We start from the raw sequence: 282,728 nt of genomic DNA on the forward strand, positions 1-282,728 counted from the left end.
CCGGCAACCCAAGGCATCCCTTGGTTTGTAGACACATTACTCTGGTCTTTGCCTCTGTCCTCACATGGCATTCTGTCCTTTGTGTTTCTGTATCTGTGGCTCTTCCCTTTTTATAGGGACACCTGTCCTCGGACTTAGGGCCCACCCTAATTGAAGGTGAACTCGAGAGCCTTATCTTAATTACATCTGCAAAGACCCTCGTTCCAAATCAGGTTGGTTCTGAGGTTCTGGGTGGTCACATCTTTTGGGGGCCACCATTTAACTCACTTCAGTGGGAGACACAGCCGCACATGAGTGGGACAATAGGGACAGCACTGCCCAGCCTCATGGCTGCAGTGACCTCCTTTTAGGGCACAGCTGGGCCCAAAGCCCCACTGGGGACAGAGTCCCACGACTCTGAAAGGGAACCTCCAGGAACCAGAACCTGCTTGGTTCCTTGATGCAGGCCACTGTCCCCAGGTTCCAGTTGCTCTGGGTTGGATGGGATGTTGTCCCTAATGAGCAGATCAGCAAGGTGAAATTCAGTGGGTCCCAAGCCAGGGAGTGGCTGGCTGGTGAAGGTTGGTGAGTGCTGTTGTGACTCAGAGGTCATCTTCTCTCGTGCCAGGCTCCCTGGCTGTGCTCTGGCCCCTCAGAGCTCCAGCCATGGGATAGCACGGTCTGAGATGTTTGTAGCTGTCCCCACCCCCAGCCTCCTCTGTCCCTCCATCGTGCACATCCTGCAGGCCAGCCATCCCTGCCCCGTAGTCCACAGTTCTCGAGCCTGCTGCATGTTTGGAATCGCAACCCTGGAGATACAGTTAATTTGAATGGGGATGTGTCTTAACTGTTAAAAGTCTGGAAGTGACTCCAGTGCACGTCTAGGGACTTCCCGTCACCCCTCTGCATTGGCTGCTCCCTTTGCTTGAGATCCGCTGGTTTCTATCCAGACCTTACTTCAGTGGTCTCTTGCTTGGGGAGGCTATCCTGACCTCTCTGCCTGGGTCTTCGCCCCCTAGTAAATGCACCATGCACAGCTCCTTCCCTGGATGCAGCTCAGCTGGAATCTTCCATTTGTATATGTGACTCTTTGTTTTAGTTCTCTTCTTTTCAGAGAGAATGCCCCAGGGCCACAAGTCATAGAATATTCTGTGAAAAGTGGCCTTAATGACAAGGGCTTATTGTTCTCATCTAATTAGGTACCTGAGATTGACTCAGAAGCTCAGTGATAGCAGCAAGGACCCAGCATCTTCCTATTTTTCCACTTCCCCGGCATGATGACGGAACTTCACCTCATGGTGGCAAGATAGCTGCCACAGCTCCAAACATCACATCTTCCCACAAGGCCCACAGGGAAGAAGAGAAAAATGCTACTCCCTACTATTCCTGTTAGGGAGTCAAAACTTTCCTAGAGGCCCCCAACAGTCCCCAGGTCCCAAATGACAGAAGTGGGCCACCTGCCCATGTCTACAAGTAAGGAAGCCTGGGAAGGCAGATATTTGGGCATTTTTAGCCTCTGATTTGGGATACGGCCTCTAATAACAAGCGCATGAGCGCTTGAGTGGCTCAGTCCGTTAAGCGATGCTGTGTGAGTCCTCTGATGGGAAGCGCCCGGGGCATCACATTCACGGAGACAGAAAGGGGGGTGATAGGCGCCAGGGGCTGGGGGGCTGGTGTGCACTGGGGGCTGAGCTCCAGTCCGGGGAGATGGAGAGTTCTGAAAACGACAGGGGTGAGCTTGCACAACAGTGCGAAGGTACATAGTACCACCGAAGCGCATACTTAAAAATCGTTAAAACGGTAACTCTTATGTCCACGTTGCCACATTACCAAAAAGAGAAAAAAAAAAAAAAAAAAGCCAAGGTGACGAAGCCAGTGCTGGAAGGGGCAGGTGGCAGGCAGCTGCCGGGGCCGGGGGGGCCTGAGTGGGGGAGAGGCTTCTCCAGCTGTTGGGCCTTGGGTCCCTCAGCTCAGGGGTCGGCATGCCGGGGAGCGGTGTCTGGCTGGCATGATGGGCAGATGGAGCTCCGATCTCTCAGACCATCGCCGTCCCCCCCGCTCCTCCCCAGCACAGCGGCTTGTGGAGCGGGGGATGCGTGGCGGCCGAGGGGAAGGGTGTCTACAGGCTCAGGGTGGCCTCATCCTGGCCGCTCTCTGCTGGCTGTGGCTGCCCAGGAGCCTCCAGGACCGAGCTCTCTACTGCTGGTGTGGCTACAGGTAACGACCGGGAGGGTCCCTCTTGCCTGGGCCCCAGCATGCTTGCTGGCTGCCTCAGCCCTTCTTCCCCTGTGTCTCCCCCATGTCCTCCACGTGACCCCTGGTCCCCACCAGCACAGCCTCTGCTGCAGGATCCTCACGCCCTTGGCCAGCGTGCCCCACAGACTCTCCGCTGCCTCCAGGCGCGTGGGGGCCTCTGCAGCCCATCCAGGCCTTGGGGGGGGGCCGTTGGGGTCAGACAGAGCCCACTGGACCCGTCACCATGCTGCTGAGGTTTCCCCTGCGCGTGGGGGGCACTGCCTGGGAGGTGATCCCCTTCGAGAGTCCCAAACGTGAACCTGAACAGAAACCTTCCCGCTCGCAGCTTTCCTTCTGACCTATCCAAAGCAGCGTCCCTCCCGGCCAGAGTCTGGAGAGGAGGCATGGGGACACATGTGCTCACCTCCTACCTCTTGTCTGTCTCCTTCCACCTTCTGCCCCTCCCTGTCCAGTCTGGAACTAGAACTTTACTTGGCATGGGCAGAGAAGGCTGGGCTTCGGGCTTCCTACGTCCCGGCATCTGGAGGACACGCAGGCCTAGATTAGCGGAGTCTGCCACGGACGCAGCGATGCGGGGAGGGGATCTGTGCGCTACTCCTTTGTCACCTGGGGCTTATCCAGGTCTGCCTCCGAGACCTCTCTGGCCACCTCCAGCAAACCTGCTGAGTGGGATGGAGGATCCCCTGAGTGAGAAGTTGTCCTCTGGGAGGGGACATCAGGTGACTAGCCTGACTCAGCGACAAGTCTCAGTGGCCTGGGGCAAAGCCACCATTCCGAGTTGGACAGTGACTTGAGTTTACCCTCGGCCCGACTCCTCAGAGATTTCCACCCATGTCCAGAGGACAGGGAGGCTGTGAATGAAAACTGTCAGACCAGTTCCATTAGCTCAGAAAGATCCCAAGCGTTCGGAGGAGATCCGGCTGGGATCTAACAGAACACCACAGAGGGGAGGGAGCTCCCGCGGACAGCCTGGGGGGCAGAAAACGGGGAGGGTCCCACCGACAGACTCGCCCTGATGCTGATTCTCCGCCAGGTCCCAACTCTGTCTCCGGTCCGTCGGGAAGACAATGACCATTTCCACTCGCTGCTTCCCGCGGCCGCGCTGGGGGTGTGAGTTTCGGCGGCGCGGCTCCTCTAAGGGAGGTCAAAGCCGTGCTGGTTTCCAGACACAGCGTACGCGCCCGCGAGCAGAACCATCCATCATCGCGTGCAAACGGCCTGCCTCCTAAAGGCCACGTTATGAGGAGATACCAGTAAGTGTGTTTACACTTGCTCTGCTCCATCAGGGCGGCCGCGCGGAGGCGTCTGCTGACTCTGGACTTTCCTGCCGCGCCCCCATGTGCTCCTCAATCCCTCTTCATCGATTGTAGATCGAGTCCACCCTGGGTAACCAATCGCCGGAGGGCTGGTGGGCGCTTTTTTTTTCTTTTAATGTTCTGTATCAGGTTTAATTAAACCAAGATGTGCCTGACCCCGTCAAATCACATCCAAACGGGTCTCCCTGCTACGTGAGAAAAAACATCAGCATAAATTATTGATTAGTCTTCATTCAAACTAATCTATCAATGACTTTCTCTGGCTGGGTAGGCCTGGGGAACCCTTGGACACTTCAATGCAAACAGCATCTGGAAGCTTCTTTTTCAAGAGATCGGAGATGCTCGGGAGAAGTCGGTCACTTTGGTCGCTTCGGGATCTTGGGGGACAGCTGCTCACTGTGGCCCTGGCTCGGCACTGCTGGTGAGGGGTCTGTCTGGACCATGAGCTCTATCTGGTGACAGCTGCGGGACAGGGGGCGGGGCAGGGTGACCAAAACAGACACAGGCTCACAACACGCAGATGCAAGTCGTCGAGCGCTATAAGGAGGTGTTATGGAGTAATACGGGTAAACACACAGAAACGTACCGTAATAATATGGAAGTTTAACGCTTACACTGCCTTGGAGAAGATATCAGGAACAGCTTTACATTGATAAATTTGAAAATCAAATGTAGTGGAAAAAATACTTTAAAAACAAACTTATCAAAACTGCTGCAAGGAAAAAACCTTATCTGTTAAAGAAATTGAATCCAAAATTAAAACTGACAAAGAAATTTTCAGATGGCTTCAGTGGTGAATTCTACTGAACATTTAAAAAAGAAATAACCTCCTAATTTTACACAAGATCTCCTGGAGAAAGAACAGTTCCTTCCCAAGTCATTTTATCAGGTTATCATAGCCTTCACAATAAATCCCGATAAGGACATCACAAGAGAGGAGCATTATGGATCAACTGTCCTCGTGAAAACAGATATAAAAATACTTGATAAAATGTTAGCAAGTCAAGTAAAACAATGTTACAACCAAGTGGGATTTATTTCAGGAATGCAAGGTTGGCTTAACATTCAAAAATCAATCATAATAAAAACCAGAAGAGAAACGACGGGATCATCTCCATCGATGCAGAAAAATTATCTGATGGGCCTCAGGACCACCCACGAGCGAGGAAGCTCTGAGAAGCTAGAGCTGGGGGGACATCCTGCACTTGATAAAACAGAGATCCTGGAAATCAACTGCAGACAGCAAGCTGGGGAGAGTGTTATAGAGCCTCCCCTCCCCCAGCAGAGACGGGAAGCGAACGAGGTTTCGTTCTGCCCCAGCTCTGCCCCAGCGCCAGTTTCCTGGCTGGGATCTTGTACTCTAGTTCTATAAAATGTCCCCACAGGCTCTGGACTCTTTGTGCAACTTCCCGTGAGTCTATCATGATTTCAAAACACAAAGTCTTTAAAACATGTATACCCTTTGATTTCATAATTCCTGTTTTGTGATTCTAGCCTCAGGAAAAATTTTACATGTACTCAAAGACTGAGTTAAAAGGATGGTGTATTTGTTTCCTAGGGTTTCCTAGGTTGTTTTCTGTGTGGCTTTGACAACAGAAATTTATCTTCTCGCAGTCTCTGGGATCAAAGTGGAGGCAGGGTTGGTGTCTTCTGAGGCCTCTCTCCTTGGCTCGCAGATAGCCACTTTCTTGCCGTGGCCTCACACGGTCCCCCATCAGTCTGTGTCGCGTGTGTCCCCGTCTCCTCTTTATAAAGACACCAGTTATGTTGGATGAGGGCTCGCCTATATAACTTCATTTTACACCAATTACCTCTTTAAAGACCCATCTCCAAAACGGCACATTCTGAGATCCTGGGGGTTAGGACATCAGCATCTGAATTGTGGGGCGGGGGTGCAAGGCCGTCCACAGCATTCTCCTACCCAAGCATTACCTCTAGCAATGAAACCCGGAAACAGCCCATGTGCCCACTAGCAGGGGACTGGTGGAAACATTAGGTACGTGGGTCTGCGGGCATATCAGGCAGTTACTTATAAAGAGATGGGAACACATGCTTACTAGCAATTCACGACACTTCCAAGATACTGGCGAGTGGAGAGGAAAATCTAGATCTCTACCTGCAAGGGTTTGCGTCGAAGACTAATTGTGCTTCTTTCCGCGTGTTATGATGACGAGGAATGTTTATTTCTCCTCTGTGGCACTTTTTATTTCTTGCCTTCTAAAATAATGAACATGCAATGTTTATGTGATAACTTCTAAAGAAAAACTTGTTAGGGGGTGCCTGGGTGGCTCAGTGGGTTAAAGCCTCTGCCTTCAGCTCAGGTCATGACCCCAGGGTCCTGGGATCGAGCCCCGCATCGGGCTCTCTGCTCAGCGGGGAGCCTGCTTCCTCCTCTCTCTCGCTCTCTGCCTTTCTACTTGTGATCTCTGTCAAGTAAATAAATAAATAAATAAATAAGAAAAACTTGTTAGGGAAGATCTTTACAGTATATTATACTGTCCCAGGACTTCACCAGAGAAAACCCTGGTGAGAAATTCCCACAGCCACTGGGGTTCTTCCTCATCAGCAAAGGGAGTAGCCGCCGGCTGATTTGAGTAGACCTGGATTCCTCACAAGGGCGCTGGGGCTCACAGCCTCACCGGACGGGGCCTGAGGACTGGGCTCGGAGCCCAGGAGAACTGAAGACAGCAGGATCAGTTCATTGACAAGGGCGCCAGTGCCACTGGGGGTGAGATGCTGTGGGTGACCCTTGCCGCCTCTGCCACAGCACTGTCATGCCTGCTTTGGAAGGTCACTGCCCATCCCCGGGACCCATCCTGCAAGGTCTCTGTTTCTCACCACTCACCGCTGGTGGAGGTTGGGGCAGGGGTCGGGTTGGGTCTGGGGCACCTCTGTGTGTTCAGCTCTGACAATGGAAGGTGGGCTCTGCCTCATCAGGGGAAGCTGTCTGCTGACCCAGAAAGGGGGGTTCGGTTGCTGGTGACCAAACAAAATGGCACCCTCAGCTCTTAGGAACTAAGAGCAGGAGTCTGAAAACTATGGCCCAGGGGCTAAATTTCACCGAATGCCTGTGTTTGTACAGCCCATGAACTAAGAATGGTTTCACGTTTTTAAATATAGAAGTAAAAAAAGAAAAACAATCAAAAGATAAAGACTATTTCTAAACATGTGAGAATTTTATGAAATGAAAATTTCCGTGTCCATAAAGTTTTACAGGTACACAGCCCTGTTTGTTTGCTTATCTATTGTCTGTGGTTGCTTCTGCACGACCGACGATGGCGGAGTTGAAGCAATTTCGATAGAAACGTGCAGAGCTGTCAATGCCGACAGCCGACTTCACAGAAAGTTTGCTGACCCCTGACCAAGACACCTCGTGGGGCTCGTGCCCAGGGCAGGATGTAGGACGGCTTCTCAGAGACAGAGCCACATCCTCGACGTTTTTGGAGTGGTCATGAGCGTGCCTCAGCTGTCTTTCGGTCTCTGCTTCTCATTCCGTATCTTGTCAGAACTCCTGCAACCAACCCACCTCTTTCCCTTCTCCTCTAGAGCTTTCCTCTGTAGCCCCGTCTCTGCTTCCCCTCAGTTTCTGGTTCCGCGTTGCTCCAGCTGCTCCTGGCCCTGCCTGGCCCACACTCCACTTCATGACCTTGTCTCTGTGTCTTTTCAGCTCCTCTCTGTCTCGTTGGTCCAGCCTATCTAGGCAAAGCTTCTGACACCAGGGCCCTCTGAGGGCCAGGGACCAGTGAGGGCCTGGCCACTCTTGGTCCCCTCAGCTGTGGCCAAGGTGGGAGCACGAGACACATGGTATGGACGCCCATGGCTGTCCGACCACGGGGACAGGCTTACCTGCGAACATGCTGGTATGTTGGCAGGTGCCACCCATCCAAGCCAACCACGAAGAGACGTAGATGTGTGAAGTGTGCCTGAACTCACTTCTAGATGCATTTGGAAGGGTGGAGGAGGGCTACGTGGGGCTGCTGATGGCGTGCCAGCCACCCCTTCCACATACTGAGCCATTTATTCCTCAGGCACCTCGAGAGGGAAGCGGGTGGTCTGGCCGATCCGTCTCCCTTTCCTTCCGGCTCATGGCCAGATACGTTTCCCAGCCTGCCTGGCAGTTCTGGCCACGGAATGTGTGTGGATATGACACATGGCACGTCCAGGGCTGGCTCACAGACTGTCCCGTGGGAATGCTTGCTTCCTCTTTCCCAGCATCTGCTGGCTGGATGCTGACACCAGGACAAGCTTGGAAGCGACAGGCAGAAAACGGCAGAGTGCCTGTTGGCCTAGGTCTCTGAGTCACCGTGTGGAGCAGAGCCCCTCTGGGATGCTGACTGTACTTTTCATGCGTGTGGCAAATTAAACATGGACCACACGTTCTGTGACTTCTTGCTCTGAAGGAAGGGGTCTAAATTCCCTCCCCTTCGATGGCCTTGTTACTGCTTCGACCGATAGAATTTGGTGGAAATGACACTGTCCATTTCTGGGCCCACTAAACTTGCCGTCTCCTGTCTTGTGCAGAATGTCCGCCCTGCTGGAGAGACCACAGAGACAGGCCATACGACTACAAGGAGAGATCTTGCGCGCACGGGGGGAAACCGGGAGACCCTTGAGAGGGAGAAGGCCGGCAGAAGCCAGCCCTCCAGGCAGCTATGCCTAGGTACCCGGCTGACGGGTAAAGCCGTCTTGAACTCCCCAGACAAGTTCAGCACCAGCCGAACCCTGTGAATGGCCTCAAAGCCGTGTGGAACCCGAGATCACCCAGCCCCGCTCTGCCCGAGTCCCTCACCCACAAACTTGTGAGATTTAATAGAACGGTTGCCATTTTAAGTTGATTTTCAAAGTAGCTTTAAAAAAAAATGAATAAATTGGGAGATAACCAGAGGTGAATAAGAAATACATTCCAATTGTGTTACGGCCTGAATATTTTGGGGTTTGGTTACCTTCAGTAACTTGGGAGGTTCTGATTCGGCCCGTACTGCCGGGGGGGGGGCACAGGGCGTCTGAGCGGCCCCCGCGAGCTGACGGGCAGGCGGCGAGGGGCCCAGTAAGGAGTCAGCTCCGGGAGGTCTGACGGGGCCGGCTGGCAGCCCACTCTGCTCCTGGGTCACGCAGCTGGGCCTGCCTGCTGGGTAGACCCCAGGTCCCTCATCGACCTGCGTTCGTCCCGGGGGCAGCTCTTTCCCCCGGACCACCTGAGCGTGAAAGGCAAGCCCTGCCGTGCAAACGCACGTCAAGGTGGTCTCAGGGTCCACGAACCTCCGCCAGCCCCAGCCAGTCCGACGGCCACGGCCAAATCCGAGGGTGGAGGAAGTGCAGGCGCCCGGCGAGGTCGGGTGACGGTGGGGACACCGTGCTGCTGTGGGGAGGGGAGGAATCAGGACCTGCTCTTTCTTTTTTTTTTTTTTTTTAAGATTTATTAATTTATTGGAGGGATGGGGGAAGGGGGGGGGGGGAGGATCTTTCAAGCAGATTTCTTGCTGAGCGCGGAGCCAGACGTGGGGCTCAATCCCACGACCAGAGAGACCATGACCTGAGCCAGAACCAGGAGTCGGTGCTTAACCGGCTGAGCCCCCCAGACGCCTGAGGACGCGCTCTTAACACTCCAGTCCTTGTGCGATGGGCACGTCCCATCTTGGGTATTTTGTTTGTTGTCCCTTCTTCAATATGTTGCGTTCTCCTCCCAGAGGGGAGCTGAGCTGTGGGTCCTCTGCCTGGGCCCTGAGCACAGCTCCCCGCTCCCCAGAGCCCCGGGACCAGGCAGCCCACCTCTCCCCCTGGGCTCCGCTGGCCGCCACTCACTGCCCCCCTCACAGGCGTGAGCAGCCTTTGGCCACCTCGAGTATGCAGGGGGCCTGGGGGCCGAGGGAAGGTGTCACCACCCTCCCTGGCACAGGGCAGGGTCGAGGGGAAGGTGGGCACAGCCGCTGGCCTGGGAGGAGGCTCTGGAGAGTGACCCCGGCTCTGGGGGGAGACGCAGTGCGTAAAGCCCAAGGTATTTTTAGCTGCAGACTTTAGCAGAAGAAAGGCCGTGTCAGGCCTGAGAGGCCCATCGTCTGCGATCACTGCCGAGGCTCCTCTGGAAAGAGGGGAAGGAGCCCCAGACAGGCTGGAGGAGCCATGGTCCGGCCGGGGGTTGCTCCCCAACCAGAGCTTCTGAAGAAGCGGGAAAGTGCGGTGACGACTCAGGGACTGGGGATGCCCGACCTTCAGCCCCTCCAAGGATAGAAGCCACCTTTTCTCCCCTTAGTCACAGCCCATCCCGTGTCTGCACCCTCCTCTCACCCTGGGGTTGAGGAAACTTCCGGGTCCTGGATCCCTTCGACGCAGGCTGCACACCCTCCCCCACATCTCACAGATTTGCCAACGATGCCGGATTGCCTGCCACGGAGCCCTGGAGCTGGGAGAGACCCTTGGGGCCCAGGGACCCAGTTCGGATGGTCTCCCTACTCTGAGGGCACCAGACACAGGGCTTCCTGCCTCTTCTCCATCCTGGACACCCCGGCCTCTGCTGGGTGGTGGAGGGTGTGCGAGGCATGTGGGGCGGGCACTCACCTGTGGCCGCTGTCTTCAGTCGACCAGCTTCCTGGACCAGCCTATGGGTTTCCCAAGGATGCTCCTGTCCCCAGCTCTTGCTCAAACCCCGTCTGTCCTTCCAGGCTTATTTCAAATGCCACCACTTTCAGGAAGCCTCCTTGATACCCTTGATACCCCGGGCCCTCTTCTGAATTCCCTGGGGCCTGATGTCTCTTCCTCTTTGAGGGCCTTGTGACCTCACTGGACCAGATATGTCCTGAGGGAAGGGCCCACACCAGAAGCAGCACAGCTTTGGGGCCCCACAGGCCTGTGGCAGAACCCCTACCTTCTCTACTTTGCAGCCTGTGATCTGAGGCAAGTGCTTTATCTGTCGGTGGGCAGTGAGACTGGGGACCAGGGGAAGATTCCCCTAGAGACGCAGAGGGGAAGCCGGCCAACCCCACTGGGCTGCCGGCCACAAGGACCCGGATTCAGAGGGCTGAGAGCACTGTGGTGGGGCCGGAGGACATGCCAGGACGGGGTGGGAGGGAGGAAGGAACCAAGGTTCTGGCCTGTTCAGTAGCCTGCACGCCACAGGGGCCAGCCAGGCCTTAAGCTGGAGTTGGCTGAGTCCCGTGTCCTGCACCAACCCAGCCAGAGCTGAGCTTGTGGGGAGGAAGGCCTGGCGTGGCTTTGGGGCACCTGCTGTCTGCTTCTAGTTCCTCGTGAATGGTGCTTCCCAGTGATGAAACCTCCCTGGGAGCGGACGGGCCCCTGTGTCTCTGTATCTTCTCCCTCTTCATGACCCTCGGCCTGTGGCCTCAGCAAGTCCTGAACCCCATGCAGCTGAGAAACAGGAGGCTGTCTTGGTGAGAACACCAGCCTTGAAAGGGGAACAACACTGACAATAGCTTCATGAAAAATTCTGGCCCTTAGGACAACTGATTTTCGGGAGAACAAAACAGATCTGGTATTTCATTTCCTATTTTCTCCCCACTTTATCTTCTTAAAAAAACAAAACAAAACATCCACACATTTCGAAAGCCGGGCACCTCTGGAGGTGGCTCGGGATGGAGCCAGCCCTGTGAGCGTCATCCCACGTCCCCAGGTGAAATGATGCTGATTTTGACAAGGACAAATAAACCCTTTTCCTTCCCTCTGAAGGACATTCCATTTCAGCCTGGAAACCAAAAATGGGGCTGGGCTACAAGGCGAGCACTTTGCTGTAAATAGACACCAAAGTATTGTCACAAGCTAGGGCTGGTAGTGAGAACAAAACGAGGACAGTTGGCAATCGCTAACTTTTATCTAACATGTTTGCTGAATCTGCACAAAATCTAGTATTGCTCTTCTAGCCTGTGCTTGTTTGCTTCTACAGACAGGGAACTCACTACCTCAAGCAGCTGATCTGTGTAAACTATTGCAGGCATATGTGTCCATTGTCTTCCCGGGGGTTCTGGCCATTGTCACAGCTTTCTGGCTTTCAGATAGTGAGCACTCCTGGTGGCAACAGCCTAAACAGACTCCAGCTTCTACAGGAAAGGGGGGAACTGGAGGGACACCCAAAGCTCCCAGAATCAATGGGGGAGCAGAGGAGCCAAGCATCTCAGTTTTCACGGCAGAATGAAGATGTGACATGGGAAGGAAGGCAGGATCACTGGCTGCTCTGACCCGCTTTGCAGACAGGGAAACTCAGAACTATAAAACTCTCCCAGGAGGGAGCCAGGAAGTCAGCAGAGCATGGCGTCTGCTCCTTAGGATAAGGGAGGGCCACTCACCCCAATTTCATCTTTAAAATCAATCCCACTAATCCACCTGAGAGGCAGCATGGCGGTAGCTGTGAATTTGAACCTTGCAGTCAGGAAGATGTGCGACAGCACCTGAGTTGTGTGACCTCGGGGGAGTGATTTAACTTCTCTGAGCCTGCTCTTTCATTTGCAAAAGCACCTCAGAGGTCTGCCGTCAGGTGCAAGCTGGATTGTAGACAGGGAAGGCTTGCCGTGGACGTGGAGAGGCTCTGCCCCATCATCTTCAGGAAGGACCTGCTACCCGGCTGCAGGAGAGCAGTGAGCAGAAGGGTCCCAGCTCTCAGCTCCTCTAGGGTGGGCCTGGGCTGTGGAGACCCACCTCAGCTGGTCCATGTCCTTCGAGGATAGCTGGCATCTAGAGACTGAGACGTGGGGCGTGGGCCAATGTGGGGCATGTGGACAGATTGTGCTCGTCCTGAGCTCCTTCTCGGGGCTGGCCTGCATCATGGGTCCGCCACTCCCTCTGGCCAATCTTGCTTCCGCCCTCACCTGTTCACGGGTGTTGCTAGACGATGAACATCTTCCATCCCATCTCAGCACCTGCGTCCAGAGAACCCAACTTCCAGAGGCTTCTCACAGTGCCAGGCGTGCGGCAGGCCCCCGGGGAGGGTCTGATTACTGTGTTATTATTACTGTGACGATGTTATCGTTACTGTTACGAAACCCCTCCCAACTCAAATGTCAGGATGGAAGACAAGTAGATGAATTCAAAATCGGGTGGAGATGACAAACCAGAGCCCCAAACGAGGTGTGATGTCCAAAGACCAGGTAAAAAGTCCTGTTTGGGACGGGACTGCTTGGGGCCATCTGCCCTCAAGAAAGGCAGAGACAGCCCGGGAGCCAGCCGGGCAGTTAGAAACATGCACGCACTGAGGTAAGAGAAAGCAGCTCAGGGAAAGAAGTGGTTTAAATGGGAGGTGACGTCATTGGTCACATGGGTGGCTTCTGAGTGTTTTAAGTTGGGGCTCTGGTGATGTCTGCAGAGCCAAGTTGTTCTGAGCTCAAATGCCAGCTTCTTTCCTGGTGCTCCTGTCGGTGTCGCCCGCCCATTCGAGTTCACGGGCAGCAGGGTGACAAGTCTCATACTCCCCAGCACATACAACTGTGTGAATCAGGGCTTGGGGGAGTGGGAACTCGGACCAGAATATCTCTTGGTATTTAGTAATGGTGGGAAAGGACATGGGGGGGGGCGGCCGGGAAATCTGAAGAACTTTGCTGCAAAATGCTTGGTGAAAGCATTCAGGGGAGTCACTGTTGTAAGTGAATTCCACTCCGTCCTCCCATTAACACCTTGAAATTGGCCATGAAAGGCCCTGCTTTCGCAGGTTTCTCAGGGATGGCTTGGGGCTGCACTTGGGGACCAGTGGGCTCCTGACAGAAATGCGGAGATGGGGAGTCATTGATGTGGGCTTCGGGGAACCGTCTCAGGGGAAGAGGGGTGGCTCCTGCGAGAACCTGGGAAGCAGCTAGTGATCATGGGCGAATTGATGACGAGGTCCTTCTGTTTCTGTCTCCCTTTAGGACAACATGGGCGATCCGGAATATGCTGGGCAGCCAGGGGCGGGGAGCACAGTAAGTGTGCCTAAGCACGGTCCCAGGCCTCTCTGAGCCTCTGCTTCCAGAAAAGGAGCTGCCTTCCTGAGCACAGACTTGCAGAAAGGCTGCAGAGGGAAGTGGGGAGCTGTGCTGGGCCGTCCGCGGGCTTGGAGCCCCGGAAACCCACCAAGACCAACCCCGCCGGCAGCAGAAGTGCCTCCCTGTTCCACCCTGAATCGAGGCAGACACTGGGCCCCCTTCGGGCCCTTCCAGGAAGCTGGGGAGCACAGTCAGGAACAAGCTCCTCGTGCTGGTGTCCGAATCCCTCCACACCCGGCACCAGTTTCCCTCTCCCAGGAGCAGATGAACACAGGGAGGTTTTACATGGTGCCCGCGGAGGCCAGAGCAAGTGGCGAACTCAGGGCTCCCTGGTTCAGTCAGTACGGACCCACCAGAGGCCAGCCCCAGAGGAGATGCTGGGGACACATGGGTGACGGTCCCTGCCTTTCAGTGCCCGGGGAAGCCCCGGCTGTGCTGGCAGGCACTGCAGCGAGCTGGGGAAGGGCGAGGCAGGATTCACCCGCAGCACCGGGCAGCACGGGGTGGGGAAAGAGCAGCCAGGCCGGGAGAGGAGGAGCCCAGGAGGGTGGGGCAGACACTGTTTGAAGGTGGAGGAGACCGAGGAGGAAGGGACACTAGGTGACACCAGGTCATTGTGGGGTCCTGCTTGTTCTCTTGGATCCCTCGCCCTGGGGGAGGCCCGCTGCATGCCAGCAGGACACTCGAGAAGCTCCTGGTGAGGAACTGGGGTCTTCTGCCCACAGCTGGGAGAGCGTGGACCCCTATCTCCCAGCCCCAGCCAAGCCTTCCGGGGACTGCAGCTGCCATTTTGATGGAAACTTCCAGGCCCTCGGAGGCAGAACCACTTAGCAAAGACGATCCTGAATCCTTGACCCACAGAAAATGTGATGTTCTCCAGGTTTTTTCCTACAGCCACTAAATTTGGGGGCAATTTGTTATACGGCAGTAGATAAGTAATACTAAATTTTATTTTGTTTTTATTATTTTTTTAAGATTTTATTTATTTGAGAGAGTGATCACAAGTAGGCAGAGAGGCAGGCAGAGAGAGAGGGGGAAGCAGGCTCCTTACTGAGCAGAGAGCCCGATGCAGGGCTCGATCCCAGGACCCTGAGATCATGACCTGAGCCGAAGGCAGAGGCTTAACCCACTGAGCTACCCAGGCGCCCCCTGAATTTCATTTTAAAGAGGTCTTTGCAAGGGGATCTTCAGAGGCTTGGTTTAAAAATAAAGCCCCAAAGTATTCTAGTTAGATGACAGGTACGGGGGACCTGGTTTCGGGTAAGTTCATCTGCTGATTATCCCAACACCACGAAATAAGGGCGGGGGATGCCGAGGTCAGCGGTAGGTGGGCTGTGGAAGCATCTCTCCACTGTAACGTGTGAGAGGGGCACACCTGGCAGGGAAGGAAGGAGCGGGGGCCCTGGTGTTTGCTGTGACTTGATGGCTTAATCAGGCGATCGATATTGTTCTCAGGGCAGAGGGAGTGGGGAGCTGAGATGAAAAATGCATGAGGGGCTGGGGGGAGGCTGGGAGGAGCACATGAAAAAGCCAGCTTGCTCTATCTGCCCCACACCAGCCGAGAAATTAAATCGGCTAGGAGGAGATGGACTGCCACGGGGCTGACTGGAGCGTAGAGCACACGCGTGCAGCCACTGTCTCATCATAAGGCAGAAACATGCTCATTAAATCGCTTTTCTTGACTAAAGATGGATTCAATAACCTTTAGCAGTGTTAAACAGCAGACACCGAAATCGTGCGGGTCTCAAAGAGGCTGCTGGAATCGGGGCGTTAATGATCTTGGGGACGGCAGCCAACAACACACAGGAGGAGGAAAGCTCTCAGCGCAGGCTGGGCCTTCCGTGTGCCTGCGACAAACACCGCACACAAGAACAAAAAAAAAGGCAATTAACTGGGACTCTCAATTAGCTCCTCGGAAAGGTGAGAAAGAGACACAGGGAAACAAGCTCATACACATGACTGTTTAAAAAAGCCAACTTCCATCAGATATCCTTATATAAATTAGGATCAAATTCAGCCATGACACGAGAGGCAGAACAGTGGTGGCTTCAACAAGGTAGCCTAGCTGTCTCCCACACAAAAGATGACCAGCAATGGGCGTCAGAATTGCCAGCCAGCCAGGCTCCTCTGCCATCCTCAGCATGTGGCTTCTTCCTCATGTTCTGTGATGGCTGCGTGACTGCCAGCCATCACGCCCACACTTCAGCAGGAAGGAGGAAGGGGCAATCACCTCCCTCCTCTCATCACTTCCTCGGGAATACCTTCCAGCAGTTGTACGTAACTAGAGACACATCTCAATGGCCACTCCTAATTGTAAAGGAGCTGGGATAGGAAGTCTTTTTCCCAGGTTCAAAAGGGGAGCTCTGCTGGAAGGAAGATGGAAGTGTGGCTACTGGGAAGGCAGACAGGGGACTCTGGCATGCCCTGAAGTCAGAATACGGTCAGTGCAAACCAAAGCGAGGTCTCAGGTCAGAACGTGGCCCTGCTCTGATTGTGGCATGGGGGAGGGGGAGGCTGACGATCAGGGAGCGTGAACCAGCCTGGAAGGGGCAAAACGTAACATGCCAGAGTGTTAAAAGGACATGGAATGAGTGATGTAAATTGTGACATTTCAGTTATGGCGCTATTCACGCTACACAGTGTAAAAATGCTAACCTTTATCTAGACAAAAAAACAAAACTCACCCTGACCGATCCAAGTAGTCTGCAGTCCGGCACGCCCTCAGCACCCTCATATTTGAGTCTTGCTGTGCATACAGCTCCGCGCCGTCCTCAGTCTGGCCCTGGGCTCCACAGTGTGGGAAAGACTGTCCATTGCTCTGAACCCCCAGTTAACCATGAAACAAGCAGTAAAAAAAAAAGCTTAGGTTCGTAATATATACCCACTGCGCGCTTAGAACCTCCTGGAGTAGGTAACAGAGTCAGACTCTGATCAAACCCTCACAGGAATAAATACGACATGTCTCATGGGGTCGGTAAGGGCCAGGAAAGCCAGGAAGAGGGGCGTGTTGGTGAGGACGGGGTTGGGCCGGCACGGACAAAGACGAGGAGCAGCGGCTTCCACAATAGACTTTCCTCCTCTCGTTCATCTGAGCCTGGAGGTGGGCAGACAGGGCTGGCACGGAGCTCTGCGGGCCCATCAGACACCAAGTCGGCTCTGTCTTGCTCTGCACGTGTGGCCTGCATTTCCAAGACCACTTCATGGTCCAAGATGGCAGTTCCATATCCCACAGCAAGAGGAGGAAAAGAGAAGGGTGGGCCCCGTCCTGGTTTTCAAACAAGGTCACACACTCTTGACACTCCTCCTTTTTTTTTTTTTTTTTTAAGATTTTACTTATTTATTTAACAGAGAGAGACACAGCGAGAGAGCGTGTAAGCAGGGGGAGCGGGAGAGGGAGAAGCAGGCTCCCTGCTGAGCAGGTAGTCCGATGTGGGACTTGATCCCAGGACTCCGGGATCATGACCTGAGCGGAAGGCAGATGCCCAACAATTGAGCCACCCAGGTGTCCCTCTTAACCAGAGTGGGGGCGTGGGTCCCCTCCCTCAACTCTGGGCTGTTAGAAGTTGGCTGGCTAACAGTGATGCTGTGTAACTTCCGAGGCTGGGGTGTAGAAAATGATACGGTGTCTACATGGTTTTCTTGGGCTGCCAACGCTCGGGACCCAGCTCCATGGGGCAGAGGGGCCCAAGCAGAAAAGCTGAGGCCCAAAGCCCCCGGCCAATGGCTGCATCTGTCTGTAGCCATGCAGGTGAGTCATCTTGAGAAAGCTCCTCTAAGCCCTGGAGGGGCCGCCCTCGCTGGTCCCTGTGGTCCCCGGGGGTGCAGAGCGGATCTGTGTCTTCCCAGCCAAGCCCCGCCCACACTGGAAATCTGTGAGCGCAGTATGTGGTGGTTGTAGATTTCAAAACACTGAATTAACAAACACACATTTCTTACTGATTTATTTTTAGAAAGATTCGACTTATTGATTTTAGAGCGAGAGCCAGTCAGCACGAGTCGGGGTGGGGGGCAGGGGCAAGGGCAAATCTGAAGCTGACTCCCACGGAGCGCGGAGCCGCCGTCAGGAAATCAGAGACCAAGCGCCTGACGCCCAACCGGCTGAGCCACCCAGGCGCCCCCGCACTTTCTTATTTAGAAACAGTTTTAGGGTTACAGAAGAGCTGCAAAGACAGTAGATGGAGTTCCCATGGACCCTTCACCCGATACAAACGTCTTCCAATGACCACGTTTATCAAAAGAAAGAAACGAGCGTTGATGTACTGCTGCTATCCTCAGAGGTTAAGAAGGGTTTCTCCTCTTTTCCTGCCAGCGTTGGTTTTCTGCTCTGGGACCCCATCCAGGATACGGCCTTGTGTCCTTGGTCTCCTTCCATCTGTGATAGCTTCTCTCCGTCTTCCCTTGTGTTTCACAACCTTGACACTTTTTGGAGTAGCGGTCAAGAATTTTGCAAAATGCCCTTCAGTTTGGATCTGTTGAGTGTTTTCCCAAGATCAGAAGGGGGTATAGATCTTGGGGAAGAGCCCCACAGAGGGGGAGGGCCCTTTCCATGCCATCAGAGCCCAGCTACACCGAGGCTGGTTCTGGTGACCTTGACCTTGATGGTTAAGGAGGCGCCTGTCGGGTTTCTCCACCTCTCTGTCTTCACTAGTAGCAGGTCATTAAGTTCAGCCCACACTCAAAATGGGGGGGATGAACCACTAAATTGGGAGAGGGGGTTGTTGAGTGGCAGTAGGTGACAATAGAGACGGTGGCACCCAAAAGTGTCTCTGGGAGATAGTGGGCTGGGGGCTGTGTGGCAGAAGCCAGAAGGGGCTCGAGGGTGCCCCCCGGAGAGGGCTTAGAGGGGAGCAAGGGGAAGGCTACTGAGAGCAAGAGGAAGGGGAGCCCTGTTACGTATGTGGTGCCGGGAAGCGCGAGCGCTGGGCCTGGGGGAACCCGGAAACCTGCCCGGGGACTCAGGTAGCCTCTCAAGAGATTCTCAGCACAGGGCTGAAGACGTGGCTTCATTTCTTCTGGCTGCTGACAGCAAAATGCATGAGGAAGGATGGGTTAAAAAGGAAACTTTCCAGTTTTTTTAAGACAATTGAAAGGCAATGTAAAAGAGCCATAACTTGCCGGGTTTGAAAAGAAAATCGTTTCTCATTCCCAGCCTCTCCAGATGGCAAAAAAATCTCAAATTAAAAAATGGCTCTGGGGGCGCCTGGGTGGCTCAGGGGGTTAAAGCCTCTGCCTTCGGCTCAGGTCATGATCTCAGGGTCCTGGGATCGAGCCCCACATCGGGCTCTCTGCTTAGCAGGGAGCCTGCTTCCTCCTCTCTCTCTCTCTCTGCCTGTCTCTCTGCCTGCTTGTGATCTCTGTCAGTCAAATAAATAAATAAAAATCTCTAAAAAAAAAAAAAAAAAAGGCTCTGGGCAAAGATCGAACCCAGGCTGGACCCTTGGCGATAGCTCAGACGTACCCAACACAGTGCCTCATTTTGCCAGGTACCAACTGATGGCCTTTCAGTTCCAAATTCATCCGTCATTGCCTGATCTAGAAGATGGATCGGGGCCCTTTACATGTTTTTTTTCTTTGCTCACTGGTGTGATGTGAAGCATGGACAACAGGCACTGCAAGAAAAGGCGTGTTCCCCTTCTCTCCACCTTGGCCGGAGCCATGCTGGAGTGAGCTAGGGTCCCACAGAGGGAGGCTGCCCCCGCCCCGGGACCTAGCTCGGTCGCAATTCCCTCTGCTCGAGTTCAGTGGAAATTATGGTGGCTGCTTTCCTCTTCCCCAGGAAGATACAACTGTGGACCTTCGGCTAGGTTAGACAGCACGCTGTCCCTGAGCCAATCACAGCAAGTGTGTGTGCGTGTGTGTGTGTGTGTGTGTGCATGTGTGGGTCTGGGACGGAGACTGGCCAGGATTTCCTTACTGTGGGGTGGGGGCGGAAAGGGGGTGACTGACGGGGCCAATCTAACGGAAGCACGTGGACTGATGAGGGGGCAGACGGGAGTTCCCCAAAGGCAAGGTGAAGTTTTATTTTATTCCAAGAAGGGGTGACCCCAGGGTGGGGTCTGGATTCTTGTCATCACATGCTCTTACGGGGCTGGTGCCATTCACCACCACAGCTCGTGGTAGGATGGCATCGCTGACATGGGCCGGGTGGCCTGGGGCATGGAGTCGTCATTGGGCTGAGGCTCATGAGGACCCAGAACCCGTATGCAGTGAGGTGCGGTTCACTTTGGATAAGTGCAAACTATTAACCTTATCCCACTTGCTTCTGATCGTCAGTATTTCTATTCCGAGAAGGAAGGCGGCGGGCAGGACTGCTTTTGTCCTCAGTGCCCTCAGCCCTTCTCCCCGTGGACCGAGCAAGGCGCCCTGGGGTCTGGCCGGATAGTCCGGGCTGTGATCCCTCGCTGAGGACAAGTTACACGGCGTCACACGCTCACCCCCTTAAAGGCTGCCCAGGCCTCGGTGCATCAGCCCCACGGCCAGGAACTGACCATGCGGTGAACTGGTTTTCTCTTGCTGGTACGGTCTCCCGGCCCTCCCTTGGCTACCGCCCCTAAGTTTTTGAAAAAGTTTAGAACTACCTGCCTGCTTCCTAATTAGATCCCTGCTCTTTTATACTCAGAAGTTTTCTTGAACTTTGCTGGTTTGCAAACTAATGGAAAGAAACAGGAAGGACAGCAAATTAACTATGGCCTTTTAGCAATCATTAATTTGACCAAGGGTAGCCTTTGGAAATGAAAGGCCAGTGCCTATTAGCTTTAGGGGCATTGAGTGCAAAGTCAAATATCAAAAGGCCATGGCAAAAAAGGGACCCCGTTCTAATCAAGGCAGGGAGAGGCGGCACAGTCACAGAAATGCAGATAGGATTGGGAAGTGGGGCGGTGGTCTGGGCTTCTGACATTCTCTTCACAACACTCGCATTTTCTAAATGGTCTTAAATCTCTTGTGCTTAAGAGATGGTCTCCATGCACAGCCCAGGCTGCTCTGCATTGTCTGCAGGAGGCAGGCCATCCCCTGGCACTGACGTCAAACTTCTGGATTCTTCTCTGAGGCTTTTCTTTGGTGGTAAGGAGAGATGGGAGGGAGGCACAAAGGCACGGCAGGAGACAGAATGGGCTCCTCACGGACGACTTCCCCACAGCGTCCGTGCTCTGCCTGCAATGATTCATTGACAAGGTCGTCTGTGCCGTAGGGCCTGCTCCCCAGGGACATGTCAACTATCCCTCGCGCCCAGTAGGTACGCCCAGTAGGTGCACCCGGTAGGTGCACAACACCTATCTGGTGTGGTCACTTGCAAGACTTCTGCACCTGGAAGGCCAAATTCACCGGCCCAACTTCCCGATGAAGAACGCAGGCTCCGAGGATCAAAGGACTGGCCCAGGGCCACCTGTTCAGGACAGAGCAGTGCCCGAGACAGACCCAGTCCCTGCCCTCCAGACACTCTCGTGGGGGGTGCGAACGACAAGATACACCGCTCCCGTCCAAGGCCACGGATGCTCTGAGGAACTGAGGGAGGCGACGGGAAGGGACGGGAACATGTGCACTTCCACAGCGAAAGGTCAGGGAAGGGCTGTCTGATAGGGTGGCTCCCCGCGGGGGAGCGCGAGAGCCAGGCCGAGGTGGCGTTTATGCGGTCCTCTTCCACGCGGAGTGAAGGCCGTCTGGACTCAAGCTAATGAATGAGGTAGCGATGGAAGCAGTGACCTCTGCCATCGATCCAGTATTTACTACCTGTGGCCTGTGTCCAGCGTGTGCAGATGGTGTTTGGGGTAAATAAAACCGGCAGCTTTTTTAAAACAACCTCCGCCACCTGAGATCTCAGTGATGTAACATGACGAAGGGTTTGGGAGTTCACGTCCCTCACACAGAATATCCGCTGCAGAAGCTCCTGGCTGGGAGGCCCACCGAGCCAGCTCTTCTCCAGGGAAGGACTCAGGGATTCTCCATCTTTCCTTCACGTCCCGTTGCCATGTGGCGCTTCCGACATGGCCTCAGAAAAGGAGAGAGCACAAGAGAGGCAGGCCTTCTTGCGGTTCTGCGGGTGACGGGAAACTGCCGCTGACGCTCCACAGCCCCACTGAGATGCAAGGGATGTGGGACATGCGGTTCTGCTGGGTGCGTTGGAGCAGGAGGTAGTCTGGACGGGCCACCTCACCCCCCACCCCGCCAAGGACCATGTCCTCAGTCAGGCGCTGGACGGGCAGCGTAGCACGACCAGGATCCTCGCGATCTCTGCGTGCAGCAGAGCCGCCTTTGGGTCCAAACCAGCCCCTCCGGAGCTCTGCAGTGAGAGAGAAGACGCGTCTGCATTCTTTCAGCCACTGTATTTTGGGGCCTCTGGGCCACAGCAACTTAGCCTTTGTGAAATGGGAAAAAGCAGGTTTCAAAACAGTACACAGGACGCTCGTATTTTTGGCAAAAAATGGACACGCACAAACATATCCACAGGAGGGTAGGAGGGTCCGGGAAGACCGACGGTGAAGGGACTGGTCATGATCGTGTGCTGGTGGGAATTACGGATATTTTCTCTTTCGCTCATCCACATTATCTAATTTTCTATAAATGGAACACGCGCACTCCTCTAGTAATTAAGGAAGCAAGCGGACAGCTGGGAACCAGGGAAACGGAGCAGCACAGTTAAGGAACAAGCCGTCCCTCGGTGACAGGGCTCGCTGGTGGCCCAGGCCAGCTCCCAAGCTCACGGCCTCTCTCATCCCGCCCCCTTCCCCACCAGAGACACGTGACTATTTTGCCTCTGTCGGGCTTGGGCAAGCGCGGCCCCGATGAAGCCTGCTGCCGGCAGGACCCGCCTGGTCAGCTCGCACCGAACCCAAGCTCCTGCGGTCCCGGAGGACAGCCGATCTCCAGTGGAAATTTCAAACTCCATGAGCGCAGGGACAGGCGGGGGCTGCTCCTGAGTAACTAATCCGCGGAAAGCTGCTGAGACGGTGCTGTGCCTCCTGCTCATGAACCTTCCGGTGTATCTCTTCAAGCACTAATGACAGGGAGTAGCCAACCTGCAATTGAAAATTCAACTTGAAAGTGATTTTTGAGGTTCCTTTCCACTAACTGCAGGAAGCTGGGGTGGGGATGAGAGCGGGGGAAGGATGGCAGAGACGGGGAAGGAAACCCGCCTGTCCTAGAAAGGGAAGCCTAATTACTCCCTGAGCAGACGCAGACAGACTGGAAGGACTGACGGCAGGCAGGCTGGGCCACAGCGCTCGGCTCCCGCTCATCTTCCCGGCGCGCAACGGTGCAGGCCTGGAGGGGTCCGAGCAGGTGCAGGGGCACTGGTCCACCCTTTCCTGTCAAACGCAGGACAACGGAGGTTCACCGAGATCATCCTCAACGGAGATCACGCCCGCGGAGACGCAGTGGCTGGGAGGCACGGACAAGCAAGGGGAGTTGTCCTGCTCTGTCCTCTCGCCCACAGACCCGGTGGCCCGACGGTGCCTTCTGGCAAGTTGGCCAAGGTTCCGGATCTTGTGAGAATGCTGGTGGTGGGGCTGACGCCCCTTCTTCTCCCACTAGGGTGACCTTCGAGGCTCTCGATTTAGCATGAGGCCCGCACGGACAGTCTGAACGCAACGGAAAGTTTGCACATTAGCACTGAAAGTCCATGGTTTTGTGCCTGCAGCTCGCCATCAGTGGTGTGAAGTAGAAAAACATCACTCGACACCAAAAGGCCAATTCCCGATTTAGTTTAGGAAAAAAGTCTGGACGGCTGTGCTCAGACATCCTCATTCCACTCTGTTGGTTCCCCCCGGCCGGCCTGCTCATCAGCAGGAGCCGGGCTGGCAGAAGGCACAGGTAAATGCCCCGCTCCTTATCGAGGCGGAAAGCACCTGCGGGACGGAGACACCCAAGCCCTGGCCAAGGGCACCCGCCAGCAGACACACCCCAGCAGAGGGGACACTGGTCCTTTTCCCTCGGCCGGGAGGCTCTGCCGCTCCGTAGCCACAGGGCCCGATGACGTGGTCAGTCCCGTATCTAGCCCCTGGGTGTACTGCGGCGTGAGACCCTTTCCTGGTCTACACAATGAGGGGAAACACCACGTACCGACTTGGGACGGAGCACCTGGCACATAGCAGAGGTTGAGCTGCTGGGCGATAACTAAGTCACGTACTACACCTTGCAGGTCGGGTCTAGAGGTCACAGCAGACAGCCTAAGAAGTAGTATCTGCGTAGCACACACAGTGATGGCCACCCTCCTTTCTGGGAAGGGCACCAAGGGACAGTCCTGGGACCCGATGCCTTGCTCCCAGAGGCAGCTGGCCTCCCAGCTCCCCTGCCATTTGCCACCCTGGCACTGGTCCCAAGCCACTGGTCTCTACTTTGGCTGACTTTGGGTCAACAGGTTCTGTGGATTTTAATGGTTGACACAAAGCTAGTCTCCCTGGTTTCTCTGTCTCTCTCTTTTTTAAAAAAGGTTTCATTCATCTATTTGTCAGAGAGAGAGAGAGAGCGAAAGCACAAGCAGGGGGAGCAGCGGGCAGAGGGAGAAGCAGACTCTCCACTGAGCAGGGAGCCCGAAGTGGGACTTGATCCCAGGACCCTGGGATCACAACCTGAGCTGGGCAGATACTGAGCCACCCAGGCGCCCCTCGTGTCCATCTCTTGAAGCACCAAGCATTCACCCTTCCAGCCCCGCTCACCTTTCCAGACCTTACTACGTTTCCTTTCAGCTTTCCCCTCTCAGCACCAAAGAGCACAGGTGCCACAATGGGGAGGCCTTAATGGTTGACTGGCCCAACCCTTGTATTTTTCCTCTGGCTTTTATTTATTTATTTTTTAAAAGATTTTTATTTATTTGACAGAGATAGATCACAAGTAGGCAGAAAGGCAGGCAGATAGAGAGAGGGAAGCAGGCTCCCTGCTGAGCAGAGAGCCCGATGTGGGGCTCGATCCCAGGACCCTGAGATCATGACCTGAGCCGAAGGCAGAGGCTCAACCCACTGAGCCACCCAGGCGCCCCATTTCCTCCTGCTTTTAATTAGGGAAAGATTTTTAGAAAAGTATATAAAATATAGGAAAAATTATAAAACACAGGAACAGAAGAGCAATCATCACCAACATGCACAATGCCCAGCCGCGGTGAGTGATCAGCTCATGGCCAGTCTTGGTGTGTCTGTGAAACCCCACCCCCCAGCTTCCCTCTTGCACAGTCGCTATCTGTCTTCATCTTACAGAACACAGACAGGGTGATACCAAGGAATGGTGACTTGTCTGAGCCCCCACCACCGGGAGCGGGGGACCAGAGTTCAGGCCCTGGCCGTGCGTGCCCGCCCCCCACCCGCTGCTATAGGCACCTGCGCTAGAATTCGCATTTCTCTCTAACGGTGACACTTCCCTGCCTCATTTATTTAAAGTGGAAACTTTACACCTTCCTGTACATGGGAAACAAGCATCATTTGTCACAAATGGAAGGTATCCTAAACATGACACAGAGAAAACAATGTCATTAAGTAGCAACTCCTGCTTGCTGGGGGCTCTGTCAAGCTGGCTCACTCTCTCCTGAACTCGGAGGTTGGCAGGAGTTAGATCCCCTGGTACCAACGGGGTCTGCTCAGGTCTGGTGCAGTCAGGATCTAAACAGTTAAAAATCCACATAGCCTTCTAGAAGGCGCTCTCTTTACTGTGATTTCACCAGCGGCTCACTCCCCCCCGCCCCACGCCCCCCATTTCAACGCCTCTGACAGGTGCTGTCAGCCAGCTGGCGGTCATGACGTACTGTCATTTCCACGTGCTCCAACCTGGTCACAGCTGGTGATACTGTCCTCACTGCACATGACAACGCACACTGGAGACCCGCGGAGGGGGTGGGGGGGCCAGTCTACACGCCATTTCAACGCCTTAGAAAGGATGGGCAGCAACGGGACAAGAGGTTGTCACAGACCCCACGTCCTCAATTTGGGATGTTCTCACAAAGCGACAAAAAGCGTCTTATGAGAATAAGAAGGGAAGAGACCCACGGGCCAGCAAAGCCGTGCTGTAGTCTGTCCCCTGCTCGACAAGGAGACCCCGGGCAGGAGAAGCTGCCAGCCCCCTTGGAACAGATGAAAGACGTTTCAGAGCAATGAAAGGCTGGTGTGAGCGACTCCCGTGTCACACGGGATTCTCAGGAAGGCCTGGGTCGTGGCTGAACTGGCAGCATGTTGCCTTTCTTAATGGTTCGTGAGGTCGTGGTGCCTCTCACGAGCGGTAACAGCTGGAATGGTGTTTAGTCTGTAATCACTGTCTGTATGGAAGCGTTCTGGCTGCCTCTCAGCACACGTCCCCGGACCGGGCACTGGAAGCGTGCCCATCTCCTGGATGGGGTTCTCACACTGCGGTCCCCAGCAGACTCCCCCAGGGGCTTGCTGACAATCAGACTGCTGGACCTCACCCCACGACATCTTCTTCCATTGGTCTGGGGAGGGGCCTGAGGCTCCGTGTTTTTACTCAGCCCCAGGATGCTGCTGCTGGACCACACCCCGAGAGGCAGGGGCCTATCCTTTCCTCCGCACTAAATCCCCTTTGTCCTCAGCTCCTTTGAGCCCGGTGAAGGTAGGTGGGGAAGGCGCGAGCGGTACCAGCACACAGGGAAGAACCACCCATTCTCTGGACATCTCGAGAAGGCAGTGACTCGCTGGCATCTTCATAGCAAGGAGATGGTTGGGTTGGGAAAGCTCTAGGAAACTCCCCCTTCCTTCAAGACCCTCGCCAGGTCAACGTCTCTTCATATAAACAGATGACGTACTGGCGTCAAGGCTCTGCATGAACTGGGCCGGCATCTGTTCACAGTAATATTTAGGATAAAACATGGGACAAACAAGCCAGGTGTCCTTCTCATGCCTGCTTACATGTGTTCTAGCTGGTAACATGGGCAGATTCTTTCCCCTTTGGTACGTATGTGTGTTACTGCTTTAGCAGAAAGAAACATGTGTGTGCTTTCTTCCTCAAAAAGAACAATCCATTTTGTAAACTGCAAAAACGTCTCTGAAATGGAATATTTGCCAACACTGTCCTCTCTCCTAAAAGCAAGAAGCAAGGAAATATGTCCTCGGAAAGAACAATGTTTTAAACACAGACGTTACTAAGTGTTTTTGTTTTTTTTTTTCAAAAGGCCCAGATCCGCTCACATGTTCACTCAACTGAGTGCAGGAGGTGCTTTAAGAAATAGGAGACAAAGCCTTGTCCGGGATACGAAAGGTTTACTGCTTATTAAAAAAAAAAAAAAATAAGTTACCAAACCAAACCAAACACCCAGCGTGACAATATGCATGAACATGGGCTCATTTAAACGATAACGGCTCATGAAAGTGACCTAGAACACAGACCCAGGAGAATCAATTCGCCAGCGCTGCTAACATGCGAGAAAGAAACAGGCCGCATAACCGTCTTATTCTGAGTTCTAGAAAGGTCCTCTCTGCCTTCCATAAACCAGTGACTGTATAATTAGTCCCAAACACACGAGATGGAATGTGCCGGGGAAGCAGCTCCGCCTTAAAGCAGGACTGCTTGACGGTCGGTGCAGAGCGTAGACCTGGGTCTGGGCCGTGAGGACAGGTCTGAGCCATCCTCTGACTGAGGGCTCGTCTGGGAAGGTGCTGGGCGGGGCCGACAGGCCCACCGGGCTGGGGCTGGGGCTGGGGCTGGGTCACTGTCGGCAGGTGTCGTGGAAGGCTTCGAGGGTTCGGAAATCCCTCCACGTCGGGGGAAGGCCATCTTGTAGAAACTTCCCGCAGCGCTGGCACGGGGCCTGGAACAGCTTTATGTAACTTCTTAACCAGGTCTAAAAAGAGAAGTGAGGAGAGAAATAAAAGAAATGGGATCCGGGTGCTTCCAATGTCATCCTTCCTGTCAAGCCCAATGACCTCGAGGCCAGAGAACTCAAGTTGGCTGTGACCCAAAAGACGGCCCGTGATTTCAGAGCGTTGCACGCAGAATCCACAAGGTCACAAGGCCGCTGATTCTCAGTTGTGGCGCTGCCCCAGGCACCCCCCCCACCCCCGCAGCTGAGGGTATTTTTAAAAAATAGGAATTCCTGCTCCCAGGGGCAGGAAGTGCTCCCTGGAGGAGTGGCCATGCACTGGCGCACAGCCTGGGGCTCGGGGCCACACTCAACCACATTTCAGTCCTGTGTCCCGTGACCCCTGAAAATGCGCACTGGTCCTCGCCTCGCTCCCGGCCGAGGAGCGGGCACGGACGCTGTGGAGGGAGACTCCGCGTCGATGACAGTGTTCGAACTCTCTACTGAGGTCAACATGCCTTCTTCTAATCTGATTTCAGAGGTCATCGCTCACGGTCACAATGAGGCCCAGCGCACCTGGGGGAGGGCAGGGACACCCTGGTGCCACTGAATAACATAATAAGAGGTGAATACACACTTGAGTGGTTCAGAGGGCAGGGTTCTCCCCGGCGTCATACATAAGGATGAGACTCCCGTAACTCAATTCTCAAACTCAAGGAGATTTGCTACAAAAAAAAAAAAAAAAAAAAAAAAAAAAAAACCCAACCCAACCCAAACTCCACAACAACAGGCAAGCAAGTTAAGCAAGTTCTCACTGCGACAGGGGCACATGAATATCATCCTTTAATGTCCTCCTGAATTATGTCGATAAGAGAAAATTGTTCTTTCAAGAGGGGAGGTCGAGTTTATTGATACAAATCCTCTGTCTCCATCACAGCTGCCTTGGCGGTGGCCGACTGTGGCCCATCGCTGCCGTCCCCCTTCCCACGGCCAGGTGGCCGAGGTTCTGGCTGTAAGTGCGCGGCGGTCGATGACCGTTCAGCTGGACTGTTGATCCTCCAGTGGCGACCAAAGCCAGATCCTCCCCAAATCCCAGAGTCAGTTACCAAAGGGAAACTGGGCATGACATGTTAGGTTAAAAAGCAAGACCGTCTATCTGTCCAAAAAGGAAGAGCTCGCGGAGGCTGTCAGAGGACCGTCCTCCCGACGCACGAGAGAGCCCCTCACGTGGCTCTGCCGCGCGCCCTGGGCTGCTCACTCACCCCGCAGCGCCGTGAGGCTTATCAATAAGTCGGGCTTGTGTCTTCCAAGAAATGAACTGCAGGTTCGCTAAGAAGCTCACTTGCTGAGGCAAAATGACGTGATGACGCGGCTGAGCGCTACTCCACCTGGCTGTCAACACTGATTTGGACTTGCTAACAGGTAGGTCTTCCAGTAGGTCTCTAACTGGCAGCCTTCCCAGCATGCACTGAGAAGGGAGCTTCAGCCGCAGCGAGAGAGGGAGCCCACCATGGGGAGAGCACGAAGCCATGTCTGCATGATGTGGACACACATAGCTGCCATTCTGGCTGGAAGCACCGAGCTCGGGCCGACCGGGGGGTCACATGGCAGACCTGGGCAGAGGCATGCAAATGAGCCAGCCCCCGGGGCGGCGGCAGGCTCTGACCCGCAGCGCTCGCTGACGTCGGTGGTGCCAATGTTCTGGTTCAATTTCGAGCTACCAGTGGTCGGATAACCAGGTTGCAAAATTCTCGACATTTCACAAGAGCTGGCAGGAGCCGATTCCAACACACCAGTACAATGGCTGTCTGGCTGTTTTGGGGTCACTCCCCAACCTGAGCTCCAACCTGAGAATGTACATGTCTTGGGGGGCACTTCAGGAGTTGCCTTAGTCATTGGCACCTGCTCAGCACCAAGCACAGGGCCTGGCATAGATGAGGCGCTCAATAAGTATCTACTGACTGAATCAATGTGGGTAGCTGTGTTGGGAGATCACTTCTGAAACCACCATTTGTTCAGCCTGACAGAGTACACCAGTTAATTAAGTGGGAAACGGATTCTCATAAATCCCTTCCCAGTGTAAAGAAAGCCTCAGTTCTCCAGGCTGGCCCGTCTCCCACGGCGAGGCCCCGAGGCCCAGAGGCAGAACAGCTACCTTCTGAGCCTCCCGCTCTGACCTGGGGGGAGCTGAGGTTTTCGAAGGAGACGTGCCTCCTGAGGCCACTCACCATGAAGGACCTGACCACGACGTCTGGCATCTGGGGCAGCTGGTAGTGTAGCAGGGCGGTGGTGGCGTGGTCTGTCACCTGGAACCAGGGACAATGACAGGGGTTAGAGGCCACTCCAAAGCAGTACAGAGAAAAGAAAACCAACGCGTTCCCTTTCTGTGATAAAGCGATCTGAAGGAAAGGGCATCTAAAACAAAATCTCAAGTACGAAAATCAGTGAACAAAGCTGGGGAGCAGGAGTGTCATAGGCAGAGGACACCAAGCATTCAGGCCTGGAGGTAGGAGGAGTGAGTTCCAGCAACAATTGGAAACCGCAGCGGGGGGGTGGCGGGGATGTGCACCTGAGAGGAGGGCCATGGCCCACAGCCAGCGGAGGGGGGAAAGGCCAGCAGGCCCCAGAGATTTTTAGCTAAGTCACTGCAGGAGGAGACTGCATGGATGCAAAGAAGCATTTCCACCTGTCCACATTCGACTTCATCTTCACATTGGAATAACGTCCCCGGCGGGGAACTGGTCTTTCTGCTTCCTATAATTCTCATTCTGTCTCACAGTTTGTTGTCAGAGAGATTTTGGATTCCATCACCCAGAATCTGGCAATTTCTCATGATCTTTCCCTTGGGTCTCACAGTTCCTACTACCCTTCCGAGGTGCCTTGCCACTCAAAATGTGGTTTTCTCTCCCTAAGCTGGGGCCCGTCTTCAGCATCCTGGTGAGCCACACACCCACTGTCTCCAAACTCCAAGTGGAGGCTTTATCAGCAGGGCTGAGAGCAAGACTGCTTTAGGCCTTCTAGAGGCAACCGGTGACCAGACAAGGCACTGTGGGCTTAAGCCCCCAACTACTTAATCTCTCTGGGTCTCAGTGTCCCTTCTGGAAAACAAAGGAGTAATCTAAGATCCCTTGTAGTTCTGAAATGTGACACCAGAAATTGCTAATGCCTGCCACAAATCAGCAAATTAATAAATAATATACCTGATTTGACAGTTGTTCAAAGTCCTGGTTTAGCTGACTGTCTTCAATAGGATTCTTGTCATTATAAATGTTGTGGTTAAAAAACAAAATGAAACAAACAAACAGTAAAACCCCATGTAAAATGTTCAACTCTGAGCAGGAGTAACGTGGGTCTACCTGGTGTAGACTTCCCCAGTTTCTACATGTCCTCGGACACCACGTGATGTGCCAATGGACCTAAGTGGCAGGGGACAAAGCCGTCAGGTGGAAGGAACCCAGAGAGGCTGCTCCAGGCTCCACATGGTGAGTTTGCAAACGATCTAGTAGTCAGTCTAGCTGTGTCCATGCTCAAGGTCAGAGAGGCCATGCTCCAGACAGAAGACAGAGGCTCCCTAGCTTATAGAACCTGAGCCTCACTTCCCCTAAATAAATGGCCGTGCTTGGAAAGCCCCTCCCGCCCAGCCAGGCTGCAGCCCTGCCTGTCTCCCCTCCCTTCTGCTCCTCTCGTCTCCGGACAAGCACTCTTTCCCTGCTGGACTTCCGTGGCCTGCCTGGTGGCTGGAGAAGCCACAAGATGAATAGCTCTGTGGGGTCAGGATCATGCCCATCTCGTTCATGCTACGTCCCCAAGGCCTAGAACACCGCCCAGCACCCAGCAGCTGCTCAATAAATACATATTTGTTGGATCAAGAAATAAACTTAAAAATGCCCACTCACCAAAGGCTACCTACCAGGAACACCTGTGCTGACTTTCTTGGAAACATAAGCTACGGGTCACAGATCCAACACTGCTGAGAAATTGTTACCCAAGTGACTTTCAGATAAGTGGTACTTATCCTTCCAAGTGCAGACTGTTTTTATTTTAAGCATTTCTGACAGACAGCTTTCTAAAATGAGCAATGCTTTTTTTTTTTTTTTTTAAACAGTAGTAATGATAACTTGGCAAGATGGTGGGTGGTGATTGTGGGGTGAAATTATGGCCATAAAAACACAGCAAAGCAAACTGGGCCCCATGGCCCCTGAGCTCGGAGGCTGCTTCCTGCCCACCCAGACCCATCACTAAATAAAACCACCCGTGCACATGCCATTTTGTGGAACATTTACGAAAGAGAGTTTCTGGAGAATTCTTTCTCCAGCCCCTGCTATTTACTTTACAATGCTTCTAACAAGCCCTGCCCCCCATGTCAGTGCTGTCATAGCCGCGAAGCCAGGCTAGCTGCTCACTGGTGGCATGCTGTCCCCTAGCTAGGGATGCGCTCCTTTCCCCAGATGCGGGGAGCTTGTCACTAGTCCCAGGGAGTCCACTTCAGCTGTCCACTTCAGCAGACTGAGCAACTGTCCTGGGGCCAAATTCCCCAGTCACACTGGCTGTCCAGAGGCCAGGGCCCAGGTTGGCCTGCTTTGTTTGGCTGCACGTTTTCTTTGCTGTTCTTTGTCGAATTTGTAACAGGAAACATTGTATATGCCCAACATATAAAATTCGGCAGCACACTGGAAGTTAACGGAGGTGGGTGTACTCTGCTTCTCATTTTGAAGAGGAGGAGACGGAGACTTCCAGAGGTTGGGCAGGCGGCTGCTCACACAGCTGGGGAGGGGCAGTGGGGGCCCCAAGCCTGGACCACCCCTCCCAACCCGGCTGGCAATGCAGGTTCTGGAAAAGGCACAGGCCCCAGGGGCCCGGGCATCGTCTGCCTCGAGTCCCAGCCCAGTGAAGTCCTCAGTGCACCAGAGGCCCAATGAGAAGCCCAGGTCAGGAGATGTGCAAACGTGGCTGCTGGACAGCTGGGCACTTGAGAGCAGAACAACCGACCAAATGGACCAGAAAATCCTCCGGGTCCTGCTCCAGATCCAGCTTAGCGCTCTTTGGCCTCTGGCTCCTGAAGAGGGTGCCTCATTAGTTTCTCTATTAGTAGGCTGGGAATCCGGCCCAATTTAGCCACTTTTTCACAAGGTCCAGTACAAACTACTCCTTTATATTGTCAAACGGTGGCAGTTTTTTCTTGTGCTGATACGATCATTTAATTTCCCCACTTTCCCATCACAAATGACAGACATCTTACTAGAAGGAGACAGAACTGACAGATTTGTTGTATTTTCTCTCTCTTCCTCACAAACTCCTCCACTACTAGTTTTGGGTTTCCTGTGACCAAACTCCAAAGCACCAGGCTCATCCACAGCTGCAGAGTGTAGGGAAAACTCACCTGCGATGGTCCTCCTTTCTGTCAAGCATTCTACCTTCACTGTTTTCTTGTTTTAAACTTTTCAATAACGAAGTTTTTTGTTGTTGTTGTTGTTTTGTTTTGTGTTTTGCTCAGCATCCAAGATTTTGAAGAAAAAAAAAATCAGGCTGGGAGGCAACAAAAACATCTTGCTATTAACCAATTCAATTTAAATCTACTCTGTGCCAGCCCAGTCAAGGCTTGGGCCCCACCATAATGGCCCCAAAGGTACAGCTCCCAGGATTCCACTGGGAGATCAAAGCCACCCTGCCCGGTGGGGGAGGCAGAGGAAGGGCACTAATGCTTCCCAAAGGGGAGGCCATTCATCCCTCCAGTGAGTGCGGTTAGGAAAGCCCTGAGAACAGATCAAAGCAGACCTCAAGCTGAGCAGTGGCAAGGGAAGGAGGAGCAAAGTAACAACAGACCAGCAAGACAGGGGACCCCGTAGAGAGAAGCAGAGGGGACCTGATGCCAGGTCAGCAGCGAGGGCAGGAGAAGTTCAGGCACAGAGGGACCGGGCCACTCAGAAAGCCGTGGGCGGGGCGCCCTGCGGGCTCAGTGGGTAGAGGGTGCAACTCTTGATCCCGGGACTGTGAGTTTGAGCCCTCCGCTTTGGGGGCAGAACTTATTTAAAAATAATAAAACCGAAAAGCAGTGAGCAGACAGCCACACAGGGGCTTTGCCGCCGAGAGCTGTCCCTTTCCACTTCCGGGCAAGGACCACTGCAGACGCCGGGGCTCGGTGTGGGGCGCCCTCCCCCGGCCGGCTCACTGCCGGTGGGTTCCTGAGGAGGGTGACACCCCCGCGGCCATCACGGATCTGAGGGGCTTTATCAGTCTCCCCGTCAGCTTCCTCTTCCTCCTCTGCCAACCGGGGCTTCCCGAAATTCTCTCCCCAGCTCAGACTGGCAGGGAAGGTCTTCAGGCACCCAGACTGGCGGGGAACTAAGCTCCGAGGGAGAAAGGAATCTTCCAAGAGCCCTTGAGACAGCTGTCAGCCAGCACGCTGGGGCAGGAGATGCCAGTCATGACAGGGTCCTGAAACTCCTGCACCATGTTGTGCGCGAGGAGCTTCTGCCGTCTGCAGCCCGAGAGCGGGAGGGTGCGCGGGACATCACGAGTCATGGCAGCCGGAGGCAAAGCGGAGCTGCAGCCGCGCTCGAGGTGGTCTACACCACACGGCGTGGCAGGAGTCGGCACGGGTCTGAGCGTGGTCTGCTACATTCTAGCTGCAGGACCTTGGACAAGGGTTCACTGGCCGGGGCAGGGAAGGCACTAGAACAGCAGCACCCGCCCTGCCGTGGGTCTTCCGGGTGTTCTCTGGCCCCATCCTCACGGCCACGGCGGGAGGGCGCTGTGATGAGCCCGCCCGTTCCCGAGAGAGGAAGGGGTCCCGGGAGGTCAAGTGTCCGGCTGCTCAAGCAGCTCCAGAACCGCACGGCAGGCGCCTGCGCCCTGACAGAGGCCGCAAGGGTGCGGAGAGGTGGCACACCCAGGCCACCCCCTCCGTACAAGGGAAGGGCCCTCAGGTCTCGGAGGAGGCAGGACTCGGTGCCCAGCTCTTGCCACTCACATGGCTCTCCCTCTGCCTCTTGCCCCTTGTCACAGCCCCGGCGCCTATCCCACTGGGCCCCCCAGAAGGTCTCTGGGTTGAGTCTCCCTGCCACGCAGAATGAGGGGGCACGGGGCAAACTTTTGAGAGCTGGCAGCATTCGGTCGGCAAGCACACGTTAATGAAGGGAAATCCAAAGAACGTTGTGAAAGAATGGGGGGGGGCTGCTACCCAGAGGGGGGTCCTCTGTTACATTTGGCACATCAAGTCCAAATTCATCTTCCCACTGGTGGCCTCTGGCCAGCTGTGGGGCCAAGAGCACAGGGCTGGGGCCGGCAGGGCTACTTCCTGCTGAAGGTCATGGTGACCACAAAGACTGTGCTTAACCTGTCAGGGAAGAACAAAGGACGGAGTGGGGACAAACAGAGTCGGCGAGACACAGAGAGGGCAAAAACTCTCAACATGCTATCACTCCTCAGCAGTTTCCTCTTCTAAAAAGACCGTCCGTGCTGCAGATCTTTCTCGACTCACGATGGCGTTAAGCTGGAGATGCAGCCGATACACGTCACCCGGCCTCGCTCACACGTGCTCCGAGTGCTCTCGCTCGCCTACAGCCGGGCACTCGTCTGACACAAAGCCGATTTTATAATGAAACGCAGGGTGTCTTATGTAACGTACTGAAGACTGTACTCAGAGCACCGCACAGAGCTGCCGTCAGCGGGCAGTGGGGGGTCGGTGGCCCTCATGAAGGCGGGGCTGGCCAAGGGCGGCTGCCGCCAGCTTCACGAGACAGGATCATACCCCTCGCTCATCGCTAGCTTGAGACCCAGACTCAAACCTGGAAGTACTGTTTCTACTGAATGTGTGTTGCTTTCGTACCCTGTAAGGGCGAAAGATCTTAAGTTGAGCCTCTGTGAGTCAGGGAGCGGCCGTACTGCATTATTTGGTGGCCCGGGGCCTGTCCTCAGGGGTTCCTGGGCTCCCCAAGGGTGTAGGCATCACCCTGCCTGTGTGCGGCCCTCCAGGCTGGGGCGGAGGGCTCGCAGAGCAGCCGAGGCCAGGAGCACGGAGGTGAGGCTGTGCGGGGGGCACCATCCCTCAGCTTCTAAAAGGGAATCCAGGCTGGGGGCCAGGATGTGTGTGGTTACAAAGCTCCCCAAGGTGACTGTGACGTCAGCAGGACTAGGGACCACAGATGAACGGGCCGCTGCAGGCCACTGCCTGCTTCCCACCAGCAGGGCGAGGGCTGCGGCCAGTGGCACTGAGCCGGCTCTGGGCTCTGGCAGTGACACTGCGCTTCCTACTGCAACGGGCCGATGGCACAGAGCTAAGTGTTTGCCAGCACACGGCCCATGGGGCCCGAGGCCACCCCCACTAAGCCAGCAACGCTGAGGCTTCTATTAAAAGTGTGTCCCACAAGATGAATAGGGAAAGTTAAGTGCCCAAGTGTTTAGGAGTTGCTTATTTAAAAGAGAAGCCTTGTAGAGGCCCAGATTCCGGCTTCCCTCCAGCCAATACCTGCTTCTACTTCCTCCGAAGAGAACGTTCTCTGTGGCCTACGTTAACATAACCAAAGGCAACGTGCTGGGAAAGGTGATGTGCAGCTGTCAGGAGACAGGGTTCAGTCCTGGATTCATCGCTAATTATCTGGGTGACCTTGGCCGCATCACTCTCCCGCTGGCCCTGGTAGAGGAGCTCGAGGCTGGATCACTGGCAGCCCTGGGTCTAGGTTTTCAGTGGACACCGCTGCAGGGCCTGGCTGCACGGCCTGAGGGCACATCCCTGCGGAGTTCCACCCTGAGGCCACCCAGCGGTGACATTAAAGCCCTTTGTTCTAAGAAAAAGGACGAGCCCATCTGCCCCACTCCAGGAACCCACCCACTGCCTGATGTGTGTGACCTACCACCTCAGCCTCTAGTTACCGAGAGCTCGGAGAACCCAGCTCAGAACCAGGGAGACCGTCAGCGCGGAGCAGCTCTTGGTGCTAGAAGCCTCCCAGATGGGCTTCAAAGAGGCACCAACCAAACACAGGCCACTTGGTTGTACCCACGCCACAAATCAAAGAATAAAAATGAACTTTCACTCACTGGATGTGCTCGAATGCTCCACAAGGAGATCAGCTCAAGAGCTTCGGGTCTCTACTCAGGGTTCCGCCAAGGACAGACCCACCCTTAAGGAGAGGGCCACTGGAAACATCATGGAATGAGAATTTTCTGTGTGGGTCCAGCAGTCAAAGACGTGAACCTCGTGTGTTAAACGTTTCAAGAGACCGTGATCCCTGCCAGCAACACGGCTCCAACGAGGAGCACTGGCTTTATGAAGAATATGTAAAAACCAGTCCCAGAAGTACTCATTCCGTGACAAGAGAAGCCATCATGATTTCAAAATGGGAATGCTATGAAGTCAGTCCTGACAGTGCTGGGGGGCAGGGGGCTGGGGGTGATGGGGAAGGGAGCAGGGACATGCCTCTAAAAGTGGGGTAAAAGTGCAGTAGAGTGGAGGCAGGCGGTTTCATTTTTATCATGTGGCCCTAGTCTCCAATCTGCGCCCTGGCTTTGTATGCTGCGGGTTCACAAGGCCAGGAGGCCCGAGGAGGAAGCATCGCAGTCTGGGGGGACTGGGGATTACTCAGACAAGATCAATACTTCCCTCTCTGCCCGATGAAGGGGCCATCGGCATGGGCTTTGCAGGGTTTCTAACTGTCCCCCAGAGCCTGGTGGCGCGGCTGGGGGTAAGAGCAGAAGCCGGGCTGTCCGGGCGGGAACAGGTGGACACGGGCCCTGCTGCTTCATTGCGCTGGAAAAGTGGCCACCGTTTCAAGATCAAGCTCTGTTTGAGGAGGGTGAGACCTTGTCTATAAAGTACCGAACACAGCCTGTGGCACGTGCCAGGGCCTCCGTAAAGGTGTCTTTTTTTTTGGTTTGAGGGTTTCACTCCAATCTCTTTAGAGCTGCAGCCAAGATGCACGGACACCCTGAAGGAGATCCCCTGAGCCGAGTGTGGCCTCCGGAGGCTGAGCAATAACAGCCCCCAACATCTGCAGGGAACTTGGAAACACCACAGAAAGGCATGTGAGGGCCTGGATGACCGGGTCCCAGCTTTGTCACCCCCAAGCCCATGACACGCTCCCACCCCGCCAGCCGCCCCAAGGATTCCTCTTCCCAAACCTGCTTTCCCAACTGCTCTGTGCTCAAGCTCAGGGATGCTCCTCCCCTGAATTCCTTCTGTCCCTGTGCCTGCTCCCCAGCACCTGTGGGCGGCCCAGCCCTGGGCTGGCCTGACTGGGACCAGGAGCCCGGCCTCACCCGGGCTGTGCTCTCTGTGAGGATGAGGCCATGCTGGGCTCGTGCGGCCTCCTTGGGCCTGGCTCAGGGCGTCCACGGGGAGGACAGTGCTCAAAAATGTGGCTCCACACTGCCGCCACTCACCGGGTGGCACGAGTAAGCGAGCGATAAGGTGGGGTTCTATGCTTTCATTTTTGGCCAGCGGTGTTAGGGGAGCAGATCGAAAGGGGGTTTGGGAGTGGGAAAAGTTGAGGTCATGGGGCACAGTGGGGAGCAGGGCCTGGGTGAACAGGGAAAGCCCAGGGTGGCCATGAGGGAATTCTCCAGAGTCCCGACCAGCCTCATTCTGCCGAAGCCCTTGTGCGGGGCTGAGAGGAGCTGCACACACAAGGTCCTTGACATTTCCCAGGATTAAGGAATTAAAGCTCTTCATTTAGAGGAATGAAAAAAAGTTCAACGCTTTCCAGATGGTAAAATGCCAGATTCTGTTGCTGGCTGCCGGCAACGTCCGAGCCCCAAAGATACCTGAACTGTTCTGTACCCACTTGGTGTGATGTTATTTTCTGCAGGAACAGCCTCACAGTTAGAGAAGCGCATCCAGAGACATCTGGGCTCCCCAGAAAATCCAGACAATCCCACCTACTTCCCTACCAAAGCCAAAGCAACCGCAGGGTAAAGAACCCGGTGTGCAGAGCACGGAGGGAGCCCTGCCTGTGGCCTTGTGCCTGGGCACTCCTGGACGGGGCACACAGGCTGTCAGGGCTGCTGGGCAGTGGGAACGGGGACTGGACAATGTTGGGTGGCCAGGCTTCCCTGAGGCTGTTGCTGGATTCGGACCTGGGGTGTCCCGAGGCTCGCTCGTACGAGCCCTCAGGAAGACATGAGCTCCAGAGTCGAGACCGACTCCTCCTATGGCAGAGCGCCACGAACCAGCAAGTGGGTATGTGTGTGGACCTGAGCAAGGCTGTCTCGGTCACTGCCACGATCAGCGGTGGTGAGGGAGCCTTGCTGAGGAAGGCAGTGGGGTATCGTCAAGGGGAAAATCAGCGATCCAATCTATTCTGGGCTTGAAGCGTGTGAATATTCAAACTTGCCCTTCGAGAGAGACAGTGGTGATAGAAGGCATCCAGCAGTAGGGGGAGTGCGGTGATCCCCGCCAGCCGTTCTTGGCACCCACGGCCCCTGGGGTTGACACTCCCCAACAAGCATTCTCGCTCTCCTTCTGCTTTCCAACCTGGTCAGTACAGCCCGGCTGCCAGCTTAGGAAAGGCCGCCACTGGGGATGTCCCTGGGATTGTCTGCCTCCTCTCCCTCCTTGAAATGCGTCAACAGCCTGATGACACTGGGCTCCCACAGGCCCCCCTCCCGCATCATCCCCGCCTGCTGTCGGCCCACCGACCCTCACACTGCTGAGGGGTGCCCTCGGTTTCCTCTGTCTGGGAGCACCAAGACACACTAGTGAGGCGGCCACGGGAATCATGGAAACGCGGCACCGACTGCCGCCATATCTGGTCTAAAAACATTACATTCTCCTCCTTGAGAAAAGTTAACCAGCATTTAAGAGAAAAGAGCACTTTTAGAGTGACGGGATCGGGAAAAAGTAGAGGCCCCTTCTACAACTTGAAAGAGACCCCTTTTTTGGAGGCTGCAGAATCCTTATAGGCGTGGGGGCCCCTGCCGACAGCCTCCCGGAAGGAGGATGCGGAGCGAGGGCAAGGACAGAGATGTGGCGCTGGGACTTCGAGCTCTGGCCACAGCCGTCGGCGCTGCCAGGTCTGCGTGGCAGTTCAGGGGGCTTGAGGCAAGGCGTGTACACGGGGCGGCGGGACGCAGCTTGGACGTCAGAGACGGAGACTGGAAGTCACTGCTGCGTCTCTTCAGCGACGTGCAACGCTGTGGCAGGCACGCACGCTCCAGTGACACCTGCCACACGGCCTCCTCCCGGAGAGCTGGTCCCGTCCTCCGGGAGCCAACCTTGGCTGGGACGGCTCCCTTTCCTGGGGCCTGGGACTAGTGACAAGTGGGTCTATCACGTACTACCCGGGCGGGCACTCAACCTGTGGGGAGTAACCGACGGATCCCCGACTTCAGAGCAATGACTCTCCTGCGGATGACTCCGTCTCTTGCGCGGAAAAGGCCCAGGCGGCCACTCGGTCAACCCCCACACCCCCGACAAAGCCTGTGTGAGGCCGAGGTCAGTCTTTGTCTCCGAGAATGAACCAGTGAGGGAAGGCACGAAGAAGCAGACGGAGTGCTCTCCGCCACCAGACGACACACCCGTCCACAGCGAAGTTCTGATGGCCCAGCCCCGAGAGGGCTGCCCTCCCCACCACGAAGCCTCTGCAACGACGACTCTGGGCTCCGAGCCGGACGTGCACGGGCGAGCACGCTTGTGCAGGGGACGCGCTGGTCCCCTGGTACTGCCTGTCCCGTCCCCGCCTGCCCGTCTGCAACTACGCACACGGACCCCCTCTTTCCTCAGCCTCCCCGCCAGGACTCAATGCAGCAAGGAGCTGCAGACTTGCTCTCCCTCTCCCCAAGTTCCTGGATGAAAATGCACAGTGTTGTGAAATGAAGAGGCTAAAGATCAAAACGGTGACTGCCCCTGCAGAGTTTAAATGTCAGAAAAATACGAACACGCCTGAAACCCTTCCTGCCTCTTTGTGCTTCTGTCCTTTCAGACAGCCCCCTATTTCTAAGTCCCATTCTCTGAGTCTGCTCTGCTGGACGCGCTGGCTATAAAAAGCCTCTTCACCCTAGGACCAAGTGCACAGAGCCTCAGGGGCTCCGAAGTAAATGACGGAGCCTGTCAGCAGCCGTGGCCCCACAGCAAGCTGTCCCCGGCCCTCCGCTGCTCCCCTGCACCCGGGGAAGGGGTCTAATGAGGAAGAGAGAGAGGGCTTGCTGACAGTCCCGGCTGCAGACAAAAGGCAGGCCACATTTCGTTTCACGTGGTGGGATCTGCGACAGGACCTCATGAGCTTGTCTCTGACCCAGGGAGTCCCGCGCACGGCCGGGGACAATGTGACAGGTGTGCTTTCATTCTCTTAGCTCCCGACCAGGGACGAAAAGGCAGCGGAAGTGCAGGTGGGCTGTGAGGCAGCCTTCCTCCCACCCCCTTGCTTTGTCACATCGAGGGGAAAGACCTGGGAGGGGTCCCACCTTCCCAGCAGGCATCTCTCTGCGGTGGCCAGCACAGATGCTTGTGGGCAGGGAAACCCGCAGTCTGCAGAAACTGCGACCACACAATGACCGCCAAAGAAAGGAGGTCCTGGGGTTCTATACCAGAGCAATGCCGGGAGTGCGCTCCTCCAGCCGTGCGGGGAGGGCTGTGCCGGTGGCCCAGGACTCCTGACTCCGGCACTGATCGCCATGGCGAGCACATTCGGGAACTCTGTTCTGCTGGGGAGATCCCTTCTCACCAATGACCAAGGATCCTCCTTGACCGTGTCAGTGTGGTCTGAGTGACCATGTCACTTCCCTGCTATTTCAGACAATGCAGACAACTAGGGCTCCCCTGCCCGGTGTCCGTGCACGGGTGTGAGCAGACAGACGACGGGCAGGGGGAATGCTTACCACAGTGCTCTCAGTGTCTCTGTGGGAAACGCTACCAGTAACATCGATCGGGACACCCACAATTTAAGTGCATGGACAAGAAGCAAATAGGGTTCTGAGAAAAAGCTGAGACTAAAAAGCAGAGTTTAGAAATGCTGCCAACTAATCTTTTTTTTGGCATTTTGGGTTGGCAATGCTAATCACCGTCCCATGTATCGCACCAGCTTTGTTTTCATGGCATGGTCTGTCCTCGTCCACCAACGCAGCCTGAGACTAAAAGAAAAATAAGCACGGACTGCCCTGCCTCTTCGTGAGGCCACCCTAGTGTCCTCCGTCCTCCCCACCAGTGTGACTTTTTCTTTAAACAAAATCCCAAACCTCTTCCATGTGATGATGATTAGCTGAAAGTGTTAAGGATGAAGCTTAATTCTGTACCACTCTATTTTCCAATATGTTCCTTACTTTGACAGCAAAAAGACAATGTTTTAGTAGGGAAGACAGAGGACTCCCTAACCCACCGACTCTCACCTGCCCCTGGGACAGGACAAGGACTTCATTACGGGCAGGCAGTTGTAAACAGAGAGCACTGTCTCCCGTCCCCAAATTGCAGTTTGTTGAGTACAGGTCAGTGTCAGGTCAAGCCCATTTAGTTAAAATAGGTGAAGGCAGGGATGATGAAGGGCTTCCAGAAAGGGCTCTGCCCACACAGACAACACGCCATGCCCCAGGTGAGGTAAAATCCCCACACACGGATCGCCCGACGCGCCACACAGACTGCAAGGGAGGCACAGCCGGTGAGCCCACGTCTCTCCGACTAGACTAATGTCCGATTTTAAACGCTGCTTCGGTGTGCGTTTGTAGTTTTCAACAAACACAAAGAGCACTTGGCAGGTTATTTTTAGGGGAGGTAGAATAAAAATACAGCCTGTCTCTCCACATCCATGCCTCACCAAATCTGTGTTTCACACATTTTACAACTTCCTAATAAACTTTCTGCTGGCATTCAAAAATACTTAATACTACACGGAACATTAAAAAAAATGTACCTATGCAAAGGTGAGCATGTGCAAGGCCCTCGTATTTGAATGGAAATCGGACCACTGTGAAAAGAGCAGTTAGGGTCTGTAATGCTCGTGGCTCCCTGAAGCCATGGCCCGAAGGGGGTAACTCATTGCAAGACCACAGAGGACATGGAGATAAACCAGGCAAAAAACCCAAAACTGCTTTAATGTTCTCACTATTAAAGCGAAACAGGATGCAGATAATGACTAGTGTTCTTTCTCTTTAGAACGCTTTTCCACCCACTGCTGGGGAGCAACACGACAAAAGCAGCCAGCATGGACAAAGTGATTAGCATTTAAGGCCGAGACTTCTGGCATACCGAGCAAGTAAATGCCTCAGGTATGGTCACTTTGATAAGAAGGCTAAGATTCAAATGTAGCCGCCTGTCCCAAAAGCCTACCTATGACCACACACATCTTCCCTTTAGGAGAAGCTGCTAGCCAGCTCAGCTGGGTAGCAGAGTGTTAGAAGAGTCAAGATGATGATTTTTTCTTTTCTTTTCTTTCTTTTTTTTTTTTTTTTTAAGATTTTACTCATTTATTTGACACACACACACACACACACACACAGAGATCACAAGTAGGCAGAGAGGCAGGCAGAGAGAGAGGGGGAAGCAGGCTCCCTGCTGAGCAGGGAGCCCGATGTGGGGCTCGATCCCAGGACCCTGAGATCATGAGCTGAGCCGAGGGCAGAGGCTTAACCCACTGAGCCGCCCAGGAGCCCTGATGATATTCTTTTTAAGGTAAACTTAATTGTGGACTAGAAAAGCTGCAAAGATGGTACGCACAGTTCTAATGTCCCCCCTCACCCAGTTTCACCCATGGTGACACCTGTCACAGCCCGGTACGTGCAGCCACAGCTAAGAAACCAACACTGGCTACTTATTAGGGACCGCGCTTACTTTCTCATTAGTGTCGCTCTCCCTTTCAGGACCCAGCCCAGGACAGCGTGTCGTATTTAACTGTGACCACACTGTGGAATTGTACTGCTTAAGCAGCCTCCCTAAGCGTGCAGCGTCGGGCCTCAGGCTCTTCTCTGAGCCGCAGGCATCCGCCCCTGGCCCAGCCTTTCGTGCAGAAGGTCCGGGAACAATGTGAAGTAATGTAGTAAACACCATTAGAGAGCTGGTCCATTATGCTGCTTTGTTACAAAAGTCCTACGCTCACTGCTCAGTGGGGACCGGGTTTCCTTCCGGGGTGATGAAAAGGTTTAGAACTAGATGAGGTAATGTTCCACAGCACTATGAAAGTCATGGAATTGGGTTAATTTTGTGTTATGTGAATTTCCCCTCAATTAACAAAAAAAGTTCTATGCTTTCTCTCTAAGTTATCCAGCGTCCCCTGGACATAACTAATACTCGAGTGGAAAGAATTTGGGCTCAGCTTTCAAAATTATGTCCCATCTCCGCACCAACTCCTTCAGCGGACTTGAGAATAAAATCTGAATTCTGTCTCCAGACCCAGAGGCCCACCCCTGGCTCTGCTTCCGTCCCCCGCAGCGTTCCCTCCCGGCCCACTGTGCGCTGCCATCGCACGGGCTTCCAACAGCTCTTAGAACACGCTCCTCAACATGGGCCTGGTGAGCTGCGGCTGCCACTGCCTGGGGATCTCCTCTCGCGGCCTTTCAAGTGACCGGTGCCCTCTCAGGAGCGGCCCATCTTAGTTTAGGTCTTGCCCCGTAGAGGCCTCCTGTGGCTGCCCCAACGTGAGTGGCCCCTCCTGCTATTCTTGACTGCAGTCCCCTGGGGAACGCCCTGGAGTTACCCTCCTTCCTTCTCGTGCCTCTCTGTCTGGTTTTCCCTCGAATTCTAGCACCCAGCAGAACGCCTGGCTCATGGCAAAGGGGCCCAGTAAGTCATGACGGGGAGCTGGATGGGGCCCGGAATGAAATCACAAGCACCTCCACCATGCGTGCCACTGGACAGAAGCGGAGAAAGGATGGAGGAGAGCAGACAGAGGCAGCCGGTGCCCTCCAGGGGAGCTGGCCTGGGTGCTATGGGCGGGGGGATAGCAACTCTTGTAAGCCCCAGGTGCCGAGCTGCTCCAGGGAAGGGCCCCTTCTACCATCAGAAGCCGGGAAAGGGTTTTCTCTAGTCCCGTTTCTTTGACATCTCCCAAATAGCATTTCACGGGGAATCCTGACATCAGAAAAAGAGGTGACCAGACTGTCAAGCGGGGGTGGGAGGGGGGTGAGGATGGGGCCAGCCCACCCCCACTCAGCCCATATTAGGCACCCGCGTAGACCACAGGGCTCTGAAAAAACTGAGCTTAAAAACTGGCTGAGCTTGGAACAACTCAAAAGCCTCTGCTTTTTGTTTTTGTTTAAGCTATGATTTCCATACAGTAAAAGTCACCCTTTGTAGGTGTGAGGTAACAGAAAAGAAATACATACACTGTTTGATCTCTGCCCCTGGTACCTGGAATAGAGCTCCTGAAATCCTTATAATTTCCTAAGTGATAAGAGCATTGGGGCATATCCTGTTCTAACGAGGTGACTCTGGGTGGGCCCCTGGGTGGGGTCTGGTCACCAGAAAGGCCAAGCCATGATTTGGGTAATAAGAGACTTAGAATTTTCTGTCTCGCTCCGCCTTCTCCAGAGAAAGGGAGTGGGGCTGGAAACCGAGTTCATGATCGATTATGTCTACATGAGGGAGTCTCCGTAAAATGCCAGCAGTAGGGGGTTTAGAGCTGCCAGACTAGACAATGCAACGCCAGAAGACTGATGCACCCCAACTCCATGGGGACCAAGACTCCTGGGCTTGAGGCCTTCCCAGAGCTTCCTCTGTGTGTCCCTCCACCTGGCTGTTCATCTGTACCCTTTATCATGTGCTTTCATAAGCTAGGAAACCTCAGCGAGCATCTCCCTGGGTTCTGTGAGCTGCTCTGGCAGACTGACAGGGCCTGAAGAGTGGGCATGGGAACCTCCGATCTACCACCAGTGGGGCGGAAACACAGGTCACTGAACTTGTGACTGAGGTCTGTAGCTCTGGGGCGATCGTGTCAGGCCAAGCTGAACTGGAGGACACCCAGCTGGTGTCCTGTTTCCGTAGGGACAATCCATGGGGGACAAAGCTCCACATGTTCGGTGACCAGGAGGGGCAGAAGTGAAGTGTTTCATGTGCACAGTAATGGGGATTCACTGGAGACAAACACAAGAGGGAAGAACTGGGGTCTTCCCGATATAGGAAGGAAAGCACAGATTTCCCTCTACAGTCGGTACATTATTAAATCCATGGCTTTGGGAACATAATACAATGTGTAATCACCACCATGATTAAGACACAGAATATTCCAATGACTCCGACACATTTCCTTTTGCCCCTTTGGCGACAATCTCCTGCCCTGACACCCAGCCCCTGGACACCACCAATCTGATTTCTGTCCCTAAGATTTTTATCTTTCCCAGAATGTCTTATCAGTGGAATCATACCGTGAGCAGCCTTTTGTGTCTGGCTTTTTCCACTTTTGAAAAAGCCTCTAACTTAAGACCAATATTTATACCTTTAAGCATTCATATTTCCCTTCCTGCTCCTGAGTAAGAAGGAAAAAGTAGAGCTTACCTTCTGGAATACTTGATAGTTGGATTTGGACCATATATCCAGCTGAGGGGAAAGACATAAGACATCATCAGCATCAATTTTAGAACTGTCAGCTTCGAGAGAGGACACTGTAACCACTCTATACCCGTCAGCTTGAACTAATAAACACAATTATGGAATAATAGGATTGTGGCATTGTATGTGCATCTTAAATGTCCTGTTTGAATTTCTTCTCTCTCAACCTGTTAGTGACTTAAGGAAGCCCACAGAGGGACATAGGGAAGTGAGCAAGAGGCGCCTGTTGCATCCAAGGCTGCATGCGGAGCCCCTGGCTCCCCTCTCTAACCTGGACTCCTACCATACTTTTCTTGCGTGGCCATGTTGACCATGCCTCAGGACCTTTGCACAGATTTCTTTTCCCCCACAAACACTCACATGGCTCCTCCTAATTTTCTTTAGTTCAAATGTCAACTTACTTGAGAGTTGTTTTCCAGTTACCCTGTCTAAAATATGATTTCCATATGTATTGCCTTCTCTTTATTGATTCAAAAATTTGAGATTTTCATTGCACTTAAAACCTCCTGGAAGTTTCTTTCTTTCTTTCTTTCTTTTAATATTTTATTTATTTATTTGACAGAGAGAGAGAGAGAGAGAGAGATCACAAGTAGGCAGAGGGGCAGGCAGAGAAAGGGGGGGAAGCAGGCTTCCTGCTGAGCAGAGAGCCCGATGCGGGGCTTGATCCCAGGACCCTGAGATCACAACCTGAGCTGAAGGCAGAGGCTTTAACCCACTGAGCCACCCAGGCACCCCTGGAAGTTTATTCCTTTTTTTTTTTTTTTTTTAAAGATTTTATTTATTTATTTGACAGACAGAGATCATAAATAGTCAGAGAGACAGGCAGAGAGAGAGGAGGAAGCAGGCTGCCTGCCAAGCAGAGAGCCCGATGCGGGGCTTGATCCCAGGACCCTGAGATCATGACCTGAGCCGAAGGCAGAGGCTTAACCCACTGAGCCACCCAGGAGCCCCTGGAAGTTTATTTCTTTCGCTTATGTTGTCCTGGTTTGAGACCTAGCATGTCACAGGGACCAGCAGGTCCATGCTGAGTGGAGGAAAACCGGCTCCCAGCTGCTGAGCACCTGCTCCACCCCAGTCACCACACTGGGCCCTTTACCTGCACTTGCTCATTTAATCCCCAGAACAAGCCAGTGCGGCTGGTCCCACTAGCAACCTTCCTTTCCAGAGGAAGAGCCATTCAATCGTCCCTGGCAATCGGGAGGGGCTTCTTCCGGACGGTCTCCCCTGAGGGCGCTCAAACCTGGCTGGCATCAGAAGCTGCTGGGGGAATTTTTTTGTTTTTTGATATACAGATTCCTTGGTTCCTCCCCTAGAGTGTCGGAATTAGTAGGCTTACAGTGGGCCTGAGAATCTGTTCATCTGTCTGTCTGTCTGTCTGCTCCCCAAGCAGTGGTGTAACCTGATGGCTGGTCAGGCCAGGAACCCTTGATCGAGGGCACCCCTCCTTCACAAGTGAGGAAACTGGAGGTCGCGGTTAGGGCTCGGAGTCAACCCGGTCCATCCTCCTCGGGCTACACTGGGTCTTGCACAGAGCATGTCAGTGGCTTACTTTAACCAAAAGGATTTTTGTTTTATAGTTTCGTATGATAAATCAAGTCAATACCTGATTTATTATTTATTATTATTTATTTATTATTGAGTTTGAAACAAACTCATTGTTTCATGAGTTTATACTAATAAATTAAGTAGAACAAAAGCAGAATTGCCCCAGTACAGTGCTGGGAGAGAGCTCAAGGACAGTGCAGATTGGAAGAGTCAGTATGTCCCATGGGTGCCAGAAAGTCAATTGTAACATGTGAGTTCCAGAGCTGAACAGAATGGGCCTCTTGGAACCTGCCTTTGGGGTAGGCCAGGGGTCACGGTGGAAACCTGAGACATGGCTGTATGGCCCGTAGGTTGAGTCACTGACTGTGGAGCGCCTGGACACCTGAACAGCAATCTCACGGGAAGATTCCTCTTAGACAGGAAGAAAAGTGTTGCACTTGACATGGGGCAGTTCACAGTTCTGTTTTTGTTCTGAGGAAAACACCAAAATCTGGTTTCCTGAAGATGGTCCTCGGAACTGAGAGGTGGTCTGCGCACAGGAGCCCACTCAGTCCTCCCTGGCTTCCTCCTGTTCAGAATGAGTTGCACATACGCTGCGCCGTGTCTGAGAACTTTCAGGCCACAGAAGAGGTTGAGAGGATTCTGAGAGGGTTTCCCTGGGTCCCTGCGGGGCTCCTGCTGGAGAGGGCCAGTGTTAGCTGGTCCACGCCCAGGAAAAGGACCAGAAGAACTTGGCCCGAACACTCAAACGGGCCGCCTCTCCCTAACTCCCTGGATTTCCAGCGAAGCCCCCAGCTGACCTCTCTCCTTCAACCCTGGCGCAGCTGCTCTTCAGAAAGGTGGTATCAATTTTCAGTCACTGCACCACCCCCCAAGCCAGTTGATTAAAAAAAAAATCTTTAGGCACTAGAATTTTAATTTGGCAGGCTAGCAATTTGTAGAGGGAAAAGTGACCTGTTACTTCAGATAACTTTGAAGGAAACCTCAAAAAAAGACAAATGGAATGAACCCCACACTGTCAGTTCTGCTGAAGAAAACTGCCGGCCAGCATCCTAGGGAGGAGAAGGCCGCTTCCTACGGGCTCTCCGTGCCGCAGCGGAGCCCAGGGCTTACAAAATGCAGCACTTAAAGATTATTCAGAGAGTGCAGAATGAATAAGAATGATTTTTCCTATCTCTCAGTTCTGCCGAATCACTGCCAGGATGACAGGGAGATGCCCAAGAGTCTAGATTTTAGGGAGAGTGTAACATCAGTGTCTCAACTTGGAACGAACGCAGCTCCCCTTCCATTCGAAGCCTACAGCTGTTTCTTCGGAGCTTCTCCGCTGTTTATCCTTCCTGCCTGTTCCCACCCTGCGTAGGCAGACCAAGACATAAACGTGGGGCTATGGAAAACGAGAAAAGGAAGAAGCGGCACATAAACCAAAAAGTTATAGCTTTTATTTAAAAGAGGAAATTATTAAAACAACAACAAAAAAACCCCACCCCAACTCTTCAGTATCTGCAGAATGTTTTAATAGAGAAATCATCTAGGGAGAAATGCGCCCAAGTTTAATTAAGAGATGCACTCTCCAGCCTAATTGCAGCTTCTCAAACACACCACGCTCATTCAAAGGCTGCTCTTTCTGAAAGGCGGTTTAAATATATAATTCAGGGCCCTAGGGAAGAGCGGCAGCCGTCTGGGATGGAAGGATGTCAGACAACACACCCCACGTACCAGGTGCGCACGGTAAGAAAGGGAGCCGGGAACAATGGGTCCCCCTATTGCTTCGACGGCACAGCAGGCAGTTTGGATTTCATTTTCTCCTAGATTTATGCCAAAGAAAGCCATCTAAGTGAGCGTTCTGGAGTCAGTGCCCTGCCTCTCCTCAGGGCCAAGAAGATTTCAGAAATTCATTTCAGGGAGCCCGGACTGACCCAAGTGAATATTTATCAGCATTAGCCTATGGACCGCAAAGGCGGGCATGGCTACCAATTTTGTTGCTGGCTGTGATATTCAAAAAGGAACATTCTGGAAGCTGTAAACTTTCAGCTGGGCGAACGGGAAATTATTCTGAACTATAATATCAGGGAAAGAAAGTAAAGCACCTCTCAGTATTCTGGGCAAGAATTAGAAAGATCTTAAAATGGAAAAGCCTTATGGTAATTGGTGGCTGAATCTGAAGTCTTAGGAGTGGCCTCTGGGACCCTGGGGACTGGAATGAGTATTTTAGGGGTAGGAATGTGCTCTATTCTTGGGTAAAATGGAAACAAACCCCACAGATGACCAACCACTCCAGCACAGACACATCTGCTCTCAGGTTAAACATCAAGACGTCAAAAGCCCTCTCGACTAATAAGAATGGTGACGATCAAACTGACTTATCAAAAAGAAAAATCAGAATGGCCCAGGATCAGATGGCACGCCAGCTATGACAATGACCCCTGCCATCAGCATGGCTGCACACCCAGTGAGGGCAGACATCATTCACTGAGGACCATGCATGCGTCCTGTACTACACCTGCGTTTCCTTCCTTCCTCCCTCACTCCCTCCCTCTCGTTCTAAGATTTTATTTATTTGGGGGAGGGCAGAGGGAGAGAGACAAGCAGACTCCCCTCCGAGCACGGAGCCCAAGCATACAGGGCTGCGTTACTTCCGAAATCCTCCCAGAGATCTGGACGGGGATGATGAAACTACCCCACCTCCCACAAGAGGACACCAAGGCTCAGAGAAGTTAAGTAACCTGTCTAACATCACACAAGTACGGGGAAGAAAATTCAAAAACCAGCTCTGTCTCCAGAGGCCCAGCTCTCAACCTGGGAGGAAGACCGCCTCGGAGCTAGAATTCAGGACAGCTGACTCAAGCCCCACCCCCAAGCGGTGGCAGCTGCTGCGGGGGTGGCACTCTTGCAGAAGTTCCACATGACAAATGTGCTTCAAGGCCTGCTCATGTGACAATCACCGCCACTGAAATTGGCTTAGCAGCCAGTGGAAATTCTGGCAGCTTCTCAGAAAGTTACCAATTCTTCATTCCAAAAAATAGTACAAGGTACCATAAATGATCTAAAATTGACAATTCCAAATAAAACTCTTAAGCCTCACCAAGGCCTTCAACTTCTGAAGCTTTTATTTATGAACACTGTGAGGTCAACAGGTGGTGCGTCAGTGGGGCAGAGGGCCGTAAACCAGCAATGGTCAGGCGTCTCTCCATGATTACGCAAAAGTTTTCAAAACCGTAAACTTCTACCCAGTCGCCTTCTTACTGTGCCCAGTCCTCCCTGGCAAATCAGGAAGAGAGCAAGTCTCACCCCAGAGATGGTGCTATGGGTCTGCTGGTCTTCAACTTTCCACCTGCGATCAGGGCACACATTTGTTACTAGCAAGTGCTGAAGGCACAAGTCTGGGCACTGTCCGCATGTGAATTAAACAGGAGGCCCCTTCCCCAGCTTTCCCCCCTTCCCCCATAAGTAACAAGAGGCCGTTTTTCTGAAGGTCGTCTGAACAATTTCAAAGGCTGTAACAAATCAAAATGTTCCCTGCGTCTAATATCAAACGGAGCCGATGCCAACACTTATTAGAGAAATCAGATTCAGGCTTCCCCAACCCCTCGACCCACACGCACACACACATCCAACTTTGAAGTGGGAAGAATGCGGGATCAGAAATTACCCTGGAGACAGCTCTGGCTGTCTTTGAAGGTTCCCTTTGATACCACTATTTCTTTCCTCTCTTTCGCTAGGAGGCTAAAAGCTGCCTTTTTTTTATTGATATGGGGTAATTAATGAAGCTATAGCATTAACATAACCTAAATCCCCTAATAAGATAAATTCAACCGAGACACACATTTTTTTCACTTAAGTCTGGCGGGTATAAAGTCAGGACAATGGCCAGGTATTTCAACTTAAATCTGCCTTTTAACATGCTGAGTCATGGCTCTCTGTGCCTTCCTGGTTACAGTGAATAGCAGGTTGGTAAGTTTTAAAAAAACATTTTTATATTTTATTAGAGGATTTACCCTACTAGAGCTTGGTCTCAAAAATATGCATCCCAGGTAAAGAGGCAGACGATGAGGGCGGCAGCAGGGGTTACTGCAAAGTGCAGAGCGACAGCCTTGCTGGCATTCTGATGGGGAAAAATCCTGCCAGTTCTGGAAAGCTGGGGCTCGGGGGTGGCGGGGGCACCGGGCCACTATTGCAGCAACAGGGATAATTAAACCTTTCAGGAGGTGCTGGTTGCTTTGGGTTTGGGGGACACAGAATCCAGCAGTCATAGAAGTTCAGAACCCAGCATGTCCGGCTTTCCAAGCCACGCCCACGGCATCCGGCTTGCACAGCTGAGCGCTCAGACTGCGGCGACCCCCCCCCCCCCGCCAAGCGCTCAGGCACCAACTCAGCAAAGGCGGACAGAACTGCAAGCAGTGGACAGAACTGCAAGCAGCAATCTGGTCTCGAGGACCACACCCCACGCTCTAGGGGCTGCTTCCAAAGGTTGCACTTTGTTCGGGATGGGCTAGACATTTCAGCATGTTAATTACACCAAGGCTTACATGTAAGTTCACATACACCAGCATCAGCACTCAAAATAGAACACTAATAACGTCGGCATGGTCTTGTCAAGTGCTCTGAAAAAAGAAGGGGCTAATCAAATTGGCTAGGATTTGATTCTGGGCAGAGGGGTCATTCTGACAGCTCCTCTGCCAAACGCGGTTAGTGTGCCTTTCCAACAACAAGCGCCCTGGCCCTCTCAATCTTGCTATTCCCCATTTTAGGGTCCCTGCTGACTACTTGGGCCAATGTGTGCAGCTGTGAAATGCAGCAACAGGCCTCCTGTATCACATTTGTGATATGAGTCAGAGCCGAATTCAGGTTCCCAGACACATACTCATTTTCTTTCGGAGGAACACAGAACCCACACTAATCTCTCATTAAGAAGACGCACACTGCGTGCACATGCGCGTGTCTCCTTCATTTTCCGCACTATGACTCCACTCCCGGCTGCTGCTTTCAGTCCTTGTCTCTGATGTTCAGTTCCCCACCCTTCCACTCCAGCTAAAGCACTGGCACATCCCAAGCAGGCTTCTCCACTGTCCCCTCCCACACAGCCCAGGGCTTCTCCAGCACTCCAGGCACTGCACCATCTCCCTGGGACAGCATCACGGGACAGGGTCTTGGCCCTTGAGGTGCTCCCAGCAGATGGAGCTCTGAGGCCTGGCGGGTGTGACTGCAAGTATGTACAGGCAAGTCCCTGTACATTCGAGGTCTCGGCGGCCCTTTCTGGAGAACGAGACTAATTTAAGCAGAACCTAGGACTCAATGACCACTGTGGGCAAAGTTTGCTTAGCATGATGCCCACTAGGACAACATACGGAGTACTTGGTGTTTCTATTAATTGCAAGAGAAACATGTCAACAAATAACCATGATGTACTGATTCTAGTCCTAGAAAAAGACTGTTCAAAATTCCATGATGTATTTATGAGGAGGCTCTAGAGTCTGGGCTCATGTAAGAGACCCTGGGAAATGGGGACAGGATGAGAAAGAGGACAGCAGTAAGTCAGGGTGAAGGGAAGATTGAGTGTGTCAGGTGGGCAAGAGCACAAAGCATCCCAGGCTGAGGGCACTGAGGATGCTGAGGGCACTGAGGGCACTGAGAGTGAGTGAGAGAGTTGTGGGAGCCACAAACAGCACAAAAGGCTGGACAGTGAGACAAAACATGCGCAGAGAATGACGGCAGCTGAGGTCAGTGAGGAAGGCAGGGGTCAGATCACCTGGCATTTCTATGTGTTGCTGAAGAGTCTGGATTTTATTCTAGAAGCTAGGGTTTTCAGAAGCATGTTCCGTAAAATGCCAGTGTCACAATATACTGAGAAGAAAGGAAGAAACAATGAATTTGGGGTTCAAATAAGTTAGGAAAATACCCCATACTATATGCACCTCTTAGGAGATTCATAGGACACTAAGCAAACTGAAGTTTCCAAGAATTTCTTTAGTAAAGAAACCTACTGAACATTCTCGAACCCCATGTTTCTTAGACATTTTGACCATGGACTGCTTTGTGTCTAAGACCTATTCATATTCTACTTTCCTGCCTGCTTTGGGCAACAGGGGATGGTGCGAGCAAGAAATCATACGCTTGGATGTGTATTTTGGGTAGACTGCTCTGGAAGCCCAGTAAAGGACAGACCGTGGGAGGGAAGGAAGACTGGAGACGAGGCATGAGGTGGCCAGTGCACTTGCTCCACTGAGAAATAAGAACTAGAAGAAGGGGAGACGGACAGGAGGAGCCCAATTTGGGAGAGATTTAAGCAGGGGAACACCAGAACCTGCTGATGGACTAGATTTGGGGGAGGGGAAGGATGGCTTGAGTGATGAGGTGGTGGTACAGTTACCCCAGATGAGGAACAGCAGGGGGAACCCGAGTTTTGGGAAGAAAGAGGTGAGCAGAGTTTTGGGCGGGCTGAACGTGAGGTGCGCCTGGGGAGGAGAGGTCCCGCCTAGACACAGGTTGGGAGTGGTCCCCGCAGGCTGACACAGGAAACCACAGTATGGGGCGGGGGTGGGGGGATGGTCAGAAGCACCTGAGGGGAAGTTACCCGAGAGAAATCCTAGAAGCATACATAGGTGACAATTTTCTAAATCCCTTGTTTTAAGCGCACAATAAAAATGGTATTCGTGATTTACTGAGTGGTGACTAGGTGGCAGCGGGGTGACTGGTGGCAGAGTGCTCAGTGCTTTGCTTTACAGGGCTTAGCGAGGACACTTCTGGTGCAGAGAAACATTCAGTGTGAAAGAGATCGGCCCAGTAGGTAAACCTCACTCCTTGGACTCTAACTTCAGAGAACGCTTCCTCCCTCTCCCGAGTTCGCGCCACTCCTGGTGGCTTCCTGTGTTTCGAGCCCTCCCTCCCCGGTGTGCTTCCAAGTCCCTGGAGGGCAAGGACCCTGACTCATACTGGGTGTGACTAAGAAGTTGTGAACCTCCAACAAAAAGGCGACAAAAACCACATCTCTAATCGGCTGGGACCAGGGTCGCGGGGCTCCTGGCCGGGGTGGCTTCTGCGGCTGCCCTCTAGTTGGGAACAGCTCGCGAGCGCTGCCGCTGGGGATCACGCATCACACGCGCAGACCGCGCCTCGCCCAGGGACGCGCCTACTCGGCACACGTGTGCTGAAGACACTCCGGTGCTTTCCCCAAAGGAAAAGGGCACTGAACGCTTTGTGTTCAGTGGGGGGAGCTACGAGAACTTGGCCGGGTCCTTGAAGTAAGAGTAGCTTCCCTTGTTGACAACACTTGTGCGGGCTGTGGAGACGCGGGGTCACTTGCTCCAAACACAAACCTCATCGCTTTGCGGGTCCCAGCTCTCAGCGCAGGCACCGTTACGGGCTAAGCTACACTGGTGACCTTTTTTTGAAGAGCGTTCTACCCTCGTTACAACGTGGCACTGGGTGGTGAGTGCTAGTACCACCGCAAACTTTAAGAATCGGAATGGGCGGGGCGCCAGGGTGGCTCAGTGGGTTAAAGCCTCTGCCTTCGGCTTGGGTCATGATCCCAGAGTCCTGGGATCGAGTCCCGCATGGGGCTCCCTGCTTGGCGGGGAGCCTGCTTCTCTTTCTCTCTCTGCATGCGTCTCTGCCTACTTGTGATCTCTGTTTGTCAAATAAATAAATAAAATCTTTAAAAAGAATCGGAACAGGCTCCATGAAGAGAAGGGAAAGCGCAGGAGAGAGGGTCAGACAGAGGCTCAGCGCGGGGAGCGGCCGGGGAGCACCCGGCTGGGGGTCACAGGCGGAGCCCTCGCCAGGCTCCGGACGCCAACACAAACGAAGGCTGTCAGCTCCCATTAGCACCCCCGAGGCTCCCCGGAGAGCCATACGGCCAGTGTGCAGTCAAGAGAAATCAGGGGTTCGCATGGGTGAACTTTCCACGAGACAAACCACCCAAACAGCTGCAGTGTTCAGTGTGAACCTCGGAGGACAAGCCGCCTCCTCAGGGCTCCTTGTTAGTTCCACGGGAAAAGATCCCGAGCAAGTTTTAAGTCAAAGTAGCTCGAATTTTCCTCATCGTTCCAGGAAAAGCAAAATGCTGAAAATGCCAAACCCTGGGCTATTGATGTGCTGCGCTACTGGGGTGGGGGTGGGGTGGGGAGAAAGAAAGAAAGAAATCCATTTCCTCAGAAGACACATTTAATGAGGCAACTGGGGTCTAAGGTGATAAATTAGAAATTCAACTAAGGGCATCAGGCTTAAAGGGAAAAGCAGAAGCTTGATGAAAAATGCAAGGGGAGAGAGAGAGAAATGTTTTTCTGTAAAACGTTCATCTTCATACTGAGAAACCATGCTTGTGGACCATTTCAGCTATGACTGCTGGTGTTTAATGTCATTCATCTGGGACTCGACTACGTTTGTTCTGGGACACAGAAAAAGAACGGAAAACGAAACAAAAGATTCCAGAATGCTTACCTTGCCGTCTTCTGTGTAGACATTCTCACTATATCCCCTTACTATTGTTCGATCAATGAACAGACTCCGCATGACGACGATCACTTTCAACACCTTTCCCAAGGTCACCTGTCAAAACACATGCATGCAAACATGAAAGCTTACACTCAAACATGCAAATGCATGAGCTGGGCAAGACTCTGTGAAGAAGAAAGGCTCACCTCTCCCTCTCGTTGCTGACGGACGCAGGGGAGGGCCCTCGAGGGAGGGCATCCCAGAGCGTTCGGGAACGAGCTCCGAGCAACGCGGCCCTCTTGCAGGCTAACTACACTGAGTGTACGTGAATTTTTGGCTTATAAATCTCGGGATAAGTTCCATATGTTTAATACCTGCTGGACAAAGTAAAATTTCTTTTTTTTTCTGTCTTAAGATGATCTTTTTCAAAGGCTATCCTAGAATTCTGGCATCCTAGGATTTGGTAAGCACATTTGTTTTCCTATGATTTCATGGCCCTATGTACACCCTTGGAATGCGCAGAAGAACAGAGTGGAGAGATTAAAGGCAGGCGCCAGATGCCCACGCAGCTCAACTGTCCATCTATAATAGCCCAGAGTAAGTGCAGAAGCGATTCTAGTAAGTTCTGAAGGTAAAAGGAAAGTAGCTGGATTTTCTCTCTAAAAAGGAACATGATCCTGGAAATACATTAAGTGCTTTTACTCTCTCAGAACCTAAGCATGTATTATGGATAAAACAAAACAAAACAAAACCCGCACACCTAAACAAAAGTGTAGTTTCATACAATGCCAGGGAAAAAGTAACCTGCTGTGCTTGCTGGAATGGGGTCAGCACCAAGAATAGAAACAGCACCTTCCTTTCTCTGGGGGCTCATGTAACTTTTCTGATGCTTTACTGTACTTCTTCTGTTCGTTCCCTAGATGAGATCCTGGAGGCAGACTGGGAACAGGACCCACGCAGGGCCCACGGTCTAGCTTGTCTGACGGGGCTCCCACATCACAGAATAGGCTGAAAAGGGCCCCCACCCCAAGCCTACTCCTCTGACCAATAGATATACTCCGCTATTACTGATGCCACTTTCAAGCACCCGCTCTTTACTTCCCTGTTCTCTGCTGTCCGACTGTCCCCAGCAACAACCCTCCTCTTTCCTTGATGAGTCCTGGGCATCAGCAAACGTTCCCAGTAACTGGTTCCTTCAATAACTTCTAAGTGCTGAGAGGATCTCTCTGTTTTTGTATGCCTAAAATGGTCCAGAATTATAAACAGCGTTAAGAAAAAGAGAGGATACCCTTATTTACATTCAAGAGAATGTTAATAATAACATCTCATTTCTGGATAGTACTTCCAAATACTGCCACACCGTGTAACATGTAATGCGGCGTCTCTTGAAGAACTGGAAATCACTAGATAAGGATGTCAGTAAACCCCCAAGGTAGGAGCCCCAACTCTCTCTAGTTCACATGGAGGCTACACAGAGGAAGGGAGAGAGGGAGGAAAAGAATCAAGTTCACAGGTTTGTGATTCTGAGCACCGAAACCAAGAGCCTCTCACTGGGTTGCAGTGGAGGTGCAACACACCGTCTCCAACAGGGCCGCCATTTTCAACTGCCTATTTTAATGCTCTTTGCCGATTAGCAGAGATAACTAAGCTATTATTTCTTTAAAAAACCAAAGTCTTGGGGCTCAGTGGGTAAAGCCTCTGCCTTCGGTTCAGGTCATGATCTCAGGGTCCTGGGATAGAGCCCCACATCGGGCTCTCTGCTCTGCAGGGAGCCTGCTTCCCCCTCTCTCTGCCTGCCTCTCTGCCTACTTGTGATCTCTGTCTCTCTGTCAAGTAAATAAATAAATAAGCAAATCTTAAAAAAAAAAAAAAACCACCCTGAAACTAATTTCAAATCAAATTTTTATTTAAAGATACGATGTATGCATTGTTCTTTACTGCTGTGCAGTCTTCAAAAACGGCAGTCTGTGCTGTTGGTACTCTACTGACAGCATCCATTTACAATTCTTTAACCATTCTCCTATTGCTGGACATGAGTTGCTTCCAAGTTTTCCCCAATATAAATATGCCTACAATGTGCACTTTTGTTCACCAAGCTTTTGCTGTGTTTGGGATTATTTCCTGGAGACAGCTTTGTACAACTGTAATTACTAGGGCCAAGAGTACAAATATTTAAAGTCTTCTGATGCAATCTGCCAACATGAGCCGTAAGGGTTATTTATGCCAGCTACGAAGGTACAAACATACCTACTTCAGTCCTCTCTTGTCAATAGCAGGTACCATTAAACCAAAAGAAAACAAAGTCAAAGCCATCCCCTCCTGGAAGGAGCAATTTAGTTATTTCTTGAACCCATTTATTTATCTAAAAAATGTTAACAAAGATTTATTTATGTAGAGAGACACAGTGTGTGCGTGTGAGTTGGGGGAGCAGAGGGAGAGAATCTGCAAGCAGACTCTCCCCTGAGCGTGGAGCCTGGCATCCCTGAGATCATGACTCGAGCAGAAATCAAGAGTCGGATGCTTAACTGACTGAGCCACCCAGGCGCCCCGAATCCATTTATTATGAAGTACTTAAACACATATACAAAGTAAGAAAAGCAGAAGAAAGAACCTCCACAGACCCTGCCCCCAAACTCCACCAACCACAGCTCTCGGCAAATCCTGTTTCCTCCACCCCACCTACTTTTCCTTTCCTGTATTACGTCAAAACAAGAAACAGCCATAGTATCATCGTTTCATCTGTAAACATACCCTTCTGTGTCTCTAAAAGGACTCTCAAAACAAAAAAAATGCAAGACTACCATGCCATCCCACACCTCAATCAACAATTCTTTTTCAGTATTACCAAAACTGAAGTGGTCAGGGTTCAAATTTCCAATAGTTTCGTAAATGCCACTTTTAAAAAAGTCTGCTTGTGCCAGGATCCAAATATAGCCCGCACAATGTGATTGGCTGACATGTCTCAAGAGGCTCTCCTAAACTAAAGGTTCCCCATCTCTACTCCCACCCCTTATTTTGCTGGTTGAAGAAACTGGGTCATTGTTTTCTACAGCATTTCCCGCAGTCTGGATTTCGCTGACGGCATCCCCACGGTGTACTTTACACGTTCCTCCTTACTGTGTACTTCCTGCAAATTGGCATGAGAGGGGATTCAGGCTTGATTTCTTTTGGCACGGCGAGTTCACGGGAGGTGTTAGGGTCTACCAATGGGGGCCAAGCGAACTTGGGTGTCTCAGCATGTGACGCTGGCAGGGGCTGACCCTTTAATTCACCAGGGTCTCCAGCCGGCCACATACCAATGTGATCGTTCTGTCTTTGTTTACTAGCTGGGACACTTTTATAAAGAAAAACCTCCCCCATGTACTACTTGGCTACTCAGTGATCAAGTCTGTTACACAGGAAAGGCAGGATAAATGCTCCATTCTTTCCATTTACCAGCTTTCAAAACAAGGCATTGGTCCACTAGTTTCCTTCCAATGCAGACGGCTCAGTTTTCCACCCAACATTATTATAAACTCATGGATATCAACATATCTGGCGTCTTCATACCTGATGCAATCATTAGTCTTATGTTCTTACTGATGCTCACATTGCTCTGTGGCCCGTGGACATCTCCTTGGTTGAGTCCCTCTGACACACTCTAGTCTCTGTGATGGCTCCCCTGCTACCTGGTACAGGCCAGTCCAGGTTGGTCCAGTACAATTCCCGCCTGAGGTCATGAGTCAGCCATCTTCTCCACAGTCCTGGCTCTTTTCAACGGAAAATAGCATTTCAGGACCATGGCCAGGGCAAGAGGGGCAAAGAAATTTGAAGGCTTAAAATTCTTGTTTTTCATTTTATGAATATGAATTAGGTCTGTATTCTCCTTTCCACCTTCTCCCTCAGTGAGTGTCCCCACGGCTTGTGCCCCTACTGGCCTGCAGAAGTTTGTGGACAACTCCATTATCTTTCAAATCGGTAAAGCTCTATGAAGTTTGTCCATTCTTTCATCTTTTTTTTTTTTTAAAGATTTTATTTATTTATTTGACAGACAGAGATCACAAGCAGGCAGAGAGGCAGGCAGAGAGAGAGAGAGAGAGAGAGAGAGGAGGAAGCAGGCTCCCTGCTAAGCAGAGAGCCCGATGCGGGGCTCGATCCCAGGACCCTGAGATCATGACCTGAGCCGAAGGCAGAGGCTTTAACCCACTGAGCCACCCAGGTGCCCCTCTTTCATCTTTTTTTAAAAAAGATTTTATTTATTTATTTGACACACAGATAGAGCAAGCCCAAGTAGGGGGAGCAGCAGGCAGAGGCAGAGGGAGAAGCAGGTTCCTCACTGAACGGGGAGCCCCATGTGGGGCTCAATCCCAGGACCCTGGGATCATGACCTAAGCTAAAGGCAGATGCTTAATTTACTGAGCCACCCAGGTGCCCCAGGTTTGTCCAATCTTATTTTTTAGAAACTGAGAAAGGACTCTGGTGCCCATCTAGGTAGAATTTTTAGCACGCCGTAATGCCACTATGTACACAACTTTGAAGCCTGACAGCGAGAGGCTCCAGAATCAGATGCCCTTGGGAGTCAGGTCTCAGGCTGGAAAGCCTGGCCGGCCATCTACCAGCTCTGAATGCGGGCTTCCTCTCACTCAGTGAAGGTCACGACAGCTCCACCTCAGAGTGACTGTGAAGGTCAGCAAGACAATGCCCCGGGCCAGGGTGAGGAACAGGCCAGATGAGGGACAGGTTCCCAGCAGTAAGTGCTGCTCCTCTACCGAGCCAGGTCTGGATTCGGTGGAAGTGAAACCATTTGAAGCCAGTTAACAGCAAAGCTGGAACCAGTTCAGCAATCTTGCCACTGATGTTAATTGACCCTTCTGCTGTGGGACCTGGGGCTGAAAGAAAGTTGCAGGGAGAGGGTGACAGTGGTGCAGGGCCCTGAGGTCTGAACAAAAATGTGCCTTCTGACGAATGACTGCCGAGTGGGGTCTGCAAGCCTGAGAGTCGGGGCAGTTTAGGGGAAGACGTAGATGAACCTGTCTTGTGTGCTGATCTAGACATACCTTGCTGACACCCAAAAGAGGCCATTTAGCGTGTAGGTCAAGTACAATGGGCTTCAGTCCCACATCTGTCACTGGGCCACGTGACTGACGGCAAATCAAACCACCTCTCAGGCCTGTTTATTGAGCTGCGAAATGCGGAGGGACCGGGGAATCATCGAGGTGATCCTCGTGACGTGTGGCTGCAGGTGTGGCACATGACAAAGCCAAGAGCGGCTGCCTCAGATTCTCTTGAGCCTGCTGTGGTGGAAAGGGCCACAGGAGCCTTTCCAGCTCCCATCGAGCTGGAGTGTAATGCACACTGATGTTCTTCCCAGCCCTCATGTCACTCTACAAGGATTCAGATTCTCACGAATCCAGACTACGCTAGCTTTGAACGAAACTGGCTGCACCAGGTTGTAATGACCTCGGAGTTCTGGTATCTGACCCGGCAATGCATCGTAAACCGGCCAACGGACATCGTCCCACAAAGCAGCCAGTGCCGGCCGTGGTCCTGGGCGAAATGCCCAGTGACAGGGGCTACAGGCTGGTTCTTGGCAACTGCCTGGGATACCACAAATAAAGCTAATGCCATCTGGTAATGAAACGGGCTCGCTGTTACCAAGGTAACACTTCTATTACCGAGCAGCACATTTCCGAAGAGCTCACTCACTATTCCTCCTGTGTCCCCATGTGTGCTCAAATGTCAGGCTGGGAAGAGTCAGAGGAAGCCAGCGGGCCTCCCGGCCGGTCGTCTCCCTGACACGGAGGTGCCCTCAGCCGGGCCATCACTGCCTCACTGCCTGTGGGCTAGCTGTGCTCTAGGAAGCTGGGGCAGCATCGGTGGTCTTCTCTATTGGGTCTAACAGCCACCTGCCAAGCTGAATCTCAGTAAGAGAACTTCCTGTTTATGATGGCATGGCAAGTCACAAGATAAGAAGGGAAGGTGGGAGGAAAGTTGAGGATAATAGCAAAAATATTTAGTTGCGTTCTGCCACCAACAGTTGTCGAACACAGACTTAACAAATCTGGTACCTGAGATGTTACCTAGACTGGCAGACCACGTGAGCTTACAAGGTCAGAGGTGAGAGAAATGGCTCACTTAAAAAGTTTATCCCTTTGAGGCTGATGCGGGGAGAAAGGCACTTCGAAACTGAGCAGTATCTGTGTCCAGGATATAGGGAGGTGGGCATGTCCGGGAGGGAGGGGAGGGGAGGGGAGCAAAAGCTCCTTTGCATGTGGAACCTGGTACCAGACACGGCATCCCTGACCAGGCAAAAAGCAAGTATGTGTGAGGTGAAGGGGGCAGCATGATATCTGGCATTCAGACAAAGGCTGGATGGTTGAGCTCTGCTTCGGGGGAGGGGTACGTTAAAAAAGGAGGGGGAAAAGAAGTCAATCATTTGGTCATCGACGAATGTTATTTTCCAAGTATAAACAAAGTCAAGTGTAACATGTAGGTGTCCTTAATGGGTCTGCTGTATTTTAAGTCATGTTCGTCCAAGCGTACTTGGAAGGGTGGGGGATCGGGAGGGAGGGAGGGAGAGGCAGCTCTACGGAGGCTCGGAACAACTTTTCTTCAGTACAGTGTGTTAAGAGCCTTCATCTTTGTACTAATTCCACATAAAGAGAAGGATAAACTGAACGGTTTTAGCAAGCGATTACTGACACTTGTGCCTGTGCTATGTGAGGCCCTGAGGGAAGACGTGGATTCAGAGAATCATATAACCTTAGAGCTGGAAAAGACTTTAAAAATCATTTTTCCCAACTCTCCCACTTTTAAAGGGGCGAAATGAAGCCTACGGAGGTTAGGGGTCCAGTATGGCTCCTGCCTTGCAGGGGGGCCAGGGCTGGCAGGCGCCTGAGTTAACTGCAGGGCACGTACGTACTAGACCAACGTCGCGCTCACGGGGCGTGAAAAGTTTCGGGGAGGGTGGTGTGCTCTATCACTGAGCCCGTCTGGCATCATCAGAAAATGCTCCATTTGGCCCCAGTCCAATTTAGCACACGTTCTGAAAGGTGGAGCTGGCTGTACAGATGAGCGGTCCACAAGCAGTATTTCATGGAACATTCGTGCAAGAGATGTTCTTAGATGCGGCCCAGAACAGAATGTCCAATGCCTGCGCAGGCTTCCCTGACCCCTGGGGTTCTTCCCCTCCACACCGCAGCCTCACTCACCTCTTGACTTAGGACGAGTACGGGGCATGCCCAGGAGGCCGGAGCTTCCCCCTCTAAGAACCCTGGGATGTAGCCAAGCCGGGTGTCTATCATTCTCAAGAGAAGGCAGCTGAGGTTTCCAAAGATTCGAGTCTAAGTTCCCCGTTTTCTGTGCAGGGCCAGAAGTGTGCCTCTCGCTGTTCCCTTTTCCCACGCAGAGCCCATGACCCCCTATCACTGCCTCTGCCTCACAAGCAACGGCAACCAGAGTCTTGCTGCATCTCCTCCTCCAGCCATCCCGCCGTCTTCTCTGGGACTCTGGCAAGTGGCTCGAAAACTGGACTTGAGCTCACAAGACTCCTGGTTTCCCTCACAAATGGCTTTAAACTCACACTCTGGATCCCATCTATACGACCCTATTAAAGCACATGTTTCATCTAATGTTAGCATTTAAAAAAAATTTTAGCGTTTTGAAAACGTAACTTAGTGCTCTGACTTGTGCATAGCTGGTAGGTAGGTATAGTCCCGACACTCACGCTGGGTGAGCAGTTGTCCCAACAGCAGGCTTCCAGAGGCCGCAGCAGTGAGAGGGACTGACAACGAAGAGGTAGAGGGAGACGCGCTGTTGCTTCCTTCTAGGCAAATGCTCACACTGGATATAGCTACAAGGAAACAGACACAGACACACCCCGAGGCTGACACTCCAGGAAGGCTGAGGTGCAGCAGATCCGCTCTGTCAGTGGCCTGTGAGACGAGGCCGCCAGCGCGGCAGAGCCGGCCGGTAACAGAATCGTAAGGGAAACGGGCGATGTGACTTGGACACCAAGGGGTCGAAGCAAGGGATTGTCAGAGGTAAGATGGATGTTCCTGCACGCTGAAGGCCACACATTTTGCTCAACGGGATGGACCTCTGATGATAATGCAACGCAATGCAATATAAGGAAAAATGAAACCAGAAAGCAACCCCGATGTGTGGACTGGACTTGCGATATAGAGTCCTCACAGCCCCGAGACAGGAACTCTGTTTTTCCTTTTGACAGAGGCCCAGGAAATATGAGGCAGATAAGCCAACTTTAGACTCTGTCTACCAACAAGTCAGAAAATCAACCGCCAGCAAGGAAAGAAGGCACAGGAATTATGTTTACAAACTCTGGGACAAAAAGACACGGGAGCTTAGATCTTCGCTCTGTCCTTCTCGACTCTGTGACCTGGGACAAGTTTTCTGGGCTGTTCAAAACCCGTTTTCTCACCTGTAAACCCAGGATCAGGTTGTTGTGAGAGGAAATGACACCAGACACGTGCCGTACTCAGCAGAGGTCAAGCTGGGCTCCTCCCACTGGCCTCCTTGTCACTGGGGGAAAGCAGCACGGCGCAGGGGCAAGAGCCGGGCTTGGAGTCCAGAGACCCAAGTTCAAATTCTGCTCCTGCCACATACAGAGAGCAGCGTGGCCCTGGGAAAAGCAACCCCGGGGGAATTCTGGCTTTCTCATCTCTGAAACGGAATCTTTACGTGAACTGGACAGCTGGTGCGATTAGGTGCCGGGGTGGGGGGTGGTCACTACTGGCCCTTGCTACATGGTAGCAATTGTTTTTAATAGTTATTAAACACTCTGCCTAATAAGACGGGGTTTATTTTGCATTCAGCGGCTATTCTGTCGATGAACGGACTCACTTGGGAAGGGGTGCCCCTGTTAACCATTTGGGCACCTGCTCCTCCCGAACCCCCCCATACCTCTCTTCTGAGGTCAAACCTAACCGGGCTGGAGGGGAACACTACAGAGGGTTGACTCATCTGCTGAGTCTGGCCAAAAGGTTTCATGAGAAGGACGGCCTGAGAAATGACCTCCTACTCCACGTGCTAAACATAAATTTCCTCGTAATCTTCTTACCCCCGCTCCCTCCACGTCCCCCTCAAACCCCACACACGAGGTAAAAAAACAAAAACAAAAACCGGAGTGAAAGGAGAAGGGCTGGCCGTCCTGATCTGGGTCTCCAGCTACCTTGGGCTTCCCCTGCTGTTAGGAAAAATACTGCAAATCGTCCAAATAACACTTAGCGCACCATAATTTATAAAACGTTATCTTCAACTACGTAGAACAGCTCTTCTGGGAAAGAGGAGAGTGCGGAACGGATGCACAGCCTGCATGAAAACAGGGTGTCCCAGTTCTGGGAAGATTTAGGGGACTGCAGTGGGGCTCCCATTAGCTGACGAAAGGAGAAGCGGGCTATGTTCTTGAACATACTGAAGATGGTCAGTTTCTCCTCTCAGATCTGAAGAAGGATCTTCAAGGACAGGCGCGCTTTCCTCGTCCCCTACACTGGCCGCGCAGGTAAGGAACGTGCAATGGTCCTGCCTCACCGAGCCTACCTGCGCCGGGGAAGCTTCTGCCTCCTGCACTGGGGTTGGGGAGGGAGGGCGGCGGAGGAGGGCCTGTCCAAGGGCCACCCTGGATGGTGGCCTGGAACAGAAGGCTCTGCCCACTCTGGCTAGGCCAATCAAACTGCCTCCTTCCAGAATTCGGTCTGCAGAGCATGAAGGATGGAAACAAGCCGCTGCACCCATGAGGAGGAGGCCGTGCAGGAAGAGAGGGAAGGAATGAACGGGTGGGGGAGGAGGGCAGAAGGACAGACAGGTGCAGCCTGCAACCCAGAGCTGCCTCTGGGCCACGAACGGCTTGCACTTTGCTTCCTCCTCTCCCTCCTGCTACCCGGTAGTGTTTACTCAATACGCAGGAGCACGCAGGCCAGTCATCACGCACACGGAGACGGAGAAACACACATTCACGGGGCTGACGGCAGACAGACCTGTATACAAAGAAACACCATTTGCAAGAATTCTGAAGGGAAGGCAGAAAAGGGGAGAGCTTAGAGAGGTTAGCGAGGCAAGAGCTGTGCGATGTTTAGTGACGTTGAGATCAGATCATTGAGTTCACTCAAGTATTTATGCAACAAACGCCGCCCACCGACTGTGTGTTAGGGTTAGAGAGGGGGGGATGACACAACGTCTCATGAGTGGACATTCTTCGGGGGGTGGGTCTGGGCAGACACAAACAAACCTAAGACCATTTCACTGCAGGGGGCTGGGAAGACAGTACAGCTGGACCGGGGGGTGGTTCAAGTTGGGCTGAAACCGAGCTAGTCCATGTCCAGTGCTGGGGCACAGCAGCCTGGGCTGGGGAGACGCCTGTGTGAAGGCCTGAGCAGGAGGACAGCCAGTGTCCCAGGAGCAGAAGGGCCAGCGGGGCAGGTGACAAGGTGGCATGTGCTGACGTGGCTGGCGGCAGGCCAGGTTGGCCACCAGGTGCCTCGGAGGCTCTGGGAAGGAGTTGACTTTGGGAGAAACGGGAAGCCACCGCAGAGCTCTGAGCAGAGGAGTGACAAGTTTGCTGTGTGCTTTTACAAGACACGCCCCTGGCTACTGCATGGAAGGAGCAAGAGAAGAAATGTGGGGGGACCCTGAGCAGGGGCGACGCTGGGAGATACAGCAAGAAGCTGATGGATCTAGGACACAAGTGACACAAACTGCTAGAGACCAGACGTGAGGTGAGGGAAAGGGAGCTAGAAGCTATGGAAGCTTCCAGGTTTCTGGCGGGAGCACCAGGTCGACAGTTTTGCTACTTATCGAATTGAGATGAAGAAGAGAGGAAAATCAGGCAGTGGGGAAAATCACTTCCTTTTCGTCAAGCTGAAGGTACTTCTGAAATACCTAAAAGGAGACGTGTTAGACGGGCAGTCTGGAGATAAGGATTCACAGTTCAAGCTTCTGAGTGAGGATAACAGTCGCTGGTTTTCAAGGCGCCTGCGTAAGTGCACAGGAGCTGAAAGCTCATCTCAACCCATAGCCCCGCGCGCAGGAGAGGCAGGTCCGAGAACTGAAACAGGAAGGATCCCTCTGATGAGGCACATTCCAGCCCAGTGGAGGTGGTCCTGGGGCACATGTGCTGCTTGCCACAGGCATTCGAACGGTACCTGCGGAGCTGTGTGTGGCACACGTGGCCCTGCTACGTCCACTTCTTCTGTTGATACGCCTTTAGGCAGCACTTGGCTTTTTAATATTTTGACTGTAGGATGTGCGCCAACTTGACCTTGGTGTAGAAAATTTTAATTCAAATCAATACAGGGACAAGGTCACTTTAAAATCCAATTAATATGAATGGGAAAATATGCCCCACAGTTCCGAGAGCAGAAAATGGAACAGGTGCAAGTTAGCAACAACAAAAGAGGCGTCCACACAAGGCTGGCCAGTCCTTCTGCATTTGATAATGCAGCTAGCTGTGTCCTTAAATACATCCAGGAATCAGAAGACCGACAAACTTTTTTTGGGGGGTGGGGAATGGGCCTCTATTTAGGGTAGCTTAAAATTAAACTGTAGTTTGTTTGAAGAAAGTTGTAAAATGTACTGAAAACTGGATTCTTATAACCCGATTTTAAATAAATTAAGCCTTGGACTTCTCACCCAGAATCCCTGGAGACACCTAAGGTGTTACTACAGTCTGAATAGTAGCAATTTGCATTTATATAGAATACGTTCACAAAATTGCTCACAACCGTAACTGTAACACGAGGGGAAACTGAGGCACTGGAATTTAGAAGTCTTATTCTCCCACAAGCATTAGCCGACCGGGACGCCATGCTACGCTTCCTCCTCAGATGTATGCCTCTATGTCTACACTTTGTTTCTTAGTAACGAGAAACACTTCTATGCCCTGAATCAGAGTCTTGCAAGAAACGAGGGAACGTATTATTACTGGATTCCTTCTGCGGCACTGCCGTCCCGTCTGGAATCTCAGGTTTTCCACCCATAAGCCAGGCTGGGAGAGAACATAACTGATCACACAGCCACCTAATGAAGGGAAAACTGCTCTGTGACTTCCAGGAACGACTGCAAATTACTTAAAACTGGAAGGAGATACTGGGGTGCACCAGGGAAGGAGAAACTGGTTTCTCAACTGATCTTGCACGTAGACATTAGGGAAAAGACAAAAAGGCTCCTGAAGGGACTGGTGCTCAGCTCCGTGCAGAATGTCACACGCTTGGGGCAGACTTTTGGAACTCCTCAGGAGCCCTCTCGGAGGGGAGGTGCAGGTGTCCTGCACAGCGGGGCGCAGAAGGCCGCTCCCATCCGAGCCAGGCCGAGCTCACAAGACGACTGTGTGGGGCTGTGCTTGCCCGTACAGACAACGCTGCAGCAACACACCAGAAGTGGCCCAACTCTGCAGCCAGAGGACAGGCTGCCACCTCGCACAACGTCGGCTCTGTCCTCCCTGCGAGGACTGGCTCAGAGGCTCGGTCACTCTGCACTCTCCTTCATTCGCAACAACGCAAACCCGCGGCCTCCCCATCCGCGCCCCCCCAACCTCCAGTTACCTCACCCGCCGCCAGTATTAATGCTCTTCACACGCTCATTACTCTTTAATGATGCCTGTTTGTAAATAGCAAGATGGGATGCAATTAAGCCATGAGAGGCTGAACAAACACACATACTAATTAGGATCTTTACAAGAGATTTTTTTTTTCATGTATAGACTGGAATTTACCTTTCATTAATCTAACTTAATTGCAATAGTGCACCAATAAAGAGTCAACACAAATTAAGTGCTCTAAATGATTTCCCCGTATTAAGGGTGAGCAAGTGATCCTTCCTTTGGGTAACAAGCCCCAGTCAGCAGCCGGCAGGCACTGAGCGGGAAAACATCATAGCTGAGCACAGGAGAAGGGTTTGGCTAGGAAGACCGGTGCTGCACCATGATCATGATGTTGGTGCTGCAAATGCCAGGCGTTAATGAAGTCTAGGCCACGGGTTCAAGCTGCAGCCTCACTCCTCTCGAGGGTCAACTAGCTTTGCTCAGTTCCATGGTAGCAGATGACAGCTCTTCCATGTGTCAGCTTTCTGTCACTGGTTCCAAGAGAGATTAAGTAAAGGTTTTGGATCAATCGGTTATAATCCATTCCCACTCGTAGAATAATAATGCCCACGAACATTTGCTCTGTGGCAAGGAAGTACGCATAGATCTTTCTGTATGAAAAGGACATCTGTTATTTGCAGAAATATAAGTTACTGTGCTTTACCCTCTGATTTCAGAAGGTGTGAAAGACTGTATACATTTGGCAACTAACCTGAAACAGAATATGATGGTGTATCAATATTAGATCTCTTCTGCAAAGGCCTCAAGCACCTAACAATTTATTCATATAACAAACACTGATTGGGGCCCCTCTAGGTAACAGGCACTGGGTCAGGGTCAGGAAACTACTTTAGGAAAAATGTCACTTGCCCTAGAACTCTTTTTACCTTTTAACCTACTTTATTTGTCCTTTCCTAATCACTGATGCTATATAACCCACGTATCACCTTCTTCTCCTTGCCAGACGTGGACATGTATGGGTACACAGAGGCCCCAACTCCCTCCTGACCCCCAACTGGGCCAGTGGCACCACTGGCTTGGAACCCGAAACTCTGAAGCTATCTCCCCAAAGAACTGAGACTGGACATTATGCTGTATGACTAAGACTGCATCAACGGGGACTCTTCAGGTCCTAAATTAAAAAGAAGCCCTAGAGGAGTTCACCAAGACATTTCCCAATGTGTATTCCATGAAAAGGAGGCCGTGGCCAACCATGTTGGGAAAACTCTGTATAGCCTGTCCTCCTCTCCAAGATTCACGGCACATGCAGGCACATTAGATGTTCTAAGAGGACCGCGAGAAAATGAAATGAGTCAAGGAAAACCCCACTGAAGTACAGGCGCGAGGCCAGAAGAGGGACCCATACCACTTGACAGTTCTCGCAGGAGAACCATCACTTAGAGACCCTGGCAGAGGCACCCGCCACAGGAGGGAAGCATGACTACAGACCCAACAGGGAAGGACAGGCGCTGCTTCTCCAACGAAAAATCCACTACCTCAGCAGCTCAGCCAGTGAGGAACCGTCCTCACTCTGAAGTCCTGCTTCTCTGGGGGACTTCGGTCCAGGACAGCCCCTCCCAACGTCCTCTCCATAAAGCCACACTCCCCTCCTTTCTTTGTTGGACTTGCCTGTGGTCTTGCTGTAACGTGCATGTCCTGAATTGCTATTATCTGCTATTTCTGAATAAACCCATTTGTGCTGGTAAAGTAACTTTTATTTTTAAAGTTAACAAAAGGAACCTTATTTCTACCTTTACTTAACTAGTTAGTACTTCCTAAACCTATGGCACATATCAATTTCCTTAAGAGTCAGCGTTCCGAGAAATCCACTGTACCATTACTAGCAGGAAACAAATAACCTGCCTAATTTAACCAGTCACCAGAAGCCTGGATCCCGTTCTTCTAGACACTCATCTTTCCTCATCCACTCCCTGCAGACAGACACAAGACAGCAATCCTTCTCCTCTCTCCCTTACCCCAGAGCTTGCAACCCACTGGAGTCGGGCTCTCGTGCACGAGACCCACAGAGGCTCCAAGGATCGAAAACAGCTCCCAGATAGGCTGTGGATAAAAATCTATCAACTCTAACACATTTAATTACTCCCAGTTCAAGAACTTCCAAAGATTCACTCTTAAATTTATTTTTATGGTTACACTGTAAGTCTGAAAATCCTCGTCTTGAAACAGCATCACCGACAGCCCTCACTTAATCGCTCTGGTAGATCATATATAAAAACAAAATAGAGCTAAAAAAAAAATCATTCTGTGTTAGTGAGCAGATGTCTAGCCCATTTGCAATTAATACGACCCACTTCCATACAATCAGACTGCTTAAAATTCCTGGAACAAGATGTAAAAGTTAAGATGCAAATGTTCTGATTTTAATGAGAATGAATGGAAACTATAAAATCCTCTCTCCCTTTGAGGGTAGGTACAATCTACATAGCAGTCCCAACCGCACACTAAATTTATCAACAGAACAATCATCTGATAGAGCCTGCGAGAAAGAGGAAAACAGAATCGGGAAAGTCGGGAGTATATTCAGAAAGCACTGCCTACCAAAATTAAATGTTAGCAAAACCATCATTCTTTTAAGAAACTTTAAAGGAAACTGGACGCATTTCAGTGCATTCACCCCAGGTACCTGCCTGTACTGGGAGCTTCCTGTATTTCTCTGAATCCATGGGACCCCTTCCTGGATAGGAGGAGAGTGAGAGAAAGCCCAGGACTTTGGTGCTTTTTGGATCTCAAGTTCAAACCCCAGCCCCACCACTTAATGTGACCTTGAACTCATGATCTACCCTCTGGGTCACAGCGACGTGCAGGAACATCTCGCACTGGGGGCAGGTTGGGGAAATCCAGTCACTAAGCATTCAGAGATGCAGGGCCGACGAGAGGGGCACATGGCAGGCACTGATGGGGTAGCAGCGTTCAGAATTATAGTCATAGCGGTGGCAGGGGCACAGTGTTCTAGGGTCACAACAAGTCTCACTGTGAGTTTCATTTCTCCCTGCATGGCAAGCTTTCCTGCCAGCTCACCACAATCTCACCCATTCCTTGGTGCAGTTGTGACATCTCTCCTGCAGTCTGTGTTTTCACTGGGCAGCGGCGGGTGGGTTTCTTAAGGCCAAGTCCCACCCAACCCCTTCGGGATCAGACGCCCAACTCTGCTTTACCCTGTGAGCGCCGGGCTCAAACTGATCTCTCCCACAAGCACTGGGGACTCCAGTGACTCTCTGAACACCGGTGAGGTGCCTAACAGGGGCAGTACTCAAGTCAGTCTTTGCGGGATTAAAACAAACACAGAACTTGGAACTCTCTCAGCAGTCATTTGTGCTCCTCGTGTTCATTCATTAGTTCTGCAGCTGTGAACAGGTGCCCCCTCTGTGCTAGGCGCAGTTCTGAGCCTGGGAAATAAGAGAGCAGGAAAGAATTCGGTAACTTTATGTTCTCCTGGAAGACCTCCCCGTCTAGTGGGGGACTTGCTCAAGGCTGGGAGTGGAAAGGCAGGCACCAGGCACTGACACCCACCTTTTATCTTCTGTGACTGGTGCAAGCTCTGGGGAAACCAGGCGCTCGAGAAGTATCTGATGACAATGGTGAACAAAATCAAGATGGGAGGCTTCAAAAGGACAGTTAACATTCTAGAGATTCTGTGCTAGCTCAGAAGCACATAGAAATGAGAAGCTATGTGGGACAGCAGAAAGAACATGCAACTTAGAGTCAAACTGACAGAGGTTAAGCCTTAACTTTGCCACTTATGTGCTCCATGCCTTTGGCAATTATGTGGCCTTTTGGGGTAGCACCTACCTGGGAAGGCTGGTGTGGGTTACACCGCGAGACAACATACTCCTGCACTTCAAAAATGCTTACTGGGCACTCATCATGTGCTAGGCACTGTTCTAGGCAGTGGGGATAGAGCAGTGGCCAAAACAAGGTCTCTGCCTTCACAGAGCTTATATTCCGGTGGGTGGAGATTGACAAGAAGTTAGTACCATGCCATATGGTCAAACGCTGTGAGGAACAATACAGCAGAGGCAGAGACAGAGTGGCTGCGGGTGGGTAGCGTGCTGTTTTAAGATAGTGTATTCACGGAATACCTAGGAACCTTCAGAAGTGAAGGAGAGAGCCGGGAAAGAGGGCACAGTTGGTGCAAAGGCCCCGAGGCAGAGGCAGGCCAGTTGTACTCTAGGAGCCATGAGAAGGCCAGTGTGACTGTCGTGGAGGGAGCCAGGGGCCAGGAGGTAGGAGATGGGGCCTGACCTAACATGGGAGAAGGGGGCAGTTCCTGGTAAGGCCTCAGAGATCATGGCGAAGAGGTCTCTAAGTGTGATGGGAAGCTAGCAGAGTCTTCTGGGCAGTCTCCAGCTGCAGGGTGTAGAGATGACAGAGGTGCCAGCGCAAAAGCAGACCTGCCATTTGGGAGGGTGTTGTCATAACCCAGGTGAGAAAGAAGAGGTAAGAGAGCTCTGAGGGTTCCGATTTGGGCAGGAGGAAGAAGGGAGATGTCACTGACTGACACAGGGGCCACTAACCAAGTACAGATGTCAGCAGATGTGGGGATTTGAGGCTGAAGCCCAGCAAAAGACCTGGGCTGAGGCTGTCAACTTGGGTGTCACCAGCTAACAGGACATATTTAAAATCATGGGGTATCTGAGGTCATCTAGGGAATAAGAGTAGACAGAGGAGGGACCAAGTCCAAGAACTGAGCCTGGGACACACTGACGCTTTGGGAAGAGGGATCTGCGAAGACTGAGAACCAATACACAGGGGAGGGAGGAGAGATCCTGAAGGAACAGCAGGGGCTGTGATGACAGATGAAACCCGAGCAGCCCTGCTTGGGCAAACCGGAGAGACGGGACATCTTACCTCCTGTAAAAACCACAACCAACAAGCAGGCACCTTAAACACAGATACAAAGACCATCACTATGTAACTTTAGCTAGAACTGTGAGGCAAGAATGAGGGGCAAAAACAGAAGGTAAGTCTTTTCGTGTTTAAAAAGGGTTCCACATGATCACAAGGGATTTCTGAACAGAAACAAAGGAATTTTCTTATGTACAATGTTTGTGACTGACAGTCATCACGGCAACTATGTCATGAACAACACCTATGAAATGCCATGATCCTCACCGAAGGTCCGGCAGAATCACCGCAGGGCCCCCAGGGCACTCTAAGCACACTGCCTGGGGATTAACGGTAGTAGTGGAGGCAGATCTCACAACATCCCCCCAGAGAGGTCGCGGAACAGCTCTGTGTTGCAGGGAAATGATGGCATAGAGGCCAGGTGGCTGGCAGCGGCCTGGCCAGGAACCGGACCCCAGCGCTGGCTCCAGAGGCCACGTCCTCACTGTGGTTTGCTTACAAGGGGTTGGGTTAATGACGATGATGACCACCACTGCGCCGATGACTGCACATAGCACAGTTCGCTCAATTAATTGTAATTAAAATGAAACACTATATAGTTTATATAATTAATACTACCGTAGACCATATTAGTGTAGACTCATACTCATCTTTTAATCCAATTGCCAATGGAAATGGATTGTGTATGTCACTTTTATTAGAATCGAGCGACTGTTTTATCTCAACGCCCAGACAAAAGGACAAGATTAACTGGAGGAAAAATCAACTGTGTAGATTGGGATTAGGGAATAAAGTAAAATGCCAAGATAAACTGCTTTTAAAATCAGCTGAAGATTTAATATAGCTCTGGAAGGCTTCAATTATTTACATACCCTGTCTATGCGGTATATATCTGGGCTAATGAGATTCAATTGCCGGGTATAAATCTGAAACAGGACAACCTGATTGTCTAAAGGAAACAGCAGCTTGGGCTCCTGTGTTAGTAACTCTTCAAAACAAAGATTATGATTCGGGAAGAGTAACATCATTTTGGCTTCACATTATTGACTGCAGCGGGCGCTGAGAGAAATGGCTCCATTTGGTCAAATACAAAGGCTGAGGCAGGGTGCAAGGGATTTGGAGACTCTATTGATCTGTACCGTTGTTCTTCTAGTAACGAGACCAACAGTAATAATGTACATTGTCTCTTTGTCCTAGGGTGATTATGGAGCCCCAGGGGAACTCTCCTTCTCTGTAAAGTTCCCGATGTCTAGTACTGAGAGCCATGTCATGCCACATAGTGACGTGGACACACAGATGCTCATGGGTAATTGGCCAGATCACAGCACTTTCCCTTTAGGGTTTTCAGGACGGCTTTGTGCACTACCAGATGATACTGCAGCTATGGTCAAGTGCATTTTAAAGCAAAATGATCCATTTCAGATCAATCCATGGCATCTCTGTACAGAGTATATTCCTTTAATACAGGCATACGCAGGGTTTAGGAGTATAAAGGAAGAAACATCTTAGCCTGAAACTTTTAGACAGGTAACATCAGATCCCAATCTTAAAGAATGCATAGCAGTTTGCCAGAAAGTCAGGAGGTGGACAAGAAAGCCATAGGCAGAGGTAAGGACAGGCACGAAACACAGAAGCAAACGGGCATGGAGTATTTGGACTCTGTGGTTCTCAAGGAGCCTCTGGAAACACAAAGGTGTTTGCACTTGTCACAGTAAGTGGAGGAGAGCTATGGCCTTCAGCAGCTTGGGGCCAGGAACACTAAAACATCGGCAATACGTGGGCCAGTTCCACATCATGGGAACCATTCCATCCAAAATGCCAACGGTGCCTCCCTTGGGAGCATTAGAGAGCACTGAGAATGCCCAGGTCGGGGAAGGATGGGTGGAAAGGTAAACTGAGGCCAGGTTACAGAGACCACACAGGCTTCCATACGGAGGAGGGCTTTATATCCTGCAAGCGACAAGAAGCCAACAGAGTAGGACATGGGCAAGGCGCAACCCACCCTTTGGGATGATCAGTCGGATGTGGAAGATGGGGAGGAGGCAGTATGTCCAGAAACGAGACCAGGAGACCAACTGGATGGCTATGGCAAGAGTTCCGGCAACAGGGTGGACAGCAGGGCAGATGGGCGGAGGCACTGGCTGGAAGACACCAGACAGGACGGACAGCACATCAGGAAGTGTGTCTGTAGCATTCTGCGTGTACAGGGATGCTCACTGCCAGAGATGACAGTTGGGGTTATCTTTCACATGGTATCTGACCAGTATTTGTTACAAGAATGAAGTAAGTAGTGGAACAGAGGGCTGTCACATTGGGGGCAGGGTGTAAGACGAGGAGTCTGGAAACCAGGTACCCTGAACTAAGACCCAACACTTAGCACTGAATACAACTGAATTAGACAACTAGAAAAAAACCAGTTATGGTAGTTGTGGTATGGTGCCTTCCCTCAACCCACCGTTCACCCTGGCTCACAAAGGTAGGTGCCACCTGTTTCTCCCAGACATTAATTTCATATAAAGCACTCAAAATATTCTTAAAGTAAAATCCAACCCTTTTGGAGTTGGAATAGCTTCCTCCAACATTTATATTCACTATCGTAAATGCTGGCTTAAGGAAATATACCTGTTAAGGTTGATGGAATATGCTTCCCATTGCTTGGGGGGACACATGCAATTGACATGTGTTAAGGGACGTTATAGATCTGAGTCTGGGGCTGTAACAGATATCATTAGAAATGGCGCCTGGGTGGCTCAGTTGGTTAAGCAACTGCCTTCGGCTCAAGTCATGATCCCAGAGTTCCGAGATTGAGTCCCGCATCGGGCTCCCAGCTCCACAGAGAGTCTGCTTCTCCCTCTGACCTTCTCCCCTTTCATGCTCTCTCCCACTGTCTCTCTCTCTAATAAATAAATAAAATCTTAAAAAAAAAAAAAAGAAATGGCAGAACCTGACAACTAATGGCATACTGATATTTTGGGGTGTGGATCTAGGGTGCCTCAAGGGGCTTTCACTAACTTAGAATAAGTCTTTCTTTCTTTTCTAAAGATTTTATTTATTTATTTGACAGGCAGAGATCACAAGTAGGCAGAGAGGCAGGCAGAGAGAGAGGGGGAAGCAGGCTCCCTGCTAAGCAGAGAGCCCAATGCGGGGCTTGATCCCAGGACCCTGGGATCATGGCCTGAGCTGAAGGCAGAGGCTTTAACCCACTGAGCTACCCAGGCACCCATAGAGTTAAGTATTTCTAGAGAATCATAGGAAAACTATCAAACTAAACATACATTCAAATGATAGATGTAAGTGCGCCACTGCCTCTGGGAATGACTATGTTGAATTAACAGCTACAGAAACTAAAGGCGAAACATATACCTAGAAAATGGTATTTGAAAACAAGGAAGAAGGCAGGAAGGAAAGAAACAGTATAAACTGTTATTTGAAATTAGTTCTAAGAAAAAACTATGCTTGTGTCAGAAAATTATAGAACTCAAAAAGAAATGTTTTTAAAGACTCAGTTGTCAGAGAGCTGTAAACCAGATTTAATGCCCAAGCATTTTTTAAGCCGCTCCATCCTGGTGCCCGAAAGTATCGAATCCACCGGCTTCCTATCCACGGCGCACACAGCCAGCAGCAGAATTTCCAGCGCTGCACTATAACATGGAAGCCACCAGAAACTCACCTGGAAGCCAAGTACAAATGGTAAGACATACTGAATATAAAACGAGAGGACGCAGAGTAGAAAGAAATACTTATTCTAAGAGTAGAAGCTGCGTCAGCAGGTGACCGACCAGGTAGCCTAAAGAGACAGGACTCGGGGCTCTAGCTGGGGTTTAAGTGCAGTGTAATTAGCTTTCTCTGGGCACCAGGCGCCCTTTCTAATGGAAGCCACAGCCCCTGTCCCTCAGGAAGAAGCACGGAAGCAAGTGCTTCTACACACAAAAACTGCAGAGGTTTCTGGAAGCTTATCCATCACCTCCCAGGGGGTCATGGACCAAGGTTAAAATCCCTGCCATTACAGCAACAGCTAATTTTAAAAGATTAAGTAGGAATGGGTTAGGGAGCCCCCACAAAATGACATCTGTATGTTTTAACAGAATACTGTATCTACACAGAACTTAAAACCATGCGCTTTCAAAGCCAAAGCCAAGCACATTTAGCAGAAGCACTCACATACTTTGCCTATGAAACCTCAAATCAAGTGGGTCCAGAAAGGTCACTGAGGCCACAACCCCGTCTCTGTGTCCCTAGCATGGTTTCCCATTCCTGGGGTGCTGAGTCCCAAGTTCGTCTCTGACACCAGGAAGGCTCGATACTCCGAGGGCGAGCGGTGCGCCCAGCAGGTGGCGGCTTCACTCAGCTGATGTCCCGCCAACCAACGAAAGTCTGAACTCTTGAGTCTGACCGACTAGGGTCTGAACTGTCACACTGTCCCTTATGATTGGGGGTTATCTTTCAGCTGTGTGCCCTGAGCCACCCAACACCTGGGGTCCCTGCTGGGGCCATGGAAAGAACAGAGCTGCAGCCTGGCATGGAGGACACACGGAGTACACGAGGACCCTCACGGAAGAAACATCTAGTATCAGGACAGCCTCTGTGCCCAGTGAATTCTACACCAGGAAGGACAGTGTTTCTTTTATAAATTAGTCCTGGAATCATGCATGATGACATAAATGCTTATTTATTATGTGGAATGTTAACATGGTTCCGAAAGTCCAAACTATACAAAAGGTACATTCAGAGCCCTGTCACCTCTCCCCACACGCATCCGACCTACTCCCTGCCCACACACCTCCCTCTGCCAAGTTCTCTGCTGCGGCTTTACCTTTCGACAAGCAGATGACGGTTATCTGAGATCCTCTTCCTTACCAAGAGGGAAGAACACTCTTACACTTTGCTTTTTTTCTCCCAACAATATATCCTGGAACTCACTTCGTGGGAGTCCTAGAGGTCTTTTGTGTTCTTTTTAAAACAAAACAAAACAAAACAAAACAAAACAACCACGGAGCACTGAGTGTTATACGCAAACAACGAATCATGGAACACACATCAAAAACTAATGATGTACTTACTGTATGGGGACTAACATAACACAATAAAAAGAAAAAAACCAGGAACGGCGTGGCCCCATGGTGTGGCTGTGTCATCATTTATGCAGCCCCTTTTCTCTGCTGGGGCATGGAGGTCATTTCCTGGTTTTGCAATTACAGACAAGCTGCAATTCATAAGCCTGTGGGCGTGCATGCTCGTACTGTAGGTGTGTGAGCGGCGTGCCTTCCTGGGGTAGCACTGCTGGGTGGAAGGTGCAATGCACGTGTGGTTGTGTCAGCCACTGCCCAAGTCTGTCCACAGGGGCTGCAGGGCTCTGCGGTCCTCTGGGCCCACCAACGTGTTATGATACTTTTTAAATCTTTGCCAATCTGGCAGTGAGAAATGGTACCTCAGTGCACTTTTAATCTGCGTTTCGCTACTGATGGGAAGGGTGAACATCTTTTCCTGCATAAGTGCCATTTTACGTCTTTTGGGGGGGGCATGAACTGTCTCCCCCCCGCCCCCATTTTTGGTCTTTTCCCCTTTATTTTTAAGATTTAAAAACTGATCTTAGGGATGTTGGCTCTGTATCTGTGATACATGTTGCAAATATTCCTCCCAGACTGCCGGCTGCCTTGACTCTACTATATGAAGGCTTTTTCCTTTCTGGGACTGAGGCCCTACCCACTGGAGATGCTACCCTGCCCTTATGCTAAAGTTTCATACGTACTTGAGTCCTCTTGCCTACTTTATTCTGCTAGCCTGTTTGTCTATGGATAAGCCAATGCCACACAGTTTTAATTACAGAAGTTTTAGAGTATGTTTCAGTGCCCAAGAGACAAGGTCTTTTTTGGTGTCTTCCTATCCTCTCTCCCATGTTTCTCTTCTTTATGACCTTTAATATCAACCCAAAAAATCTTTTAGTGATTGCATTAAATTCTTCACATTTACTGATGTGTACGGTCTCAACTTAGTCACATAAATCATACCGCCATCATGGGCTCTACCTTTCCAATACCTCCTCCTCTGAGTGATGCTGTCTTTGCCGGCTCACTCCGCTACTGACTGATGGACTGTATTCAGGAGGGCTTCTATTTCTGTTCTCACGCTCACCTTTGTACCTACACGTGTCAATGCCCGCAGACTCCCATTTTTCTTAGCATCTCGTTTCCCGATTTCTAATGGTGTCCTTCCGTGGTCACTAACATACACCCAAACAGTCTTGCACCAACAACTGAACACGGTCAGTCCCTAGGCTCAGGCTCCCCACTCAGCTGTGGGGGGCTGTAGCTCACCCCGGGCAAACTGCACAGAGAATTCTTGTACGTTTAAAATGGTCTTTCCGGGCCTTGCTACTAGAAAGACACACATATCCTCAATTTGCACCGTCTCTGAAAACGTCAGTCCATCACTGCTCTGCTCTCACGTATTGTTTTGGAGACATCTGACGCCAATCTAATTCTTCTGCCTTGTGAGTTATTGGGATTTTTTTTAAAAGAAGCTTTGCGGACTTTGCCCTCTGTCTTTGAAGTCTGCCGGCATTACTAGCATGTATCGGAGACTTCACTGCTGCTGGTCAATTTCCCAAGCATCCGGCGAGCCCTTCCGAGGTGCTGATTCAGCCCTTCTTTAACTCAGAAATTTTTCTCATAGTCTTCCATAATTACATCGGTTCCATTCTTTCTTTTTCTTCTCCACGGACTCTGATTATGTCCGTGTTGTCTCCTTTTTGCCTGCATCTCTCTTCAACCACTTCCCCTCTGACCCGTTCTGCGTCTTGGTCTTAGTGTCTGTCACTCTCCAGATTGTTCCCGCCTTTCCTCAATGTTCTCTATTCAACTTCATGTGAATATTTTCTTCCTCAAAGATCTTAAAATTTAGCCTTAATTTCCGAGACAGTTTTATCATTTTCTTCCAAGTTTCCAGAGTATACTAAATTCTTTTCATTTCTGTTCTTAATTTCTGATTCAAGTCTTTTTCCCCAAATGCTTGAGGATATTAAAACCGTTCGGTGTGCCACACTAGACAGTTTTTTTTTCTGCTCTGTGGTGGCTTTCTCCTCAGGGGGTGCGGCACATCTTCCGTTGAGGTTATGTATTTGTTCGACTTTTCATTATGAAAAATTTCAAATATCTAAAAAGTGAGAAGCACAGCAGAGTGAACATCCGTATTCCCGTGAGCCAGATCCTGTGACTGTCATTTCACTCCACTTGCTTTATCACAGACTCAGTCACCCATCCATCCATCCATCCCAGATTCACCTATCTAGTCATCTATCAACCCACCTTATTTTTTGGATGCATTTTAAAGTTGCAGTCATTAGTATACTTCATCCCTAAACACTCAGGCAAGCACATCCTCAAGTGGAGTTTAACATTGATTAAAAAACATTTTTTTAAAAGATTTTATTTATTTGACAGAGAGAGAGAGAGAGATCACAAGTAGGCAGAGAGGCAGGCGGAGAGAGAGAGGGGAGGAAGCAGGCTCCCTGCTGAGCAGAGAGCCCGATGCGGGGCTCGATCCCAGGACCCTGGGATCATGACCTGAGCTGAAGGCAGAGGCTTTAACCCACTGAGCCACCCAGGTGCCCCTAAAAAATTTTTTGGAGGAAAAATTTGCCTGTAACGAAATGTATCATCTTTAGTGTACCAGTCTCTGAATTCTGAAAAGTGCATACATCCATATAACCCACATCTCTCTGAAGATACAGAACTCCTGTCCCACCACAGAATGTTCCTTCCTGCCCTTCCCAGTTGACGCCTGCCCCATCCCTCCCAGGGGAATACTCTGCTGCTTCTATCCGCCTTAGTCGTGGTCTGTTCTAGAACTTCATGTAATGCAACTACACAGTATGTCCTCTTCCGTGAGGCGTCTTCCCCTCAGCAAAGCTTAACAGTGAGTTCACAAGTGACACAGTGCAGTAGATTGTTTGTACTTTCTTTCTTTTTAAATCACATGTAGTTTGGAGTGTGGGCATTCTTGGTCTTCTAATTATGCTTACTGTGTAGTTTCTGTAGTTGTATTTGTTGTGTTTTTCTGTATTGTTTGGAGAATTTGTGGAGAGACTTGAATTTAGATGGCCATCCACAGGGTTTCTGTGAGCACGTTCAGACACAAAGGAAGAGAGATTGCTTCATAACTGCCCAGACTGAAAAACGATCAAGATTCTGCCATACCTGCTTGATCCGTCCCTCCCCTTCTGCTGCAGTATTTTAAAGCATACCTCCTACATCATGTCGTGTCAGCTCTAAAACTTCAGTATCCGCCTCTAAAACACAAACCTTTTGTTTCACTTAACAAAATTACCCCAAATTCCTTGCTATCAGTAGAAATTCAGACCATGAGCAGATCACTTGGATAGCTTGAGAAATGTTCTCTTCCAGTTGGTTTGTTCAATCAGGATCCAAACAAGGTCCACACTTCACGTACTGCCACTGAGCCTTTGCAGCATTCCGTCCTCCCTCCTCTTCTCCCATCACCGACTTGTCAAAGAAACAGAGCTAACTGCCCTGTATGCTGTTCCCCATTCCTTTACCTTGTACTTTTTGACTTTTTTTTAAACCTCAAAGTTTTCCATCACTAATAAGTTTCCATTCGTATCACTGCCATTGCAACGAACATTTCTGGAACCACCTTTTTGAAATTTAGTTCGATATACTGCTTTGAATATGCTTAACAGTTGAATGTACTTCTCCCTGAAGTAGTAGTTCTCAAACAGTTTGGTCTTGGGACCTCCCTACACTCTTGAAAATTACTGAGGACCCCAAGGAACTTCTGTTTCTATGGGATATGGCTACCAATATTCACTATATTAAAATAAAACAGAAATGTCTGAAGATGGAGCCAATCAATGGGTGTCCGTGTGATGACATCATCTTACGCGATAGAAGTTCTGGAAAATGCCACTGTGAATGTGTGAGTAAACAAGAGTAAGAAAGAAGAGTGATGTCTTGGCATTGCCACAAAATCAGTTCTGACTCTGCAGACCTCCTGAAAGGGTCTCCATGACCCCTTGTTGCCAAACCGTAATTGAGAGCTGCTGCCACAAAGAATGCATCTGATCTTTGGAAACAAATGTCTTTTGGATCCAGGTTTGGTAAAGCAATTTTGATGTGCCCAAAATGATGCAGAACTAAAAAGCAGATTTTAAAAAACAATTTAAATTTAATTTAGTTAGCAAATAGTATATTATTAGTTTCAGAGGTAGAATTTGATTCATCATTCTAATATTAACACCCAGAGCTCATTACATCAAGGGCCCTCCTTAATGCCCGTCACCCAATTACCCCCTCCCCCTACCCACCTCCCCTCCAGCAACCCTCAGTTTCTTTCTAAGAGTTAAGAGTCTCTTACGGTTTCCTCCCTCTCTGTTTTTATCTTACTTTATTTTTCCTTCCCTTCACATGTTCATCTGTTTTGTTTCTTAAGTTCCACATATGAATGAAATTGTGTGGTATCTGTCTTTCTCTGACTTCCATTGTTGAGCATAATACCCTCTAGTTCCATCTACATCACTGTAAATGCAAAGATTTCATCCTTTCTGATGGCTGCATAATATTCCATTGTGTGTGTGTATGTATACATACACACACACTTACATAGACAACATCTTCTTTATCCATTCATCTGTTGATGGACATCTGGGCTCTTCCCACAGTTCGGCTACTGTGTTCACTGCTGCTGTAAATACTAGGGTGCGTGTGCCCTGTTGAATCACTACGTTTGTATCCTTCAGCTAAATACCCAGTAGTGCAATTGCTGGATCATAGGGTGGTTCTAGTTTTAACTTCTTTTTTTTCTTTTTTTAGATTTTATTTATTTGAAAGTGAAAGCGAGCGAGAGAGAGAGAGAACATGAGCTGGAGGGGCAGAGAGGGAGAAGCAGGCTCCCCGCTATGCAGGGAGCCCTACTATGGGGGACTCGATCCCAGGACCCTGTGATCATGACCTGAGCCGAAGGCAGACACTTAACCAACTGAGCCACCCGGGCGTCCCTATTTTTAACTTTCTGAGGAACCTCCATACTGTTTACCAGCTTGCACTCCCACCAACAGTGTAAGAGGGCTCCCCTTTCTCCGCACCCTCTCCAACATCCACTGTTTCCTGACTTGTTCGTTTTAGCCATTCTGACTGGTGTGAGGTGGCATCTTGTGGTTTCTGTCTGTATTTCCCTGATGCTGAGTGACGTTGAGCATTCTTTCATGTGTCACTTAGCCATCTGTATGTCTTTGTTGGGAAAATGTTCAAGTCTTCTGCCCATTTCTTGACAGGATTTTTTTTAATAAATCTTACAAAACGGCATTAAAAAAAAAAAGCATTTAACAAAAAATTCCAATAATGTTCTGTGCTGTGACAAAAATGCCGACACACGGGTGGAGTTTCCGCAAGTGACTGCTGTTGCGTCACAGAACGTCAGCACCCAACGGCCTTCAGGAATGTCTGAAAGTCAGCTGAAGTCACCATCTGAATCTTTCTATGTCTGAGGAAGGCACGTTTTGCTACTTTGGAATTGCTGGTGGGTGTAAAGGAGTTTAATCACCTAGAAAAACTCCATGGTGTTTTCACAGGCGGTCACACGTCCACACGCCCTAACTCAGGGTTTCTCCACTTTGGCCCCTTCATTTTGGGCTGGACAGCCCTTTGAGGGGGTTAGAGGGGTGGCCCTGCTCGCTGTAAGATGGCTGGTGGCAGGTCTGGGTTCTGCCCTCTGCATGTCAGGAGCACTCCTCCCCCAGAGCTGTGACAGGTAAAAATGTTTCCAGACTTTGCCAAATGTCCCCTGGGAGGCAAAAATCACCCCGGCTGAGAACCACCATCCTAAACTGAGCACTCTGCTCCTAGGAAAAACATAAGCCTGGGGTCCCAAGAATATGAACAAGAATGTTCAGAGCAGATTGCTCATAGTATAAAAACCAAAACCAAAACAAATCAACAACCACTGACAGAAAGAAGGATAATTAAGTTAGCAATGTAATAGAATATTTCATTTTATCAAAATGAATACACTATAGCTAAACCAACTATTTGAATGATATCCAACAACAACAACAAAACGCTGAGTGAAAAAATTAAGTCCCTAAAGACAACATATGATAGCTTTTAAAAATAATTAAGTACAAAAGGCAGAATTAAAGAATACATCATTCAAGAATACATACGTACATGTTAAAGCTTCCCTCGTAACAGGCAAGGAAGAGAAGGACGCATGAAGGGAGGGCTGACATCTCCCTGCGGGCAGAGGCAGGGGACGGGACAGGGGGGCTGCTCACTGGGTGTACACGCTGCAGATTAAATTCTAGCTCTGGAGCTGGGTGGCAGGTTCACAAATGTTCACTGTCTTATCAAAGAAATACGAAAGGGCCACACCTGGATCAATGAGGACAGTGTGTCAGGAATCAAGGATCATGATCAATTCAATTCTACACCTAAGGTTAAAATAAAACTTAAAATAGGGGCACCCGGGTGGCTCAGTGGGTTAAAGCCTCTGCCTTCGGCTCAGGTCATGATCTCAGGGTCCTGGGATCAAGCCCCGCATTGGGTTCTCTGCTCAGCGGGGAGCCTGCTTCCCCCCCTCTCTCTGCCTGCCTCTCTGCCTACTTGTGATCTCTGCCTGTCAAATAAATAAATAAAATCTTTAAAAAAATAAAAATAAAAATAAAATAAAGTAAAATTTAAAATAATCCCAGCCCTCCACACAGTCCGTGATTCTGGTCCACCCCGCGGTCTCATCTCCTCCGCTGGCTCCCGGCACTCCGGCCATCCTGCCTTCTTGGGTTTTTCCAAACATCCCCACTGTCATCCCACTAGGGTCTTCTGCACCTGCCCTGCACCTCCCGGACCCAGCTCAGCACCTTGGCCCACTTCCTGCAGGTGTCTCCTCGAAGAGGGCTTCTCTGACCCCCAGCCCCACTCCCATGGCACCACTGTCTCTCTCTAGCCCCAGTCCTGCTTCTTTCCCCCTTGGCCTTATCCCCATCTGCCCCATATCAAGCGACAACTGGCTGGTGTCCTGCCTACTTCCCATTCACCAACACCGGCTGCATAAGTGCAGGGACCTCAGTCACAGCTGAGCTGCACCCAGAGCCACGCTCTTCTCTCCCGGTGCTCCGGGTACTCACTGAGGAAGTGAAGGAATGCCTTACGAACCCAGCTCAGAAAACAGTCTGCCGCCACAGCTGGGACTTAGCAAACAGGCTCGCCTTCACCGGAACTCCACGGATACAATGGGTTGAATATCGGTTCTCAGAGGGGATGCAGAGATGATCTGAGGCTTCGGTGCGGCACCTGTGAGATGTGTCCCTGGGGCTCTGTTCTGGAGCCAAAGAACGGGAGTTTCTGTGCTGTTGCCAGGGATGTGCATTTCCCACAAATAAGACTAGTGATTCTTGGATCTAACGTTCGAGAACTATGGAACCCAGTGGAGAAACTGAAGCCCAGAACAGTTAAGCAGGTTAGCCGTTCAACAGTCTTTCCTACCGCGAAAGCTTCTGAAAGAGCAAAATGAGATAGTCCGTCTGAACGGTTTGAAAAAGATGCGTTATTCAAAAGCAAGGCATGAACACGTTAAAGAAGTTAAAGGTTAGTGAAAATGTGTATTTAGAAAGACTGATAAATGAGTTTTATCTCTTATAAATCATATAACATCAAGAAAAATTAATTTATAAAATATCAAGGTATATTTCAAATATCATGGTTAAGGCTTCATTTTTTCCTCCTTTTCTACGTTCGTATACCTAGCAGATCAGTCAAAAATTGTAGATTAATATTTTAAATGCCAAAAGAAACCAGCTGCTTGTTCTAGTCTCTGACTCAGTTAAGCTCTTACAATATTTTGACTGTTCGAAGAAAATTAATAATGGGATGTTAGGTGGTAGATTAACTGAAACTAAATATCAACAGAGCTAGATTTATTTTTGGATGGCTGAGCTCATCCCTTCAAAGAACGGAAACAGGATTGATTATATCATGGGTTATTAACTTACACAACACCAAAACAGCCCCCTCCACCCCCTAACAGAGCAGAGAGCCAGCCACAGTGCATTTAAAGATTATGTAAGAGGCTGAAAGTTTATATTTCCCATCAGCTAGGACTCGGGGTTTACAGGATACAGCCAATTACCTAAGGCTCACAAAGATGCCAGAAAAAGTTAGGGCGATAATGATTCTGACAGTCTGGAACCAAACTAGCACCAGAGCTGCTGCCTATCCCCTGAGCAGCAGGTCTCCTGCAGCCAAGATGGACAAACTGATACACACGGAAGAAAAAAGATGCTTTTCTCTGTCATCCGCGTATCTACGCAGCAGACACTCCCTGAGCACCTACGAGTCCTCCCTTCCCTCCTCTAGCCGCCTCTCCCACGATGCACCATCTGGGGGTCCACACATGTGAAAGGGATACATACACGTACTTCAAGTCGAATGCAGCGCCCAGGCCGGAAGCTGGCTGCCCCTAATGGTTCTAGTGGGTTCAGAAGCCCTGATGCCTACAGCCAACAAAGAAAGGTTGGTTTTGCTTTGGATGAGCCAAAGTGACCCCAATCCCCTAGAAAAGTACCAAACTTGCACCCTCCCTTTCCCCCTTCTTCACTGCGAAGAAACCTGATGCCAGACTGTGTCTCCCGATTACAGATCTTTGTACATCTGAGGCCCTCCGCTGCTTCTTGGTGGCTGCTTGGGGGTTAGCAGGGAGGGAGGATCAGAATGGAACACCACACTTGCCTTTTGTTCACAGATGCCCTGGAGTTCGATGACTTTACGTTGTTTTACTGTGTATGGAACCACCCCCCCCCCCCCCGGCAGGTACTCACACACCCAAACCGGAAGAGATCTGGAACAAGTCAGCAGAATGTGCTGACGGCAGAAGACAGGTCACTTTACCAGAGCTGTTTTCGGGCCCCCACCTAGGCCATTGTGGGCATCACGCCATCGCATTCCACAGCTCGAGTGGCCCCGAGGAAAAAGCGGTCTGTTCTGCTCTGCTCCCAGCACTCCCCCCCTCCTCCCGATGGGGGCCTACACCGGCTCCGGAGCTTGGGCTAAACAGCCACCTGCATTCTGATGCCAAAACGCTCAGGTCCCCGCTACTCAGAAAGCACAACTGGAAACAACCCAAACACACACAGAGAAAGAACACAGTGCATCCAGTCACAGAATGGACCATTACGTAACAGTGAAGATGACCCAACTAGCAGGTACGAGCCCCAGCAGGTGTGTCCTGGCTGACTCGGGATCCACCCCAGAAACCACACACAAGGAAGGAAGGGAAGGAGGAAGGGAGAGAGGGAGGAAGGGGAAACAATACACACGGTATGACACTATTTTTATAAGGTTCAGAATTCCACAAAACTAATTTGTGTATTATTTAGGAAAGCATGCGCAGCTGGTAAAAGGCGTTTAAAGAAGGAAGGGAAGAGGTCGATTATCAGGATGGTGGTGACTATGGGTGGAGAGGCAGGGACTGGGAAGAGGCACAGATTGGTTATGCTCTGCTTCTTGAGTGGTGAGCTCCTGGGGTTATGGTTATGCTTTATAATCGACACATTATAAACATTCGTTTGTGTATATGAAATGACATAATAACACTTTAAGAAGAAATTGCCAGCTCAGCGCCCAGTAGAGTCCAAATCTTACTTGCCGCCACCGAGAGCTGTAACCGACGGGAGGAGCAAAGGACCCTGGAGACTTGTAACAGGACATGTGGACGTCTCCCTTACCAGGCAGACTGCCGCTTTCCCAGCCCTGCCTCTCTCCTACGGGGAATGACCACCTCTACCCCACGCAGTTCCGCGGGGCCACCACGGCATGACTTCCTTCCCCTCGCAGACAAACAAGCTCAGGAGAGCCTGGCAGGAGCGCTCCGCCCGGGTTGTAGCATGGGCACGGGATGGAAGGCAGGGGCTGCTGAGTCATTTGGGCCACAGGGTCCCCACAGGGCCGTCATCCTGCTCTGGACGCCCCAGGGCTGCCCTGGTTTTTGTCCCTCCTGGCAGATCACCTCTACCTTCCGGGCTGTGAGCAGCCAGCATCATTAGAAAGCAAAACAAAGACAGAAACGAACCCTTTTCTTGCTTAAGCTAATCAGAGCAGGTTTCTGTTGTCTGCGCTCCAGGAAGCCTGGCTGACTCAGGAGGAAATGTCATTTTACTAAAAGGCACGGGTGTACTCTGCACCTTACCCGAAGCAGGTACAAGGTGTCAGCAGAGACTGCTCCTGTGTGTCCTGCGTCACCAGCCCTAACGGTCTGTCCTGGTCGCTCTCGCTCACCTCCCGAAGCTTTCCAGAATACACTGGACTCCAGACGTATACAATCCACCTAGACTCATCTCCGGAACACACCCCTTCCAACTCCTGCCCGCACCTCCCGTGGGTGCCCTCACTGCCTAGGGTGCTGGGCCCAAGCACCCTCCGCTGGGCACAGGCAGCCGTGGCCGAGCGCGGGCAGGCAGGGAGCGGCTGGCCCTGCCTCTCCGCCCGGCGAGAACTCCCTCAGGCCTGGCAGAAGGCGCCCTCGTGCAGCAGCAAATGGGCCAGAGGTGCGCGGCCTGATAAAATGCCATCTTGTGAAAGTAGCAGCCAACGCGAGCGGTTATGTTAAAATCATGGTTACCCACCCCGCGGGCTGATTCCGAATCAGCTCCCCCACTGCTCCTCCTCTGAACTGCCCCACCTCGTGTGACCTCTGCGTCCCCTGGGGAAGGCGGCAGCTCGCTGGCGAGAAGCAGAGCGCGTTCTGAGATGGGCACGCACGGGGGTAGCAATGCACGTGTCGAATGGGGCTCCTCCCCTGAATCGAGCCCCTAAACTCCTCCATGGGCTGTCAAAACAGCAGCTCCGTGGGAAAGCAGACGGGGCGACAGTCGCAGTGAGGTAACAGGCCGCCTCCTCGGGTTTGGAAGTAACTCATCTCAGACCTGTTCCCGGTTTACCTACGACCCTGCTCCCTCCGCTGTCTCCCTTCAACGCCAAATCCCCACCTCCGCCAGGAAATGGAAGCTCAACGACCCAGAAATAATTTGAACAAACCTATTTCACCGAGGATGCTCTCATTTTTATCTTCATTAACTCCTTGGTCCCTGTCAAGTACGCTGAGAGCAGGATTTATGTTTTAGCTGCTGGGTCTGGAGGATCTCAAAATTTCGACAATTTGTGCATTTAACTGAGGCAGAAGATATTACGTGCTTTGTAGACAGATACGAATTGTTTTCCTTTTCTATTAAAAGAACACTGTAGAGGCGCCTGGGTGGCTCAGTGGATTAAGCCACTGCCTTCGGCTCAGGTCATGATCTCAGGGTCCTGGGATCGAGCCCCGCATCTGCCTCAGCATCCCTGCTGAGCAGAGAGCCTGCTTCCCCACTTCTCTCTGCCTGACTCTCTGCCTACTTATGATCTCTCTCTCTCTCTCTGTCAAATAAATAAATAAATAAAAATCTTTAAAAAAAAAAAAAGAACACTGTATTACCTCACTCACTGTATTTTTTAACTGAAAGAATTTAAGGTAGCACGATGCCCAGATGCTAATTTTTTTCTCACGAAAGAGATATCACCCATTTAATAAACCCACATCTTTTCCTGTCTCTCTCTCTCTTTTTTTTTTAAAGATTTACTTATTTATTTGTCAGAGAGAGAGAGCACACAGGCAGGCAGAGCGGCAGGCAGAGGCTGAGGGAGAGGCAGAGGGAGAAGCAGGCTCCCTGCTCAGCAGGGAGCCCGATGTGGGACTCGATCCCAGGACCTCGGGATCATGACCTGAGCCGAAGGCAGCCGCTTAACACAGTGAGCCCCCCAGGCGCCCCACATCTCTTCCTTTCTTAGGAGAAAGCCACACGCACATGCACACGCACGGCAAGGCTGTTCTGCTCAGCAGAACGGCTGGAGGGAGTCGCAGCTCGTCCTGGGGGACTGGCTCTTTATAAGACGGTGCCGAGGGAAACGCTGAGGTTTGGGGGGTCTGCGAGGGGCCCGAGCGACAGCAGCTACCAAGACATGAAACACTCAGTCCTGAAGCTCACCTCACTGGTGCCCGTGGAAAAGCACCACTCTTGATTCAATTAATTCTGTTTTTTGTAAAATGTGGGGCTCCTCAAAATCCGTTCAGGAGTCTTCTTCAAGCACACATCACAGAAAGTGCTAGAAAAGCTTCACACCCCTGAGCTCTCCGTGCCTTCCTGATGACTGGTCAAATTCAGCATTTCTGTCCCAGCGTATCTCCCAGTCACACCTGCCTTTGGTGAAGTCACGGAAAGGCAAACACTGCTGGTGCTGCTGGGAGGCCAGCTTGCTCAGAGTAAGTCAAAACCAGAAACAAGGTTGGAACTCCTCAGGGATAAGGTCCCAGAACACTTGCTTCAAGCACACAATGGATTTTATAAGTGACGTTCCACAGAATCTGTTCTACGTTTTTTGGGTTTTTTTTTTTTTTTTTTTTTTTTTAGATTTTATTTATTTGGGAGAGAAAGAGAGAGCGAGAGCACATGAGTGAGTGGGGAAGGGGCCGGGGGCGGGGAGAGAGCGAGCGTCAGGCAGACTCTGCGCTGAGTGTGGAGCCTGACATGGGGCTCAGTCTCATGGCCCATGAGATCACGACTGGAGCCAAAATCAAGAGTCAGACGCTCAAGGAGCTGAACCACCAGGAGCCCTGAACCTGGTTCTATTTTAAGATGGTGTTTTTCTTAGCAGGATGCAACAGTTGGGCATACCTTTGAGGCAACAGAAAAGATTCACCAAAATATCCTGAACTGACTGATGGGCAGAAGGGTCTTACAGTGTATTTCCTCTCTGGGTGATTCTCACATGGGCTCTACAGTTTCATTCAAAAGCCAGGTTTCAATGTGCAGAATTCTGAAACTATAGGATACAGTGAAGAGAAACACGCTATTCACCATCAGACGGGGAGTTCGTCTCCATTCTTGGATCCTATGACACAGAGTTGGAGACTTGATCTTGAGGCCAGTCTTCTACGTGGCCCTACAGACAGGTCAAGCAGAACTTACCAGAAGCATTGCTGATGTGCCATTGGGCCTGGATAAGTGGATGGACATTTCAGGAAACATCCTGTCAATGCGGCTGATCACGTCATCAACATACCTGAGTGGGAAAAAGAAATGCACACGTCTGAACGGGACCTCAGTCAAAGAACCCGAAGCTACAGTGTCCTGAAGGCTTCCCTCTTCAGCTGCTCATCAGTGTGATGCAGTCAAGAAGGCAAGTGGGATTTACAAGTGTCTTTACAAAAAATACTACTCCCTCATTCCTCCTTTTCAGGCCAACCAGTTTTTAGTGCTTTCTTCTGGTATTTACTGCCATATTTCTATATGATATGTTTTTAATGCCAGTTCTTGCTTTTTCATTTCATTTTATTTTTTTGTTTTCACTTAAATTCTAGTTAGTTCAGATACAGCATGATACCACTGGCAGGTGTACAACACCGTGATTCCACAATTCTGTACGACCCCCACCACTCCTCACAAGAGCAATTCTGAATCCCCACCACCTGTTTCGCCCAGCGCCCCCCACCTCCCCTCTGGTGACCGGCAAGCAGTGTGTTCCCTATAGTTAACAAGTTTGTTTTTCGGTTTGTCTCCCCCTTCCCCTCCCCCTTTGCTCATTTGTTTTATTTCTTAAATTCCACATATAAGTGAAATCATATGGTATTTGTCTCTCTCTGGCTTATCTCACTTGGCATAGTACTCTCGAGCTCCGTCCATGTCGTTGCAAATGGCAAGATTTCGTTCTCCTTTACAGCTGAATAATATTCCAGTGTGTGTGTGTGTGTGTGTGTGTGTGTGTGTGTGTGTGTGTGTTTTCCTTTATCCATTCTTCCTCTATCCATCAACTGAGGGACACTCGGGCTGCTTCCATAATTTGGCTATTGTAAATAATGCTGCTATAAACGCCCTGGTGTGTGTATACCTTTGAGTTAGCATTTTTGTATTCTTTGGGTAAATATCTAGTAGTGAGATTGCTGGATGGTAGGGGCGCTCTATTTTTAACTTTTTGAGGAACCTCCATACTGTTTTCCAGAGTGGCTGCACCAGTTTGCATTCCCACCAACAGTGCAAAAGGGTTCCCCTTTCTCCACACCCTTGCCGACACCTGTCATTTCTCGTGTTGTTGATTTTGGTCCTTCTGACAGGCGTGAGGGGGTATCTTACATGGTTTTGATTTGTACTTCCCTGATGATCAGTGATGTTGAGCATGTTTTTATATGTCTGTTGGCCATCTGGATGTCTTATTTGGAAAAATGTCTATTCATGTCTTCTGCCCACTTTTTAAATTAGATTATTCTTTTTCTGGGTGTTGAGTTTTATAAGTTCTTTATATATTTTGGTTACTCACCCTTTATCTGATATGTCATTTACAAATACCTTCTCCCATTCCATAGGCTGCCCTTTAGTTTTATTGGCTGTTTCTTTTGACTGTACAGAACCTTTTTACTTTGATGTACTCCCAGCACTTTATTTTTGCTTTGGTCTCTCTTGTCTCAGGAGACCTATCTAGAAAAAAGTTGCTATGGCTGACGTCAGAGAAATTACTGCTTACGCTGTCTTCGAGGGCTTTTATGGTTTCAGGTCTCACATTTTGGTCTTTAATACATTCTGAATTTACTTTTGTGTAAGGTGAAGGAGAATGGTCCAGTTTCATTCTCTTGCATGTTCTGTCCAGCTTTCCCCACACCATTTGTTAAAGAGACAGTCTTTTCCTTATTGCATCTTCTCTCCTGCTTTGTCGAAGACTCACTGTCCATTCTAACTGTGGGTTCATTTCTGAATTTCTATTCTGTTTTATTGATCTTCGTGTCTACTTCTGTGCCAGTGCCATACTGCTCCAATTACTGTGGTTTTGTAATAGAACTTGAAGTCTGGAATTGGGACACCTCCAGCTCTCTCTTCTTTTTCAAGACACCTTTGGCTCTTCAGGGTCTTCTGTGGTTCCACGCACACGCTGGCATTGTTTGTTCTAGTTCTGTGAATAACGCTGTTGGTATTTTGATAGGGACCGCATTAAATGTGTAGATTGCCTTGGGCAGTACAGACACTTCTAATCCACGAACATGGAGTGTCTTTCCACTTCTTCAATTTCTTTCATCAGTGTTTCCTAGCTTTCAGAGTACAGGCCCTCCCCTCTTTGGCTAGGTTTATTCCTAGGTGTCTTACTGGTTTTGGTGTACCTGCAAATGGGATTGATTCCTTCATTTCTCTTTCTGCTGCTCGATTACTGGTATATTGAAATGGAACAGATTTCTGTATGTTGGTTTTATATCCTGTGACTTTACTGAATTCATGTACCAGTTCGAGCAGTTTCTTGATGGAGTCTTTTGGGTTTCCTATATATAGTATCATGTCATCTGCAAATAGTCCAAGTTTTACTGCTCCCTTGCTGGTTTGGGTGCCTTTTCTTTTTGCTGTCTTACTGCTGTGGCAAGGATGCTTTTTCATTTTAAGCATGACCTAGTGACTTTCTTCTACAGAGATCAGAATTTAGCTGTCACCATCTTGGCCACTGGGCTCCAATACAGAGGCTCTTCCCTCTGCCCTTCTGGTCTAGGGATGGCAGTAGCCTCGCTGTCTCCTGTTTGGCTTCTCACTTCAGTTACCTACATAACTAATTCCCTGGATTGAATTCTCTTGGATTTAAATACCTGAATTCCTATCTTGCTGGTTGGACTCTAATTCAAGTTACATCATAATTTTTGCTTAAGTCTGTATTTGGTGTGTACATTCTAAAATCTCTGCATAGATATTATTTATTTATTTTTGAGAGAGAGAGAGACAGAGACAGAGAAAGAATCCTGAGCAGGCTCCATGGCCAGCATGAAGCTGAACGCAGGGCTTGAGTGCACGACCCTGAGATCATGACCCAAGCCGATGTCAAGAGCTGGACACTCGACCAACTGAGCCGCCCTGGCGCCCCGAATACCTGCATGTATTTTAAGTAGCCACACAGGGGCCCACGAGTACATACATTCATTTGTACAGCTTCCTGTTTTGCCTTGATTTTCACTAGGTTAGTCTTCTCTGTGCCTACTACAATGTTATCCGCGTTATCCCCGAACTCTCTACCTGACTCTAAAACTTCTCTTGCTACGGTCGGACACACCAGGCAACCTATCAGTTCCGTTTTTTCCTGGACACGTTCCTCTGAAAGAGAGTCTTCTCTTTTTCTGGCCCAAATGGAACTTTTAACTTTCAAGGTTTACTAATCACCGACACTAAGTACTTAGCACGGTGGCTGGCACATACTACGCTCGTACTGGGCCATCATGGGCCTGCTCTGCAGAAATGCCCTCTCTCAGTGGGACGAACTCTCCCCACCAGTGGAGGCTCGCTGTGATGATGTCAACCCACAGCACCAACAGAGCTGGGTCTGGCTCACATCCTCTGAGAATAAAATCATACCAGCATCTGTGCTCACCACCCAATTACACTGGGGAGGTATAATACAATAGCTGAGATGCAAAACTATCTATTAAGAGCTTTGTATTGGACTTCGTATCCATTGGGCATGATAAATTAAATTACATATCCATTAGATCAGGGACATATACAAGCTATGTTCTCTTGGGAGAAGAGGGAGATTAACTCTCCACTCACAGCATGACGATATCAGCTCAAAACCAGGGGCTCACAAGAGATAAGAGACAACATAATGCCATTTGTTAAAAAGTGAACACCAATGTGTAAGTTATAAAAGGCAGGGAGTAACTGTACTGAGGAACCTATCTGGTTTTCCTCAGAGAATGTCCTCCAGCTTCAGACTTGGAGCTGAAGGGAGGGAAAACCACAGAAGGCCCAGCGCTAAGTAACAAGGACAGTAAGAAGACCGGAGCAACAGTGTGTGAGAAGGGGGGTGCAGAAAGCCACTTCCTCCTGGGAAAGGGAATCGACGGGAGACTGACACCTTTCAAGTGTGTAAGCAGCTTTTAGTAACTCAGTACCAAACAGCTCTCTCCCACCTCTAGAAAGAACCGTACGATAAGGGCCAGGCCTTGAAAAGTGAACTAGCTCAGAAAGAATGAGTGGTATTTCTTAAAAGCAAGGCCCCATGTTGTTGATTTTTTTTTTTAAGATTTTATTTTTTAAGGTAACCTCTACACCCAATGTGGAGCTCAAACCCACAACCCCAAGATCAAGAGTCACATGCAGCACCGACTGAGCCAGCCATGTGCCCCCACCAATTCCGTTTTTTTTAAAGATTTTATTTATTTATTTATTTGTGTGTGAGAGAGAGAGAGAGAGCGCACACACGTGCATGGGTGAGAAGCAGGGGAGGTGCAGAGGAAGAGGAACAAGCAGGCTCCATGCTTAGCATAGACCCCAATGCGGGGCTCAATCCCATGACCCTGAGATCATGACCTGAGCGGAAATCAAGAATCAGATGTTTAACCAACTAGACCAGCCAGGCTCCCCCTCCCATTCAGTTGATTTTTAAAATGGCTGAGGAAACCACCTTTCCTGTTAAGAACAGACCACGACACTGCATGTCACCTCACGCAGTCCCCTTCTAGATTTGTAGATTCATGATACAACCTTGGCTTTAGGCATAAATGCTATAAACAGGTAAAAAGATGAAGGAAGGAGGAAGCGAAATCATGCTGCATCACTGCCTGATGTTTTTTGAAATGGTGGATGACACAAGGCAAACTTCATGTCAAGTCACTGGAAACACTTCTGCATTTACATACTTCTTTTCTAAATCTGTGTGTATGGTTGAAACCCAATTACTTCAGACTCAGCAGGAAGCAACAATCCACTGTCCTGTGTGATTGGAGGTCACTGCTAAGCATATGCTAATGAGGAGGGGGCGGGCAATGTCTTCGGAACCAATCCTCAATCAATAACCATCATAGCTCTGGACAGGAGAATGCAAATGAACATGTGGGACTTCAGCACAAAGGTAACATCATAATCTGGCTCCTTTGTACCTTTCACCTTGAAGGTTTCAAAATGCTTTCTGGAAAACCTGGCTCTTTAGGAGGCTAGAGAAATAGGGGAACAAGTAGGTTACGTGACGATTCCGGAAACCAAGCTCAGAGTGTGGATTTCCCGGACTCCATACCAACTACTTGACTTCGATGGCTTATTAGTGAGGGCCAGAGCTCTACACGAGCAGACAAGAAATGCCCCCTGCCTTTCTGGATTCCTTCATTTACGAGATCTCTGAACACAGGACAGCAGAGAGATCTGGGGCAGAACGTTTGGTTTCCTCTCCCACTGGTGATCTCAGATGAAGCTCAGAAAACTCAATCCAAAGATTCTGTGAAGTAAAAATGCACCTCAAGGAAACGGTTTTCCATTCACACGCCTAACATAAAGGAGATGCAAATTTTCTTTTTACAGGTGACATTATGTATTTGCCAAAAAGAGAAAGAAAGTCAGCTGCGTTTTTAACTGAGAAAAACAATGTCTAAATCCTAGAAGCAAAAAATCAAAACATTTCATTTTCAGATACACCCAACCTTTAAAACGCAAATCCACCACCAGTTACTTGACAGAAATAAGGAAAGCTAGGAACATCAGATGATAGAAAGCTGGAGAGAGAATGACACTTTCTTTTTGCTGCAGGGGTGTGGTGGGGGAAGGGCTGGGAGGGGAGGGGAGGGGAGGGGAGGGGAGGGCAGGCTGGCAGGGGAGGTGGTCTCTGCCTTAACCACCTCCTTGCCAGCACTTCAGCACTTCTAGGGATGTTGCCTCCCAAGCCCGCGAGCTCGCCAGCGTCTGCACAGAGCTCGGCAACGTGCCGCGTCCCACTCCGAGTGCAGGGCTGAGGACAGGTAGGAACAGCGTGCTCTCCTCCTACACGTCCACCATATGCTCCACTCCGTTCTGTGGCAGGATCAAATTCCCTTAATTTTTACCTTTGGAATATAGGCAAACAAGCAGTAACACAGCAGCGGTGACTAGTTTACACTTGAGCAGACGCAGCGCACAAAGACATTAATATAGTGCCAAATTGAGCAGTGAGTCACAATTTGCACATATCTGTCAACCTGTTAACAGGGTAATAACTTGGAAAGATTGCTGTTCCTATTTACATTACCGAGGCCTTTCAAAACGGAGAGCTTGCTTGAAGCTCTCCTCCCAGAGCACTTGGTCGATGAGCCGGCTTCTGGTCTGAGAACCGGGCTAGAAATCACAGGTTCAGATCAAGGTGTGATTCTGAGCATCAATATTTTCAGGCAGGAAGTTAACTTTAAGCGATTAGAGAATCCAATCTGCCTGTTCTCCCCAGTTCCAGTCAGACTCTCAACGGTTTCCGCTTCCATTTTTCCCAGTGCGACCCAGCCCGGCCTTCTCCAATCGGTAAAGGCTTCCTTAGGACCAAGCTTCCGTCTCAACCACTTCAACATCTTGGCGGCACCAGAAATGATGATGCCATTCTCAGATTTCTAACATTAATTTCTGAAGCCCTATAAGCCTTGTTCTTTCTGACTGTCTTCAAGTAGCTTGGCCTGCTCCTTTCGATGTCCTTACTCTGAGAATTGAAAAATACCAGGCACTCAGAGGTCCTCTCATCAGAGGACCCGTCAATCTACAAATGACTAAGACAGCTCCAAGAGGTCGCTCCCCCACCACATCCCAGGAGGCAGCCCCTGGAGCGCCACCCCAGCATCTCCGCCCACGCACCCCCCTGCAGCCTCGAGGAAGGACACACAAACACTGCCTCCGAAACCTCCAGGCTTTCTGCAAACACATAAAGACTATCAGGTTTTCCAATTTCTTTTATCGGTGTCTTTTAATCTTCCCGGGTCATGGAACCCTCTAGAAAGGTACTGCAAACTACAATGCATGAATGTACAGCATTTTACATGCTATATTTTATATGAACTGGAGTTCATGGGCCCTTTGAAGTCCATTCCTGAACCCCAAGTTCAGAACCGCTGTTCTAGGCCTGTTTTGGAATGGAGGTATCTGGTTTTCTTCTCTGTTTGTTTCTGAATGGTGAGCTTTATTTTTCAACAAAGCTGCCTTCATTTGAGAAACAAGCTCGTCCTTGCTGCAGCCCAGAAGTGAACACACTGAAGCGATCAGGGTACAATGGCTCAAACAGTCCTTGTGACCCTAAAATCATGTTTCCACGATGGGCGGCCAAGGTTAGTTTTTGTTTGTTTGCTTGTGTTTGAACACCTGCCTCTCACCGTCACTTAGCCCTTCCAACAAAGTCAAGGACCTGCTTCTGTGACCTTAGAGGCCACCCTAGAGCGAGTAACCATCTCTGCCCTCCAAAGTCGCATCACCGTGCTTTCCAGAAGCTCCTTGCTTGTATCAAGAAAGAGGTCCCTGCCTTCTGCATCACTGCGTAAGACATGGCTCAATGATGAGCTTAAGTCTCGAGTCCTGAGCAGGCCGAGGAGGCTCCTACCACTCTCCAGCCTCAGCCGGCGTCCTTCTTCCAAGGATGGGTAGGTTTGCGCTACCTTGCACACGGTGCACACTCCGCCTTCTCTGTTTGGAAGTCTTCCCACAACCACTTCTGCTCTCAGGCCCAAGTCAGTCCAGCTCACGCTTCAAGTCTGGTTTCCAGCTTAAATGACACTTTCCTTGTGACCCTTCCCCGGACCCTTCCCCTCAGCCCCCATCACTCAGTGTTCCCTACCTCACTTCTTATGGCACTTTTAATTCTCTTTGTAGCTCCTGTCCCAGTTTAATTAAGCAATTTTTCTAGTGATTATTTGCTTAGTGTCTGTCTCCCTGAAAGGATTCTCTGCGGGCCGGCCGGCTGCTTTATTCAATGCTGAATCCCAGCACCTTGCCAGGTATCCACTAGATGCTCCTTAAATATTTGCTGAATGAGTGGACAGGACATTAAAAGTAAGCCATGGAAGCCCAGGCCAGGCAGGAAGGAAACCATTAAAATGCAGAGTTCTCTGCCACGGACGGAGATTGGAGGTGCGGACAGGGCACCACAATCGCCACCAAAAGGCGCTAACCAGAGCAACCGGAGAGCTCCAGGGACAAACCTCAAAGAGAGCAGGAGAGTCTTCAAAGTCTTACATCTTTACATGCAGCTACAAAATCCCCACATCTGTTGTAGTAGAAGCTCAATGCCTCTTAGAAGCAAGAGGCTTCTAAAGAAGTGCACTGTGTTATTGACGGGCCAGTTTCAAAATGTCGCTTTTAATGAACTAATTAATTCTGCAAAAACATTCGTACAAAGATGCATGCTACCAAACTGGGATTACGATACCAAAATGATAACAAAACAGAATGCAGAAGACATTTCTAAAGACACCAGTTCTGCAAAACATTAATTTTCTACTCCACACATTAAAATATATTGCAAACTATTTGTTATTAAAAGCCTTAAAATAATTTGCTGGACAGATGGCTTGGTTCTCTAAAGTCTGACCCCTCCTCAAAAGGAAAAAAAAAACCAAAAACCCAACCAACAAACCTGGACTCCAGCCAGGGATCCCGTGTTGGTGAGACGTTTAGCAGCTCAAACCAGATTTAAATAGCATCTACCCCACACAGTGTGTACGACACATGCTGTTCATTTTCTCCACCCATACGAAATCTGAAAGCTAGGAGTGCATGTATTAATAAACCACCTTTTTGGGGAGAGGGTAATGCCCAGCAGCTATCAAAAAGAGAATCGTTGCACGCTCTGAAAACAATTCAAGATTTCCCTCCACACCTGTCCAGAACGATGAGTCCAAGAGGGCTGCCAGTGGGTGGGAACAGAAGGGGGTTTAATTACTGCATGAGAAAGAAGCTGTCTGAGACTCAACAATCGGTCTCAGTATATGCTGAAGAAAGAAGACGGGAAACCTACGGCCAACTTCTCGGATTTGTAAGATATTTGGATCGTGTCTGTGAAAGCCTTCTGGTTATTCTCTCGAGAAAATTAAACGTATTTTCTCGACTGTACATGAAAAGGCAAGGCTAGATGTACCACAGACAGGAATGAGAGCTTCTGCTCAGGCTTCTTCTCCATATTCTACTGCGCTGCTTTGCCCTCCCTGCCCAGAGTACCAACTGTGCTCTCACTCTCGTCTAAAGAAACACTCAAAACTTCACAATCTCCTATAGAAACTCGCCACCAGCAGAGAGGGCCGTCTAGATTAGCAAGAGCTGCTTCCTTGGAGCGACACGGTGGCCACGTCAGAGAAGTGGAAGGGAGATTTCCTTAGGAACTTCGAACTATATGAGTATGTTGCTGGAACAAATGCAGGGGAACCACCAAACAAAAGCTAACCCGCCTTTCCTCAAGCTAAAATCAATGCACAAAGACCCATCACATAGAGAAACACAGAAATGAACCTGCTGCCTTCCTTCTTCCCAGGTGGGGGCCACGTGTGTACGAACTAGAACACATGGCAAATACCATCATAAAACCAGGATTCTTCTTCCACGTCATTTTAGCACGATTTAGAGAGGTCATACATTATTAAATAGTCCTATTAGATCTATTAATACATATGTACTGAGTGCCCACGGTGCTCAACAAACAATGACTGTGTTCGGGGAGTGCTGTTAAATACTCAGGACAGAAAACCGAGGAATCATCTGCCCACAGAAGGCTTTCTGTGAGCACCGGATGGCCGGAGGGATGGCTCTAGCCTGTGCTTTCTGCTGGGGAGTCAGGATGAGCAGGAAAGCAGGCAGCGCTTCCAGTTTTCAAAGCACTTCTGCACTCCTTACCTCATCTGTTCGCTCACCAACTCTGGGAAGTAAGAGAGGCGTGTCCAAAACTCCCATTTGATAAATGACAGAAAAAAGAAGGTCAAGCGACTTGCCCAAGGGAGCGGCGCAGGGGAGAGGCAGAGCTGAGCCCAGATCCTATGTCTGATTCCTGTGCACCACTGTACTTTCATTAGGTCTGTAGGAAAAAACAGATTTCATTTTTGTCACTCCCCAGACTTTTCATTTAACAACAGAGAAATTTTAGGAGCACATTAACGAAATGAAAGCAATTTATGATGTCCCTTCTTCTAGTCATTCAGGAAGTACTCATTCGGTGCCTAAGTGAGCATGGGAACAACACTGAGCAAGGTGGTCTCTATCCTCACGGGGCTGACGCCCCACTCGCAGACAAGCCATTTTCCTTCAAGGCCACAGGCTGAGCTCCGGAAAAACAGGATAACTCAGATAAATTTCCTTCCATTCTCCTGTTGGGTTTTGACACGGCGACCCCCAATTAATGTGCAAAATGTCAGGTAGCAGGAAGGGGTGAAACACTTGCGCATTTTATATTCATGACTGAACACTGATTCAGATATCTGTGGGCCCCAGTGTTTCCTAAAACATCTGAACAGTGTATTAAGCTTAGGAAAGGATTATAATTTCACTCACACCTACCTCCTCTACAAGCCCTTACATGCTATAGAGAGAGAGAACAAGCAAACAAACCCCAACAAGAAAAAACCCGTATGGAGCTTTCCAGCAACACCAATTAGCAACAGTTACTAAATCAGTCATCTCTGGTCCGATCTGGTGAGATGACACTCGGAGCTCAGACGGGCAGTGAGGCATGTGTGAACAAATGACGCCGTGAGAAAGCACCCCCGGGCCTCTGACTTTCAACCAGGGAGCTGGACGAGGCTTGCTGGAAAGCTATACCCCTTCCCGACTTCCCATGGCTTTCCTTCCCGGCCCCGGGGAGAGCCGAGGCCTGGTTTGCCAGGGGTAGACCGGCCTGTTCACATTGGGCACTTCTTGGCAATGCTTTCCCGGGGTGACTGCATTCCACTAGTTCAGAATTTGCTGCACGCGCACAGGACAAGATTGGGTTCCTATCTGACTTTTAGTGTCCCTGAGAACATACGCGGTAGGTTTCACGAAGAGAAATGTCAAAGACAACGCAAATAATCGCTGAACACCCAACTTGTTCCAACCACAACAACACATTAAGCAAATGCAGAAACGGCCAGAAATAGCCAACACATTTCAGGAAGACACAAAAACTAACCCTCCAGCCCCGATCCTGGGACAAATTTGTTTGTACGAGTCTTACTTTCATTCATCAGGCCATCACTGCTTGAGGAGCGAGTCAGAGGCCCACTCATCTCCAGTCCCTGCAATGATTTTGCACTTAATACACATTTTGTAAGCATTCCGTGGACAGGACTGGGTTAAGCAGACTGGATCAAGGCTAAATAAAAAACAGAGTCAGCAGAACCGTGTTCTGTAATGTCTCCTTTAATAAAAAGTAAAAAATTCGAAACCAGAAAATACCACCCACCAGTTTGTGGACACAGTGAGGTTGTCTCTTTCTGCCAGCAGCTGGGCTAGAAGGCAGGCTTGATGACAACAAATGGAAAGTAATGGAACCCGAAGCAGACCTTCCGGGGTAGGGTCTCTCTATGGGCACTCAGGGGACTGTCTCACACAAGGCTGCCTGGAGCACTCACTACCTGACTCCTCCCAAATCGGACCCCGTTTCTCTGCTGGCCGGAAGCTTCAGCAGAAGACGCCCAGTGAATGATGGCTCAGCACCGTCACTCGTGGTGGCTTTTGCAGCATATTCCAGTCTCACACGACATCTGGGACACTGACTGTTTAATGCTTACCTCTTCCACCAGACGGAAAACTCCATGAAGGGAGGCACAGACCGTCTTGTTCCCTGCCACCAGCTCCGGGCACACTGGCCGGCGGACAGCGAGCTCTCCAGGGACACCCGACCCCTCGCAAGTGTCTGCGGCAGAGCAGAGCCTGAGGCTGGGGCTTAGGAATCCCAAGGATCCCGATGCTCTCCAGCGCACTGCCCTCATCTCAAGTTACTTAAGGCTCTCTAAGCTTCGGTTTCCTCCTCTGTAACATAAAGATAAAAGCACTACCTTCTCCGTGTGGTCACTGTGGGAATTACAGGAACACGGAGCACATGCAGCACTTGGCAGAAAATGAGCAGGGGGTGACATCAGCCGTTCTTTAATACGTACAAATACTGCCTTCTTCTAGAGGAACTTCTGCTTGAGTCTGGAGGAATACAAGCCCCAAGCAAGACAACCGCAGATGGAAAACCACTCAAAGAACCCGCATTCAAGGTAGGGAATGTCCTTTCTGGTGTCCTGCTCACTTTTAAACACATGGCTGCATTGTAGTTATTAAGGGGAACTCTTTTCATTATTTTTGAAGGAAGGCAGACAGGAGAGAGGGAAACCTGTTGCTGCTCTGGGAACAGGGCTGAGTATGGAAGTGAGATGGCGTGCCTAGATCTGGCTTCGAGAATGGGATTGAGACTGGATACCTTTCCCACCTCCCCACCTTCCACCGCTCTGCACTGCGTGCCAGGAGGCTGACTTAAATACAGCCTACGTCAACAACCTTCTAACCTCTGGCTTCCAGTTGGGCTCTGGCCAATGGAAAGCACTAGCCCGAGAGTCAGAGGACAAAAGCTCAAAGGCTCGGGTGGCGCAGGGGGGCTGTGACAGCTCAGTACTGACAAATACCAAGGACCCCAACCAACAGCAATGAAGGTCTGCTTCACGCCCATCCAGCACAGGTACAAGCAGCAGAGCTTAACAAGGACTGGGACTGCGTGGTGGCACAAGTCGGCTAGGATGACTCACTTCCATTTTGTTTCCAGCTGCGGCGTGGGGGTGCGGGTAACAGCTATGTTTTGTGTTCCCTGTTTCTTCAACCCCCCTGTCCTACTACTACCTTACAAAAACATAAAGAGCATGGGGTGGGAGTAAGACCAAAGAGACATGCTCCCTTCCAGACCAACCTACTCCTCCACAGTGTTCCCTGCCCCGACCCACAGAGCCAGGTGGACCTCCACAATGGGCTCCTTTCCCACCGGCTTCTGGGCGACGTGGAAGGTGGCCGGTGAGGGTGCTGAGGGTAGATACTCCGCCAGCATGTCACCAGGAATGGGTCAAACCCCTCATCACAGCTCTAACTCAGGCGTCCGGTAACCGCACCCTTCGGGAAAGAACGAGCTTGTGGGACTGCACTCCTCCCTGCGGCTCCCCCCACCCCCCTGCGCGGTACCAGTCTTCTGTAAAGTCTCCTCAAACTGGAAATAGTCCCCTTGTTGGAGTCGCCTCCTGGGACAGTCGAAGACTCTTCTCACGTAAAACCTACGACATTAAAACCAGCCCTGTAATTTCACCCACGGTAAGAAATACGGCAAACTAAAGAACAGTTAAACGCATCGAGGGCGATGGTGATATGAAAAGTCTAAACCCATAACAAAATAGATCTTTGCAGAGCCTCTGCTTACTACGTAATTCAACATCATTTGTTTAACAGGGATTTCCTAGATGCTGTAACTGTGGCTGCGGGCAGTTCGGAAATGCATGGCATTCGGACAGGATAAAGCAATCACAAGGAAAGGACAGTCCCCGAGAAACGGGGATCCCAGTTTCATCTTCTGCTCCTCTCCTCCCTCTTTCTTCGCAAAGGGACCAGCAGCCCTGAACTGCAGGCAGGGGCCATTTCCTCTTGGACCACTGCAAGCACTAGTTTGCTCTTCGAAGGCCACTGCCAAATTCACATAGGCCTCGGATTAACAATCCCCGCAGTGTGACATGTACATTCACAAAGCAGTACATGAGGTGATGTTACGTGATGCAGACAGACAAGCATTTTTCATCTGAATATATATGTATATAGCAAAATATATACTAGCACATAAAACCTGTGACTCCATTTCCAGGATGAGGCTAAGTTTTAATGATGAGGTTATTTAAAGGAAAATATTATGCAAATAACAGAACAGCTGACCAAGGTTATGGCAAAAATCCTAAAGGTGGCTTCTAGATGATGAATAGAGAAAACCCCTTCCAGAAAGGCAGGTAATTAAACAGCCTGGGTCAAGGAAGATTTTGCTTGTCTTTGTGAACTGTTTTTTTCCATTCTAAATATATCTTCACCTTTGTATCTTAAAGAAAAAAAAAAAGATCTCCAGGCATCCATCTAGAGCTACTGCAGAGAGAGAAACGGATAAGCAAACCAGGAGGGGCCAGGACGTGTCGGTCAGCAATACCGTGAAGCGGGGGCTGTGGACGATCCATCCCCCGTGTCTGGGAATGTGTAGTTTGGGCATGGGAAGGGAGTCTGCGTAACAGCAAGTAAGATGGCTTTCACACGGGCAGCAGCCTGGATGGCCACTGGCCCCAAAATACCTTTTGTCATCTAAAAGGAGTAAAAAATTGTGCCATGACACATTTCTCCCAGTGCAGCCAGAGCTAAGATTCTACCTGAAACAGGTGGGTGATGCCCGAGGGCCCTGAACAAACCCTCAGAGGGCGCCCTCTACAGGTGTATACTGGCCTCACCAAACTACAAACAACACTTCTCTTTACGTCCCTGAACTGAGAAATCCTGTGGCTGTCTTTTCAAATCCTGTACAAACTCTTACACGCTGAAAATCAGAGGAGAAATAAAGTTAATCAGTTTGACCTCCTGCTCACCCACACCATCACCACTCCTCTGAGCATTACCTACAAGTTCAGTCCCTGCGGCACCCAATTCCAAAGAAACTTTCCTCTGCCCAGGGAGAGGGGAAAACTTTAGGGGAATAAAGCCCATCATTTATAAATAAGGAAGGTCATACGAATGATTTAAAGGACAAAGAAAAGAATAATGGCTTAGAAGGGTGACTCTATCCAGAAGACACAACAAATCCTAAATGCTCCTGAACGGAGTCAACGACAACAGGCCTTTCTTGGTATTATTAAAAGAAGCAGATAGGAAATCAGTAAGACGGAGCATTTGAACAATGTGTTCAACTAACTTGACCTAAGTGACATATATATCCTACATCCATCCCCAAACAGTAGAATATACACACTTCTCAAGTGCAAAGAGAACATTCCCTCACACAGACCATAAGTTGGGTCTTAAAACAAGTCTAAAAATTATGCAGAATATGCTGTTCTCTGACCAAAAACAAGTCTAAAAATCATGCAGCTGACCACAGCTGAAGTTATAAATCAGTAACAAAAATATATCAGGAATTGGGGCGCCTGGATGGCTCAGTTGGTTAAGCATCTGCCTTCGGCTCAGGTCATGATCCCAGGGTCCTGGGGTCCCTGCTTCTCCCTCTCCCTCTGCCTGCTGTTCCCCCTGCTTGTTCTCTCACTCTGTCAAATAAATAAAATATTTAAAAGAAAAAAAATACATATATGTTTAAAGCCTCCCAGATATTTAGAAATTAAACAACCTACTTCCTAATAACTCGTGAGACAATTACAAAGAAAATTAGAAAATATCTTGAACTGAATGATAATAAAAGATATATGAATATGTGTAGAATGCAGCCAAAGCCATGCTTGGAGGGAAGTTTATAGTTCAAAAGAGCTTACATAAACAATAAAAAATGAGTGAAAGATCAAAGATCTACACTTCCATTTTAAGACGTTAGAAAAAGAAAAGCAAATTAAACCCAAAGTAAGGAGACGGAAGGCAATAATGTATGTAAATAAATGAAACGGAAAACGGACAAAAAGTAGAGAAAAATCACTGAGATCAAAAGCAGATAATTTGAAAGAAACTAAGTAAAACTGAGAAGTCTCTGGCTAGACTGATCAAGGAAGAAAAAGGAGCAAAAACAAAATTTACCAATATCAGGACTGAATGAGGAGATACCACTCAGACTCCAGAGATATCAGAAAGGTAGGAAGGGAGTATTATGAGCAATGTTATGCCAATATACTCAGTGGGTCTGACGACACGGACAGCCCCTGAGACATAATTCAGACAAGTGATTAAGAAGAAATAAAAACTTAAGGAGCTCTGAAATCTACTCCTTAAAAATTGAACTGGTTATCAAAAACTTTCTCAATAAAGAGATCTCCAGGCCCACATGGGTTCACTGGTTAATTGTATCAAAAATTTAGGGAAGCAGTAACATGAACTGTACAGAAACATTCAGAAAAAAGAGGAGGGAACATTTCTCAATTCATTTAATGCAGCCAGTACCCTCCCTGATACTGAAATGAGAAAAAGCCACTACAATAATATATTCCTCTTAAACAAAGACACAACATTCCTTAACAAAAGCCGGGTTTCCTCATCCCTTCTGTCTTCTCGTTGGAGCCCGGGCCCGATCTTTCTGGTTGGGGAAGATGGACAGGAATCCATCCCGAGGAGCTGCGGCCCCCAAGTGCCGAGCACGCCCCCCAGCAGTTGACTTTCAGCAGGGTGATCTCATACAGCAAAGCCCTCTGGCCTCTGTATTTGCCCACCTGGATTATGAAGCATTTCACATGCTTTTGAATATAGAAAGTATTTGGGGTATATTTAGATCTGTATATCACTATCAAAAATAAGATATTTCGCTCAAAATAATTTTTGGATAGAAAATATTTTCTTTTCTTATTGAGAAGGAACAATGAGTAAGTGAGGAAGGCAGTAGTGTAGTTCAGATCAGGTGATCCGGAGTCCCACTGGGTGGGTTCAAGTCCCGGCTCCACTAAGTGAGGCAAATTACTGGGTTTCAACCTCCGGAGAGGAGGATAAAAATAGTATCTTTCAGGGGGTGGTTGTGGGACCGCAGGACATAACGCACAGGAAGAATCAGCGCATCTCCTCGTATCTCTCACACACGGTAACACTAGGTTCGATGATGATGGTAAGTGAACACATCAAACTCTCATCCAGAATCCACATAATGGGGTCCTTTCGCCAATGTGTCCTCCATCGCTCCTCCATTACCCCATGGTGTGTGGGGCGGGGGGGTATGGAAAGGCCTGGCTCTCCCCCGCTCTCCTGCTCACTTGTGGGCTCACTTCTGTCTTCAGAAGAGGAAGCTAACGGTCCCTCCAGTTCTAGTCAGGTCAGTATACATTTCCTTGGAGTGCGCTATGCACACAAAGAAACGATTACACAGTTTCAAAGACTCTCCACTTTGAATGGTACATCCGGTAGTCATGCTAGAAAACTCAGTCGATCAGAATACCCTATTCCTTAGCCTTTGCAAATAACTGGAATAACTGGAACATGCTGCCTTCGTCACTGTCTGGGGCGGGGGGTGGGCATTGCTAGATACTTCTGAAGAAATCTGTGATCAGAAAAGACCACTGTAGTTAACTCTTAACACTAAAAGAGGAGTGTCTTAACGAGAGCCCCAGGAAACAACAATTTTGTAATCAAGGAAATTTACAGGAAGGCCTCCTCCCCACTACAGTTCACAAGTGAACGTTGACTGTGGCTGTGTAGGCTGCCCTAATGTGGCCAAGTAGGATGTTCAGAGAACATGTGTAATTAAAGGGCACGTATCTAATATGCCTTTTGCTTGAGGACCTCAGAATGAAACAGATAAAAACAATTATTTATTTAAACGTTAACTGCTTTAGAAATACAAGAAGCATAAGCAGAAGTATATGCACCCAGGTCCTTAAGTTCCTATATTTCCAACACCCACTCTTGTAAACAGATCTGCTGCGAGAACAGACGCAGACATAACTCAGTTTGAGCTGTGTCATATCAATCACTCCACTTAATTCTCCAAATACCACCATATGCACCTACTCATGAAGGTGTAACTCGAGCTCTGACCTGGGAAGGAGTGGGCGGGTGCGCACGTGTGTGTGTGTGCCCACACACACACACACGCAATATTTCAGTGGGCAGAGCAGATTATTCAAGAGTTTGGGACACAGCTTATTAACGATAAAACACTGTCAGTTTCCCTTGCTCAGATCCCACAGTTGTCTTCGACAGGGAGGACCGCAGTGAATCACCCTGTGAATGAGTCAACACCACTACGGTGTTGTCAACTGCTTGGAACAGTGTTAATATGGAGGATTACGTGCAAAAAGGACACATAACCATTCCATTTGGGTAGAAACAGGTGCAGCACCAATGTGAATAGTAGAGGGACGACGAGTCGGAGGGTGTGCGCAGAACATGAACCAACCAGTAATCCTTTCTGGAAACAAGGGGGACAGAGATGTAACAACAAGGGAAGAGAGTCTGTCTTTAGCCGAGATGAGACAGATGACATAGTTCCTCCTAAAACATGCAAATGAAAGTTGCTGAGGGAAGGCAGATCAATTATTCTTGGTCGATGAGAATAATAGGAGAGAGAGCTCTGGCAGGGAACACTGAGGTTAAATATTAGGCAAAAGTTTACAAGAGGAAGGATTGCCAGCAGAGTGGAGAGGCTGCTGGGAGAGGCAAGGAAATGACCGCCTGTAGAGGCATTCGGGGTTAAAACTCGACACCTGCCTAATTACGAGTGGAATTATTCCTGCCACAGTTGACAAGAACGGGAGAAATGTCCCATTAGAGAGGTCTATTTGGATCTAAATGAGAATGAAAACAAGGAGGTTAAACTCCTGCTCTACAACATTCTTAACCCTCCGGTATAAGTGAGGGTTTTGCCCAGTGGGCAAAACTCTTGACATTTAAACCCATCATATGCCCCTTACAATGGCCTTGCATATGCCGCAACTGGCAAGAAATCAACACAGTGGTGACTCCGTTTAGAGGAAAGAAAGGCTAGCTGTCTGGAAGGTGGCTCTCAGTAATGCACATCACAACCACTGAACAATATTTCTTCCCTGCCTGAAATGCTCTCTGACATTTTTCAGCCTTAATTCAAAGGTTTCTTTCTTTGTTGAGTTCAAAACAGTAGCATATTATTTGTTGTTAAACAATGTAAAGCATTTAAGCTTGATTAGCATGACTCTAAAACTTTTCATCATTTTCATGAAGGTTCCAAGGGCCTGCTGACAGCTCTGGGAAATAGGGACTTTTTCTAGATATCCACAGTAAATAATGATCCACCACTGGCCTCTGCATTCCGAGGCCTAATGAAGGCAGCAGGGTGTGTGACTGAACTTTTGCCTTCATTAACTAGCTGAGGAGTCTTGGGGAAACTCAGTTTTCTACATCCCTTCGCACCCCAAAGAGCAGTGCCCATTCATGACCACTGGGACGGTACCTCCCGAAGGCTACGGAGGCCTTCTACTTGCTCTCTACGGAGGACGTGTACACTGCTATTCTACCAATACTGCCTCCATGAGGACTGAAGGCACTTTAGAGAATCAATTCTTGCTTGGAAATATATTCCACAAGTTGACAGATTTGAAAATTATAATAATAGCCCCCAAAGGAATCACATAATTGTGGAGCTGGGCAGCAACCGAGAGGTATCTAGTCCAAATTCTTTACTCTTTGGAGAGTGAAACAAGGCACCCAGGGGCTGGCTGACTTGTTTAAAGCCTTCTGGCTGGCTGTAGGCAAGGCTGAGATGAGAACTCAAACCTTCTGAAACTGTCCTGGATAGAGGCCCTTTCAAATGTGCCTACTAATAAAGATTATGAACCAGTAAACTCTTCTAAAAGACAGATTTAAGAGCCTCTTTTAGCCACATGTAAACAAGTTTTCAGTGTATTTTCCCATTACATTTCTTTTTTATAATATTCATATCTACTCTTGCTTTTCCAACAGTAAATTCTAGTCACAGTTTAAGTGTGATTGAAATTATGCCATGAGGTTTTAGGAAATCTTCTTGATCTCTTTTCAAGCACAGATTTGGGAGAAATAATGAGTTTGTGTTTAAATGTACACTTGGATGTACTCAAATCAGTCCATGCTGGGAGCTACCCCATGCTCAATTAATAGCTGCTTTGATATTTTCTGGAAAACTTTTGGAATAAAATAATAATCCAGTCTTTGTAAAGATTCTCAGCATTCTTCCCTTCAGCAAAGAAGAAAAGCTGGACAGCATACACAGGAAGACAGTTTCATCTCATGTGGATTTCAAGTAACTGGCTAATGATTTTCATTCCGCAGATGTGGATGACATTTCAGCATTGATTCAAGCACACTTGATTCATCTATTTTGGTTTGCGAGAAAGTTTCCAATCCAAAAATAAAACTTTAAAAAACCGAACATGTATTTCTAAAACCTGTGCCGCAATGACCAGTAAAATATTGGAGCATAATGTCCAACTAAACCATTTTCAAGCCATACATCACTTTCTGTTTGGGTCCTACCCAACTGTTTCAAAGTTCATTTTTACGGTGTTCAGGGATAATAGCAACTGTATCTTTCGCAGAAGCCATGTCCAGTCAATTTCTACAGAGAGCAAATGGAATTTTTCCAAATAGATTAAGTTTTAGTGTGGAGAACAAAGACCCCCTGAGGTTAGTATTTCTGAAACAAAATGGCCAGAAATTAAGTTTAGATAATTTCAAGGGATATTTTTCAAGTGTGACTGGCTCCAAATGGGAGGCCCACCATCTTAAACTTGAACTTTTTTAAAGCCCCCAGAAGCAGCAAGCAGGGGGGTTAAAAAAAAAAAAAAAAAGATGGGAACAATCAAGATTCCTATATCATGGCAAAAGTATTTTGACCACCAGTGGCTGTAAGGTGTGAGACTCAGCCCTCACAGGCTACCCCCACTGGACCACTGGCCCACAGCTACGGACACTGCTTTTTCATTAGCAGGCGCTTCTGATCATTCCCGCCTGTCTCTTTGGATGCCTAAAATTAATGTCATCTGTTTTTATGAATGTCTTTTAAAAATGAAGACCTCCTTATTCCTAACAAGAAAACAATTTGATTTTTCATTAATGTTAGGAGCACCGACTGAAGACTTCTGCTTCATATTTATCTTTTTTTTTTCTGTTTCTCCTCCTGTTACATAAGCATCGGCTCCTGGCTGTTGTTACTATGTGTGCTGCCTGTTTCCAAAGGCGTTGCCCTGACAACCTGAAGACAACGGGCTCTGTGAGAGGGTCTTCCACAGCAATGCTGGTTAGGCCAACTTTCATACTTCCTGGTTCCAGACTATGTTCCAATCTGTAACGGCATCAAACACCGAGCAGGGACCACGAAGTTGTGCCAACTGCCCACCCGGCGTGAGCACCTCTGGTTGCATGAGGCTGTGGAGGGGGCAGCACAGGTGCAGGAAGGGCTGCAAACCATTGGCTCCGTGAACTTGGGCAATTGATCGTTAGAGCTGCACCTAGCCCAGAAGCTTGTTCGGATTCAATAAGGTGTTAAACGCTTAGACTAGGCCTGAAGCCAAGTAATCACTCAAGAAATCCCAGCTGACAGTGACACCGGTGATGGTGGCAGTGGAGGTGGCCATGATGTCACTGATGGTGGCAGAAGGGGTGGTGATGGTACTGACGGTGGTGGCGAAGGTGGCATGACTGTGAGGCAGTATCTAGGCTCGTCTGTACCTTGATTAATTTCTTCAAGGTCAAGATGGTCAAGGAAAGTTGCATTCACTGAGACAAATCACCCTGGCCACATATCAGGTCCACAAGTACCAAACCATGGGAGTTTTTAACGACATAAGAGCAAGAGGAAGAAGAGGTGGCGGTGGGGGGGATTTTGGCATCGTGATTGGTACCGAATCCCCACCCCAAACTCTTCTTATTTAAACCTTGAACCAAGGATGCGCAACTCTTATAAGATGGTGGTCTGTTTTAGAAAACGGAAAGCAGAATGTTTAAGCACAAGGGATCAAACTGGTCCGCTTTGATGGAGTCCTTTCTGATACAAGGACATATGAACCATATTTCAAGCTTTCCCATGGCACTATGCTAATGCCTGCTCAGTGTTACATCTGAAATCCTGCAACCCTTCCAGCAATTCTATACTCACTTATTTTAAACTCACTGTATTTTCTCGCACGCACCCTTCTCAGTAAAGGTTTTTTGAAAGTGGAAGTACACAAACTTAGAGCCTGTATATGATGAGTTATTTATCTGGATCTGGATCATTTGCAGGTATTTTCAACCTCAGTAAAAAGGTTGGGAAGGTGAAAAAGTTGAGATCCCTTAATCTTTTCTTTTGAAAATAAATTATTCATGAAGCCCTTTCCCTCATTCCCAAATGGTTAGGTTTAAACAATTGCTTAAAGTGCTGTTTTTAACTGAAGAACACATTATTCATAAAGCCTACAGCCCAGGAAACACTTACTTGCTAACTGGTCATTTTCATCTGATCAATGACTTCGCAGTGTTGAAACACACCACAGTGGAATGTGCTTCCAGCACGGGGCCAGTGGCATTAAGTGCCTGCCTCTCATCAACAAAACAAGTTGGTTAATGGTCACTTTATGGTCCACATATTACCCTGAAAATCTATTACAGTGTGGCTTGGTCAACCCTATCTGAGATGATTTGGGGGAACTAAGCACACTGGGAACCTTCCTGTAACAGGTTAATGGATCAATTTATTTATTTCAAATTTGTCCTTTTCAAGTTGAAAAACCACTAAAGACTTTCCAAGCAATCAGCTCAATAACCAAGTCATGCTGATCTGTTGATCTTGGCCCTTCTCTGTCATTTATGGTTCCTGGGTCAGCGCTGCTGGCACAGGAGCAGAGCCAGACAAGATGCAGAGCTTCGACCTGCCTCCTGGGAGTCTCCATGTCGCTGAGACTCTCGGACTACCTTATGTTCAGAGGCATCGCTGGGCTTCACCTGTTTTTTAATACAATCCTGAAGTGAAGAAAGAGCTCAAATCACAAAAAAATACAGCATTCCATTTAAATGACAAAGCCTAGGCCACTTCCATTTGTTAACAAGTACTACCTCAAATTTCTCATAAAAGTATGCCATTAATTTTAGTCCTCTTCCTCCCTGCCCCCATCTGAGAGTTCTCTTTCTAAAGTTAATAGCTATGAAACATGAAAGCCCCAGTGACAGTAACCAAGCATCGGCAAGACAGCTGGTGACAATCACAGACTCAGGAGTCTCGAACGTTTCTCGGTAACCGTGGGTATCTAGAGAGGCCATCCACTTCACAATATGGTTCTGACCCCTGAGATGAAGGATGCATTCCTGCTAATAATGGTCCCTAACTCGAGATTTCAACGCCAGGCAAGAAGAAGTTTTATTTTTGCTGATTTCAGGTCACACGCAGTAAGGTTACAAACTCACTGTTGGCCCTACCAGAAGGAAGAACAAGTTTAAAATTTCTTAGGATTCTTTTTGCTCTTTTAGCACACTTCTAGTGACATGGTTGACAGTAAGAACTTTGGAGTCTGTCAGTCACCATGGTGCTGCTAGGTGTCATGACATAGCAGGGAGACCCTGATTGCCCAAGTCCCGATCTTCACTCTGACACTAACTAGCTATGCACCCTTGGCCAGGTCACTTACCCTACCCTCTCTGTGCCTCAGTTTCCTCCTCTGTAAAAGATGCACAACAGAGCAGCCCCCCCCTTATCTGCAGTTTCAGTTACCCGCAGTTAACTGTGGTCCAGACACAGACGACCTTCTTCCTGATGTGCTGTCAGAAGGTCAATGGTAGCCTAGCGCTACACCCCCATGCCCACGTCACTCCCCACTTCGTCCCATCCCATAGGCATTTTACCAGCTCACATCCTCACAAGAAGAAGGGTGAACACAATATATTTTGAGAGAAACCACACTGGCACAACTTTATGACAATACATTGTTACACTTGTTCTATTTTGCTATTAGTTACTGTGGCTAATTTCTTGCAGTGCCTCATCTAGAAATTAAACTTTCTCATGGGTATGCAAGAATTGGAAAAGGCATAGATGATACAGGGTCCAGTACTAACTGCAGTTTCAGGCATCCACTGGGGGTCCTGGGACGGATCTCGCACAGATAAGGGGGAGACTACTGCAGTTCCGACCTCACAGGGACACGGAAGGACTAGCTGGAGTAGCAGGTGCAGAGGACTTAGGACAGAGCGCGGCACCTGGTGCCGGCCGCACGCTCACCAGAACTACTCTGCACTAACTGTGGGGCACTGTTCCACGATCTCGGTTTCCTCCTCCATAAAACAGGAAGAATAGTAATATTTTTCTCACGATGAGGCTAAGTAACGACGTATGTGATGTGCTCGGCACAGGGCCCCGTACACGTGTGCTCGACACGGTATACGGTAGCGATCATCGAGCTTCTATCAGTAACGGAATGCTTTCTCACACTGCTCTCTACTGTGTGTGTGAATCTTCGTGCCTGAATAAACGATATGCCCCAAGCCTACTCAAAATGCAGCCCAGGGCCATTCCAACTTGTGAGTGTTAATTCAAAAGTATCAAAAAGCATAGCACTGTTTTCAGAATTCTACTTCACCAAGAAATATCCCTTAAATGCATCCCCCATGACACCATGACGACGAATCCACAAAAATGCTCAAGGGCTACTCACGCACGGAGAGCTGTAAAATGCACCTGGAGGGGTATGGCCGGTTGAAGGGATGACTTCCGCTTCTGCAACACAGGCTGCATTTACAGCAGAGACGCCACCTCAGGAAAGACACCTGCACGTGGCGTTATAGTCTGTCTTAAGCTAACAGATACTGATCCTTACAAGAATCCTAGTACGCAGAGCTAATGGAAAGAAACCTAATGGCAGTAAGTGGGAGCCCCAAGGTCCTATAACTGTGAAGGGACAGAGGCGGGCAAGAATCTTGCTTTGCTTCTAGCTCCATCTTTCCTCCTGCCGTACAACGGGGCTGCAGTGGAAATGCTCTACCTGCAAGTCTAGAGCCTACACTGTGGTACGTGACTGCTACTCTTCTGTCTCCAACCACAGTGGATGTGTGTGTGTGCATAAACATGGCGTAATGAGACCCCAGGACAGAAAGGCAGAGAGAAGACATCACTACTCTTTGCTGGGACAGGTAAAACTAACTTTAAATTTTTTGATATTTAATTCAGTGCATATTTCATTACCATTCTAGTATCTTTTTTTTTTTCTTTAAGTAGGCTCCATGCCCAGCATGGAGCCCAACATGGGACTTGAACTCACGACCCCGAGATCAAGACTTGAGCTGAGATCAAGAGTCACACGCCTAACCAACTGAGCCACCCAGATGCCCCTCTAATATCTTAAGTGGAATTAATTCTTGCATTTTTTTATTTTTTTTTGAGAGAGAGGGAGAATGCATGCACGGAAGGGCAGGAAGAGGTAGAGGGAGGGAGAGAATCTTAGGCACACTCCACACCCAGTACAGAGCCCAACATGGGACTCAATCCCATGACTCCAAGATCATGACCTGAGACGAAATCAAGCGTTGGGTGCTTAGCCAACTGAGCCACCCAGGTGTCCCTCCTCTTGCATTTTTTTTTCCAGCTTATGTGCCCTCAATATTTTAGAAAAAGATTTTTCTTTTACTTGTTTTTCAGGGTAATATAAATCATGGTTAAAAGGGTTAGTTTTAGGGGAAAAGCTTTGGGAATAAAGAATGAATTAAAAGAAAGAGCAAAGACAGCCCAGAAAGCACAGAAGAGAAACGGAGGAGAGGGGGAGACAAGCGAGGGGTAAGAGACATTGTGTGGAGTCTGTTCGGATCCCGAGAAAAAGATACACGAGTGTGAAATAGCATTTTCGAGACAACTGGGGAGCCGTGAATACAGACTGAGTAGATGATAAAGGGAATTTTTATTAATTTTGTTATGTGTGGTAATATCATTTTGACTATAAAAGTGAATGCCCTTATGTGGCAGAAACAAGTATTCGGGAATAAAATGGTGTAAGAGATTAGCTTTATAGTAATATAGTAGTGGGGCACCTGGCTGGCTCAGTCAGTAGAGTGTGCAACTCTTGATCTTGGGGTGATGAATTCAAGCCCTACATAGGGTGGAGAGATTACTTAAAAATGAAATAAAAATAAAATAAAATAAAAATAAAATATTACAGGGGGTGCCTGGGTGGTTCAGTCAGTTAAGTGTCTGCCTTTGGGTCAGGTCATGATCCCAGGGTCCTGAGATCGAGCCCCGCGTGAGGCTTGCTGCTTGGTGGGGCACTGCTTCTCCATCTGCCTCTATTGACTCCTCCCTGCTCTGCTCTCTCTGTCTGAAATAAATAAAACCTTAAAAAAACAATTACAGCAACAACAATTTAAAAGAGAAAAAAAAAAAAAAGAAAAAAGGATACAGAAAACATGTCCAAATGACAATGATTTAGGATTTAGGATGCGGGAGACTGTCGCATGGGAGTTCATTCTACTATTCTCTTCTTTGATGCATGTTTAAAACTTGAATGAGGGGGATGGGAATCAGGGGAAAGCATGGCAGGCAGAAGGAAAGACAGTGCTGAGGCATGTGGCGGGAACAAGCATGGAGATTTCCAGAACAGGGGAGAGTCTGTGGCTAGAACAGGGCAGGACGGGGGAAGTGGATGGGGAGAAGGCTGTAGAACCAGGGAGGGGCCAGATTACACAGGCCTTTGTGGACCACTAGGAGGAGTGTGGAATATTTTCTGGGTGTGCTGGAAAGCCGCTGGAAAATTTAATCATTAGAGAAACAATGACTTTGACATCGTGAAAAGACTGTTCTGGCTGCTGTGTGTCGGAGCAAGAATCGGAGCAGGGAGACAGGTGTGAGGCGTATGCCGGCCACATGAGTGATGACAGAGAGAAGGGGAGGGTTGGAGATATTGCTCCTGGGCTAGACTGGCAGGGAGAGAGGCCAGGAGAAGAAAAGAGACATTGACTCTTGGATGCTGGTCTTGCCTTAATTATCTGTGGGATCGTACCTTTCCCCCCCAGAAACAAGAAGAAAACTCTGCGCCCTCTATGGTCATCTCTAAAAGGTGTTCTATGCAAAGGAGCCTGTATCTCTAAAAAGAAAATTCAAAAGCACTGTCAGATTTAAATCACCCTGGGAAGTCTGATTTACATGTACCCCAGCTGAGGCCACTCCCGACCCACAGATAATAAGGCCATAAACTCGCAGACTTTGCAGGCAACTCAGAAAAGATGTTCCTGCAAGGCCAACTGAACTCCCTCACCTTCAAAAACCTGTCCACGTTGGTAACTACTGTCTCCCTCCCAACCCTCTTAGTTCTCATACAGACGTCTCCTAATTGGATTTGTTCCATCATGAACCTAAAGGTTTCAAATATGAGAGGTCTGAACCAATGAGTATTTATTTCAGATCCTTTTGGAGGAATGCACACTAAAATGATCTGTCCCTTCTCCCTACACGGGAAGTGAGGTGGAATTTCATATTCTGATTTCCAGCTGGAGCAAGTCCTCTACACAAAGCAGTGTGTTTAGTTACTGGAGAATGACCGCTGTAGCTGTCACGTTGCTGTTATTCCTGGATCAAATGCCGATTTTCAGAGACGTTGCGCTGTAAACAAAGCGTGTCAAGGAGATACCCATGTGGTTGAGGGGCAGAGTGCACAAACACCTCCAAGGCAGCACAGAAGAAACGTCCCCTCCAGGAACAGATTTCTCAAAAGCCAGATCCTCCTCCTCAGGGCACTGAAGTCCAAAGTGATGCACCCACGGAACCTCTGTGGTGGGTGGTCCACAGCCCGTGACACCGGGCCTCTCAGACAAGGAGGTTTATTAGTAAATATCCGCTGAACCAATGAATGAACGTTGTCTTGGACTCTAACCATCCTTCTCCCCTGAACTCTCACGTCCCTGGGCGGAGTGAAGGCAGCCTTAAGTAGGGGAATATGGTGCAGAAGACGGCGGCTGACATCCACAAAGACAGCTATTATAGCACAAAAGCTACTGTCGGGACCCCCAGCTGCCTAAAGTCTGCTCCATCAGTCCTGCCCAGAAAACCAGGAACAAATTATTCACCATCCTACAGGGGGAGAAGCAGGAAATAACTAAGTCATCGAAAGCTTTTTAAGAGGAAGGTGGAGGAAATGGGTCACCTCTCTGCCCCTGAAGAAAAGACGCCCTGTGGGCTTGCAGGTGAGGGCTTGAGAGGGGAAGCCAGGCAACCGGCTTCCTTATCAAGCAGCAGGTGGGCTACAGTGTTGACATTTTCCTAGACCTCTAACAAAAGAAGAGTAAGGAGCACCTGGGTGGCTCAGTGGGTTAAAGCCTCTGCCTTCGGTTCAGGTTACGATCCCGGAGTCCTAGGATCGAGCCCCGAATCGAGCTCTCTGCTCGATGGGGAGCCTGCTTCCCCCCACTCTCTGCCTGCCCGTCTGCTGGCTTGTGATCTCTCTCTGACAAATAAATAAATAAAATCTTAAAAAAAAAAAAAAAGAAGAAGAAGAAAAAGAAGAGGAAGCAGCTACGCTATTCCAAATAAAAAAGGGGGAACATTGGGGCCCCCGAGTAGCTCAGTTGGTTAAGCGTCCAAGTGTGGTTTCGGCTCAGTTCATGATCGCACAGTCGGGAACCAAGCCCTGCACAGCGTTCCACGCTCAGCTCTGAGTCTGCTTCAGATTCTCTCTCCTTCCGCCTCTGCTCCTCCCCCTGCTCATTCACATGTGCCCTTGTGTGCTCTTTCTCCCTCTAAAATAAATAATAAAATCTTTTTAAAAAAAGGAAGGAACATTGAGAACACCTACTTCCTTTGTTTAAAGCATTTAAAAACAATTAAAATTAAGCCGAAAAATGTATGCAGGGAGAAATATGAGAAACGTTCAAACACTGTTAATCTAGCAACCCCCTTTAAAGGAATTTTAAGGGTATCCTGTCATAATATAATCAATCACTAAACATTTAGAAATAAACTTCATGGCTTAAAAAAGTTGATAATTTTTCCAAAATGGATTATGTACTTTGCCACTGAAATGTAAAGAAAGTAATTACCATAGCAGAATTCATAAACAATTTAATATAGCAATAAAATTTCAAACACCCATGCTCAGAGCAAGAAGATAGCTGACATTAGTCACAAACCATCTTCTTGTCGCCAATTTCTATCTGGAAAAAATCTAAATTCCCATCCGCATACTTGCTTCAATAGTTACCTAGCCTTCCCTCTTTCCTCCTTGGGAATCAAACCCTGACTACGACAGGTATCACCCTCGGAAGGTGACGGATCCCCATCTGGAGGGTAAACCCAAAGCAGTCTGACTCTAACCACAACCAGGCTAACTCTGGGCCCCTTGGCAATGACCAGGATGCCAATGGGCATGTGGGGAAGTCAGCTGCGGGGCTCCTGGAGAAGGTTTCCTTTGTCCTAATGGCGGCTCCAGAAGAAGCAGAACCACCTAAGTCCTTGACCCCATCATGACTGGATGGGCGGCAGCCATCTCGCGACCGCTGAGGAAGGAGCTAGCCTGGCAAGGCCAACACGTTGCGGATGGCAGTTGGAAAGATGATATCCATGAGCTACTGAATTACTGTATTTCCCTGGATTCTAAGATACATTTTCCTCCACATTTAATCATCTCTGAAGTCAAATCAGATGTGCTTTGTAATCAACAGTCTGGCATAGTTTTTCCTTTCTTAGTGGAATGAAAAACGAGGGCGCATCGTACAGCTGGAGACACCTTAGATTTGACTAAACACAGCGCGATGTAAGTGCACCACCAGAGTCACCAGAGTGACCCCGCCTTGGAACTCACCACAGAACAAACTTTTACAATAAACAAGTTGTCCTACTGTTTAAATGACACTGGGTTTTCTGACACCTGTGAAGGAAGGTTCCAGGCTTAACTGATATCCCGATTCGGAATGACCTGCCGCTCCATGTCACACTGAGCCCACATCCTCATTCCCACCCTTTACCGCCTGCACTACTACTAGGATGAGGTTTTAATGACCCTGGACACTTAGGACGTGTGATTATACCTAACTACACAGATTTTTACAGTGTGAATGAAGGGCCCTTGGAGATTACCGAGCTTAATTCTCTCAATAAAGGAGAAAACTCAGGCCCACAGAGAAGCGAGCGCCAGTAAGTGACAGAGCTCACATGGAATCTAGGAGTTCTGATCGTGTGCTCTGGGCTATCCAGCACCTCCCTTCCCTGGGGCTCCCGTGCCCGTCTGCCCAGAAGTGTAGCACAGGAGAGAAGAACGGGTAACAGAGGGTTAGGCTCAGCCAACAGCTTACTGTCTCCTCCGGTTTGGGCTCCCAGACCTTTTTTCCACCCTGGGGTCTCTCCCACTACCCCCACTGTGTCCCAGTGGGCACCCTCCACTTACGCCTTCACTAGCGGCTACATTTGTGACCACTTCCTCAGTGCTGGTTTTCTAGATCTCTCCTCCATTTCTCATCAGTTCAGAAGGGCAGCCACATTTTTTAAGACCAGCAAAGCCCATAAGTACCAGGGAGAACTGTGTGATTCAGGTGTGAAAAGCTTGGGTGGGAGTGGGTGGTCGACAGAGCCCAAGTGACACTGTCTGTGTGATCAGTTCCAAGTTTAACTCTCCTATACTTTCACGCTGACCTTTAAGCCAATGTAAAACACCAGAAAAAGAAACTTAATTACTTTGCAGTCACTTGTAAAACTTGTTTTGGTTACTGTTATTTATTTTTTATCTTGAAATATGTGATTTGGAGAAGGTCTGTTGAATACTTAAGTAAGTTTTTATAATATCCTGGAGCCAATATTTTTTAAAAGGAATCTATCTCCAATTTTATCACGAAATAAATGGCAGCTTTGCATTACATCTCTAATATGAGAAGTTCACCTAATTCTTAATATTGTAAATAGCTATCCCTCTGTCTTCCGAAGAACATGTAGGGGCTGTGGTTGGTGGCCACGCAGACCATGGTACTCTTCCTTTACTCCTGCTGGCCAACCCTATTGCTGTTAACCTCTCCAACAGACAATGGGCAGAAACAAAGAGAATGGTTTTGCTCCATGCTGGAACACTCAGGAATGAATTGACAGAAAAGAAAGGTGTCTAAAACCAATGCTACAGAGAAGCACAGTTTGATAAAAGTGCCAAATTCTGGTCTAGCTTCTGCTTCTAAAAAAACAAGCTTCATAAAGTTTAAGCAAATACCATCTCTCTGGGTATCGGTTGTCCAGTTTAAAAAAAAAATACTGTGGTCTAGATCCATTCATTCTTTTTTTTTTACATGATTCTAATCAATTTATTTATAAAAAATATAAAACAGCTAGAGCCATTCATTCATTTAACCAACATTTACCACATCCTATACTGTTGTCAGAGCCGAAGAACAAAGATGAACAGGATCCAGTCCCTGCCCTCAGAGAGTCCACAGCCTCCAGAGGCAAAAAGAAACATGAGCACCTCATTCCAGCAAGACGAAGAACGACAAACAGAAAGAGATGTCGGGGCATGAGGAGGATACGGACGTCAGTGGGATCAACTGTAAGGAATAGGAATCCAATAAAACCAAATGCAGGAAAAAGAGGAAGGAAGTCCACTGGCAGGACACCCAAATGTCTCTCACAGACCCAAATAACAGAAACGCTACCAGCTCCAAGAGACACAGCTTAGGAACTGAGGGTGTTGGAGTCCAGCATCTGTCTGTCTGTCTCTCTCAGGGCTAGCTTTATCTGATTCTCTGGGGACTTGGTGGCCATTTCACTCAGCAGGGTCTGTGAGGGAAGGCTGTTGGGTGTGGAGTAGGCAGGTCCTCCAAGAAGGCAGAGGTGGCAAGGGCAGAGGTAACAACTGGTATAGACGATGACCGTCCACTCCAGGAGAGAGAGGTTCTGTGAGGACCAAAGTGGTACTATAGAGGGGAGTTAAAAGAGCTGTTAGAACCCTAGTGGTCCAACTTCTCATGGTTAGAAGCAAAGTAAATTGAGGTGAACTGAAGTCAGGTGGGCCTGAGGTCACTTGGCCAAACTGAGAAAGCCCAGGAAGGGCCCAGCCTCTTGTCTCTCCCTCTGTCCCGGAATCTAACCACACTCGAGCTCTAAAATGCTTTCATGCTAGAGATTCAATTATCCTCTCCATTATCCTGATCAGTTGATGATAAGTTATGCTCTTAAAATCAAAGGCCAAGAAAAAAAGAGGAAAATGAGAACAGATACTGGGCAGTGGGTGCATTAGGTTATTTTGTTACTGAGATGAGTGATGGGGTTATTCCCAGGTCCCTGAGGACCAGTCCTGCAACCAAACCGGAATGGATGCTGTCACTGATCCAATCGTCCAATACTGTGAGGCCTTGGGGCGCCTGGGTGGCTCAGTGGGTTAAAGCCTCTGCCTTCAGCTCGGGTCATGGTCTCAGGGTCCTGGGATCGAGTCCCACATCGGGCTCTCTGCTCAGCGGGCAGCCTGCTTCCCCTTATCTCTCTGCCTGCCTCTCTGCTTACTTGTGATCTCTCTCTGTCAAAATAAATAAATAAAAAAAAAATTAAAAAAAAAATACTGTGAGGCCTTGCCGATGACTTAAAACCAATCCTGTTGGCGGGGGGTGGGGGGGTCAGGGGGATGGGAGTGGGTGGGAGGCGCGCTGGGGGGCTCAGTCAGTTAAGCATCTGCCTTAGGCTCAGGTCGTGATCTCAGTCCTGGAATCAAACCCCGAGTTGGTGCTCTGCTCAGTCAGGAATCTGCTTCTCCCTCTCCCTCTGTCTGCCCCCACCCCACTTGCAGGCTCACTCCTTCTGTCTCAAATAAATAAAATCTTAAAAAACAAAAACAAAAACAAAACCTCAAAAAAAACCTAATCCTACTGTGAAAAACAAGGCAATCTAGGAAAGTGAGCAAAGAAATATCTTCAAAGTCCCTTTTCTTCTTTGACACACTAAACTTCTGACCAATTTGCTTCCTTGCTTGCTTTTAAAAAACCTGTAAATGTAAACTATTTACAGTGATTATGGAAATAACTACCAAAAGACATGCAACCAAATAACAAATGAGCACAGCAGTAAACTCAGCCGGTTCTGCATCTAAGCTACGACGTTATTATCTAATCAGGGAAGACTGAAAAACGGATCATTATGCTTTAAGAACACTGTAATTATAAGAGGCCTTCCCCAAATCTGCTCTCCCAAGCCCTGATCACAACACAGTTACTTCAAGATTCGACTTGCAGGAGCCCCATCTAAACAGGAAAAGCACTAATTGGGACTCTAGTAGCAGCCGCACTACTTTGATGTCAGTTATAAGGCTGAATCTGAGCAGAATTCTTGATGGCCTTGCCAAGCCCGTGAGTCAGGAAGGTAACCCTTAGGCCACTCGTTATTCCAGTCATGATTTCTGGGACTTCAGGCAAAGTTGCTTCTGCAGGAACCTTCCGCATGTGACACATCCTCTGACGGGGGTCTCTGCTCTGTGCCACAGAGCTGTGAAGTGGCAACAGACTACGCCAAATTAGGAAGCGGCAAATCTAGAAGAACCCAGGGCAATTAGTACTGCTAAACCGTCGAAAATTAGAAAATTGGGTTTCTAGTGGCCATTTTGTCACTGTGGCTGTAGCCTTAGGCAATCTTTCTGGGCCTCATTTTCCTCATCTGTAAAAGTTAAGTTGGTCTAGATGATTGCTAAGGAGTGTTCCAGCTCCCTGAAAACCAAGGTTAGGGCAACCTGATTTATCCAACCCAGTCTGCAACAGGCTCTCTAAGTGGTCCGGACCCATGTGCTCTGCCGGCTGGCCCCTGAGGAACGCTTCTTCCCTCCCTTTGAAATCGGTGTACTGATCTTTGTTGGGAAGGTTCTGGAACCCAGATCCAAACAGCTCTCTAACAGCCTGGGGATGCTCTGGGTCCATGGAAAAGACCATCTAAGCCATCTCAAAATTGAATGCTCCTAACAAAAAGAAAATTTTTAACTTTAGTTTTGAAATAATTAGAAAACAAGTGGATTAGTTATTACTGAAGAATGCTGGAGAACCAACTCTGTTTTGAAAATTAGTAAATAATGGTACAAAATCAAGCATTTACTCTCCTGTCCTGCTGGGTAATCGAATAGTTGATAATGGGAAGTTTCTCTTTATAGAAGCAATAGAGGAACAAAGAACGAGAGCATTAATCCATCACCATTCTGCACCCTAATGAACCTAGACACTGCACAAACGACTGCTAACATCATCAGGGAGAGGGGCACGGAGCCATTCTTCGCCTCCTGATAGAAGACATCGCTGTCGATGAGACAGCCTTGCCAAAACCACCAGGCAAAGCAAACTGGACTCTGACCAACCTTCTTGATCCAGCTGGCAATTATGGTACCCGACAAGGACTCCATCCACGCAATCGGCAAAACCCAGCCTAGGGGGCTCTAAAGGACAAACAACCTGGTCAGAGCAGGAACAAAAGTGTGTGTGTGTGTGTGTGTGTGTGTGTGTGTGTGTGTGTGTGAGAGAGAGAGAGAGACAGACACTAAGAGAGACAGAGAGAGAAAAAAAAGAGAGAGAGAAATGTTGTGGGGGAGAACTATAGAATAAAAGACAAAAAAGGCCCAGCAACCAAGATGTGGGCTTTATTAGGATTCCAAGTCAAACAAATTGTTTTTAAAAATAATAAAAAACAGGGGCGCCTGGGTGGCTCACTGGGTTAAGCCTCTGCCTTAAGCTCAGGTCATGATCTCGGGGTCCTGGGATCGAGCCCCACATCGGTCTCTCTGCTCAGCAGGGAGTCTGCTTCCCCCTCCCCCGCATACTTGTGATCTCTGTCTGTCAAATAAATAAATAAAATCTTTAAAAAAAATAATAATAATAATAAACGGGAGACCAGTGGGACTCTGAGGGCTGGCTGGACATCTGATGTTATAGAACTCTCGTTAGTTTTATTCGAAGTGGGGCACCAGTCTCAGGATTACGTATTTTCAGGTCCTTATACTTCATGGACATGGACACACTGAAAGACTTAGGATAAAGTGATAGGTCTGAGGTTTGCTTCAAAATAATGTAAGAGGCTGGTGGCTGCTGGGGTACACGACGCGTTCATCACAACCGTCTGTTACTTCTGCGTATGCTCCATCGCAAACTTTTAAAAAGTAAAGCATTTAAAAGAATTACAGGGAAAGAATGGACAGAGCACAGGGGATTTTAGGGCAGTGAAACCGTTCTGCATGATGACGGTGCATCCATGTCATGACACCTGTCAAAACGCAGAGCATGTAGGCCACGAACAGGGAGCCCGTAAAGTTCAGATTCTGGGTGTGACGAGGGTCAGTGGAGCGTCTTCAAGTGTAACAGATGTGCCAGGCTGCTGGGGGACTGTGCACATGGGGAGGCAGGGGAGTATGGGGTAACTCCCTGCACCTTTCCCGCTGTTCTGGTGTGAACCTGAAACCACTCTAAAGCTGATTAAGTTAAAATACTAACAGACTGTCCCAGGCACTCTACCACAACGCAGAACCCTGCGCCATAGTGCGCCGGAGTCCGCACCGGCAGAGACACCATGCTACTCGTCAAAACTACAGACCTGGACGAACCATCTTGAAGGGGGTCTTTCATTCGGCCTTACCGTTACATATATAAAGAGCTTCTGGCAAAGAAGATGTCATTGCTGTTTTTAATATGGCTAGGTCATCTACACTCCTTCTCCCACAGCCCTTGCCCTTTGTTTAACAACACAAAACCTTAAAAATTATGCCAAAAAAGAGCCCATCATACGCAGAAATGAGTTCCGGTCCTAAGCTTTGTGTACGCTGGCTTATCCGGCTACAGCTATCTGGTGACAACAAGTGGGAACAGGCAAATGACACCCCGCAGAGATGACGGCTGTCACCTGCATCACGTGCCTTTCCCTGTTTCCCTCCGACCTAGGCCTTGGGCCTCGGGAGCTCCCCTGGGTATTGTCTGGCTCTCTGGAGGCAGAGGCCAGAGGCTGCAGACACCGCATCTAGGTCAAACATGAGACCTACCACCTTCTTTCTTGTCTCATCATCTTAAGAACAACACCAGGCCAACCAATGAACTACGACAGGTAAGACCCAGAGTATCTTTGTAAGCTCTTGTTTTATGCAGATTCAGAAATTTAACCTATATGTGTTTATCTTTCTTTCTGTATTAGAAGCATATGATATATACGAGCAAATATTCGGTTTTTCCAACTAAGTCACCTTACTTACTGAGTATTCTATTGTATTACAATACTGCTACTGAATATTTTTTAAATCCCTGAATTTTGTGACTGAAAGAAGATCACTTAGGGAATCCTGGGCTTAGTGCTATTTACTGCACCCCTGGCCCAGTGGCTGGCACTTAGCAGGTACTTAATAAAGTATCTGCTGAATGAAGAAATGAATGGAGCTCTTGAATTAACCTCATTCCCCATTTCGGAGAAAAGTCGTGTGACATCCCCATGGAAGTACATCTGCTCGGTGGCAGAGCCACGCACCTGGAATATCCCCTCTTGGAAAAGGGTTTTCCCACCAGACAATGCTACCTCCCTATAGAGTAGCAGCTGGCACCAGGAAGAAAGATGGATGGATAGATAGATACTTAATAGAATCCACCCCCACCCCCCGCAGGATTCAATAGGGTCTCCTTTTTCCCTCAAGACCTTGAACTAGCTGGTCTGCCCAAACTGACATTTCTACTTTTCATTTAAAACATAATAAAAGTTTATGAATCTCCAATTCAGAATTCCAGCTCAAACTGTACCTGCTTCTTTGAATGTTTATTGGTCTGCAAACTGACAAAGTACAAATATATCACGAGCAAGAAAAGCGCTGTTTCTTGCGGGGAAGGGATGGAGACATACATGCATACAGACGCATATATCTATGAGCTACAATGTGCAAACGACCTTTAGAAAGCGAAGTGGGTGGAGGGGAGGGGAGAGGAGAGCGAGGAGCCACCGTTCACAAAAGCAGCAGCTCTAGGCACTAACCTGCTTTAGAAAGAAACCAGCCACCCAGTTCATCAAGTATCAAATGCCGGACCAGGCAAACATTTCCTCTCATTCACGGCACACCTGATTTTGACCCCGAACCACGGACTACCACACTCAGCAGAAGGTTGCAACGATTACAAGATTCCAGCATTCAGGAGATCTGCAAATAGACCGGCAGGCACCAGCTCATGTCCACAGTCAGCTAATGCATGTGTCTTCACCTTGTCTTTCCATAAAACAAATGGGACCTTAGGGCAAAGAGGTAAGGGGTACAAAATAACACATCACTCTTCACTTATCAGGAAGGATCTGACAGGAGACAGTTTGGCTTCCCAATTAGTTCCTAAAAATCAGTGCACCATATTCAATCATGTTGTGAATTCTGCTCTTCTTGGAAGTGATCTCTTTAAAATGGGTTTTGACTGTTTTGTGGAAAAGCTGTATAGAAACATTAACCTGCCTAGTCCCATTTAAGAAAAAAAAAAAAGGCACCAGAAATATCGAGCTTTTTAACTACTTCACTGCTATGGCCTCTTTAGTTCAATGAATTTGGACCCTCTCAAAGTAGACAGCAGTCAGCAAAGACACAATTTAATTCCTTGTTAGTGGGAGAAACAGTTCAATGGAGCATATTAGGAACTAAAATCCTGGAGGAAGAGTTTCAGTCACCCCCAATTTTTGACAGAATTTTTACATTTTAAAAGCAAGGATTTTTCCACCAGAAATCAACGCAGCTTTCTTTATCAAGAGCTAAATCTGGAGGAGGGTATCATTTCTTGAAGCAGCAGGGCTCCTAACTGCAACAAAGAACACCAATGACATTGTTTCTAAATATATAAATATAATTTCAGAGATGCTGGCTAGGACTCACATTTTGCAACTATATGAGACTTAATTTCACACCTTGTATAAACATTTGCTCATTCACAGCGATTGTTGCAAGTTTTAAGGAAGCCACTATTTGTTTTGGATCAATTACAACAAATGACATGCTTCTGATTTTTGCACAGGGTGATGGCTGAGGACGTTCTCCCTCAAAATTGGCACGTGACATACGTACAGCCCCATGGGGTCTGGGCTCCCGCACTGAAATGTAACTAAAATGTCATCTCTGGTAATGAAGAAGTCAAATGCATAAGAAAAAGCACAGATGATCCAAAATTCCTTTTTCCCTCAGTTTGTTTATTTTAAACTATGGCCATTTGTGAGTAACGGCCCTAACGGATGCAAGCTAGAGAGTTCTTCCTTCACCAGCTATTGCCAGGAGAAGGAATTACTGGATCGGAGGGACTCCCGGGATTTACAACCACCTGCGTGGCTAACGCTGGTCCGCACCCGCCGGACCAGGAAGGCAAGTTCTCACACTGACAGCATCACAGAGCAACGCTGCCAATCGAGGAAGGAGGGCCCTGGTCAGCTGTGAGGGCCCAGAATCATCTTCCTACCACCCACAGGGAGCAAGAGGGCCTTAGGGAGAGGGGCACGTTGCCAGGTGAGGAATCACCATGATTTCTAACAAAACAGTCCTCAGAGATCCAACCAAATTTGACCACCGACTGACTTGTTCTCTTCCCACTTTATTAGGAAGCAACAGGGAAGGTGAGAAACGGGATTCTCACCAGGAAAGCAAGCATCCGGGGAAAGGACCTTTCCACCGTCAGACCACCCCCGCCCCCAGCCCACACGTACGCATGTGCATCGGCAGCGGGAGCAACGGCGGCCACGGAGCCCTTCATTAGGCACTTCCCACGGCCTTCCGCGCAGCCGCCACTCGGCTGCTGGACCCCGGCGGGCCCCTCCCGCTGTTTATGCCCTTGTGTGGTGCTGCGCCTCGCCCCCGAGTCTGCCATGATCTCGGGACTCGCTTTAGCTAATAAAAAGGGAACTCGCCCTGAGAGAACGGCACACTTAGGGACGATTTTAAGACGTGGACGCAGCCCCGAAGAGTAAGAGCCAAGCCGCGCAGCAAACTTTCTCATTTCCCAGCCACTCTGCACGCTCTCCCCGCACTACGGCGGCGCCGCTACCTGCCCGGGAAGACTGTGCTCTTGGGCTGCGGCTCTCATCAAGGCCGGCCTGGAATACTTAACAAAGTTGGCTTTGACTTCTGTGTGAGACAAATATATGGAAGTTTATTACTACATTAAACCTAGACTTGCCTTCCAGTCATTAACAATGAATATTTTTAGCATCTAAAAATGAGCATCTCAGACAGATAATGTAAACATTTAGCACATTCCTTTTGAGACTGTTAGGCTTTCATTTTCGATCACGCAGAGGTATGCAAGTGTTTCTATTAATAGTCTAATTATATCATATATTTTCATTCCACAAAATATTTTGCTTCTATATTTGAAATAACTGAATTCATTTGTGGTAATAAATGTTCTAAATAGACAATTGAATAATTGAAATGAGCACATACTGTACCCCTCAAAACAATTTATAAAACAAGAATGAATGTTTCTATTACGTAACTGCCCATGATCAGTGGCTTGGCTCAAGGTCACGTAGCAGTTTCAATTCCCCATGTGGCACCAATGGATCCAGCTGTATCTGATGAGGGCCAGTCTTTGACCTCTAGTGTCAGGAACAAGTCCAGGCATGCTCACTTGGTGTTCAAGGCCCCAGCCCGTCTTCACAACTGAAGGGCAATGCTCCCCCTTCTTCTGTGTTCCTCTGCCTGGAACACATATTCCCCAGAGACCTCCATGGCTAACCTTTGCCCTGTCACATTTCTCAAATGTCCCCATCTCAAACTAAGTCTCTTCTCACCATTCTTTTAAAAATGGGAACCCACCTCCCCTCGCCCTTCCTATCCTGCTCCACTCCCTGCCCTCAGTGCCCATCCCCTCTAACGTGCTCTTGGCTTCTCATCTGTTAGGCTCGTCGTCCACAGCTCACGCACCACCAGAATGCAAGTGTCACAAGGCCAGGGGCTTTGTTTTGTTCACTGAAATATCCTGAGCACTGAGAACGGTGGCTGTTTGTTAAATTAAGAATGACTCGTCTGCCAGGCACTGTCCTGGCCACTGGGGCTATAGCAGTAAACAAGACAAACAGGGTCTCTCATTCTTGCAGACATTCTGGCCAAATAATCAAAACAACAACAACAACAAACCAAGGTCATGCACCAGTAAAGAGTGCAGAGCACTACACAGACCACAGAAAGGGGGTCTGACAGCACGAGACTAGGGACTGACTTCAGGCCTCTCAGAGGAGGTGATACCTTCAGGTACAAAGTAGAATAAGAAGATAACCGCCCCTGCACCTGCCTGTCTCCCTCAACTGTCCAGGGCTCCTAGGAGGTCTCCACCTACTGCTCTCTTTCTCCAGGCACTTCCTTCCCTTCCCATGGTCAGCCATTTACACTACGCGCCTTGAACTCACTTCTCTCGTATTTTTTGCAAACCCAGTTTTCTCTTGGTTGGAAACACAGGATCTGCCTTTGTCTAATGTCTCCTGAATGAGGTACATGGTAGGATTTTGTTTTGGGGGACAATCTGAATCTTTTTATTTTAAAAGGTATTTATTCCATTGGTGTTCACTGAAAACACAAGACACGGTCTAAATCTGGTCATCCTACTTGAGGTTTTCAGCTATTATTACATTGTGTTTTTATCTCCTACAATAGGACTGTCTTTCCTATTGCCTTGGGGGCAGGGGGATTGTGCTGCATCTTTTTTTTTTTTTTCTCTTCTTTAAGTCCTTCTAGGGGTTTTCTTTCTAATTTTATGTTATGTAAATAAACCTCTATTTCTCAATGTTTAGACATATTCTCTGCCCGCCCCAAATAAGAAAACTTGCCTACCCAAACCTAATTCTATTTGCTCTGTATGTTTATACTCCCATGATTTTTCACACTTACCTTCCGATATACTATTATTTCTGGCAATCATGTGGCCTTCACTATACATTTAAAGTGACCGATGTCTCCGCCAATAGCTCGCCACGGTGCAAACGGGTAGACTCCCTGTGGCCGGACAGAGCTTGGTAAGTAACAGGCATATTCACTGAATGAACGAATGGACGCCTTGACTCACTGGATTTTTGTCACAGTAGATTTTTAAAGAAAGGTTTAAACCACCCCCGCACCACCCTCCTATGAAGAACTGCTGTCTTTTGTATAATAAAACCTGGCCAAACAGCAAAGTCTTGGTCAAACTTTTCACCCAAACTTCGCGGCCCTGCTCCAGCGTCTCCGGGCACTGAAAGCGTGCTACGGCAAAACCACGAGGGAATGATTCCTGGAACCTTCTGATACTTTCCCTGACCACCAGTTTCCAAAGAAGTTATGTTCCTTCCTTTCACCGGTGCATCTTTTGCTGGTTTTAACTTTTTTTTCCCTCCTATGAGGCATATGAGTAGAGGCCTGGCACAGACCAAAATTTCCTTAAGTTTGGGGAACAGGGAATAAAGGCACGGATGTATGAATGAGCAGAAAGCGGTGGGAGTGAGCGAGAGTCAGAAGTGTGACGTGATGTGGTGTGTCTGGAAACTAGCCCAGCAGAACAATTTACTGGGGGGGGACAGGTGGGAAGGCGGCCAGGCGGGAGCCTGAGCTCTCTCCACAAGCTGTGTTCAACTCCGAGAAACTTCAGGAAAATGTGTTCTGTCTTAAAGAAATCACTACCTTCCCCCAAATATCACACCTGACAACGCATGAGATCAAAATGTTTTCCTGATGATATTAAATCAGTCTTTCAGGTATTTCAAAGGCATTCTTATTTTCTTGCAAATTTAATCAATTTTCTATCTTCTCTTGCTTTCTGTTTACATTATCTCAACTGCCAGGAGGACAATATTTTGACACAATAGCAAGCAATTAAAATGCTATGGGCAGTCCTGAAGAATCACAAGTGAAATTGGTCCTCTCCCCACTGGAACAAGTTCCAGAACACCTCATTAATCTAGATTCTCCTGAGGCAGTGGGGAAGGCAGTCTACTGGGAATCAGGATACGGGGGACTGAGTCAGGCCCGCATCCTGGCTCTGAGTCAGGAGCTGTCCCCGCCTTGGCCTCAGAGTTCCCAGTTACACAAGGAAAGGACACGCCGAGCTCCTGTGTGGCAAAAAGCTGCTGTGAAAGGTCAGATCGTGTCCATTAAGACATAGCCTGAAATGGGTGACTTCTGGGTTTACAATTTTTTAAAAAATACAAGCTAGGAAAGTTACTTTCAAAAATGTGCCAGTAACAAAGTAAAATGAAATGACGATACGTAAGTGGTCAAATTATAAGCCCTTTCTCTCTTTTTCAAAATTTTCTCTAGCACAGTGATAACTCACATTTTTTTTTAAATAATTTTATTTTTTATAAACATATATATATATATATATATATATATATATATATTTTCCCCCCAGGGTTACAGGTCTTTGAATCTCCACGTTTACAAACTTCACAGCACTCACCATAGCACATACCCTACCCAATGTCCATAACCCCCCCCAACCCCCCTCTGCCCAGCAACCCTCAGTTTGTTTTGATAACTCACATTTTCTAATTTTAAAAAATGACAGAGTAAATATTGAGAAAATACTCGTTAGCCACTTAGACATGCCTGTTTACACAGGAATCGTTAATGCAGCAACTGTCACTGTCCACCAAAGAAGCCATCACTTAGCAAGCGAGCCTTGTTCCAGCAGAGGCGCGCAGAAGTGCCGGAGGTGGACTGCTGCTTGGAATCTTCACACTCAGCACCTTATTTAAACTTTGTAACAATTACGAAGTGTAAATACTGCTGCCCCTATTTTGTGGGCGAGGAAACCAAGGTCTATGGCAATTATATAAACTGGCGAAAACCAGAAAAGAACACACATTTGTAACACTTTGAAAATACCTCATTATTCAGTCTTCACTAATTCAGACGGGCTTTCCCTTAGCGACGCCGCGAAGCAAGGAAGCCTGGCTCGTGCCAACCGTTCCCCGGGAACTGCCGTCTCAGACAACAGCGGGAGCCCAGGCTCTGCCTTGACCCTTCATCCCCTAAAACTGTGTCTTAAGAGGTCTTGGCAGTGGGTCTGTGGCTGCCAATCACAGTCTGATATTACCCCTTTGTAGGTAAGGTACGTATTATTATATTTCTTTAAAGACGGATAGAATGATCGGTTGATTGGAGAGAGGGCATGAGTGGGGCGAGGGGGAGAGGGAGAGGGAGAAGCAGACTCCCCGCCGAGCAGGGAGCCTGATGAGGGACTCAATCCCGGACTCCAGGATCATGACCTGAGCCGAAGACAGTCGCTTAACCAACTGAGCCACCCAGGCACCCCAGATACGGGTTATTTTTAAATGTGGTAAAATACACCTAACATAAAACTTACCACCTTAACCATCTTTTAACCATGTCATAGTAAAAAACGACATAAAATTTACCACGTTAACCATTTTCAAGTGTGCAGTTTGGTGGCATTAAGTATGTTCATGCTGTCCTGCTACCTTATTTTTAATTTAACTTTTCACTATGAAAATGTTTGAACAAATCCAAAGGGAGAGAGAACTGTCTCATGAATTCATAAACGTCAGCTTGCTTTCCTTACCCGTCCCCCATATAAACATACTTTTTCAAAAATTAAAATAGAGTAACACAAATTCACGGAGCACCCACACGGCTCAGTTTGTCGAGAACCTGACTTGATTTTGGCTGAGGTCATGATCTTGGGGTCCTGAGATTGAGCCACAAGTCAGGTTCCGCACCGAGTGTGGAGCCGGCGTGGGATTTCTCTCCCTTTCCCTCCCGCTCTGCTCCTCCCCACCCACCCACACACTCTCTAAGAAAAGGAACACCACAGATTCGCTATCAATTGACCCATAACCCACTTTAGCATGATACACTTGTGTCTTAGCACTTAGCACCGCCTCAGGAAGCAGCACCTTCACCTGTGAAGTGACTGACCCAGGAGCACCTGGCTCCCGCTACTGGCGCTGACTCCCTACTACTCAGACTACCTGAGCCAGAGGCCTCCCACGCTCCTGCTTACACGACCTGCACAGCAGACTCCCCTAATCCCACAGGACCAGCTCTGCCTCTGGTCTTCCTCGCTGTCCCGTCCCAGCCCACCCCACATTTCCTCCCCATACCATCTCTGTTTAAGAAAGGCTCTGCTTCCTTAAAAGTCCGGATCCAATCTTGTTTGCAACGGGTCAGGGCCCTTAACAGTGCTCTCCCTTCCCACAGCTGAGCCCCTGGATACCTTGGAATAAATACAGGTGGCTCATCTCCAACAACTCTGGTTCTCCAAGGAGTCAACGCCTCTGGAAACTTCCTGCTCTGATGGCTATCCTCTGTTTTGTCCAGGGGCCTCCACCTGGATTCCCTCTTTCAGACCAACCCTGAGGTTCTTGACCTGGGGTCCTGAAACTGCCGACTATCATCTCCATGAGACCAGGATCTTGTCTGGCTAGGCATTCCAGATCTCTAATATATGGAATAGTTTCTATATACAGATTCCACAAACGTTTAGGACATCCGACACATTTTCCAGGGGCAAGGAGTGTCTGTGATTCCAAAAATGGCTCAAAACCATAGACTTAGTCCTTCTGGATCCACTCTTTGTTCATACAGCCCACCTGGCCACTGAGCGCAGCGTTGCTCTAAGAGGGTACGGTCTCCTGGTTCACCCTGAACCCCATGCTCTGCAGTTCGGCCCCGGGGCCCTCAGCCTGACCCAATCTAGGATTTCTGTTACAGAAGGAGATCTCACCGAATCTTACTTTCCAGAGGACCTCAGCTCACAACAGTCTCATGAAGGACTGAGTATACAAATCATCAGGAACTCATATTCTCTGACCTGCCTCTGAAGAGAATTTCAACCTCCAATGGGACTGCAAGCTCCCCACAGCTCGGGGCACATATCACCATGCGCCAATCAGACGTGGGGTGGGAAACCCATAAACATTTGTGGTCAGTTCATCGATCAATGTCATTGGCATTACAGTGGCAGGGAACAATGAGAAATTTGGAGGTGTACTAAAGAGTAGAGCAAAGTCAGCGCTGTCTCTTAAATCATAACCCAGAGGCACTAAAAGAAGAGCCTGTTTTCCCTTCCAAGACAAATTCTGACAGTTTTCCATAACTGCTACCTGTACCCAAATATCTTTAAGGCATCCACAGAAAACAGCAGACGCTTGCTACGTTCAAGCACAGCTGCACTTCAGAAATGGCAGGTGCCGTCAGAGACCTAAGTCTGCACCTGTTGAGACAGAAATACCCTCAGATACCCCCATTCAGAACTTCTTTTAGTCCTTTTTGGTTTTCACGGTAGGCTCCACGCCAGCATGGAGCCCAGCGCGGGGCTCAAACTCACAGAGATCGAGACCTGAGCTGAGACCAGAAGTTGGACACTTACCCAACTCAGCTGCCCAGGCGCTCCCATTACGTCTGAAGGCAGAGCTGCTATCCCCACATTCTCCACCCCAGCCAGGAACAAGTTAAGAGCACCCCAATTTTATTAGGTGCTCTGGGAATCCAAAGCCGCCTGTTTTCTAACTCCCTATTAAAAGCAACAAAAACACTTTTAATATTTATCCCTGCCCACAGCTCTCAGAGATCTGAATCAAACTCAGTAAGGGTAACAGGCAAATGTGGGCCCTGTAACCCATCTGCCCTCTCACAGAAAGCCAGAGCACTCACAGCCTAACTTCCTGTTTAAGGCACCACACTTAACGTACATAAATTAATAATTTTCAAAATTAAAATACAATAAAACACACAACACAAAATACATAAAATGGAATTTAATTTTCCTTGAAGGTTCAGGAAGGAACTCATAGATTTTTCAGTGTCTTGGATTCATTAATTATTACTAACCAAGACATTTACCAAAAATGCCTGTTAGTAGAGCTTTTAGAAGTTCATTTGGTGACCTCTGTTACGACATTTTATTATTCTTCATTGCCCAATTCCCGTGACAGTATCTGGAAAGAAAACAATGTCCTCCCATGCGTACTGCGTGTCTGTGTGTGTGTGAGCATATGTGTGCATGCGTATGTACACAGTGGAAAACAGACATGCCAACGAGAGACATTTTTGAGAGACATGAGAGACAATTTTATCTGAGTCTAAAACTGAGGAAAAGAAAAGGAAGGCCTCATTACTGTTTCCACCATCATTAACAGAACTCTTTCTGCCTCACAGAACATGGCCATGGTAGACAGTGAGTGGCATGCAAACAGGGACAAAAATCCGTAACATTCTAATCTACCAATACTGCAATTCTTGGGTGCAACACACATATTCAAACGAAGGGTAATTCTGCAAGCCCACCTCCACCACAGAGCCCCTCGCGGCCCCACCCTGGAAGCCCGGCAGAACTCACTGCCCACAATACTCATTCCACGGAGTCCCACTACCATTACTGTAAGTAACAATGATAGTAATAAATGAGCCGCTGGCACTTACCACGTGGTCACCATACTGTGGATACGGTCTTCCCGCCCCACTGTTATCCCTCCTTCACGGATGAGAAAATGAGGGGTGAGGGAAGTCAAGTCCCACACCCTGAGGCACACAGAGACTGAATGGGAGACCCCGCGTTCACACCCAGTCAACTCGAGAACCTGCTTTTTCAGTCTACATCCTTATTTTCATACACACTGTGCTCTAAATCCCCAGTTGGACAGTAGATTTCTAAGAACAGGGGCTCTCTGTATTCCTTACATAAGTTTGCTGATAATAAATAACAGTAGTTGGTATTTATTTAAAAAAAAAAAAAAGAAGCAAAGCTTCTCCCTTGCAAACACTTACTTACCATGTTGAAAGGCTACACCTAAGAAAGATTAATACTAAGGGGGAAGAGGTAGGACTGAAGACCAGTATTCTGGATCTTAGCCACACAGTAAGTCTCACAGAGGAGGAAGACACAGCGGACGTGGAGACCAGCATGCGGCTCCCTTTCCAGAAGACCCGGCTGCCCAGCCGTGGGGCAGTCGACACGCAAGCTCCAGCTGTCAGCTCATTCAGGGTGGGTATCAGCTGCAGAGAGCCCCTTCCCTGCATGGACACTAATTCCCACAGCCCTGAAGTGGCATCACATCCCCCCACTGTTGAACGTGGGGCACGCTGGGGGCCAGGTACTAGACAGAGAGTCCTGGCCAAGGTCTGGCTTACAGCACGTCCCCCAACTGGGTCTGCAGACCCATCCGGCGGCATGGAACTGAGATCGATGCACCCGGAAGTTGGTGTGATCACCACTTTAGGTCCTTGGTCTGCGGGGTAACACCTCCCGGAGTGGGCAAGGCCAAGCAGAGGTCTGACACTCCCCTGGCCTGTCCCACTCCTAGCCTCGGCCAAGACAGCAAATCAGAAACAGTACTGGCGCCCAGGGCAATGGCAGGGGTTAAGCGCCACCGCGAAGGAGCCATGGGATGCAGGGGCACGGCCTCCATCGTATCTGCTCAACTAGCCAGTCTGACCCCTGCAGAAACCAAAGGGATCCTGGAGGAAGACTGCAGACCACGGAGAGCTCAATCAGAGAGGCAGCCCTGATCCTGGCCACTGTGTCAAATCTGCCATCCTCTCTAGAACAGAGTAATACAGCCTCTGGTCATACACAGCCACTGACTTAGTGAATGCATTTTTTTTCTATTCCAATCAAAAAAGAGATCAGAAACAGTTCACGTTCCATGGAACACAGGACGGCACAGGTTTACCAGTGCCGGCGGCAAGCACACTTCCGCCCTCCCCGGTGTCCGGACCTCCCTCAGATCAGCACAGTGATCCACTACATCCTTTGCATCATGTGGATCGGGTTGGAGGTGCAAGAGGCGCCCCAGTCATCAGAGACCTTGGTAAACACAGGCTCTGTCTTCCACATCCATCTAATGTTTGGAGATCCAGGGGCCAGCAACATGCCAGGACATCTCATTATCAAGAGACAGAGTTCTCACCCGCCCACACATCTGCCACGTGTGCTGCGGCCCCGACCACTCTTTGTCTGGAACGATGCTCAAGGCTGTGTTTGCAGTGGGTAGCCTTGAAGGATGAGATAATATGTCCATAAAGAAAGAAAAGGCTTGCTCCCAGGCTGCTGTAATGCAGTGGGTCCCCAGGCTTGGAGCTCCCGCCTGTGCTGTAACGCGCCGAGAGTGCAGGTATCCCTCTAAGGCCCCGTGTCAGTCCACAAATGGGGTTCAAGGAGCCAATGTGACCCTGCTGACACTCTGACGACTCATTTTGCTGGGACTTCTGTCAGCATCCAAGTCACTGGGATAAGCTAACATTTTAGCTTCAAAGGAGGGTCAGGAGGGTCAGGAGGGCGGTGGGGAATAAAGTGTCAGACCTTTCACAGCTTTTAATACCTATCCAAAGTAGAACACGGATCATTACATTTTGTACCTCTTATCACAAGGAAAGACGCCCAGTGTCTGGTGGGCCCCTCTGGGTACTGTCCTGAGGTTGAGCAGGCCCAGTAACAATCAGTTCTAAGCCGGAGGCAGCACGTGTGGGGCCCAGCAGAAGCAGAACCGGAGGCTTCAGACCCCAGGGTGCCCACCAGGTTGGGCCCAGATTTCCTCCCACAGCCCATACCTATGGTTGTGTAGGGAACCCCATCTGATCAGCTGAAGGAGGGAAAAGGCCCAGCTTGCTCTACAGATAGGCCGCCTGGGTGTGTGGGTACGAGGCAACAATGCATGGCAGCTACAGTCAGATTCACTTGGGGTGGTCAGGAAAGACAGTGGGTGGGGTGGGGGGCCTCCCAACGGGTAGTGCTTTGAGCAGTGCATTGAATGGAAAAACAAGGAACACAGATGAGACAGAGACTCACAGGCCGTGGTGAGTGGTCAGACTGTCAAGGGTCTAGAAGAAAAGACTGGAAGGCTCTCACAGGTCAGGTCCCCTCCCGGGATCTTCCGGGCAGGCAAGTTTTTGTCAGGCCTGCATCACAGCTGACAGCCGCCCCCTGCCCGAGCCTGCTTTCTCCTCCTTCCTTTCACAGGGGTTGATCCCTACTAAATATACCGCACCCCCAATTCCATCTCAGCATCTGCTTCTGGAAACCCTTACCGAGGACAGGGGTGCATACGAGGCACAGCCCTGCCCTGAAGATGCTGCGGCTCCTGGAGCCCCAGTGCCGCCATCCCCCGCAGTGCCCCTACTTCCCAGCCGGGAGACTGCACAGGTGCTGAGCCTCAGTGTCGTCAAGGAGAGGACCAGCACCCCTGAGAGCACAAAGGAAAATCTAAATGAGTGCCTTCCCCAGCGGCTCCCATGATTAACCAGTCCTATGGTGCTCCTTCCCTCACTGCAGACCCAGCTCTGGTTGGTGATCTCTCATCTCATTTCTTTGAACTCTGAGTCTATAAATCTGGGCTCATTTGTAGAACAGAAATATCTGTTCCTACTGGCTGATAAAGTATTGCTTTTCTGCCAAAAAGCGGTGCTAACAGGGCAGAGCTCCAGGGCCACAAGGAGCGCTGAAGCAGAAAGCTAGAATTCTTAGTACGCAAATGCCAAAACCAGCCCTTCCACCTGCAAAGAACCAGAAACAATGGGCCATGTGGCTTCTGCCAGGTTCGCAAGCAAGACCCAAGGAGAAATCAGCAAAGTGTTCCACTCGGGGCAATCTCAGAATAGCAAAACAGGGATGGCGGTCTGTGGCTCCACTCAGAAACAGCACCACCCCCCCACTAAGAAAAGACAGCATTTTTTAATACCCTGGTTGTTTCTCTCTCTCTTCCTTCTCTACCACTCTCACCCACCCAAGAGCGGGATGCAGTGGCCGAGGCTCGTCTGGACCATTAGAGGAACAAGAGTCACGAGCTTCCGGTCCTGGCACTGCTCTTAATGCCTCTATGTGACGTCTCTGAGAACAGTTCTTTGCTACCTGAAGAGAAGTTTCCTTCACGCTGAAATGAGGGCAGGGAAGTAGCTGCCTCCTGGCTCTTCCGGGTCTGGGTTTTCCCGACACTCTAGGCATGTCCCTCAACACTATCGGACGGGCCTCCACGGGGAGGACAACGCCACATATGGTCTAAATGTCTGGTGAAGGAACTGCATTGAATTAACTGGTCTTAGGAGACCTTTAAATGGTAAGTAGCCTTTGTTAAAAAATAAAGTGCCGAAAACTGGGGAGAGGGGAAGCAATTTGTAACAACGGAGCCTAGTTCCCCATCTGATGTGTAAAGTCAAGTTTGGTGCAGGGCACACCGTGGGGGTGGGGGGAGGGGACTGCGATCTAATGAACAACAAAAACTGGGATTTCTGGTGAAGAAAATGAAAAGGATTTTGGAGACTTTGTTTACTTATTTCAGTTATTCTATTTTACGTTGCCCAAGGTGCCCAAACCCACCAAAAAAAAAAAAAAAAAAAAAGAAAAGAAAAAGTCTCAACCAATTTTGTTATATGTCAGATAGGAAGAGAACATCCTCCTAGGGCTACTGTGCTTGGGATTTACGTTGGCTTAATGATACAACAAAAATTAAGGGAAACTATTTACGGCTATGAGGAAGTCACAAGGATACTGTATTTGGGGCACTGAGATGTAAGTGTAGGAGTAGGTGAGTGGCGCTAGGGTTGGAGAGACGACCAGTTACTGAAATTGTAGCTAAGGACCCTTCAGTTTCTCCTCTGGGGGCATTAAGCGTCAGCAAGCCTAACTCCTTGTGTGGGGAGTTGGGGCAGCTACATAGACAGAAAGCCCCTGGAGCCAGGAGCTTTCTGAAAGAACCCTGAGAGATCTATACAGGAACACCTCTGCCTGAGCCCCAGATGCAGCAGAGTAAGAGAGGTGAGGGGCATGAGAAGCTTCAGCTCAGGCATGCACAAGGGAGTTCATCTGTGGGCAGGGCACACAGGGGAATCCCGAAAGGCTGCCCTATCCTATTTTCATGTGTCCACCATGATTAGAGACTGGAGTCTTCTACAAGTTCAATCTGAGACTCAAGCCTGGTAAAGTTTCTCATGGTTACTAAAGAGTTAAAAACAAGGTTTCTAGGGGCAAAGATGGGAGGGGTAAGGGAGAACAACCATGAGGAGGGGCCTGCCTTGAAAGGAGAGCCAGAGAAGGGGCCTTTCTCTCAGACCCACTTCCACAGCAATTTCCCAGTCTCCCAATCACATCATGGCACCCATGGAAGACACTGATAGGACCCCATGCGGATAAGCAGCTGTCTGGGTCCCAGCAAGTCTTCTTGGGAGCGGCGGGGAGTGGTATCTCTTCAACTCTCTGAGAGGTGGGCTCCAGGAGAAGAGTTGGGCAGAAGGGTAAGGGTGCAGGGATGGTCTTACTCAGCAGGTCCAACTTCTGTCTTCATGACTTCTTGCCTCTGCCCCTTTCTACTGTCTCTTTTTGGGGGGTACTGGGCTGCGAGCCTGTCATAGGCCATTCTAATGTGAGACAGCAGCAGTGTATTTAAGTCCATTTATGGGATATTTCAAATTTTCCAAGTCCAATCCTCCAGGGAGCCTTTCCTGGTTCCCTAGGGTCAATTTCATGTCCTTCTTTTGGGTCCAAATGGCCTCTTTACTTGTCTCTCCAGGACACTCTTAAGTTCCTTAGAGGAAGGTTTATTCATCCCTGACCTTATCTAGTACCTAGCATTATGGAGATTAGATTTTATCTGCTGAATTTTAAAAGTTAATAAAAGGCAGAACAGGCTGTAAGTAAATACCAATTAAAGAACAGCAAGAGGCTGGACTCTGGTGGTTGGAAGACAGGTCCCCTACCAGAAAAATCAGGACAAACTAAATGAAAAAACCTGTCCCCAACACCAACCAACCCTAGACTCACAGCTGTGACACAAGTATAAGAAGAAGGATAAACAGGGTAGAGAAGCACCATGGAACGTTCCAGTAAACCCTGGAGGGTTTAGACACTGGGGCGCTCCAGTTTTTGACCACTGTTTCCTCTGAATTCCCTGCAGCGACCAGTGAAATGATGAGCGCACATGATGAGCACACACGATGAGCACACAGGAGCTACTGGATAGACATTCACCAACCAGTCAATGTGTAATAACTTACCTATGACAGGATCTACATTAAGATCTTTCCAAAGCTATCAAAGTACCTTTCTCAAAAGTACCTTCCCGTGCAGTAGGCCTCACCTTTTTTTCTGCACATCACTGAAGAAGATATATAGGTGGTAAATAAGCATGAGAAAAGCACCTCAACATCATGAGTCATGTTAAATGCATGTTAAAACCACAATGTGCTACCACTACGTACCTCTTAGAATGTCTAACATTGGAAGACTGACCATACCAAGTGTTGGTGAGGACGTGGAGCAACTAGAACCACAGTCACCCGGAAAAACAATCTGGCCATTTCTTAACGTGTTAAACATACACCTACCACGTGGCCCAGATATGGTATTCCTAAGTATTTACCTAAGAGAAATGAAAGCACACGTCCATACAGAGATTTGTACATGAATATTTATTTGCAATAGTAAAAAAATGAAAATCACCCAAATATCCAGCAATAGATGAATGGCTAAACAAAGTGTGGTCATATCCACTCAATGGAATGCAATGCGGCAGTGAAAAGAAATGATCTGATACATGCAACAGTACAGATGAACCTCAAAATAATTACACTGAGTGGAAAATAAGGCACTGCTATGATTCCATTTATATACACTTATAGAAAATGTAAACTAATCTACAGTCACAAAAAGAAGCCCAGTGGTTACCTGGGGATAGGGGTGCGGAGTGAGAAGAATCACAGAGGGGCATGAGGAAACTTTCGGGGTGAAGAATGTGTTCATTATCTTGAACACAAGATAAGGCAAAGGCTTCGTAGGTATATACATATGTCAAATTATATACACTTTAAACAGGTACAATAAAGCTGCTAAAAATGTAAGACAAAAAGACTACACATCAGATTTGCAATGCACTGAACTGTGTAGTTCTGATTTACATAAATAAATTTAAAAGTGTCTTTAATGACAATGCAACACGCTTAGAGATACTAATTTAACTGGAGGGACCAAACCGCAAGGTCTGTTGACCCAAGGGTCCTAAGCTAAAACTGGTCAGGAAAGCTACTGGCAGCACCGGACACAACTTCGGGCCGATGAGGAACCAACCAACTTCTGAGTCTTAAATTCTAGTAGGTTCCCGCCGTGGCATTAAGCCATAGGCAATAAACTCTGCCAAGTCTCCCCACAACAGTCATCCCCTTGACCTAAAGATGCTCTGATGATGGTTTCCCAGACCCCCCAACCCCGGAGCACTCCTCACACCCCCTCCAGAAGCAGCACTTCTGAATCTCAGAAGGAAATGGGAATCTTCCTGGGAGCCGTTTCAACGTAGCCACGACAGGGCCTCTAATGTGCAGCCAGGGCTGGGACTCACTGCTTGCAAGGCCCCTCGTCTGTGGAGAAGGGATCCCCACGTGTGGCTGGCTGGTCCTCCGCGTGGGAGTCCGTCGCGTCCACCACAGCCCTAGCTGGTCTGACTGCGCCCTACTGTACTTCCTCCAGATTCAAGGTCAGTGGCAGCCCTGCACCGAGCAAGGGAACCAGTGCCGTTTTCCCACAAGCATTCACTCACTTCATGTCTCCACATCACATTTTGGTAGCTCTTGCAATACTTCAAGTTTTCTCCTTAGCATTATTTTCATTACAGTGCCCTGCGGTCAGCGATGGCGACTCTCTAAAAGCTCAGATAACAGCCGGCATTCTTCAGCGAGGAAGTATTTTTTAATTAAGGTACGTGCACTGTTCTCGGATAATAATGCTATGGCACACGTAGCAGAACTGCAGTAGAGGGCAAACATAATTTTTATATGGACTGGGAAACCGGGATTTTCATTTGATTCGCTTTACTCTAATATTCAGCTTAATTTGGTGGTTGAGAACCAACCTTGCAATGCCCCCGAGGTAGGCCTTACTGCCCAGTTCGTAGAATGTCCCCAGAGTGAGAACTGACCTTGACAGCTCATCCCAAGGACCAGCAGGCCTGAGCTCAGAGCTTAATCTAGACTGAGAAACTGCTTCCAAAGAGAGAGACAGCGACATACTACACAAACTTGGGGAGATGTTCTCCCTAGCGTCTCAGGAAGCCAGAAGTACGGTCTCAAGTGAAAGAGGTTTTCTCACATTTTCTTACTAAAAATGCCTGAATGGGGACTATCAGAGCGACTAGTGTCACCTGATCAAAATCCACCCTACCCTAAGACCTCAAGCAAAGAGACAAAGCCATTTCCTACTCACACTTGTTCTCATGTTACTGAGGCCACTGTACATGTCAGCGCTTTATATAAAGAGTAGTTTTCATCACAGGTGAACAGAGAAACTGACTCACTGCTTCTTGGTCGCTTGTAACCCTAAATAGGGACTTTTGGGGCAAAAAATCTATGGGCCACTAACAGCCTACGTGGCAGAGAGAGAAGGAAAAAGAGATACACAGCAAGAGACCACCAAAACTACTTTCCATTTAGAAAGACCAGAAAGACTTTAAAAAAAAAAAAAAAAGTTTCAGTTCCCAACAGTGTTAGCTGGGAATGACGTAGTGCAAAATATTAACAACCCGGAGACCCTGGCTCTTTGTTATGCAAAAAAAGAGGGGGGAGACATTATGTGTACAACCACCCATTCTTCTCTTCCTTCACCAGTAATGGCCAGAGTGATGTCATAACCACACTAGACAGCTGTCTTCCTGGATAAAATCACCTTGTAAAGGAGAAATGCAATTAGCAGATAAATGAAATATAATTTTTAAACTGATTCTATAGGCTGCCACATTTGACTTGGTGCTTAATGGCCAAGTTGTTTATTATAGTTTTCTGTTTTATGCAATTTCTCTTTGATTCAGTATCTGTGGAAGACACTGAGACTTAAATCCTTGTCTATGTCACACCAGGCCTGAGATAAACATAGATGAGCTGGGAGTGAGGCCAAGACCAGGACAAGGCAGTAAGGGGCCAAAGTGCCACCAAGACCGGCAGGGAGGGTGGGGCGGCAGGGCTCCCCCCATCTCCTCCTGCCCGCCTCCTCTGGTCTCCCTCCTCCACCCCGGCAGATTCTATCCACTCTCAAGACTTCCCCTACCACCCTAAGGAGCTGATTACCAAAACTATTTCTTCAACAACAATCCAAGTTCCAGACCTGTATTTTAACAAAATAAAAACACTGATTGTGAAAATGCTCAAGTACACACAACAGCTGATAAAACTGTAATGAGCTCGTCAGCGGCCTCATGCTCTCTTCCCTCAGTTTCCACAGTTAGTAGCTAGTTTTATCAAATTCTGCCCACCTTCACCCCCGCCCCAACACACACACACTTCTGAGAAAGGGGAGAACGGAGCGTCTTAACACAGACCACCATATCACTTCACTCAAGACCTGTGAGCTCCTCCAACTTAACATGCGTCAGACGGAACTCATGTTGTTTCTCCTCTGTTTATAGACAGCAGGACTTCTGTACTTTCAGAGTTCCAGCCGGATGGAGCAAACACCTAGCCTGCAGAAAGTGCTTGGTCGATGCTTACAGAGTGACAAGTATAAACACACACGTGCACGTGCACGCACACACACAGGCACATGCACGTACGCGTACATACACACAGACACAGTAGGGGACCAGACAGCAGGAAGCAAAGGTCCAGACGGAGGGTCTAGCTAATAAGACAGGATCCAGGACTTCCTACTGGCTTCCTGCCAAGGGCCAGCACTTCTGAGCATGGAAACCCTCTGGCTGAAGCAGGAGAGCAAAGTAGTTCTGTCCGTCACAAGTGTGACAGTCCTGACAAGCTACAGATTTCAGCGCGGCTATTAGCAGAACTAAATATGGTTCTCTCAGGGGAAGAAAAGGATCTTTTACAACATATATGCTAATGAAGCACAACGACATAGAGCATTTAAAACAAAATGTCCCTATATTTATTCTCCATAGACAGATTTTTACATTAATATTTATGAGGGATTCCTCGTTTATTTCTCCCAGAGATTTTTCTCCTGCCCAAAGAGAAGGGATAAAAGATAAGTAACATGAACCAATTATCTTTTAAACAGCTACAAAGGACTACCTTATTTATCTGCATTCTGCTACTTGATTAATCTTCCTAATATACCACTTTCCACACATCGGCCCCCGCTCATGAGCCCCCAGGGCCCGCCGCTCCCCATGGGAGCACACTGCAAGGCCTGGGCCCGGCTGGCAGATCCTGCTTGCCACCCGAGCCTCCAGATCCAATCCTATCTGTCCTCACTCAGCAGGGCCAGACCGGCACCTCCAAATCCTCCCCCGGAGATATTTCTGTCGGTCCAAATGGCACCTGGTCCCCAGCCATCTAAATTCCCAACACTTACACTTTCAATTTACTAAGAGCCATGAGCGGTAAACATCTTGTAGAAAGATGTTCTCAGCCTTATCCACCAGCGGGCATGGGGATGAACAGTAGCCCAGAGGGGAACCAGCCCGCAGGACGTGCTTGTCCAGTCCTCGGTGCCTGAGACAAGGCCAGGCGGGAAAGGAGAGGCAGGGGACCCCAGTTCCCAAGGGGTTTCCAGTCTAACCGAAACACAAGGCAGACAGTGAGTTGCAAATGCCACAGGAGAGCCACAAAGCCAAGCGTCACAGGGGTTACCAGCGGAAGGTTTCTTCCTGCCTAGTCACTGGACCACATTTTGCCTTCCCCAGTCAGTAACAGACTGAGAGAGACACTTCCCTTCTCTACCTGCCAATAACACGAGCACAAAGACACACGAGAAAGGACATTGCAGGAACCACCGCTGAGTGTGCCTCCTCCGAGCCCCCCAACGAGAGACGCTGAAGAACGGGGAGAGCGAGGCGACCGGGTGGACTGGACACAGGGGGACCACTCTGCACCGTTGGCCTCAAAATGCCTTTGGATTCTATTTCAAGGCAAATGGAAAACAAATGTGAGCAGCAATGAAAAAGCAGAGGGAACGGATGAAATGGTGCTGGGGCGGTTAGACTTTTACGACGCAATCGGGCAAGGCCCGGGCTCTTCCCAGCCCCCGCTGCTCAGAGCTCTGACCACGAAGGGTTTCTTCCCGTCACTGTCAAGCGGGCCTTTCCGAGTCACAACCATAAAACCTTACAAGAGCCAGGTACGCTCGCTTCTACCAGCCTTTTAACCTTTGTATGGAAAACTGCCTGAAACTCGTAGACTGAAAATAGTTTTGTTATGAAACAGAGGAAGACGACGAGAGGACAGGATTGAAGACTGTCGCCGCGTGCACACTCCGATGCAAACTCGGGACCCCGACAAGACGAGGCTCCGTTCTTCTGCGGTGGGGCCGGTACCTCTCACCGTCCCAGCGGCAGCGCCAGTCTTGCAGGGAAAAGCAAGAGCGGCCCTGAGTCAGCCAGCTGAAACACGACTGATGTGAGTAAATGAGCTTCTGCCGTGCCGGTTATTGGAAACTGATCTCTTCCTTATTAATATGGTCCCGCAATGGAGACAAAGATTTCTCCGTGTTCTAGAATGCAAACAATGTTTTAATCTTTAATTATATTCTCAATTTCAACTCTTCTGGAGAGTTACAGCCACCAAGGCCTAGGATTATTTCTTTATTACACAGCCTCTCAGTGGTATTTAATGAATATTGTTACTTAATACTTGCCGGTAGGGGAAAGAAGGATTTAGTGAGTTCCTACTTAAGTTTTGATGACTTTTCCGAAACTCACAGCCGCAGAGTTCTCTACTTCTTTCGGGGACATGCCGTATGGGCAGCAGGCTTGCTCTGCCCAGCAGCCCACGCTCGGGAAGAGACAGCCTGTGGACTGAGGCTCCCCGCAGAAAGGGATTCAGGATACGGTGCTCTGCGTCTCTAAGGCTCGTGGCAACGAACCAGCGTGCTCCTCGTTCCTGGTTTACTCACTGTTGGTCTGCTCAGAGGCAAACTAAACTCCAACAAGAAGAGATTGCAAACAGTCTTGTTCGGGACTCCCGTCATCATCTATGTTGAAGAATTTAATACACACTTATCAGCACAGAACCAACTTCTGCCCTCGACCAAGTTTCAAGATCCTCATGAGGCAAAACAAAGCTCAAGTCATCAGGAAGAAAATTAGGTCCCTGCAAGGAAGTACATCCACCGTCACTCCTCAAACATCTGTATCAAGGTTTCTGTAATGGCACAGCGACTACAGAAACCTGGAGTTTCATATCTGTGCGGCCGAGGGACAAAAACACGTTCCAAAAAAAAAAAAAAAGTCTTGAAAATCAGCAAGAGGAAAGGTAATGATGTGATGGCCAGGAAGCTAGAGGGGGGTCTGGGCTTGCAGCAGTCTGTCCTGGCCAACACTCCCCTTGCTCAGTTTCAACATCAATGACCATGAGAAGCTCCCACCCTCATTCATCGCTATCGCCAAGGACAGATTTATGCCACTGCTTTGCTCTCCGGGATTCCTGTTCCTTTCACATTAAGCAAAAGACAACACGAGCCTCTGCCTTTCAAGAACAGAAGCGGCATTTACCACACATCTTGGAAAGAATCCAATCATCTGTATAAGCACCGTGTGTAATTTCAAGTCGATGATCTTCCTGGGAATTAGTGTGTAAGGCAGTGGCAGAAAATGAGCTTCTGTCAGTTAAACTCCCACAGCCAAATTAGAGGCCCTACCGAAGGCAATCTGTTGTTCAAACACTGGAACCCCAAGGTGTACACGCCGTGTCATTATCCCTGCTACCTCCCGAACTGGTGGCATTTCTCCCCAGCAACACTTGTCCCACATGCTGTTTCTGTGGTGGTGTTTTTGTTACTCAAACCTGAGGCAGGTCATCCAAGAACAGGAGCATGAAGAATCCTCACCCTCTGAGAGGTGGTAGGTAATACTGAAACAGACGGAAAATGTTAAGGAAATGGTAACGGAAGACTCCAGAGAACACCAAGGAACGGCACTCAGTGATGAAATGCTATGAACCGCGGACACACACAACAGAAATGAATCTCCAAAACACCATGCTGAGCAAAAGAAATCAGAAAGAAAATATGTTCTGCAGGTCTCTACTTATGTGGAGTTCTAGCAGAGGCAAGACTAGGGTATAGGGATAGAAATTAGGACAGTGGTGGCCTGATTGAGAAACTAGAAAGAAGTATAGTCCACTCCTTCTAGAAGTCCTGCTGTCAAGAGGAGAGAGGGGAGCTGGGAGCTGGAAGAAGTGGGATTATGAGCTGGGTGTTCCCACGGGAGGAGGGTGTGGGTAAGCGTGTTTGCGTACTACTAGAAATGAGCTAGGAGAAAGGGGAATCCTGATGGCGTGGGAGCGAGAGGAGACCCGCGGTCCAGTGGGTTGGGGTAGCTGAGAGTGTGGACCTAGTGGGGAAGAAGAGAGGCTGTCCCTGGCTGGGAGCATGGACAGCGCCTCCCGAGTGACTAGAAGACAGGTCGCCTACGAAAGGAAAAGTGCTCTTAATGGAGCTGGCAGCACCTTTTCAGGAAGGATAACATGACACAAAAGAAACCTCCCGTCCCCACAACTTCCAGGGGACGGTAATACTTTGAAAGATAACCTTTCTGTAGAACAATGTTTCCCCTTGAATCTAAATGAGATCTATGTGTGCCAAGTACAAATGCGTAAGTATCCGCTCGTCCCACGCCCACCGACAGTCAGCACTTCATCAGGTCGCCACCAGGGTCCCAGGCCACTTGGCTTGACAATCTTGATCAAAACCGTATCCGTGTTAACACGAAAGCGCGCTGAACAATGGGTCGCGAAGTTGAGACAGCTATCTAAGGGAGCACAAGCAAACATGGCCGCATCTGACATGTAGTAAACACACAGATATCGCAACCGTCAGCTGACCTCATTCCTACAAGGGTCAAAAGCCTGACAACGTTTACCCAGCAACAGGGGACACAGCTCCTTTCTGAAAATGACAGGGCCTTTTCCACGATGGATTCAACACTCAGGGGGAATCAGAGAAGTGAGGTGGCTTCGTCAGTGCCCTCCGAATGCCGACATATGGTAAAAGATCTTTCATCACGAAGAGCATCTTTGCCTTCTTAGAAGCTTCCTTGGAGGAGGAGAAAGATATGAATCATTAATCCCATGAATCACTAATCCTATGGGAACTCTGGCAGAATCAGCATCTTCAAAGACTACTACTGTTTAAGCCAACTGCATTTAAAAAATAAACACACTGTACACCTCTCCTGCCCCCTCACCGTGCCTGTGGTCTCAGCACACTTAGAGCCCGTGGTTTTGTTGTGGTAGCCTTCCTGCCATCCAAATGCTGACACAAGGCAATGCAGAAACCCATCTGTCACCGCATCACCAGAGTTCCAGAGGAGGGTGAGTATGGAGTCCAGCGCTGGTCCTCCGGTGGCTTCCTCCAAGGAGAAATAAAACCTTTCCTTAGAATCCTGTGAGCCTATACGAGAAGCATCGAGCTCTCCTGATGAAGTCAAGCTTCCATCCTTCACCCAGCAGTGGAGAAATTCACCAACGTTTGGCTAGACCTCCCTACATGTGGCTCTCTCAGCGCCCTGCCCATGGCCTTCTTGAGCACTTTGGGATGTCATTAGGGCTTGGCACACATTACTAGGATTCCCTGCTACTTGTTTGTTCCTCTGCTTCTGCTCAGAGCTTCGTGAAAGCCAAAATTGTGTTGTGTTCATCTCCAAATTCCCAGCACAGTGCACAGGACCAAACACTTGTAGGCCCTGAGTACACATTTGCTGAATAAATAAGTGAATGGGGCTTACAGGCTCCACCATTCTTCCCTCTGTGCAATGACTCTCCTCACTGGCAACTGCAGTGGTTTTAAACGACAACCACAAATTCTTTGGCAATCCTTCCTTCAAAAGGGAGAGCCTCATCCCCTCCCCTTAAACATCAGACTTAGTGACTCATTTCTAACCAACAGAATGGGGTGGAATGGATGCTGTGTCTTTGGAGACTAGGTCCGAAAAAGGATCGGCTCTGCTGGGCTCCCTGCTCTGGGAGAAGTCACCTGCAAGTCATGGGGGTACTCAAGTCTCCTATGGAGAGGGACGGAGGTCTCTTGTCAACAGCCAGCACCAACTTGCCTGCCGTATGACCAAGCCGCCCTGGGCAAGACCTTCAAACCTCAGTCCAACATTCAGATGATTGCATTTCTGGCTGAGATCTGATTGCAATCTTCCGAGAGACTGAGCCAGAACCACCCAGCCACGCCACTCTCAGATTCCTGAGCTAGAAAATATGTGACAGGTGTTTACTGGGGTCAAACGACCATGCTTGGGGGTGATCTGTTATGTGGCAGTAGGTGACTGATACGCAGGGTTTGGGTGTTGTTTTATAAGGGATTTCCTTAATGACAGAGTTAGTTTATGGTCATGTCGTGCTTGTAATAAAAATTTTGTAATTAGCAGTGTTCTACAGAATACAACCAGAACATGGCTGATTAATATGCAAATTTAAATGTTCCGCAGATAAAATTACACTATCTTCAAGTCTAACAACTATATTCAAGAAATGCTGAGATGTGATACAGAACATTACAATACAATCCTTTTTGGAGGATGTTTCTTATTTTTAAACATTATATTTGCATAGAAAAAATTGAGAATTATATCCATCAAACCCTTAGCAGTAACTTTCTCTGTGTGATGGTGTTATTATGTTTTCCTTTCGTGTCATCTTTGCTTGGTTCAAGGTCTACAATATGTATATATTACTAGTGGCCTATGTTTTAATTTAAATTTTTTTTATAATTCAATTAGTCCAGCACTATGTCTTATTGGTATTTCTATTTCTGACTCTAACACAGGAAGAAGCATGTAGTAGGTGCTCAAGAAAGGTGCACTGAATGTCCTTTAGCTATATACCCTGCCTACTGGACAGGTCTCTGAAGGGAGCGTGAACCCCAAAAGCTCAATGATGTGAAAAGGCAGCAGTCAATTTTCACAGGAAACAGGCTACTGAGTATAGGAAATCATTCCGATGTTGTATTCTTAGGACACGGCAACAACTTTTCTCTTTGAAACTAAGTGTTTTGAGTGATTTATTATAAATTTATAATGACAGTTGTGAACACCTCCTTTTTTTTTTTTTTTGGCATGAGAACAGAGTCTGTTGATTGCCTTGGTGCTTAAAATAGTTTCTAAGTGTCCTCATAATAGCATGTCACCTGTAAACAGGTTTCAAGCCAATGCAAATGAACAAATGGCGAACAGATGGACCACGGGCGGACTTTGGTCAAGAGAGACTTAGCAGCAAACACTTTCTGGCTCCAGTCTTATGGGACTATTAGAAAGTCTTTCGCTTCTCGTCAAACGTCTTGCCTCCGCAGACTATCCACGCAGGGAAAATGACAAGTTACAAAGCCCATTAGACTTTAGAGAGTTGCAAGTTGAAGGTTCGCAGAATCACCAAGTCAACATATGAGGAACCACAGATCACGTTCCTTCAGAAGCGCCTACCAAACAGTGACAACTCTCGCTCTGCGTCACTCAAAGTGTCTGAGAAACGCGCACCTGGCCATGCAGTAGCAGAAAATCACTTTTCGGAAGCTGGTTGGTTATGTTCATCTTCTCCTGGAAGCAAATGTTAATTATGAAGAAAACCTGAAAATCATAGAAATGGTGGTGTGAGTGTCCAGCGATGAGGGAAAAGATCCCGCAGCATCCTCTGTGACTTCCCAGCTCTCTGCTGGCCTCTCTCCACCTCACGTCATCTCCTTGGAGAGGCCTTCTTTGACCACCCAATCTAAGCACTTTCCTCAACCTCAACCTTTACTACACTATGTGTTCCTTTCTAAGCACCAATCATAACCAGAAATTATTATATTAATTTGTTAATATATCGTAACTAGAAATTATTATATTAATTTATTAATTTGTTGAGGAGTGCCTTTTTTTTTTCTTTTTTTGTCTCTTTCCCCCTGCAAACAAAAGCTTCGGGAACACAGGACCACATCTGTGTTGTTCATGACTGTAACCCCACAGCCTAGGACAGTGCCTACAGATAGGAGGTACAATATTTGCTCATCAAACGGAAAGTAAGTGAGATCTTGTATAAAAGCAAACAACGGAGTCTCACCGAAAACACTCCTCTGGATGGAAATTTTAAAACGTACAGCTGATCCCTGAATGACACGGGTTGGAAGTGCAAGGATCCACGTTATCTGTGATATTTTTGTCGATACAGCACTATAAATGTATTTTCTCTTCCTTATAATTTTCCTAGTAACATTTTCTTCTTTCCAGCTTATGCTATTGTAAGAACATGACACATTTAATACACACAATACATGTTAATCGACTGTTGATGTTACTTGTAGGCTTCCGGTCACTCTCAGGCTATTAGTAGTTAAGTCTGGGGGGAACCAAAAGTTATACAAGATCTTTGACTGTGCCTGTGACCCCTGCATTATTCGAGGTGTCAACTGTAGTTTGTGACTGAGGATGTAACCGAAACGGGGTACGATGGGAGGGCAGGACAGGACAGGGAATGTGTCTAAAGGCCCAGGCCAGCCGCTGGGAGTGCTGCCTTGCTCCGGGGAGTGTGCGCGCTCACAGAGAAGCTATCAGCAAAGACTGGTGTGTTCGCATTGCTGATTCCCACAAAGTGAGCCTTGGCCTTCACGTGCTAGGGCTTCTAGCACGAAGTAGCCCCACAGGTCACGGATGAGTCACTTGCGGCATAGTCACGAGAATACTACCCAGCAACAAAAAAGGACAGACAATCTAGATGAGTCTAGCAGACATTATGCTGAGCGAAAAAGAGCTGGAAACAGATTACGTACTGTACGGCTCCAGTGACGTGAAGTTCAAGAATAGGTTAAAAATCAACCGTTCGAAGAAGGTGGAACAGTGCTAAACCCAGGAAAGGAGGCAGCACGTGCACCGACTGGGAACATGGGGGGACCCCTCACGGGATTCTGGAAGCCGTGGCCACATGGCCTCATCTGGGTTGAGCTCCATGGAGGTACGCACATGTGAAAACCATCACTGAGTTGGACATTTCTGAACCTTACAGTGCCTCCTATCTCTCCTACTAGGATAAAGAAGGGCTCATATTTTGCACATTTAAGAGAACAAGTGAGCCTAGCACGACTCGAATCCCAGCTCCCTCGGATTCTCTGAGTGGCCCGCAGCTTCTTAAAACGTGCCCCTGAGCTGTGTCATCGGTTAGATAAGAACAACTGCACTTAGGCTGTGCCAGCTCTGGGAGTGTGACAAGGAAATAAAGAAAAGGCTATGAGATATCTTGAAATCCTAGGTGGGAAAGTCACACAAAATATGTTAATTAGGAATCACACGATCACCGCTTCACGTAAGATCTATGCAAACGATCTTACCTGCATGCTGGGTTTCTAATCTTAGCAGGTACCCTGGCAAAAGGAAGAGCAATTTCACAAGAAACAACTTTCCACTCCCCACAAACAAGCACCGAGAAGAGTTCGCCCAGGATGAAAGAACTATTGCAAACCCATTACTCACTGAGGCGGTAAGACAAGAGTAGTGGGCTGAGCCTTCGGCCTCCGCTTGGCGGACACGCCCATCTGGTTAGCCGAGCGCTTCAAGGACTGCTGATTCAAAAGGCCAGACGCCAGACCTGCATGGTACTGCAACTGCACGGGCAAAGAGAACAAAAGGGGAAGAAAAATACCGTTTGGTAAACGCAGGCCGAGGGGTATGAAACTATCACTACTTGATGTGCCTTACCCCTTAGAACGTCTTAAATCACGGCGAATGCAGCGGCTAACATTTTGCTCCGAGGAATGTATTTGTAAGGAGCTACTGAGACGAACAGGAAGAGAAGAGTGGACAGGGCTGTTTGTCACAGCGTTACATAACGGTGAAGAACTGGGGACCTCCTGAGCACCCAGCAATGACCGGGAGCTTGGTTAAGATATGGAAAGGAATTTATGACATCATTTTATGGAATAAAAAACAAAAACAGGTACACTGTAAACAGAGAAATGCTTAAAAAAGACAGTCTCTCAAATGTTAAGCGTAATAGGGGCGCCTGGGTGGCCCAGTGGGTTAAGTATCCGATTCTTGATTCCAACTCAGGTCGTGATCTCAGGGTCGTGAGATCAAGCCCCCGTGCCCCCACGTCAGCTCTGCACTCATTGGGAAGTCTGCTTGGGATTCTCTCTCCCTCTCTCTGCCCCTCCCCCCCCTTGCACTTTCTCTCTAATAAAAAAAAAAAAATTTTTAAAAAAAAAAAAAAAGAAAAGAAAGAAAGTAAGAAACATTAACAGCACATTCCTAAATAGCAGAGCTTGAATAATTTTTCTTCTTTATTTTTCACTACTATTTCATATATGCTTTATATAAATGGTTTTTCAAAGCCCATGTCATTTTTTCTAAGAAGATCCACAGGGACTTCTTAAAGACGAATTGGTTCTGGGAACTCTTGCTTATAATAAAAACCACATAACTGGGAGTCTTCTGCATTAACTGGGAGCACAACCTGGCCTATCATAAACATACAGGAAGCACACCCGTGGTCAGCCCCAACATCCGCTGTCTGCTGTCTTCAATGCTGAAGATACAAGTATCAGTGGTAAGGATAAGCTCCTGAGTGTATCTTACAACAAAAAGCATACAAATGGATACAGGACAGAGGAGTTCCTCTCACTCTGTGTACAGGTAAGTGGAACAATACAGTGCCAGTAAGGATGCAAAATACTTTCAGTGAGCTCTAGGCCCCACATCCTTGGCTGTGTTCCGGACAAACCACTGAGCTTTGAAGTTACTCAGGACACATCATTTTACCTCTCTAGACCTCCATTTCACTTTTGGAAAAGAGAAGTGACACTGCCTAATTCTAAACCCAACAGGACTTCAAAAAAAAAAAAAAAAAATCCGCCTTATTGAGTTAAAATTTACATAAAATGCACACATTTAAGTGTACAGTTTGATGAGTTGGGATAATGTCTATACCTGTCTATACACCCCAATCAAGGTACGGAGAATGTCCATCCCTGAAGAAAGTTCCCCAGGGCCCCAATGCAGTCAGTCTCCCTCCCCTCCCCACCCCCATCTCCTACCATCAGGATCCTTTGTTTTAAAATACAACTCATCAGTCTCACTCTTTGCCAAGTGAGGCGCTTACATCCAATCTGACATGTGACAGTGACTGCTATCTTCCTTTTTTAATCCCATACTTCGGTATTTTAGATCTTAAGAGTTGTCATCAATCTCTCGATAATAAAATCATCCTTGAAAGGTATCCCAATTGTGAACAGATGTAAATAAAACATTCAAATGTGAAAATGCCAAGCTAAGAGTCTGGATTGAGACCATTTATAACATCCAAAATGTTTCTTCTTCCCTTCTCAAATTAAGCAAGGTCCTTCAAACATTTATTTAGAATTAACTAAACATACAAATAGTAATTCACTCTGAAGCTCTGAATCAATTTCTTTTCAAAATGCTCTTTCAAGGCATAGATTTCCTTTGCAGAGTCAGCTACATTACAGTTCATGGTAATGAAACTGGTGACCACCATATCAAAGGGGCTGGGCCCTGCATGCAAAGGGTAATGATGTTCTGAAAAACAGATGGCCTACCTAAAGCCGGTGGGCTGCAAACAAACAGAGAGAGAGCAAGAAAACAGAACGCAATGAAATGGTCTGCTTCTTGAAAGTGGTCATAAAAATGAAGATATCCAGTGACCCAGTAAGACTGAAATGTCTGTGTTTGGAGCATCCATATTGCTTTTTAACGGGCTCTTGATTTACTTGGTCGATCTGCTGGGGGAGCCTTACGGCTGCACAATACAAGACAAAGATGTATCACATTTATAATAAAAATGGAGCTCTTCTCAGGGTGGAAGGGGGGGGCATAATTCAGCTCTAACAACTCATCTTAGACCAATGAATTTTGCTCAAATTTGTTTTTCTCCTACAGATTTCTTAAATGGGAAATCAATGGAAGCAAGGGACAGTACAAGTTTGAAAGACAATGTTTCAAAATGTCAGCTACTTGGGTTTCGATCTTCCCCACCAGAATTTGCAATGAGTGCAATATGCATGGGGCTTTATGGAATTAAAGGGAAAGACAGCTTGGCAGGGGTCCCCTCCTGGCTCAAGGAATCGTCTCTCCTTTTGGCTCTCCTTCTTCTTTGTATCTTATTAGGGTCCATGCAAGCTCAGCCATTCCGGCCCTGCTGACTCTTTGAGTGGAAGAGTCCTGCTAACTGCGCACAGTGGCAGGGTATATTTTGCCCACCTGGCATCATTTTGATCGTTTGCTCAAACAAAAAAACCCAAAAGAGCAGAAATGCATGCTAGCTGCTGTCTTTTAAAGGGTGCCTTTAAAATGCCTTCCATCTTGGACGCCTTCAACAGACACTGCACCTCTAAGAGCACACGGAGAGGGACAGGCTCCTCTTTCCAGAAAAATAAAACCTGCCCTTCGACGCTGACTCACGGTGATTAAGCGACATCATGTATACGTATCCGTATCCCAGTTTCCAGGAACACAGCTCCGACTATCAAGATCTATAAGGGGCCCATTAAATATTTACCGAACCATCTTTATAATGGGAGAAAAGGTCAAAGTTAATAAAACTGACAGGCAGATCCTGTCCAACTGGATTTATACATTATTTAAGTACCAAATACTCCATTCCATGAAACACAGTTTTGATCTGAAAAGACTTGGAAAACGTTCACTCAGCCGATGGTTCTAAAACAGCAGAAGGGAGTTCAGAGCAAATCCACAAATTAACATTAAGAACATATCACTCCCCAAAATGCTGCCATAAGTTTTCAATTACAGGTTCTGTAATATTTTCTATAAAAATATATTTCAATAAACATACTTTGTTCCAAATGTCTGTGGCATGGAAACAATTTCAAAAAGCAACTTATCAAAGTTCTAATGCGATTTTTCTATCCAAGATCATTTCTCCACTGACTAGACAAGAATAAAATGAAAGAGGGTGAGAAGGAAAACAATCTATTCTTTTAACTTCCACATCACACAGGGGTGGAGAATGGGAATGTTGGTGTGGCAAGCATTATTTACTGGTAAACTGCCATTCTGTGCTAATAGCAATTTCAGTGTTCTTTGGATTTAGAGAGCATTGCTCTCAGCTGCAATTTTGCTATTACTGTCAACTTCCCATTTTCTATGATTGACCTAGGACTTTTCGGTCGGTTTTCAACTTGTAGCCCTTTCTAATCAATTATGTCTACTAATTACCTCTATACCTGGAACATCTCAACAACTCATAATGAGCTGCAAAACACCTCTTAGAATTTGGAAAACTTTGATTTGGCTATTTTCTTTAAAGTAACACTGTTTGGGGGCACCTGGGTGGCTCAGTCAGTTAAGCATCTGCTGCTGAAGTCTGCTTCTTCCTCTCCCTCTCCCCCTTATGCCCGCCCCCGCTCATGCTCACTCTCTCTCAAATAAATAAATAAAATCTTTCTTTTTTTTTTTTTTTTTTTTTAGATTTTATTTACTTATTTGACAGAAAGAGAGATCACAAGTAGGCAGAGAGGCAGGCAGGCAGGCAGGCAGAGAGAAGGGGGAAGCAGACTCCCCACTGAGCAGAGAGCCTGATGCACGGCTCGATCCCAGTACCCTGAAATCATGACCTGAGCCGAAGGCAGAGGATTAACCCACTGAGCCACCCAGGCGCCCCTAAATAAATAAAATCTTAAAAAAATATAAAGTATATTGTTCTGGTAATATTAAACCAGCAAAAGTGCCAAGGGTTAGAACATAAGGTCACCGTAAAGGCTCCAGGGCAGACCGACAAGCCCTGTAACCAGCATCCTCTTTGAAGGTGTGCGACCGGCCTCTGCCAGTAACAAGGGCTGTGTGAGCTTACAAACACCTCACTTCCCTCTCGACAGAACACGCGCTGCATCTTCTCCTCGAGCTCCGAAGTTTCACTCCTCCGGGTTTCTAAAGGAGTTACCTGGGTATCTGGCTTCACCATAAAATGATGAAACAATGTCCCCATAATTTCACACAATAAGCTCAACAACGCTTTGCACCCAATAGGCTCATTCTTTACAGAATCTGCTTTGAAAGAAGTCCCAATTTCTGAGGCCTAAATTCACTTAGCTTTAATGGTTCAAATTACAAATAACAACACACACTGGAAGGAAATATTATTGAAGTAAATTATAAAAAACAGGATTCAAATGCAAAGTTTCTTTCCTCTATCTTGGGTTCAGAGAATCAGATGAGCAAAATGTCCTCTGGTCGGCTCTCCGCCCTGCTGTCTTCCACACTGTACTGAATGCTCCTATCTGCTCCAAATCAGACAGAGGATAATGTCCTGTAACAGACGGACAGACGTTTGAGGGGCAAAGAGAAGGAAAGTCACCACACCTATCACATTCATTATACTAATTAAGCCAGTGGCATTCAATTTGGTCTAGCACATAAAAGCTGAAATGTTTGCTAAAACCTCCCTGGGGTTCGCGGTACACAGCATCTATCCATTCCCAAGATTATCCTATCTGTGCCATATGGCCTGAATCCCGCTTTAAGAAAATCTGACATTCAAAATTCTCAAAATTTATAAGCCAGGTCAAGCAAGGTTTGATTCTTCCCACTGTGAAAATCACGATCTCCTTTTCCAAGATTCACCAAAGGCTTCTTTTGGGGGAGGGAGGTTGTGAAAACAAACAAACAAACAAACAAAAACAAAACAAAAATACAACTCTCCTAACCTTAAGACAGAGTTCGCTTTATTTTTAAAAATCAATTTATGTATAATTTTATGCAAGTTTCTAAGAATACTAGCAAGATTTACTGGTACTTCCAGTAACTAAACCCTTTGGGTGAGGAGTGAGACAGAACTAAGTTAAACAAATTCTGGCTGGCTTAGACAAGGGGCCCATGGGAGGGGACGAAGAGATCAAGAGGCCACAGTGCCCCACCACCTCCTCCCCCAGTCCCTCCAGGCCAGTCTCTCTTCTCTGAGCACAGAGCTTTTGCCCGTCACTGGGACTTGGCAGCCAGGAAAGGCAGCCTTGTGTTATTTCTTGGTCCAGGAATGAAGCTAAGCTAGCCACCTGGGGAGAAATTTCTGGAGGGTGCAGACCTTGTTATTGATTACTCTGCATTCACAACAGCATCCAGGCTATTGCGCTGCATACAGGAGAAGCTAATGAATTTGTCAACTGGTAAGTGGACTGGCAGATCGTGAAACGCTACGGCCTGGCCTGGCACTGTAGCCAATATAGAGAACACAATGGCCCCAACAGACAGTCCTCTTAAGGCTGGGCACTTACAGAAGCAACACACTGCTTTGCAGGGGCTCACTGTCAGCGCAGAACCACAAGGAACCCCTCTTTCCTCTTATTCTAACTGCCCAAAATAGTAAGTATGTCTAAACCTCTGTGGGGGCTTGAGTTCAGGCAAAGGCATCTTTGCAATCGGATGACCTCAAATCATAGTACTCTAATGTCAGAGAAGGCCCTTAGAGACACCAACCTTCACCCACCTCCCATCCCCATTTTATAGGAGAGGAGACTCGGGCCTTAGAGAAGTCATTGGCCCAAGGTGACACACACCCAGAGAGGGAGGGAAGCCATTAGGATTCACTTCCCCAGCCTTTTTCCCCGGAGGGAAGGGGTGGGGCGGCGGGGGCTAAGAGTGCCACATCTTTCCACCTGGAGGACCTGACATCTGCTACCTCTTCCAGCAGGAGAGCACAGTGCCTCTTCCCAGACAGGGAACTGAGACTGTGTTCTGGGAAAACGGTATTAGCTGGCATCCCCGGCACTGGCTCACTTGTTTGCTCCCTTCACTCGGACCCCTCTTAGGGACCATGATGTCACAGGTTCTTCCCTTCTACTGACTCCGCTCATGTCTCAAGCGGGGAGTATGGGAAAGTTCTAAATTCTATCTTAGGGCTTTAATATCATTCATGGTTAAAAACCATGGAGAAAAAAAAATCAAGAAATCGTAGAAACCTCAATACTGTCCAAAAATCTAAATTCTAGACTCAGCAATAACACATTTAACCTTCCTGGCATCTCCGCTGTTTACTGTTCTCTGATGGGGCAATGGTGCTACTACCTCATAGGTTTGTATAAATTCTCTTACGGGCTGGGAGAGTCCACACGTATAATCTGTTTTTACTCAGGGATTCTCTGAGAACGTGTGTACTACATCATGAGGGCAATAAGCACGGACATCCGCCGCAGAGCATCACGTCCCCTGCAGACCCCTGACCCAAACAGCCAGCGCCGGTCGGCACAAGAGTGTGTTGAAAATCCTTCCCAGATGCAATGGAACACACCAAAGCTCACAGCCCTGATCTCAAGACAATGGGACACGTGGATGAGTCACAGCCCCTACAGCTGGGATATGCGGATGTGGCAGGGTGGGGTGGGGGTGCGGGCCACTGGGACTCTCAGACAGTCCCCGTTTCCCCTAAACCGTTAACCTAGAACCAATGTTTGTGCAAAACCAGGAATACTTCATCACCACTTTGAGTTGCAAGACCTTTGCCCCTCATTATTGAAATATATTTTGTTTCCAGCTAATGAGAAAAAAACATGTATTACGACAAAGCTCTGATTCTTCTTTTGAACATAACTCTGAGCAGAGAAACAAGCAAGCCTGACTGTTATTATCTGTGCCAAGGAAAAGAGCTACAGAAAAATACCATAAATCTAATTGTTTTGCTTGGGTTTTTATCCAAATATTAGATAATGGTATTAGCTTCTTTCCTCCTTTTATCTCCTAACGCTTCTTTCAAATAACCAATATTAAAAAAAAAAAAAAAGAAAAAGAAAAGAAAAGAAAAACAACCTTAGATTTGAGGCTTTATGGGTAAATGATCTTTTTACTTGGTCAAAACAGCATCAATAAACCATAAGAAGGAAGCCTCCAATTTATCTGCCTATTTGTCCTCTACTGGGAAGCTGGGTTTCAGGCCTTTCAATTACTAGGACAGCGGGACGGAGTCAGGGCTGCATTACTGCCCGACTGCGGCGTCATTTACATGCCAAAGGCCATTTGGGTTTCTTTTCTCCTGTGCATGAACCCTCAACTGTCCCAACCTCACAAAATGTCAGAGAAGCGAATAGAGAGGATGAGTAGCAGCCTTTCACTTTCTTAAATCTCTGTAACGCTTAGGGTCGTTTAGATTGGTGCTTCTGGTACGTCCCAGATCTCACACCTTTATTAATAGGCCTCTCCCCGCAACTGCTGTTTACCCTACAGCTGTGTGCATGTTATCGTACTTCGGAGGTGCCAATCAGCTGCAAGAGATATCACTCATCATCTGAGCGGAGTCACCAACGAAGCAGACTGTGAAAGTGGCTAAAAATGGAGGAAACCACCAGCCAGGGGGCTACCGGTAAAGGAAGAGAGTAAAAACACAAAAGAAAGCCATGAAGGAATGAGGACAAGGGTACACTAGAATCCGTGCCTCCCCGTCTCTGTTACTCCCCTCGCACCTCAGACCAGGCCCTCAACCTTTCTGCCCGGCGTGTTCCTAGACAGCAACGCACAGGGCCATAAGGGAAGATCCTGCTGGCGGCTCACCTGACCGCTTACGAAGCAGGCAGGAAATAGAAACAGGATCCAGGCACATGTGACAACGTGTCAACGAGAGAATGCTAACAGTTCATCAGAGCACGGTGACAGTGAGTGAGAACATGCCCTCTGAAGAGGGAAGACGACGTGGTGCCAGCTTGTTCACCTGTCCTCCTGCTAGAGGAAAAAGTCCGCGGCGGCTGGGTGGGTCATCACGTCCTTGTCTCCCAGCTAAGCGTGAACCAGCCCAGAACAATCACCCCTTTACCCACCATATAGTCAGCAAACACAGAATGTGTGCTTGACCCTGTTATGACTGAAGACAGAAGTGGCAGGGAAGAATGACATATCCCGGAATGACCTTTATGCTTCCATCAGAAAGGCTGAACGCCAGTCTCTAAATGCACACATAAGGCCTAGAACGAAAGTCTAAAAGAGGAGGCTGGATTGTGTCTAAGGCCCCTTCTAACACTGAAATTCTACGATGTTATAAATATTTCTCTTAAGAAAATGCAGTTCTGAACCTGACTTCCTAATATAAAAATCAATGCTGGTGAAATTTAAATATATTTATGAAGCGCGAACCCATCCCCAGTCACCAAAAGTCTCCAATGGGGGCAGTTAGCGAGGGGGTAGGTAAGAGGCTTTCTATGGTATTAGAGGGAACCGAGCACAGGGCAGAGGCCTGATGGGCATGGGACGTTTACGGACACACCAAAATACCTTGTCTGTTCTTCCCAAAGCTTTGGTGGGGGGAGAACTGAATAGTCCCAGGTAACACACGTATCCCTGGGTATTTCTCTTCCTTGCCCCCCTCTGAAAGAGGGGGAATGGTTTTGACTGAGAAATGAGTAAAATGGAAACCACCAGATCACAAAACCAGACACTGAATGCTCAGTTACCACTCACGGAGTCCAGTCAAGAAGCCAGTAAAGATGATTTTTTAAAATGACCAATCCGATAAATATAAAATTATTATTAGATTATGATTAGATTCTTATCAACCTCTCTTTTGGGCCATAAAAAATGATCGCTCTGTGCCTTCCAGTCAGTTCAGGTTTAACTGGAGCTCAACTCTATCATCTGCCAATGTCACCACGTGCCATTTCTGCTCCCAGCACCGTTTTCCTTCCTGTCACCTGCAGCCCCCATCAGCTTCCTCTGCTGTCCGCTGGGGAGGGATCTGGTCAGACTCCCTCCAGCCCTGGCGTACCTGGCATATGAACTAGGGAGAGGTAGGGAAGAGGGAAAAGTAGTACAGAGAAAGGGCAGAGAAAACTCGGGAGGAGAAGGGAAATAGGGAGCCACGTGATCACGGACTTTAGGATCTAGAACTACGGTGTCAGACACAGCGAAATGAGCACGATGCACGAGGCAGAGGAACCGCTGTCGGAGTGAGGAAGGACGCGCGCAAAAGCCTGAAGCACAGCGCCCAGCACAGACGGAGCCATTCGTGTGATGATCAGACGGGACAACACCCAGAAATTCACCACCTCGAACAATGCCAGAATGACTGACTTTTCCGAAAACAGAGTAGAATCATCATCTTTTCATCAAATACTGTCACCCCAAACATGTCAGATAATAAACTGGTAAGTGCGATGAAAAACGGGGGAAATGCACCCTACAGGTGCTCTGAATGAGTAGCTGTGTAGAGAAGGAACCCCAACGCAACCCTTGTACAGTGAAGGAGAACCCTCACACTGAGGGTGCCCCTCGGCCGACTCTGAGTAAAACTCACTACAATCCAGGACAAGCGTACGAGGCCTGCGGAAACGCAATAAGCACTCTAAATAAAAAGCAACCCAGAGGGGTAGTTGGGAAGCCCTTTCTAATATACTGTGCGAGCTGTTCTTTTTCATCTACACATGAACCCAAATGCCCAGAAAGTTGGCTCAACTTTAGTGCATTCAACCATCAAGTTAGAGAGTATTTCTAACACAACCCACAAAGTACTCAGCACTAGAAGACCAAAGTCTCTTCTCCAGACTCCCAGGACTTGTCTCCTTCTTTATAGGACTGCTGAAGGTTTCTGTTGGTTTAAGTTCTGGCTGTGATTATCTATGAGTCCTGAAAGTAGAAGAAAGCAGAAGTATCAGAAGAGGCAAAGCAGATGTCAGCCTAGTGGCAGCAGAATTTTCCTATGATAAATATAGGACTATAATTTTTTTTTGTTTGGAATTTTAAAACCCTAAATCATACTTACCAACAGTGGTTATGTTTTTGGTTTAAGATGAATAACGGATTAGAGTGAGTTTTCTACCGATCAGTGTGACGGAGGCATGACTTCTACTACTGTTAAGCTAATGAAGAATGCAGGTACGGGGTCCACCGTCTGGGTATAACCCAGCAGGCCCTGCACTGAAGTGTGTGGCTGGGGATGAGCTGCTCAACTTTCCAGAACTTCTGTTCTTTCTCTTCTATTACTGGGGATAACGGTGCTACTCATTACTTACTACCTGATTCCTCTAGAAACAGCCTGTGGTTTCACTGGGCAAAACCATACTCAGTGAGAGTTAAATACACGAAAGTGTAGAGCAAAATGACGGCACAAAATACACACTCGGTAAAGGCTAACTCTGAGTACGGCTAACAGGCCGAGATGCTGAGCGTTAACAACCAGACTGAGCATCACAGTGATCGAGCCAATGGCTGGAAGGCATTGCTGACCAAAAAAACCCCAAAACACCTTAGAGGAGCTGGACCAGTGAAAACCAGGCCTATTTCTGGGTGGATCTGGGGAAGGGGTGTGTACGGGGACAGCGAACGAGAAGGCTGGAGCCCCTGCTCTGATGTGCAAGTTACTTACTACCATGATGTTTGAGGCCCTATTCAAACGTGCCAAATTCTGCTGTCAACAACAAAGCAACCAGACGCATCAGCAGCACCGAGCCGGGAATGGCCAAGAAGGAATGTTAACGACACTTCCACCACAACCACATCCGTCCAGAAGATCTCAGATGTGGGAAGGAGCTTTTTTGGGGACCAGGGGTAAGAACGTAAGAAAAGGCAACCGATGCCACATCCAGTGTTTTATTTTCCTCCACGATATGCTCAAATAAAGAGGCTGCCTTTCCCTTAAGGACCTGGCATGCAGGGAGCTGAGAAGAGTTGAAGCTTGCTTGAGCCAGTCCAGAAGCCTTCCTAAAACACCTTTTATAGAGCTGATCGCTGTACATTGCAGTCTTTTTTGCATATATCTATCTTTACTCTTTTTCTCAACTGTAAGAATCAAGAGAGCCAGAACTGTCTCATCGGCAACCAGTAAGAGGCAGGGTCAGGATTGGAATCCAGACAGCCTGGCTCCAGGGTCCCTGCTGTCACTACTCCACCATTCGCACGTTCCAGAATTTCATCTGTCCTCAGTAAGAATTTTTTAAACAATGAATATATAATTAGCATGAGAAGAGATCTGAACTCAATGTCAAAGTATGGTAGGAATCTGGATTCTGAATCCTGCACAAGGTCCCCACGGAGAGGGAAGATGACAGGGTTCTCCTGCCCCCCCATTCCCCAGCTCAGCCTTTTGAGGCTGCAACGAGCAGTCCTACTCAGTTCATCAAGGTTTGCCGTGCGGCCTCAAGGGAAGTGGAGGAAATTGCAATTGTGTCCACAGCCAGGCCTCCGGACAGCAGGAAGTGCTCCGACAGTCCCCAGTCCTTCTCCCCCTGCCGCTGGTGACTTCTGAGGCCCTGGCCACTTGCTGCCGCTCCCCACTCTGACCGCAAACCACCGCTCCACACGCCCTCGCTCACGGCCAGGCCTCGGCCTGCTGCTGCATGAGTGAGCGTGCAAACCCATGTGCAAACCTGTGTGTACACACCTTTTCACACACTTAGTGCCTGCTGGTGTCTCACACAGGAGAAAGAGAGGACAGGACAAGAATCTGCCAGTACAGAGCATCATTTCTCCCCTCAACATAGAAATGTATAGCAAGTCCTTAAAGTCAAAAGCTTTCTCACCAACGTAGGCACCAAAACCCCTGTGACAGCAAAAACTGACGTGAACTGATGGGAGTCTATGTAAATCTTAATTTATCTCACTTAGTGTGAATAGTCTAACATTTTGCTACACAGTATTTGATTACAGGGTGCTGCCCCAGACCCTGCTGGAGAAATTAATGTAAAATGTGGTATATGAACCATACTGCCTTTCAGTAATCCAAAATATTCTGAAATGCAAAATACATTCTGATCCCAAGAGCTCTGGAACAGGAGCTGGGGACCCGTGCTGTGCGGCGGAGCGTGGGGTACCGTGCACAGCGCCCATGCCAGCCTGTATTTCAAAACTGCTGGCGGCCTCTGACTTAGGCACCCATCTCTGATCTAAGTGGCCACAGCCAGTCTCCAGGGACACAGGGCACAGAATGAGACAGCCCACCTCACCGGAATTCCACTGCTCCATCCCACCTCTCTGCCCCCACCACTCCGGCCAGCTTCCTTTCTGAGAACACCCAAGCTCACTCCTGTCTTAGGGCCCCTTTCGCTCACTATCCTCTCTACCCGGGACACTGTTTACACTCTCTTCCCTGATCTTTGGGTGCCTGACTTCTCGTGCAGGTCTCAACATGCCCTTCCCCTTCTCGCAGAGCCTTCTTTGGCCCTCTCAACGACGGGAGCCTCCGGGCTCTCTCTTGCACACCATGGTGTTTTATCTTAATCACAGTAGGAAACCTGAGCACGTGTTTTATACATATTGTTCGTTTCTTTGTTTAGTGTGTATCTCCCCAGCCTCACCATCACCCCTAGCCCATCCCACACCAGAACGTAACAGCTCCATTAGGACACAGGCCGTGGCTACCTTAGTCACCATTACAGCTCCAACACCTAGAACAGTGCTTGGCACCGAGTTGTCAATAAATACTTGCTGAATAAATAAGAAAGCATTTGGACAACGCCTGCAGGCACTGCGGGCCCCGTGCACAACCAGACCCAGACGCCCTGCCTAAACAAATTAAAAATCCATATTACTCCCAAATGGTATGAATTTTTTACATCTTCTGTGGACTTTATTTGGTAGACTCCTGGGGGAGGGGTGTCGCTGAAGGTTCTAAGCAGGGAGTGGTACAATCAAAGGGCACTACAGCCTTCAAGTCATTTTTCAAAGCACAGCCAGAGATCATCTGCATCAGAACCATCTGTAGCAGCTGGCCAAAAACACAGATCGCAGGCTCCTGCCTCAGAGCGGCGGGATCCGCACCTCTGCCCAGGCACCCTGGAATCAGCACCAGAAGAAGCAAGGCAGGCAGCATGAACGCACTCCGTACGCGTCTTACAGTCACAGTACAATCCTGGAAATACCTGTGACTCACTGACTGATTCTGCAAGTCTTCTCCACCAGGGACCCAGCAAGAACACACTACAGAGGGAAGCCTAGGGCAGGTCACAGCTGGCTAATGGCGAGGCCGCAGCCCTCATCGGGACGCCACACAGACTCGGGTTTGTGACACGGGGGCACTGTGCTTCCAGCGTTCAAGAGGCCCCCATCTTTGCAACCACTCCCATGGGAAACCTGGATGTTCCACACACATATCGTTGAAGAGCGGTGGGAAGGGCAGCCTGGGGACAAACAGCAGACTCGGAGGGAGCTTTAGAATGCTGATGCCCTATTCTAGCACTCGGCTACCCCTGATTAGGCAAATACAGAACATGCAGCGCAGGAGTCTGCAAACAGTTAAATTTTCAATCTTTATAAAAAAGAAAATCCATCAGGTTTGATTGATAAGTGTACTTTTTAAAACTAAGAGTAAAAAAGTGAAGATTGGCAACATTTTTTGCCATATAATTTGCTTTCTTTGCCTTTTTCCACAGCACTGCACATAAATCAAAGAAATGTTAAAGAGGCCCATATATCACCAACTGGCATTTCAAAACTATTTACCAAGTCTTTAACAGACACAGGCCGGAGTCGGGAAAAAACCAGGACCAGGGAGGTAGAAATTAAAGGGAGAAAATTAACTCAAACACTGACAGAGAGTTAATTAAGTTTACAAATAACTCTCCAATGAGCAAATTATGATATTTAATAAGAACAGGGCTACAAAACATGGAGGGTTGTGGGAAGGAAGACAAGCCAACAGAGTTTTCCAAACAAGAATAATGTATATTTGAACAAGCTGCCTTTCTATGATTAAGCACAGAAATCTGGAACAAGGCAGGGGAAATGATGTTTTAATAAGGTATGAAATAGGCTTGTGAGCTGCATTCTGCATTAGCCTTGCAAAAGGAGAAAAAAAAAGAAAGAAAAGAAGATGGGGAGGGTTGGTCCAAAAGTTGCAGATCAAGGTATACAGGCTTCCCTGTGTGAACCGCTGCGGAAGGGGACACAGAGGCCAAGAGAGGCAGATTCCAATGGGCTGCATTTCCTATACAGAAAATACGAGGATCTCCTAAAGGCAGAACACTTAAATCCGTGGCTTAGGTCCTAGTTTTCAAGGACAGGAAGAGATATGAAAAGGCTTTACCTGTCTGCCTTCATCAGCTCAGGTTGCTAGAACAAAATACTGTACTGTCCACGTGCCTTACTCAACAAACATTTCTTTCCCACACTTGTGGAAGTCCGAGATCCGGGCGCGGGCAGATTCTCGGTAAGGGCTCTCCTGCTGCCTTGCACATGGCCACCACCTCGCTGTGTGCCCACATGACCTGCTCTTTGCAGGCCCACAGAAAGAGCGCTGGTCTCCCTTCCTCTTCTTGCATGGACACTAATCTTATTTCAGGAGACTTACCCTCAAGACCTCAGCTAACCTAATTACCTCCCAAAGACCCCCACCTCCTGATACAATCACACTGGGTTAGGGACTTCGATAAAGGAAATTTGGGGGGACATGAACGTTCTATCTGTAACACTGTGCATCTGCTCAAGAGACACAAGGCTGGCGAGTATCTGGCCAGCCACTCACCACTGCTCCCAGAAGGAGGGGGTCTGCCCTGGCTCCAGAGTCACCCGCCCTCCTTGCCGGGGCAGTACCACTGCGCTCCCTCCCCGGCTGTCGGGCTCTCTCCTGTCCCAGCACAAGGATAATGGCTCTGATTCTAACAGAGTGGCTGCTTCTTTGAAAAGTTCAGCTTTTAACACTGCCATCTCCCACCAGGTCCTCCTGCCCTCAACCGTCCACTCCAGAAAAGCTAACTGCTAACAGCCGTAATAACAAGAGAGCTCCGCTGAGAAAGAGGTTTCAAAGCCAGCTTGTACGTAAAAGAGGGGGAAAAGGTCAGTCTTTTCTTCTCAAGAACTCGGCATTTTATCATTTCTCCCTCCTGCTACATAATGAAATATTAGCATCAGATGGATCTTCTTAGAAAGCGTACTAGGGACCGAGACACATTACTCTATTTCAAGCCAGCAACGTGCAAATGTCTGCACAAATTTCTTAGAATCATACCCTGAAAAGGAGACCTTCCTAGAAAATACAAGCCCATTACATCAAAATGTACTTTTTAAAAATACAACGTTACGATGTTATCAAAGTAAAGCAAAAATGTATGTAGAACAGGAGCCAGGGACACCTGGGTGGCTGAGTCAGTTAAGCATCTGCCTTTGGCTCAGGTCATGATCCCAGGGTCCTGGAATGGAGTCCCACACTGGACTCCTTGCTCAGCAGAGCCTGTTTTTCCCCCTGCTAGCGCTACCCCGCTTGTGTGCTCACACGCGTGTTCTCGCACTCTCTCTGACAAATAAATAAAATCTTTTTAAAAAATAAAAATAGAATAAAATAAGACAGGAGTCAGAGGTCTTCATGTGGAACATGGTAGAATGAAGTCATGTTCACCCTCACTCCCTCCCCAAACCACTAAAATGACAGCAAAGGAATAAACATGGGGTGTTGGCCCACAAGGACAAAGCAAGCAGGGAGGAGACAGGAGCAGGAAGAGGCTGACCCCGTTTCAGAAGACAAGAAGCCAATGGGCCAGCACTAGCTCAGCAGAGAGAAGGATGCTGAAAACTCACCCAGCAGGAGGAAGGGGTGGCAGGAGGGTCAAAGAAGTCAGCAAAAAACAAGCCGAACTCGACTGCAGAATCCCCAAAAGCCAAGCAAGCGGAGGCACCCCGTACGGTGGAGGGTCCATGTGGGGTGGGAATAAAAACAGGTCGATTGGCTGAGTCTCTTCTTAACACCCAAATGGCTGCTCCCATCAGAAGTCAGGAGGGGTACGCTTGGGAGAGGCTGACCTAGAGAGGCTCAGGGCTCACGGACAGCCACAAACCACAAACTGGGCGGAAAGTCTACACTTTGAATGGCAAGCCAGTGCCCCACCCCAAGCCCTCGAAAAAAAGGAACGACAATCCTAGTACACTACAGGGCTCAGCTGCGAGCATTGCGGACTCATAATCTGATAAAAACTGAGTATCAGTTAAAGCAAACTGATGGACAGAAGGTGGGATACGAGAGTTAAATCACTATCTTCCATGCCGGGATGCATAGATAATGTCTAAAATAGCAGTCCAAGCAACTTATTTAGAACAACGTCGGCAAGCATCCAAAGAAAGAACTACAAAGAGTTGCAAGGAGCTCCCCCCCCGGGGAATGGCCTATGGAACAGTGGGCTAAAGCTTATGTTCTCGGTCTTATAGGATCACTTACTCATCTTTTTGTATTCCTTTGATGAACGTAAAAATCATACTGGGGGAAAAAAACAGAGCCTCCAAGTTAAGCAGGTCCTGAAAACACGAGCCCCTCCACACTACAAAATGTATGTCACTGCCTGGGGACTATTAGTTTCCTAGAGTAACACTTAATTTTATTACAAGTTTTACTGCGACAGTTAAAGGTTTTTACAAGAGCAGATGCCAGCCCTCCCACACATCAATTAATTTGCAAATTCACTCAGGTTGTAGAAATAATGAGGTGTGGAAAGCGCTTCCATTGGAAGGTGGAAGCGTTGGGCGAGGTGCTGAGCCAGGGCCGCTGCCAGAGAATCCTTCCCTCCGGCCACGCTCGCCCACCCTGAGCCTGAAGGACCCACCCCTGCCCCCCACCGCCCACCCACCCCCTGCTTCAAATTCAGACCAAGAACAACATGGCAACCACCTTGAGAAATGGAAGACAATGGAAAGATTCTAGAGGCATGCGAGGGAGTGAGAGACCAACCATGCCTCATGAAATAGAATCATGGTTTAATTTAGGCTCCTTTTTATAGGTTCTTGTTTGGTGTTTACCAAGAAAGAAAACTTTTCGAAATGATATGATGTGGCACTCTGAATTCAACTTTGGACTGTAAATTTGGCAAAACCACCTATCAAGCCCACACATTTGATTTTTTCCTACTTTCTGAAAGAGCTGAGCCGAAGTAACCAATGTTGTTTCAAAACACAGGGGTTGAAAATAGTTACACCGCTTCTGCCTCTGCCAAAGAACTGTCTTCCTTCTCATTTTCACTTAAATCCTTTTTTTTAATGACCTAGACGAGAAGATGAAGAAGACGACACTTTTTCATTTTCACCTATGCAAATAACATTTGGTCCAGAACAATTTCTCAGCCACAGAGCTGAACTCCTCGAGGAGCGGACAGGTCTCCTGAGGCAGAGCTCACCCAGAAGGGGCACTGCCCCCCATCACTGCGCTCGGTTCTCCTGCTTCCCTTCTGTCTCTAGGAGACGGCCCTTTTCCACCCAGTCTCCCTCCTGGCCTCGCAGGTCCCCTGTCCCTAAGCCTCATGGGGAGGCCAGTCTCCTCCGGGGAACAGACTGGCACCGCACCCCACGCTGAGCCTTCTTTTTGTCTGTGATAAACTGTCTGAGTGTGAAGAAGCCTTTCAAAAGGCTTCCTGCTTTGAGAATTCGCCTTTCCAACAAATGCGATAGGCGTCTCCAGCAGCCTGACAGGTAGCAACAAGAACACATTTTCTTCCTCACAACCGATCCGGACTAGAAGTAGACGGTCACTCAAATATCATTCATTCCCCACCAGCCAAAAGCAGTCTCCTCATGGTGTGTGTCTCTCTAAACATGTCACTTTATTAAGAATGCCCATCATAGCCTCTGGATTTCGAGGACAATAATTTTCTTCACACGCTTAGGAAAGCAATCCAAAGTTCCCCTGACATTTTCTGACCCAGCATTGTCTGTAAAGGGCACAGGTTAACAATGTTTAAGAAAAGATCACATACAATATATAAATCATGAAGACTCCTGGGACATTGTTTGGTCCAGGCCTTCAAATTCAATATCCTATCACCATGAAAAGAAATCGCTTCCCTTTTCACTTACGCACCATACTGGGCTCAAAAAGCACCATTAAAATGCCAACAAAGGCGTTTTGAGATCTACAATCATTTGACATTTTTTCTAAGAAAATTTAAATTTGAAAAAACTTTGGTAAATTTAGAGTCTTATGAAGTACCACCCACCTCCCCTTCCACTCCCCTAAAAAGGGCAAAATAATTCATCATCAAAGGTTACCCTCCGTCGAATGTCATCAGAGCGTGGCATTTCAGCACATACATTTGTGTATATAAATCCCCAACTGTTCTGAGAGCTCTGCCATCACTGGCGTAACCAGATGAGTTAATAATGGAACGGCGGCCTTCCTAAGCTCCTTCCTATTTCCTCCTCATTTCTGTCAGTGGAACTCAGATCCTTAGTGTTCTGCCTAAGTCTCTGGATCCTAGCTGGCAGAAAAGCGAGAGGAAGACACCTTCCTTCCTTCCTTCCCCACCAACTCCCCTCCCTCCTCAAGAATCCAAGGACGTTCATAACTTGGCGATTAAAAATACACTATTTTTATTTCGGAAGTTCAACCATAACACATTCCATTCTTTAAAAATTTTATGGCATCCACACTTTCAATTTGAGATTTTTCATTCATGCTAGGCGAGCCTCTTATGTTCTACATTAAATGCAAGGCGTGTGCGATCAGCACTATTAATAATATAACAGCGCCAATCTCCAAAGCAGCAACACAGAGCCGACGCACAGCCCTGTATGAAGAGATGTGGAACCGCGAGTGCCACCGCAATCTTTATTAAATATACAGGAATAAAGAATGTGACTTCCTGCCCGGCCCCTCCCTAGCTCAAGAATCAGGAGGTATTTTTCCCTTCTTCCCCAAAGGCATAACATATCATTCGCTCTCATAAATATAAACACCTGTGAAATAGGAAACAAGTGATTACCTTTATTAGATACCAGGTAGAAAGGGAATAGGGAATCTGAAAGTACACATGGACAAATCAACATGATAAATTCATCAAAAAGTATCAGACTAAAGGACTTAAGGTCACTGAGGTCACCTATTCTGATTAGAACAGTCAAACAAGGCCGGTTTCCTGACAAAGCTTGCCCTTTGCTTTGATGCCTTCACAGTGCTCTGTCCCAGTGTGCAACCTGAGAGATGTTCTCCAGAGATGTCTGTAGAAGAAGCACAAGGTGCACCTCACTTCCAGGTCTGAAACGTGGCTAAAAACGAGCACGGGATGAGCACTGAGCCTCCAAATGACAGCTTGGGCTCTGGTCATGTTACCGTAAAGACACTTAACGGCACACCCTCCTTGTCTCCTCCTCTCCCGTCCCAGTCACCTTAGGGATGGCTGGTTCCTCCTCCTGCACACGCACATGGTGGATTCAGGCGGAGCACCTAACGAGGCACTCACTGTGGCCTGCACCGTTCTCCTGTCTGCCTAGGAACACAGTCGATGAGAAAGAGGCCCGAGGCAGGAGGATGTTACGTGCACGTGTTTATTATAAACCATCAAACTGTCGCTTGTAAAAAGTGGGGACTGTTGGTGCTGAGACTTGAGCTCTTAAAATGACCTGTGAGAGCAGCCTAACTGGTGTACAGCATAATAACCCGCCAGAGCGCGTGCACACATGTGCACAGACATACACACGTACCTCAAAGGAGAACACGTGAGCTGAAAAGACGAAGCAAGACTCCGCGTCTAGATAACTTCACAAACAGTGAGAACAGCCTCTCAGTGTCCCCGTGCGCCAGGCACTTCACCTTCACGAAACAACGAAGGGGAAATGAAGCCCCGTGCGCCCTTAAGGAGAGAAGCTGAGAGAACTGAAGTCACCTGCCCGGTCACACAGCTGATCTCGGACCCAAAGGAGCCCAGACTGTAAGTTTCATGACGAAGCTGCACGGCCCTGCCCAAGAGAATTCCATTTAGTCCCTCATGAATGAAAGTAACAAGTAATAATAAATATATATGGTGAATCTAATATGCCTGGCACTGCTCTAAGGGCAACACTGGAAACAAGCAACCGGCAAGGCAGAAACTCCCACCTCTTCGCGGAGAACATTCCAGAGGGGGGATGGGAAAGGTGAGCAACCAAATGTGGAAGTAAAACATGCAGGTGATTACGTCAGAATAGTAAGGATGGAGAAAAGCGCAGGGGGGAAGCAGATGGCGTGGGGAGGCGGCAATATTCAACGGGGTGGTCAAGGAAGGCCTCTTTGAGAAGGCACCACCTGAGCCAAGACCTGAAAGACACAACACATCTTTGAGGCAACCAAGGAACTTTCTGACAGAGGAGGTGCGCCCACAGTCTGTCTAGCACACCTCCATGGCCCAAACCTCAGAGAGGGGAGCCTCCGCTCATGACTGCTAAGTGTCACACCCAGCCTGCTTTGCTTCCTTTGGGCACATGCGGGTGGGTGAGCAGGCCTCTGGCCTCATGGTTTTCACACAATGGCTAACTGTGGTAGGTCCTAAGCCTGGACCTCTTGTCTCTCCAGTTCAGTTTGCCAAAATTCATTCCACACAAGGAGTGCTCCTTCTGACCCTTCGCAGTCACACACGGCCTCCAGCATTGGATTCTCTGCTTCTGATCACGTGCGGAACAAGCGGAGGCCTAGAAGCTCGTACTATAGAGCACGAGGCACTTGGTATCTGCTGGTGGGGCAGGCGCTGCCGCATCCACCCTGAAGGCGAGCGCACAGTATCTGCCAAAACGGAAAAGGCAGCTGCTCCTGGGCCAGCAATTCTCTCTCTCTTTTTTTTTTTTTTAAGATTATTTATTTATTTATTTGACAGGGAGAGAGACAGCGAGAGAGCAAGCACAAGTAGGGGGAGTGGGAGAGGGAGAAGCAGGCCCCCTCCACCAAGCAAGGAGCCCGACACGGGACTTGATCCCAGGATGCCAGGATCGTGACCTGAGCCAAAGGCAGACGTCCAACTGACTGAGCCACGTAGGCGTCCCAACAATTCTCACTCTAAAAATTGACCATGTATCTGGGCAAATACTTACATACCAGGGTACTTGGTGTAGCACTATTTATAATAATAAACCAGAAACCACCTAAATTCCCTCTATGGCGAACTGATCATGGTACACCCGTAGAGTAGACTCCAACCAGCTGCTCAGAAAAATGTTGAGGGTGACAAGGACCGAACAATGGCCTTTCAAAAGCGCACGTGCGGTAACCGTGCTGTGGCCATGGGTGAGGACGCCTCCCACCTCAGAAATAAAGGGTCGGGACGCGGCCTACTTACCCTCCAATGCTTCAGCCAAACCTGAAGACTGCTAATCTGCACGACACCGACTGTGGGCACATGTGGTGCAACTAGGCAAATCGTACAGAGCTCACTGTGCTATTCCCGTCACTTTTCTGAAAGCCGGAAGTATTTGCAAGATAAAGAGTTTAAGAGAACCGTTAAGATCACGGCCAAACCTCACCAGGGGAAGCTCTGCGACACCTAGACCATTAGCGCCCCTCCAAAGGGGAACGGATGGCCGCGCTGGTTCCTGGAAAAGCCTGAATGGGGCGGGGGCAGAAGCCTTCTCCTCACAAGTGGGCAACAACCAGGCCAAAGCTTCAGCTGGCCAGAAGTCAACTAGCGTACGTCCCCAGACCCGGCCAGAGAGGCAGTAAGGCAAGCTGCAATGTGGGTCCTCGGTCAGGGGCTGTGCGGCCCACCCTCCCAGTCCAACCCAGCGGGAGCTGACTCCTGAGCAATGGCTCTCAAAGACCTGCAGGCTCCCCGGGGGGGGGCCAGGAGGAGGGGGGGACAAAATTACGTTCATGTGCTGGATGGTTTAAAGCAGAAAGAGAGACATTTTGGAAATATCTGAAAAGAGCTACAGAACAAAAATTTTCTCTAACATTTAATAAATAGGCACACTTCATTCTCCTAAGCATTTGGGGTGCACTCAGAATGCAGGTCTTTCGGTTTCTATGTTACTGTGTTTTAACTGTACTCGTCATTACCATGTCCGCCAGCTAGCAACCCGCTTACTGAGACAGCACGCGTTAAGGATTTTGGGTTTGAATCCTGGCTCTGCCACTGTCTGCCAGGGTGATGATGGGCCAGTGCCTCCCTTCTTTACCCCAGCCTGCTCGTCTGTCGGACACAATGTGCACCCGCTTCACGGGCCTGTCGGTGCAAACTCAAGCACGTCCGGCACTGCAGAAACGGCAGCGACTCTATTCCCAGCTCCAGAGCCAGGTGCCAGGGACAACCTCGGGACACTTACAGCCTGGAAACATAGGGAGAATTTAAACAGATAACTCCCTAAACTACAAGTGAATGACCTTTTCGACCAATGCCTCAAAGGAAAGGCACAGGTGCTAAAAGCCTACGCCAGAAGGACATTTCCAGCAGAAGGAGGAGCATGTGAAAAAGCAGAGGCAAGACAGCCTGGCATGTTAAAGAAAGTGAAAGAAGGGAGCGTGTGTGAAACGTTTCATCACAGCGCCAGGAACAGGCTTAGCACTCAACAAAGGCTGGTAGTAATAACAGACCCTGTCTGGCCACAAGCACGCCCCTTACCATCATACACAGTCCTCCACTTACCGTGGCGAATGGTCAGCTCAAGTTACAATGCATGTAAGCAAATTTGAAGTAAGTGCAATCTTATTTTATAGGCTCACTATACATAGGGTCACCATTTACTGGTAACCTTCTGAAACAACGTTTTGATTCAGCATCACCTGCTGGAACGAGAGCATGTGCTGTCACAGCTGGGCAAGAAGCTCTTCCAGCTCACGGTTCAGTTAGGTACCTAGATACCAACCACCTCGTGTAGCCCAAGGTTGCCTGCACGAAACACGAGTAAGCTAGGCTTTTAAAACAGTGGCTCTAGCAGTTGAAAGCCTAGTTATTGGCATGCAAAACAAACAGCAAGCAACTGAAATCCACGGAGTGGTTGGTAATTCCTATTTCAAAATCTCAGGCTTGGCTGGCACGGAGAACAGATGGCTGTGTGATATGCAAACACATCAGCGGCAACCATGGGCTCGCACTGGCTTTGGTGGCACTGAGAGCAAGCTGGAGCTGCCGCGCCGGTGTAGGGAGGGGAGAACGGCCTGGCAAACAGTCTCTGGGGAACATCACGAAATGAAAAAAGGCAGAAGAGGCAGGGCGCCTCGCCCCCGCCGCCCCGCCACTACCCAGGGGTTGCAGTCCCGGCAGAAGTGGCGTGTTTCCTATGCACACGCTTTGGATGATACAGAGCATGTTCCCTTCCCGGAAATGAGATGAGAATGCAGGTTCCCGGAGCCTGCAAAGACGTGCCACCTGCCTCCTCAACACTAGCTAAATCCTGCCTGTCCCACAAACACAACACCCTGGGCGGGGTGTGGAGTGATGAGGCCCCATTGACACAAGTAAAATGCAAAGAATCAGTAGCAGTTACAGTTGGGAGACTAGGCGGCCACCCAGCACAAGCTGCTATTTGATTTAAAAGAAAAAACAAAGGCCCAAAGAGAAAGTGGCTTCACCAAAGCTACGCTTTTATCCTCTTTCATTCAGTCATGCGTTCCTTCATTCAACAACTACTTATGGGGCCACTCCCTGAAATGTGCCAGGCGCTGTCTAAGCACTTGGGAAACATCCATGAAATACACAAAGAACACCTCCTAGTAGAGGAAGCCAGGCAAACCAGAAGCTCTTTTCCTACATACCTAAAATATATGTATGTCAGAAGATGACACGTGTTCGTGTTTAAAATGCGCACGGTCGGGGCCTGGGGGAGGTGCTGCAGATGGTACACCTGGAGCCTGAGAGGGTAAGGGTTGAGCAGAGACCTGAGAACGAGGATCTGGATACTGGGGTATCTAGCGGAAGAACGGCCGGCTCTGAGGCCCTGAGGGGAGCTGGAGCACACCTCGCATGGTTTAGAATCAGCAAGGAGGCTGTGGCTGGAGCCAGGAGAACAAAGGGGAGAGGAGCAGCGGTGAGGTGTGGCAGCGCGCAGATCATGGCTGGTGCCAACGGCACTGCGACTCGAGGGCTCTCACCCTGGGTGAGACGGGAGCGACCGCACAGCGTCAAACAGAGGAACATCACCTGACCTTCCTGGCTTAAGAACTCTGACGGCTGGTCGAGAATGAACTGCAGAAGCAGGACAGCCCACAAGGCCAGGCAGGCCCAGACCAAGAGCAGCGTTTAACAATGGCGTCGGATGTAACTAAGTGCTATTCTTTTGGTCCTAGTGCTTTCGACTTGGATTTCTAAATTGCAAGGAACGCCACAGAACAAAGTAACTCTCCATGGAATAAATGGTTAATGATTTCTAGATGGGCAAGAACTTTCCAAGCTTGAGAGCAAAGCAGGAACACGAGGAGAACGATTAGATTTGATGTACGAATGTTTTCACTTTATCATCCCGCCGGCCGTGTACCGCGCGCATGCACTGTGTCAGGCACTTTGCTGAGAGCCAGGAGAGCTCGGGGAAGCTGAAGGTACGGATCCTGGGCCTGTTCCCCATCACCTCGTTGTAGAACATAAGCTCCCGGCCCCCAAGTCTCCTCACCTCTACAAAAGGAACAATAATCACTGTACACACACCGCAGGGCTGTGGGGAGATCAAATGTGCTAATTCGTGCACGGCACCTAGCACAGTGCCTGGCACAGGGCAAGTGCTCTGTAAACACTGGCCACTGTCATTATCAGGTGCCACAGAGCAATCCTCCTATTGGCTCCGTGCCACCATACCAGTGGAAGAAAATGAGACAGGCTCCCCCGGTGGGGGGGGGGGGGGGGAAGCAGCCAGGAAGTGTGTGTTCCCTCGCACAAGAATCACTCCCCAGCAGCCACCACATGCCATGTCAGGGTGGGGCCTGGGGAGACAAAGGCACACTAGACTGGATCCTGCCTCCAAGAGCTCTCAGGAAGACACCCTTCACCTCTGTGACTATAGCTCCCTCCCTTTTATTTTTTTTTTAAGATTTTATTTATTTATTTGAGAGAGAGAGGGGTAAGCAGACTCCCCACTGAGCAGGGAGCCTGATGCAGGCCTCGATCCCAGGTCCCAGAGAGCATGACCCCAGCCCAAGGCAGCCACCGCTCAACCAAATGAGCCACCGGGTGCCCCAGTGCCTCCTTTTTAAAAAAGGGACCTTGCTGGCCTCTTTAGCCTCTCCAGCTCTGAAATTTCAGGGTTCTGTGTTTTTTTCTTGTTCTGTTTCATAAGACCACATAGGAGGAAAAGTATCAATAAAAAAGTAGGACATTTTGCTAAACAGAAAATAGACAACCTCTATTGTCCCTCACACACGCTCTATGATATGGTAACTTCCACTCATACTACCACACCAGTACCAAGCACTTACACATCACTTCTCAAAACACCATCAGACACAAACAGATTGACTCGTGAGACTTCGTCTTGTCATGCTCAGTGCCAGTCCCCACACGTGGGCCCATCGACACTAAGCAAACCTGGGCCTTTCAAGCCGCTGGGGCCTCCTTCTCTTCCCTGCGGCGGCGAAATGAATTATTAAAACATGAAAAAGCACGTGCCGTCACCTTTTTGTTTTATTTCCCTGCGGGAGAACGGCTTAAACCGAATCGGCGTGAGGCCGCGTGGCAGGTGACAGGAGAGGAGCGGTCATCAAGCCTGCGTCTGTCCCAGGACGCGGAGGGGTGGGGCTGGCCCTCGGGCTCTCCCAGGAGGTGTCACCTGATGGCAGCCTGCCCAGGCAAATGTCACGAGAAAGCTATAAATAGGGTTTGAAATCCATACGCTGAGCAAAAGCGGGATGGGGCAAACCGCGAGGCAGCATGTTCCCTTTCAGCCCTGCCCTGATGGGAAGAGACGGCGGAGCTCACCAACTCCCAGACCTTGCACCAGCCAGGGCTTGACTCTGGATCAAGGGCGCGAGGGTCCCAGGAAGGGTTAAAAGTGACAAGGCGTCACACTCGCTCAGCGGACTGCTTCTTCCCCTGCGCGTGCTGCACGGGCACTCCCCGGCACGCACCAGCTGCGGCCCTTCCCCAGCAGCCCCCATGGCCACTTTACGCTCCCCGTTGGGCTGAGCTCGAGATGACCGATGCTTACCTTAGCCCTTCGCCTCGTGCTGGGATGCGGAGACAGAGGGAAGCGCCAGCAGGCTTGCTCCGGAGAGTGAGGGGCCGGACACCCGGCCGCTGCTCATAATCTGTCGGGCATGAGACTCAAGACCAAGCCATGGGCAGCGGCGAATGAAAGGGAGGACCAGAAGCAAGTGAGTGGAGTAGGAAAAGAGGGGCAGAGAAGGAGAGAACGAAAGAACAAAGGCAGGTCAAAAGAGGGCAGCCAACAGCTCGCGGGCACCGGTCAGGGCCTAACCCAGCGGCGGCAGGGGCGGAAGGAGGAGCCGCCCGCAGGGAGCCCAGGCAGTGGGAGCCCAGGCTGAAGAGGGACTAAGGGACACGGATGCTGCTAACGCATGTGCATGGCTCCACGGCTCTCACACCCACTGTCTTTCCCCGTCCGCTCTGTGATCTGGCCACAAGGGGCCATCCTGTGGACTCTGAGCTTTGGAAAGAATAAGATTTGGTATGCATGGGACAGCATCCCACGGGTGTCTGCCTTGGGGAACTGGGCTCTGTGCGGAAGGGACTGTCCTGCCCCAGAACGCCTGTGGAGCCTCCTGGCCAGGCCTGCGCCACAGCCCCACAGCAGTCGGCCGGCCTTCGGGGCTGGCACGCCATGGACAAAGCTCTCGTTGAGAGCTAACCCCTGCTACCGAAAACTGTGCAGCCACAGGATTTGCAGACCAAAAAGAAAAAGATTATGTTTTACAATTTTTAAATATTCAGTGTGGTTTCAAAACTTAGGACCGAAGTCCAAATTAGTACTGCGTGGCAAAGAAGAAAGGGGGAAAATTCTGTCTGAAGCCATCATGTGCGTGCACATTCATGGGGTCTGGCCTATGGTGGCAGCTGCCACTGACTTTCTTCTTCTCAAGAATGCAAATGATTAAGATAGATTAAATACCTACTTTGCTTAAATACTCTTGATAATGAGTTTCTTTCCTTCTTTTAAGGGTGTTTGATGTTGGCAGTTGATGGATCTTGAGTTAAATTGTTTTAATTCAAAACAGCACCATCTGTTGTTAGGATCTGCCGGCTCAAGAGAGGAGGCAAGAAACTGCACTGCTGAGAGCCAGAGAAGGTGACAAGTAAATGACGGAGAGATGTGTGGAGGAAGGCAGGTGGTGGGGTGGAAAGAGCCTTGCACATGGGGGGCTCAGAGACTGGGGTTCCTTTCTCCGCTCAGCCTCTGAGTGGCCACAGATCTAGGCCTCCATGTCTTCCTCTACACAATGGTGACCGTTGGGGCAACAGCAATCCCTACTGGCAGCGACAGTTCCTAGTGCATTCTAATACCAGCCACTGAGATGTGGGCTGCACTAAACCCTCCCATTTATACCCATCCTACACCTTGCTTAAACTCCTGATGCCCGAGAGCACGTGTACTAACGTTTTACAGCAGAGAAACCCGAACTCAGAGAGGTGGGGCCACTTGTTCAAGCTCACACAGCTAGGGGTGGGAAAGCAAGGAAGGTGTGTCTCCAGAGACTGCACCAGGAACCGGGGCAGCACCGTGCCCAGCAGCCTTCAGGATGGAAGAGGCCTTCGGTCCCCTCCACCAGGACCCAGAGTCTAGTGGCCACGCTCCGCACTGGCTCTGAGGCGTCGCTGAAGCAAAACCCCAACGAGGCGACGCACTTCCGAAGCCGGACTCCGGATCCGCGAGCGGGCTGCGGCAGCTGGCAGCCCAGCTAGACGGGTCGGATCTAGGAGGCCCCGCCCGCAATGCACACCTTGACCGAATGTTGACGTGAGCTGTAAAAATTAACCGAAACTGGACTGGGTCTAGTGGCAAATGCCCAGCGTTTGATTTTCTGAAAGGCTAGCGAGGTATCTTTCGAGACACGGTGATTTACGGGCACCGTGGCGCTGTATGAAGGGAGTTGCTCGTGTCCCCGCGAATCAGGTGAACAGCACCCCTGCCGGCTTGACACTGAAACGAATTAGGGAGGTCAACAGACATTCCACAGACCACCAGTTTCCTTCTGGAGGGGCAAGGGACGTTTCCTAAAAACTTCTGAAGCCGGCAAACGTAAAAACCCTCAGTAATAAAAGGACTACTTCCAAACAGCCTGAATTTACCCTTCAGAAATCTGTGCAAATTTAGGCGGGTTGGGGGGACAAGGAAAACACCAACATCAGACTGAAGAGGTAGTGCAGTGCTTCAGAAGAGAAAGGAAAAATAACAATCAAACATAAATCTGGAGAAGCCCCAGATTTAGCTGCTACTATCACAGTTACTTTTACTGCCAGACCTGGGGTGAATCATTTAACCTTTTGAGGCTCAATTTTCCCATCTACCATGTTAAGATTAAAAAAAAAAAAAGGAATAAAAATGTCCACCTTCCGGAAAGAATGCATACACCGCTGAGAATCCTGGATGGTGGCTACCCTGGAGGACCTGGGGGAGAAGGGTTTGGCGAGCAGGGGCTCACAAGTGCCCCTGCTCTGCTGCTTGAGCTAGGGGTGGGTACACTGGTGTACACTTTGTTATTAGTTATATAATTCCTGCATCCCTATTTCGTATATAAATAGACTCATTTTTTATATGTGAAATACTTCATAATTAAAAAAAAAATAGAAGGAAAAAAACTCTCTGATTCCCTCATAGTGAAGAGCAGATGAAAACATATGCTATCGGAAAAGAGTAAACCAGAAGAAATGACTTTCATCAGAATGGAAGTTAACAGATATAAAAAAGGAATGCCGGGGCGACTGGGTGGCTCAGTGGGTTAAAGCCTCTGCTTTCGGCTCAGGTCAGATCTTAGGGTCCTGGGATCGAGCCCTGCATCGGGCTCTCTGCTCAGCAGGGAGCCTGCTTCCCCCTGTCTCTCCCTGCCTGCCTCTCTGCCTACTTGTGATCTCTGTCTCTCTGTCAAATAAATGGATAAAATCTTAAAAAAAAAAAAAAAAAAAAAAAAAAAGGAATGCCAATGGTCGGGAACTTATTTATGTCAGTCAGGACAAAGACTCTCTGGGCAAGAGACCCGACACTGGACAGCAGGGCAGCCGGAGCACGTGCGCAGATAAGGACAAGTGACCACCCACGCAATCAGAGAGGGCAAAACATGAAGCAGCGAGAGGCAAATGAAGACGCACAAGCATCATCTTTGTCCGGGACGTGGTGAAGATCTTCCTGGCTGACACCCAGTGCTGACAACAAGCCAGGAAAGTGGCGGTCACGCCCACTGGGGTCAAGGGTGTCAACCGGGAGAGTTCTTTTCTCCCTCATATTTGCTGTATTTTCCAAATTTCAACAGGTACCCTATCTTTCATAATTAAAAATGCAATTTTTAGGGTGCCTGGGTGGCTCAGTTGGTTAAGCAACTGCCTTCGGCTCCGGTCGTAATCCTGGAGTCCTGGGATCAAGTCCCGCATCGGGCTCCCTGCTCAGCAGGGAGTCTGCTTATGCCACTGACGCGCTCTCTCTCTCTCTCTCAAATAAAAAAGAAAATCTTAAAAAAAATAAATAAAAATAATGCAATTTTTAAAGTAATTCAGGAAAGGAAAAGAGATCATGGAAAGGGAAAGCAAAAGGGAGAGGACAAGAGGCAGACGGGACAGACAGAAGGAGAATGGAGGTGAGCACAGTTTGAGGTTTGGAATCGGGCCAAACCTAAAGACCTGGGGTGGGTCACAGACTCCCCAGGTTCAGTCTGTCCTCGATGAAACAGGGACAGCAATCCATTCGCGGCAGAGTTGCTTCTAAGCTCGGGAAGCACCCTGCACACAGCACACCCCGCGCAGCGTGTGACATCTTGTGTCTTATGAACAAACTCCGGCAACACTTTCTAGACGCATTCTTCTTACTTCTCACCACTACCTTTCTCAGTGGTCTTTCATCAGAAATGCCCAGCAGGGGAGGGGAGCGGGGGAGGAAAGGGGAGGGTTGGGGGGGAGGAGAGGGGACACACCTAGGCCTGTCCCAAGGGCGAGGAGTGATGGGAGAATGGGGAGGAGCACACAGGCTTCACCTCTCCCCACCCATGCTTCTGGCAGCCTGACTGCCCATTGCACCACAATTTTCAGTCTGCAAGCTAACTTTGTTTCTAATTATCTGCTTTGCAGTTGGATCTGCTGACCTCACATCTGAAGGACAGTCCTGTATCTGCTTAAATGATCAAAAACAGGGCACATTTATTTTACCCATAAGTCCCACGGTTGGAAAATTACCTGTAGAACGAAATCAAATGAAGACCCTCACTTCATTTTTTTCACCTCCAGTCGGTTTTCATTTAATGAGAAGTATACCATTAACAAGGCAAAAATAAAATTATTTAATTCAGTGGAAAGGCATTAAAAACAGGGGAAAAGCTTGATTCCGAGTATTACCTCACAGTATCCACCAGAATTAAATTTACATCAATTCCAGTGAAAAGTATGACATAAAGTCACAGACAAGAATGGCAGGGAAGGGGCGCCTGGGTGGCTCAGTGGGTTAAGGCTTCTGCCTTAGGCTCAGGTCATGATCCCAGGGTCCTGGGATCGAGCCCCACATTGGGCTCTCTGCTCGGCAGGGAGCCTGCTTCCTCTTCTCTCTCTCTCTCTGCCTACCTCTCTGCCTATGTGTGATCTCTGTCAAATAAATAAATAAAATAAAAAAATTAAAAAAAAAAGAACGGCGGGGAAAAGATGTGAACATCTCACAGCTACTTTCTTAGTTTAAAGGGACAGAAGACAAAAGGAAAGGACCAACAGATTTGACTAAACAAACTCTTAAAAATTTGCTATGTTAAAAAAAAATACAGAACAAAATCTAAGGCAAACAACAAATTGGGAAGAGATCTGCAAACTAAAAAAGGCTTAATATTAATAGTTTCAAAGAGCAACAATGAAAAATATTTGTACAAAACATGCCAAGACGTGTGTTCGGGAATACTCCGTGAAGCATACTTAAGTGTGAAACAAGCTGGCGCCCGGTCTACAACAGAACCGAGGACGCGCGCTCCGCAGCACACCCCAGCACGGAACCCGGCGCTCTGGCATACTGATGATGACCTCTCAGTTACTGAACGAAAGGCAACAGTGAGCTGGTACGTTCAGTAGGATCCCACATCTGTTTTCGGTAATCCCACAGAAGCACTCATCCACACAAAGCTCCTAAAGGACCATGCGTCAAGTTGTGAAGTAGTTCTATCTGAGGCACAAAGGGAGGGGAGGGAGGGAATCCCACCCCAACTATTCATTTTTTACTTTCCAGACTTCTGTGTTTGCTTGTTTTACAACAGATTTATCTTATAATTCCAAGAAAACCAATACCATGGTAGCCATTTCTAACCACCTGTCAATATCCAATCTCCTTTACTTTCTCAGTGACAGAAAGCCAAGTTTTTAAGCAGGACCCAATGCTATCCAACCAAAAGACTACATTTCTCACCAACACTTGCAGCATATTAGTGCAGTCAAGTACCTCAGTTCTGGCCAATAAGATGTAAGCAAAATGTTCTGGCAGGTTCCAGGAAAATCCTTAAAACTCATGATGAGTGCCCTCTGCACTCACTCTTCTTCCTCACTCTTTCTTCTAGGTTGCTGCTAGGGGTGAGGATGAGGCAGCTGGAGCTCCAGCAGCCATACTGGGCAACTTGGGAATGAAAGCCATGCACAGCAAAGCAACAAGATAAATGGAACCTTGGTCCCTGGCAATATGGAACTCCCATACCAGCCCTGGAATTATTTGGAGAGGACCATGTTATTTACAACCAAACCTGATTCTGATAAAAATAAATTTCTATGTCTAAATTTAGCGATGGATCAGAAGTGACAAATGAAGAGAAGAAGCACATCTATGTTATAAATATAAAGGTGGAAGTTCAACCTCAATACCAATTAAGGAAAGGAAACAAACCAACACAGTAAGCTGCTATGGTTCACGTCTCAACTAAATACAGATGGGAGTATTCTTGTTTTATTTTGACAATTTTTTCCAACGCTCATGAAAGTGCACTGAAATAGACCAACTAATATTGCTACGGACTGTAAGCTGTCATTTTGAAATTCATTTTGGAAAGCAATCTGGTAATACATACCAAGAGTCTTTAAAAAAAAAAACAAAACCCATCCCTCATTCCAGGTCCAGGTAGGAAAGAGCAAGCTCCTTCCTCCCTGCTCTCCACTGACTGCAGCTATCGAACTGGCTGGAATGCATGGAGCAGTTATTGGAGGATTCTGAGGAGTAATTAGCAACAGGTGAGTCAAGGAAGGAGACCAGAATTTGAAGTACCACGGAGCCAGCAATGAGTTTATCAACCACGATCCTCAGGCTGGATTCAATGCTGCCCCAAACTGGAAGTTACATCAGTGCAAACGGAGATACTCCAGGAAAAGTTCTCTAGTTCCAGCTCAAGGAGTGGGAAAGGCTCACATAGTTCCGAGAAAGTACGCAAAAATCAAGTGTTGGCTTTGTCTTTTTTCCATTTTCTTATGTCCCAGCCCCTCAGCCATCAAAGCAGCAGTGGTGACAACAGCATCAGCAGCTAACAGGGCCTAAAATCTCGAGACTTTCATTCTCTCTACCCTCCTATTACTTTGTCCCAAATGGAACAGGGAGAATCTCACAGCAAAGAAGGGGAAATAAAACCCCAGGTTTTTGGCCAAGAACCAGAAAGGAGAGACCTATAGAATCAGAAATTACAAGACAGACTACAGAAGAAGTACTTGGGGAAGCAAACTCATAAAGTTGTTCATGAACGCCTGTCTTCACCCCTAAGTTATACAAGCACGGATTTGACCCTAGAGAGCATAAAAGAGACTCTAACAACTCAACTACGGGACAGACGAACACCAAGTCACAGACCCTGAGGGACACACACATGAGACAGACCGGAAGAGCCGCATAAAATCTCTGAAAACAAAACTGACACTGAAACCACCACCCACAGAAGGTGGATCTGGACTTGCAACCCAAACCCAACAAGGGCCAACTGCCTCCTAAAGCAAGAATGTCCACATTCCCTCCCCCAACCCCCGAATCCATATTCCCATAAGAATTTAAACAGAACCTCCAAAGATACTATTAAAATGTCTAAAATAAAATCCAAAATCACTTGGCATATAAATGACAAGGAAAATCTCAATACACATAGGTAAAGATAGCACTACGAGATGACAGAGATATTGGAATTTTCTTTTTTTAATTTATTTAAATTCAATTAATTAATATATAGTGTATTATTAGTTTTGGAGGTAGAGTTCAGTAATTCATCAGGTGCATAGAACACCCAGTGCTCATTGCAGCACGTGCCTTCCTTAATGCCAATCACCCAGTTACTCCAACACCCCACCTCCTCCCCTCCAGTAACCCTCAGCTTGTTTCTCATGATTAAGAGTCTCTTATGGTTTGTCTCCCTCTCTGATTTCTTCTCGTTTTATTTTCCATCCCTTCCCCTAGGCTCATTTTGTTTCTTAAAATCCACTCATGAGTGAAATCATACTTCACTCAGCATAATACCCTCTAGGTCCATCTACATTGCTGCAAATGGCAAGATTTCATATTTTTTGATGTCTGAGTAATATTCTATTGTGTGTATATGAGACATTGGAATTTTCTGTCAAAGACGTTAAATGACGAATATAAAAATGCTCCAACAAGTAAGGGCAAACATTCTTGAAATGAATAGAAGAACAAAGTCTCAGCAAGTAAACAGAAGATACAGAGAACCAAATGGAATTTTTAGAAGTAAAGAATGAACACACACATACACACACACACACCCCTTAGTCCACCTTTGTAGTGGTTCAACTGATGATTTATGGCTTTATAATCAAGTTTATCCCAATCCTGAAGAAGAAAAAATTCCATACCCTTTTACCCAATAATTCTACTTCTGGGACTCTATCCTCCAAGGGCCACGTTATGTCCTCTAAGAACTTTCTAAAGTTCTTCTAAACAAAGATGAGACGTTGTGCACAAAGACGTTTATTCCATCAATATTTGTAACAGTGCTAAACTAAATGTCCAACCTAACAGGGAAATGGTACGGGAAACTATGGTAGAACATTATACATTTTTCAAATTTAAATTTTCTGAATACTATATATTAGCATATAATATTAGCATATAATATCATCAAACAATTATTAGGATATAATGGGAAATGAGATGGGGGTAGTTTTTATCATATATGAAAAAAAACACAACAAAGTGAAACACAGAAACATTTATCTTGAAAAAATGAGCAGAAGGAAAGAATATTAAAGTGTTTAACAGAGCTAAACTCAAAGTAGAAGGATTACAGATGACTTTTTTCTTCTGTTTCTCTGTTTTACAGATTGGGATAATGAGCACATATTACTTTGAAAACAATAACTAACTGCTTCCCACACACGTGCAAAAATGTTCCTATCTTGCAGATATTCTCAACATTATCTCTCTAGACACTAACTTTCCAACCCAAATTTTCCTCCCAAGAATGAAAAAAAAAGGTTCCCTGAACGCAAGAATCTCAGTCGCTCTTGTTTGTAGTCCTCCAGTCAACTACTATGGCAAGGGAAAACATTTCCCCCTGCTGACAGTTCATAAATAATGTGAAATTTTGCAGAACTATTCAAATCAGACCAGTCCTCCTTATTAGGAAAAAAAAATTTAATATGACACATTTGCAAGAACACCATTCCAAAGTAGCTTGGTCTCTGTGGACAATTACAGAACGTCAAGCTGTCACACAGACCACCACTAATAACTAAACTGTTCTTTCGATTCCCCATGACTTAAAGGTCCCCACCCCCCCAAACTGTCAAAGAGGCCCCTTCCCCTCCATCTGTTCTATAGTACCGGCCTTCACATGAAAGGCCAACAGCAGAAGCCCTCTGGACCCATCAGCCTGGCTCATCAACCACACGGAGGAGCCAACCCATTCTGCGGCCATGGCCTGTCCTTCATCCGACACCCCGCGAATGGGGCAGAGAGCAGGGCTTGGGAAGCACACTGGGGTGTCATCTGTGCACGTTAGGATTTCCGTGAACAAAACAGACCATTTCTAAGCCATGGCAGAGTAGCTGTGACTAATTTGCAGGATAAAAAATGCACCTGGGTTTCTGCCCTTTAAGCACTCAGGTGGCCGCCTAGTAAATTAGAACTGTGCCGTTAAAAGCAAACAGTGCCGGAGGAGAGCACAAGGTCAACTATGGCACCCGGGCGATGGGGTGTCTTCTTCAATCTTCCTGAAATGTGATTAAGCATGACCTTTAAGAGTAGTGGATCGACCAATCAATTTGGGTGAAACAAACTTGCTGGGGACACAGAAGTGTGCCCTGTAGAGGGAGGAGCCCACCACAGCAGCAGGGCCCAACCACCTCACTGCACAGGAAAAGTTACCGAGATTTATCTCAATTGATTTTACTTGCAAGAAAAACACATCATAAAACTGCAACCTCAGCAGGACACCAAAGGTCGGTCTTGGCTTCTTGAGGGATGAACTTGATATCAATAGTTATTAGGACACATTCATACAAGATACACAAGAGAGATGGAGAGAAGATGCTGGTAATCTTACTTAATCCTGATGCGGCCCTAAATCAGGCTCTGCAGACTGTGGGAAAAATCAAGGAAAAACTTCAATATTCCTGAGACGAGGTTCTGTACGCATGTGCTTGCACCTGGAGGCAGAAGAGCAACGGCAAGCTAGTGATTCCAGACTGCTGGGGGGGCGGGGGCATCGTGCAAGGAGCCGGAAGGTCACCCGCCCATGCTACTTGGCTCCTCCCAGTTCTTGGTGACAAATCGGTAAGATGTGGTTGAAGGTCCGGCAGAGCGCTGGGTGGGCCTGACTGGGAACGCACGTGGGATCACAGAGTGCTTGGATTGGGACAGGCTCTTACACTCAGGTAGGGCTGAGAAAGAAACAAAGCATTTCAAGCACTCTGCAGCTCCTTGAGTCCTCTCTGGTCTGCCAACTGTCAGCAACACTAGTTCCCAGAGCCCCACATTACCCTAACCACACACTCCATCCTCAGTAAAAGTAGCCAATGGAAAATCCTGCCAGAAAGAAATGGAGGAGATCCAAAAAGAACAAAAAAAGGTAAAATTTCTTTAAAAGAATCCAGAATTGGGAGATATATTTGTGTGTGTACACACACACACAATTTGTATGATCCTAAAATAAAGGCATTCCTTTTTCTTAAACCTAATACCATAAAGAGCCCTTGAGTTCAAGCCCAAGACTGGAGAAATAAATCGTCCCCTAGACTGCGCAATGGGCTGATCATATATATTACCAACTTAACAAACATTAGGGCATTACTTATACTATAAATGGCACTTCATTACAAAACAGGAAACAAGAGTTCTGGTCACAAGAAGATGATATGGGAAACACCCCAGAAGAAGTGAGAGCAGGGGGCCTTCAGGGACAGGGAGGACCTGGGAGGGAGAGGAGAGAATGTGGTGTTTTGGAAGAGGCATGACATCATCAAAAGGGAAATCTGTAAAGTCCAAGGTATGTTCCAAGGACAGAAAGTTGAACCATCTAAAGGAAGATGCATGGGAAGCATCCGATGGGAGATGAGAGGCAGTCAGGGTGGGCAGGGGTCTGAAAGCCAGGCTTGAGGGCAGTTGCCAATGGGATCACCACTGGAGACGCTGGCATATTTGGCTGACAATGTCCAGCATGGGAAGTCACCATAAGAGACAGGGTCCAGGCCCTCCTACATTCACTGGGAGAAGAACACTAGGAAATCAACATAAACTACAGATGTAGAGTATCTTTTTTGACAATGAAAGATACTAACAGCAACAACTGTAGCATAATGCCTTTGGAAGCCTCCAAGGCTGGATTTCTTGCTGCTTCCTCTGGAGGGAAGGACCCCGTCGCCCCGCCCAACAGACAGCAGCCGGCCGGCCCCCAATGCCTGCCAGCCTCTGCTCCTCACGCAGGCCCTGCCCCCACCCCATCTGACGGAGCCCTGCCCATCTCTCCAGCCTTTCATCCTGTGCTATTTTCCCTCTAAAGCACTTATTACTGCCCGATTTTATTTATATATTTCTATTTGTCTCCTCTGCCAGACTGTAAGCTCCATAAGAGCAATGACCTTGAGACATTTTTTTTTTATGACTGTATTTCCAGCATCGGAGCATATGGTAGGCACTCGCTAATACTGGATGGATGACTGAAAAAACTCAGCAGCAGTCCCAATGTTTCTCAACGAGAACTTGTCCGGGTGACCCCAGGCTCGATACAGACACACACATATAAATACCCTCCCCCACACACACACTGCTGCAAATACTCCCAGCAGCGAATCCCTTCTCAAGTGTCAAGACAGTAGCGTCTCTAATCGGTTGTGAGGCGCACCCCGAACCGTGTGCTCCCGAGACCAGCTACAGCACATGACGTTGCCGATCACTTCCCGATAAAGTGCATCAGATGCAAGGTTATCGCTGTACCATGTGCACCATTCACCTGCATTTCGGCAAGCTTTCTCGAGCAAGAAAGGAAGGACTAGAACTATAGCTAGCTGGTACGTGGATTTCTGGAAGGATTAACCCAAATGCCACATGTACTTTATTGTAAAATCTGATAACGTTGGGCAGAAAAGAATGCTTGTCTTGGCCACAGACGGCTTCATTTTGCTGAGGGTCCGCTTTCTTCCCGATCCCATCTTCATAGCCAATACTTTTTTTTTTTTTTAAAGATTTTATTTATTTATTTGACAGACAGAGATCACAAGTAGATGGAGAGGCAGGCAGAGAGAGAGAGAGAGGGAAGCAGGCTCCCTGCTGAGCAGAGAGCCCGATGCGGGACTCGATCCCAGGACCCTGAGATCATGACCTGAGCCGAAGGCAGCGGCTTAACCCACTGAGCCACCCAGGCGCCCCATAGCCAATACTTTTGAAAGACCTATCCTACCTGCTGCCCAGATCCCTGAGCCAGACATCAGGACTTGGAAATATGTACAGTTAAATAAATGAGGGGGCAGTACTGATCTATATAGTTCAAGGGGCCTTCCAGCCTCAGGATCCGTGTCACCCAATACAGTGGCTACCCACGTGTGACTTTTTAATTTAAAAAAATTTTGTGTAAAGATTTTATTCATTTATTTGTGACACAGAGAGTACATGCTCGCACAAGGACACAAGCAGCGGGGAGCGGCAGGCAGAGGCAGAGGGGGAAGCAGACTCCCCCTGAGCAGGGAGCCTGATGCAGGCCGATCCCAGGGCCCCGAGATCATGATCTAAGCCAAAGGCAGACACTTAACCAACTGAATCACCCAGGTGCCCCTATAATTTGAATTTAATTAAAATTTAATAAAACTTAAAAGTCAGTTCCTCATTTACACTAGCCCCATTTCAAGTGCTCACTAGTTACACATAACTAATGGCTACCACATGGAAAAACCCAGAAATAAGACGCGTCCATCACCACAGAACATTCCACTGGCGAGAACTGCTCTAGATGCCAGAGAACGAGCAGGTCACGTGCCACACCACGACCTGAAGAGTTCCAGTGGAGGGGACTAAGGCATCAGAGCAGGCCCCTTCCCTTGCTGTCTTAACTATGACGAGGACATTCAGATTATGATCAGCCGTACAAAAGATGAACAAGAGATCGAAACAAACTGTGGTCCAGGAAAACGGGCAACAGGAGAAGTAAGACGGCTGACACTCACTTTCTGACTAATCTCATCCAGCCCACGCATTCGCTTTGGCATGACAGGGGCAAACTGCACGCAGCTCTTCCAAGCAGAGAGGGAAGGCCACACGGAGTGGGAGCGGGAGGGAGACCACAGCGTCAGCAAGTACCCAGATCCGATGGCTCTCAGAGTGGTCGCCTTAAGACAATCTTACTTTTCTACATTTTTCTTTACAAGGGGTCAGATATTTGTCTACAAACTTGTGCTTCACAAGCAAAAACAAAACATCTTGGAGAGGAGCTGACATTTAATCTGCAAACAGTACCTATTTTGAGGTTGAATAATAAAAGATTAATTCAGCACCGTGGCTATCTCGTAGTGATGCAGTATGTATGTTTTTGAAGTATATAATGGCTATGAGGAATAAAGCCCAGTAACTCTTTGTAGAAGAAGCATTTCAAAGGCTAGACTTAAATACACAGAGAGGAAGAAAAAAATCTATAACAAAGTCCAATCAAACTAAGGGCAGTGAGACGCTCCCCATACCACACTCTGGGTCAACTGAAATTACTGCTCTGTTCAGGGTTTGTAAGTATGTCCCTTCATGACTGCATGAAAAGGTTGCCCAGAAATCTGAAAGCTTGGCTATAAAGAAAAACATGGTGAGGGGAAAGAAAGTAATGGGGAGGGCGGTACGAGTTTCTTCAGGACAAGCACCAAAGATCTGAAGGGAGGGGTGTGGGAGAGAGAAGGGGGGAAGTGGGAGAGGGAAAGGGGGACAGCAGAAGAGGGGAAGAGAGGGCAGGAGAGAGAGATGTGTGCAGATACTGGGAAAAAATGCTTACCTCTGAAAATACACACACGCGTGCGCACACGCACGCACGCACAAGGACACTGTCGCGAGTGCTTACTGTGTGTCAAACCCTATAGGGAGTAATTGATAGGTATTAGGTCAACCCTCACAATGACCCAGGCACTATTATTAGCTCCATTTACATGTGGAAACTGAGGCACAGAGACATTAAGCAACATGCCTGAAACCACACAGCTAGGAAATGACAGAAGCAGGCAGTGAACACAGGCCGAACTTCCAGAACGCAGGTTTGTAACTCCTGTGCAATATTCCTGCTAGTACTGCTCTGCCTCTCCTACTGTTCTCTTCACACACCTTATGTTCCAGGCGAAAGAGCCAACTCTTTAGCCAAACACAGAGCTGACCACAGTGTGAGAGATGTATCGCTGGTGCCTACCAGGGGACCCCGGCATCGTTCCCAGGTGAACGTGGCATTTCACTTTAATACCTATGTATTATGATGTCTATCAGAAAACACAGATATAATAATTGAGTAAGTCACAAAGTTTCCTTTTCAAAGCAAATGTATGAAGAAAAAAGTTCATCGTTTAAAAAAATACCAAGTAATCGGAAGTAAAAATGATACAGGAATATGGCCGACAAACACACACACAAATCAAGAGACAGTGGCATAGGAGTCTAATTTTTTTTAAGACTGAAAAGCTTAGAAAGTCCAGGTTTACGATTTTCATTTTTTTACACTTGCTCAAACTGTCCTCTCTACCTAGCATGGGAGATTCTCATCTTCTTCCCAGACCTCCGTGTCTGCCCGTCAAAAGCACAGATATCTTTCTGGGGCAGGTCAACACCCCTCTCCTAGTCTTTAGGGTATACTCACCACAGTGGTCACCGCCGTAAGGCCTTCAGAGCCCTCTGTGCCTGCCAGGTGATTATGACTTTCTGCCCTGGACTGCAAGAGTCTATGTCCCAACTCATCTCTCCCTGTCCTGGAAGCTTGTGAAGGCAGGGTCCCCAGAGTGGGGCCCATGCAACCTTGCACACAGTAGGTCCTCAAGAAACAGTTCCCAAATGACTGTGCTAGGACTCCCCCTGAGCATTCTCAGGAGACAAGGTTAGGCATTCCTCAGTTCTGTCAACAAATAGCAAATAGTACAAAATCGTTATACCCTATATATTTTTTGAAATAGAAGACTCCAGCAGGAATGTCGTAAACCAAATTTGTAAGGAACTGGAAATTATTTTCTTAATGATGCCCAAGTCTCGCTGCAAGTCTGCAGGCCACAACTGGGACTGAGCTCCTGTAAGGTCTCCACCATGTGCCTACCCTTCTATGAGTACTTCATAAACAAAATACAGTAATTAACCTTGGGACCATTGAAAACCACACATACAACCAGACGAAATTAATATTTACAAGATCAAACAGGACAGCAAAGACGATTAAATCAAGAAGGATTTAGATGTGGGTCAACTCATCCTCCAAACCACAAATGAAATCTGCTATTAAGATGCCTTACGCTCACTCGTAGCACTGACGAGCTGCTTCCAAGACAGAACATTAGGAAGGTAAGGCATTTGGACCAAAGTCCGTGCAGAAAGGACTCCCGGCTATCCATCTGCTCATGGGAGTCAGGAGCAGCCAGGACCGTTAAGTCCACAGAGAAGGCAAACACCTCATTTCGGCCCCGCCTCCACGCTGCCACACAACTGTAATGCTTAATAATGCTAAGAAAAATGGCTATTTATTGAGCCCTTATCAATGCCAGACATCGTTCTAAATGCCTTAGGTCCACCCATTCACTGAACACTTACAATGACCCAAGGAGGCAGCCGCTGCAGTTAGGCCCATTTTGCGGATGAGAACACACAAAGGCGTTTGCCCCTAGGACCCCAAGGGAGGAAGCGGTCGAGGCAGAGTTCCACTGGGCCTCAGAAGGAGCCCAAGGACTTCACCACCACGCTGCACTGCTGTGGAGCTAACGGTGCAATTTCACCCTCACACATGAAAAGGCAGAAGACTTGCTCCCGTTTCCACCACCACAACTACCCCACGCTGTTGATGTCCTGCTGCATCACAGACACCTTGCTCCGCAGACAAATGCTGGCAGTTTCTGCAGCTCATTGTTAGTCCTACAACATACCCCGCTCCTGTGAGGGACTCAGATTAATCTCCCTACATCTGAACGGACTCCTCGTGGTGTGGTCATGACAAGGAAGAGTAAGAATAAAACTCAAATTCCTGCAACAGATGCCCTGGCAAACGACCATCTCCCATCCCTACAACACCATGAGCACCAATGGGGAAAGGATCCCCAACTTCCAAGCAGGTAAGGGCCACTTCAGAAGAGCAACCTTCCAACTTTCAGAGTCAAGCAGGGGAAGGTACAGATGGGATCTGAGGGGGTGACTTTGCAGAGGCAGCCTCTGGACCAGGCCCACAGGACCTCTCCCTCTAAGAGCGGCCCATCTCCAAGGACACAGTCATTAGACCAGAAAAAATAGTGGACCCCAGATTCCCTCCTGGATACTGGAACTGAAAGGTTGTTCATCCGGCCCTCACTGTTCACCTAAACTGAAGTGATGTAAAGTCAGAGGCTATGGGGCTGCCCTATGCCCAGTGCACTGTCTCTACCCGCCCACGATGGAAGGCCTGATGGAGACATGTGAAGCCGCAGGGACAAGGAACCATGGGTCTGTCCTCCTGGCAGAGGAGTTGCTCTGGTTCCTGATATTGCTCTGGTTTTTGGCACTGGCCCTTTAGGAATGCCTGGCTCTATTTCCCGCCCCCGCCCCGATTCCGTAAACACCCAATAAATGCCCCCCTTTTGTTTATGTGAACTCAAATGAATCTCTTCCTTGTGACCAAAGGAACCTAGACAAAGACAAAAGTAAGCCTGCATCACCTGAGGTGATCCTCAGCCAACGCCATTAAACAGGATTATTTAAACTGTTGTGGCTTGGGGGCGCCTGGGTGGCTCAGTGAGTTAAAGCCTCTGCCTTTGGCTCAGGTCATGATCTCAGAGTCCTGGGATGGAGCCCCAATTGGGCTCTCTGCTCAGCGGGGAGCCTGCTTCCTCCTCTCTCTGTGCCTGCCTCTCTGCCTACTTGTGATCTCTGTCAAATAAATGAATAAGATCTTTAAAAAATAAATAAATAAAAATAATAAAGTGTTGTGGCTTGTGTGGATCTCCTCAAACTCCAAAGGGAGAGAAGGAGGGGTCAGGGATAAAGCTCAGGCCGTGGCCATTTCAAAGCTGTCTAGTTTCAGGGAAGGCGCCTGCCTTCCTGATGAGACTTGGGGTCATCAGCCAACCAGCAGGGATCACTATGTTCAAATGGCCGGATGCACAAGTCACTGGGAGGGCCAAGTGAGATCATGGATAGGAGTCTAGGCGATGGCGTGCTGTGACAATCATTTCTATGGGAACCACATGTGGGCACAGTCCCAGACAAGGTATGAAAGTGCTCAGCTCCCCTAAAGAAGGAACACAGAGCTGGGCGGCACGGACCACGGTCACACTCGATATGGCAGTTAAATGTTGTCTTGCATCCTGCTGCCTGAATCAGGAATAATTTAGGTGGGACCTCGGTAAACTTCAATTACTCTAGGATAAATATGTGCATATATCAAAGCCAATGAGAAGCCAGAACTTAAATTTCCAGTTACAAAATTAGCTGGCAACAAGAAAATTCTGCCTACACCTGGGGTTTTCTAGCAAGTGACCCCAAGCATTACAGATCAAAATGAAAAGACTCCCTGAATTTAGTACTGGTAAGCCCTCTGAAGGTAGAAAACCAAGTTTCTTTCTTCGAGATGCCTGAATCAAGAACGCACCCCCTCAAGTTCCTCAGCCCCTCCTTGATGACCCTGATGGAGATGTCATGACCGTGGCTTCCCGTGAGTGAAACAAACAATGAATGTTCTGTGCTCAAGGGGAAAAAAATATCAAAAGTACCAATCTTACCTTTGTTAACATTAAGAATTACATGAAACTTGGCCACCAATTATAAAAGTAAAATCTTTATATTAGGCTGAGTGAAAATGTGTTGAACGTGAGCATTTGAGAGCCATACATAAAAAACGTGATATGACACATACTATATAGGGATTCTAGTCCCCTCTCCCTACGCACAGAGAGGCAAAGTACATCTTATTTTTAGCAACTGGAAGGTCATGTGAAGGGCACTGTATGACAAAAACGTCTGGGCCTCCAAATGCACATCTCCACGACTTTGGCGAAAAGCTAAGGATTTTATAATCAGACCCATCATCAGTAAAGCACATTTCACCCATTCCAAAACCTTCTGAAACCACAATGCATCTTATGATCGTGGTGTCTGAAAATCTATGTATGGCTGTGCTTTGTCTCTCCCGGTGGTACATAAAATCACGATGCAACTTACAATCAATGAAACGTTACATTCAGGAAAACAGAAGGGATGTGGCGTGTGTGCCATCCCTCCCTGTCCACGCCTCCTTCCCATCCCTGAAAAGAATTAATAAACCCACTCTGGCCCCATGCTGGAAATCCCGCCGTATCTGAAAGAGTAAAGCAGCAGCAATGGATGGACGACATACCCTCACAACACCGGAGAAAATGAAATCAACTCACGTGCTAAGATAAAAGATAACAGTTCTCCACAAGTGAGACGTGACCTACAGGATCAGAATCCAAACACGGGCTCCCCCTCTCTTAAAAGCTTCTAACTCAAACCAGAGTGTGCACTTCGGATAGAGGCTAGGATCTCAGGGAGGGCAAGAGGAGACAGAATTACCCTCAGAATGACTTCAGTGAAGAGCTATAGACCAGCGTGGAGCTTAGTTAAACGGAGACAAGCCTCCAGTTTAAACAGTAATTTGTGCATAATTATCCTCTCAGGTTGATACAAGATAGTGAGATTAAATAAATTAATCAATTACAAATTGCGCTGGCAAGCTCCGGTGCCTAGCTTCTCCTAAGGCCAACCTGCCAACCGCACCCAGGCTGCGTGTCACAGCCCCCAAATCGGAGCTGGCAGGTGACAGGGGCAGAGGAGGTGCAGTCACGCGCTGAGCCATCCGAGGGGCGGGTGGAGGGAGGGCTCTGCTGAGCCGTGACAATGGGAGCCTTAAACACCAGATCCATTACAGCCTGAACACCCACAGCCATTTACACATCATGGTCGGAAATAAATCCTCAGGGAAGCAAAGACTGGGGCGGGGCAGGGGGGAAGCAGCCATTAATATGCCTTGCCCAAAGCACAGCTCAAGACCTCTGTCTGCAGAGATGGGCGACCGGGCCTCACGCCCTCTCTTGCCAACCTCCACAGTGGGAATTGTCAGGACGAGGTCAGGTCAGTACCAGCTGATTAGTATCAATCTTCACGAATATGCTTCATTAGCAAGCTCCTGAGTGCTTATTTACTGAGCTCTGAGCCAAGTTCTTTACCTAATGCTGGTCTTTACCCAAGAAGGTAAGAACGATTATCACCCCCATTTAAAGATGTGGAAACTAAGCGAGAGACCCAGCGGCCTGCTCAAGGTCACGCTCAAACTGGGGGGCCTGGATTCCATCTACAGACCTACACTGCCAGGGAGGGAGGGGTGGTTCGAGGTAGAACAAACATTAACCAATTAATGAAAATTCCGTTTCCATTTCTTCTGGGAAAGCCTAACTGAGTAGCAGAAATGTGCTCCCAAGTGTAGAGGTAAGTGGTAGGATCAGGGAGTCCCCTGTCATGGGAGGAAGAAGCAGTGATGCAGTCTTGTAGATCTGCAAACTCATGGCCACCAGCAGAAAGACACAGCCGGAAGAAGCTGGGCCAAAGGAACAGGTGACAAGAATGGACAAAAAAAGTTGTACAGCAGCATCTGGGCTTTCTGGCTGCTGGTTCTGTCTACACCCGTGGAACATGGGTGTGCCATAAAGCAGACTCTATGCAGGCAGATTCTTTTCCATCGGTCAGGGGAATGAGCACAGGGGAATTGTTCCTGGGACCACTACACAATCCCACTCAATGATCATGTTTCTCTGGATCTTTGATTAGACAGTCGCCCTCTCTGAGCTTCTGCAGGAAGCCCTTTGGACAATCCACCAATCACACTATGTGGCTCAGCTCCAAAACTCAACACAGTTTCAAAACATTTTCCTCCTTTCTTTTGGAGGAAGGTATCCACAAGTCTTACCTTTGTTCCCCGTCACCCCAAAGCAACCCCAGATAACAGTCTCCCTTCATCAACTGAAGGACTGACAGGAGCCTCCCCCTGTGTCTGCAAGCATCTGGGAGACACTGAGGATAATTTAGGAAAGAAAAGAGTAGAGGGGAGGGACCATTCGAAGGAGGGACAAGGAACGGGTAAGCCATGAGGCATGGAGGCTGAACCACAACTCTGGAAATGAGTTCTCGGATCAGACAGTAAGCCGGAGCTACGAAGACTGAAGGCACCTCATTTACACGCCCGCCTGCAGGCCCTGGCCCTCGAGACTCTGAGGCCACAGCCCTGCCAGGATAGTCCAGCTCAGGTAAGGAAGAGTTGGAGGTGGCGTGGTATAAAAATAACAACACCCCTAGACCTTCTGCTTTTGGTTGTTAAGATTTTGCTTTTTAGACTTATGCTGGGAGAAGAGCGCTTCTGCAAATGAAGGTAGATTTGGCATACTTTAGAATGACACTGTTTCCACTTCAGTATTCTATAATTACTTTCACAGAGTGTAACACAATCACCAGAAAACTTGCACTGTAAGAAGGGTGTAAATATTTTGTTAATAAAATACTTTGTTTACAAATTAAATAAAAGAACAAACAATGCTTTTCCTCCATAGTGGTGGCTCTTAAAGACCTCTGGAAGAACGCTGATGAAAGCTAAGGGTTATTCTCCCGGAAGGTGTACCTAATACATTCACGGACCCAACAGAGGGCACAGCACAGACCCCCAAAATCGAGAACCTCTGCCTTTCGTGAAGGGCCTTTTTTAGAACACATATTTTATTAAAAAAAAAAAAAAAAAAAACAAGCACAAGTCAGGGTGGGAGAAAGTGGAAAACTAACAGGCACAGAATATAATACAGTTCGACCCTCCCCTCAATCCAATGCATAAACTCTGTCCCTGCCATCTCTGCCTCGAGCTAGCAAAAGCCACAGAACAGATGCGTACTATGATAACCAAGAACAGAGACCATGTCTCTGGTCCTAAAGGTGTTTGGGGCTAAGTTATACTTTTAGCCACTCAAGTTTAAAGACAACACCATCGAAAAATTTTTTAAAAAGTTTCTTCTAAACCTGCACAAATAACGTAATACAGGTAAATTAGGGAGTTACGATTCACGTAAGAGATTTTCTTTGCCAGCCCATTTATATATTTAAAATAAATTACTGACAATGGCTTTTGTGATTTAAATAAAAGTTTGGCAACAGAGATTCCATAATCATTAGTAAATATTTGGACACTTCTATCCTAAAATTTTACCTTGTTGAGACAGCAAAGGCAGACTACAGAATAAAGGGGTCTGGGAATCAGATGAAGTACGAATCTTCTTGGTCGCCTACACCGGGTGGCTAGGGGGCAGGTCCCTGACCTTTCAGGAGTGTGAGTTCCCTCTTTGGTGAAATAAGGCAGGGGCGCCTGGGTGGCTCAGTGGGTTAAAGCCTCTGCCTTCGGCTCAGGTCATGATCCCAGCGTCCTGGGATCGAGCCCCGCATCGGGCTCTCCACTCAGCGGGGAGTCTGCTTCCTCCTCTCTCTTTGCCTGCCTCTCTGCCTACTTGTGATCTCTGTCTGTCAAATAAATGAAAAAAATCTTTAAAAAAAACAAAACAAAAAAAAAAACCAAGGCAAAGACGCGGGGTTACCAGAGACTCTGGCAGTGAGGGAGCTCCTGTGACGGCTAACCCGCGTGCTTCTGACCCTCCCACAGACTGGGCTTTGATCTTCACAACAGCACCGAGGGAGATACTGTCATCAAGCTAATTTTGCAGATCAAGAAATGGGAATAAGTTGCCCAAGGTCACAAGCCAAAAAAGGGAAGAAGCAGGACTTGAACCCAGGTAATCTGGCCCCAGAGCTCATGGTTTTAAGGCCACGCTACGCTGCCTCTCCGCCCCCCGTCCTACGCCCGCCCCGTCTGATGAGAGGAGGGACACTTCCACGCTTCAGAAGCGCCCAGTATTAGGTTAAATATATGGGACCTCTAGAACTTTCACTGTATGCTTTCTCTGTCCTTCTCATATCTGCCTCAAAATAATCAAAATAATTTGCCTTCTGTTTGTATCCTCAAACTAGTTTACAACGAAAAAAAACCAACTTAATAGGCATTATCCTTCAGCAAGTCAAGCTGTGAGTGGAATGCACAAACCAAATAAGGCCATCTCAGCAGCTGTGTGCCAGGAAACACAGTAGTTAAAAGTCATCTCTACCCAAACCTAAACAAAAATGGGACCAAAATCCTACCCAGGCCCCTACCTTCTCCCCTCAAACACATTCAAAAATTACAATACTGACTTCAAAGATAGTTAAGCAACCGATTTAACTGGAAAGGTCTTGCTGCTTCATTTTCTTCGGCGGGGACTTGCAGGCCACTGGAAATACAATGGCAAACAGGCAGACGTGTCCCTGTCCCCAAGCCGAGCGCTCAGAACTTCCAGCTGCACGGGAGTCATGCCGTGACAAGGGCTTCAGTGCGGGCTGCGGAAGGACACAGCAGCGGACCCTTGGGGACTTAAAGACTCTCCCGAGTATGTGGCTCTAAAGATGTGAACAAATCAAACAACAAAGTATGAGCCAAACAAAAGAGGGTGTTGGGGTCCATCCACAGGCTGAGTGAAGGGAGGAGGAAGGGCAGGGTAAGCACAGTGCTTCGAGCCAGCCAGGCGCCAGGGCCCAGGGGTCAGACTCAGACCGTCACCAACTACACTACGGGATATGTCTTAATCCTAAGCATGGCAATCATCAACTCATTTTAAGCAGGAGACTTATGTGATCAAACTTGCATTTTGAAAGGTCATTCTGAGGGCGCCTGGGTGGCTCAGTTGGTTGAGCGACTGCCTTGGGCTCAGGTCTTAATCCTGGACTTCCAGGATAGAGTCCCGCATCGGGCTCCCAGCTCACTGGGGAGTCTGCTTCTCCCTCTGACCTTCTCTCTCATGCTCTCTCTCACTCATCCTCTCTCAAATAAATAAAATCTTTAAAAAAAAATGAATAAATAAATAAAGATCATTCTGACACAGTGCGGAGAAAGACATGAGGTGTTGAGACAGGGAAGCCAGTTAGGGGACTACTGCAAACGACCCAGACACAGCAGATGGCCCTGAGTAGGGTGGGGGCACTCCCTCATTCACTCAGCAGCACACACTCACTAAGCAAGTATATGGCTCCATTCTAAGTGCCAAAGACCACCGTGTGAGCACAGGGCCGGACTTGGGAGGGGGATAAGGCCAGGGGGATAAGGGGAGGGTTGAGGGGGGGCGGTGAAATCCCCAGAAGGCAGAGAGGTTGCCTGGTTCAACTTCGGATTTCCTTACCCCACCCTGGAGCCGGGCACTCCCAGCTGTCCACAGGGCATCAGCTCTCCACGTGTCACCCCTGGCCAGGCTGGCCTGTCACCCACAGAGTGGGAGGAGGAGACGGGAGATGCGGTGGTTGGGGACTACCCACCAGCCCACACCAGGCGCAGGGACTGTCAACGTGCCGTCAGAAACAAAAGCAAACTGGAGGCTTCCGAGAGGCCTTCCCCATTTTGTGACTCATCAGAATAAAAGCAACTCCTCCGAGACACCCTCTGCTAACCAAAAGCTTTGAAATCCTTCCTCGAAAACAATCCATGCCCAATGCTATGGCACAGAGAAGGACAACGAACGCTTCACTGTTTGGAGGAAGTCTCAACAGGAAAAGCGATGTCCCCACAAGACATCTTGCTGGGAAATTACCACATCCTGGGTTTGTAAGCAGAGGTCCCCAACTACAGCATTTTGGCCAAGAATCCCAATGAACTGCCAGCAGAATAATGTGGTTACGCCACCGGAGCTACTGTGAAAATGCATTAAAATCTCAACATTTGAGCTCATCCAGGCAATTAAAATTAACACGGACTACTCTGTTTTAGACTGGGAAAACTAGGAATAGGAGAAAGTTGGCCTCCATAATCCTCTATGGTTTCTTTTAACATTTTAAAGGCATGCAGGGCTAGCGAGCCTCTTTGCTACCCACACCAAGCCCGAGGCTGACCTAGACAAGCAGCAATGTCTCTGCTGGTGCGAGTTCCGTGTCTAGGGGTGGAGGGCACGGTGGACAGGAACACACGGAGATCAAAGGACAACTAACACCCAGAGAATGCCTCCTCCATGCTGGTCCTGGGCTAAGTGCATTCACGGCCCCAACCCCTCCCCTCCACCCCCCAACCCCCTCCACCCCCGGCAATAAAGTGTCTTCAAACTAATTTTGCCGGCGAGGAAGGAGAAACGTGGAGAGGAGCTATGACATACAGAGACTACTGCAGTGATTTTAACAGGAAAATTCCCTTCTACCAAGTCACTGAACAAAACTTCAACAGTTACTTAATCGTCTTCTGCTCATTAGGATGAAGTCCAGAATTTGGTCTATCTTGAAACTCAGAAGATTCTAATTCTCATCACAGAAACCAAGGACGATGCAGGATTTGGAATCGATGCACTCAACTCCAGGAAGCACACTGAATTACAAAGTGTGCCACTGAATGGTGAGACGGAGAACTAATCGGACGGACAAGCAGGTGGGCAGTCAGGCAATCAGAGAGCACAGCACACTCAGTGGGCCCTGCTTGTCCCTGGGTGAGGTCCTGAAGCCAGTGCATCAGGCCAACTGTCACCCATGGGCAAAATCGTCCCTCAGGGCTTCAGGAGTTTAAATGAAACTTAAACAGACCCAGGTGCAAATGTAGGGAGTGAGAGTCACTAACACACATCACAACACAGAGAAAACTCTTACACAGCAACAGACTGACTGCATCAGGCCTGAGGTCAACAGCCTCAAAAAAGTTGGTATCTGAAGCCAACTGAGCGACGGTTTTTCTCCTCTGGACACCAACTGAAGATACATAGTTAGTGTCCTCTTAAAATCGATGAGAACCCCTTAAAGCAAACACAGCCTTAGAACGGACCAGGATAAGGACAAGCAGGTGACATGCCAAGGGCAAATAAGCCAGAAAACTGTGCATTACTAGCAAGAAATTTGCATTTGCATTAAGCATATGACAGAATTAAAATGCACCAAGCTATGAAAACAGGATGATATTTAATATATCAAGACTCCAAGACACACTTTCCTCTATGTTCAGATGCTGTTCTAGATCAGTTACAGATGCCAATGCAGGCACCCAGCACACCGTGAGTTCTGTTCCTTCCTGATGGTAAAGACTGGTAAATGAGACATGTAAAGGCCACTAATTAAGGGGGGTGGGGGGAAGACCACCATTAACACTGCTGTCCTAAAACCAGGTGCTTTGGGCATTTAACTCCTCTGATCAAGTTAGAGATTTGGATATAAGCTAAGCTCCAAGGAGATGGAAATTGATCAGTTTCATTTGCTGTGTCCCTAACAGTGCCTAGAACTGAGTAGGTGCTCAGTAAGCAGGCACGGAATGGATGGCTTTGACACCTCCTAGCAAAGAGCACACTGCCCAAAGGCACAGCTTGAGAACTAGTAAGACGGAGCCTTTTATAACAAGTCCAACCATTCTGAAGGCACGCATGCTACTGAAGTCTGCAGACCCCTTCCCCTTCAAAATCCGCCCTGTGCAGAGTCATCAGGACAGAGCCGAGCCTAGAATGCTTAGTGGTAGCAACTACTAACAAGTGATCAATAATCATCAAAGAAGCCACTGTTATTTTCACTGAAGATAACTAGGGTACGCTGTAACTCCCAACCCTAAAACAGGTGGACACACACTAACGGGGAAAAGATGAGAGCCACTGGCATTTCCTGAACCCGTGGAGGGCAATTCCTGTTGAAAAGGAGGAAAACAGTGACGACTGGCACCTGTCTTTACACAACCATACTTGCACAGACATCCCCAGCCGGCAAGGGCAGTAAGGGGCACCAAGGCAGTCCCGCTCTCTTCATGCTGTGCCCAGCAAAGATGCCACTTAGTTACTAAGATCCCAACTCACCGGCTCCTAAGCTTGAAGCGGACAAAGGTGCCTGCGTCTCAGAATCTCAGGGTCCGGGGCTGCTTTCTGTAGGGCAGTCAAGGCAATCCCTCAGAGCCAAGTCCATGGCCAGGCTGGGCCCTGCGCAGCCGAGCTCTGCACACAGACTACTGCTATCTTTCAATCACACCTGTGCCCACGGTTCCCTTCCAGGTGTCATGTGGACTGACTGCTGCTCCTGCTCCATAGGGCGTCAGCGGCCGCAAAACCACAGATAAAAGGTAGTATTTTAATGGCCCTTAATAGCGGAAGGAACCTCTCTGGTACTCTGGACATTCGGCTGACATTCCTTTTCTAAGCTGTCAATACCTTGGGTCCCAATTAGAGGGCTGGCAGGACAGCCTTGGGAGACCTCTTCAAAATGAGGGGCAAAAGAGACCTACCAGATCACTGAGGTCCCTTTGAGATCGAACACTCAGTCACAGGAGATACAAGCCCTAGAGTCTGTTCAGGAACACAGCAGGGTGGGGCAGGGGAGGGAGGGAAGGTTCCATTACAAGGTGCCTACGATGTGCCAGACGCCGGGTATTCAAAGATGACGCCACAGCCCCAACCTTGCAGACACGGGGACAGACCTGGACAGCAAGAGCTGTGGCCCGGTGTGATGGGGCAGCCGCCGAGAGGCCGGGGGCAAAACCAGACAAGATCAGCTCTGCCTGATTATTCCAGAGAATTCCCTGAAGCAACTCTTTATGGGGCTACAGGAGGAAGTGGTAGAAAATGCGCTCCAGAAGGTGCCAGGGGCTCCAGGCAGAGGGGACGGCAGGCAGCAGGCTCGCAGGGCAGCCAAGATGAAGTCGGAGGTTTGAGAAAGAACCTCCAAGTGACAGGGTCACGGTAAGTTCGCCGGTGCAACAGAGGGAGGGGAAAGACGTTCCCGCCGTGCCAGAACTGACCGGATGAGTAGACTGTCCCCGGTGAAGGCAGGGTATTCGGGAGTTCTAGTCACTTTGTCAAGTCAGCAAGGAGCAGCAGAAGGCGGAGCCAGGGACAAACCCAGGAGACTGCATGAGCTGGAGCCTCCCGAAACACGTCAGTACTGCAGCAAAATCAGGCCAAATGAAGGGGAATGCGGGCGGTGGCAGCCCGAGGGCCACAGGCCAGATAGACCCGCAGCTCCCCTCCATCAGGGACTCCTGGCCCCAGGCGAGTCACTCTGTAACCGGGAACTGGCAGAGTGGCCGGAAAGGAACCTGAACACCGGAGTTTCTGTGACGAAATGACCGTCTACAGACCGCCTTAAGGTACTCAGCTCCCACCACTGAAACAAGACTGTACCTACTTTTGCGTCTGTTTGGAATTTTCCATAATCCAAAGTTCTGGGTTCTTTTTTTCCCGGAAGGAAGGGAGTGAGGACGGGAGCTCGGGAAATAAGCTGGTGCCGGATCATGAAGTCCTACACCGGACTGCTGACAGTAAACGGGTAACATGCCAGGCTCTGTGAAACACCCAAGAGCAGGATTCGTGTACTCCTACGGCCGCCCCAGGACACAGGACTGTGCGTGCTGCTTACAGATCCGGAAACTGAGGCTAAGGCATCCGGCCAGAGGGCTGCCTGCTTCTGGACTCAGGCCCCAGAGCCCAATGCCTAGAATGCTTCCACATGCCAGCTGGGGAGTTGGCACTCCTCCTGAGAGAGATGGAAGAAACCGCTGAGGGGCAACCAATCAGATGTCTACGTTCTCAAGATCCCCGGGGAGCTGTAGAGAGGAAAATAGATTCAAAGGGGTAGGAACTGGCAGGAAGTCAGCAGGGAGGTTGCAGCCTTGTCCCAAGCAATCATGGGGGCCTGGGCTCAGGCAAGAGCAGTCAAAATGGGGAGGAGAGGGTAAGAGGTTTTCAAGAGGTAGAATCAATACATCTTGGTCAGCAGGTGTGAGGGTCTGGGCACCCAGCTGGGGCCCAGAGCAAGGAGCAGGATTTTAGTTCCAGACTCCAGCCTCATAGACCCCCGAGTTTCTGAGTGCAGACACTGGGCAAGCACTTTGCTACGTCGGTCTGAGCTCAGGAGAGAGACCTAGGCTGGCAGTGCAGCGAGGTGGCATCGATGTGTGGCTGCCATGTGAAGCCGCAGAAAAGATGAGGTGGCCCAGAGAAGGCTCAGACAGCGGGAACGAAGCACAGTTATCTAGCAGCTCAGCCCCGGCTCACACCGCCATGAAGAAGGGCAGACACGAAAATGGGGAAGTGTGACATCAGATTCTTTCCGTTCTTATAATGATATGCTTCCATCCCACCATCGATGTGCACCTCGCTGCGAAGGAAAAATGATATGGGACAATTTGCTTTCTCCTAAACATTCCTGGGACAGAAGAGAAAGCGCCCTTTTCAGGCTCTGGTTACAATCCACAGAAGGCTTTGGACAAACCGCACCAACCTTATCAGCCCAGAAAAGGCTAATGTAAGCTGGCCAAGAAGGGACCCCAGATGAGCGCCCCCAGACAGAGTGCCTCCTGGGGGCAGGCGTGACACATAGCCAGTAGCCTCTGCAGCCTCCCAGGGCAGCTTCTAGAGAGACGGCCTGTTCCTTTAGAGAAAAAAATGAGAGAATCACAAATCTGATTCCAGGCAACAATAAAGTGGCAATTTTCGGAAACCACAACTAGTAAGCGGAACATAAAGATGTGGAACTGGGCCAAAGCCCTGGGATAGAAACCGTTTAGAATTACAGGGACATCACTTGATTTTCATTAACATTTACGCTTGGTGTGTTACAAGGGGCCACTCCTGTCTAGAGAACCTCTGGAAGGTAATTTTCCACGAGGCCTCCAGGCTGCCGCTCTGTTCTGGCCTATCCTGAGATGCATACACAAGAGTCGTGCTGAAGAAATGTTACCGGACAAGCACTGCTCTTTTCCACTCCCCAGGTTATGCTTTCATTTCCAAAACCATGGAAACGCACAAGTGACTCCACGGTCTCTCCAAGCTAAAGCTAAAAAAAAACCGAGAGATCATCCCACCCGAGACTTCACCTACCAGGGAGGAAGCTAGAACCCAGAAAGGAGTGAAGCCGCTGGCCTAAGGTCACAGAGCAGGTCCCACAGCGAGCCAGTAGACAGCGACAGCCAGAACCGAATACTGGTCTCTCAAAACCTCGGTCCCATGCTGCCACACAACTACACGCTGCCTTTCGAACACTTTACCAAAAATACGAAAAGGAGTAGGACTAGCGAACACAGTGGATGCCCGCTACACACTGGGCACTGTTCTAGGTGCTGCGCGGGGGGTGGGGGACACATAAATCCATCAATCCTCACCACAGCCCCGACACAGAAGTTGTCATGAACCACTCCGACTGATGAGAAGGCTAAGACAGAGAAAGGCTCTGTAACTTGCCCCAAATCATAAAGCTGAGAGGAGGGCTGGGGATTCAAACCCAAGAGTCTAAGCCCAGAGCCCGGCTAGTAACAAGCACCCAACTGACAAAAGTGGATAGAATTCAGATGTTTCTTTTCCTACCGGCCTTTGTGTGCAAGCATTTTTATAAAGAAACAACACAAGAAACCCCTGACTAGGCCACAAGAGTTTCCTTACCAGGTAAGAGGACTACGGACCCATAGGAAGGCGGAGCTCTGGGAACACGGCCTTATGGAGTGCCCACATGGGAAGGCTCCTCCCTGCTCTGGACAAACGGGCTGCCCTGAGGGATACACCGCCCTTCTCACCGCCCTCCCTGCAGTCCCCTCATGCCTCCTTGTGCTCCTCCCCAGGACACTCACCCTGCCTTTGCTGCCCCTCAACTCTCACATGCCATCCTACCCTTCCAAAAGCCAGGACTCCACACCAAGAGGTCAGTGACCCTCCTCCCCATCCCTCACCCAAGCTCCAGGTTCTGTGAGGAAAGATCCCCCTCCCACTCGTTCATACACATGTGTGACTGTTGACACCTACACTTGGGCTTCCCCAGAGCACGAAAGGTGCTGACTACCTAAAAGAATCTCAGATTTGGGGGCGCCTGGGTGGCACAGTGGGTTAAGCCTCTGCCTTTGGCTCAGGTCATGATCTCAGGGTCCTAGGATCAAGCCCCACATCGGGCTCTCTGCTCAGCAGGGAGACTGCTTCCCCTTCTCTCTCTGCCTGCCTCTCTGCCTACTTGTGATCTTTCTCTCTGTGTCAAATAAATAAAATCTTAAAAAAAAAAAAAAAAAAGAATCTCTGATTTGCAGAATTTCAGAAGAATATACCAAAATCAAGTCTGGGAAACTACATCATCGAGCAGAAATCCTTGAAAGATAGTCCAGCACTGCCTGAAGGTCTGTCTGTCTCTGTTTGTGAAGCTAAGACCAGCCCCTAGAGACCGGTCATTAACTCTGTGTCAGGAAAGTGTTCATTTGTATTACCTTATTAGCCTCACGATATCTTTCTGCAGTGGGCACAATGGCCATTCCCATTTCAGTGAAGAGAAAACAGAGGCCCAGAGGTGAGCCTCACCGCTGTCAGAGAGCAGAGCCAGGACCTGAACCGAAGCAGTCCAGCTCTAGAGCCCACGCTCTTAACTGCTGAGCAATACTGCCGCTCCGTAAATAAATACAACATCCACTATTACCATGCCTGGGAATCACGACCACCACTGACAGGACACGCACTGTATGTGAGGTATCCAAAGGCATTTTATGTGCATTGCTTCATGTTGTCTTCAACACTATGATACAAACACTAGAGTTATCCCCATTTCACGAGGAGGAAACTGAGGTCTTAAAAGAGTTTCTTTCTCACCTGCTTAAGGCACAGAGTAAGTGCAGCGCTGCATCAGAGCTCCGGCAGCCTGAGTCCAGGACTTAGATGGAAGCCCAGACATTTCTCGCTGTCCTCTCCTTTACCTCTGATTCCAACAGTATCTAAAAATCCAGGAGATTGGTTTTGTTCTGTTGTCTTTTTCTGTTTGTGTTACTCTTTGCTCTTCTCATAATGGCTCCCACAGTACTGAGGTTTGGGAGTGGAGAGGAAGGAAAAGGGTGTAGGGTTCCGGCCTAACCAGGGCAGAAAGTCCTAGAGTCAAGCTTGCTGTGGAAGCCCATTCTGAACGAGCAGGGGCTGTGAAGGTGAGATATGGTAAAAGAGCAGCCCTGGGAATGACGCCCCTGCAAAAAATAAGGACCATCCCAAACCACGTCTGGTCCTAGCTCATGATGATGAAAGTCTGGGGGGCATTTAAGTGATTATCTCTCCTCATGATTTGCTTCATGAATCTGTAGCCCCCAAATGTGTATCAGAGAGAAGAACAGGGCAGGAGTGGGTCTGGTGGGAAGGAAAACGCTAGGAGCAGAAATCGGGGACTGACAATACAGAGAGGGATAACCCCTGCAAGGCTGATGGGGTCGACGCTCCTCTTCCCAGTTTTCTCTATACTGCCAAAACGACAGCTGCCACACAGCACCTGACAGCAGGTGCTGTAGCTCAAATTAGCCTGACTCAGTCGACTCCAGAAGGCTTCTATCAAGTCCCATCCCCTCCTAAGCGCTGGCTGTCAACCCGGCTCTCTTAGAAAGGGCACATGGGTGACAAGCGTCGTAGATAAAACTGCTAACCTCAGCCCTCAAGAAGCTTATCATCAGTTCACCAACCGACCTCACCCTGTCCTTCCCAATTACCCTTCTGGAATCCACCCCTGGCCTCCATCGCAGGATCTCAGAACTGTCTCTCATCTCCAAAGAACCAACTGAATTTCTCAGTAATGGCCAAAAATGGAAATGTCCTTATCATGCTTCACTAAAAACACAAGCAAGCAAACCACAAAAGGGGTTGTAAATTAAAAATTCAACAGAAAAAGCTTCCATTTATTCTTCCATTCATTCATTGATTTTAACGGAATGCCTACTGTGGACCAGGCGCCTTGCTAGGTGCTGGGGACTCCCAGCAGGGAACAAGACAGACATAGCACCACTCCTCAGGGACATAAAAGAGGACAGGGTCCCTAAAGGAAAAGGCTCCATTTCAAATAACCCCACCCCTGTTAGCTCCAAGACGCAGGAACACAAGGAGCACCTTCGAGGACAGGTCTGAGCGAGATGACAGTCACAGTAACTTAAGGCCACCTAACTAAAAAGTCTGGGAAGAACAGTGGGGGAGGTGTACTGGAGGAAATGCCTTCACGCTTGCCAACTGAATGTTCTCGGGCAGAAAGCAGCTCTTTCTCTAATAAAACTGAAAAATGAAGCCTGTAAAAAAAAAAAAAAAAATCAGAGGCGGCAGGGACACCTTCCTCTGGGCCCAATTCCCAGCCCCCCAAGAAAGGGACACTTTGGGGTCTTTTCTGCTTCAGAGGTCACTGGACAAGGCTGTAGTCTCAGCCGGCTGTTCAGGCAAATGCACCAGCAGCCTCTGCCACAAACAAGTGAAAAAGTCAGAAATAAGTCAAAAGTCAGAGATAAGAGCCTGTGACAGGACGCTGAAAACCTTCAGCAGGGGATCTTCGGAAAAAATTCAGCCTAGCCCTTGGTGTTGCAAAACACAAGAAGCCAAAGAAGGTCCGCACAGACTGTCCCACAGCAAAGGACAGCGATGATACCAATTATTTCTGCCCTCGTCAAGAGAGCTTGTCATCCCTCTACAGAACAATTATCTATAGGTGCGTAATAGTCAAAAGCTAAATTCTTCCCCCAAATCAGCACGGAGAAAGTGCTGCTCTCAGCAATTTGCCATCATTTCATTACATTAGATTAATTTTTAAATGTGTTAACCTAACAATTATGCCAACTACCATGTAATTAATATTCCGACTGACTTTACAAAAATTACAAAATCCCCTAAAGAAAATAATTAGTCATTAAGCATGAACGAGACTTTTCTATGGCCAATAGCACATAAAACAGAAAGTTCATCACATAATGGGTGGTATCAAAGCCTTTCCCACACTTCCTTCAATTCTTAGCCAACAGTGCGTAAAGCTGACATTGGCAAGTTACCCCAAACTTCACTTAACATATTAATGCACTTACTGGTTTAAACTCTTTGAGGGTAAAATGATGAATGATGAAAGCTTTAGCAATTAAAAAGCTCTTTTCATTTGTAAGAGAGGCAAAATAAACACATCTAATTGCTTGCTGCTTCCATATCCCCAGCTGGAAATTAGAATACTGGCTTATTTCTTGGGGCTACGTCTTGAGTTTATTAAAGAAGTGTACATAAGGCATCCTCATCATTGTTTCCCTCTTTCCTTTCAAGGTTTTTATGTATTCTTGCAATCGACCTTAAATCCTTTCTAGAGTAAGGTAGGGTATAAATAAGTCATAGTCAAACAGGACATTATCTATCATAATGGAAATAAAAAACATGTTTTCCCCGCAGCCCATCTTTGAAAAATTGGCAGGGGCCTCCTAGCCCCAGAACAGAGCTGCGAGCCCCTGCATGACCTCAGCAGGAAGGAATGCAGAAAGTGATTAGTGGTGTCTGCCCTGGACAAGAGCAATAGTTTGGGGGCCCACGTACCACACACTTGTCATCTCCATCTTTCAATAAACCATTACAAATTAGCAAAATGCCTACGGATTCATGAATAAAAGATAACGCACGAATTGCTTCCAGGATGAATGTGGAAGGGAAAAAAATGTTTTCTATAGTCAAAAACCTTAAGCCAAAATGGATTAAAGCATCAAGTCTGGAGGAGAGAACACTGAGCTAAGTCAGGAAATGCAAATTCTAGTCTAACTGTGAAGCCACGGGCAGGTCAGTTCACCGGGCCTCAGTCTGCTCCACTATGAAAGAAGGCCTAAACTAAACATCCCTTAATCATTCTCTGTGTTTCTACTGATCAGGGGTACAAGCAGCCCCCAAAACCCCCTCTGCCGGGCCACTAAGGAGCTGATGAACAAGCAGCTACTGTACAGGAGGAGCTCCCAGGCCAGGGACGTGACTTAAACCCCAGCCACCCCCCCAACCGCAGAGCTTTCACACTGCTCTTACAGGACTTACAAACTACTTAATCTGCAGCATCTCCACGACTAGAAGTTCCACAGAACACACTATTTCTTTTCCTTAATACAACCTCTTTTTCACCTTAGAGCAAGGGTAAGAGTCAGGAGCAGGAAACTGGATTTTAATACACTAACTATTAAATTCGGCGAACAAGTAAACTACCTTCATTCAACCTGAAACCAGTCACTTCCACTAGGAGTCCCGGGTCACTCATGGCTTCTCAGTTGGCCTAAGTCTTCCCTCCATTGAAAAGTCTCCGTAGCTCTAGGCTGTTCCAAAAACACCACCACCCATGTGATACACCAACACAGTTTCTGTGTCCAAACACCAAAAAGCAAGACTTTCTACCAGGAGTCCAACCAGAAGGAAGTCACACCATGTACCTAATGACCAGATCCCACCCAATCCCTAGGTAAACTCAGCTAAGGATGACTGACAGCGTCCCTGGGAAAACAAGGAGGCTCCGACAGGACAGCCTGACAGAGCAGTGCTATCTGCGTAGGGCTGGAAGAATCTCTGTGACAAAGACATAATTTTTATCTGCCCTGCATCCCCGCCTTTAGGAAACTGCCTCTCCAGCTCCCAGGAGCCCCACTTCCTGTGCCTCAGGTGATCCGCATCACCCAATTAGAGGATCCCAGCGCTGGATTCGATGAACTGTTTACTTAGATAGGGGCCACCTACCAAGCAGGCCTAAAATCCTTTTTCAGGATCTGGCACCACACCAGGAGATCACGTGGTGTGAGAGCGATGCAAATTCACAACCGCTGGGCCCTCTTTCCCACCACTTACAGACATCAGGCCAACCCAGGAAAACAGACCTACAGAGAACAGGAGAGCGACAGATCCCCGTACCAACTGGGCACCCTGATGCTGAAGACCAAACTGGGTTTTCTGCCAACGGAAGCCCAGAGTTTGAGGGACAACCCTTACAGCTGAGTGTCTGTATCAGAGGTTCAATCACCTCTCCCTGCCTCTCAGACTTAGCTTCCAGGGTCCCACTTCAAACCAAAATATACTAAATATCACCAAGAAACTTAAAGATAAAAATCTGCACACCAGAAAAACTCTCAATGCTCGTCTCTCATCCAAAACCGGGGGTGGGGGGTGGGCAGGAGGACCACAGAAAAGAGGGAAAAGACAATGGATGACGGGAGGGCCATAGCAATTCAGAACCAGTAACTGTGAGAACAATGGTCTCCAGAGAAGTAGCACAGTCTAATGAAAGAAGTTTCCCAAGTCATTCCAAACATACATTCTAGCTCTTTATCAGCAGGAAAAAAAATACACAACAACTCGCAGCACCCAAATAAAAGGAGCTTGTGAGTAAACAAACTAGCTGTTTCCAGGCTTATGAGCCTGTTAACGGCTATTTTTAGACTAGAGCTTAGTTTTCCTATTACAGCTGTCCCAGGGTCTACGCCACAGGGCTGCTTGCTGAAGGAAACCACGAATAGCAGATTTCACGTCTCCCCCGATGTAGTTAGAGCGGAGAGCAACCAAACAGACGGCGCTCTCACGTCTTCCAGGGAGGACAGGGGAAGATAGCACGAGCAACACAAACAGTGTGAGTGGTTGAACATTCGGACCACCAGTCCTTAACCTTCTAGGGGTTATGGACTCCTCTGAATCTGACAAAAGCTAGGAAGGCTGCCCCAGGAAAAACAAAATGCACATACCACAACGTTTTACACAGGAATTCAAGGGGTTCATAAAAGCTGCTCCCTATACCCAGTCTCCAGGTATAGAGTCCTAACCACACCTGATTTAGGACTTTTTAAACAAATTAATTACCTGAGCATCATGACTAATCCCCAAAGACTTCAAAGGACTACAGAATAGCTCATAAAGAAATTATACAACTTCCACCTCTGTAATCGCATCGAGAACAAAATCTGAATTTTGAATCAAGAACGACGACGACAAAAAGAAACAAAAACTTACACCCTCCCCTTCTGCATTTATGAAATGTTAAGAAAACTTGGTTTTTTCTGTATCCGCTCCATTTCTGACATATCTCCCTTACCTTGTTTGACCATTTATACGCTTGCAGGAGTTGACTATAGAGAGGAGTTTTGTCCTGCACAGGATCCAGGCTCAACAGCCCACTGTTATGGAGAGGATGGTTCTCAGATGGCTTGCCTACCAGATTGCTCAGACGTTCCAGCTCACTGAAAAATAAACAGGTAAAGCAATAAACCTGGGTCCAACGAAACTCCAGGGTTTAGCCAACCAGAACAAAGGCTGTTCTTCAAAATGTCCATCAGAAGTCTCTTAAGAAACACTGTGAAAGGTTAAGATCTCCGACAATCAAGAAAACCCTTAAGTGGGAGCTTATCTTATTTTAAAACCGAGCTCTCTGGTGCCGTTCTAAAGGAGGAAAAAAGTTAAGAGCACTGGAAGCGGGAAGACTCCTAAAGTCAGGATGTAACAACCCAAATTATTCTCAGGGTGGGGAGGGCGACTTTCTGGAATTTTGAAATGTGGTATAACATCGCTTCTCACGAAGAGTTTCCAGACCCACATACAGATCATTACATTTGGCAGAACAGCAAGTACCTGAATAGATGATTATTTATCATCCACATAGGGACAGACTGGTACACGGTACTTCACAGAGGGTAAAACTTAACAAAACAAAGAAGAGATAAAACAAACAAACGGAATGGGAAGACACCCCAGAGGGGGCTGTGTCAAACAAACATACTTCAGTCTAGCAGGAAAACTCTAGAGAAGCTGGGGAAAGGGAGCCAACAGCAAAAGCACATTCCAGGAGCATGTTCTGTGAGGCCAGTCTCAAACTGTCAACAAAAGACTCTCTAGGAACAGCTTCTCATGCCACACTCATTTTGGAATTTTCAGCCACCTTCTTCTTGGCACTACTGCACAAAGATTTAAAAAGGCGACAGGGTACTATAAGCTTTCTAGAAGGGTAGAGGGTTGTGAGATCCTGAACATTACCCAAGGGAGGAAACGGAAGAGAGCAGAGAAGAGCCACTGCATCCCCTCAAGCAGGGAAAAGTATTAGCTGGCAGTGCGCCAGAGAACAGCAAGTGAATGTGGGAGTTGAGGAGGGGTGTGTGATTTCCTGGCTTTCCACCAAAAAAGAATAGCAACTACTTAGGGGAAAAAAAAAATCAAAAGAGGCACCACCCATCATTTGGTCACCACCTCCTCCATCCTACCTCCGCCTTCCATCTGGTTACTAAGGAGACCAAGTTGGGGGGAGGGGGAATCCATCCATTCCAGAAATTGCAGGATGACTATCTTAGCAAATGCCTTTCCCTGCTAAGGTCAGTTCTGAGAAGTAAAAGGCAAAAATCCTGGAACTCCAACCTCCCCGAGAAAGGGCTGACTCTCTTAAGGAAGGGAAGACAAGTTTAGAACCTAACCAGCTAAAGAGTTCCTACAACCTGATGGGCATCTCACAAACACCCTCTCACTTATTTCTTCCGGACCACTTAGAAAGTAGAAGAAAGTGACTTGTAAGAACGAGAAAGAAATATACAATCCTTAACCCTAAAGGATTGCAAATTAATATGGGGGGGAGGGGGCTAAACATAAGTGATCAAACCTGAGATGAGGTCTCTCTAGAGGAGGAAACAGAACAGGGGCGGAGTGGGAGTGGAATTCTGATCGGTTCCGGAGGGGGCAGGGGAGAGGGAAAGAGCAAGTCCTGTTTTATCAAGTTTGGGTCTGGAGTAGTGTGAAACTGATGAATTCCAGGTGCAGAGGCGAGGAACTGGTGCTCCAGGGACCAAGTGCACTTGGGTTTGGGGCAGCGCTGGGCGGGTCCTGTTTGGTACTATTCGATCAGACACGCCGGGGCACCGAAGGCCTAACAGGTGAGAAACCTGCCAGGCGGAGACGAGAAGTGGAAGTGCACGGGAAAAGCGCGTCTCCTCGTCAGGAACAGAACGACCCCACGGCAGGTGCGGGGCGGCGGGAGACAGCCAGGACTAGGAGGCCAAGAGAAGAGAGACGGGAAAGCGGGGGTGGGAGACGAGGTGTCCCTGAGGAACAGGCATGGGCTTGGAAGGGAGGGGCAGAGAGCAAGCGAGCTAGGAACTGAGAGCGGCCCCTGGCTAGGAAGACTAAGACTCGCGCGGGGTCGGGGCAGGGTGGGCGCCCGGAGGGTCCCCGACGCCGGCCCCTTCAGCCGGTACCTACTTGAGGTCCCGGTTGACCGAATGCAAGTTGTCCTGGAAGTGCGCAATGAAGGCCTTCTCCCGGCCCTCCAGCGTCTCCTTGTTCCGCATGCCATCCTTCAGGCAGTCGAACACCCTGCTCACGCTGGAGCGCAGCGCCTGGATGGCACTGATAGCCTGGGCAAAGGCCTCCAGGTTCACTCCGACACTTAGCATGTCCGCCATGTTGCCGCCGCCACAGCGGGCTCTCCAAAATCGGCCTCGCTCACTAAAGGCTGCGCTCGCTGATGACGCAGACCCCCGAAGGCCTCTGGGAAATGTAGTTCTCGCGGGGACGGGCTGCCCAGGGGGTCAGTGCAGACGCAGCCCGAAAGAGGGTTTCCACTCAAGTGAGCGAAGGAGCAGGCGGGAAAGCGATCGCTTAAATTTGGGGAAGTCAGGCTGCATTCTCGGTTTTCTTAATGGTGAGAAGTTACTACAGAAAGTTCCCGCGTTTCCCCAACCTTGAGTTCTTGGAAATACTAGGGAAAAGAATTGCTCAGAGCAGAAAAGTGGCCATGGAGCAATGGATTAAGACCCATTGGATAAAATGAGTCCATACTGTTAGATAAATGAGAGGGAAGGGAGATTTTTTCCCTACGGCAGAATGCCAGCGGATAGAAGTAGAAGAAATGATAGAATGAAAATTACCATTTGGCAACCATTAGAAGAATAATTGCTTCGGGTAGGAGTCAAGGAATGCTGAAACCGGTGGGTGGAAGTGTGAGGAGTCACTGGATATTTGCATAGTCTCCAAGTATCATCCCACAAGACGCTCATTAATTAAGAAGAGTAAAATAATGACCCAGCAACTCCACTTCTGGTTATATACTCAAAAGAAAGGAAAGCAGGGACTGAAACAGGTACTTGTTCCCTCAAGTTTATAGCCGCATTATTCACAATATCCAAAAGGCTGAAGCAGCTCATGTCCGTCATGGAATAAATTCATAAACAACGTGTGGTATATACAGCAAGGGGATATCTGTCCAGCATTCAAACGGAAGGAAATTCTGACACCGGTTACAACGTGGTGAACCTTGAGGACATTATGCTGAGTGAAATAGACAGTCAGATAAAGACAAACACCATATGATTCCACTGATGAGATACCTAGGTAGGCAAACCCTAGAGACAGAGAGTAGAATGGTGGGTGCCAGGGGCTGGGGGAAGGGGAGAATGAGGAGTTAGTGTTCAATCAGCAGAGAGTTTCAGTTCAAGAAGATGAAAAATTTCCGTGGATGGTGGTGGTGGTTGAATAGCAACGTGAAAGCCCTCAATGCTGCAGGACGAGACGCTTAAAAATGGTTAAATGGTAAATTTTATGTTGTGTGTATTTTACCATAATTCTTGTTTTTTTTTTAATTCAGTAATGTTAAAGAGGGGGGTCCTATTGACTTCACAGTGGAGCGACCTGGCAGACACCACCCCAGGTTGACCTTACTGTGGTAGGACAAACCGTCTCCCGACACAATGCACAGAGAAAAGTGCAACATGAATTCTGTGATATTCCTGCCAAAAATGGGAAACCAAAATCTGATCAGGATGTGAGATAAACTCGAAGACATTTGACAAAACGACCGACCTATACTTTTCCACAAAACATCCATGTCATGGAAGACAAAGAAGCATGTGACCTGGGACTCTCTTTGCTGACATCATGGAGACCATTTGTGAGATCTGAATAAGGTCTGTGGGTTAGTTCATAGTATTTTAATATGTCGCTGATGATTTCATGATTTTGATCACTCAACTGTGGTTATGAGAGAGGTCATCCTTGTTTGGGGGAAGATACCTTAAAGGCATAAAACAGCATAATTTATGAAAGCATCTCTATGAAAAAGAAAATAGTATGAAGATATTTATTTATAGAGAGAAGTACAGAGCCAATGTGGTAAGATATTAACAATTATGGAATCTGGGGGAAGGGTATACAGGAATAGTTTGTACTATTCTTGCAACTATCAGTCTGAAATGACGTCAAGATTAGTTGTTGTAAACAGAGGTCAATAAAGGGCATGGAAAGTGTAAACATGGTCTAAGTGGTAAGAGAAATTTTCAATTTTGCCAGGCTGTCCTGACCAGCAATGTGAAATTGTGGAGTTCACCTCAAACCCACTTCCTTAGTACATCTCCACTCTTCCTTCTCCAAGCTCACTCCTCCCTGGCCCCGCCCCCACACCACCTCAATTCAAATTCTCTAGTTGTGGAGCAGGAAAGAAACTCTCCTCCAAAACTGGACCCTGACGGTGCTCTCCATGAGTGTTTAGACACTATTTAGATGGACGAATAGTTCCGGGAGAAAATTAAAAGTTGGGGGCGGGGGGCGTTCATTGTCTTGGGCTTACATCATAGCTTTCATTTCCTGACATCTACACCACCTTCAAGCATTGCCATTGACAGCTTTTCCTAAGGAGGGGTAAGAGATAGGAGAAACTTCCAGCTGTGGAACTCTTGACAAGTCCCAGAACTCCCTGATCTTCGGTTTTCTCATCTGTGAAATAGAACTAGGAATCATGCCCATCTTTATTAAATAGCTGTGAGGTTCAATAACAACATGAAGGCAAAGCTTTTGAAATAATGCCTGAAAAGTAATAAATACTCCAGAAGATTGTAGCTGTCAGGAGAATGTGCTGGGAGAGCCTCCCGTGGGCCTGTGAGCCAGGCTTCTATCTCCTCTTGAGGACACTGCTCAGAATCCGGCAAGGATGTACAATGTGTCTATTGGGTCAAATATCTCTAGTGACATGACCATGCTGCTAAGAGCTTGTCCTTTACCTGTGTCCTATAATTCACTATTTCTTGGTGGCCTTTTTTTTTTTTTTTTAATCTCCTTTGGAGTACAGGGTTTTGGCTTTTGTTTTTAAAGATTTTTGGAGAAAATCCTCTTTTAGCTTCGTAAATGAAGGGAAATATCGGTGTCTGTTGGCTTCTCTTGATTTTGGCTTCCCTTGTAGTTTGTTCATCCCTTGGAGGGGGAGATTAGAGAAGGCAAACTCTATTATTGTGGTTATGTACCTTACTGGGAATCCCTGAAGGCTTAGAGAATGTGACCCTGGCTGCATACTTTGTCCCCAAGAAAAAAATGTGCCAGTCTACCTCTGCCCACACCAATATGTACTTACCAACCCAAGATTTTGCATATAATTTCCAAGGGTTCATAGCCTCCCTAAAGTCCAAACATGGACCTCTGGTAAGAATCATGTTCTAAGGCAAACACCATGGGGGGATGGCCCACAGCTAGCTTGTAGCCAGCAAGTCTCCAGGGCCTGGGGCACAATAGATGCTCAGTGTAAGTTTTTGGAAGCAAAGAATTAACACGATATATTATGTTTGCTTCTTGGATCTTCCCTCCAAATTACTTCATCTCTTTGTATACTCAGATATCTCTCCCCGCTGCTCAGCCCACCTCCCCCGCCCACCCTCTCCCTCTCCACCCCCCACACAATAAGATTGTCCTTTGTCTTACTCTCTGATTCAGTGGTTTAGATACTGATTGGAGCTATAAAGTACCAAATGCTCCACTCCCACAGTCATTAGTTTTCAGGATTTCTCTCTGGTTCCCCTCTTCTGGGAAACTCAGAAATTGATCTGTGGAAATGCACATTTCCCCCTGAACCTAGTAAGGAGTCTTTCATCACAGCAACAGAAAACTTTTGGAAGGGAATGGACAGAGTTTCTCTAAGGTGCTGTAAATCCTTGAGAATGCTGGCACATATATGCTTGCATCTGCGTGTGTTTGTGGGATATAAATTAGTTTAAAAGGAGTTCATTTCGAGCAATATCAGATTTTAATTATTGTGATCTTATGTTTGGGTAAAAGGCAGCACCCTGCTGCTAATATCTTCCAAAATGAACAAGCCATTAGCTTGGTGCTATCAGCTCAAGAGTATTAGAATGAACAATCAGAATTAAAGTTGTCAGTATTTAATTAAAATATGCTGCAACTCCCATCATATTCAGAGAGCATGTGGTTTAAGCATTCAGACCAAGAAAGCACCCTCATCAATTAATAATTATTAAGGATTTACTAGATGCAGAACACTGCATTGGATAGCCGGGCAGAATGTCACCAGATAGATTTAAACCCAAATCTGCCTTGGATAAGCCAGACGTAACTAAGCCACCTGTCGTAATCAGTGTGGCATCATGCTTAAGACCTTGGGGGTTGCTCCGAGGATTAAATTGAGGCAGCATACAGTTCTAGGGGACATAGTAGGCATGCGAGTTAGTCATTCAACAAATATAGATATTGGATGTGCTCGACATTTTGTTAAACAGCTGGGGAGCTGGTGGTAAAACCAGGCGCAGTCTAGCCCTGACAAATGTCACTGCAAATATTTGAAGTGGATTACGTGTTCCTTCACATTCACCTGAAGGCTCACTGCATCCCTGAGTTTTAAATTGTTTAGAGTCAAGTTCATTAAAATTAATCTAATGCAAGTATGGTTGAGAAACTTCCTTTGATCTCTTCTGAACCCACCCCACCCTGCCCCTGACTCCTGTTTTCCTCTTATCTTGCCTCTTGTGGTTTTAGCATGATGAGGACGGTGATCAAATGATCCCAAAGACAGAGGATCCTGGAGAGCAGGAAATCAGCCTAGACTGGTGTCCCCCCAACGAATGAGTTAACCCTTCTGAACCCCAGATCTCGCATCTAGAGAACAAGGAAGTAGGATCACCTCCAGAACTAACAATCCAGGAGGGGAAGATTAGGAGGAACGCGTTAGTAATTCAAAAAGGAGAAAAGGGAGAGGATCACTCCTTGTTAATTCTGGTCACAACACTGCACCAGAATTCCTGCACTCCAACTCATTCGTTACCCAGGGACACTCACTGAATAAAAGGATTAAATAAGGATCCCTGTGGAACTCGTTCCTGTTCTCATGGCGCTCACTCACAGCCTCGCCGGGGAGACAGACACAAATGGAATGTGAAACGCAGTGAGATTCAACGGCAAGATAAGAGACCTGCACACAGAATTTTGAAGTTCTTAGAGAAGGTGGTTACGCCATCCTCTGCACAGGGGAGGTCTGGGTCAAGCCTTCCAAGGAGACGAGGGGCTAAACAGGTGTGGTGGGGGATAGAGGTAAGGGAGCGCAATGGACAGTTTGAAGTGGGTTGTGCTGTGATTAGATCTGTGTTTGCGAAAGTACACCCTCTAGCCATGAAGAAAGTGGGCAGAGGTATCCAGGCTTAGAGGCAGAGACACCAGAAAGACAGGGACTATCTCCACCTGCAGAGAAGTCAACAATGGACCACACACGAGCCGTATTCTTCCCATCACAGGAAGCCAGGAGGTATTTTAAATATTTTAGTAAATTATTGATTGCCCATTTGGACGCTCACTTAATCAACCACCAAGCATGTTGTTAGGGACCTCCGCTTTCTCCCATGTTTATACGTAATTAAGCACAAAGCATCTCAGGGATGGACACTTTTACCAACACATTAGGCCAAATCAAAGTGGAACAAAACGCAGGTTGTTTGTTGAGCCTCTACCGCAGCCCATTTGAGGGAGGGATTGCCTTCTAATTCTATTACTGCGTTATGTGGATTGTGTGTTTTAATCAAGACTGACAATGGGCCGCTAGCGTCAGAAGCTACTAAGCGTGTAACCCTCACACAGAATGTGGGAGCAGAGGGCGGATGCCAGGCTTTCAGGTTCCCGGGGGGAAGCCCAGACAGATGGGCAGCCAGGGCAACACAAGATCCCTGTCTCAGGAGCTCTCATTAGCACCCCCTCCTCTTCCCAGGACTCCCCTCCAGCCTCACACCCCCTCCTCTAAGCCTCAGGTCAGACAACAAAAGAAGGCACCTCAGATTCCTGACAAAGAGACGACCCATTCCCCTTGGCGCTGGAGTCTGATTCTTTTTCGTGTGTTGCTTTATTTTACCTAATCACAAACACGTACTTTGAAATGTTGGAAACTATAGAGAAAACCTACATAGGAAAATAAGGTTATGCACAATTCCACCTCAACATTTTGGTTATTCTCACATATGCATTATTTTATAAAACTGGAACCCTACTGTATCATGACCTCTGTTGTTCATAGTATAGCCTAAATACATTTTCCTTTCATCTAATAGTCTTGTAAAACATGTCAAAGTCTCCCAAAGATTCCATTCAGTGGCTTTATGTAATTTCTTGAGTTCCTTATCGTTGACCGCCCAGTTTTTCCACGTGAAACTGTACAGCTATAGACACTCTAACTGTAAATCTTTGTGTGTAAAGTGAACACGTTCCCTGCAGGTGATGTCTGTCCCCCATGTGGTTGCAAATCACTTTGCCTGTTCAGGGATAGCAGGTGTGGAGGACAGCCTCACCAGTTCCCACCTTCTTAGTAACACCCGTCCATTCTTGGAAGGCAGTGGGGGGTAGAAGTGGAAAGAGCCCAAGCTTTGAAGGACAGACAGACACGTGTGTTCAAATCCCAGCTGTCCCCTTCCAAGGGATCCCACCGGAGAAGCGTTTGGCTGAAACTAACAATAGCATATGACATAAAGGTAGTTTAAAGAGAGAGGGTGGACGGGTTTCACATGAGAAGTGGTCAGGGGTACATAATACGGGGCTGCTACAATGGATCATCAGGGACCCACAGCTCTTTGTCAGTCTGCCCGAGTGCCCTTAGTTCCAGACTCATTTCTTTCACTTCAGTGTTGCAGGGTGGCTGGGTTCCAGCTCTGCATTTCAGGCAGGAAGAAGAAGGAAGGAGCAGACTTCTGCCTACACCTCATTGGCCAGAACAGGGTCACATGGCCACCTCTCACTGCAAAGGAGTCTGGGAACCTGAATTCCACCTCTCTCTCTCTCTCTCTCTCTCTCTCTCTCTTTTAAGATTTTATTTGTCCATTTGACAGATCACAAGCAGGCAGAGAGGCAGGCGGAGGAGGAGGGAAGCAGGCTCCCCGCTGAGCAAGGAGCCCGATGCCGGACTCGATCCCAGGACCCTGAGATCATGACCTGAGCCAAAGGCAGAAGCTTCACTGACTGAGCCACCCTGGTGCCCCAGAATGACTACTATTTTAAGAAGAAGGAAAGAAAATACATTTTGGTGGGGATGTGGAGAAACTGGAGCCCTGGTACCCTGAGGGTGGGGAGGTAAAATGGTGCAGCCACTGTGGGAAATAGGATGGTGTTGCCTCAGAAATCGAAAAAGAGAAGTGCTACATTGTTTAGCAATTCCACTCCAGGTATGCACTCAAACGAATCAAAAACAGGATCTCGAAAAGATATATGTACACCCGTGTTCATAGTAGCATTGTTCACAACAGCCAAATGGTAGAAGCAACCCCAATATCCATCAGTGGGTAAATGGTTAAGCAAGTGTTGACTATCTGTGCAGTAGAATATTATTTGGGCTCAAAAAAGGACCCGTACTACAACATAAGTGCCTGAAGTCATTATGCGCAGTGAAATAGGCTACGCCAGTCACAAAAAAGACAAATACCATCTAATTCTACTTACATGGGATACCGAGAGTAATCAAATCCAGAGTAGACGGTGGTTGCCAGGGGCTGAAGGAAGCGGAATGAGCAGTTAGTGTTTAATGGGCACAGAGTTTCAGTTTGGAAGATCATAAAGTTCTGGAGACGGATGGCGGTTGCACAACACTGTGGATGTACTTGATGCCCCTGAATTGGTGCGCTAAAAAACGACCACGATGGTCCATTTTGTTACGTGTATTTTGCCTTAACTGGAAGGAAAAGGTAAAGAGAAACAGGTCAAATTAATTTTAGTAATATAATTTATATAATAGGATATATCTGAACCATGACATTTCAGTATGAAAATTACTGAGATTTTCATTATTTTTTTTTGCCTGCTAAACCTCTGGAAATCTTCATGTATCTTACCCTACAGTGCATTTCAAATTGGACTAGGCACATTAGCTACCATTCAGCCCAGTAGCCACGTGTGGCCAGTAGCTACACTATTGGTGAGCACAGTCCTAAAATAAAGGCAGGCAAGGGAGAGGCATGAGTAGGAGCTAGAGGTTGGGTAAGGCAGCCTGACCCTTGGCTGAGTCCGTTAACCTCCCTGACCTGGGGAAGGGGCACCGACAGTGATAACAGCCAACTCCTCACGATGGACGCAAGAGTTGTGTTGGGTAATATCTGGAAAGCCCCCAGCGAGCTGCCAGGCACACAGTAGCTGCTCCTGTAAATAGCAATGATTGTTATTCATGTCTCCATGTTTCCATGGAGAATGGAGGTAACAATAAAAAAGGACATTATACAAACTGTTTCTTCAAAAGTTTGTAAGACAATAAGAGAGATGTGAATATGTTTTCTGGGGTTTTTTAAAAAAAGATTTATTTATTTTAGAGAGAGAGCACACTCCTGAGAGTAGGGGGAGGGACAGGTGGAGAAGAAGAAAAGCAGACTCCCCGGGTGGGGTTCGATCTCATAACCTTGAGACCAGGACCTGAGTCAAAATCAACGGTCAGACACCCAACAGACTGAGCCACCCAGGCACCTCAATTTTTGTGTGTGTGTGTTTTTTAGAGGTACGTATTTATGGGTAAAATAATGTGATATGTGAGTTTTGCTTCAAAATTATATGGGGGCACAGAGACAGATGGGGAAAGGATGAGAGAAGATTGGCGGTTAGGGCGACTGGGTGGGCTAGGTCAGTTGAATGTCCGACTCAGTTTGAACCGGGGGTCACAGTCTTGGGATCATAAGATCGATCCCTACATCAGGCTCCATGCCAGGCACAGAGTCTACTTGGGATTCTCTCTCTCTCTCTCCCTCTGCCCTTCGCCCCCCACCTCAATAAATACATAAACAAAATATTTTTTTAAAGAAGATAATTGTTGAAACTGGTGATGAGTTCGTAGGTTTCATTATATTGTTTGATGTTTTCCATCATGAAGTTTGTTTTGTTTTGTTTTCCAGAATGGATTGAAATTCAAGAGCTGTATGCTAATTGTTTTTAGTAAGTGTTCAATTACTGAAAGGTGATGACTTTTTTTTTTTGCTTTAAAATAACGGTTTTATTGGGATATAATTCACATACCTTAATACTCACCTTGTAAAGAACTGTTTCTAATATATCCAGAAAGTGGTGCAACCATCACCCACTATCTAATTCCAGAATATTTTCCACTCCCTTCAGTCCCCGGAGACCGCTAACGATTCTTGGTCTCTATGGACTTGCCTATTCTGCAAATCTCGTATAAATGGAATCGTACGATAAGTGGTCTTTTGTATCTGGCTTCTTTCACTGAGCATAATGTTTTCAAGGCTCACCCATGTTACAGATAATGGGTCAGCACTTCATTTCTCTTTATGGCTAAAGAAAATGAACGTACGGCATTTTGTTCATCCATTCAGCGGTTAGTGGACATTTGGGTGGCTTTCACTTTTTTGGTTACTGTGAATAATGCTGCTATAAATACATGTGTACAAGTTACTGTGTGGACGGATATATGCCTTCAGTCCTCTTGGATGTTTATCTAGGAGTGGAATTGCTGGGTCATGCGATAACTTTAAATTTTTGGAAAATTGCCAAAGTTTTCCACAGTGGCTACACCGTTTCATATCCCCACGAGCAATGTATGAGAACCATACTTTGTCCACATCCTCACCAATGCTTTTTATCATCTGTTTTTTTGATTATAGCCATCCTAGTGGGAACCAGACCCCCGCGGTTTGGACTTGCATCTCTCTTATGGCTAAAGATGTCTATTGGTTATTTGAATATCTTCTTTGGAGGAATGTCTATTCGATTCTTTGTTCATTTTTAAGTTGGGTCATTTGTCTTTTTTTTAAGATTTTATTTATTTATTTGACAGAGAGAGATCACAAGTAGGCAGAGAGGCAGGCAGAGAGAGAGGAAGGGAAGCAGTCTCCCTGCTGAGCAGAGAGCCCGATGCGGGACTCGATCCCAGGACCCTGAGATCATGACCTGAGCCGAAGGCAGCGGCTTAACCCACTGAGCCACCCAGGCGCCCGGGTCCTTTGTCTTTTTATTGTTGAGTTGTAAGAGGACTTTTTAAATAAATTTGAAATGGTGCCACACATTATAGTGAATGTAATTGAGCAAACAGTATGAGCTTTTTCGAGATATTCATATACTGTGCCTCACCCAAACTGCTAACAAGCACCCCAAATTGTTCTGGATATGACAGGTTTTCACCATGAAGAGCTATCATAAGCCAAAATACCTCCAAAGCCTTTCTGTTAAAGAGAACAGAGGGAGGAGGAGGAGGACGTCATTCCTTTTTATACCTGTGTTTTCTGTGCACCTGCTGGCATCTGGCTGAGTGATTGCTCTCCGGAAACTGCTCCTAACAAGAGAGATGTGAATGCAAGTCAGCTAAACCTCAAACTGCTGTAAGATCAAGGCCACCTGAATGATGGCCGGGGTTTGAAGAGAACTTATGGAAGGGAGAGTCACTTTCTCTGGGAGTCAGAAGGAACTCATGAGGGAGGTAGCATTAAAGTTAAGCCAGTCCCTCTCAAGCCCGTCTGCAGGATATCCTGAGATTGATATCTGCCAATCGAGCCTCAAACATTTATCCAATAAATATTGATGAATCAAACATGCCCGACGGATTCACCAAGGTCCATGGCTAAAGTCCCTGCCTCGCAGAGCCTACATTCTGGGGAAGAGAAACATGATAAAAAGCGTAGCTTTACCTGGAGCATGGCATGGAGTGAGAACAGTTAAGAAGGAAAGTACAGCAGGACGCGTGAACGGAGTGACAGGGAGGCGACCATTCTGACAAGTCGGTCTGATAAGATCTTTGGGGGTGAACTGGTGAACAAGGGGAGAAGCTGGGGGGATATCTGCAGGCAGAACATTCTCGCAGAGGGAGGGGAAAGGAGAAGTCAGGGGAGGGGCAAACATCAATTGTGGAGAGAACTCTTGGGCCATACATTGATGACGTGCCAACGCAGTCCCATGAGTCTTTGTTGGAGTCAACTCTCATTAATTCTGGAAAGTTCATTGGTATTTTTTTTTTCTCATGGTAAAAGAGAGGGAACAGGAAGGAGCTGAGGGGTCTTTTGACTGGGTGGTGTGGTCATCAAGACTTCCCCTTTGAGAGCCCCTGTGCCAATCAGATTCTAGTCTTCAGGACAGTCCACACCTCTGAAGAGAAGATACAGACGCAGAGCTTACGGAGGGAATAGAGTGTTTGGGTTTCGAATGAAATAGACAAAACATCGGGCTTCACAGATATTCAAGACATCTCCTTTGTCCTCTCCACTATGGACAGGTTCCCAAAATATCACCGTCTTTACTGTAGAGAACCTCCTCAATCGTCACATTCTTTCCTTAGAGGAGCTGGGCATCCGTAGCTTGGAGCGGAGAAGATGAGGGCAGGAGGAAGGTCATGACGGTGACCTTCAACTCACCTTCATGCAACCATGGGGAAGACTCCTTCTATGGCATATGGTGGCGATTACGAGAACCACTTGTGAGGGAGCTGTGGGGAGGAAGGTTTCACCGTCATGTTGCAAAGGGCTTCCTACAATGGGAAAGGCAGCGAGTTCCATGACTAACGGTATTCAGACAGAAAGTAAATGGATATTTATCTGAAACTCCATGCAAGGGAGTCTGGCATCGGTTGGAAGGTTGGAGCAGAGCCCCCCTTGGAGCTAAAATTCGATAATCCACTGTACTGTTTTCTAGGTGAAAATCAAGACCATTCATAAACGAGAAGCCCACAGAAGAACGTGAAGGTCACGAAGAGTGTGCCCTGAGTCTTTTTCCTCCAGTTGCACGCTGTTAAGGGGGCCTTAATTAAGCTTTCCCCTCCGGGCACAACCAGCCTGTTTGTGGTGAGTACAATATGCCGTCCCAGAATATGTCAAACTTCATTTGCAAAATATCAGACTGCTGTTTTTTTCCCAGAGCCAATCTGCAGAGTAATACGTTCAATAACTTTTGCTCTTTTTGCTCTCAAAGATAGGTCTCTTTTTGGAGCTGATAGCGCAATAAATGCGGAATCTGGTGCAAATTCCAATGGAAAGAAAAGACATTGTTATTTAAAGGCCAAATAACGGCTTAAAATTAGAGTTGCGAAGGATTGAGAAACAGCCGACTGCCCAGATGGCGCGCAGATAATTCACTTTGCACTCAGTCCGTTCACTCGCTAAAAAAAATACTTTTGACTCTGTTTCTCCTCAGATTGAAAGTTGCTGCCTGCTTTAAACATATGTGCTTCTCTCTTTAAATTTAGCTCTGAGTCATGTTGTATTACATTAGGAATTCAGCAGGCAGGCACTTGGAAAATGTACATCAATGCATTTATTTTTAAATCCTATAAAAATAAAAATATATATGTTTAAATATATTAGGCTGTATTTTTGCCCAATTTCAAAATGGTTGTTCTCCAGAACAGATTAGATAAAACAATAATAACGATGACACTGTAATTCTGGAGAGGATCGCAGAGCAGACCTGGCAAATCCCGGAGCACCTCGCCCCCGGCCCAGCCAAGCGCAGAATGCCGGATTGGTCGCTGAAAACCTCCGCCTCCACGGGGGGACCAGGCAGCTCCCTTCACAGCTGCAGGCCCGCCTGATGAAGATGCTCCGTCCTCCGCTGGGACAGGCAGAGGGGAAGAGCCTGGAGGGACACCTTTAGCTTCAGTGGCCGAGCTTGGGGGGTTTAGGGCCCAGACCCTCCAAGCTGAGCTCAAAACCTGTCCCTGCCCCTTCTCATCCATGTATCTTTGAAAAAGAGATGCGGCCTCCCTGTGCCTCAGTTTCCTTACCTGTGAACGGGATACTGGTTCCCATGTCACAGCATGGCTGGGAGGATGACCGGAGGTCATTCATCGGATGAACCCAGTCATTCGTGCAGTGCATGGTTATCAACGTCTAGGGGACAAAGTGCCAAATGAAAGGAAGAGACCCACGATCCCAACCCCACCCCCATGATGGCGACGGTCTAGTGCATAGAGAGGCATTAAAGGAATGATCACAGCCTCTGCTATTCAGTCAGAAGGATGACGAATGCCATGAGCAAGAATTGCAACGGGAGACCCATTCTGATCTGAAGGCTGAGGAGGACTTCAGCAAAGAAGTTAATGAACGTGAACCACTGGACGGTGCCTGGGCACAGAGTGGCTCCCTGTTCGCCTTCGTATGCTTTTCTCGTGGCATGTCTTTATTCTCTTACAGTTCTGGAGGCCACGTATCTGAGATTGGCTAAAATCCTGGTGTCCACAGGACTATGTGGCTTTTGGAGGCTCGAGAATCCATTCCCTCTCCTCTTCCAGCATCCCTGGGCTCGTGGCCCCTTCTCCCCCTTCAAAGCTCATCACATCACCTTTTTTGGACTTTGACACTCCCTTTTCACATCCCTCTTATAAGGACCCTTGTGATTATGCTACACCCACCTGGATAGTCCAGGATATTCTCCCTATCTTGAGGTCCTCAGCCTAGTCACCGCTCTGATGAACACGCTTACAAGTTTCAGGGATTAGGACACAGACATCTTTGGGACATCTTTCTCACTACCATTGTCCGGGAAGTTGAATATCCAAAATTAGGAGTTTGAGACCAAAAGCAAAGGGGAGGTGGGAGATTATCAAAGAAATAATACACGGCAATTTCCCAGAACTGTGGGGCACACACTTCCAGATTTAAAGGGCCCTCAGAGTGCCTGACACAGAAACAAAGCAAAAGCTTCCAAAGTGGGGCGCCTGGGTGGCTCTGTTGGTTAGACATCCGGCTCGAGGTTTCAGCTCAAGTCATGATCTCATGGTCATGAGATCAAGCCCCGAGTCAGGCCCTGTGCTGAGCGTGGAGTTTGCTTCAGATTCTCTCTCCCTCTTGCTCTCTCTCTCTCTAAAATAAATAAATAAAATCTTCTAAAAAGCAAACCCTCCAAAGAAAGAATGCTGCTCACAAAGGACCAGGTATCACATGCTGGTCTTTTTAACATTATATCTGGAAATTGGAAGATAGGGTATAGGACATTCATCATCCCAAGGAGAAAAAGATCCCAACCTGGAATTTATTGATAATTTTATCAGTCAAGCGTCAGTGTGGATTAAATATATTTCTGACACCTAGGTTCTCACCAAAGTTTCCTTCCGTGGACCTTTCTCAAGAAGCTCCTAGAGGCTATGCTTCATCAAAATGAGAGAGTATGTCATGGAAGTGGAAGACAGAGAATTCAGGACACAGCAGAAGGAACGGAGGAGAGAGGCAAAGTTACCCCAGAAAACCCCGACCACAGGCGTGCAGTGGGCTCAGCACAGCCGTCAGCCTCGACAGAGCAAGACCAGGACGCGGGCTTCAAAGTGAAACACGCAACTGATGGGTTCTAGAGGTTTTTATTATATTAACCAAAACTTTAGAGTTAGGATGGAGACTTTGGAGACGACTTCCAACAGTCGAGTAGAAAACTAAGCGACCAAAATTTTGCCAACTCTGAGAAATGTAAACTTGTACTGAAAGTGTAATCCCAGGGCATTGGGTGGTTGCGGCAAATGGTTTACATAAATCTTTGGATGGTAAAGAAGGAATATTGATGCACTGAGGGTCTGTGGTATTGAAGTGTGTGTGCGTGCGTGCATGTGTGTGTGTCTGTAAGAGAGCTAAACCCTCATTTTCTCCAGCAGGAAGTCAATTAAGTAAAAAAAAAATCAGGATAAAGCCAGGGGTGCCTGGGTGGCTCAGTGAGTTAAGCCTCTGCCTTCAGCTCAGGTCATGATCTCAGGGTCCTGGGATTGAGCCCCACACTGGGCTCTCTGCTCAGCAGGGAACCTGCTTCCCTTCCTCTCTCTGCCTGCCTCTCTGCCTACTTGTGATCTCTGTCTGTCAAATAAATAAATAAAATCTTTAAAAAAAATCAGGATAAAGCCAAAAGACTTGAAGGTGACTGCTTCTGGGGCAAAGGATCAGGGGTGGTGTGTGGGGTTATTTTTAATATAAGCCTTACAGTCTATTTAACTGTTTAAACTGTGTCCTGTACCACTTTAATAAAAAACATTTTAAACAATTTAAAAGGGAAAGAAGGGAAGGATGTCATCGTCCCCTGAACAAGGCGACAGGTGTTGGGGTCCAGGACACCCAGCCCCTCTGGCAGATCCAGGTTTTCTCCTACTCCAGCCTCATTAAGTCACAGGAGGGAGATGATCTCAGCAAAGGACATCAAACCTGTAGGAGGTCCGACAAGGCCAGAAGCCCTCCGCCTCCCTGCGTTCGCAGCGGCTGCTGCGGTGAGAGCAAGAGCAGTGGTGGACAGGGTCCTGAGAGCTGCAGGCACCTGTCACTGCCCACAGTCCTCCCAACAGACCTGGCGGCCCCGGGCCAGGGTCAGCTTGGGAGTGACATGGCTTCCAGGGGCAGACCTGGCTGTGCATTGTGGGGGGAGGGGGAGGGTGGGGCAGGCAGAGAGGGAGAGCTGGAGGCAGCTGGGGAGGTTAGTGGAAGGGGAATGGGGCTGTGCCCCGTGTTCCACCCGTGACACTCACTGGGAACGTGAATGCAGTCTGGTTTGCTCCAGCAGCCAGAGATTCTCTCTGTCTTCACTTCTCTGCTCCAGCCTCCAAATCAGGGAAGATCTCCAAGGAGGGAGGCAAACCCTGGCAGGAGGACTTAGGGAGCAGAAGGGAATGTTGCCCTCCATAGCAGCGAAGTGCCTGGGGCGCTCAGAGCCTCAGTCGGTTGAGCATCTGCGTTGGCTCAGGTCATGATCCCAGGGTCCTGGGATCGAGCCCCACATCGGGCGCCCAGCTCAGTGGGCAGCCTGCTTCTCCTTGTCCCTCTGCTGCTTGCTCTCGCTCTCTCTCAAATAAATAAATAAATGAGCAAGTAAACAAACAAACAAATATCTCTAAAAACAAAAGAACAAAGAGCTTGGCTGCTAAGAGGGCTACCCCAGGGATTCTAGAAAGACCCCAGGCCGACCTTGGTTGCACAGGCTTGGACACCCTGGAGCTGAGCACAGTCTCTCAGAAAAGCAGCGGGGTGTTTAAAGAATGTGGTCACTTCTGATTTAGGGACAGGAGAATGGCAGGTGGCCTTTACTGGTTTCCTCTGTCCCTCTTTTATAATATGTTGATAGTCACCACCAAATTATGTAAAACACATTTGAGATGTGCTGTCAGAACAGCCGAGCCCAGACTTCCGGTGCCTGCTGTTCTCAAAGGGAGAGGTGGAAAAGCCGTCTGGAAGTCCTCGAACACAACACGGACTAAGCCTGTTCCCCAAATTACCCCCAGAACTGAAACCCATGTGCTGTGGAACTAAATAGCCTTGCTGGTGAGTAACAGAAGTTATAAAGGTGTGTGGAGGGAGAGGGGACGTTATCTGTGGTCAGATGAGTTTGGAAAAGGCTGGACTCGATTTCTTAAAATGGACAGGAAATTGGGCTGCCTGGGTGGCTCAGTCGGTTAGGCATCTGCCTTCGGCTCAAGTCCCTCGCTGGGCTCCTCACTCAGTGGGGAGCCTGCTTCTCCCTCTGCCTGCCCCTCCCCTGCTTGTGTGCTCGTTCTCTCTTGCTCTCTCTCTCTCTGACAAATGAATAAATAAAATCTTTTAAAAATGGGCAGGAATGCTGAAAACTTCAACTTGCCTTGCAAATGTCCTAAAGAAGCTTATACCTGCGGACAGCTGCACGTTTTCAAGAAGCATCTCACGGGGTTAGAGTTCCATGGAACGCACTTTGGGAAATGCCGGCCAAGCATCTCAAGCACCTGGGGGTTAGAACACACATCTGTGCTTTGTTCCCCAACCCCCTGACTGGTGAGGCTGCCTTGAAATGGGTAAGGAGGGACTTTATCTTTTTCTCCTGCACCGGCCGTGTGGTTTCCAGTGTGCACACAAGATGTCATCATCTTTCATTGATTTCCTCAGACGTGGAGAAGATCCTTGGGAACAGGACCTTAGTGGACCCGATTCTTCTGGTTTTCTTGATTTCTTGGGTCTCTCTCTTCAATCCCTCACAAAATCATCATGAGAATTTTTAGTCCACACCACCCTGAAAGTCAGATTGTTTAGTTCCATATCTTAGTTCCAAAGAGCCAAGATTTACGTATCCATGAAGAAGAGTCCTCATGCTACGTTTCAGAAGGGCCTCTTTGTCTTTCTCAAAGGCAGAGAACCACAGACCCATTTCCAACAGAGGCTTCTCGTGCAGTAGTGGTGCCTTCAAGGGCATGAAAAGCTGCAGATAACAAAAGTGATCTCATGAGTGTCCCCTGGCCCATGTTCTCCAATGCCATTGACATTCCCCTAGGATCCTAAGGAGTCATTAATCCCATTTCCCTTCATTTATTCATCCATCTGTCCAACATGTATTTAATCAAGTACCAACTTTGAGTCAGGCACTGAACTAGATACTTTGAACAGTGAACAAGACAGGTGTTGTCTCCACCCTGCTAGAGCAGACAATCCAACCTCCTAACTGATCTTAAATGACTGCTTCTGGCAGGGCTGCCATGTGTGGTTGTGCAGACTGTTCACTGCACAAGGGCTCCAGCCCAAGTGGAAGTGGGAACTGAAATCTATCTCACAGTCCATTCGCCAAGTAAACTACAAGTTTGGGACCAAGTTTGGGACTGCATCCAGCTGGAGGGGCACGTTTTTCCAACTTGCACAATGGCGCTTCTATGTGGGGTAACAGCAACTCTGACTTCCTGTAAAGTTATAGGGCTTAGAGAACTGTGAGTTGCCTCATGGCAATGATTTCCAGGCTTATTATCAGGGTCTTTAAACTCCGAAGCTGATTTAAAAAATTAAATCCTGGAGATGCCTGGGTGGCTCTGTTGGTTAAATGTCTGCCTTCAGCTCAGGTCATGATCCTGGGGTCCCGGGATCAAGCCCTGCGTTGTGCTCCCTGCTCAGCGGTAAGTCTGCTTCTCCCTCCCTCTATCTCTCTCTGCCTCTGCTTCTCCTCCCCCCCACTTGTGCTCTCTCTCTCTCTCTCTCTTTCTCTCTCTCTCTCAAATAAATAAAATCTTTTTAAAAAATTGAGCTATGGGACACTTGGATGGATCAGTCAGTGAAGCGTCTGTCTTCAGTAGGTCACAATGCTGGGGTCTTGGGATTGACCCCCGCGTCAGGCTCCCTGCTCTTTGGGAAACCTGCTTCTCCCTCTGCCTGCTGCTCCTCCTGCTTGTACATTCTCTCTCTCTCTGCCAAATAAATAAAATCTTTTTAAAAAAAATGGAACTGTATGGTTGTTCGCCCCACATGAAGGGCAACAGGTCTGCACTAGCTCATCTGAGAAATGAGAAATGGTAAAGTGAGTTTCACCAATCATATTAGAATAGGGGCCAATTATTTCCTAAGAACAAGGTCCCTGTCTTCTAGCTTTCCCTTGTGGAACCAGGGCATTCAGGCTTGGCCACCCAGCTTTGTAAATCAAGCTGTCCCCTCCCACTCACGCTCCCTCCCAAGCTCGAACCCATCCCGAGTACCACATGAGGGTCCATAGGGTGCATCAGCAGGACACAACGGCCATCTGGCAATTTTGACCTCTTAACTCCAATGTTTCTCACTCTGGGTCGGGGGGAGTGTTCTTTAAGTCTGTATTGTAGCATTCGAGAAACTGAAGCTAGAATGGGGAAATGTAATGAATCCTTTCGATTTCCAAAGTGTATACTGTGTTTGAGAGGGAGATTGTTTTTGTGTGTGAATTTCCTGGCTCAGTGCTTCTCAAATTTTAATGTGTAAATGAATCACCTCCGTACTTATTAACATGCGAGTCATGATTCAGCAGGTGCCTTTCTAACAAGAGCCCAAGCAATGTCAGTTCAGCCCGTCCACGTCAGTTGGACGTGTGCGGTGCACGTGCTATGACACGTTTTGGAAGGGTGTGGTGCACGTGTTATGACATCAGAGACCCCGGAGTTAAAACCCTCTTCTGCCATTGACTCCCTGTGTGACCTGGGTGGGTTATTTACCTTCCCTGAGTCTTAGCACTTTTCCTCTGTAAAATGGGGGGGGGGGGGAATAGCCACGTCTTCACCTTCCAGTTGGGATGACATGTTGACACACACACAGCCAAGGGGTGTCTGCCACCCTGGAGGCACTCGTTCGATTTGGCATTAACATTTGTCCTCTGCCTTTTAAAAAAGGAGTGTCAGGAAAAGGGAGACAACTTAGTTAAACAAAACCCCAGTTGTCACATTTACCTGGTCTTTGTCACAGAGTCTAAATCACAGAGGCTCAGCCCTTTCTCTAATGCCAGTCCACCCGAGGGCTAAGACTGTGCCCGGCGTGCGGCAGGTGCTCAGCAAGTACTTGCTGAATGAGTGACTAACGCGCTTCCGTCAGTAACAGTAGCCTGAGCTGGCAATGGGGCCCACTTCTCCCTATGGCAGCAAAATCAGACTATGTGGGAGGTGGAGGTAGAAAGCACATGAGAGAAGCTCTCTCTAGGACTCTGATACTGCGCCCAACAGGGCGTCCCTTCCTCCCATTTAGGAGCCAATCATCTGAAGTTAACTTTGCCTTCTCTAAAATCATACAGTTCGGCTCTGTTCATTCATGGGAGCCCCAGAGAGGAAAAGAACTCCGAGGGCAGGTTGGGATCCTTTGTGAGCTGTGCTATAGAGAAGGGTCACCCTCCCGGGCTCCCAAGCCTTAGAGGAGCCCTCCCCTAGAGCGGGGGTGGGGGGGGGCTTGGTGAGGCACTCTCTGGAAGGTTGGCAGGTCTTTGGTTGGGAGACTCATCTATTGTCAGCTTTGCAACCTGCTCTCGCTGGCCTATCTCTCTGCCCCTGCCCCTGGCCAGCTGGAGAAGTCTTGGCATCCTTCTGCCCAGCCATGAAAGCTCCAAGCCTTTGCCCCACTCTCCAAGCCAAACTGAGCTGTCTCTGCCTTGCCTTTCATTTTCTTCCTCTGTGGGTATAATTGTGTTGACAGCTACGAGAACCAAATGTTTCCCTACATCGTTTTGAATTGTGTGGCCCATGAGGTTCCTTTTCATTTTGTTGTTTTCATCATGACTGCAATGAGCACAGTTGTCAGGAGGAAAACCTCAAAACATTTTGGGGAAATAACAAACTTAGACTAATGAATCAATCAGGCAGCCAACTCACAGGGGCTGCCTGAGCAGGACGTACCCAGATCCAAGCAGATGTGGCTCCGAGTGCCAAAGCAGGGGGCTGTCAGGGGCAGCCTGGGACCACGTGAAGCCCAGACCCAAGTCAGAACTTGGGGGAAGGGGAGGTGGGCAGACAAGGCGGGGCACATGTTAGCTGACCACGAGGTAAATTACCAAAGCTATAGTTAAAAGCAGAGAACTGGGAATTCAAAAGACAACAAAGGTGGCAAGGGAAACAATAGTCCTGCATGACATTTATTTTTTGTCTCAAAGGAATAATTTTTTTCTGATTATAAGAGTTATAGCAACCCATGAAAAGCAACTTAGAAAATACGTAAGCTTATGAAAACGAAAATTGCTCACAATTCCACTTTTGGCTGCTTATACTATTGTATATATCCCATCGGTCTGTGCTTACATTTTTGCTAGCTGGCCCATCTTGTGTGTCTCAGAAGAATCTTGAACCATTGTTGAATAAATTTCATCCTTGCTACTCTTTGCTCTGAAGCGGACTCCCTGAAGTTGCCAACGTGAAAAGCAGCCCAATTGCGGACCAACATCTACAATTCTGAACACCATGCTCATGACCTTTAAGGCTCATATTAGAATTTGTTCTGTGTTTTCTATGTCCACAGTAACTTAGAATGTGTGGCATAGCATCCAATCAGTCATCAAGTCCTGATTGTTCCACCCTCAAAATGTATTTCGAATCCTACCACCTCTCGCCGTCTCTTCTGACGCCGCCCGGCTTGGCATCACAGCAATTACTCACCTGGAACAGGGCTTTAGCTTTCTCTCTGGTCCTTTTGCTTTCCATGCTTGCCTCCCTTTGGTTCATTCTTCTCATAGAAGCCAAAAGCACCTTCTAAAACTATAAATCAGGTTATGTCTTCCCTTGCTTAAAACTCTCCTGTGACTTCTCATTACACTCAGAACAAAATTCACACTCAATAGCTCTGACCAAGAAGACCCCAGGCATCGTCTCCACATCTCTTCTTACCGCTCTCTCCCTTGCTCACTCCGTTCCAGCCCTGCTGGCCTGCCTGCTGTTCCTTGAATATACTAAATGCATTCCCCACCACAGGCCCTTTGTATGTGCTGATCCAGCTCCCAGGAATACTCTTTCCACAGGTCTTTGTATAACTCAAGACTTTTCTTTATTTTCTCCTAGAAGATATTCACTAACCACTCTTTCTTAGAAAAAAACTTAACTCTCCAGATCCATTTTCTTTTCTTTTTTTAAATACAGAGGTTACTATGGGGCACCTGGGTGGCTCAGTCAGTTAAGTGCTTTTGGCTCAGGTCATGATCTTGGGGTCCTGGGATCAAACCCCACATTGGGCTCCCTACTCAGTGGAGAGTCTGCTTCTTCCTCTACCTCTGCCCTTCCCCTTGTTTGTGCTCTTTCTCTCTCAAACAAATGAATAAATAACATTTTTTAAATATGGAAGTTATTATGAAATTATTGTTTAAGTACACAATCACTCTCAGAATCTAAAGCTGCAGAATTCCAGAATCTGACAGTTCTAAAATTTTAGAATCTAAATCTTACTGTTGTGGAATCTCCATCACGTCAAAGCTAAGAGTTCAGGATTTAAAACCAGTCTAAGAGGAACGCTATACAGATGGAGAAACTGAGCCCACTGGCATTGAAGTTTTGCTTGATATTCAACAGTTAAGGGCAGAGCTAGGACAGAATCAGGTTTTCCAACATCAAGTAGTGTTATGTCTCTGTATCTGTGGGTTTCAAACTGAGTTCCGCAAGTCACCAACATTCCTCGCAAGTATTGTGAAGGTTCTGCCTTAAGGGTAGAGATAAGGAGGGGCTGGTCAGAGAGCTCAGGTCCCCTTCAACCAAAAGCAGTTCTACTTTTATATCATTTATACTAAGACCTAAGTAGTTGTCTTTGTAGAAAGGGGTATTTCAGCTCCCTCAAAACCTCTCTGCTATATGTTGTGTTCAATAAATAATTATGAAAAGCATCAGGCAAACCCCGCCCCCAAAAAAAACTCACAGACAACCACACTAGTGATACAAATGAGAGCTTTAGAGATGTTGGTTGGCAAAACTCAGACTGATACAAAATTCCAACTCTATTTCCTGCAGGTAGTGGTGGTTGGGTGGGTGGTTAGGACAAGAACTGTCTAAACAAAATACAGTCTGGAAATCTGCATCTGAGCTCACTTTTCAAATATAGCCTGGCAATTTCAGGTTCTGGGCAGAGTGAGGAAGAGAAAAGCCTGTCCTAAAATGTACTTTTGGCATCGCATCAAGAACCGCATATATTTACAAAGAAAGCACACAATCCTTAAGAACTGTGGTTGATAATATTATGCCTGGAGGACTGGATCCTGATTAAGACCTTCAGCTACACAAATAAAACCTCTTCATTGATCAAGACTGCACATTCTGGTTCCACCCCTCCAAAACGCATGTTTCCCATCCTGGTGAAGCAACATCATCAAAAGGCAAAAAGAGTGACCAAGTCAAGATCTATAAAGTAGCAGCCAACAGGAGTAAGTGGATTAACAACTGGTTATGAGAAGACATCGGCCCAGGTCTGCAATTTAGAAAGTGATAACATCTTCATTAATACACTGCTTTCACTCTGGGGGTGGGGGGGACAGCAGAGGAACACACCCTCTTAGCTCCCTAACTTTCTCTCGGCGTCCTCGTTCCCAAGGCAACACTCTCCAATAGATTAGAAAGACACACATATAAAATGTGTTTGCAAAGCACCTTGGCCCCCAAGATGGAAAATCTCACTTCCACTTTGCTTGGATCAAGATTTGATTGCACCTCTGTTCAGTGTTTCTGCACTTGCTGAAAGATAAAAGATAAGAGATACCATCTATGAAAAGCTACCAAGAGCAGAAGTAGTTCTCAAGAGGGACAAGACCCTGCTTTTAGAGACATCTTTGTTTCTAGGGTTTTTAAGCAACCTTTTTGCTCTACTTTGTTTTTCTGCTTCTGGCTGTTTGTTTTTCACAGACCTTCAACTCAAGGGTCATGAAAAGCCTCCGCCCACAAGGCAGTGACAATACTCTCAATTTTCTCTGTCTCTGTCTCTCTCTGTTTCTCTCTCTTTGTCTCTGTCTCTCTCTCTATGGGCATGCTTTATTTTCTTCATAGCTGGAGCAACTTTATGGCTTACGATCTAAATGACACTGTCAGAGTGAAGGGGGCAGTGTTAATAAATAGTCTGTATTTATTTACTTCCTTGCATATCTTCAGCTTCTGTCACTCTAGCATCCCAGCTCCGTGAGTGCAGAGCCCATTTGGCCACCGTGTGCTCAGCACCACGGACAGCATCCCACACAGCACCACGGACAGCATCCGCACAGTACCACGGACAGCCAAGGGCATGAATGAGACAGAACCTCATGAGAAACTTGCATGACGAGCATGGGTTTCCTAATGAACATTTGGGAAGAGAACACTCCAAGTGAAAAGACTATCTTCCGTAGAAAACCCGAGACGAGAGTAAGATAGTGGCTTGTCCAAAGAGATGGAAGAACAGCACCACGCCCGCGGTGGGGAGGATGCAAGGGAACATGGGGAGCGATGAGGCGGACTGTGCAAGACCTCACGGAGGTCTAGACTCCATCCCAAGGTGGGTGGAAAGTTACTGAACTATATTAAGGGGAGCAATGACTCTAAGTAATACCACTTTTTGGGTTTTTCTATGTTGAATAATACCTATATAGTTCAAGATATTTTATCTTTTTGATAAACAATACTTTTACATGGTTCAAATTTGAAAGGAGTCATTGAAAAAAATCTATCTTTCCCCTATTTTTTCCCTGGAGTCAGTGTTATTCATTTCTTACTGATACTTTATATTTCCAGGGATGTCTTGTGCCTATAAAAGTGTGTATGTATACACACACACACACATATATACTTACATGTATAAGTACATACACACATATACTTACACACATATTATATATGTGCATATAATATATATCCACATATATTCCACCCTTTTAAAAAAAATGAGGGTGCCTGGGTGGCTCAGTGGGTTAAGCCTCTGCCTTTGGCTCAGGTCATGATCTCAGGGTCCTGGGATCGAGCCCCCCATCAGGCTCCCTGCTTAGCAAGGAGCCTGCTTCCCCCTCTCTCTCTCTCTGCCTGCCTCTCTGCCTACTTATGATTTCTCTCTCTGTCAAATAAATAAATAAAATCTTTAAAAAAATTTAAAATGTTTTAAAATGAAAACAGACCTTACACACTCTTCTGCATCTAGCTTTCTTCATCTGAGACAATGCATCTGGGTACCTCCCTCACCATTTGTATATCTTAGTTTAGCATTTAAGACATCTTGTCTTTCCAAAATTGTTTTCCCCTACTCCTCATTATCTACATTTTTCTGTAGACCAATTAGTGCCTTTGATCTAAATCTTTAGATCATTCTTCTCTAAACTATGTTTCATAGTCACAAACATTCCTATCCCCACCTCACCTTCAAATAAGTGTGGTAATTTCTAGGTTAAACAAGGATAAGTGGTTTGGTTTGGTTTGGTTTGGTTTTCATTTTTTAACCACAAAACTTCACTGGACTTCAATGAACTTTATTTTTTTTTATTGTTTTCAGCCACTTCTTTTTTTAAAAATTAACATATAATGTATATTTTGCCCCAAAGTTCTTTTTTAATTTTTTAAAAATTTTCAGTGGATTTAATGTCCATGTTGACACACAGAAGGGGTGTGGCATGCAGCATTTCCTACCTGTGCTCATGTTGGGAGCTCTTTCCCCGAACATTTCAGGGCACGGTGAGCTACCAAAGAAACGCTGAAAATGCTGCCTTGGGCTGTGTATCTCTCCCTTGGGCAGGGGAGGTGACACAGGGGAGGTATTGGGAAGCTGGAGTAGCTGGGCGATGGGCACTAAGGAGGGCACTTGTAGTAATGAGCACTGGCTGTTGTAGGCAACTGATGAATTACTAAATTCTACCTCTAAAGCTAATAATACACTATATGTTAATTAAATTGAATTTAAATTTTAAAAATTTTAAGATTTTTAAAATTTTTATTTTAAATTAAAAAAATTTTAAAAGATTGACCAGTCCGTGCTATCCAGCTTCCCTTCCTTTAAGCTCGATGCTGACCAATACTTTTCTGTTAATAGCTCTGCTCCAGACAGGTTAGAGCACAATCGATGTTGTTACCACTTTCTTAGTCCGTACTGATGATACGCCCTGTCCACCTTGATCAGATTTGAGTGTTTTCCAAGTCAGCAAGACATTCAGGGGCTATTTCTCAGAGTGAGCAAATGTCCAGGTTTATACGCTCTGGGCTCATTCTTACTAGGACCACACTGAAAGAGGGTCTTCCTCTCCAAACAGTTCCCTAATGACTGGCTACAGTCCAGGCGGCTTGGGAGTCCGCCTCCAGTGCCCTCTCTCCTAGCCCCCAGCTTCCCCAGCACCTGTCCCCACACCACATTGTGGAGGACTATTGGACACCAGCCTCCTCTCTCCAGCATCACTGCAAAATCTTTCAAGTCAGAAACTTTGTTTTCTTTTCTTTTCATGTTCTATACCTACACCTCTCCCTTGCCCACAGGGCCAGGCACACTAGAGCTTATTTATATTTAATTATTTTTGCAATAACTTTATAGGAGGGGGTGGGTTTCTGTAATCTCGCTCTCCATTCTGAGAATAAAAGATGCATCGCTGAAAATTGGCTCTGCCAACCAGCATTCACATGGCCTGGCATGCAACAGGTTTTCGACCAACCCTGCGGGACACAGTCTGCCCATCTATTTGGATATTCACAGGGCCCGGTGATGATAAAGACAGGGAAGTCGTCAGGGGTCATTGAGTCTGGCTTCCTCTCACTTTACTTACCAGGGACCTGTCGGAGAGGGTCATGACTTGCCCAAGTTCACACAGAGGTGGGACTCAAGTTCAGGTTGGCTGCCTTGCCCTGGCTCTTTGCCACTGGAAGCGTCGCCTCATTTGTAAAACAGGACTCATGGTACCCACCTCGCAGGACTACCATGGGGCCACTCAGCTGAGAATTTGCATAGAACGGGGTGCTGAGGGTGCTCAGTGCGTGGTGGTTATTATCACTAAGCAAACATCCTTCCCCCCGACACCTTGTAAGACTGAAAGAGCAAGGCTGATTTCTCTGCATTTCCAATGCCTATTCCTGGCTGACACTCCATAGGGTCCAGCAAGTATTTGATGGTGATGCCCCAGCACTCCTGATGGTCCACCTAACTTCCATTTAGAGCCCTAAGTAAAATCCGTCCTGTCCTCTTCTCAGGGACTGTAGGGAAAACTGAGGTCCTCCGGGACTTCAGTTAGACGAGACTCTGAACTCTCCCCTCCCTCAGTTTCCCCTGCTGGCTCCCTGAGCTGGTGCTGAGGAAGAAGATGCAGCAAGCTGTGATTGATGGATTCATTAGGATTTGGAAAGGGCCTCCGGTCCTGGAGCCAAGCACTGTTATTTAAAGAACACTGATGGAAGAGTGGAGTTAGGTATTCAAATCGTCCTTGGAGGACTGACAAGGCAGCCAGTCATTGTAGGGCATTTAGAGAGCTAATTCCTTGCTTCAGTATTTAAGGCCTTCAAAAAAGCTACATCCATCTTCCACGAAGGAAAAAAAAAAAAACATTCTTGCGTCTTCTTGCTATCTAGAAATTATTTAGTGCTCTGATATTGACACGGCTTCTGTAGAAAGATTTAAAGATAAAAACGCAATGTATTCAAGTGCTGATCATTTTTCATTGTCACTTAGTGACAGTACAGCCTGGAGTCAATTGCAGCAGATTTATCTTTTGTGATATTGATTGCGTGCATGTGTGCCTAAGCTGTTTGCAAATGCCTGGCTCCATCAGCAAGGGGGCATTGTGGTGGGGGGGGAGGTAGCAGGCCAAAGAGAGGGGTCCAGTGGGGCCCCTGCCCCAGTACCGGAGTCTGGATGGGCACTGCCGAGAAGGTTCTGGACCAGGAGGCCCAGAACAAGCTGGTCATTAAATGCCTGGTACATGTGACTTGCTGTTTCACTGTCACTCGAAGCCCCGTGGGACCCGAGGGACAAAAGCCCAGAGCTCCTCGTGGCCTGAGGTGTAGCTTCTTTGAAGTCTGTCTCTCTTCCCCAAACACGTGGGCAGCTCCCCAGTTTGGGAGGACACTGAGCACTAACATGGCACATTTGTCTTTGTAATGACATTGACTGGGCACCTACTGTGTGCCAGGCACGACACAGGAAGTTCCCCGTGCACCCTCCTTACCAACAGCCACCCCATGGGGGAGGGGAACTGCAGAAGACAGAGGGCGCTGGTGGTCGTGACCCTGCATGGTACAGAGGAGGCCGAACCTTTAGCAAAAGACTGACCCCAACCATCTGCCTTTCGCTACTTAATCATTTCTTTCTGTGTTCTCTCCAGCGATGGCCCCTCCCTGGCTGCCTTGGCAGTTTTCCCTCAAAGCCAGCCCCAAATCTCACAGTGTCCCTAATAGGGAATGGTTCTCACCAGATCTCAAGCCCTCAGTAAGAAAATAATGATGATGATGACGATGATGACAGTGCAGTATAAAGAAGAAAAATCAAAAAGAAAGGAAACCATTGGCCTAGAAGTTGGTAATTAGAATTCTAGGCCTGGCTCTGCCACTAGCTTCTTTGGTGACCTTCCTAGTTAGCATCTGTAGAAGTCAGTTTCCTTACCTGTAAAACGGAAATGAAACAATGTATTTCCCGTTGCAGAGGGTTAATCTGAAGGTGTATTGAGATGAAAGCAGTTAGTGTTATTCTTTCGTTGATCCCTGTAACACATACTTGCTGGGACAAGGTTAAGGCCAGGGTTTCCACCCTGTTGTGCAGCACTGATATGCCTTCTATGGCAGTGGAAGGTTCTGGGTTTTAGGGTGTGAGTCCCACTGTCACCTCTTCCTTACTGCGTGATCATAGGCAAGTCATGGAACCTCCCTGACCCTCAGTGGGTCTTTATCTATGCTGTTGAGATATTTACTCCTGCTTTGGTGGCTTTGGGGATAGAGGGCAATTGTGTAAAGATTCCCTTTGTGTGTGTACATGCACGTGTGTGTGTGCATGTGTGTGCACGCATGTGTGTGTGCCCAGCAGGACACAGGTTGAAAGCACAACAAACATGAGAGGAGCGCAAACACGGTGTGTTCAGGGTTTCCGCTCTCCACCCGCCCACACCTATTTTCCTGCTGGCGGGAATGGGGGTTCTCAAGTGCTCTTCCCCAAACCACCCACCTCCAGCCATCGCGGCCTTCAACACCTCGGGTCCTGCAGAGGCCAGAGCCCCATCCAGCGAAGGTCAGCTCAAGCCCGGTTTTAGGACGGCTGAGCGTTCTGGCTGTAAGTGCTGGGAATTTCTAAGAAGGCTGGTCTCTCGCTGTCAGAGAGCTGGTTCTCCATACTTAGTCTCTACCGCCCGCTCCCAGGTCTCACCAGTCAAGCCTCCCTCCACCCCGACTCTGCGCTTTCCAAAGCTGCTCCACGCTGTTGGCCTGATACTTGTTTGGGTGCTCCAAACACGACCCAGAAAATGAGGGCTCGTCTCCTGCCCCCCTGCAACCATGGACCCTAGGCTTTTGGAGACGAGGATGGGGGAGACCTTAGAGGTCATCACATGTCCCGTCATCTTATTTTACAGCTGGGATAACCGAAGCCCGGAGAAGAGATAACCTCAACAGAGGTGCAAGGTCACTGTTTTCAAGACAGCTTGCCCTTTGCGATATAAATAAATAAGGATTTTTTTTTATTTGAGCGAGAGAGAGAGGGGGGCAGAGGGAGGGGCAGACAGGATCCTCGAGCAGACTCCCCCGCTGAGTGCAGAGCCCCATAGGGGGTTGGATAGCACAACCGAGGTCATGACCTGAGCTGAAAACGAGAGTCAGAAGCTCAACTGTCTGAGACACCCAGGCGTCCCTCCACCTTTAAAAAAAAATATTGATTGATTGATTGACTGATTGATTTTAGAGAGCGAGTTGAATATAAATAAATATAAAATTAAACAAAATGAAACAAGTCATTGGATTTTACTGGCTAAAGTAATGCATACTATGGTCACGGGTAAGGTCATCTGACTGGAGCTTTTAGCTCAGTCACAGTTTAATACTATTTACTGAGCACTTATTGCCTGTGAGGAAAGGAACTTCCCCAGGCAGATGATTTCCCTCATTCGATCCTCCCAGCAATCCTGGGAGGTGAGCCCTATCATCCCCATTTTCCAGGTGAGAAGACTGAGACTCGGAAAGGTTAAGTTCACTTCTGCATGGCCACACAGCAAACTAGAGGCAGAGGTGGGTTTCCGATTCCAACACCAAAAAGGTCTTACCTCAAGCCCATCATTTCAGTCTTGATGACATTGGAGATGAGAAGGCAGGAGAGCGGCAATAAGGCCCGAAGAGGCTCAAATTTCAAAGATGGAAGAAGAAATGGCAAAACGCTGTCCTTGGGGACCAAGTCTCTTGGCCCAGGTCCCAGGAAATAAAGGGCAGGGCAGCGTGTTGCGCTGTTCCTTCTGTGCTGGGCGTGTCCTGGGCACAGGGATGGGGCTTACTCATCTTTGTATCCACAGAGCCTGGCACAGGGAAGGCGCTCGATAAACATGTGGTGAGTAATAAATGCAGAGTCTGGAAGATGACCTCACTGAAAGGGAAGACTGGAGAAGAAGCACCATACAGAAAGCACACTACAGTCCGCGCCTCTCCAACGTAACACAGCAGGGAGAACACCAGTGTGTGGACATCACCCTAGACAGAAAGGATGAACAACTGGCCGAGATCCTGCCTCAGACACGCAGAAAAGGCTGTTGTTGCCGACTGTCTTGTGCACAAGGTCCTCGAAGCTGCATTTACTGAAAGCTTACCGAAGGTCAGACACGGCACTAGCAACTCCAAGTGCATTATTCCATTTAAGCCTCACACCAGCTCCCAAGAAGTAGGTGCTGTCGGTATTCCCACCTGACAGAGGAGAAAACCGAGTCTCAGAGAGGTTAAGTGATTTGCCCAAGGCTGCACAGCTAGTCAGAGCTGAAGCTGGAACATGAAACTCAGCCTGTTAATTTGAAGGTGACCAGCTCACTTGAAGCCATTGGCTGGTGGTTCTTCTCACGGACTGCACACTAGAGACCCAAACAGCCATCAGCCTGGAAGCCACTACTGGAAAAATGGTATTGTGATATCAGTGTATCAGAATTTGACAAGGATCAGTGTCTTACTTTCTTGTTCTTGTGATTTATCTTCATCTTTCCAGATCCCTCTTCCTACTTCTTTAATCACTGCCTGTCACCTGCTCATCTCCTGGAGGGTTGTGTGTGTGTGTGTGTGTGTGTGTTTGAGCTTATGCAGTCATCTGGAGGATATCTTTCTAGAAAATAATACAATCACATTACCACTTTCTTCTTGATTCTTTTAGAGATAGGTGGCCATTGAAGTACCAGCGTATCATTTGTCAGAGTACAAGAGTACAAGCTCCAGGAGGACAGGGACAATGTCTGCTTGGATGCCTAGGACTGTAGTGAGTGCTCACAAAATATTTGTTGAGTGAATGAAATTCCAGAAATGGTACCGATATCTCCAAGCAGGGTAAGATGCCTTCTACCCTGCATACAGCCCAATTTCCGATATCTCAATCTCTGGGAAGATTTTCCAGAAGCCCACCATTTCTCCTTTTTTGGTCCAGAAACCATAAAAGACTGCCTATTGGGTCAGAATGACTGGCTATCCAGGAGCTGAATTTTCCTGTACCAGAGCACCCTCCCAGAGGATGATGAGCCTCTAGGAAATGGATGTCTGGCCTCCAATGAGCCAGGGTGACCTCATACAGAAAACTCCCTACTCTCTGTAAGGACACGTTCCCAAGTAGAGGGTCTGGAGCCCAACCAACCTGTGTGACCCAGGATGGAGTCTCTGGGGTAAATAAAATTCTGGAGGAGAAGAGGGGCATGGAGGTCCCACCCAGGGCATGCATATCTCCTCTTTGAGTGTTCTTCATAATCTTGACTATTTTTCTCATGTCACTCTTCTAACTAAGGTTGCTCTCTGCCTTTCTTTCAGCATTATTTTTGCATTGTTCTTCTCTCTAGGGAGTATCCTGTTTTAGACTTTCCTCCCAATTGAATTTGTCTTTCTCTCTCTGAGCCAAATCTTATTTTGTTATTTTCCATCAATATCTTTAACCCCCTTTGAGGCATCTGCATTCCTTCTCTGCCCTTCTTGGCAATAGTGGCACCTCCCAATTAAGAATCTTATGCAAATTTCATTAGTGTGCTGTTTACTCCGTCTTTCAGATCATTATTAAAGATGTTACCTAAGAGCAGAACAAACATCAGTCCCACACACTGTCAGGGAGGCCGCGCTCTGTCATTTATCTTTGGTTTGCCTGTGTGCGTTATTTCATTTCCAGAAGAAGGTTCTTCCAGGTTTCAATTTATTTTGTAAGAAAAGTTTCATAGGAAATTATGGCAAACATTTTAATAAAACCTGATCTTACAGCCATCCACAGCACCCCTGCCCTTCAGGTCCCAGCAGAAGAAGGAGCGAGCTGAGGAACCTGCTTGTTTCCAGTAGAAACTCTGCCAGGGAGTCAGTGGCCTTTGGGATGTTAGCTGAATTTCCTCCAGTATCTCCATATCACTTGGTTGGCCAGCCAAGAAGATATATGAAATACCTACCAGCTTCTGGCTTCCAGGGCTCTGGGGAGACACAAGAAAACAGAGGAAGCGGCCCTTGTCCTCAAGAACCTTACAGTCCAACTGAGCAAAGGGACGTTGGCGCACATTCACCTGCCACACAGGGAGACCGGAGCGGACCAGGATTCTGATGAAAGTGCATGCGATCAGGTATAGGCTGCATTTAAAAATATCTGAGTGTGGCATGTGTTTGAAAACTTGAACTCATCGTTATGGAAAATGTCAAACACACACACAAAAATGGAATGAACATGAGCCTCCATGCACCCCTCACTCAGGGTCCATGACTGCAACATTTTGCTGTTTTTATTCCATCTCTTTGCTCCTCATCTTCCTTCTCCTTTTTATTTTCCTGGAAAACTTGTTTGTTTGTTTGTTTGTTTGTTTGTTTGTTTGTTTGAAGTAGGCTCCATGCCCGATGTGGAGCCCAGCGTGGGACGTGAACTCAGGACCCTGAGATCAAAACCTGAGCTAGGATCAAGAGTTGGACACTTAACCGACTGAGCCACCCAGTTGCCCCTTCTCTGGAACACTTTAAAGCAAACCCCAGACATCATATTGTACCAGTAATTACTTCAGAATGCTCCTGTAACAGATAAGGACTTCTAATGTGTGTGTGTGTGTGTGTGTGTGTGTGTGTGTGTGTGACCATGAGACCATTATCACATCTAACCCAATTAAAGGTAATTTTTATGACACATCATCTAAGATCTGGTCCTTGTTTAATTTTTTTCTTGGATTGTCTACAAAATATCTCTTTGCAATTAGTTTATTTGAATCAGGACCCAAAGAAGGACCGCATTTTGTATTTAGTGGACATGTCTCTTTAATCTCTTCATCTACAACCTGTCTTTTTAAAAATGCCATTTACCGTTGAAGAAACTAAGTGATTTACCCCGTAGAATTCCCAGTGTAGCCCATCTTAAAGGACATTTGTCATGTAAAATAAACACAGAGATATGTAAATTAGGAGACAGTCTAAGAGAAACTAAGAATGTCAAGACCTGTGACACAGGGACCTTTGGAGCTGGAAGAAAGCCTGGAGATTGTTCACATGAACCCAGCCCCTGCTTCACCCCGACCTTCACCCTGAATACAACCACCTTGTCAGCAACGACCCTGACAGATGTCCACCCTCTTAACTTTGCAGAGGAACTCACTTTGGGATTCTTTTGCATGACAAATCGTTCCTCTGCAGGTAAAAAATACATATTGTTCAGCTTAGCAACAATTACAAAATATGTCTATACAGATGTATAGAGAACATCTACTGACCCAAACGCACTTTGCTGGGAAAAGCTGTGGAGGGAGGAGGAGGAAAAGATAGAAACAAAAGGAAGCAAGGGGCCAGAGGTATGAGGAAATCCCGACCTGAGTTAGGGAAGCTCAGAAGGCTGAGCGTGGGTGGTGTTTGAAGCAGAAGATGCTGAAATCTGATGAACTAGAATATGGCCCTACTACCTGCCAAATCGTCTGCGTCTGACCCGTTCAATCACTGGGTAAGGCAACAGCAACGCCAAATGCGTAATACCCAGCTAAGATGGACACCCCAATACCACATTCGCTGGGTGGGATTCTTGAAAAGGCTTCAGGTTTCTGAGCTCATCTCCTCCTCATCTGAAGGGTCATTGCACCCATGAAACCAAAGGATGCAGGACACCCCACACACGGGTAAGACACACGTCCGGGGCTCCGCGGTGGAGCGCCGAGACGCATGTTTGCTCAGGCTCAGTTCAGTCTGTCCCACACCAAACGGACGACCTGTTTGTTCCCTCTGGCTGACAACAGGTCCTTGTCTGGGGAAAACCCCTCAGCTTAACTGGCTCTAGTAACAGTCTGAGGGGGCTGGGGGAGCAAACAAAACATCACCAAGGGGAGAAAGGGAGCAGTTATTCTGTGAGTCCTTTGGGGAGGTGGCCTTACGGGTGGCATTCTCAGTTTGGGCGAGGGACTGGAGAGCAACTCCTCTGTCTTTTCTGAGGTATTTGTATCACACACAGATCATCTTGCGTTTCCCGTCTCAGCTTCAGCCTGTATCATTTTCCCAAAATACTAAGTAGGTTAGGTAACTCCTCCAGGGCCCCGGGAAGCTCGGTGCCCTGATGTGCTGATGGCGCATTTGTTTACCCAGAGGGAACCAGGTGAAGACCTTCCTCAGCCTCCTCCTCCCTCCCAACTTCCAGCACGCGTGCCCCAGGCTTCCACAGCACCCTGGGTTTCCGCGTGCTCAACCTTAAGACAAGGGAGCAGGACCTCAGTCTGCCCCATGCCCCTTCCGGCCCTCCCCCACAGGGATCTGGAGCCGGGGCAGACGTGAAAACTGTATAAAGGATTTGGGCGATCACAAGGAAACAGAAAAAAAGAAAACAAATAGGAGCTGCTCTTGGTGTCATCTCAGTATTGATCAGGGCTCCTAAGGCTTAATTCCTCGCCTGCTTCCTGGGGTCCTGAGCTCCCCCCAGTCTTCAGTCCTTGTTGATTTCAGGGTTCTGCTGAAACCGGGTCAGCCGGGCAGCGTTTGTGCTCCCAGCTCACCCCCTCCGCCGTGTTAGCGGACGCTCCACCCTTCTGGTCTTCTCTTCTCCCGGCTGGCCGGCCCTCAGCAGATGGTCTGGGTTCAGGAGACCACCAGAGACTCAGCCAAGCTCTCCCAAGTCTAGTAGAAACCCATCATTTAGGATGGCTACCCCGACTTCCTCCCCAGTCCCTCTCCCCTGACCTCAAAGATCAGAAGATCCCCTGAATCAGGGGACCGGGTGTTGGGTTTCCTTGAAGGAAAAGGCCCGCCTGCATCCAGAAAGACGTCAGAACACAGGTCTTCCTCTGTAGGTACAGGAGGGCGAACTCCCTGCTCCCATGAGGCACCGTCGACTCCAAACGCACCTGCAGGCCCACGAGAGCTCTCCAAGTCCTGGCAGAGAAGGAAAGTGAGAAAGGGAGTGATTTCTGAGTCCCTCAAAGCTGGCAATTCAGCCAGAACTCTTTGCTGCTATTGATGTCCAGCAATCAATAGTTTCTTTTCGATAAGCAAGTCTCATATTCCATCCTTCTCTCCGCAAGCCCCCAAAATAAACCCAGCCGGTCCCTAAGAGCCTCCCCTCCCCCGCTTCTGGTGCTCAAGGCTGACCTGAGTTTCTTTTTGAAAATGGGGATTTCCTCCAACCCCTACCCCACCCCACGAGGGACCCCCTGGTCCTGAAAATACAGAATAGAAAGCAGCCACAGAGAGCTGATGTCTCTGTAATTAATAAAAACAGTGACAGCCAGCCCGGCCCACCGCCTCCCCGAAGATCAGCAAGCGTTCACGCTCTTTCTCTCGAAGCAAGGCCCACGGAGGCCTCAGTCTAGCTTCTCCAATCACATCGTCAGTGTATTAATAATTTAGCCCCGGGGTGGGGTTGTCTCCGCTGGTGAGTAGCTTCGGGGCCTCCAGTTATCAAAATACTAATGCTACCCATTTATCAGTGCTGGCGGATGGAGTGCCAGAGGCTGTTGGAAGTTGCGGGGGAGGGGGTCCTGTCATAATGGGGAAGACCTTGTCCAAATGGGTTTGGAACAGGATTTCCTGTGTGAGGAAACACACACTGGCCCGTTCTATGCCCCTGGCCGTCTTGGGACTCTTAAGGGAAGGCTTTGGCTCAGAGCTCAGAGGCAGTTAGCCTCACTCCCCCCCTCATCAAGGACCAAGGGCAAAGGGGGGATGGAGGGTGTGATAAGCCTGGTGATTTGGATTTCTGTAATCTGGCACGGGGACCCCCACCGCGTCTCCTTACGGATTATTTCGCCGCCTGCCAACGTGTGGGACGCGCGGCCCCAGTGGTAAGTGGAAAGGGTTCGGTGGAAATCGGGCATGACGTGGATAACGTCAAATCAGAGGGAAGATTTCTCCCTCTCCAATTCGCTTTCAACCTGCACGTTCCCTAAAGGGAATTCTGTGACTGGGGGGCTCCTGTGTCACCCCACCCCCCCGCCTCCCTGTGTCGTTCTTAGCCTCCCTCACACCCGCTCATCTCCCTCCTTACCGAGGAAAGCCGCGCTTGGGCTCCTGGCCTGGAACGGGAGCATTAACTCTGGAGACTGACGGCACTGTTTGGTTTTGCTGTATTTATTTTCACAGTTACCTGAGGTTTGCAGCAAGTTGTACTGATTTTCCATTTACCATTGTGATATAAAATGTTCTTTCGAACTGCTTATATCTGAGTTACACATCAGATGATTCAAAATAAAAATATGAAGCCGGCGATAGACTTGGGGGGGTGCATGGATGTAGCGGTACGTGTGAGGGCGACATGGGAGCGCGTGGGGTTGAGGAACTCTGGGCCGGTTTGAGTCGGTTTGACCCCAAAGGGGTCAGGGCTGCTCAGGGAAACTGAACACCACGGGCTCCTCTCTGGCTGCCAGCACCCCCATCACAGGTGTTGGGGGACACACAGTATACACTTCGTGTCTACCCGTCCGCCTGATACCAAAAACTCACTTTCCTTCGGGGAACTGCAGGGATGGCCCTTTAACTGGGCGTGTGACCCCAGCCAGGCCCACAGAAGTCCCTCCCCGAAAGTTTTCATGCTGAATCAGAAGGGAAAGTCCCCTTTCCCCTACAGTTCTGGAACTGGAAGGCTGTGGGCTGCCTACAGCTGCTCTCTCAGACAGATGGGGCTCAGAGTTGAGATGACAGAGGGACAGAAAGATACATCTCCAGTCCCGTTCGAGTCACTGGATGCAGGGAGCCCTTCTGCCAACTCATATTGGCCTCTTCACCCAAACCAACAAAAACACACTCCTTCGTGCTGACGGTGGTTTGAGGTAGGTTTCTGTCACTTGCATTTCAGAGGGTCCTGATGAGGGCGCCTGGGTGGCTCAGGTGGTTGGGTGTCTGCCTTCGGGTCAGGTCATTACCCCAGGGGCCTGGGATGGAGCCCCACATCAGGCTCCCTATTCAGTGGGGGGGCCTGCTTGTCCCTCTACCCTTCCCCCTGCTTGTACTCTCTCTCCCTCTCCCTCTCTCTCAAACAAATAAGTAAAATCTTAAAAAGAAAAAAAGAAGAAGAAGAAGAAGAGAGAGAGAGGGAGGGAGGGAGCCCTGCTGAGATAATTATATGAAAATGTGCTCAGTAGCCATCAGGGAAATGAAAATCAAAGCCCAAGAGATAGTACTTCATACCCACTAGGGTGGCTAGAATCAAAAAGAGAGTGACAGGTGCCCGTGAGGAGACGTGGGAACCTCATGCACCGCTGGCAGGAAAGTAAAATGGTGCCACCACTTTGGGAAACAGCCTGGAGGACCCCCGGAAGGTGAAACACAGAATTACCGTTTGATCTAGAAATTCCACTCTTGGGGATATACCTGAGGGACGTGTCCACACAAAAATGTGTACATGCACGTGGACAGAACTTCAGGGCGTTACGCTAAGCGCAGGACGTCAGAGAAAGAAAAATGCGATCTGATGTCCCTCGTGCGGAAGTTAAGAAACAAAACAGATGAGCATAGGGGAAGGGAAGGAAAAAGAAGGTAAGATGAAAATTAAGAGGGAGACAAATCCTAAGAAACTCTTAACGATAGAAAACAAACAGAGGGTTCCTGGAGGGGAGGGGGAGAATGGGGTAAGTGGGTGATGGTCATTAAGGAGGGCACGTGATGTGGTGAGCACTGGGTTTTGTATGCAACTGATAAAACACTAAATTCTGCCCCTGCAACTAATAATACACTATTATGTTATTATATTATATATTACATTATTATATTTGTATATTATTTTATATATAATATATATTATATAAAAATATATAATATACAATATATATTATATATAATATATAATATAATATATAATATAATATTATATTATACATATATTGAGTTATATAATATATAATATATATTATATCATATAATATATGATTTTATATAATATATAATATCATATTATATCATAATATAATCATAATATATCATATTATATATATTATATATTATATCATATTATATCATAATATAATCGTAACATATCATATTATATATATTATATATATTATATCATATTATATCATAATATAATCATAATATATCATATTATATATATTATATCATATATATTATATGATATTATATATATTATATTGAGTTATATAATATATATGATATTATATATATTATATATATTATATAACTCAATTGAATTTAAATAAAAGAATTTGTATGAGCACGTTCATAACAGCATCATTCATAATAGCCCAAAGAGGAAAACAACCCACATCCTCACCCGCCATCGACTGGATAGAGAGAATTCGCCATCCGTCCACACAGTAGGACATCTTTTTTTGGCAATGAAAAGGAACGGAAGCCAGGTGCATGCCACAACACAGATGAAACTTGGATGCATTCTCCGAAGTCAAAGAAGCCAGGCAAAAAAACTGTCGTGTGATTCCATTTCATAGGAGATGTCCAGAATAGGCAAATCGATAGGGACAGAAGGTAGATGAGTCATTCCCAGGGTCCCCGGATGGAGCCCCACATCGGGCTTCCTGCTCTGCAGAGAGTCTGCTTCTCCTCCCTCCGCCCCTCCCGCTGCTTGTGCGCTCTTTCTCTTCTCTGACAAACAAATAAATAAAATTGCAAAAAAAAAAAAATAGGTTTTAAGAGCCCCAACTGGTATCATGGTTATTGGCGTCCTTGGGGAGCCGAGGCAATCTGTGCGAACGCTTCTCTCAAGGTCAGCGCCGCCGCAGGCAGCCCTCGACCCCCATGGCCGGCTGGGTCACTTCCGGTGCCTCTGCCAGCAGGTCCTTGGGTCCTTGACCTAAGGGAGATGACTCCAGGACCTGAGGGGCCTCAGCTACAGGCGACGGGAGCTGGTGGCAGTGACCCTTTCGACCTGGGTCTTTTACGTTGCATAGAATTTAAACGTGCAGATGACGGCAGGGAAGGGAACGGTGTTCCAGGCAGAGGAACAGCACATGCGAGGGCAGAGCTGAGAACTTGGGGCTCGTGTGCCGGAAGAACAGGCAGCTGGATTTGGAGTGGGGGGTCCCTGAGGTGGGGGAAGGAGGAGCTCGGCAGAGGGGCTAATTCTCCTTTGAGCCCCCCTGGGGTATTCGTCTCATGATGGTCCTCAGTAAAGTCTCACTGACCAGTCACGTCTCAGGGCCTTGACCTTCACTCCTACCAAGACTGAGATTTTTCACTGTCTTTCCACCCCTTTTCTGCGTCCGCAAGAGAAAGCAGGATATGAGGGCTGGGCCTGCGGGATGCCAACATGCGGGCTGAGGGGGTCAGCCTGCAGAAAGCAGTTTGGAAAAACAGAACCAGACAGCTGCTTCCTTAACTAATCATAATAAAAATTAGTAACGGACACTTCCCATTCCCTCATAAGGCGCCAGGATCTGTCCCGCACATACACAAGCCTTGTCTTGCCAAATCTTCATACCAGCCTGCGAGATAGATGTGATCCCTGTTTTATAGGTGAGGAAACTGAGGCACAGAGAATTTCAGTAAGTCAGTTATTAATGTATTAATTAATATATTAACTCCAGACCTCTGCCCTGGTGGTCCCCTTGTAGACACGGTTCAGGTGATGCGTAGGTATGTTGTGTCACTTCCTAAAGAACACGGATGATGGGGAGAAGCGAGTAATAGCACTTTACCATTTACAGAAGGTCAAGCATGGTTCCAAGGGCTCAGTGTGTGGGATCTGAGGGAGTCCTTTCAAGAGGACTAGAAATGGGGTTTTCTTACTCCATATTTTGCAAATGAAGGCTGTAAAACACGATTTATGAAGTTTGGGGACTTGCCTGGGGTCACTGGTACATGACAGAAAGAGGACCCAAACAGGGCCACGTGACTCCAAGTCCCACACGGTGAGCCCGCTGCTGAACATGGGCCACAAGCCAGAGGGCCCCAGCACAGACCCAGTCTGGCCTCAGGCCTCCGCCCCTCCCCGCCTCTCTCTCCAGCCTGGGTCCCCATGGCTCTTTCCCCGAGCAGAGCGGGAACTCTGCCAGGCTGGGCCCGGGCACAGGTCTAGTCCCGGCTGGTGTGGGAGGCGAGGCCAGGGTGGGGGGTGGCGAGCAGAGGACAGGGACTTCCTCCGCTTCCCTCCCTATAAATAGGGATATTTAGGTTACATCAAGAGCAAATGAGAACAGTTTGGGAAAGTTCTAAACATAGGGAAATTGCTATAAAAAGGTAAGGGGTATGGTTAATGATGTCATACGTTATATTTCCTTTCCCCGTGAACCCCTGGACCCAGCTTCCTCCCAAAGGAGGGAGACTTGGGAGATGCTGATGAGCTCTCACTCGTGCCACGCTCTATGCAGAGGCTTTTAGACATGCTCACTCGCCTTCCCAGCCCTCAGAGGTGAAGGGGGCTGTCCTCACCCTCAGGTAAGGCGGAACAGAGGTGTGGAGAAGGCAGGAGAATTACCGGGGAGCCCGGGCTCACAGCCCAGGATTCTCTGCCAAACCTGCCTTCCTACACCCAACACCTTCCTGCCTGATCTTCTTACCAGCAAGCAATTGCATGATTCCCAAATCAAAACCGCACAGGAAAGAGTACATATACTGAGACGCCTGTTTCCAGGGGTCTTCCTCCCCCGACCACCCCACCCTGCAGACAAGCATCTTGTTACCTTCCTAGCTCGCCTTCTAGGTTCTCTATGCAGACACAAATAGAGAGATATATATTATATCTAATATACGTATTCTTATTTTGCTTCTCCACACAAGAGTAGCATGCTGTGAGCATGGACCCTTCCCTCTGTGGCCGTTTCATTGAGCTATGTGTCCCGGGGAGTCCCCAGCAGTGACGCGTGCCGCTGCTCTCATTCTTCACAGCTACATACTCTTCCACTGGGCAGTTGAGTGTCCCATATCCAACCGGACACTCACACGAGACACCAGAATCGTGTCTTACCATTTGTTCTTATAAATAGCACAATGCAAGATGTCTTGTCCATCATTTCTTATTTGTGCAGAAGGACCCGTAGATAGATTCCCAGACATGCGATTCTTGGGTGAAAGGGAACATTACGGAGAGTGTCTGTAGGCAGTCAGATGGCTCAGACCAGGGGTACCGATGTCTGCCTGGGCATCCCAGTGCCCTGGGGGACTTGGTAACAATACAGATTTCCGGGCCCCGTCCTAGGCTTGCTGAAGCCTTAGCTCTAGAGTGGGATCCTGGGAATTGTGTATTTCATGTAGGTGTTCTTACAAGCCATAATGATTCTGTTTGCTCGCTTCTGAGTTTTCTGTCTCTCCCGCTGGAATGGAAGCCCCCAAGGCAGGGGCCATATCCATCTCGCTCGTGCCTGGATCCCCAGTCTGGCTCATCAGAGCTGAATAAATGAACGGATAGATGAAGGACTATCAGAATGCCAGCCAGGCAAGGGGACCACGAGTTTTCCTCTGCTGCCTCTGCAGTAGAAAGGGTCACCTGCATGGCACTAAGGTGTCCGATTTCTGACAGCAGCAGGAGGGTTGGAGGGAACTGGAGAGGCAGAGTGATGTGTGTGGTGTGCTGTTGGGTGTGGGCTGGACACAGAGAGGGGTCAGGACCCCGGCCATCTGGGAGCTGCTGCATCCCTGTCAAAGTCCCGTATGCAGTGGGCACACCGCGGAACACACGAAGACACCAGCAGCTCCCTCTCCCTCACTGTGGCGCCTGACGGCCTTTTGGACAGCGTGCCTCGGAAGCTAACCCATTGTTTCTAGAATGATGAGAGCAGGACCATCCAGGGACTCAGTCCATCAGCCAGGGCGCTCCTGGAAAGACTGGGGACCACAGTGCTTGCCCTGGTTTTCAGAGTGCAGAGCTCACCAGTTTCGAACACGCGAGCTGATTACTTTCCTTCTTGAGCAGGGAGGATGGGTTTGCACTGGATTACTCTCAGTGCTACCCAGAGGACCCATGTTTCCGAGAGGGATAGGCTTGGGGCGTGGACCATATATCCAAAGTGTGGCGCCATGGCACTAATGAGCCCCACCCCCCAAGGTTAGAGAGTCGGGTGGGGGTAGAGCCTGGGGGGCTGCAGGCTCACTGAGCATGCTCGCTCTAGATTTTGAGGGTCTGGGGGCAGGTCCTTAAACTGCCACAGAAAGAAGTGAGTGCTGCACGAGAAGGCCTGTTTCAGGCACCAGGACAGCCCAAAGTGCAGTATTTCCCTGTGCAGGGATGACGACCCTCCCCTCCTGCAGCCACCCTCACTTCTGGACGTCGCAGCTCGCTAGCTGTTTCGAGGAGCAGAAGGCACCCTTTAAGCCCGGCTATAGGGTGAATTGTGCCTGCCCCCCAAATCTGTATGTTGACATCCTAAACCCCAAGACTTCAGAATGTGGTTGTATTTGGAGATGAGGGTCTTTCAAGAGATAAAATGAGCTCATTGGCTTGCCCTGAGCCAATATGACTGGTGTTTTTATAAGAAGAGGTTAGAACACAGACACAGGCAGGGAGAGGATGGCCATCTACAAGCCAGAGAGGACTCAGGAGAAGCCAACCCTCCCCACACCTTGCTCTTGAACTTCCAACGTCCAGAGCTGTGAGAAATAACTTTCTGCAGTTTAACTCCCCCATCAGCCCTCACCCCTGGCCGCAGTCTGTATTACAGCTGCCCTGGTAATATAATATAGGGTCCCTCATACAGGGCATACCTGGACAGCCACCTGCCCTATTCTTTCCTGCTTTGGGTATTTTTGACCTGCCTTTGGTGATGGAGATGGGCTCAGGTATGTTCAGCCCCACTTTACTGGGGAAACCTGTGGTCCAGGGCACAGGCAGACCTGGATATCATTCCTGCCTGAACCACTCTCTAGCTGGTGAGCTCAGCCCGTTTCTTAGCCTCTCTGAGTCTCCTGTTTCCTCGCCTGGGGTGTGAGGGGGATGCGGCATCACTGGTGAGAAGTGAAATCACGGCGTAAGACACTTCACATCCAACACTTGCTTCGATAAATAGTCATCCCCTCTCTTTCTTCTGCAGTATATACTAAGCCCTTCTTAGGTGCTAAGCACGGTTCCAGGCACTGGAGCACAGCAGTGAACACTGTCGGCAGAAATCCCTCAGGAATGAAGTCCAGAGAGACTGACGGTAAAGGCAATGGGTCCCACTCTGCTCTCAGACTGGCTCTCCTTGCTTGGGGCCGACCAAAGGATGGCCTCCCTCCAGCATCCCCGGCCCCTTCCCCACGCACTCCCCAAAGATAGACCCAGGAAGGCGGGGATTGCGTGAAATTCAGCCTGGCGCCCACAGCTCCTGGCAGAGACCTCGGATTTGTAGCATCTTCCTATCATCGTGGCTGGAAGCGTGTTCTCACCTCAATCCTCGATACCACGTACCCTCCACGAGCTAAGCCCCTCAAGCCGAGCCTGAGGGATGAGTTTCCGCTTCAGAAACTCTTCCCTGTACGCCCCCGTACCCCAACCCCCCAACTGATGCTCAGGCCTTTGCATTTTGCCAGCAACGCCAGCCTTGGTCTACCCCCCTTCGTTATCATCTGTGTCTTCTTGAAGGTTCTAAGTGTCTCACCACGCCCACAGCTGAGCTCCAGGCAGGTAGAGCTCTCAGGTAGATTGAAAAGGCCAGACAGCTCCTGGCCGGCATCTTCCCCTCCCACCACATGTCAGTGATGGTGGGGGACATGCTCACCCCACTGCTCTGTTCCAACTTATCTTCTGCAGCCAGGTCCTGAGCAGGGCTGGGCCACGAAGGGCAGCCACAGCCAGCCCCGTAGACAGCTGACCCTCCCCCCCCCCGTTCTGTCTGCTCAGGCATTTGGCTAATTTCAACCAGAAATATGTCTGGAGCTCCCTAAGCCCTTTCAGAACTTTCCGTCCTGCCCTTAGCAGACCTCCCTTCCTTTGACCAATGGACCCCATCACCTCCCTTTAGATGGAGATTCTGATGATTTGTGTAAAATCTACATTATAAAGTACTCACACTGCTCAGCCCTGGCCCTGGCCTTCTTTCAGCTTCCTGGCTCTGTGCTTTTCCAGGAAGATGAGGAAGTGGGCAGAATGGTGACCAGCCATGCCCGTCCGTGGACACCCGCCCCCCACCTCCTTCCACCACCTCCCCTTTCAGTCTGGTCACACAGGTGATCAAAGCACCCTCGTGCTGGGCTCAGAGTCAGGCATTGTGAGATATCCGCACCTGAACAAGGGGTGTCTCTGCCTGGAGACACCAGCATCCTGGTAGGTGGAGCGGGGCTGGAATAGAAAGCTCTCCCTGGGTCAGCTGTGATGAGTCATGAGAAAGGTCCAGACAGAGCCCTTCTTGGGTGCCAGCTTCGTGGGGGACAGAGAGAGCTTCTCTGGGAACATGGCACTCGACTCTAGGTAGAATCAGAGGCGGGGTGGCAGGGGGTGGGGCCATGAGTGGTGACAGGAAGCAGGTGGATCCTTAGGTAAGGAGAGAAGGAAAGTTGCTCCTACTGGGCGTCTAGTCTGGGCCAGTGTATTAGTTTCCGGTAGCTGCTGTAACACGTTACTTTACACTTACTGGCTTAAGACAATACAAACGTGTTATTTTATGGTTCTGGAAGCCTGAAGTCCAAAATCGGCCTCTGACAAGTCAAGGTGTTGGCAAGGCTGGGTTCCTTCTGGACACTCTCCAGGGGAGAGCCTGTTCCTGCCTTTCCAGCTTCCATAGGCTACTTGCACCTGTGCCCCAGGGCCCCACATTGCCATGACCTCTGCTTCCATCCTTGTGTTTCCTCCTCTGACTCTGACCTTCCTTCCTCCCTTTTATAAGGACCTTGGTAATTACACTGGCCCATCCAAATAATCCAGGATAATCTCCCCATCTCAAAATTCTTCATTTAAAGACATCAGCAAAGTTGCTTTTGTCATGTAAAATAGCATATTTACAGGGTCTGGAGATTACGACGCAGACATCTTTGGGGGGCAAGCAGTACTCAGCCAACCACAGGCGGGAATTTACAAACGGCCTCATTTAGTTCCCACCTAAGTGCACAAAGCAGCTTCTAATTCCCATTCTACAGATGTGGACTTGGGTTTCTGAAGGTTTACTAGCACTTGGAGGCTATAGTTAGTGAGAAGTTCATGGGGGATTTGAACTCGGTCTGCCTGACCCCAGAGCCTTCTCCACCAGCAAGGGGACCATTCCAGGATTCTCTGGAGCAGGGAGGATTTGCAGTGGCCCTGGAGAGATGTCGCCAAGAGCTCTGGTGGGAGGTGAAGTCAAGACGAGTGCAGAGGGAAGGGGTAGAGGGGGACGAGAAATCCTGCAGAGGGACACCCGTGATTTGGCCCCTCTGTTCTGTGTGGGGGAAGGCCCAGAAGAAATGCGATCAGAGTCTAAGTGTAGGGATGTCTGTAATGCAGAGTTTGTGGGGCTGACAAAAGAGTGGGGAGATGTGGCTAAGGATGGGCTCGGTTTGGGGTCGGGGGGAGGGCAGAACTGGCAGATAGGGGCCAAAGGTGGAGCAAACAGGGACTTGAGACAGAGTTCGAGGGTCAACCACTCAGGTGAAGAGGAGGCCATTTGGTGAGGGGAGGTAGAACCAGGGGAGGGAACAGAGCCGGGAGACAGTGGGAAGGATACCAAGATGCTATGAGGAGAGAGGAGCTGCCGGCCAGGCTGGCAGGTGGTCGGGGGCACAGCACCAGACTCTGCCGGGGTTGCGGGGAGATGCAGACTTTCAGGAAGAGGCGACCAGCCGTGGCAAACACCAAGCAAACCTCTTGGGTTTAGCAACTCTCAGGTGGTCTCGGGAAGGGCTGAGTTTGGTGCCGCCCAGGCCAGGATGGCCACGAAGACTGACCCAACCTGGGAGAGATGGGCAAGCCCGACAATGACCCTTCTCAGCGGGGGAACGGGATGCATCCGAGCAAGTGACCCGTGGTGACTCGCGAACAAGTCCTCTAGTCCTCTGACGCTCCTCCCGTAACAATTCCGGTCCCTGAATACGGGCTGGATTTCCTGACCCACTTCCAGCCGATGGATTGCCTCGGTGCAGACGTGACTTCTGAGGCTAGGTTAGCAAAGGGGCTCGCTCTCCCCTCTCTCCACTCTCCCTCTCTCTCTCCCCTCACATGTGCACATGGGCCTTGGAGCGCTGAGCTGCCCTGTACGAAATCTGTGGGCTCTGAAGCTGCCCAGCTGAGGAGATGAATGGAGCGCGCGGAGAGACAGGCTCCCCCACTGCTGTGCCTTCACCTCTGGCAGATTCCGGCTGTAGCCACTGTCTAGCTGCAAGCACGAGAGGGACCCTGAGCCAGAACCGCCCCGCAGAGCCGAGTCAGGCCCCTGCTGTGGGAGGAACAGTCACATTTTTTTTTACAGTCGAAGCCACTAGGCTCTTGAGAAATCTGTTGCACATGGTTAGGTGACTCGGCTCAAGGGTGCTGTTGGCAGTTTGGGGTTAAAATTTGGCAATACAGTCAGGGGCCCTGCAGGCATCTTGGTTCCCAGTGCCCCGTCCCCTGCCCCCTTGTGTTCACTCTATGCCCCTCCCCCTCCATCAGCACAGCCCCCCGCAACTCCATAGAGCCCTCTCCAGGGTCCAGCTTTTGGCGACCCCATCAATCGGGTCTGCTTTAGGGGAACGATCTGCGTTGAATCCGTGGCTCTTTCCTTCCAGGGGCATGAGCTAAGCCTACACCTTACACCTGAGCCATGCCTGGGAAAGGAAAAATTTTACTCCACATTAAAAGGATTGAAGAAACCAGGAATGAGGGAGGGGAGAAGTGTCAGTGGATGAGGGAGGGGTCTGCTCTGTGCTGGAGGGGCCGATCTCCAGAGCTGGTCATTAAATGTTAAAGAATTTGGTGAGCTGGTTGTTAAACACATTAGATTATAAGATTAAATTAGATTATTAGATTATTATTATTATCTAATAATAAGCTATTATCCATAAGCAGACTCCCCGCTAAGCACAGAGCCTAACACCGGGCTCTATCCCAAGACCCTGAGATCACAACCTGAGCCGAAACCAGGAGTCCTGAACACCCCCATTATTAAAAATTAAGTTATGTAAGGGTCGGCTAAGTGTCTGACTCTTGGTTTCAGCAAGAAGTCTGCTTAAGACTCTCTCTCTCCTGGGGCATCTGGGTGGCTCAGTGGGTTAAAGTCTCTGCCTTCGGCTCAGGTCATGATCCCAGAGTCCTGGGATCGAGCCCCACATTGGACTCTCTGCTCCTCGGAGAGCCTGCTTCCTCCTCTACCTGCCCCCCTGCCTACTTGTGATCTCTGTCTGTCAAATAAATAAATAAAATCTTACACTTATAATTAAATAAATTATATTAAACACATTAAATATTCAAAACTCCTCCCTCCTAATTATTTCACCACATTCCGCTAGTCCCTTCCTCGTGCGGTTGTTTGTGTGGTGGAGGGGCGCCCAAGGATGGCCACTGAGCGTCTATTCCCAAGTTCACATTCAGCGTGAAATCAGCCATGGCAGGAACATTTACACCGTGGAAATTGGCCAACTCTACACACCAGAGCTTCTTTTACTTTTTGTCTTCCCCTCCCAAGGAACAGGTTGTAGAACTTTTACAGATTTTGAGATGGGGCTGAGAGGAGCAGCCCTGCTTCTTGTAGCTTTTCCCTTGGCAGCTGGGGATTTCGTGTGCCTGCCGTGAAGGTGTGCGTGCTGTTTTCCTCCGGCCTTGTGTGAACCTCTCTGGGCTGTGGATCCATGCCTTCTGCTCACCCCGTTTCAGAAGCAAATGTCCTGTGGTCCTCTCTGAGCCACATTCGGGAGGTGTAGAAACAGAAATGAGGTGAGATCAAGATTTCCCCAAGGTCTTGCTCCCTCCATGCTCTCACTTAGACCTTTAGCTCTTCTCTCCCCCGCCCCACGATTAGGGGGAGCTCAACAGCAATAAAACCCACACTATTCTTTTCTTTAAAACATAATTTATTTGGGTGAAACTCACATGACATAAAATTAAATACTGTAAAGTGGCATTCACTGACATTTAGAGCGTTTACAATGTTGTACAGCCACTACCCTATCCGGTCCCAAAACAATTCTGTTATCCCAAAGTAGAACTCCCCACCCACGATGTACTCTTCCCCCAACCCAGCCCCTGGTGACCACCGGGCTGTGTTCTGTGTCTAGAGATCTGTTCACTCCAGAGATCTCCTATAAGCGGAATCTTACAGTATTTGATCCCTTAGCATATGTTTTCACACTGCGACATGTATCAGTACTTTGTTTCTTTTTGTGGCTGGATAGTACAACGAATCCACTGTGTGACACCACCACGTCTGGATCCATCCTCTTGCACCTGCTGGCCGCAATGAACGTGCTGCCGTGAACGCCTGCGCTGGGGACTGCTTTCCATGCCTGTTTTCAGTTCCTTCGGGTCTGTGCCTAGGAGTGGAACTGCTGGGTCCTGCAAGTGATTCTGTGTTTAGATTTCTAAGGAACCACCAGCCCCCCACCTACTCCTGCCGGGCGGTACTTCTGTCATTGCACCCCAGAGGCACACGGATCTGGGTCCCCCCACTTACTGGTGGGAAACCCTGAGCTCTTTCTTCAGCTGTGCCGGGCTTCAGTACGGTCCCCTGTGAAATGGGAAGTATCAGGGCACTTGCTTACCTCTTAGGGAGGTGGGGGGCATGTCACTTTCTTCGTCCAGGGCTTGGCCCATCCGGAGCCCTCCATGAACGGTCACGGTTTTCAGATGGTCGTGTCTGTAAATGGGGCTGACATGAAGAATGACGGATCTGGGAGAACTTGGGGACCATGAGGACACAGGGGCCTCCCTTTCCTAGTGGCCTTGACCCTGTTATGAGAGCCCCTCTCTCCTCTGCCGACTCTGGGGACCCACTCAGGGGGAGCCACCCACATTCTCAGCCCACTGGTCCCGCTCAACCCGGGCAGCTGTCAGGAGAGGCAGCTAAGCTGGGGGGTGGCTGACTTAATGGACCCCACAAACCCTGAGGCCACAGAAGCATCAGAGGAGGGCCTCCCCTCTCCTAGCTCTGCCGCTGATCACATCTCAACTGGTCCTTGACTCCCAAGGACAGCACCACGTGCAGCCTCTGGGAGCCGGAGCTCTGGAGCCCAGGGGATGGAGATCAGCCCCAAGGCGGTCATGGAACCTAGGAGGGTCTGTCTCCGCTCCAGACTAGGATGGCAAGGGGACGGCTTCACAGCGTTCCCGAAGGCTCCGGCCTCGCTGCCTTCACATCCACTCACCTAATACACACCCAGCGGCCAGCACGCTCATCAGCCGGAGCAGACATCCAGGTAACGGGCTTCAATCAGTTAATAGCAGGTTCTAAGACGGCTGGCATCATTAACGATAATAAAGAAGAGTGAGAGGGACAGTCTTGTTAATAGGCCTTGAAGAGGAAATTCACTTGTGCCAGGAGACAGAGGACTGGAACCTTCCAGCCACGTGGCCTCAGGCACTCTTTTCCCCTCTAGGGACTCAGTGTCCCCATCTGTAAAATGGGAGGGAAGGGCCCTGAGGAGGTTTCCAAAGTCCCATCCAGCACAGGCACAGTGAAGATTCTAGGAAGGGCTCCCTCGGACTGTCCGATGCCCTCAGATTCCCAAGGGGCAGCTGATCCACCATCTCAGCCCGCCCCCGCAGGCTGTGATTCAGCCGTGGTCCTCCCCTCCCCCACTCCCTGCCAGACACAGTGCTCCTTCCCAGAGAAGGGTCCAAACAGCTCTCCTGCCACTTGTCCCCCCCACTGATGGGGGAGCAGGCTTTGTGGAGAGGCTTTTAAACCTTCCTGGTTGCGGTAAATATTGATTAGCTTTGTTCTTTAATGGGATTCTTCTGTGCTCTCGGCCGGCCTCCCCTCCCCCAGCCCCCATCACTCCGGGCCCACGGCTGCTTCTGGCCTCCTTCCTGGCCCTCCACGCTGAAGACGCTTCTCACAGACAAGCCACGTTGCTGTCCCGGGACGGGGGGCAGTGCCAGGGCCCGGAGCCCCTAACTGTCACGGGAGATGGCTGGCAACTGAGCTCCTTGTCCTAGAGGTTCCTGGCTATTTGGCGACTGCCCGTGTTGGGGTCAAGTCCTCGGAGCCTCTCTTTCCATCCCTCCCGGGTCCCGGGGAGTGTGGGCCCTCAAGTGGGGGTGGCCTTGCCACAGCACGGAGACTGCCTTTCCCATTGTTACTGAAGAACTCCCCCAAAATATATTTCTAAACATTCCACCATGGCTTGGGGAAATGATGGTGGTTTGGGGCCGTCAGTTGCTATGGATTCTAACTCTCGACAATTTGGTGCCTTTCGCTGGCCGCCTGCCTTGGGTTCTCTGACTTCCTTTACAACCAAGTCAATAAAAATGTCACCTCACCCTCCTCTTTTTAGCATTTATGTTTCAGATCAATGTGAGGCCCGAAGCCCGTCGATTACCCTCCGATGAGTTGCAAAAAAGTGCAGTACTAAAAACAGCTGGTTCTGAGATGGACACAGGGAAGTCGCTGGTAACATGAGTCCAATCTTTTTCGCATAGGGCCACATCTTTTATTTATACGATTTTGATGTCCGCCTCTGTTTCAGCCCCGTTAACCTTCCCGGCGGCCTTCGGGGACCACACATCCAACCCTCTGTGCTCTGCGTCTGTTGGTCACAAGCCCTTTGCAGCAGCCTCCGGTCTTTGCAGGTGTGTGTGGCACTTTCTGGAACCACCCCAGAGGGGACATCTTCTCCAAAGAGACGGCTCCTGGGCAGCTGCCTAACTCATGGCACACCAATGAGGCTGAATTTGCCCATTCCTGCCGGTCTGGGATGAGAAGATGCCTTTTCTGGGTACATGTAATACTCCTGATGGCCAATCGATATGCAAGGTATGGGGTCAACCCCCCTCACTTCACACATGTTCCAATAGCTCCTGCTCCGGCCATCGATAAAGTGGTAAAGACGACAGTCATCTCCAACTTTGTACTGGGCCTAGAGCCACTTCCACAGCAGACAGCAGGCCCCTGACGTCTGGGAAGGGGACACAGGTGTGTACAGGCTGGATTTAGGCACCCACATAAGGGACGCTGTGACAGGGTCTCTAAGACGTACGCTGGAGACAGGGAGCCCTGACCTTGCTCCCACCAACATGCCCCAGGGGATGGTGCGACAGGGATGAAAGAAAGGAGTGTCCAGGCTTTCAAAACAGAGAGAAAGCATCCTGAGGATTTGGCAAAGGGGGCAGAGTGCAACCAGGTCTGCAAAAGGTCATGGTTTTCTTTTTCTTTTCCTTTTTTTAAAGATTTTATTTATTTATTTGACAGACAGAGATCACAAGTAGGCGGAGAGGCAGGCAGAGAGAGAGGAGGAAGCAGGCCCCCCGCTGAGCAGAGAGCCTGATGCGGGGCTCGATCCTAAGACTCTGGGACCATGACCTGAGCCAAAGGCAGAGGCTTTAACCCACTGAGCCACCCAGGCCCCCCGTGGTTTTGTTTTTCTTAATAATTTATCATTTAGGAAGCAACAGAGCGTAATGGCAAAAGAACACAGACTTTGGACCTAGATAGACCTGAATTCCAGACCCGGGTCCTCTCCTTCTTAGCTGTGTGATTTTGGGCAAATGACTTAACATTTCTGAGCCATTGATTTCCTCATCTGTAAATTGGGAATAGTAATAGTGCCTGATGGATGGGGCTGGGGACCATGCGTGGAATGGAATGACACAGGAAGAGTCGGGCCCTCATGTCTGGGCCAAAGGACACACCTGATCCTTTTTAGCTGGTGCTATTGCTTCTGTGCAAAATGCTGTTTTAGGCACTTTCCTGTGCATTAATTCTTTGGATCCTGGATAATATGATGGCCAGCCAGTCGTCACCATAGTTTCTAGAAAAGTCCTTGCAAATCTGAGAATCTGACCGGTGTCGGTGCTGGGTCGAGAGGGCTCTCTCTTGGTGGGGAGGGGGGCATTGGCAAGGGGCTCGTGATTGCAAATGCGGGGGCAGGTGACCGAGGACTCCTGGCTGGGGGTCATTTAAGGAGATGGACCACATGCAGCTTTGTCTCTGGCTTGGCTTCTCACATGCTCTGTTTCTTCTCTCACTTGTTTTTTGTTTTTTGGTTTTTTTTTCGGGCAAAATTCACATAACAAATTAGCCGTTTTAAAGTGAACAATTCAGGGGCATTTAGCACGTTCCCAGTGCTGTTCAACACCACTTCTCCCTCATCCCCAAACATCAGCCCAAGGGGAAGCCCCGTACCCTTGGGCTACCCTCCCCACTACTTGCCCAGCCCCTGGCGGCCATCATCTGTCCTGTCCCTGTGGACCCACACTTTACATAACGGAATCATACAATGCATGGCCTCTTGTGCCGGACTCTTGGCACTCAGCACAATACTTCAACGCTCATCCACCTTGAAGCAGGTGTCGGCAGCCCATTCCTTCTCAAGCCCAGATAATAGTCCATGGTACAGACCTAATGCATCTCACTGACCCATCGCCCATTGGTGGACAGTTGGTTTGCTTCCGGTTTTGATGGCTGTGAGTCACGCAGCTGTGAACATGGGTGTGTACCTCGCTATTGATCGATGACACTCAGAGGTGCCCTCAAACCTGTCACTTCTCTCTTCCCGCCTCTGGGCCTCTGCACGTGCCTGTCTATCCCTGAGGCCCTCTCTCCCCTCTTTAACTCCTACCCACACTTCAGGGATCGGCTTCATGCCACTTCCTCCAGGAAGCCTGCCTGTTACTCTCGGACAGACGGGTGGTCCCCTTCCTCAGGGGTTCCCATAGCACCCAGGATCTCCCGGGAAGCCCTTCCACATGTGGTTATGGTTGCTCACACATCTGTCTTCCCTGAGGGGGCACGTGGCTGGGATTGTCGTCGCTAACAGTGCAGCCTCAGAGCCTAGCCGAGGACTAGATACACGACAGGGACTTCCAAAATGTTTGCTGTATGAATGCATGACCGTCATCTCTTTAATTGCCAGGTCTTGGTGGCAGCCTCATGGATATTTTGACCTGGGAACAGTCGCCAGACCACAGGCTGGCCTGGGGTCCCTCTGTGGGGGGGGAGCAGCCACTGCCACTTAATATTCCCAGTGGCGAAAGGCCCTTTGGGAGACTTGTTGATTAAAAATGCAGTATGAAAATGGGAGCAAAGCTGCCATTAAAAATGATTAATTAGAGTCCTGCTCATTATTCTATTTGGAATGATGCTATTAATATTAATGACCCTTAAAAATACTTCGCATACAGGCACTTACTCCTTATTTCTTCACTTCCTACAGTCAGGTCCCATCCCTTACCCAAGTTCTCCAAACCTTGGACTCTTCCCAGAATTGTCCTCTCTGGAGGGCACATGGCCAGCATTTCTGCCACCCACTGACTCAGGGACGGTGACCGTTGTCTTCCTGACCCCCCAGCTACAGGTGCTGGGCAGCTCAGAAAGGGGCATCTCCCCCCCACTCCAGCCAGGAAGGAGGGACTGTGTGCCTTTTAATCATTCTATTTTGTAGTTCAAAGCCATGGTGGTTTCTGGGAAGAGAAGGACAATATCGGACCCTGGGGGGCAGGGCTAAGCTTTCCCTAATAAGATGGCAGCAAAGATGACAGAGATGGAAGGATGGGGCTGCTTCATTAGAGAGACTGAAACTCACTCCCAGGAGGGCAGAGTGAAAAGCCATGGGGCAGCCTCCCCAGGAGCCAGCGGCATCAGGGCAGCTGCAGTGGGGTGAAAACGCCAATTAAAAATGTAAACCCCGCCGGTAGGGCTTGGCGTGCAGGGCCTGGTCACGGCGGGAGCAGCAGCTGTGGTCTCCGAGGAAGATCTTGGCGGTGGTGGGGGGGCACCCTGCAAGAAACTGGGGGAGGAAGTGGCACGAACTTGATCTTGTTCCTTGTTGTGTCTGTCCTATTGGAATGAAAATTATTTCCTCTCGTATGTGTCTGTTTCCTGCCCTCGCGGCATTTTTATCATCAGTCTACCGCTTAGGGTCTCCTTCCTCCAAGACCAAAGGTGATGGCATGGACCCAACTAAAAACTCTTATGGGCAGGGACCCTGCCCACCGTGCTCCCTGGTGCCCAGCACATAGATGCGTTTTCAAAATCCTCAGTGAATGATCATGATGACATTATTATATCCCCAGTGCACTGAAAGCAACTCTCAGTTGTCTGCAAATGATCGGGGGAGGGGCAGAGAACATGTGAATATCTCTACTTGTCTTAGGAGGGGCTTTCTTTCCTTTTTTAAAAAAGATTTATTTATTTGAGAGAGAGAGAGCAAGCATGAGCGGGAGAGGCAGAGGAAGAGGGAGAGAGAATCCCCAGCAGACTTCACGCTGAGTGTGGAGCCCAGCACGGGGCTCGATCCCATGACCCTGAGATCCCAACCTGAGCCAAAACTGAGAGTCAGATGCTTAACTGACTGAGCCACCCAGTGCCCCAAGAGTGGCTTTGCTTGACCGTGTATTTCCTTACAAATCTATTCATGTCAGGAATTTAGCAGAAATTTTCTTCTCTGGGTTCAAGATAAGTCCATTTTTTTTAAATGCAAGTGACATTTATTGAGCACTGGGCATGCCCCTGGACCTGCTCTGATGGTTTCCATTCACGAGCTCACGTAACCCTCGGACACGTAGTATGACTGAAGCCTCACTCTCCAGCTGGGTGAGCACCTAATCAGTGCGTCCCAAAGAAGAGACAATCTGCTCTGCCCCCGCCATGTGCACACCCCACCGCCACAGAGCTGCAGGCCATTTTAGTGATTGGCTAATATAAAAAGGGGTTACAAAGCATCAAAGGTTAAAAAGACTCCCTCACTTTACCCAAGAGTCACATTTCTCACTTTCCGACCTTGATCAGGGAACTGAGGCTCAGAGAGGTTAAGGAAGCTCTTAAGGTCACAGAGCTAGAAACCGACAGACCAGAGGCTACGGTGCTTGTTTCCAAGCAAACTGATTCGGAACCTAGGCTAACAGGATCTTTCTCTGATTTGCTATCCCGTGATCTGCTCCCAGTCCTTAAACGGAAGCGAGCTGGTGCTCCCTCCACCTCCGTGCCCAGGGCAGCCACCAGCAGCCCACGGCAGCATTTGCAGGCACGGCCGCCCCTCACCTTGTCAGATTGCTTCAATCCCTCCAGCCGATCAAGCTGGTCTTCCCCGGCTCCCTGGTTCCGCCTTCAGTTCAAGTCCTTTTTAATTAAACAGCAGCTCTCCCTGGAAAGCAATTGAATTATCTAATTATGTGCTCCTAACCTGATTGCTATCATTAATGCAGGACGTGGTGACTCACGTGTTGATGGGGCTCTGCAGGAGCCAGCGCTGGTGAGCTGCGGTGACGTGACGGATGTGACCCCCACGCCCACTTCCCTCCCCCCCCAGCCTGCCCCCGATTCCTTGGGGGTCAGGGCAGGGCCCCGCCGACCAGCCCCTAGCCCCAGGCAGCAGCCCCTGGAGACTTGGCCACCACTGAACTCTCCCAAGTGACTTCTCGTCCACCTGTTAGTGGCCGCGAAGGACGGGTGAGGTAACACAGCCCCCAGAACCCCCACCACTCGGACAAGGCCCCTTGGACCGCTTTGCGGCACCTACAATCTTTGGGTCCAGGACCTGCTGGTTCGTCTTGTGCGCTCAGCCTGTTGCTCTCTGGCGGACATCTCTCGTGTGCGGGCACGCTGCCAGGACCAGGGCATGGCAGCGGAAACCTGCTGTCCCCTGACTACAGTCCCAACAAGACCTTCCCCCCACCCTGCCCCCGAGCCCCTGGGGGTGGGTGCTGCTGACTCACCCCTGCCTCCGCTCCCATCGCACCCAGAGGAGGTTTCAGAAGCTACTGCGAAAATAAATCATAACTATGAGGGTGAACTTCTACTATTGCGTGGGCGCACAGCGACAGTAACCGCATTATTGAAAGAGCTCCCTGCGACGCAGCCAGCACATGCTTGCTTTAAATTAAGGGTCCTTGTTTTCTGTTTTCTGCTTTTTAATCCGAAAAATTTTCAGACCTCTGCAAGAATAGTAAAGTATAGCCTTTGCCTGGACTCCGCTGCTCCCCACGTGCCCTGTATCCCCACCCCACCCCCGCCGCCCCAGAGTGCTGGCCTTGTTGGTGGTGTTTTGCTGAATCATTTAGGAGTAAGTCTGTGGACGTTGTGCCCTTCACCACCAATCACTTGCAGTTTGTGTCTCCTAAGAATAGAGACGCTTCCTCTCTCTTTTTCCCATATATTTTTGAATGCACAGAGGTGAAATGTGTGTCCCCTAAAACGGACCATTCCAAAGTGAACAATTTCGCGGTGCTCAGCACACCCAGTGTCTAGTCCGGAACATTTCCAGCAGCCCAACCTCAAACCGGAACCACGACGGGATCGCTCCCAGTCTCCTCCCCCGTCCCGGCCGCACCAGCCTGCGTTCTGAGGGCTGCTCCCTTTCACCGCCTCAGGATGGTGATCAGGGCAGGAATTTCCCACCGATGGAACTGTACCCCCCTGTACACGGCCCGTGTGCACATTTTGCTAATTTCCGCAGCACTGTTCCTTCTGGTGATTTCCTTCTTTTCCTTGCCGTGGGATCCAATCCAGCAACCCACGCTGAGTCGGGTTGTGCTGCCTCATCTTTAGGGCCCCTAAGACCAGTGGCTCAGCCCTTAAAAATCACAAAGACATATATCTTTTTTTTTAATTTTGGAAAAATTCTAGATTTACAGGAAAGTTGCAAAGACAGTGCAGAGAGGTTCTCCAGGCCCTTCACCTAGTTTCTCCCGGTGTCAGCATCCTGAGTAACCATGACGCACTGGTCAAGACACAGAAGTTAGCGCTGGCACAGAACTGGTCAAGGGTTTCACCCGTTTTTCCGCTGACGTCCTTTTTCTGCTCTGGGACCTGGCTTTGCATTCGGGCCCAGCCGTTCTGCACAGCAGTCATTTTACTCTCAATGACTCGAAGACAGAGAGACGTTATCACCGCCCCGGAGAGGAGAGGAGGCAGGGAGCAGACGTGAAGTGACTCGCCCAGGACACTCGGTAAATGAGGAAGCCCGACTCAAACCCCATCGCTCTGGCCCTGAATCTTCCTCCCTCCATCTGCACCGTGACTGCCACACGCACACTCTCTCACACATGCACAAACACACACCACGTACTCACACACACAGCTTAATGCCATATTTAGCACTGGGCCCGCAGGAAAAGTGTTCACAGAGCATCAGATGGTCAAATAATAGCTCCCTTAATAAAACAGGTACGTTCCTGAGAAGTTAGCTGTGGTTCTCTAGAAGAACTAACCAGAAAGCTGGGATGTGTGGACTGCGTACTGTGTGCTGCGTGCTGCATGCTAACTGCTAAGTGCTGCGTGCTAAGTGCTAAGTGCTATGTGCCGGCATAAATCTCTTCGCTGGATCAGTGTGCAGCCCTTGGTGGGGTGTGCTGTTACACCCATCTGACAGATGTGAAAACTGAGTACAGAGAGGAGAATTGACCCATTCCAGGTCTGATAGTTGCGTATTAGCCAACCCAGTTCTTTGAACTGGCTTTTTCCTCCCCCACTCTTCCCCATCCCCAGGCCCCCGGGCTCAGTAGGACCCACTTTTAGGTCTCGGGGTCCCCCGGTGTCCTCAGGCACCCTGGTCCGGCAGCAGTCACAGACTCTGGGTGGAGTGGCCACAGAGTCTGTGGGGTCTGGGGTCTGGCGGAGTGAGGCTTCTCACGACTCTGCCTCGGGGGCCCCCGTGCCTCCGGAGGCCTGTCCAGCCGGCAGGGGGGCAGCCGCAGGCCCTCCGCTCTCGCACGGAATGTGCCGATCCTGGGGCTCCTCTTCAATGACGGGTCTAGCTGGTCAGAGCTTTCATTTCAGCAAAGTGTGAGTGTTGTTGCCAGGGAATGCAGCCTTACGCCCAGGGAGCAGGAGTTACCAGGAGGAGAAGCCACGCGGTTGCTCTTCCGTTTCTCCAAGTTTCGCTTCCCTCCGTGTGCTTTGCCACCGGCTTTCATTTTCGTCTGCCTGGAAAACTGGCACACGAATGACGTTTGAGTCAAGGCTCAGACTCTCTCTTCCCCACTCTCCATATGTTTACAAGCTACCCCTTCTGGGGCTGGGTCGGGAGAGGGGAATGAAACGGTTCTTTTTCCCACCACGCGTGAAAAGAGCATCGCGGGGGAGAATGGAGCAGGGCTGGTCCACCGCGGCCCACGTCGAGTCCTGCTTCCCTTAGGACGGTGGTTCCCGAACTGCTTCTCCATCGTTCTCCACTCCTGTTCAACCTGGTTTGAGAGTCTCAGACAAGAAACACAGGCTGGGAGCCCTCGGTCCTGCTTGGCTGGGCCTTGGTCCTCCTTGAACCAAGGAGCCCTTGGTCCTGCGTACATGTGGGAGCGCCCTCTGCAGCCACTGTCCGTGGTGGCCGTGAGCACCCCTTGGGACCCAGCAGGTCGCTTCCCACCAGCTGGGTGATCTCGGGCCAGTGACTTCACCACTCTGAGCCTAGTTTCCTCGTTGGCAAACAAGGGGGCTACAGCACAGTTCCGGGGGGTACAGGTGATGGTTACAGGGCGCATGGCCCCACACAAACCAGCTGCGTGGCTGGGACTTGGCAATGGCATTGCCTTTTTGTTCCAGTACCACTTCCTCCTTCCTTCCTCCCAAGGGAGTGGGGGTGTGAGGGCAGGAAGGCACGGGAGGGAAGGAAAGACTAAAATGAGACATGAATGGTCCCTGACGTCAAGTTCTTCGCAGCCTAGAAGAGGAGGGAGCCATATGTGCCACTCGCGGCAGCGTAAGTCAGACCGTGATCATGTCCTCACGGCCAGTGTCTGCCGAGCGCTTACGACGCGTTACACTCAGCTCGGAAGTCACAAAGTCACGCTCGTGTGTGATGTCTTCCCATCTCCAGAGCCATCCCGTGGGAGACCCTTATTCCCGTCCCGCCGTGGGGGAGGCTGAGGTTCAGCTGACGTGTCCAAAGTCATAGACGTCCTGAAGGCGTGCCTGGGACCCCAAGCGTCGGCAGTCACGAGTTTCATCATCACACTGTGTCTTCCCACGAGAGTCGCCCAGGGGCCTCAGGGTGAGGGCTGGGGTTAGTTCTTCCAGGACGAAGGCCAGGGTCGGCTTCTCCGGGAAGAGAGTGTGGGTGCCACAGCCTTCGAAGCCGAGCAGAGCTTCCTGAGACCCACGGAGGCAGAGGAACCCAGCCAGAGAGCCTCGGGTCTGCTCGAGTCCACTTAAGTGCCTGCTTCTTTGTTGCCAGTGGCAGGTAGATCTGGGCAGGGGACATCCCAGGCATGTTTGGGAACCCCCCCCCCACACTGACTGGGGCAGGAGGGGGCAGGGGTGGGGCCGTGAAGGGATCATGCAGGTAACCTGGGCTGGCACCTACGTATCAATCTTGAGCCTTATTTTCCAGGCTGAGAGCCGAGTGTGGCCAGGTATGGAACAGAAGCGGGGAGGCAGGGGCCTGGAGACATGAAATCAAAGAGAGGAGACAAGAACTAAGCTGTCTGCTGGGGTACCCCATGTGGGCTAGCCATTTATTCCCTGGACGCACTTTTTCTTTTTTTTAAGATTTTTTATTTTATTTATTTGACAGACAGAGATCACAAGTAGGCAGACAGGCAGGCAAAGAGAGCGGGCGAAGCAGGCTCCTCACAGAGCAGAGAGCCCAATGCAGGGCTCGATCCGAGGACCCTGAGATCATGACTGAGCTGAAGGCAGAGGCTTAACCCACTGAGCCAAGGCGCCCCTCCCTGGATGCACTTTTAAACTAAGCTGCTTTCCACCTCCCCAACTCAAAAGCTTGCTGAGGTCAGATGGAAGAACATTCTTCTTGGGCGTTCACGGAGCCGCAGGTCACCCACACCCGATGATTAGACGCTCCCTGGTGAGAGCATCAGAAGCGCCTTTTGTGCTCATGAAATCACAAGGGATACCTGGAAACGGGATGGAAAGACCAAGGCCGTATGGCGGGCAGCCGAGGCGGACCCTGTGTGGCTGTGTTCCGTCTCGCCCGTGGCAGGAGTTCCTGGTGCCCCTGGACCCAGTGTGGGAATTCCAGACACGGTGGGAGTGCTCGGACGGGCCCCGAGATGCGTGTGACGCCGAGTGAGGCACACGTAGACCTCCACGCTTTTTATCAGAGTGTGTTGTCCAAGTCAACGCCGACAGTGGAGACGATTCTATTTGGGGGAGAGGAAGCGAGGGGGGAGAGAGGAAATGAGCACGGCATTAGCAAGAGCAGAAAGGAAATTTGATTTTAATATTCCAATTAGCAGTGATACTGAGCCTATTAACCCACTAATTACTCAGCTTTACCTGTGCACACGCGAATGATTTAGAATCAACAGCATCACACCCTCTTGTTCCCTGCTGCCTGTCCGTTTTTGCAGGCAGCGAACACTGACCGGGCACCTACCATGGTTTAGACACTGGGAAGTCCCCGTCGACCAGATGGACACAGCTGTCCCGGTGGAACTCATGCTCCAGCAGGGGTGTGGGGAAGGGACATCAGGAACCAGGAAATCACCATACCGCGTGGGAGCCTCCATGCGAGCAAAAGCCTGGGCTCTGCTAGGATCTGCCAGGCCCTGGGGTCCCCCATCAGAGGCCCCATATCTGTCTCCTGACCCGTCTGAGTTTTATGACCATAGAACTATGCGGGTCTGGTTCTCTGTCGCGCCCCCAGACAAGGCACACAGAGCGGCCTAAATGGGCACTTGGAGGAACTGCCATCACTTTTGAAAGACTCCTCGGGGCCGGCCCAAGGCATCAGCGCCCCTTTAACACTGTGGAGTTGCAGCTCTTATCTCCTTTTTGTAGAGGAGAGGACGCAGAGAGGTGACTTTTTCACGGGGGCCTAATGAGTGGCAGAATGGGGATCTGAGCCTGTTCTCACCCACGGACTCTCCCAAGGGCTTCTCTCCCCTGCACTCTTTCCAGCAGCACCTGCAGCCTCCTAGACAGCCTGAGGCAGGTGGAGGCTTCATAAGGAAGGGCAGGTGGAAGGAAGAAGGAGGAGAGGGCAGTCAGGAGTCGTGAGTATCTAACATCTTGTGATTCGGAAACTCAAGGGCCCCCTGACTCAGCAGGATATTAATAAGCCCAGCTGGTCCTTAGAGGGCGGCTCTGCTGGGGAGGTAAACAGCAGGGCCGTATCCACCCCCTGCTACCAGTGGCAGCTCACACACCGCCCATACTCACCTGTCTGTCTCCCCATACCGGCCGGGAACATCCTAGAGCTGGTCTGTATCTCCACCGGCCGGCACAGAGCTCAGCATACAGGAGGAACTCAAAAAACAGCTGTGAAGTGGGTGGCTGGCTGGATGGAGAAATTAACTGACCCTGAAATGTCCCCGAACCATCACTGCTGGTTCCCCTCCCCGCTAATCGTCCGCATAAGCATGTGCAGGACGTCCTCGGTCCATGCAGGGGGCTGAGGCCAGGCTGCACGCCCTCCTCCACGAGCAGCATTTCCCAAGCACCTATTTGTGTCTCGTACAATTCTGGGCAGTCCAAGGGGTGGACAGAGACTCATCCACTCCCTCCCGATCAAGGAGAACGATGAGAGGTCGAGCACGTGTCCCTAGATCCATCCCCAGAGAGCCAGACCCCTCGATCGCAGCACTGTGTCCTGATAAGCTGGGGTCCTGCTCAACACAGCCCTGTGGGTCATCCCGTGAACTGGACCCTGAAGGGTACCCCGGAGTGGGGTCTTCCTGAAGTCATTCACAGGAGACCCTATGAGACAGCAGAGTACCGCACAGCTGGCGTCTGGGCTCAGAGAGCGGGGAGGGGGTTTGCCCAGCAGGGATCATTACAATAGTTCACGACCCGGAGGCCCCAAGTGCTGACCAATCCGACCATTTGTCTGGGTGATCTCAGACTGTGGCCTTGGTACAGAACCTGACAGACCAGCAGTTCATCAGAAAACGCTTGTGCTGGGAGGACCCCCTCACCTGCAACCATGAGGGTCCTAAGGCCCAGCAAGGGAGTGTGGGACCCAGGCAGTGTCCCAAAGCTCGCAGGGGACACATTCGGGGTGAGAAGCTCTGAGCCAGTGCGGTATGGGGGCAGGGCAGTCAACAGCATTGGCTGTGGGGTCAGGCGGGTCTGAGGGTGAGTCCGAGCTGTGTCACTCTCTGAGCCTCAGTTTCTCCATATGTAAGATAGAGGCAAAAAAGAGAACCTCCCCCTGAGGTTGGGCACGTGGTCTGTTAGTAGTTGATAGAGATTTCTTTCAACAAACCCCAGTAGTCTCTCCAAAACTCTGCTGTCCAGAGTCACCATGGCCGCCCATACGGGCCAACAGGTGAGCTCAGGTGATCAGGAAATCCCAGGGAGGCGGGCTTTGGGAGAGGGTCGTGCTTCCAGCCCTGCAGTGGATGCTGATTTGAGCCGGCCTCGGGGGCTGGGGAGGGGGGACAGTTCCTCTGCACAGTGGAGGACTTGAGTGATTCCCTATGATCCTAGACCATGCAGTAGTTTGGGACTTTAAAGCAAAGCTGCTATTTCCCCTTTGAGGTACACGAGCTGAGCACATCCTGTCGCTGGAGGCTGTGTGGGGTCAAGGGCCAACCTGGCCCGCCAGCCTGATCCCAAGGGGGGCCCCTTGCTGCCCTCCGAGCATACCCTGCAGCACCAGTTAATGGTCTCATTATGGGATCCTCATAAGGAGCCTCAGAGGCGGGCACTGCTGTGGACCCCGCTGTACGGATGGAAAATGGGGGGCAGGCAGGTGTCCAGGGGAATAAGCCACAGTGTGGGGATGCTGCACCCGGCTGTCGGGTTGGCCACTCTGCTCGTACACACCAGGCTAGTGCAGATGTGGCCAGAGACCCTCACTCTGGGTCCGAAGGCTGTGCCTGGCGGGGGGCCATCGCCCCTTGCTCGGCGACTGGAGGCCCCACAGCGATGTCCGGAGCAGTGAAAAGAGCGGGGCGGTCAGAGGCAGAGGGATCCATGCGCAATGCCGACACATCTGGATTCCGGAATTAGCCGCGTCCAGACAAGGAGGAAATTGATCTGGAGCTTGTATTTATCCAGATTAAAAAATAGTAATAATAATAAACATTTCTGGGAGTCCTCCGCTGGGTGGGATGTCAGAAGCCATGCCCTTCTGCCTGGCAGATGACACAAAACGCAAAGCATGTGGTCAGGTGACCAGTCGGCTTGTCCCCAGCCCTGGACACATCTGTTAGTGAGAAGGGGGAGCAGGGATGGGACCAGAAGGCAGAAGCGTCAGGAAGACCCCAGTGAAGACAAAGGGTCATCAGGACCTCTCGGAGCAGGAGGAGCCCTCCTGGGAGCGGGGGCTGCGTGGGTTAAGTGTGGACATCCTGCAGGTCGCGGGGGACAGACAGCAGTCCACCAAGCGAGGGCAGGGCGTCAGCTGCGAACTGTCCCCGTCCATGAGGCCACCTGCTCTTAGGAGAGAAATCGAAGCGGGTTTCTGGGATCAAGAGTCATGCTTCACGTGTGATGGTGCCCGCAGCTTCTCAGGGACCCTCATCCCCGGGCCCCACTCTGGGCAGAAGAGCTTGCCCGGGAGTGACGGGGAGAGCCGGAAGTTCCCGGAGGCACAGCCGAGGGCCCTTCGACGTGGGATCCGGGGTCCTAGAATTCAGTGTTTTCATGGCAGAGAAGTTTGTACACCCAGCGGCCCCCAGACGACAGCCTAATGAGGAGATTGTTACAGGCGACGTGACGCACGTGCGTGGGAATGCCCAGCAAGGACGGAGCTGGAGGGAAAGCCTTTCTGCGGATTTCTTTCTCTCCCCGAGAGCTCTTTCGGAATTTCCAGGCTCCTTGGGTCGCAGGGACTCTTGTTCCTGGCTGGTCCCCATGCAGAGGTCAGTCTGCCCAGGACGCAGCCTGTCTGCTTGGTGGGGGACGTGAGCCCCTCCAGGGTCCCTGCACTCACTGGGGAGCAGGAGGGGCGGCCGACACGGTGCAGCAGGTGTTACTATAACTGGGTGAATGATTTTGTGATCGGCACATACCGGAGAGGAAAACCACACCGGCCAGCTCTCTGGAGGCCTGGATCACCCGGTCGGTAAGAAAGAAAAATGTTTTCCTCCAGGCGAGGAGGCCAGGGTAGGAACAACAAGCAGCTTCCTCCGGCTGACACGGCCTCTTCCCCCGGATTGCCGGATTGCTGCTCTGACTCGGCTTCCCTCTCCTGGCTGGCATGGACCCCCACCTCCAAACACCCCTCACGCCAGGCAGCCCCGCCAGCTGCCTGCACACCCGGTGAGCACGGGGAGGACCCAGGTGTAGGATGGCACCTGTGAGAGTGGGCGTGGCTCCTTCCTCAGCACCCCTGGCTCTCCTGCCCCCCACGTGGACAGCTGGGAGGAACATCCCACGTGCTCGGGGAGAGGACCGGGTGGGGATGGGGGTGGCCGTTCAGCCTCCCGAGGGCAGATTTCGAACTGTGCAGATTTCGAACTCCTTTTGCTAGAGGAG

At 48.9% G+C, this 282,728-nt stretch overlaps 1 protein-coding gene and 1 long non-coding RNA gene across 3 annotated transcripts; one reads left to right on the plus strand and one right to left on the minus strand.

Moving 5' to 3' along the window:
* Window positions 1-26,266: 26,266 nt before the first annotated feature.
* On the minus strand, window positions 26,267-218,908 carry MED27 (mediator complex subunit 27). Its single transcript, XM_032866130.1, has 8 exons — window positions 218,676-218,908; window positions 216,532-216,676; window positions 154,783-154,913; window positions 91,125-91,218; window positions 55,684-55,791; window positions 45,649-45,690; window positions 29,468-29,545; window positions 26,267-27,281 (listed from the first exon to the last, which is right to left on the minus strand). Exons 1-8 carry the CDS (start codon window positions 218,876-218,878, stop codon window positions 27,147-27,149), a joined length of 936 nt encoding a protein of 311 aa, XP_032722021.1. The 5' UTR covers window positions 218,879-218,908; the 3' UTR covers window positions 26,267-27,146.
* A 1,326-nt stretch (window positions 218,909-220,234) lies between these two features.
* On the plus strand, window positions 220,235-230,937 carry LOC116872700. Of its 2 annotated transcripts, none has more exons than XR_004383687.1 (3): window positions 220,235-220,378; window positions 230,337-230,485; window positions 230,613-230,937. It is a non-coding gene; the product is annotated as an uncharacterized LOC116872700 (long non-coding RNA). The 2 variants fall into 2 exon arrangements; XR_004383688.1 differs by having other exon boundaries at window positions 230,617-230,937.
* The last annotated feature ends 51,791 nt before the right edge of the window (window positions 230,938-282,728 follow it).

The sequence above is a fragment of the Lontra canadensis genome, unplaced genomic scaffold (genome assembly GCF_010015895.1).
Source record: "Lontra canadensis isolate GAN:19392208 unplaced genomic scaffold, GSC_riverotter_1.0 scaffold30, whole genome shotgun sequence".
NCBI lineage: Eukaryota > Metazoa > Chordata > Mammalia > Carnivora > Mustelidae > Lontra > Lontra canadensis.

What these genes read in the sequence shown, in the direction of transcription:
- MED27 (XM_032866130.1), bottom strand. Translation starts at nt 218,878, where the DNA reads ATGGCGGACATGCTAAGTGTCGGAGTGAACCTGGAGGCCTTTGCCCAG. An exon ending in TCTACACAGAAGACGGCAAG is followed by an intron (nt 45,691 to 55,683) that starts GTAAGCATTCTG and finishes CTTTCCCCTCAG; the next exon opens with CTGGATATATGGTCCAAATC. An exon ending in TCGTGGTCAGGTCCTTCATG is followed by an intron (nt 27,282 to 29,467) that starts GTGAGTGGCCTC and finishes TTCTCTTTTTAG; the next exon opens with ACCTGGTTAAGAAGTTACAT.